Below are 283,473 nucleotides of genomic sequence, written 5' to 3'. Positions count from 1 at the left end.
GAAAAGTAGTTATAATTTTCCTAGGATAGATGGTGAATGGCAGATTTAGAGATCGAATTTGATAAATACAACCTAGAATATTTATTCCCTGAGTTAAGTACTTAAAGTTCCTTTCCTTTGGGACTCTGATAAGGACCAAAGGGATTAATTGCCCCACGCCGGCAGCGCTATGACAGCAGTTACGCCTACCGTAGATAAGAAGGCTAGAATATCAGAGGCAGTTCAGTTGAGCTGAGTCCTTAAAAGAAGATATTAGTGAAAGTGCTAAATTGAAATTTATAATTTCAAACCAAATCTGTTCATTAACTTATTTTTGGTGTAGAGGGGAAATAGAAAAGAGCATCAATTGCATAAAGAAATAGTCAAAAGGCAGAGGACAAAAGGATGAAAAATGACAGTTGGGTGCAAATACAAATTGCAAACAGCCTTCCATCATCTTGCAAAACGCAATCACGTTTTGTAGATAATATGAAGTGTAAGGAAGGCAAACTCTCTCTTTTTATACCTTGCATTATATGGTTTAACATATACAAAAACGTTTTGAGAGATGTAAACATCTCATTTCTGATGGCACATCTCATTTCTGATGGCAATGCCCCTACCCTGAGGGGTAGGGGCATTCGACTACAGTTTGTTTCCGAAGGGTGTTAACCTTTCCCGGGAACATGGGTGTGGAGGTTTCAAATTCTTGTGTTTTTAGTCCTCACCATTCATCTTGGCCCTCGGGTAGTCCTTGGTTGATAAAAGAGTGAAAACAATTATTTATTATTTCTTTCAAAGTTTTTTTTTTTCATCAAGCCATTTCTGTATAACCTTACTAGTAGTAATAGTATTACTATTATTAGCTGGCCCACCGACCACGAAAAATATGTCGATGATAAGCGCCACTATGACGTCATGTACGCGTCTTCTGTGAATGCACAAGCAGGCCAGACAAACACAAAGCTTAATCTAGAGACAGTAACGAAATTAAACAATGGCTCTGTAATGGCATCTGGAGGCGAGCGATTTGAAAAAGTGTCAAAAAGACAAACGCGTGCCGCTGTTTGGCGCCAAACAAAGGGCATCGTATAAGCAAACTTTATTCTGAAGAAGCTGCTGTAAAATTTGGAAAGGTTCCATGTAAAGGAGCAGGGCCACCACCTCTTAATATGCAGTATTGTAGAGCTTCTGCAAAGCTCACTCAGTTTAATCCATTTAGATTCGGTTCGTCGTTTGAATTACGTTCCAACAACGTAGGACCCCCTAGAGTGTGAAATCGTCCAGTCCCTCCCGTCTGTTGATTACCATGATCAAAAAGCCGTAGAGGTCCCTAGCACAAATTTGCTTTTAAACAAAACACTGATAACAGACAGCAAAGCACGATGTTCCGTATCCTGGCTGTTGTACTGTTTCAAAAGTGTCTGCCATTAATCATGTCAATGAGCGATGGCAGCTTAGGTGGTATGGCGATGAAGAGACAAAATCGCTTCTCACTCTTCCAAACACCTCAATCCACCAACTTTCTCTTAGGTACTGTCTTGCAGAAATATTAAAGTAGAGGAATCTGAAGACCTTCAGCATTTTGTTACACCTGTGGTTCAAAGATCTTACACATCCATCACTTTATCTGAATGCCTTAGAGAACAAGCTAAACAGCTTATTTACATTCCTACTACACTACTATATCTTCTCCCAGTTTGTTTAAGATCAAGAAAGTCATTGACGAAAACCAAGTCGCAGATGTTAATGTGAAATGCAGTGCAAATCATGCGGATGCATCTGTTATCATTAATCTGATCGAAGCGTTTTCCTCTGTGAATCACGCTCAAACGTCTCAACATTGACATTAAACAACCTTCGATACTATCGATCAGCTGTGCGCTTGAGAAGCTCCTATAGACAGTTGTGTTTAAGAATGATTTGGAATCATTTTTGGCCGAAGATAATGGATCTTGCAGCGTTCCAGAACTGCTTAGCTTTTGAAACAAGTACGCAATTTTGAAAGAGGAAATATGCTATAAATGGCTGACTGTTTAGATACCAATAGAAACAGACTCGCCTGAGTATAGCAGAGAGGTTTTTTCTATATTTTACCATCTACTTCAGGATGAAGAAGGAACTACTACAATCTCTCTTGCTAACGAACCCCGTACTTTTCATGCACGCTTCACAGGTGGGCCAGAGGGGCCAGACCAAAAGCAGCAAAATCTACAAACTAAGATAACTGGCGCCATCGAATTTCGCATGGAAAGTATTATGAAAGGAAACCGCATATTAAGGCGGAAATCTGCAGTTTTGACAATGAGGCAAAAAGAGGGAATGCGGTTCTAACTAAAAAAAGTTAATCTGTAAGCAGAATTACTTCTGAGAAATTCCTGTCCCTTGAAATGTTAATTTGAAAGCACAATTACTTCTGGCAAATTCCTGTCCATCAACGAGTGCTTCGAGTACTTACAGCGGGAAGGCGTTGACCAAATCAAATTTAGCCGTTTGAAAGAGGTAGCGGAGGAGGCGGAATGCGAGTTTCTGCAATAAATTAATATGTGGTAAGGCTTACGAGAACTAGCTCGACATTGGAACAGGCAGCCATGTTTCGGGGCCAGCGTTTTCGCCGTTCCCATCTTTAGCCACAGCAACCTTCCCCAGCCCCTGAACTGGATGACGATATCCGTACTGGTCGGAAAAAAGGTATTTTAAGTCGAAATCAGCGAAATCATTCCATATAATTGCAAGAAGGGGTGACAGGAATCAGTGAAGAGTTCTAAAAATGTAATTTCAACTTTCCCCCTATTTATTCGCTGTATGAAATTGGTACAGCATACATAGACTTTACAAAAACATGTTACTTACTAGCTGCAACCAAGCTAACACATGATAGTATCATACTCGTTGCAAACGCCCATTCTAAAAGTTTTAAAACTATTCGTTCCTGTTTCTTCTAGGTATCGCCAATGGCTGTACGAGAAACTGTCCTGTATCGACCGACATGTAAAGAGCTTAAGTCCAAAAAAGAACTTTGACTGGGAAGGTGTTAAACTTGAGAGGCAGAAAAAAGCCACAACATTGAGCCACAGAGTCACTTCATGGCTAAATTGAGAAGCAAAAGTGGAATAACAATCTTGCCAACCCAGATGGAACGGAGAAGACTGATGTTAGTAGGATCGCTCAAATGAGCAGCCAAGTTGACAAGATAGCCAAGTCTATCCATCCTAGTCCTAAGAATCTGTCTTTGTAGACAAAGACATCCTCTAGCGTTAACATCGAACTGAGGACGACCGACAAGTCCCTTGGCTTGACATGTAAACGACAAGTCAACGTCAAAGTACAGCATACTTTACACGTCACTGTCCGCGACAAACGGAAAGCACTAAAGAATCTGAGGGATGTACAGCCAAAATAGAGAGAAAGAGTTAGGGGGAGAGAATAGTTGAGGAGCACGCACAGCGTGAGTGGGTGGCAGAGAAAAACCTCCCTACTCTAGGAGAAGCCAAGTCCCTTCTAGAGTCAGAGCACGCACAGAAAATTACGAGAATGTTGACGAGCCCTGAGAAGTATAAGCTAGACCTCTGCGACGCCCAAGCAGCAAGATATTTTCTTATATACCTCATCAATATCGAAAACGCAAGTAGAGCTGGACATTCTGCCTGTGGCAGAAATCAAGCTATCTACATTCAAGAAAGGCTCTTTTAAAGAAGGCAAATGGACCATCCATATAGTCAACCAAAAACAACAAGACTCTTGATGGTATACTCATCCAGTTCTCCTCCTTACTGCATAATATACTCTTAAAATACATCGAGTATTTTAGACCACTTATGGAAGCCAATGCAAAGCCGAATGAAGACGCGCTCTTCCTTAACAAAACCGGAACGCCATATACGAACAGCCATGTGATCCACGCCCTCAAGAAGGGCACTCAAGACGTACGGCGGAACGCTGCTACAATCTGATAAATAAAGTCAAAGCAGCAAACAACGCACATGAAACAATGACAAATCTATGGGAGGGAGCCAGCAGTACAGAAGGTTATAAAGTTGAGGCTCCAGAAGATGAGAATAGTGCCAAGGAAGCCAAGGAAAAAGAAACTGGTGACCACAAGACAGAACAGGATGACAATGAAACAAATACGATCCCTCCATCAAAACCAAGCAAAATTTGTGTCGGTTCGGAGGATGCGGTCGCTTTTTTCTCATGAAAATACCGAGGTCTTGCAGGCAGTATGCAACCAGCTAATAAAGCAAGATAGCTCAGGCACTCACCTTGAATCTGAAGAAAGCCACTTCAAGCGAAGTTGAGACACTGGTGAAGGCCCATGCTGAAGCCATTGGCAGTCCTCCCGAGTTCCTTTTTTTCCCCTTTTTTTCTGTGTGTTCACACTGCTGTTGTAAACGACGAGTGGAAGGAGCCACCCATCATATGGAATGTTGTTCTGGCAGACAAGGGCCAAAAGAAGTCTCCCGCGCTTTACCGACTTCTATAGCCGATTCACGCTATGGAGGAAGAGCTGCGACGCAAGAGAGGACAAGAGAGAGAACCAAATATATATTGAACACTTCTCAATAGAAGAACTCCATTATACCCTCAAGCGCAATGGGGGCAGAGATATCTCTACTGTACGAGCAGTTAGACAAGTACAAGAACAGGTCGTCGGACAGAAAAATACTACTATCCCTCATTAACGGCAGTGCTTGGCGGCGCAACTTTCGCAATTCTCAGAGTGTTGTGACAAAGACGTGGTTCAACGTGGCTGGCTTTGTGCAGCCCGATGTAATCGTGAGCCTTCTCAATGGGAACGACTATGACGGCTTCTGCGACAGGCAGTTCTTTATTTGTCCTTTAGAGATAGACGCAGACTATCACGAGATGAAGACAATGCCGGTAGAAACGCAAGACTTCAAGGAAGTGTTTGATATTCTTGACAAGGAACACTTGTGTGGAGAGCCTGAGTACTCAATGGTAGCATTTTTCGAGTTGCATGACGAGATGAATAGGAGGAAAAGAGAGCTTCATCGACGTGACAGAGACCGAAAGAGCGTTCTTTCAAAAGCAAAGGAACAAGTGGTCCGAGTTGCCACAGTTTTATACGCACTTCACCAGCCGGTAACGAAGGTTAGTTAATGGAGCTACGTAATCCCAAAGCAATACATGGACAAAGCATCGGAACTCATGAACTTCCTTATCAGCCAGAAGTTTGCCCTTGGAAAACCTCCAACGCCTGTAGTTGCCGAAGAAACCGTTGCGCCTACCTACGATGAGCATCGCGTAAAGAGAGTGCTTGAGCTTTCTTCGACAATCACTGTGACAAAGATTTCCCAGAACCATAAACAGATATGTAATCTTTAAGCAAATTAAAAGCAAAACTGGCTGTATCAGTGCCGTCGCTAGAAAGAAAAGGCACCGCAGTGCATTGTTGGAAACTACAAAGCATACCGTCTTGGGTCAGCAGTAGCTTAGCTTAACTGGTAGTGTTGGACTTGAAATAGGGGGGAGGTTTCTGTTTTCAGTCTGTTTTTTCAATTTTGCTCCAAAGTACCAAGGAGTGAAAGGGTTAAATTCATTATACTACTTTTTGACACAATGGTTTGAACAAGTACAGCAAGCTACCACAAGCATTTCATGCACTTTATAATTACTGTTTCTTTTTTTTATAATAACCTTACTTGCGGCAGTAACAAGATAGCTGTACAAAAACTGTATTGTTTGTAAAAGGCTCAATATCCGCTATTTATGCAAGGAGCTTTGTTTTGAGAAAAAATGAGTTTTTGTACCACCTTAAAACATGAGAACAAACAGAGGAAAACAAATGATTAGATTAGTATCCTTACCAAACAGAAACTCATTACTATAAAAACACAGCTTGGTGGCATCACTCGATCACCTATAAGTGTTATAAGGTATCAATCACCTATTCTCCCTGTTTGCTGAAAGTTTTCGTTATAGAAATGGGTTACCTGTGGCGAATCATGGATGCCTCATATTAACACATTTCTGTAATATTTGTAACAAATGTACATTTTAGATAGAACAAGTTCATGGATATAACAGAAACACCTTCATCACATGTTGTAAACTGATACCTGGCCTGGTGACTAGTTCCCAGGGCTACTCACAATCCAAGATGGCGACCTCCATGGCGACCATTGGTTCTCTGTAAGTATTTCTATTTAAAATCGCTTATTTGCTTGATTTGTTCAGTATAAATCATCGTTATCTATGTCGAAATTGTTTCATAGCAGTTAGGAAAAGGCGAAATTAGCATTTAAAAAGGTCTGGGTTATTTTTTTTTTTACTTTTGAGTTAAGTCCTAAGAGAGAGAAATTAAATTGATCACAAAAGCCAACCACTTGGCTGTTACATTGACTAAGCAATGTTTATAGTTTTGTGGACTGCTTCTAACTTTAGCAATTTTGTCATGTTTCTAGATTAACAAGAGTTGAGAGTAATTATGGCAAATAAATGAAATATTTGTCTACAAACAGTATTTTTATGTATTTACTCGAATTTGTATAATTGATTGGAATAACCGAGTGGGGGTGAAGGAACGAGGTCAATCAGCAGTACCCCCTATAGGGGAGCATTAGCTTGTCACGAGTTTATCCAGTCGCGTGCTTCAGGCGCGTGGAGTCTTCAACAAGACAACATCTAAACTTTTTGAAGGTGAGTTTTTTCCTTTAATATGTCTTCTAGCCTGCCTGTAGCACTAATATTGGGTCACTCCTTTGTTAAGCGCCTAATTTCCGATATCAAGAACAAAACCCCATCGTTTTTTCTCCCTTGATCTTAACCTAAAAGATCGGACGAGTGTTCGCATTCATGGTGTTGGGGGCCGTACAGTGCCAAAGTTATGGAAACACGATTTATCATATGTTTCGCGTATTAATCCCGACATAGTTATCTTAGATAATTGGCACTAATGACCTTTTGGTCGAAGATCCCAACGTCGTAGCCACCTCAATAGAGGTTTTAGTTCGCTATTTACACAATCGTTTTGGTCAGCGGTCAGCGAAGATGGCTGCTGAAAAACCGGCTCTGTAATTTTCAACCCATATGTTGCCTTAAATCCAAGAAAATCTTCGCCATCTTATGTTAAAATCATTTGTATTACATAAAGGTGTCTTCTTATACAGCATACCAAGATATTTGACTACATTTTGAGGGAAAAACGCTAAATCATGTCGCTATTTGGGCGCAAGCACGACCGAAGTGAAGATGAAAGCACTACACCCACGAAAACCAGCAAGAAACAAGACCTAGAGGAAAAACCGATGAAACAGAATTATTCTAACACTGATGATGATCAAGCCTCATCTTTCGTAGAAAAGGTTTGGCCTCTTTTGGAGGTCAAGATGAACTCTTGGATCGAAGGGAAGGTACATTCACTGGTAACCACAGAAGATGTTACTAAACTTATTAGCTCTGATGACTTTCAAGGGTCTCTCACAGAGGCAATCGGCCTCAATGAATTCAAAGATGATCTCATGAACGAGATCGAAGACAAATATGGCAAAAGTGAACAATATTCTAGGCGAAAAAATATCAGGATTGGGGGGATCCCCGAAGATGATTCGGAGGAACGTGAGCAAACAGATGGCAAAGTGATTAACCTGATAAAGGAAAACCTAGGAATCACAATAATGCCAACAGATATATGCCGATCTCACCGCACTGGCAAAAAGAAAGATTCTAAGCCACAGCAAATAATTGTAAAATTCACCCGCCACAACACCAAACTGGAAGTTATGAGAAAACGAAAAGAACCTAAACAAAAGAAATCAAGCATCTTTATTAACGAAGACCTAACCCAACAACCCCGTCTAAAAATGGTAAAACTGTTGAAAGATGAAGGGAAGGATTTAATCTCCAAGAGCTGGAGTGCAGATGGAATAATCTTTGTGCGTCTTAACAAAAATGAAGCAAACGGCGACAACATCAAATCTTTTACAAAAGTAAAAGAGGTTCAAGCTTTCCTAGCACGAGAATGAACACCTCCGGAAGTAGAATAAAAGGCATTGGCAAGTATCCATGAACTTATTAATAGGCCACATTAAGTTGGATACACTTCTCTTTTTGTTCCTGTTTTTTTACTATCGTATGATAGTAGGTATATGTGAATCATGCACAAATAATGTTTTAAGTCAACATAAGTTTCTAGTATGCTCAATATACAAACATAATTATCATCTTAAATGCGTCAATTCAAATCAAGTTGTTCCACAGCTTAATACCGGATGGTTTTGTAATCAGTGTCTATCAGCTTCACTCCCGTTCACACACTCTGAAGAAATGGAATTTCAAACAGATATCAACAACTATAACCCTAATGCCAATCTAGCAGAATTAAATAACAAATTTCTTAATCCTTTTACTACAAATTCTTCAAATCAAGGACCAATTTCTAATATTGACCCAGAACAATATATATTCAAAGACAACAATGCACAGCAAAATTGTAATTATTTCTTGAATCATGAGCTTAATGCTTATATATCTAAAAAGTCCATTAAGGCAGAAAACTGTTTTTCTCAACTTAATATTAATATTAGAAGCATAAAAAAGAATTTTTCCAAGCTAAAACAAGCCATTGATTCAATTAACTTTAACTTTAAGGTCATTTGCTTGAGTGAGACTTGGCTAGACCCAAATAGTCCAGTAGACTTATTTAATATAACAGGCAAAACATTTCATTACAACAACCGAACTCACAAAGATGGGGGAGGTGTTGGAATATACATAGAAAAGGATCTAGATATTAAACACCGACCTGACCTAGACAATATGGATGACGATATGGAATGTATATTCAAGGAGATAAACGTCGAAAAAGGTAAAAATATCATAGTAGGCTCCGTTTACAGGCCCCCTAAAGGAAACGTTAACTCTTATAGAAAAATTCAATAAAATCCTAAACATCATAAATCTTGAAAATAAAATCCATTATCCAAAATAATATTCTTTCTGGTTTACTATATATTGACATTTCCGACCATTTACCAACATTTACAATTGCTTCAACGGCCTCTCTAAATAGTAAAGATAAACATACTTCAATTTTCAAATATATTGACTTTCCTTCAAGCTTTCACATTTTCATTTATCCACCCTCCATATTTAATTCTACCATACAAATTAAATATTTTTAAATTAACAGAACAGTATTTAATTTCAACATTAAAATAAAATAAAACTGGAAAACCAAACAACAAAAGAATCCATAAAAAAAAACTCAAAGACTGGAAAACCTCATTAAAACCATAAAAAATCACTGAATCAGCAACAAAAGAAAAACCTACTCCATGTTAACTACCTAGCCTCAGCAATTGAACACAACTCTACATCCATCTATCAAATCGAAGACGACCACAAGAAAATTACAGAAGAAAGAACTTACAAATTATATGGTCAATTCTTCTAATTATCCTAGATTTGTATTTTGTTCCTTTGATTTTGTAACCATAACAGATATATTTATCATATAAAAGATAAATTTAACTTAATTAAAATACGTCTTAGCTCTAACCTAAAATCCAAACATAAAGCCCAACTTAAAAACCTTATCGATAAAGAATATTTTAACTTACAGACCTCAAATAAAATACATAATTTTAATATTTTAAATACCCAAATAATATTTTAGAATTACTTAACAAAGGTACTTATTTCATTCCAACTAATCTCAACATAAACCCTAAAGAAACTAAAAATACCATTAATAAAGAAATTAATGTAACTCTATCTAAAGTTATTTACAATACTCATCACTCAACCAAGCATAATAAATCTAACAAATTTTCTAAATCTAGACCTAAGCCATATCCTACTATTAACCCAATAAGACTACTTAAAAGCCGGCAAACTAAACCTAATTTTAATTTTCATATTATAAATTATGTTCACGATACAGAACTCAACAACATTACAAAAGAACAGACGAAACTGATACATGAATTTACATCCCTAGTACCAACAACTTGGTTTGCTAACGAATACAAACGACAACTCTCTGATACTGTTACATACCAATGCATTGACAATTATCGCAGGCGAGTGTAGCTTGCGTACATCCGTTTGACAACATGGAACTACATTCCTAATAGTTTAGTAACTACAAGATAATTACAACAAAATCTAGAGAATATAAAGTGAAATATAGAATAGAATATACGTCTAGTGACCCTGTCACATTTCAAGATATTTTGTACTTCACTGTTAGCAAAGCGGACGTTATCTTATCAAATCAAAAATAAACATAGAATGATCAAGCCGTCTATAACGTGAAGCAAGGGAAGGTTCCGCTGGACAAAATCTCCCACAGAAGTAACACTGTTCGAATATCAGATTGTCCAGCGGGGCGTAGACCTCACTATTAATCCGCCTGAAATTGCCGTGGATGTCTTGAGGGAAGAAAGAACATATCTTCGGCACCTGGAGGCAAGTGCGCCACTAAACCGATTATTTCATTTTTTGTAGTTTAGATTCGAGTTTGGGAGAACTGTGACCTCCTATTCGCAAGAATTGGCAGGGTCCTATGGAAGGACTTAAAAACCCTGCAAAAAAAACATGCCGGAAGAGCAAGCCGCGGTCATGACTGTTCATATGGCGCCCGGCTGGCAACCTGGCTGGCTAAATGACCAGGTAAGTAGAGACATTATCTTTATAGTTAAGGGGGGTGTTGGGGATTGAACTCCTTCCATAATTGCTGCTCTGCAATTATTTCATATCGTTTTTCTTGTAGGCTATTGATGCCTATTTATCTTTGATGGAGGAGCAAAAAAAGAAAATGGTGGAGTGTGTCAGTCGTCGCCTTCTTGATCACACAGCAATTATTTTAATCAAATTGGAATTTGACGTTCCTTTTTAGTGCAGCGATCTCTTTCATACCATGTGTTTAGGTGCCATGACAAGATATTGAGGCCGGCACTAATGCCGTTCTTGAAAGGATTTCTCGAGGTTTTCATCCTATAATCGCAAATGAAAAAAAGCATTGTTTTGATATACTGTACAACTCGAAATGATAAAATCCATACCCCTGCGACCATGTAATATCCTCTAATGTTCTATCCAACAGAAAAAAAACGGTTATCACAGGAACTTGTCATACGTTCAACTCCATCGAGAAAACAGGAAAATGGAGATCGAATGTAAGAATCAAAAGCAAGAAATATAAATATTTTAAAATCCGCTTCTCGTCATCTGTAGAATAGCACGCGAGGATGCAATGAACAACGTTTTCTGTTTCCGTTAGGTAAATCTATCAAAGTACAGCAAAGTGCTTATCCCAGGGCAATTCGACGCTACAAATCACTGGCAAGTATGTGTAAGTAAGCATTAAGAACGAGCAAGGGTGCTTCTAGGATCTAGGGACTCGATGGATTTTCGTGCATTTTCTTGGCATATTAACTAAATCTTGATGAGCCAAATGGTAGAAACGATTTAGGTATATCGTATTTGTTTGAATCCCTGTAAGTGTGAATAGTAGCTTATTACTATCCACTAAGTACTAATTATGGATATAACTGAGCGCGCTATCACTCGCACTCGTTTTAGGTCGTTGATCTTGATGAAGGCACAATTGCTTTGGTGGACCCTATGTCTTTGGAAACTGACATGGACAGTGTCGTTTTTAATGAGATGAGGTAAGTTACAACAGGCGATGGAGGGGGGGGGGCAATGAAGTAGGTGGTTGTTGTTAGGTCGGAAATAAAACGAGTAGTGATGATAAGAAAATGTGTAAAAAAACAGTGTCAGTGTTTACTTCCGTTTGCTCCATCAGACAATTTCTAGAGAAGAGAGAAGGAAATAAAAGCAAAGTGGAGTGGCGACAAAAATGGATTGCTCATCCACTACAGACAGATTGTGTCAGCCGTGGGGTTTTCATCTTAAAGGTGTATATTCAATTCCTTTTGTTTTCCTGTAGCTATTCGAAAGCAAATATACGATGGATTCTCCTAATATATAAGATCATGTAGTAAATATTCATTTAATTTTAACAGATAGCTGAATGCTTAGCATGGGACATGGCTATCTCTTCTACCAAAGTAAGTCAGCACTGGGATGCAAAATTGTTGTTTGCAATGTTAAAGACCCCTAAGGATCTCATTAAGTTAAATCGACTTATTCTATCTTGAAATATACCCCCTCAGTTCCCTAATTATCAACTATTTTGAATCGATAGGATGACGTAGATGAGTACCGTTACGTTATAGCGGGAAGACTGATAACCGAAAAATGGTGAAAATGTAAATCCAAACCAAAGACGAAGTTCTTTTGGGAAAGTGTGACTGGAGGACTAAAACACTGATATCCCACTTTCGTCGACTCGAGTTTACCAACTGAAGTTTGGAATTTCTTAGAATAGGTAAACAGGTTAATTAGGAGTCCTGTAACAAGTAACAAGAAATGGTTTTGAACAAGGTTTATTTCCCCTGGGAGCTTCTTCAGGGTTAAATAGAAATAGATAGGGGTGCTAGTCGGGAAATTCGAAAAGTTCCCTAAAAAAAATACCCGCACACCCGAAATTGCTACCCTATAAAATACTCCAGAAGCAAAAATGATCCCTAAAAACGCATTTTTTTGTATCCCATTTCATAACTAAGAATGAATGGCAAATTGTCAAAGTATTTTGTTTAGAAATCGAAAGCTTTGCAGTAACAGAGAATGCAAACTTGAAAAGAGAAAGTCTTCTAGCTGGGTTCTAGAGTTCTTTTTTAGACTGTTTGCTGTTTGTGGCTAGATATAAAAAAAATCGCAATCCCGACAACGCTGTCTCCACAATTCACGATAGTTTTATCCCGAATAGAACAATTATCATAAAAACGGTTAAAACGTCTCTGTTGACAAATGTTCCCGGATTCGCCGCGTATCCGGGATAGTTTGACTTTTTGCAGACAATGTCTTGAAATCAACGCGTCTGAAATGTAACTGGCTGAGGCGAGCGCAGAACTGCGCTCTCGTAGATTGTTATCGATTGGACACACACAAATTTACCGTAATGAACGATTATTCAACAAGTAGCAAACAAGTAGTGATCGGTAGTACTACTACCGGTTTCAACCAATAGGAAAGCAACATTTTCACGACGTCATGATGACGTCGCAACAGCGGGAAATTACCAACCGGAAATTGCTGATTCCAGTAGGAAGTTGAGTGAGAGAGAGTTCTCGATCTGGCTATGCCGAAAGCTAAAGAAAAAAAAACGAAGGAGCGGAAATGTGTTACGATACCTGGCCTGTTGTGGAAACGAGGAAAATATGTCTTCGTTTCTTAGTGCAAACGTGGTTGCTGGTTCTAGACTAGCCGCCGAGAACGAGAGCGAAGTACACGTTACGAACTGCGCCTGATAAGCCTCGAGGACTTCGCAAAAAATGAAGGCGACCATGGTGTTCTTTTCGGGCCCGGTAAGAGGCCCTTTCTCGCGGCCACTATAAGCACCTTCATGCGTAAGTTTACTGTTACTCATGTGAAGTGTGTTGTCCCTGTTTAAGATCTTAATTGTCTGCATTCATTGACCCCGAACCTTGCACGTGTTTCCTACAATTTATCAAAAGTGTCCTGCCTTTATTGACCGCCAAAATGTAAGGTTCTTTTAGTTTTTGTTTAATTTAAAAATGGTATACATTCTCTAGACCCGTTTTAGTAAGACTTCGTCTTAGCACTAGCAAATCCACCGAGTGGCGAGAAGTGCTTAACCGGAATTCCATAACACGCTCTCTCGTTATCAGAAAATATATACCTAAAAAAACTGGTCTCATCGTGTGAAAACAAACTTGAGTTGATATGTAACCAGAACCTTTAATTAATCTACAAATTTCGCGTGTTCAACTAAGGAAAGCGGTATTGGTATTGTTCGGGGTTCTCTTTTGAGAATGTGTGATTCAGGAAATAATAAATACCCCTCCCACAGGGGTCCGAGTTTCCAGTAAATTTCAACCCTCAAGCTCTCTGAATCTTACAAAGCAATTATACATTTTGATTTTGCAGAATATCTCTGTGAACCAAAAAGGAGGAAAATTGGCTCACTGAGGTGCAAGGGATTAAAGCTGCCTTCATTTGAAAGGCCATGAGGCAGCATTTAGGTAAAAACCATTAGATTATGCAGCCTTTAAGTTGTGCTGCAGTTGTTTTCTTTTTCTTTAGTTCTTCCAGACATTTGAAATCATACCTACCTGCAAACCACCATTAAGCCTTTCTAGTTAAAACAAATTGTGAATAAGCACAAGAGACCAAACGCAAGCAAAAGTACAAGAAAAACGAAAAATTTTGATATATTGCCCTTGTGCTTCCACTGATTGTTGTGACGACTGGTTTCACAGATAAATTACATGCTTTCGTCTGCACCATAGCTGTTGCAGGCCTGAAATCATTGGGGGTCACAAAAAAGAAACAGTAAGAAAACAATAGGGGGCACAGCCACGCCCCTACTGGTCATTTCATTGTAACTTTTTTTTAAGATATTTGGGTAGGGGCATGTGCCCTAGTGCCCAACCCCCTGCTATCCCTACAGGAAACTACATCCAGCATCTGCATAGCATTCTGTGTAAATATTGCTTTTGGCACTTGAAAGTGAAACCCATATCTTTGTGCTATAATTTTTCTTTTAGATCCTGGTTTCAGAAATTTGGCCATGTTGGACCATACAAGGAAACAGTTGTCAGGGCAGATGATAACACAATAATTGATGTTGTCCCAGAGGGGAATCCTATGGAGGATCCAGGTATTAATATTTCAAATGAAAGCTGTGTGTCATGATGTCGAATAAAATGTGATTCCAGAAAATTTTATATCATTGCCAAATTATTGTCATGTGTTGTAGGTGTCAAGCAGACAATCCGTCAGCTCTCTAAAAGAGCTAAGAGGCCCACAGCTGGAGATGTTGTTCGAGGTATGAAACCATACGAACCCAAAAAGGCGCCACCATTTTCCATTTTGGATATGGTCCGTATGAAGTACTGCTTCAAAACAATTGAGGTAAGTGGTTGCCATAAATATGATGGTCTGGTTGCAAAAAATACTTACCGTACTAATCATTGCTGCTCATTTCATTTAGGGCTTCAGAGGTTTGTGGTTATAGACACTAGTAATTTGTGCTTTGTGTCTTGTGACCACTTGCAATGATAAGCACTCCAACTCGCGTTGCCTCGTGTTATAGCCGGCTTGATCATTCCGAGTTTATTGTTAAGCGACCAAAGATGGATATTTGTATGTTTACAACGACTTTGTCTATGGAAGGGATAGCAAAAGATAATCGAAAGCAAAGTAACAAGTCCGCCGTGGCCGATTAAGGCTTCAAGCTCCCAGTTGAAATTGGAAACTAAAGCAAGGACTCTTCTGGGATACAAGGTATTTAAAGAAATATCATAAACTCCGAAAATAAGGAAGTCATTATATTGGAGTTAATCGATTAACTCTAAGCAGGAGATACACGAAGGATGTTCCAGTATTTGAGAACACTGTTCTTAACACGCCAAAACAATCCCGCCAAATTAGCACCCTTCAAGTAAGCTAAAAATAATACACATATCAAACACAAAAAGTATCAATTTGAGAAACTATAATAACAAAAGAAGACCTGTGGAAATAATGTTGCTTCTTTTTAGCTTATTGTATTTAGTCAAAGGAGGGTATTTTCGTTCAGACTTTCAGAGGTTTTGTTTTACCTTTCGTTTGAGAATTAACAAAGGTTTTTACCTCTGCTGACATGTAATAACCAGATATTTATGTCATACAGAGTAGTCTGATGTCAACACCTCCTTGATGTGACCGAGATCTATAGCGTCTGATTGGCTCAAACGGCGCAGATCTGCGCCGTGCAAAACCCAAATCATAGCTCGATAGCTGATTGGTTTAACCTTGAGCAAAACTGCGTATGGGGTCAGGACCCTAAGATGTTTCCACTTAATAGGTTTTTTTTCCAGTTTAGAGTTGATCTCTGTTATTCATTTTCCTGGGCACTTAAAACCTCGAATTTTGGGATGCCTTGAAACACACAGTACTCTCACCAATTTTCCGCCATTTTGAATTTACACTGTAGTTCAAGGAGAGGGCTTTTAAAAAATAAAAAAAAATAGTTAACTTATCCAAAGAGATATTCAACAGAGAGTCACATGAAGTACATAAAAGTAGAAATCCAGAATCTTGATCCAGCTTTAGGTGTTTAATGAGTTGTTCTTGAAAGAAATTTCAGTCCCGTTTCGTAGACATCGGTGAGGATCGTCGAGTACAATCACTTCGAATTGAACTAAAAGCGCAAGCAAGAGTATTCAGAATACTTTACGAGTCACTATAAAACAGTAACTGGTCCAGACTCCGTATTTGTGCTTGAAGATGAGCTCTGACAAGTATTTGATCGCCCTCATAGCGGGGAAATGAAACCAAAACACACTGAAGATATCGGCGACAGGGATTGCGTTACAGAACCACAGGAATCCAGGAGCACAACGTCCATTGTACAAATCAATAAAAAATCCTTTTTTGTCTACTTTGTCTATTGGTTGCTTTTTGCGATAAAAAACCTGTGATATTAGTATGATTTTTATAATGATTGTAAAATGAATGAATGCATACACCCCCGTCCAATGAGTTCCCCCCCTATTTGGCTTTGTTCCAATCTTGACGGAGATGCGGATAGTGTGAGAGAGAGCTTTCAAGAATGGACGTTCGAGCCGGCTGCACTTGTGTACCTTCTTGGCGTTGGTTGGAGGCGAGTGCGGCCCAAGTGCCCAGTGTTACACTTGATGCTTGCGATAAAGATGTTAGAGGGCATTTGCGCTTTTTTCGCATCTTTGATTTGGCGCGACTCCGGACCGAGCCAGAACTTTTCCTTGCAAGAGCAGGTGTTATACGTGTAAGTTTCGTTCAGTATTTAAAGTTATCAAATTACTCTACTGATGCAGGTAGCATAATGATATGCTTACGCAGTTGTTAAGGACAACAGGACAGTTTCTAATTATAGTTCCTAATAAAAAAAAAACAGTGATCTTCTTAGATTCTGTTATCTATCTTAACGGCATTGTTTTGAAAAATTTTCGTTTACCAGCAGTGCGTGGCCTGCTATCCCAGCTAGCTCATCCGAAAGGCAAGACATCGGCCTGCACCATATTGGTGTGAAGCAGCGCCAGCATCCGAACCTTTGTTGGAATCACAATATTTGTTCTCTTGCCGTTATTTCCCGTGAACCAACGACAGCGAGGAAAACACAGTCTACGAAGGATAAAGACAAAGAAGCATTGGAGTTTGATGTTCGCTTGGTATATCTCATATGCTTGAGACAATGAAATTCTTGATCGAGCAAGTTACTGCAAAACATTACCAAAAATCAGGGACAATATGGCGGCTATTTTTACGGCGCATGTCTGAAATGCCATTTAAAAATGGCCGATTATTTTCAAAGATTGTATGCAATGAAATTTGAAAAGCTCGAAATATAGTATTTATGCAAACTAATACAATTTTGCGGTCTTCTTAACTTATTTACCTGACTTCAATCTACTTACCAGGATTGGTTTTTGAGGCTTTCATGGAAGTTTTGATCGGGCAATATTATAGCTAAATATACCATAAAACTCTCCGTGGATTTTCTTCAAACTTGTAATAGTAGTTCACCAAATACATGAAATGATGTTGCAGCACATCGATGAATCGATTACGCGGTCTTCCCATGTTATCGAAGGCAGCATGATCTCGTGAAACAGCCATTTTTAATGGCAATTGATAATCATTTGGAACGGGCAAAACTCTGTCGAAGTCCCTGAATTTCATTCTTTAAGTATTGCTATCTGAATCTGAGGTACCGCGGTTTGTAGCTTGAGAAAAACCTCTGAAATCTTCGAGTAAATGCTACTAAATTACTTCTTTCTCCGCCATTTTAAGCCTATGTAACCAGGCCTAAAAGGTGCAAAAAAGATTCGTGGGGGTATAAGAGAGGCAAGAGAAAGTATAATAAATTATAATAAATTCGCCATGTAGGACGAAGTTATCAAGGCCAGTGTACTCATTGCATTCATGATCCTTCAAAACAATATCTAATATTTAGATTCTCGAATATTTTTGTACATTATATTGCTTTTTACTTAATCAAATAAATAATGGGATTCCTGTGGTTAATAAAATTCCAACACTGAGCTAGCAGAGCTAACTAAGAGCAACAACATATGTCTGAGATTTTATCCGAATACTCTAAACAAGCAATAGATTGGAAATTAAAATTTGATTCAGAGATTAATCCAAGGAGTTCATTTGCTTATTTAACTGGAGAATCTGCAAAGCTATTTGAAGTTGCTTTCACTGTTTAGGTTCCATTTCCTTTGTTCAAAATATGGAATAATTTTTCAAAAAAAAAGTACCTCAGATGGAAGCTGTTATAGTCTAACAGACCTGCTCAATGCCACAGTACCTGGACACTGTTGGGCTATTGCAAAGGGATAAAGTGGACGGTTGGAAGAAAATCTAAGAAGGGAAACTGGAAAAGTTCTCTCCCTCTATAAGAAGTGCAAAGGTGGAAGGAACAGAAGGGAACTGGATAAAAGATATGCAGAATTCAGTATCCTTTCAAAAGAGCTTGAATCTATCTCAAAGCTCAGAGATGAATATGAAGATGTGAATCTGGAACTTCAAGAATGGAAAAATAAATGCACTGATTTGGAGTTGCAGAAAAAAACACTTTTGGAAGAGCTTAAGCAAGTTCAACAAACAAATTGTGAAGAAATTGAAGTTTTAGAAACACTAAATGAAGAACTCAAAGCTTATGCACTGGCATTAGAGGAAGGGGATGAAAAATTGTGTTGTTCTTCAAAAAAGATTTCTGAGGTTGGTACAAAACAAAAATCAAGAAAACTTAAACAGCTAAAAGAGAGAGCTCAATGTGCTCTCTGGTTCTCAAAGACATTTGGTCTGGACATTGCATCTATTGCTTTTAAAGATCAGAGTGATGATGGCAAAATATATACTTTGAACTATGATGAACAGGAAAAAAATAGTGATGAAACTCAAAGACTTACAGAGGAAGAGAACCATAGGCTTGAACAAGTATTGTTTCTACTAGACAAATTTTGTGTAAGTGATGAATGCTATCATGAACTCAGTTTCCTAACAAATGATATCCCTCGATCTTACCTCATTAAACAAGAGGGACAAGCTCAATTCTCTCTGCCACATTGAGAGGGTGCCTGGCCCTGACCCTGGTGCTCAACGTTCCTTTTCCTTACTGCTAAAGGAGGTCATATCAAAGTATTTGGATTCACACCCATCTTTTGATTTCACTAAAAATCCACTAAAAGTTAAAATAAGTGGTGATGGGGCAAAGATGTCAAGAACAACCAATTTTATGATTCTCTCTTTCACATTGCTGCAGTCTGGTGAATACAATGCATCAAAAGGAAACCATACGATTGGAATTGTGAATGGACCCGAACAATATGAAACACTGAAAGTTTCATACAACAGTCTAATTAAGGATATTAATGAGCATGTGAAAGCTAAAAAAGTCACTTTAGAGTTTTTTCTTGGGGGTGATTTGAAATTTTTGCTGCTTTCAATGGGTCTCAGTGGTGCCACTTCTGATTATGCTTGTTTGTGGTGTATAGTTCACAAGCCTCAGAGGTGGAATATGAAACATGAATCAACTGCTCACTGCGAGTATGTAGTGAAGAAAGCTAACAGGCGCCTTTACGCAATAAGGCAACTCAAGAAGAGTCGTGTCCCACAAGGGGACCCCTTGTTAGCATTTACTGCTGTCTCGTGCGCTCTATCCTGGAGTACGCATGCGTAGTCTTTGCCAACCTTCCAAAATATTTATCGCAAGATCTGGAGCGGATCCAGAGGCGCGCTTTGGCTATCATATTCCCATTTATCCCCTATGCGGACGCGCTAGCCAAGGCTGGTATTCCCACCCTTGAGGAGCGCAGGAAAATAGCATGCAGTAAGTTTATCCGTAAGGTCACTCCTGACAATCCACTCCATCTCCTAATACACAAACGCATAATTAACCAGTCCTCGCACTACAACTTAAGACCTAAAGACCATGTCACTCTAGCAACCAAAACCGACAGGTTCGGAAATTTTGTTAGCGTAAAGTTTGCAACCTCAGGCTTGGAGTGAATTATCAATATATCATGTGTAAATTATAAGTTAATTATATATTTATATGTATGCGTAATTGACCGTCACTGTAATTCAGTCCATGGACTGCGAAAGTGAAAAATAAACTAATTATTATTATTATTATTATAACATACTACAACTCAGACACAATGAAAAGAACAATCAAATCACTTAAGGAGTGGTGTACAAAAAAGAAAGAGAATTATTGTTGTATCAACCCACCTTTATTTGAGATTGAACTAGATCATGTCATTCTGGATGAACTGCATATGATGTTAAGGATAACAGACAGGCTGACAGAAAATTTGATTATTGAAGTAATGGAAAAAGACAGCAAAGAAGATATGCACAAACCAAGAGGAGAATGTAAAGGCATAGGCCTTGATAAGCTAATTAAAGCAATTAATGACATTGGCATAACATTTAATGTGTGGGAAAAACTGAATGCAGATGGAAAATCAAGTAAGCAGAAAGACTGGACAAGTTTAGTTGGCTCTGACAAAAAAAAGCTGATGAAATTTCTTCCTGAAAAGCTGAAATCCATGAATATACTCTTTGATGAAACCAAGTCTGAGGTCATAAAGCTTTGGGAAGACTTCCATTCATTATACCTGCTGATATGCTGTGCAAATGCTGATGAAACTACACCAGATTCTATTCACCAAAAGACCAAAGCATGGATAGAATTATTTTCCAAGCTTGGTGCGAAACGTGTTGGTTATGGTAATGCCAGGGTGACCCCATACATGCATGCAGTTCCATACCACATACCCCAGTTTATCTTAAGTCATGGGCCAATCATACAGTTTTCAGGGCAAGGTGTGGAAAAAAACAACGATGATGCTAAGCGCATATACTACCAAAAGTCCAATAAATGGGATGCAGCTAAGGACATTCTGCTTTTGGAGTCTAGGCAAAAATCTCTAGAGCACCACGAAAGAGAGAAGAGAAAATATGTGAAGCGAAATGAGGAATGGTGGAATAGCAAAATTTTAGACTCAAGGAAAAGAAGAAGGAACACAGAATCAAATTATACTGCAACTACGAGTAACACTCTGGATGAATAAACATTATAAGTAGCAATAACAATGCTATTAATAACAACAGTACAATAAATTGTCATGTAAATAATTTTAAAACTATTCAACATTTCCTTGGTGATGTTATAACAATTTCTTTGTATATACATATATTATTCTATTGAGTCATATATTATTAAATCCTATGAATGATAAAAAAATATATTATAAAAAAAATCAAACAAACAAATTGTGCTGATCACAAGCTTTCCTATTTAAAGTTATAACTATTTTTTCTACAGGAGATGTTGGGCTCTTTTCTAATTTCCCACATGACACTATGTAGTAAGCTTTTGTGTATGAAAGGACAGTTTTGATTTTGATGGGGAAATCCACTGTAATTCCTTGTCCATGTTCATCCAGGCAGTAATACCAATACACTGGAAGGCCAAATCTTTTGAAATCAGATTTCTCATAAAACATAGACTTCTTGTCAGCAGCTAATTTACCACAGCCCTTAAATATGTACCTTACTATGTCATGATCAATACGGATTTCGGTGCTATGTACAGCTTTTACTGCCTTGGATTTCAAGATGCTTGTAATCCCCTCCAAAAACAAAGCTGATGCATTTTCTAGTCTTTCAGGTGTTATTACAGGGAATAGGTAAGATCTGAAAGTTCAAAATACATCAAAAGATCAGAAGCTATGACTTCCGGAATTTTTTATTAATATTTTTTAAAAAAAATCATTGAGGAGTTATTTCAGAATATTCACCTAATCAAAGCTTCTGTTAAATGATTCGCTGGCTCCCAAGTACTAGTCCAAATCGGCCAATTTTTCCACTTCACTAGGTACTCTTTATCCCCCTGTATCGAAACAAAATACAAAAATACAGCAATCAATGGAAATTCGGTGTACAATTCCTTTTGAAATCAAACCAAAAATGTGAGTTTCCAATTTATATTTTAACAAAATTGGGATTCTACTCAAATAAAAAGGTTTGCTCGAGCAAACTATCACTTACGTTTCTGGAGGTAATTCGCTGACTTATTATCCTTTCCACATCATATACCTTTGATCCACTTTTATACTTTCGTTTTCTTTGAATAATGTTTCATCTGCCGATTTTAATTTCGATTTTCAGTGCTTTATAATCAATTCTTCTTGATCTCTGTCTTCCCTCCGCCATTTTGTTTTGGGTGAGCTGATATTCCGACGCATGCGCAGTAACGCCTAAATGAGACCGCTGTCAAAAAATACCGCCTGAACAAAATGTCCATGATTTTTGGTAATGCCTCGAATTCTAACTCCAAAAAAATAATAACGTGTTGAAGGAATTTGCTTTTGAACTTGCGCCTATCATGGCAGACATCTATAACGCTTCTGTTTGAGAAAAAATGAGTTTTTGTGTATCATACCACCTTAAAACATGAGAACAAACAGAGGAAAACAAATGATTAGATTAGTATCCTTACCAAACAGAAACAGACAACAGATCAATATTGGCTTTATATGACAAAGAAAGAGAGACATTGACGTTTTTGTGTGTTTAGCATAAAATTTGGGACAAATACAGCATAGACAGAAGATAAAGAAAAGAGAAAGACTTTGGGTATTCCTTGGTGTTACGGAGAGCTTTGTTTTTGGTGCTCAAGGCCTTTGTACTCTATTTCATTGTCTCGTTTAATCCGGCAGCCAAATGCGATTTTTTTATATAACCTTGCAAGTGCTTCCATACAATGTTTTAATGTCAATTCTTATTAGACATAGACATGATGCTGAACAATAATCTGAATGATGACAGCCAATCACCCTTGGGCATTAGGAGTTATGCAGGGACAAAGAAAATGCGCAGAAACCACAGGGTACCCGCGTCATGATTTCCCAAATATATATATCAAAGTAACTTATCTTGGTACTTTTAACTCTAAAATGGAACATTCTCACCTTTATTGATCAATGTAAAAGTCTATGTTCGAAAGTCTGTACCACAGGGTACCCAAGTCCCAAAATCGAAATTTGAAACATATTTTCAATAGAAAATGCTCATTCTAAAAAAAAAAAAACACTCATTACTATAAAAACACAGCTTGGTGGCATCACTCGATCACCTATAAGTGTTATAAGGTATCAATCACCTATTCTCCCTGTTTGCTGAAAGTTTTCGTTATAGAAATGGGTTACCTGTGGCGAATCATGGATGCCTCATATTAACACATTTCTGTAATATTTGTAACAAATGTACATTTTAGATAGAACAAGTTCATAGATATAACAGAAACACCTTCATCACATGTTGTAAACTGATACCTGGCCTGGTGACTAGTTCCCAGGGCTACTCACAATCCAAGATGGCGACCTCCATGGCGACCATTGGTTCTCTGTAAGTATTTCTATTTAAAATCGCTTATTTGCTTGATTTGTTCAGTATAAATCATCGTTATCTATGTCGAAATTGTTTCATAGCAGTTAGGAAAAGGCGAAATTAGGGGTTATTTTTTTTCCTTTTGAGTTAAGTCCTAAGAGAGAGAAATTAAATTGATCACAAAAGCCAACCACTTGGCTGTTACATTGACTAAGCAATGTTTATAGTTTTGTGGACCGCTTCTAACTTTAGCAATTTTGTCATGTTTCTAGATTAACAAGAGTTGAGAGTAATTATGGCAAATAAATGAAAAATTTGTCTACAGATAGTATTTTTATGTATTTACTCGAATTTAGAATTGATTTGTATAATTGATTGGAATAACCGAGTTGGGGTGAAGGAACGAGGTCAATCAGCAGTACCCCCTATAGGGGAGCATTAGCTTGTCACGAGTTTATCGCGTCGCGTGCTTCAGTCGCGTGGAGTCTTCAACAAGACAACATCTAAACTTTTTGAAGGTGAGTTTTTTCCTTTAATATGTCTTCTAGCCTGCCTGTAGCACTGATATTGGGTCACTCCTTTGTTAAGCGCCTAATTTCCGATATCAAGAACAAAACCCCATTGTTTTTTCTCCCTTGATCTTAACCTAAAAGATCGGACGAGTGTTCGCATTCATGGTGTTGGGGGCCGTACAGTGCCAAAGTTATGGAAACACGATTTATCATATGTTTCGCGTATTAATCCCGACATAGTTATCTTAGATAATTGGCACTAATGACCTTTCGGTCGAAGATCCCAACGTCGTAGCCACCTCAATAGAGGTTTTAGTTCGCTATTTACACGATCATTTTGGTCAGCGGTCAGCGAAGATGGCTGCTGAAAAACCGGCTCTGTAATTTTCAACCCATATGTGGCCTTAAATCCGGGAAAATCTTCGCCATCTTATGTTAAAATTATTTGTATTACATGAAGTTGTCTTCTTATACAGCATACCAAGATATTTGACTACATTTTGAGGAAAAAACGCTAAATCATGTCGCTATTTGGGCGCAAGCACGACCGAAGTGGAGATGAAAGCACTACACCCACGAAAACCAGCAAGAAACAAGACCTAGAGGAAACACCGATGAAACAGAATTATTCTAACACTGATGATGATCAAGCCTCATCTTTTTGGGTTGGCCTCTTTTGGAGGTCAAGATGAACTCTTGGATCGAAGGGAAGTTACATTCACTGGTAGCCACAGTAGCCACAGAAGAGTCTCTCACAGAGGCAATCGGCCTCAATGAATTCAAAGATGATCTCATGAACGAGATCGAAGACAAATTTGGCAAAAGTGAACAATATTCTAGGCGAAACAATATCAGGATTGGGGGGATCCCCGAAGATGATTCGGAGGAACGCGAGCAAACAGATGGCAAAGTGATTAACCTGATAAAGGAAAACCTAGGAATCACAATATTACCAACAGATATATGCCGATCTCACCGCACTGGCAAAAAGAAAGATTCTAAGCCACGGCAAATAATTGTAAAATTCACCCGCCACAACACCAAACTGGAAGTTATGAGAAAACGAAAAGAACTTAAACAAAAGAAATCAAGCATCTTTATTAACGAAGACCTAACCCAACAACCCCGTCTAAAAATGGTAAAACTGTTGAAAGATGAAGGGAAGGATTTAATTTCCAAGAGCTGGAGTGCAGATGGAATAATCTTTGTGCGTCTTAACAAAAATGAAGCAAACGGCAACAACATCAAATTTCTTTTACAAAAGTAAAAGAGATTCAAGCTTTCCTAGCACGAAAATGAACACCTCCGGAAGTAGAATAAATGGCATTGGCAAGTATCCATGAACTTATTAATAGGCCACATTAAGTTGGATACACTTCTTCTCTTTTTGTTCCTGTTTTTTTTACTATCGTATGACAGTAGGTATATGTGAAACATGCACAAAAAATGTCAACATAAGTTTCTAGTATGCTCAATATGCAAACATAATTATCATCTTAAATGCGTCAATTCAAATCAAGTTGTTCCACAGCTTAATACCGGATGGTTTTTTAATCAGTGTCTATCAGCTTCACTCCCGTTTACACACTCTGAAGAAATGGAATTTCAAACAGATATCAACAACTATAACCTTAATGCCAATCTAGCCGAATTAAATAACAAATTTATTAATCCTTTTACTACAAATTCTTCAAATGAAGGACCAATTTCTAATATTGACCCAGACCAATATATATTCAAAGACAACAATGCACAGCAAAATTGTAATTATTTCTTGAATCATTAGCTTAATGCTTATATATCTAAAAAGTCCATTAAGGCAGAAAATTGTTTTTCTCAACTTAATATTAATATTAGAAGCATAAAAAAGAATTTTTCCAAGCTAAAACAAGCCATTGATTCAATTAACTTTAACTTAATGGTCATTTGCTTGAGTGAGACTTGGCTAGATCTAAATAGTCCAGTAGACTTATTTAATATAACAGGCAAAACATTTCATTACAACAACCGAACCCACAAAGATGGAGGTGTTGGAATATACATAGAAAAGGATCTAGATATTAAACACCGACCTGACCTAGACAATATGGATGACGATATGGAATGTATATTCAAGGAGATAAACGTCAAAAAAGGTAAAAATATCATAGTAGGCTCCGTTTACAGGCCCCCTAAAGGAAACGTTAACTCTTTTATAGAAAAATTCAATAAAATCCTAAACATCATAAATCTTGAAAATAAAACCCATTATACTTCTGGAGACTTTAATATAAATCTGCTAAATTATCAAAACAAATGAATTCACCATATAAATCTGCTAAATTATCAAAACAAATGAATTCACCAATACATGTTATACCCATTTCTCAACTCCTCAAATAACGAAACCAACTCGAATAACCAATCACTCTGCTACATTGATTGACAATATCATTAACAACAATTTCCAAAATAATATTCTTTCTGGTTTACTATATATTGACATTTCCGACCATTTACCAACATTTACAATTGCTTCAACGGCCTCTCTAAATAGTAAAGATAAACATACTTTAATTTTCAAATATATTGATTTTCCTTCAACTTTCACATTTTCATTTATCCACCCTCCATATTTAATTCTACCATACAAATTAAATATTTTTAAATTAACAGAACAGTATTTAATTTCAACATTAAAATAAAATAAAACAGGAAAACCAAAGAATCCATAAAAAAAAACTCAAAGACTGGAAAACCTCATTAAAACCTTACAAAAAATCACTGAATCAGCAACAAAAGGAAAACCTACTCCATGTTAACTACCTAGCCTCAGCAATTGAACAACTCTACATCCATCTATCAAATCGAAGACGACCACAAGAAAGATACAGAAGAAAGAACTTACAAAATCAAAGGAACAAAATACAAATCTAGGATAATTAGAAGAATTGACCATATAATTTGTAACCATAACAGATATATTTATCATATAAAAGATAAATTTAACTTAATTAAAATACGTCTTAGCTCTAACCTAAAATCCAAACATAAAGCCCAACTTAAAAACCTTATCGATAAAGAATATTTTAACTTACAGACCTCAAATAAAATACATAATTTTAATATTTTAAATTCCCAAATAGTATTTTAGAATTACTTAACAAAGGTACTTATTTCATTCCAACTAATCTCAACATAAACCCTAAAGAAACTAAAAATACCATTAATAAAGAAATTAATGTAACTCTATCTAAAGTAATTTTCAATACTCATCACTCAACCAAGCATAATAAATCTAACAAATTTTCTAAATCTAGACCTAAGCCATATCCTATTATTAACCCAATAAGACTACTTAAAAGCCGGTTAACTAAACCTAATTTTAATTTACATATTATAAATTATTTTCACGATACAGAACTCAACAACATTACAAAAGAACAGACGAAACTGATACATGAATTTACATCCCTAGTACCAACAACTTGGTTTGCTAACGAATACAAACGACAACTCTCTGATACTGTTACATACCAATGCATTGACAATTATCGCAGGCGAGTGTAGCTTGCGTACATCCGTTTGACAACATGGAACTACATTCCTAATAGTTTAGTAAGTCGCACGTAAAAAAACTACAAGATAATAACAACAAAATCTAGGGAATATAAAGTGAAATATAGAATAGAATATACGTTTAGTGACCCTGTCACATTTCAAGATATTTTGTACTTCACTGTTAGCAAAGCGGACGTTATCTTATCAAATCAAAAATAAACATAGAATGATCAAGCCGGCTATAACGTGAAGCAAGGGAAGGTTCCGCTGGACAAAATCTCCCACAGAAGTAACACTGTTCGAATATCAGATTGTCCAGCGGGGCGTAGACCTCACTATTAATCCCCCTGAAATTGCCGTGGATGTCTTGAGGGAAGAAAGAACATATCTTCGGCACTTGGAGGCAAGTGCGCCACTAAACCGATTATTTCATTTTTTGTAGTTTAGATTATTTATTTTTTGTAGTTTAGATGCTGATATTTGTTTCCGGGTGAGGTAAAAAATTACGTTTTTAGGTCTTCCGAGTTTGGGAGAACTGTGACCTCCTATTCGCAAGAATTGGCAGGGTCCTACGGAAGGACTTAAAACCTCTGCAAAAAAACATGCCGGAAGAGCAAGCCGCGGTCATGACTGTTCATATGGCGCCCGGCTGGCAACCTGGCTGGCTAAACGACCAGGTAAGTAGAGACATTATCTTTATAGTTAGGGGGGGTGTTGGGGATTGAATTCCTTCCATAATTGCTGCTCTGCAATTATTTCATATCGTTTTTCTTGTAGGTTATTGACGCCTATTTATCTTTGATGGAGGAGCAAAAAAAAGGAAATGGTGGGGTGTGTCAGTCGTCGCCTTCTTGATCACACAGCAATTATTTTAATCAAATTGGAATTTGACGTTCCTTTTTAGTGCAGCGATCTCTTTCATACCATGTGTTTAGGTGCCATGACAAGGATTGAAAGGATTTCTCGAGGTTTTCATCCTATAATCGCAAATGAAAAAAAGCGTTGTTTTGATATACTGTACAACTCGAAATGATAAAATCCATACCCCTGCGACCATGTAATATCCTCTAATGTTCTATCCAACAGAAAAAAACAGTTATCACAGGAACTTGTCATACGTTCAACTCCATCGAGAAAACAGGAAAATGGAGATCGAATGTAAGAATCAAAAGCAAGAAATGAGATATAGAGAAATAAAAAATTGGGATATAAATATTTTAAAATCCGCTTCTCGTCATCTGTAGAATAGCACGCGAGGATGCAATGAACAACGTTTTCTGTTTCCGTTAGGTAAATCTATCAAAGTACAGCAAAGTGCTTATCCCAGGGCAATTCGACGCTACAAATCACTGGCAAGTATGTGTAAGTAAGCATTAAAAACGAGCAAGGGTGCTTCTAGGATCTAGGAACTCGATGGATTTTCGTGCATTTTCTTGGCATATTAACTTAATCTTGATGAGCCAAATGGTAGAAACGATTTAGGTATATCGTATTTGTTTGAATCCCTGTAAGTGTGAACAGTAGCTTATTACTATCCACTAAGTAGTAAATATGGATATAACTGAGCGCGCTATCACTCGCACTCGTTTTAGGTCGTTGATCTTGATGAGGGCACAATTGCTTTGGTGGACCCTATGTCTTTGGAAACTGACATGGACAGTGTCGTTTTTAATGAGATGAGGTAAGTTACAACAGGCGATGGAGGGGGGGGGGCAATGAAGTAGGTGGTTGTTGTTAGGTCGGAAATAAAACGAGTAGTGATGATAAGAAAATGTGTAAAAAAAACAGTGTCAGTGTTTACTTCCGTTTGCTCCATCAGACAATTTCTAGAAAAGAGAGAAGGAAATAAAGGCAAAGTGGAGTGGCGACAAAAATGGATTGCTCATCCACTACAGACAGATTGTGTCAGCCGTGGGGTTTTCATCTTAAAGGTGTATATTCAATTCCTTTTGTTTTCCTGTAGCTATTCGAAAGCAAATATACGATGGATTCTCCTAATATATAAGATTTCATAACTAAGAATGAATGACAAATTGTCAAAGTATTTTGTTTAGAAATCGAAAGCTTTGCAGTAACAGATGGCAAACTTGAAAAGTAAAAGTCTTCTAGCTGGGTTCTAGAGTTCTTTTAGACTATGTTTGCTGTTTGTGGCTGGATATAAAAAAAATCGCAATCCCGACAACGCTGTCTCCGCGATTCACGATAGTTTTATCCCGAATAGAACAATTATCATAAAAACGGTTAAAACGTCTCTGTTGACAAATGTTCCCGGATTCGCCGCGTATCCGGGATAGTTTGACTTTTTGTAGACAATATCTTGAAATCAACGCGTCTGAAATGTAACTGGCTGAGGCGAGCGCAGAACTGCGCTCTCGTAGATTGTTATCGATTGAACACACACAAATTTACCGTAATAAACGATTATCCAACAAGTAGTAAACAAGTAGTGATCGGTAGTACTACTACCGGTTTCAACCAATAGGAAAGCAACATTTTCACCACGTCATGATGACGTCGCAACAGCGGAAATTGCTGATTCCAGTAGGAAGTTGAGTGAGAGAGAGTTCTCGATCTGGCTATGCCGAAAGCTAAAGATAAAAATCGAAGGAGCGGAAATGTGTTACGATACCTGGCCTGTTGTGGAAACGAGGAAAATATGTCTTCGTTTCTTAGTGCAAACGTGGCTGCTGGTTCTAGACTAGCCGCCGAGAACGAGAGCGAAGTACACGTGAGGGCAACAGCGCGCAGTTACGAACTGTGCCTCATAAGCCTCGAGGACTTCGCAAAAAATGAAGGCGACCGTGGTGTTCTTTTCGGGCCCGATAAGAGGCCCTTCCTCGCGGCCACTACAAGCACCTTCATGCGTAAGTTTATTGTTACTCATGTGGAGTGCGTTGTCCCTGTTTAATTGTAGGTTAATAGGTAAGGTTAAGATCTTAATTGTCTGCATTCATTGACCCCGAACCTTGCACGTGTTTCCTACAATTTATAAAAAGTGTCCTGCCTTTATTGACCGCCAAAATGTAAGGTTCTTTTAGTTTTTGTTTAATTTAAAAATGGTATACATTCTCTAGACCCGTTTTAGTAAGACTTCGTCTTAGCACTAGCAAATCCACCGAGTGGCGAGAAGCGCTTAACCAGAATTCCATAACACGCTCTCTCGTTATCCAAAAATATATACCTAAAAAACTGGTCTCATCGTGTGAAAACAAACTTGAGTTGATATGTAACCAGAACCTTTAATTAATCTACAAATTTCGCGTGTTCAACTAAGGCAAGCGGTATTGGTATTGTTCGGGGTTCTCTTTTGAGAATGTGTGATTCAGGAAATAATAAATACCCCTCCCACAGGGGTCCGAATTTCCAGTAAATTTCAACCCTCAAGCCCTCTGAATCTTATAAAGCAATTATACATTTTGATTTTGCAGAATATCTCTGTGAACCAAAAAAGAGGAAAATTGGCTCACTGAGGTGCAAGGGATTAAAGCCGCCTTCATTTGAAAGGCCATGAGGCAGCATTTAGGTAAGAACCATTAGATTATGCAGCCTTTAAGTTGTGCTGCAGTTGTTTTCTTTTTCTTTAGTTCTTCCAGACATTTGAAATCATACCTAACTGCAAACCACCATTAAGCCTTTCTAGTGAAAACAAATTGTGAATAACCACAAGAGACCAAACGCAAGCAAAAGTACAAGAAAAACGAAAAATTTTGATATATTGCCCTTGTGCTTCCACTGATTGTTGTGACGACTAGTTTCACAGATAAATTACATGCTTTCGTCTGCACCATAGCTGTTGCAGGCCTGAAATCATTGGGGGTCACAAAGAAGAAACAGTAAGAAAACAATAGGGGGCACAGCCACGCCCCTACTGGTCATTTCCTTGTAACTTTTTTTAAGATATTTGGGTAGGGGCATGTGCCCCTAGTGCCCAACCCCCTGCTATCCCTACAGCAAACTACATCCAGCATCTGCATAGCATTCTGTGTAAATATTGCTTTTGGCACTTGAAAGTGAAACCCATATCTTTGTGCTATAATTTTTCTTTTAGATTCTGGTTCCAGAAATTTGGCCATGTTGGACCATACAAGGAAACAGTTTTCAGGGCAGATGATAACACAATAATTGATGTTGTCCCAGAGGGGAATCCTATGGAGGATCCAGGTATTAATATTTCAAATGAAAGCTGTGTGTCATGATGTCAAATAAAATGATTCCACAAAATGTTAAATCATTGCAAAATTATTGTCATGTGTTGTAGGTGTCAAGCAGACAATCCGTCAGCTCTCTAAAAGAGCTAAGAGGCCCACAGCTGGAGATGTTGTTCGAGGTATGAAACCATACGAACCCAAAAAGGCGCCACCATTTTCCATTTTGGATATGGTCCGTATGAAGAACTACTGCTTCAAAACAATTGAGGTAAGTAGTTGCAATAAATATGATGGTCTGGTTGCAAAAAATACTTACCGTACTAATCATTGCTGCTCATTTCATTTAGGGTTTCAGAGGTTTGTGGTTATAGACAGTAGTAATTTGTGCTTTGTGTCTTGTGACCACTTGCAATGATAAGCACTCCAACTCGCGTTTCCTCGCGTTATAGCCGGCTTGATCATTCCGAGTTTATTGTTAAGCGACCAAAGATGGATATTTGTATGTTTACAACGACTTTGTCCATGGTAGGGATAGCAAAAGATAATCGAAAGCAAAGTAACAATCCGCCGTGGCCGATTAAGGCTTCAAGCTACCAGTTGAAATTGTAAACTAAAGCAAGGACTCTTCTGGGATAAAAGGTATTTAAAGAATATCATAAACTCCGAAAATAAAAAAAGTCATTATATTGGAGTTAATCGATTAACTCTAAGCAGGAGATACACGAAGGATGTTCCAGTATTTGAGAACACTGTTCTTAACGCGCCAAAACAATCCCGCCAAATTAGCACCCTTCAAGTAAGCTAAAAATAATACACATATCAAACACAAAAAGTATCAATTTGAGAAACTATAATAACAAAAGAAGACCTGTGGAAATAATGTTGCTTCTTTTTAGCTTATTGTATTTAGTCAATATTTTCGTTCAGACTTTCAAAGGTTTTGTTTTACCTTTCGTTTGAGAATTAACAAAGGCTTTTACCTTTGCTGAAATGTAATAACCAGATATTTATGTCATACAGAGTAGTCTGATTATTGTATGTCAACACCTCCTTGATGTGACCGAGATCTATAGCGTCTGATTAGCTCCAACGGCGCAGATCTGCGCCGTGCAAACCCCAAATCATAGCTCGATAGCTGATTGGTTTAACCTTGAGCAAAGCTGCGTATGGGGTCAGGACCCTAAGATGTTTTTTTTTCCAGTTTAGAGTCGATCTCTGTTATTCATTTTCCTGGGCACTTAAAACCTCGAATTTTGGGATGCCTTGAAACACACAGTACTCTCACCAATTTTCCGCCATTTTGAATTTACACTGTAGTTCAAGGAGAGGGCTTTTAAAAAATAAAAAAAAATAGTTAACTTATCCTAAGAGATATTCAACAGAGAGTCACATGAAGTACATAAAAATAGAAATCCAGAATCTTGATCCAGCTTTAGGTGTTTAATGAGTTGTTCTTGAAAGAAATTTTAGTCCCGTTTCGTAGACATCGGTGAGGATCGTCGAGTACAATCACTTCGAATTGAACTGAAGCGCAAGCAAGAGTATTCAGAATACTTTACGAGTCACTAGAAAACAGTAACTGGTCCAGACTCCGTATTTGTGCTTGAAGATGAGCTCTGACAAGTATTTGATCGCCCTCATAGCGGGGAAATGAAACCAAAACACACTGAAGATATCGGCGACAGAGATTGCGTTACAGAACCACAGGAATCCCGGATCACGGCGTCCATTGTACAAATCAATAAAAAATCTTTTTTTTGTCTACTTTGTCTATTGGTTGCTTTGTGCGATATGTTCGATTGAAACTTATATAAAGTATGATTTTTATAATGATTGTAATATGAATGAATGCATACACCCCCGTCCAATGAGTTCCCCCCTATTTGGCTTTGTCCCAATCTTGACGGAGATGCGGATAGTGTGAGAGAGAGCTTTCAAGAATGGACTGCACGTGTGCCTTCTTGGCGTTGGTTGGAGGCGAGTGCGGCCCAAGTGTCCAGTGTTACACTTGATGCTTGCGATAAAGATGTTAGAGGGCATTTGCGCTTTTTTCGCATCTTTGATTTGGCGCGACTCCGGACCAAGCCAGAACTTTTCCTTGCAAGAGCAGGTGTTATACGTGTAAGGTTCCTTCAGTATTTAAAAAAGTTATCAAATTACTCTGCTTATGCAGGTAGCATAATGATGTGCTTACGCAGTTGGTAAGGACAACAGGACAGTTTCTAATTATAGTTCCTAATAAAAAAAACAGTGATCTTCTTAGATTCTGTTATCTATCCCAACGGCATTGTTTTGAAAAATTTTCGTTTACCAGCAGTGCGTGGCCTGCTATCCCAGCTAGCTCATCCGAAAGGCAAGACATCCACCTGCACCATATGGATGTGAAGCAGTGCCAGCATCCGAACCTTTGTTAGAATCACAATATTTGTTCTCTTGCCCCAAAGATGGATGACAGAAATCGTATCAGAGGTACAGTTCTCTCGAGAAACATCTTCTATACGGTAAATGCGACATTCATACGGAAAAGTGTACACTTCTAGACAGGGCAAAAAGGAGGTACGGCGAGATGCTTCATGTGAAAGCCAGGCACAGCTCCAACTACCTGCCACCCTAGAGGCGGAGAATTTCTCTGAGTACTTAGTAACTTATAGCAAACAAAATATCAAGTGCGACTTTTTTTAAATTGATGCGACTTTTTGTAATGTGTCATTGAAATTTGAGCTTTTCGTCCCTGAACTGATACACAGGGCAATGATGATCAAGGAAAAATTATCTTAAAAAGACAAAATCTGGTTATGCGCAATTTGGCCTCACATTATTGGTGTTTTGAAAATCAGTCCGTAATACAAGGAACCTATAGCAATTGTAAGAAATTATGTCATCTGTCTCTATCTGGAATTGCGCGTTTTTCAGGTTTTTCCGCCAAGACAGATTTAGTTAGCTCATGTAGCTGTGCCTGCGACGCGTTCTAGAGGATATAGAAAAACATTATCTTATGGTGTGGAAGAATTCCCTGAAGACCTTTTATTTTCCAATAACGTGATAGCAAAATGATAAGCTTGAGGCTTAAGGACTAGAATTGATGTCCCCGCTGATATTAGCGCATTTGGTAGAGACAGTAAAAAATGCGCTGGGCGCGCAAATGGAAAAAAGGGGTGTAACGTATTGGTCGGACAGCATAACGGCATTACTGGATACAAAACCAAGGTGAGTGGAAGCAGTTTGTGAGGCATCGGGTCAACCAGATTCCGAATATCACGGGGCAGGCTGTCTAGAGACACTGCCCTGGAGAGGTAAACCTGGCAGACATAGGGTCCAGGGGGGGCAATTGCATCGAGTTTTAAAGAGTCAGAACTCTGGTGGAATGGGCCGAAATGGCTGTCGCAACTAGAGAGTGAGTGACCACCCTCCCTTGTAGGGGAAGCACAGACCCCTGAGAGTCTAGTAGAAGAGAAGACCGCGACCGCCTTGAGCGTTGAGGTGAGTGAAGAGCCAAGTATGGCGAGGGTGATAGACATCAATCGCTATATTGAGCTAAACAGGTTATTGAATTGTTTATCTTTTGTGATTGGTGAACATTGAGTTACTTTTTTTTACCAGGTGTTATTCATGCCTAAGATGGAAGGTCTTCATTTGGCCCAAACACATGTTGTATGAACACCTTTGTTCAACAAAGGAAAGAAGCATTCGGCAATTGCAATTACAATTGAGGCCGAGGCGGAGCAGCCAGAAGTGCAGTTCAGTTCACAGATGTTCATGACAGTTTCCATCATCCCAAATCACATTTGCCTACATATTTCTAGAATCAAAATTGTGAGCAATCTCAGAGCAAAACGGGGGGAGCGTGTGCTACGGTTGTTAGAGGCACAAGAAATTCACGAGGCAGAGTTGAGCTGGGTAAGGGTAGCCCAGACAGAGCTTAGGCAACAGAGCAACTACAAACAACTCGAGAGGTAACTGAAACTCGAGACATGTTCCTTTCCACTCTCGTTTTTATGAGCTATAATTACATTTATTACGCCTTGGATATTGGATGGCTGCAATTTACTATCATCAATAACGTCGAGGATAAAGCCACTACATCAAAAACGGGTCATCATTCCTTTTAGATTCAAAGCTCTAAGGAGCCAAAAGAGAAAGCAATGGAAGTTAAGAAAACATATTTGTCGGGAAAAACAGTGCCCTGCTTTATCATAAGATTTACACCTTCACCAATGCTTTTTTAGAAAAATTTAAATAAGTTGCCAGTTGAGAAAACAGATATCATTGTAAGGCTGAGGGGTCTGATCGGAATTGAAGCCAGGTGATGTGAATTTTTTTTAATGAAAATCTTGCACTTCTTCATCCTATGTCTTCAAACTGATGATTTGGAGTCCTCTGTGGACTGACTTATCATCCGTGATCAGCCTTGTTAATCAAGAATTGCTAAGCTTTTGCATTCTCTCGCCAATTCCGGAACAGAAAGTAAGCGCAAGGAAAATTATCACTCCTTCGACAAACTTCAACAACAACCAAAGACTGCGAAAGTTCAGAAAAAAGGCAAACGTCCAAACAATAGGTAACTTGGTCTTCCAATAAATACTCTAGATGGGAGCTCAAATAGGAGACCATATTCAACAATCCTTCTCAGCAATTTTCCACATTCTTCAGCCATATTCCTTGAGAATTTTCACAACAACACTGCCAATTCCATTCAGCCAGAAGAATTGACAAACTCAAACTGTCACTGATAGGCCGAAACATGATTCTCACACTTGCTGAGAGTCATGCTCTGGCTTTATGTCGCACACAAAAACATTGTTGATTATGTTTTCACAGAAAGCGCTGGTACATTCTTCAAGCCTTGACATCAGATCAAAGGCTCAACTTGGCTAACTTGGCTTCCTGCTCTTTTCAATGGCAAAGGCATGATTATTGAATATATTGTTTAACAATCATGTTCAAGAAGTCTGTATTATATTGCTCAGTGTTTAGTATTTATACCTATATTATAATTTCTACATCAAGCAATAATACAATCATTCTAATAATTTTCAACTTCTATATACTTAGTGCGTTTTTTAAATTTTCTATCTTTTATACATACTATAATCAATCTTTCAACCACGGATTTTAATTCATTGTAAAGTACAATATAACTTCATTACTTTTATTTTCTACATCCATACAAAGAGTTATGAAGCACTATTAGATTGTTAAGAAATGAGGCTCATTGCATTAATGCTATTAATATTTAACATGTTGGACAATAATAATTATAAACTATAATTATCTTTATTTGCTAACATATTATTTCCTTGGGTTACCACTCATTTAGTATTTTCCAAACCTTGAGCGGGAGTTTGGGGGTGTGAAAAAATGCCCAATCTTATACACATAGCGGAAAGCAACGCAATAACAGAAATGCCAAATGTCTCTTGTTTCACAGCAAAGCTTGAATTGTGTTTATTTGCTAACTTTTTATTTTTTGGGTTATTAAAGAGAAGAAAAATTTACAGCTCATTTAGTATTTCCAAGACCTTGAGCAGGAGGATGGGGCCCACAAGATGCAAGACTTCTCAAGTTCGTAGAGTGACAAAATGCTCGAAATAGACTCGACACAAAACGGAAAGCATCGGAGTAATAAAACCAAATCAAAAACAATCCCTTCTTGTTTATAAACAAGGAAAAAAATTTGCTTATTTGTAAGGTGCTATTTGCTTAAGGTGGTATTATACAAAAAAATATGAAAATTTTGAAGCAAAGTGTCAAAATTCGAAACATCAATAATTGTAATCTTTATTTACTTCTCAATCATAATTCCAACGATTTATTATAGAAAAAGCCGGTTTATCCCCCCAATCTGCTAAATTGTAATACTGGTGTGCATTTTCCTCCATAGCAACGCCATAGCAACGGTTGTTTATGGTTTGAAAAGCTACTATAAAAGGACGCCATTTTACCCTAGCCACTCCTTCCTTGAGAAATATCGTTTGCTACACTATTATTGTTAGCCGCTGACATAAAACATCTCAGATTCAAGGTCATTCGCCATTTTATACAACAAATGTTCCCACTACAATTTAGTCGTTTTATCAATCATTTCAGGAGGAGGAGACATTTCGCACAAGGGTTAGATATATTTTATTCGCTGAATACAATACTCAGCGAATTGGGAATGCATTTTTGGTTATTTTATTGAGAAATCGCTGACAAAGTATCCTAATTCCCGTGGATAAACTACAAAATTACTATGGAATTGCTATTAGGAGTAACATGGGAAATTTAGAGGGAATGAAAACTGCCATTCATGCAAGTCTTATGCACTGTGCATCATCAAAGGAAAGAAACTTGCATATGCATTGTCCCGAGGGTCCTGATAGCTGGTGCCGCCATAATAAGGACATTGCAAACAAAACAAAGCTGTTCAAGCCAGGCCCAGGTTTGCCTCTTTTAATCATTGCTGAGCTTAAACCTATTTACAATAGGCTCAGTGATGATGCATTGCTTGAAAGATGCCTTGATGGCAAAACCCAAATTTGTCCTTGAATGGCATGATTGGAGTGTTTGTTGGTTCAAATGTCCTACATGTTGGAGTAAATGATGCTATTTGCTCATTTTTATATAAGATGACAATGTGATGACAACCATGGGAATAAATCCTGGTGTATTTTGTCTAGAAGAGCTGAATTCTGCTGACAAATTGAGAGTTCAGATGGGAGAATACAAAGCTGATGCAAAAAAAAAAAAAAGGAAAATCTTGAGAGCAAGGCGAAAGCAAAAAGGAGACAAGGCACATGATAAAGAGGGACTAACCCATGAAGCTGGGTCTTTTCGAACTGAAAATACATTTAAAAACACTAAATCTGCAATAATATCAAAGATACTTATCACAATATTAATAAATCTTAGAAATAATAATCTTTTTATAGTGACTTTGTACTTTACAGCTGATTTTCTAAATTTTCCGAAATGACAGCTTTCTAGATATTGTAGACATGATATCTTTCTTGGTTTTTAACCATATGCAATGGAATTAACAACTATATTTCACAGTCTAAGAGTTAAACCAAAAAGAAACCTTTAAAAAATATTTTTTTATTATTGTAGATCCTATTTTTTAATATTTTTTTAATTATAACCAAAAAGTCCTCAATAAACTATTTAGAAGTAGTTTAAAACAAGTTGTGTACATCTGTTACTAGAAGTTAATCTGTTATCTGGCCTACAATAACCACCTCTTTTTTTCTCCTTCAGGTCGAGTTTATTATTAACTATGAAAATATTTGACCCAATATCACAATTTTTTGTCAGTGTTGTTGTCTCTATAACATGCAATAAAGTATTTGTGGTTGTGCTTTTTTATTGAAATATATATTTTTTTGTATAATACCACCTTAAATAATTTTTAAGAGAATAACAAACTATGGGTCATTTTCAAGACCTTGAGCAAGAGCGTGTAAAGCGAAACTTCTTTCTATGGGAATGCTGTACTCAAATATGCATAACACATTTTTAAAGTGCCATCCAAAGTAGCGTTGTCCTATTGTACACAGGCAAGGGGAATTCTTTTTATTTCAAAGACATCAATACATCGATAAATGTTTCCTCTATCTAAATAGAGATAGAAGGTCATTTGTTCGTCTAGGTAGCATTTTCTCGCGTTATTCAAAAATAATAAAAGCTACCGCTCATTTAGCTCACAAAAGACCTTGAGCGGCTACCCCTTATTTAGCCACTGCGTACAAGATAAGCGCATGGCGGATCTTTTGTGCAGCTGATAACAGGACAAAGGGTCTACTGAAGCAAATACTATAACTTAGAGTAGAAGTTTCAACTAAGAGAAGGAGTTTCAGCAATATAAGATAAACCACAGTAGTTTAAGGCTTAACAATAATATTCCATACTACGGTAAAATGTGTGTAAAGCAGCACGTCCACAAAAAGTAAATTATGTATAAATGGTATGCGTTTTATATAAACCAAGGTAAATGGAGTAGAGAGCATGGGACAGGGTAAGAGATCTGAAACAAGAACGATAGGTCGAACATAAACCGATGCTGCCTCGCCTTCACTTCAGCGCTCCCAAATATCAGATTCGAATCCGAGCTGATGCATTTCGTCTAGTTAACGAGAAAAGAATGAGAAATATCAAAACATATATCATCACATACTGAAACTACAAATGCAGTCCCATTCATTCACCGAATTCATTCGTCTGTTTTGAAAGTCCTACGCCTCTGCGCGTTCACACGACAAAATGTCTGGAAAACTGCGCTACGAACCAAAGCCGCACACGGAACCACGACAAAAAAGCAAAACAAAATACATATCAAGGCCCAGAAGTGACTATTTAATGGCTGGAAACCAATGCGTTATTGGTTTTTTGATTTCCAAAATCAGTTAGGTCAAAGTGTGAAAGCCTCGAGCGAGGTCGAAGCGAAACAAAATACTATCGAACTTTTCAATAAATAAAACCATAGAAAGTAAACTTTAAGGGTAAATATGAGAGACAAAGTTGTAAAATACACACTTCAATGCAAACCTCAAATTATGGAGGCTTAGGAAAAGAATATAGCGAGAAATAAGCCAACTTACTTGGTAACTCCTGCTCTCTGGTCTTGCCTCACGACGACAGCGATGTTTGTGACAGACACTAGACCTGGTGCACGTGGGCTGACCAACAGCAGTCCCAGACTCTGCTCGGCCAAGAGGCCACAGGGTTCTGGGAGAACGCCTTATCTCTCTACACAGTAGTCTCCTTCGCAGCTCCCAGCAGTCGGAGTGACACAGCGCTCCGGGGAGCGCTTCCGAACCCCCTCTGGTTTAATCCCCCCTTTTGGGCTGCCAGAAAGCCATATGTTACAAAAAAATTACCCCCTTTCACTGAGCCAAACCCCCCTTTTGCGAAAAGTTAGATCCGCCTCTGCTCTGTTAATTTATTCGATTAATCTCCTTCTCCAGGAACTCATAATACAGATGACTGAAGAAGTTCACTGCCCCTACTTATGAGCCCCCGACTTCTCTTCATCATGCAAGTGATACCATTTCTCCCTTTCCTTTGAGTGTAAATTAGCTGATCAGCAACAAAACAGTAGATGAAGATATTTTTTTAATGATGAGGAGGAGTAGGAGATTAGAGGCCCCGAATTTTTTTACCTCTTTAAGCTGGGGCTCTTAAAATAAATGGGCAAATTTTATTGAGCCCTACTTTTCCTTCTTTAGCCCGAATGTTCACGCTAGTAAATGTTCGCATAGCAACAGTCGTGTTCCATGTATCCGTTGCTAACATAGATCGAGTTGCATTCTGGGATATCAATGGCCGTCACTTCATAGAAGCACAAGATGTGAGGACGAACCTTTCCTTCGATTCTTTATGAATTTAGCGTTTCTAATGTTGTTTAGAGGGGAGCGAGCTCTTAAGACGTATAACAAGTATTGAACTATAACCATGGGTCAGAATATGGATGAAACACCACCAAATAAAAGGTATTTTATGCAGTGCATTCTCATAACCAATTCGTGTTTGTATAATAATTAGTCGTGTTTGTGGCTTGTTTACAAAAAAAGCGAACTTACCAATGTTTGTGTAAGAGAAGATTTAAATTCAATAACAATGCAATAACAATATTTTTAGCTTTAGTTATTGAAAGAGTTTGATCCCTTTGTACAGTCGAAATGTGTCGCATTTTGATAAAATTTCCCCTTCATGTCTGTAGTAGACATGGTCCGACAAGGATGGAGGCAGTGCAAAGAATCGAGAGAAACTGGTGCTCCTACAGGGATAAACAGATGTTCAAGCTCCTCAAATATGCAATTTGTGCCGCTGTGAGTCATGTTTTACGTAGATGCTCTTATGCTTTCTAGAATATACTAATTTTTAACTAGATGGCATGGACATACTATCCAGGGTACCACGAATGTTTTGATATGGTAGTAACAGTACATATTATTCTGTTGACAACTCCTTATTCTTTAACCTATGATGTTTGAATATTATGGAGATAAGATAGGGAGATATGTCATTACTATTAGCATTGATTACGACAGGGGGTATGTTTGGATGATTTCACACTGTTATACTTGTAAGCACAAAATAGTGTACAGTACAAAGCTTTTTTTCCCTTCCCTCAGTAGATTTGGAATTTTACAAAGGACATATGGAAATTGAATGTTGGATTTAAAGTGTTTGGTAGATTGTAAATGTAGTCTTGCTTTTACTTTCTAATATTATTTATGTCTGTCTTTTATCAGGAGCACTCTCTTACCTTTGAAGTCCTCCGTAAGGTGTCTCCACTTGAGGCAGATCTTCTCAGGGACCCTGCAGTCAATGCTAGAGTCAGATTCAGGTGAACATAGCGGATATAAGACTACTGACAAGCCCTCAATAGACTAGTAGGTGTAGGTTGTTCAAAGTTGTTTGTTAACACATTGACCCCTGAACCGGCCTGTACCGGCTTTGGGAAGTACCCACAACCCAAAAAATTCATAAATTCAAAATAAACACAACAAGATGAAGATACTCAGGCATCAGTCTGAGGGATAAATGGTCTTGCAGATATGCATCCAACCAAGGTGTTGGCATCTACTCTTAAGCCAAATAATAGCACAGGTTCTTTGACAAATCTCAAATCGAACAAGGAGAGAAAAGCAGAATCACCCCTCTCAATAAAACGCTCAAAATACCACACAAGGGAGAGAGATCAGCAAACACAGCTCAAGACACAAATAGATACCTTTATTCTGATCCTCCAGGTACATTTCCTTGGCCTCAAAACACAATGCCCATTCCTTGAAGGATTGTACAACCACGAAAATATGTTTACGTATTGCAAAGCATTCTGGGAGATACAGGGGAAAATTCACGAGGGGAGGGCCAGTCAACACTCCTCTCCCCAAAGTCAGATGGTTTTTTATAAGTCTTTTCACCCCGAAGCCAAACGAATCAATTCCAGGCCATACAGACCCAGAATAGCAGTGTAAACAATTTTGGAATCAATTTGGTTTCAGAAAAGACAGCATTTAGGAGAGCTGTGGTGATTCATTAGAAAATTATTTTCTCATCCAGGCAAAGCCAAACAAGAAAAAATCATCATGAATCCACCTTTGCTTGCAAATATCCATAAGCAAAGCACTCAATTATGCCCCAAAAGACTTCATGATGTCCTGAGACACTCCCCTAATATGCTCATAGCTGTATTTTTGATGAAAAATACAAGCAACCATCAACTTGTGCTGGCTTCAGCACATCGACGAGGGATTAAAAGTGGGGACCGCAAAGCACTGTTGGAAAGCTTGGATACCGCTGACTAGGTGCAGCTGTGTTTGACTTTGACGGGCTGTATAAAACTCAGAATAGGGGGGGAGGTATCTGTTTTCAGTCTGTTTTTTGTAAATTCAGCTCCAAAAAAGCCAGGAGTCAATGGGTTAAGGCCTGGATAAACCTTCAAGTATGTTTGTAGAATATTCAAATCAAATTCTTGTGCAAGAATGTTTTACCGAGTGGCTAAGTGCAAAAACATGTGAATACAAAAAAGAACAAGATGCCATGGACATTTCTAGCTCTGACTAAATGGAAAAACATGTATGTTCAGCACAAATATTTCGTAAAAATGTTTTGAGTTCTTTGAAATAATTTTGGATGTGTTGTGAAAGCCAAATGATAGCTGTGTTTTGTTGGTAGCTCAACCTACCAATATTTAGACAAATATATTTAACCAGGCCTTTGAATGCCTCTCTGAAACACAGTTGTTATGTATACATTCCACATATTATCATCTTGTCAGAGCCTAATTTTTCTGAACATTTTTCTGGCTCTGACAAGGGCTAATAATGCTCAACTCGAATTCAATTAAAATTTCAACCCTTTGCTTAATTTCTTAAGTAAATATAGTTTAACACACCAAAGGATGGCCAATAAGTAAACAATCAACAATCATACAGACACTCCATTGTCACACTGTTATTTAGAAGGAAAAACAGAAAGGCTATCTATGGTTTCCTAGTTAATCAAGTAATTGTCATGGTTGTTTTTATGTTTCAGATTTGGAGGCATCGAATTCCCACCAATCATCATGTTCAAGATTTATATTAATAGCAGTGGACAGGGTTTGAAATACATGAGTGGTAAAAAGACAATAAAAGCCTCCTCACAGGCAGCCTCTGATTCACTCAGATTAATGGGGAATAGGAAATTCTATGATCAACTGACTGCTGACCTTTGTCAGCATGAGAAAGACAAGATTACGGATGAAATTGATGTCACAACAATGAAGGATTATATGAAGGTAATATGATTGCGTTTTTTCAAAACTCTGTTTTTCACTCATGCTAAATATAGAAAGAATTACAAAAAGCAGACCAATTGCAAAGAATGTTTCATTTTCATGATGAGAGATATAACCATTTAGTTTGTAGTTGCACTTGCTTTCTTTTCATGTGTTATCAAACCCTTCTTCAATGATCTCTGTTCTTCTAGCTTCTGCCTTTCAAACACTGAATCACATTTTACAATTTTTAATAACCAACTTCAAAATGGCTTGGCCATATTCTATCTTCCGTATATTTCTTCAGTGTACAGGGGGTTCAGTGCCCCCTCTCCCCTCTCCCTGGACCCTCCTCTGTCTCTGCTGTCTTAGTTTTGATTAGGTCATATGTACATAGTATCTAAGCCACCTGGACCCCATGTCTCTGTTGTGATGTATTGGTTTTGACAAGGTCATATCTTTTAGTATCTAAGCCACCTAGACCACATGTCTCTGTTGTGATGTATTGGTTTTGACAAGGTCATATCTTTTAGTATCTAAGCCACCTGGACCCCATGTCTCTGTTGTGCTGTATTGGTTTTGACGAGGTCATATCTTTTAGTATCTAAGCCACCTGGACCCCATGTCTCTGTTGTGATGTATTGGTTTTGACGGGGTCATATCTTTTAGTATCTAATCCACCTGGACCCCCTGTCTCTGTTGTGATGTACTGGTTTTAACAAGGTCATATTTTTTAGTATCTAAGCCACCTGGACTCCCTGTCTCTGTTGTGATGTACTGGTTTTGACAAGGTCATATTTTTTTAGTATCTAAGCCACATGGACCCCCTGTCTCTGTTGTGATGTATTGATTTTAGTAAAGTAATATCTTTTAGTATCTAAGCCACCTGGACCCCCTGTCTCTGTTGTGCTGTATTGATTTTAGTGAGTTCATATCTTTTAGTATCTAAGCCACCTGGATGAAGCCCCACCAGATGCAGGTGGAAAGTCAAATCTCTGGAGAAGGCTAACTCTAGATGGTAAGAGCTGTTACAATATCTATTTTGAATTAGAGCCAACAAGTTGGTGCACGCCTCAGACAAAACTTGAATGATCAGAATCATCAAGAATCTGTTCCCCTTACCAAGTTGAATTGGTCTTATGAGTTCACCAAAAGCACTTGTCAGCCACGCCTTTGTTATTGTTTTCATTTAATATTGGAAGGCACATTAGTGGTAAAATCTTGAAATAACCACATAAAAACAAAGTTTAATCCGTTATTTCCCAAATTCGATCGAAAATATTGCGTTGGCTTCCCCACATCAGACGATGGAAATGGATGCATTTTCAAACTTGATTCTTTGCTGGGAAGACAATAATTAACAGAGGCTGTTTAACAATGTTGAAATTGAAGTTTATTGACCTGGATTTTTAGTTTTAGGATGAGTATGACTATTTTAAACCCTACGACAATATGCATCACACATGTGATCAATGGATTAATTGGCACCCAAAAAATACTGGCTTAAACCCATTTCAGCAATCATCTTCCTACCCACCCATCCCCTCCCCCATTCTCCTTGCACATTCCATAGATGTATGTGAGTATTAAAGTGTTTCTTACACATTTTTTATGCTAGCAATTCCAAGGAAGAACATAGTACATGACATCTTCAGCTATGTTATATCTGGACTAGCATCGCCCCGCCTGATAGAGGAGTGTCAAGACTTGTTATCCGGTAGACCAGCTACACAAGCCATCCAGGTGGCTAGGATAGAGGCAATACCACAGTACCACAAGTAAGTAACTATCACACTTTGTTCCGTGTTTTTCCGTTATTTTTATATCCACTGCACCACAAATAAGTTGTTTTTATCACACAAAAAGGAGACTGATATATTAAAGTATTCAGTACACTATGTTATAGTACTATAGTCCTCTAAATGGGTAAACGAACCCCCTGCTCAAAATGGGCCTAAGTTTATATATGTGCATTAGATCATACACATAATGAATTTTATGCTAAATAACTAAAATACTTATGTTGCATAAGTATGTTATGTTTTAAAGTTAGTTTGTACTTTAATGTATATTCTTTGATCATTTGCTGTGATACTTATATAATTCCCATTTTCTTAGAAATGCAAAACCAAACTCATCTGGGCAAAACACTGGTCGTCGGAGTCGGAAAGCAAAACAACGAGTGGAAAAAATGAGAAGATTATATGGGTTCAGCAGTCCAAAACCGGTATGAACCCAATGAACAACTTTACATGGCTATGAGAGCAAGCCAAAACTAAGCATTGAACAGACGGAGTGACTCTGCACTCAAAGGCTGCACCCCGGGGGAGGGGGGGGCATAATACAGAAATGTGAAGAAAACTGGGGGCGTGCAGTGCTATGCCCATACCGGTCATTTCCCTCAAATCCCACCCCGCCCCTATAAACAGTACAGCCATATGCTGGTGGTTAAGGGAGTTTCTGTTATATAGCTGCGATACGCTTTGATGCAGAACTTAAAAGCTTTGGCTTCCTGCTGGACATCATTTCGTCAAAACAAAATAGAAAACAGTAGTCTGTTTCTGGTTAATAAAAATCACCTTGTAAATGCCATTCCACATTAGAGCGAATACGTAACCGAACAAACAAAAATAGACAGAGTAGGGCAGGTTGTGCCTTAAGGTATTCTATCAACATCTCACCGTCTACTTTGTCTTTTCTAGGGTGAAGATCTATTAGCTCCCAGGAGCACCCCGGATCTACGGGCAGGGGAAGACTTGTTCGATGAAGAGGACTGGGAGCAGGAAGGAGACAAGCTTTATGAATGGGCACAGAACCTCTCCATGGAGGAACTCATGACCCCTTGATGGGTCCGTGCCTACTTAAAATTACATTATGATTTTAATGATAGGATTTCTGTATAAAATTCAAATTGAAGCTTTTTTACAGTAAAAAAAGGAAAAAAAATCCTTCTAAGCAAATTTTAGTCGGCTATTTAAAAAAACAACAGAAAGTACACGTCTGATGTATTATAAAGCCAATGGATGTCAGTGCTTTTACGAGAAGGAATGCACAAAAAGACGATAGTTTTTTATTTTTTTTAAAGATATATAAATTGATAGTTAACAAGTGCAATAGCAATGACCTGGGTAAAGCCTAGGTGTGCGTTGCTAGGCGTGGTTAGTGGGGATGTGGGGGGAGGGTCACTCTTGCAAGTAACATGGCAAACGTCTTGCAGGGAATATACAGCTTTTGTGATACCAGCGGTCGCTGTTATGTAAGCACAATCCCAAGACACATGAAACTATTTGTAAATAAAGATAATTTTGTGGTCAAATCAGTTGATTACTTTCATGGTCTGATTATTGTACAAGTAAAAAAAAGCCTGGAACTCTGCCTTCTTCAAGTAAGGCTTCTGATACGCTTGAAGAGAAAAGAAGAAAGGAAGGTAATAAAAATTGTAGGATATTTTGATAGGATATATCTCTCAAAGCAATCTAACCATTCCCCTCCACCAATATTTTAACCTTGCGCCATAAAAGTATAAAGCGGCCAACCCTGTTACCGATAGAATTCGCCGCTTTATATTGCAATTGATGAAAAAAATTATACCGACTAGAGGTTGGCCTCTCCGCACCAATAAAACTGCTGGAAGTTATTCACTACAACGAAGACTTCACCCCACCCTCTTAAACTCATTAATACACCCTTTTATCAAACAAACATGATATCCCCTTGCCTAGACGCCCGCATGAGATTTGAAGTTGAGTCTGTCTCTCTTACTAGTCTTCGTGCTCTCATTTACTCTCGGCCTCCGTATACCATCCGAGATATCGAGCATGAAAAATTCGTTGGCTATCTTTTCCTTCTTCCCTGCAATCTTCTATCCGCCTTCTTTCATTACATTAATACAAGCAGCACATCGTGCTGATTTCTAAGATGGCCTGCGTCCTAGCTCTTCTTAGGGTCCAGACCAGGTGCCGCCCACGGCTGTATTTCCCCGGACGCATTGATAGCGTAGAATACACCTCCCGTGGCGGAAATGGCGGCACTCAAGAAGAACACGATACTCCACTCGTACATACTCTGTGAAGGGAAATAAATATACGGTATAATGGTAATGCTCTATTGGAAAACCGAATATACGTACAGCATTATAATGGTAATAGGGATAATAAATGTACGGCATTATCTAGTACTCTGTGCAGAATACAAATATACGACAACATGGTAATGCTCTGCGTCTGCGGAATTGCTAAATGCACGGCATTATTGCAATGCTCTGTGGAGTAGGTTAATTGCAATGCTATGTGGCGTAGCCAAATAAATAGCATTACGCTAATGCTCTGTTGGAAGACAAATGAACGACATTTTGGCAATGTTCTGTGGTTAAAATAAATACACGGCACCATGCTAATGATCTCTTGTGAGACAAATGCACGGGATAATTGCAATGCTCTTTGGGGAAAACACACATGCACGGCATTGTGATAATGGATTACAAGGGGTGAATTGAATGTGCTCATCATGTCTACCCTTAGTTCGTTTGATCGTGCACGGTGGATACTTTCGTGGTTTAAACAAGCTGGTTCTAACAAGGCGGCGATTCTAGTGCCGCTTGGTCATTTACCTGGTCTAATCGAACTCGATACTTTTGGTTTCATTCATGAGTTAAATGTTACTTGATTTTAAAGTTAAAGTGGTTTAAGGTCGTTTCGGGTTTGGACTGGACGTCTTAGATAAAAATAGATTAAAACATATAGGTTTAGATAGCCATTGGCTTAAGCGAATGGGTCAATGAATCCTGGGTCAGTCTCTGGATCACAGCAGGGCCCTAGCCTAATTTCAGCCGCCATAAATTAATTATAAAAACAAAAACGAATTTTACACCGAGGCAGAGTACCTTGTTTATAAAGAGTTTTTACTGGGGTTAATTGGCAAAATAGGTTAAGCACATTATTGGAATATAATCGGTAAATTTGTGTTAGTTTTTTTCTTAGTGGTTCTGCATAAGCATGGTCCAGTTGGATAAATCCTGCTTAGGAAGGATTTTAAAATCCTTTGTTAGGGTAGGATCTATGCACGTTTGTATGTGGTATGGTATAATATGATACGATATACCTACCTCTGTTTTCACTATAAATCCTACAATTACTGGCCCTATGATTCCTATACACGTCCCAAAAGTATTCGCTATGCCCATGATAACACCTGAGTAGGGAGGGGCAATGTCCAGGGTGTTGGCCCTCACTCCAGGGTACATGAGGGCATTCGAACCCAGGCCGATAACAAGTGAGACTATCTTGTAGGACGTAGAAGCGACTATTGTGAAGCAAACGCACTGCAGGGAAAGGGCTGAAAGAAGAATAACGTATAAGATACATTTGCTTTAAGATAACTCCGTACCTTAGTTATTTTTATTTATGTTTTATATGTAATTCTTTTGTTATACCGCAGAAAAAGGATTGGTAATTCAAGCTCAAACAAGATTTACAAGATGACAAAACATTTTTTTATTGAAAACTCCTGTACTTAGTCATTTCGAAGGATTAAAGTATGATGTAATTGTTTCATCACGGGCAGACACAGGGTCACAAAGGGTGATTCAAAAGCATTAAAGTTGTACCAAAGTCTTCATGTCCCCTAAGGTTAAGCTTAATTCTCCATACAACCCGCGGAACCACCCTGCCCCCCCCCCTTATACACTCTTTATGAGACTTTCTGTCTATATACTCACCGGTACATGTGAGTACTTTACGTGTGTTAGTCTGAGAGAAGACGCCTTTCACAAACAGAGTGTCTGCAAATGGGCCAGCTACTGACAGTATCACAGCCGTTCCAAAAAACGACAACCCATACAGCAAGCCGGTCTGCAAGGAGAAGTAAGAATTAGTCGATGAGGCGTCATATCATACCCTGCTTACATGATATTAAGAGTTAAGGCAAAAAACAACTTAGGAATAGTCTAGACGCCGTTTTTATTGTTATTGTTCCCAATGCAAAGTTGCATGGAAACGAACAAGGTCAAATGCTCTTCGTCTGATACTTATTTGTATGCATATGCATTTGGGACGGCAATTGACAAGAACGACATCTTAAAGCCGCAATTTCACCAGTTTACATCCGGAGGGCCGACAAAACCTTAATCGACAAGAGAAAGAATCTATTAGAATCCGCGCTATTAAACAGGCCATCCGCTCTAAATGATCACACATCCTCGAAGAAACTTCTAAAAGTCACACTGCTTTTAGAATTTTAAAATGTTTTTCCGTTAAAAGTCATCGGAGACTGTTACGTAATCGACCGGAAGTAAACTGTTGTCAATAACTAGGTCTCAGTCCAGTGCCGTAACAGGCCTCAAAAGGTTGGAGTGGCACACAACAGAAACCTAAAGAAATTATTTGGGGCACAGCCACGCCCCTACTGGTTATTTCCTTATAATTTTCGAAAATATTTTGGGGGGCATGTGCCCCCAGTGACCCGCTGCTCAGGCCCTGCAGTCAAATCACCGTTTTGATTGACATGTAAACTTCCTGGGGGAATCCATCGTGCTCTCAAGCATCTCAAGCTTTCTTTGCCTCGATGGTTACCATTGGAAGTTCATGGCAATACGACATTAAGACAATATGGTTCTGGCATCCTTACTATCCTTACTGGTTTTATTTTGACTATGCAAAGGCTATGTCCTACCGGCTCTTAAAATTCCATTAATTTAGCTTTTCGTATTTTTTGGTGCATATATCACACATACATACAGCAGGGAAAGTGACGGTACAACTGCTAGTGTGAGCAACTAAAAACTTTCGCTTTGGGGTCACGCTCGATGCCATCTAGCCCCGTTACATAATAAATAATAATAATTTAATGATTTTATTCTACCCATACGTACTTGCTCTATGTCGTAGCCGAGACCAAACTTGAGAAAAGGCGAGAGCTCTGTGGTAAATGTGACGTTGGTCCAACTGCAGACGATCCAACCAATGATGATACTCCACACAGGCAACGACGTGAATATTCTACCCCATGGTACAGATATAGGCTAGGTAGAAACAGATACGAGTATTCTACCCCATGGTACAGTTATATGCTAGGTAGAAACAGATGTGAATATTCTACCCCATGGTACAGATATATGCTAGGTAGAAACAGATGTGAGAATTCTACCCCATGGTACAGATATATGCTAGGTAGAAACAGGTGTGAGTATTCTACCCCATGGTAGATATAGGCTAGGTAGAAACAGATACGAGTATTCTACCCCATGGTAGATATAGGCTAGGTAGAAACAGATACGAGTATTCTACCCCATGGTACAGTTATATGCTAGGTAGAAACAGGTGTGAGAATTCTACCCCATGGTAGATATAGGCTAGGTAGAAACAGATACGAGTATTCTACCCCATGGTACAGATATATGCTAGGTAGAAACAGATGTGAGTATTCTACCCCATGGTAGATATAGGCTAGGTAGAAACAGATACGAGTATTCTACCCCATGGTACAGTTATATGCTAGGTAGAAACAGATGTGAGAATTCTACCCCATGGTACAGATATAGGCTAGGTAGAAACAGATACGAGTATTCTACCCCATGGTACAGTTATATGCTAGGTAGAAACAGATGTGAGTATTCTACCCCATGGTACAGATATATGCTAGGTAGAAACAGATGTGAGTATTCTACCCCATGGTACAGACATATGCTATTTAAAAACAGATACAAATATACTACCCCATGGCACAGATATATGCTAGGTAGAAACAGATGTGAGTATTATACCCCATGGTACAGTATTCTACCCCATGATACAGATATATGCTAGGTAGAAACAGATACGAGTATTCTACCCCATGGTAAAGTTATATGCTAGGAAGAAACAGATACGAGTATTCTACCCCATGGTACAGTTATATGCTAGGTAGAAATAGTTATCTTTATGTGTAATCTTACCCAACGTCACTGTGCTATTCATGATTGATTACCTCATCTTTATGGCTTTGATGACATGAACTTAACAACTTTCGCTCCTTATCGCTAAGTTGGGTGTCTTCACAAGGGGAATGCTTAACCACAGCAAGCCAAACAAGCGACCACAAGAGACACGCTGCACCTGAAAAAAAAAGAATGGGATTTCTTTAGACCGACAGACAGACAAACACAAAACCAGGTAGAGGGACAGAGAAGAAATAAAGCATGTATAGCATGTAAGCAACCACTAACCAGAGAAATAAAAAAGCGAAGACCAGTACTTCACCAGCTTCCCTGATAGAGGAGGGCACAGTGCTAAGCCTATGTACATACCTAGAGAAAATCAAAATAAAAAGCAGTGATTCTTAATTCTATTTATCACTTTGTTGGCTGTTTAAAAGTCTTTTACTATTCTTACCGGATTTGGTGAAAGAGAGCAGTTTCGACTTTTCCTCAGGAGGCGCCCATCTTGTCCAGAAATCATAGAGGGCTGGAGTCGTTAACCCCTAAGTCAAAAAGACATCAGACATCCCACCAAGGCTTGGTGAAGTGCATTAAATAACTAAGTAATATAAAATAGCCAATTTCAATAAGATATCTATTTGCTCCTAGTTTCCAATCAAATTGCTGTTCGATCCGTATTTTCAGTTTCAGTTGAATCTTATTCCTGTTTAATTATAAGTCACGTAAGTGCCTCCTATAAAATGAAACTTGTTAAAAGGTTAAAAAAAAACTCTTAAGCGTGAGTTGTATTCTGTTAATTTTGTCCTGAAAATGGTGCGATCTCAATGTAATTAACGTGGAGGAAAGATCTCAAGACACGAACAATGTCTCTATTACACTGAGAATTTATGATCAAGCGTTCAGTTAAAATGCACGTATTTTTCTCATAAGTGAATTGAAACTGGCCTTATAGCCAAATTCGTTGTTGCGCGACCTCCCAGAATCCAAAATTAGCGCGTTAGTCAGCCAAACCAAACAATCAAAACCAGACAAACCGCCCCAAAGCTTTTGTCTGACTACGCGCTATTCCCAAACAAGACAAAGATCTTGGATTCGCCGTGGGTGAATGGGGTGTTCCTTTTTGACCGTCAAAAGTGCAATCGTATTTTCTTATAATTTCCCTACTCAACCAATCTTTGTTACTTTCCCTTACTGTACAGTTGACTCTCGATAACACGAAGTGACATCTGTACCCATATCCCTAAATTAACTTACTGAATTTGCTTCCTTCATTTATTAAGTGACCAACTCACCTTGTCCCAAATTTTTTTTACTAACGTATTGTATTTGGCTATTTCCAGTCAACTTCTATTAATGTTATTTTCAAAATCTATATCAATCTCTAGGGTAGCCGTATGTTGTTATCTCATTACCAGACATAAACCAAACAATGCAATTGCTGCAGTGAGACATGCGAGATGAGACATGCGAGATGAGACATGCGAGATGAGACATGCGAGATGAGACATGCGAGATGAGTCCGCGCGGCCAAAGGACAGAGCAGTATGAACACAGACGAGGCAAGATTCGATGAGCCCATTACTAATCGGCCACCAAACCTCTGAGCCAGCATTCCCCCAGGCAATTGGGTCAGCAAATAGCCCCAGTAAAAGGAGCCGAGTACCACACCTAAAAAAAGATATACAGTAATACACTAGCTAACAGGCGCGTACGTACAATTGCCTGAGATGGGTGCGCAGTCATAGGTTTTAATTGGAAAAAGCATAGTATTTGAAAATTCCTTAATAAATATAACTTGTTGGCCGCCAGGGGGGGTGCGCGCACCCTGCACCACCCCTGTGTACGCGCACCTCAAACCCTGCACACCCCCCTGTGTACGCGCACCTCAAACCCTGCACACCCCCCTGTGTACGCGCACCTCAAACCCTGCCCACCCCCCTGTGTACGCGCACCTCAAACCCTGCACCCCCCCTGTGTACGCGCACCTGAAACCCTGCACACCCCCCTGTGTACGCGCACCTCAAACCCTGCACACCCCCCTGTGTACGCGCACCTCAAACCCTGCAACCCCCCCCCTGTGTACGCGCACCTCAAACCCTGCACACCCCCCTGTGTACGCGCACCTCAAACCCTGCACCCCCCCCCCTGTGTACGCGCACCTCAAACCCTGCACCCCCCCCTGTGTACGCGCACCTCAAACCCTGCACACCCCCCTGTGTACGCGCACCTCAAACCCTGCACACCCCCCCTGTGTACGCGCACCTCAAACCCTGCACACCCCCCCTGTGTACGCGCACCTCAAACCCTGCCCACCCCCCCCCTGTGTACGCGCACCTCAAACCCTGCACACCCCCCCTGTGTACGCGCACCTCAAACCCTGCCCACCCCCCTGTGTACGCGCACCTCAAACCCTGCACACCCCCCCTGTGTACGCGCACCTCAAACCCTGCACCCCCCCTGTGTACGCGCACCTCAAACCCTGCACCCCCCTGTGTACGCGCACCTCAAACCCTGCCCACCCCCCTGTGTACGCGCACCTCAAACCCTGCACACCCCCCTGTGTACGCGCACCTCAAACCCTGCCCACCCCCCTGTGTACGCGCACCTCAAACCCTGCACCCCCCTGTGTACGCGCACCTCAAACCCTGCACCCCCCCTGTGTACGCGCACCTCAAACCCTGCACCCCCCCTGTGTACGCGCACCTCAAACCCTGCACCCCCCCCCTGTGTGCGCGCACCTCAAACCCTGCACACCCCCCCTGTGTGCGCGCACCTCAAACCCTGCACCCCCCCCTGTGTACGCGCACCTCAAACCCTGCACACCCCCCCTGTGTACGCGCACCTCAAACCCTGCACACCCCCCTGTGTACGCGCACTTCAAACCCTGCACACCCCCCTGTGTACGCGCACCTCAAACCCTGCACCCCCCCTGTGTACGCGCACCTCAAACCCTGCACCCCCCCCTGTGTACGCGCACCTCAAACCCTGCATACCCCCCCTGTGTGCGCGCACCTCAAACCCTGCACACCCCCCTGTGTACGCGCACCTCAAACCCTTCCCCCCCCCCCCTGTGTACGCGCCTGGCCAACTCGAACTTTAACAATCTGATAATTCGTTCACCTCTAACTCAAAAGTATGTTTCTCCTGTGTTTCTCCTAGTATTTAGACTTAGTATTTTTACCTGTATGATATCTCCAGCCTTGACTCTTATTTCCGACGAAAATTGATTTACATCGAATATCGGATATTTATGTTAGGGGACTAGCCGGGATCTTTAAGGCGAATATGAAGACGAAGGCAAGACTGGTATTTCCAATGCTTTAATTGTTCACAGTCGCAATTGTTTTAAGCAAAGGTTTCGAAAGATAGGCTATCTATAACCATATGTCCTTAAATGACGTCATAATGACGTCATATTGTGTTGCTATGGGAACACAATATATTATTTTGTTCCTCTTTGTCAGATAATGATTCCAATGGTTCAAAAGTTACGGATGGGGGTCCGGACCCCCGGTCAGAGGAAGCCCCATAAAGCCCGGTCTGAATAAAGTTAAGCCTTAGGCTAAGTTCAAACGTCGTATTATCCATTAGCCGTATTCAATGCAAATGCATGGAAATGAAAGAGAAAACAATTGTCTTGCCTTGAATACGGCTCGTGGATAATACGAGTTGAGCTACAAGAGTTTGGAGGTCTTTGAGGACCTGACCAGGTATTAATTGTCGCGAGGCTTGATTTTCCAAAATCAACTTATGCTCTTCTTCTGCACTGATCAGTTACTTCTGACTACTTAGTTTTTCTAAGGTTAATTTTGTTTATATTATACCTCATGTATCAGATTCCCATTAAAAGTGATATTGCGGCTAGATACCATGGCCACAACTGCTATACTCATACCCGCTCTAGAAGCAAAGTTCACAAGATAGCCGAGCATGGCTATGAACGCTATAACATAACGCTTGGGTAACCTCGAAAAGACGGAGTGGCAGCAACAGTATTTCCTTGATGAGCCAACATTTTCATAGGCGAACAATTCATGATGGGCTTTTAAATCCACCACCGGGTCAAGCTGAGGAAATTGAGCACTTTGCTTGCTTGTAGCTGCCATGTTAGTTGCCGTAAAGGTCCATTTGGCTTTAAAGTGAGCTTTACAAGGATTTACGTAGGTAATGAGGGGTAAAGATGTGCAATGATGCCCGAATGTCATCTCCTTAACAAGAACACCAAGGATACTGGCCATAGCACGGTAAAGAAATAGGTACCCTGATGGGAACACGTCTGCGGTGCATTTTTGGAAGAATACATCTAAGAAATCTAAGGCTTTCGCGCCACGAGGCACGCCGGAGGGGGCTAAAAACCGCTTTACATTTTTAATCTCTTAATGCAAATTAGGTTCTCATTATGATTTTGAAATAGCACATTATGATACAACATTTGTTTCTTTGAAAAAGTATTTGGCTATTGTGAAGGTAATCCTCTACTCATATTTTGTATTAAAAAAAAACAACAACAATGATTCGATATTTGAGCGACTCCTCCGTAAGCATCTCGAACGCCCACATAGTTTGAAAAAAAAAAAAACAGATTTGGCTTCTTTGGCAGGGGGGGGGGGGGGGGGTTCGGAATCCGAAAAAGTGGACCTTATCTTCTTCGGGGGGGGGGGAGTTCTCTGATACAAATCTGAGCACCCAGAAAGAACAAAGAGGGATTTTTTTAATGCCTTTGCTGTATCTTCACGGGACGTTTATTGGCGGATTTGGCTTCATACCATAGTGATATCTAGCTTATGCTTTATAGTTTTGTCTACAAATAGCACGTCCATTGAAAACCGAAAGTGGCCTTCGGCCATGGTGGGGGGTTCATTCGCACCCCCCTGGGTACGGGCCTGATATCTAAGGGTAATAAAAAAGAACACTGCTTTTAAACCACAACATTTTTATTGAGAAGGTTTATAAGAGAGTTTGCCCAAAAACTTACCGAAGAAGACGATTTTAGTCCAGGTGAATTTCGTTTTGTTAAAAACGATTTCGTGAGTGAGACGCTGCATAACGGGGTCGCGTTCACGCAGATTACACACACGAGCCAATACATGGACACCGAAGACAAAATAGAATGACTAATTGAAAATCACAGTGCAGAATCCCATGTTGTCAAGCGAAAATCGAATCAATTGATTGATTCTCATGTTCTTTTTGTCTTGTTATCCTTCACATCACAAAAGACAAAAATGTCTCCTATTATTATTAAAAAATGTTATGCCACATTTTATTTCACGTGTAACCTATTATTATATACATTATGACAAGCCTGTAATTTAGCTTTTAAAGCTTCAAATAGTTTCATTCATTTATGAATTTATCAATTTATCTATTTTATCTATCTTACCACAATGACAACAATTTGTAAGGTGAATACAACAGAGAACGGCTCCAAAAGTGTTACTTATTATAAATTAGTATGTGTTTCTCGGTTTTTGGACAGGGGGAGGGAAAGGGATGGGGGGTGCGCAAGCAACAAGCAGCAAAAAACAACAAATGATGCTAATTTCAAACGTATTATCTATGAAAATGAAACAAGTCGATTGTTTCATATCATTTGCATTGATTACGGCTCATAGATAATACGACGTTTGAACTTATTATAAGAGCCTCGCTCAGGTCAGCTATTAATGCTTTAAGCCAGACAATAGTGTTATTAGTAAGATTTATTATTGTTATTAGTTAGATATTAGTGTTATTAGTCAGATATTAGTGTTATAAGTCATATATTAGTGGTATTAGTTCCGCTGCTCACCTTTTACTCATGGATTTTTTGCGTATTTTTTCTAGGATTTAGTATTCTTTTCTAGGACCTATTATTATATGTTAGAATCTAGTATTCATCGCTCCCTCCGCGCTGCGGTCACGATCAAAGCCACCGGTCACAGCAGCGATCATAGCAATTGCCTAGCAATCCAATTACCAATTACTTATCGTCAGGTATGCGGCTAAACTTATTGTTTACCTTTCTTAATTATATTCCATAAATCATGTAATTGGTAGATGTTGTGGAACGCAGGTGAATAGTATTTTAATCACAGGTATACCCCTTGCTGTTAAGGGTGATAATTTCAATACAAATCGGTAGGCAACATAAATCTTTAAGCAGTTGATACACCCCAGTTTAAAGACTCAAATGTGCTACCGTTACATCGTTCAAAATGGAAGCAACAAATACCACATATTTTTTGGCCATCGCAGCCACCGCGCTTCGGTCACGAAGCAAAAGCACGATAATCGCCGAAAGTGTTTTTCTCTTCGTCATCAACATATCCGCCCTGGTGGGAAACTCTCTGATCTTATGGCTGATTTTACGAAGCAGAACTCTGCGTCGCGCTGTCACCAACACTTACCTCATAGCTCTAGCGTTCTCAGACCTCCTCATGTCCATCTTGGTGATGCCCATGACTTTGAGCATTTTAATCACCGGAAAATGGGTCTTGGGTCCCTATTGCTGCAAACTGCAAGGTTTCTCGATTCTTGTCTTGGCGTGGGCCTCGCTGCATATCATGGCTTTAACCGCGCTTAACAGGTATTTCCGCGTGGTTCGTTCTGTAAGCTATAAGAAGCGCTTCACTCGTCGCTTTGCTGCCTTGAGTATCATAATCGTGCTGATAATCGCCGTGATCTTGGCTCTTCTTCCCACGGTCCTTCGATGGTCAGAGTTCACTTTTCGCCCGGATAAAGTCTCCTGTTTTATAACATTCTACCCAGAGCTCCCAACGATCAAATCCAGCTACACCAGTTTTCTACTGCTGGTCTACACTGTCATCCCCATGGTAACCATCATATTCTGTTACTTTAAGGTGTTCAGAAATGTACGTCGTCATGTGAATAGCGTCCAGCCCTCCCTCGGTACCAGGAGTGCAATGAACGGGGAGGAACTCCGAGTAACCAACACTCTCTTCGCGATTGTACTAGGCTTTCTCACCTGCTGGCTCCCTGTGGTGGTGATAGAGCTACTGAATGCGTTCCTTGGTACAGCTAGTCTTCCTCGATGGGTATACCTCGTATATATATACTTGGTTTATGTCAGCAATGTGGTAAATGCACTTGTCTATGGGATAATGAATAGGACGTTTAGGCGACAGGCCCGCTCACTCATAGGAGATAGGAGTGTGCTAAATGGGGCTGTCGGAAACACAGTTGCAACTGGGGTCAACGTAGTGCTTCCAGTTAAAACGGATATGAATACAGCAACAAGGATGTAACGGTGGATAACAATGGAATTGATGACGCCCATGAAGATACGTTTTGTCTAATAGATTTCAAGGCCCGTACCCGGGGGGTGGGGGTGGGGGTGCAGTGCGTTCGTGCAGTAGGTAAAGAGTTTTCATATGATAAAAAAAAACCGAAATGTTAATCCATATACAAGAGTAAAATCATTAACTAGCATATTGAGTGTGTTTTATATTTATTTTTATCGTAGTAGTTGCATCTCTATAACACTGGAAGTATCATTGTGAGGGTGTTGCCCTTGTAACGGTAATATGAAATATATCAGCCTTTATCTACCTGAAAATGTTTTGGCCTGTACATTACCATTAAGTGTATGTTTCCTTCATTTTTGTGATAATCAATCCCCCCTATAAAACTGGAAGTACTTGTTTTGGGGCGTGGCATCCTATCTAGAATTAATCGTTGTGCAAAAATTTCCTAACCCTACTATTAATTCTGCACCATTTCTCTGCACTATTGTGTTTTATGTTTGAATCATAACCAATACAAGAAACGCATTCTCAAATCCTCTATGTTCCTATTCTGATCTCCCCGCCTATCGCCGAGTACTCTCAGTTACAAAATAATGTGCCTCAGTTATAACGATGATGCTGGCCTGTGATTCGAGGGATATTGGAATAAAATAAAGTAATAACCTAAGTATTTGGGAAATTCTGGATAATTGAAGACAAGATCACCAATCAAAAACAAGATGAGTTTTTGGACGGCTCTTTTTGAATATAAGTTACCTATTGTATTTGCACATTGTGACAGAACTCTGAGGAAATAGTAACAGAAACTCCATTTTAATATCCTAAAAGGCCAGTGAGGTCTGTTTAATTTGAGAGATTATTTACTTGCACGAAAACCTTAATTTAGCTTTGTTTGTGCTTCACTTTTTGAAGCAGACAAGATTATTAATTTTTTGTAACCATCTATCAAATGGATCCCAATTGAAGAATTACTTCGTAAGAAAAATTTTAATTTCTCGCTGTTCAAACAATACATCGTTGCAATAGATGGGATGACAGCACGCGTCAGGTTAAAATCAATGTAAAGTGAAAATTAAAAAAGGTGTCGCGGAAATTTCTCTTTAAAGAAACACCTGCCAGGGGTAAACAAACTAGTAGCCTAGCTCTGTTAAAAAAACGAGGTATTGATTTAAGCGGACAACTATTCTAAGCCGGGCTAGTCAAGACCTGCACACCGAAGACAAGATAGATCTGCAATTCTATAAAGCAAGTCATACTGTTTCAATTTTATCACCAAGTGATTAATTGGTAAGTCATATCTCAAGGCAATCAATCCGTGCGAAGAAAGAAAACATGAACTCGACTGAAGCTGAGTTATGGCCAAACCTTTACATTGAGTTGAGATCTCGGGGTCTTACGACGATAGTCTTTGAAAGTACTCTAATCATCCTCATCAACATCTCAGCTTTAGTTGGGAATTTCTTTACATGTTGGGTGATCTACAAAGACGAGAGGCTCCATACAATAACCTATGGATACATAGGGGCTCTGGCAATGTCAGACTTGCTTTATGCATGCTTGGTGAACCCGCTTATCGACGCGTCACTCGTCACTGGTGAATGGAATTTAGGGAAGACAGCATGTCAAGTCCAAGCCGTGCTTTGCATAGCCTTTGCCTGGAATTCACTGCATCTCATGACGCTTATTTCTGTCAACCGTTATTTTCGAGTCATCAGATCAGAAGTGTACAGACGAAGGTTCTCGTGGAAGTTAACTGCTTTCTTGATTGGTGCGTCGCTGTTTTGCGCTGTATTTTCTTCATCTTTCCCCTATTTTCCCGGCTGGTGCGAGTACGTGTTTCAACCTGGAAAAGCTGTGTGTTTCATGCATATTTATGACAGGTACAGCTCTGAAAATCGGTCTTTTACCCTTATCATGACGGTTGTTTACGTTATTATTCCCATAATAGTAATATCGTTTTGTTACGCGCGCGTGTTTCGCGTCGTAAAGGTGCAACAGAAAAATTTAATCAGAAACCTTAACCGGATACACATCACAAGTACTTTAGACAATACCAGAAATGTCACAACAAATGAGCATGCGTCTTCCATAACAGAGGGGTCAGTGGGCTCTAACACAAACGCATGTGCACTAGCCCAGCTATGTAGAAATCCTGAGGAGATCCGTCTCAACCGTGTGCTCCTGGTACTAGTCCTCGGCTGTGCAATTTGTTGGCTTCCTGTCATTATTATTGAAATTATTGACACTCTGATTGGCTCGTTGCCACGTGCTGCTCACGTGTTGTATACTTATTTGGGTAGCCTTAGTGGTGCGGTAAACCCTCTAGTCTACGGCATCATGAACCGTAAGTTTCGAAAGGAGATGCTCAGATTACTACGCATGTGCAGACCTAATAAGCGCACTATCGTCGGGCCTTACGGAAATTGAGTGGAGCGCGAGGATTGGGTCTAGTGACTTATCTTGCTTATAAAACATTAAATTTAATAAGCATATAAATATTCAAAAAAATATAAGCCATTTTAGCAAACTAGCTTCCACATCTAACTTTTTTTAGACTCCTATTTAAGTATAGCTGCACTGGGATTGAGAATTAATGTATAATGTATTAAATGACAGAATCCTGGTGTCTGAAAGCCTTGCAAATAGGAACATACATAAAGAATGCCACAGCTTTACAAAGCTGGATTTGTATAATATTCACGCTTAATTTTAATTGCTTTTGTATTTAAACCCATTAACTGCGGATAGCGCAGTCAAGAGTCTATGTATATAATGTGGAAAAAACATGATGTAAAAACATATATCTTTGTGCCTAAATCAGCTTTGTTTATGCCGTTCGTGGGGGATTCATTGGAGCACTTTCGCCACTGACAATAGCGGACGGCTGCAAAGGTAACTACAGTCAATACGCCAAAGTCTCGGTTTGATTTTTCCAGGAAGACCTCCCTCTTCGTAAGAAAGTAGTAAAACAGACTTTGACGTCATGTGTGATTTGTTAAGGCAAAAAAGCAAAAGCAAAATGAACCCAAAACAATTGCTTCAGAAAAAGCGCGCGCTTTTTCTGATGTGCGTACCCGAAACCCTGCTCTTGTCACCATAGCGATAAATGTCAATTCTCTGAAGCAACTACTAATCGAAAGTTTTTAAATAATGTTTATCTTTCTGTAGTAAGTAGTAATTTCGTTAGTTCCGTTGTGTGTGTATTCTTCTCAAAATTATGTGTTTCCGAAAGAATGAAAACTAAAAAAAAATTCTGGAAATACAGCGGCGTAGCCAGGATTTTTAACGGTTGGGCCCAAAAGGCCCTTTCAAGGCATTTTCTCCTGGAGTTTAGTTAATTTATCATTCATTTACTGTATTTTTTGGTACTACAAGGGGGGGCACCCCCCGTGGCTACTCCCCTGAAATACAACGCTCACTATAATGCCCAACAGGTTGCGCATAGTTAGCGCTACTTTAGACCTATAGAACACAACTAGAACAAGTAAATAGATACTGAAAGAAACTTCTGTACCGACTACCAGACTACTGGACTACCTTAGCTTGTCTGGACTACCTGTGGAAAAAGTACAGGCATCCGAAGCCCCAAGGATGTCTATTACCAGTGCCCAGTGCCCCCTGTCGTTCACGTCCTGGAATGAGGAAATTTTATTTCATTCTTGCTTTTATACTTCAACTTCATCAGTTCATTCTTCGTCGATGATGCGGTTTGGATGTCATAAGATGTGTTCTGCATTTACAAGGAAAATGTAGACTGAAAAATAAGACGTAGAAGAGAAAAACACGAGTTGTATCCAGATAGAAGTTCACAAGAAGAGTAAGCATTGCCCCAAGTTTAAACTTAGCTCTTGGTTAGAGCCAAAAAAAAAAAAAACACTCAGAGAAAATGCTCCGTTCCATGCAGTATGCTCAATTAGGATTGTTCGATCTTCCAGAACAATTTTTCTATTATCAAGATTTCGAAGATTTTGATTTATATTACGACTATTCAGATGACGGTGACTTGCTTTGTGATGAATACAGAGATACAGATAGCTGCTCGGATGGCGAACTTGACGGTGAACAGTCCACATCACCTCCAGCAGAAACAGACAAAGTGTACAATGTTCCATCGCTTGTAGATTGTTGCTGTAAATTTCTGTCTTCAAACTTCCCGTTTGGTTATCTACAAGACCGGTTTCCACCAATCCCTGATGAGCTCCAGTTGAAAGTGATATCCAGTTCCTTTCCTGTAGATGTGGAAAAGGTCATGAAATTTGCCAGCTTGAATAATAACAACCATGAACCAAGCTATTCCATGAGAAACTTATCAGTTGCCAACATGAGCCAAATAGGTAAGAAAGCCAAGATAACATTCTTCCCCACTGGTCCCTCACTTGTGAGAAAAGGTTATGGAAGTATTGCTATAGGGTGAACTGTCTCAATAGTTAAAAAAACAATCTAACATTCTTAATAATTATAGGAACAGGGGGGTGAGGGGGGCATGGAAATTGTTTAGGGAGTTTTAAGGAGCTTTAGTATTGAGTAAAATAATAATGATCACATCTACTCTCCTTCTTGCTAATGCACTTTAAGCCCTCTGCAAAACAAGACCAGCATAAGCCAACTGCTTTGTGGTATCTCTTATCACTGTGTACAAGTGGTCCATTGGGGCATAGGCATCAACACACAAATATCGTATCATCATACTCATGGGGCACTAAATCTGTTTTGATTGCTATCTCTTGGTCAGGTTTTCGACTAAGTGCTACTGTCTCAAAGAATGTGGAGAAGTACTATGTAACCATTTTCTTCGATCGTGGCAAGATCACTTCAGTGCATTGTTCGTGTAAGTCTCAGACATCCTGGTGCAGCCATGTTACCAAGGTTGCTCTAGAGCGGATATGCCACCCTGAAAAAGCTACCATCAGTGCATTGCCAATATCAGACTCACTCCACCAGTTAGACAGAGAACAGCTTTTGAAGCTCACAAATTCACTGTTGAACCATCACACCAACACTGACGTCGTGGACACTGCACAGAACTTGCTTGAGCAGCTTTTAAACAAGAATGGGCAGCATGGCCAGGCAGACATCAATGTCATGGAGGGAGTACCAGATGCCACCTCAGGGCCAGGTAATAGAGGTCTTATTTGTACTGCACTAATAAATGTAATAAGCACTGTTCTTATGCTTAATCAGTAGCAGATCTAGGGAGAGGGTTTAGGGGTTTAAACCCCCCCTTTGGGCTGCCAGAAAGCCATATGTAACGAAAAAATTGCCCCCTCCCCTCTTTGTCACTGAGCAACCCCCCCCCCCCCTAAGCGAAAAGCTAGATCCGCCCCTGTTAATGTGGTAAATTTACTTGGCATTGATAAAGTATTTTCAGACTCATCTCATTTTTGTGAACCTACATTAAAAGTTGCTAACTTATATTAGCTGCCTGGCTGATACCCAAGGGTGGTAGCTTACTGCAGTGTATCCAAATACTATATTGTCATTATCACCACCACCACCATCATCATCACCGTCATTGTTGTCGTCAGTGGCAGCAGCATTGTCATCGTTGGCGGCATCATCATTATTACCTCTTGGTGCATTTGATGGCCTTGGGGTGCTTATGCGAGCACATTGTCTTGCTGAAGATCAGTTTAAGATGAAAGCCTGAAATGAGGGGGAGGAGAATCTGATAAAAACAGACAGGGATGATAGTCGTCAAAATTGATTTTAACCCTAAGGGATATTACTTTGGGTGTGGTCAACAGAAATTCTTGCCTCTTAGAGTAGTAAATTGGTTGTGGTTGGTGGGGTTTTTAACCCAACACCCCAATGGGAAAAGCACTCGGTCGAATTTTATAAGAGCTAGCAGAATTGGAAAAATCCTTCAACACCCCCAAGGGATAGCAGTTTGTCAAAATTTCATACCCTAAAAGATAGGACAATCACCCCCATCTACCTTTCTGGAGAGTCTTCCCCCCCTCCAGATCATAGTTGTTAGTAAATAGTGTGAAAAAGCATTCATTTCCAGCAGATGATTTAGGAATTGCAATATTTTCTATTGAATTTGGGAATGTAAGTATAAATTTTGTATTTAGATGGTTATTTTGATATTCATTTTCTGATATAGTGTATGAAAACATCAACAAGATATGTTTGACCAGGGCTTTAGAAAAATAGCTGATGGTAAATGTAGGTTTAAACTGAGATTATATAATTTTGCTTTCAGGTCTTGACGAAGATAGCTGCTGGTTTTTGTGTAGAGTAAACTTCCGTGGCCGGTGCTCTGATGCCTTCAGACATAACTTCCCTAAGGAGTTGGGCTTTCCCTCAAAAATACCAAGTATTCCTTTGAATAACAGGATCAGCCAACCAGTCATACTGGGTAGGAATGACCATGAAACTATCAGAAATGGATTTGAATACATTAAATGCTTATTCCCCGTGCAAGAGGAAAGGGACTCATATGGTTTTTATCAAACGGTTGCCACATCTATACAATTAATACAATAAAAGTTTTCTCCCATCGGGGCCAAACCTGTCGCATGTCTTAAATTCTGTCTTAACCCCTTCCTGGACCTGTGTGTTACAAGAGCTAAAAATAAACTGAAATATAAAATGCAAATTACTTCAAACCATGTTAAATTAGAATTGATGCAATAGTTTGTCTTTTATTTTATACAGATTAGGATAAATAAGTTTCACTCTATAAGACATGGTGTTGTGTATAGGACATGGTATTGTGTATAAGACATGGTATTGTGTATCGGACATGGTATTGTGTATAAGGCGTGGTACTGTGTATAAGACGTGGTACTGTGTATTAGACATGGTATTGTGTATAAGACATGGTATTGTGTATAGGACATGGTACTGTGTATAGGACATGGTATTGTGTATAGGACATGGTATTGTGTATAAGACATGGTATTGTGTATAAGACATGGTATTGTGTATAAGACATGGTATTGTGTATAAGACATGGTATTGTGTATAAGACATGGTATTGTGTATAAGACATGATATTGTGTATAGGACATGGTACTGTGTATAAGACATGGTATTCTGTATAGGACATGGTATTGTGTATAAGACATGGTATTGTGTATAAGACATGGTATTGTGTATAAGACATGGTATTCTGTATAGGACATGGTATTGTGTATAAGACATGGTATTGTGTATAAGACATGGTATTGTGTATAAGACATGGTATTGTGTATAAGACATGGTACTGTGTATAGGACATGGTATTGTGTATAGGACATGGTATTGTGTATAGGACATGGTACTGTGTATAAGACATGGTATTGTGTATAAAACATGGTATGGATTTTGAAGTTCATTTGAAAAGAAAAACGTACATTTTACATGGGTACATAAAGAAATATGTTGCTTTTGTCTTTTTAAAGACAATAGGGATCTAGATAGGTATTATTAAGGTGTTTTCTCTTCCTTTATTAAAAAATAATATCTATTTCCAGAAATGATGGGTGCAGAAATGGACAAACCGTTCCATGTATGGATGGAATACCCAAAGGTTGAAATAGTGACAGAGATGTATGAGCTACTCTCAAATGATTCTAACACTGATGCACTGTCAATTCTGACAGAGAGCCTCATTCGTCGTCTAGAAACAGTCGTACAGGGCAAATCATCTAATTCCACACTGGACCAACCAACAGGCAAACTATCCATGGGCTTCACCCCCAGAGTTTTCAGGTAATAGAAAAGGAGTGTGACTATCAGGCCATTTCTAGAAATTTTAAATTTGACTGCTTGTTTTGGAAATAAATGATATTAAGTGAGATAATCATTTATAAGCTAGATTTTAAAATTCCATCCCAGCAATATTTTTATAAACTTGGCCCAAAATACCATTATTTGAGAGGCAATAACCAATTGTTTTCCTTTATTTGATTTATTTGTGTGTTAGTTCATTGTTTGTGTATCTCCATTGAGCAGCCACTGTACAGTACATGTTAAAAATGTTTGCCTTTCACTAAATGCTGTTTTTAGAGACCTCTATTTAGGTACCAACCTCGATTCCATCCGCTTGTTTATCAAAACGGTTGCTGCATAGGTGAAGTGCCAACAATTAAGCTCTAATGCCCAGTTTTTCCATATCCTGCCTAGTTGTGGAACCCTGAGTGATGAGTTGGCCAGGCTTTGGCAACTTGCCGTCCTTAACCCCAAGTTGTTGAAAAGGCAAAAGCATTCCTTGATGAAAAAGCTTGAGAAATTGAATGGGGATGGTAAGGCTTTACAATCATCTTGCCACCAACACAAACTTGTACAGCACAAAGATATCGGTGTTGAGTGTACATGTCTCATTTATGATTAAATTTAACCAGCTTATATATATAGGAAATTCTTGTCCGGTGGTTCTTGACTGCCTTCTTAGCTGGAGAAAACCGGCACAATTTTGTCACAGGGTTTGTCTCTCAATTCTTAGTCTTTGAATGGTCCCTTGAATTATGCGATGCATCCGGAAATAATTAGTCAACATAACTACTTTACAGTCCTCAGGGTCTGCGAGGATAAACAGCTCTTACCTTGGAAAGGAATTGAAGTCGCTCTCAACATGGCACAGAATGTGGACTTGTCTAGAGATGAATTGGCTGGCTTAGCGAAAGGAGAAACCCCCCTAGCCACTGTATCAGCAGTAAAATTGGTCCAGTTCATTCTACAAGGGGACGGGCCCAGCTCATCAACGCCAATAGATATTTCTACTATCCATAAAATACTCCGGCCACACTCAATAAGGATTGGCTCCATTGATTTCGACATTCAGACATGGTGCTCCATTATCCAGGCTTTTCAGTTTCACAATTGCAAGACCGCAGCAATAAACTTGGCGTTTTCAATCTCTGCTGCTTTGGTTTCTTTCTTCCTGGGGCAGATTTATGATAACAATATCTGCGAGATTCCCACAACCGTATGTGTTATCAATGGTCAAGGGGACCCCGAGTCGGCCAAAAGTGGCAAAGAACCCACAGGTAACAAGGGACACAGCCACGGCCCTTTTATTTACCCACAGGACACCTTAGTAGACGTATCAACGTTTGCATTCCTGTATGACGCCCTAAGTGTGGATGAAGGCTTGACTGAGTCAGCGTTTGTCCATCATCAAAAGCTTCTCCTTGAAAGCCCTGGCCATGAAGACGATGCCATCAGACGACTTCAGACGGGCCAACACATCAGGGATCTAGTAGGACTGATGGGACTCTTTGTACCGAGAATTCCCATGGAACCCAAGTACCTCGAGGTAAGTAATTTCCTAGAACTCATGTCTACTAACAGAAACTAAAGCAGACACTGGAACTACTGTGTATTTACTGTATTCTACTGTATTGTAGTGCCAATACAGAGATGTCTTCATTCATCCAATGACTGCTTCTTCGGACGAAAAAGAAAATGATTTATAATCATGCTAAGCTTTGATTCTAGGTGGAACAGTTTGACACGGATAACTGGTTGAGCGTCCAAATGATGTCCAGTCCATTGGACGTGGATTGGGAGATAGTTGCCGAGATTGCAAAGTTCTTCTTGAAACATACCACTTCCTGGCATCTCTCCCCACCCAGCTCTCTCATCCGGGTTATCATGTACCACTGTCCTCCAGAACAAGAATCTGAGAAGCTTGTTTTTGACGCTGCTCTGAGCTGTCTTGGAGTGTCCTCCCCCACATGCGTGGAAACGAAGCACTGGGAGCTAGTTCTGTTTCCGTTGTATGTTCGACTCTGGGCAGGGCTGGCTTTATTGACAATGCTCAGATTTGGCGACTCACCTGATGCACAGAGGATGCTAGACACTATCCTTTACCGTTATGGGTACCTTGGGGATGGCGATACCGAGAATGCTCCACGTGAATCAAGTACTGGAGGACGCCTCAAGGAAAGAACCATTCATGACATTAAGGTTAAAGTGTCCTTCTTGCTGGCAAAAGCTTTTCGTGACCGTATGTGCCAAGGTACCATCATGGTCCAGTGTGACACCAGTAGGGTTTCCTACATTGCAAGATGCGCGAAGGCATCAAGAGATAGAGAGATATTTCTCTGTTATACTTCTCGTGATAATCAAGCTTACGAACAGGCGTTGCACCGAATCGCCATAAAGCTTGGAGTGTATGCGTATAAGTTGACGGCTTACGACTTCAGCACAACTTTTCCGAGGTATGCCTCTGGCGCTTTCCCTTGATGGTTCTCTGTCCGGTCGACCAATTACAGGCTACATATTCCAACCGTCAAATGGAAAGTAATCTTCAGTGTCAATGTCAATGTTAAAATTATCGTTTTTCAGAAGACACCTGACACTCCACACATACATGCTGATTGAGGTTTTAATGGTCAGACTGTATCTAATGATCTGACCATGCCTAGCTGACCAATATTGTACTGGAGTACATGGCTCCTCTTGGGAAACCTACGAGTTTACCTTATGTCCCAGTATGGTAACAGTAGCTCCCCACATATAGGAACCTGCCTTTTACAAGGTAGCCTAAACATTTTATCACAATTTCATATACATTTACTTTAAGATACCAAATTTAAGCCCAGGTTCTTATGTGTGGGGAACTATGACCTATGAACTTGACGATGGTTACCTTGATAACATGATCTTTAAATGTATCATTTCAATGTGTTCTGATAGCTGGCTGACTAAATACGCCCTTAAGCAAGGAGAAGAAGGATTCTCATATCTTCTTTCTTGTCTTGGAGACGATGTTAGCCGGGTCTTGAAGGCTACCGATGCATTTGAGATGTGCAATGACGCCCTGGAACTGACTCTCCATAAGGTAATCTGAAATCTACTTCAAGCTACCCCCAATCAGGATGAAAATGATACGTCGGGTGAAGTTAAGATGTATTTTCGAGGTGCTGCATTTCGTTCTAGGCTCGTTTACCATCCCTCAGGGTCTCGATAAGCCAGCTAAACTCTCCTCACTTGCTCAGGATAAGAACAAAGCAGTGGCTTTGGGCTACATCTGGATTCAAAGCAAATGGATGTAAATGAAGCAAATAAAAAGTTTTATCTTGTTTAACATTTTATTTGCCCCTTGAAAAATACCACGTTATTGCTGACATCTCAATTAGTTTTGGTTGCACCGGAGGCACGGGATGCTTTGTCCACTCCCCCACTATTTATTCTTGTTTTTTGATCTTCAAGGAGCTGAAGATAACCTTGTCCACGAACAATGAACCTTGCGAGACTCTTAAAAACCAAAATGAGGTAAATATCCAGGAGTATGTTTGTTTATAAAAAAAAATCCGGTCAACAGACGACCTGCTTCCAACAGAAATTATTTGCTATTACATTTCCAGCGTAATTGAACAGTCTAGTTTGGAATATTTAATTCCATTTTTAACACATGAACGTCTATCAGCTGCCATTTTTGTCATCCTATCAGCTATGAGGCAGTAGAAACAATTTTATTTCGCTATCTGACCTATGTTTTCGAATGGACTTGAACATTTTTTGTGTCACACTTTATGTAAAAATATTGACAAGAAAAAGGGTAATAGAGTCTGACAGTCCCCATTATGCCAGTAAATTTCATGTGATTTTCTTATATAGAGAAATAGCTTTATCTGTTTCAATGGTTTATGATAATGTTGTTTTCTTATAGGGGATCATTGGTGTGGTGAATGGCGTTTTGAAGGCATTTATTGATAACGCACTCCAGAAGTCAGACTGGAGTGACCTGACGGAGACAATCCGTCCATACAGGTGAGACAGTTTAAACTTAAAAACACTAATTATACAACGACACTCGTAAATCGCGCCCTCTGTTTGGTCAAGAGTTTATGTGTTATTAGACCCCGTCCAAACGTATCTGTTTTCGTTTGAAAACGCAGCCTTTTTGTTACGGATACGGGTATCGTCCACACGGAAACGCGAAAACGATGACCGAAAACGGAACGATTTGAAAACGATCTCCTGAGTGGAACAATTTAAAACGATACCCTTTTGATGCCGTGGGGACGGACGAAAACGGAACCTTTTGAAAACGATGGCGTGATAACTCAGGTCCAGTCCACTTGGCGCGCGAGTACGAATGCGTTGTAGAACTTGCTATCGTTTTCGTACCGTTTCTGCGTTTTCGTGGGGAGGGGTCGTATTAAAATGAAAACGCTTCTTGTGGACGCGGATCTTTTTGAAAACGGAACAAAAAGGTTGCGTTTCAAACGAAAACGGATACGTGGGGACGGGGTCTTAGAGGACACACGCGCGCTTAGCGTGAGCATGCGCGAGTGCTATCCAAAACTAAATTGTAAAGTAAGAAAACATCTCAATTGTTGTTTAAAACAAATGGGTGCAGAAAAAACGTCACAGCGTGTCATGAACAACAGTCACGCAACTCGACTGCGTCTCGTCTCGTACTTTTTTGTCCATGACACGCTGTGACGTCATCTGTGCAATCTATTGGGGACGACAGACGCACGCAAAAATAAGATCTTTTTGTTAATTATCATACATCCTGAGCATCGTTTATATCATTTAACTATAGAATGTAATATTTTTCACTAAACCCAGTATTGTTTCACATTCCTTTTTATTGGTTCTTGTTTAGTTTATGGTCCTCCTTAGCATTTATGTTGTAAAATTTCTTCATTGTCATATATGGCGGTGACCATAATTACTTTATACACCTATTTCAAAAACGGTTGCACTTCGGCTATCGAGGATGTGTGTGTCGTAACCCGAGGGGCACCATGGGAGGAATTAACTGTGTTATCGAAACAGTGCTAAAAATGCCCGCTTCGTTGTCCCAAGATCTTAGGTAGCGGGTTATTTGGATGAGATTTTTTTTCTAGGCTTTTCTATTGATAAAGTGTAGTTTTATTTGGGGGGTCAAATTGGACACTGTGGCGATATTTGCAAAATTTGGTAGCATCGATTCACAATTCTCACGGAGAGACGAATTTGAAGTTTCAGGAACATGAAGAACAAGAAAATCCGACTTTAGCTAAGATAGCTGACTTCCGAAGCACAGGCTCTGAATTAGCTCTATCCTCAATCCATTACTTCTCAAAGTTTACGTGGTATCTGTAATTTTAGTCATTTTGAGCCTACAAAATATTTTAATTAATTTTATCGAATTTTGGATTAGACAGATAGCTCTACAAAGACGAGGAGGACTGAGGGCTGATTTCTGGGCAAACATCCTTATGTGATACGCTGGTGTTCTTGGACGAGTCTGGTTTTGTTTTTAGTTTTTACTTACGACAAACACGCACTTCGAGACTCGCGCATTTATATACTTAAATGGCTTCTCTCCTCAAAACTAAAATAATCGATTTTGTTTTGTTTTTCGTTCTCGCTCAAAAAGGCTAATAAACAGTCAGTTTTATCGGTCTTTCTGGCAGTCTTTCCGGGATCTCAGTAAAAACCAATCTCCAAGTTTTCTTCCGCCAATTTTCCGCTGTGTAGCGGACACTAACATTTGTGAACTTTTTGACATCCATAAATCTATAGCTGTCAATGACAGGACTTTGAGGCAAATGTTGACGGCTGCCATATTTAAAATCTCTCGTCTGTCTGAAATGATACACCGCGAGTTACGGAACACACATCCACGAAAACAAAAGTCCAACATTTTTTTGGAATAGGTTTATGTCGCGGACCCCCCCAATAAGCTATTGTTTTGTAATGTATCTTTGGGATGAGGATGATGATGATGATAATGATTATAGTGTTGGTGGTGATGATGATAATAGTGATGACGACATGAAAACATGGCTCAAGGCCTCATTTTTATTGCTCTTCAGACGGCAAAGACACGTGATTCCTTTGTGGTCTCAGCATCTTCGTGCAGTAGCCGCTGACCAGCCAGTGCCTTCCAACATTCTCCTATCAGCCTCTTCGGCAACTGTTGAGTACTTCAAACAGGTAGGGTAGAAGTTGTACCCGGGCCTGCAAAAGATGAGCTGGAAAACAATATTGCACAACATTTAAGTACCATCCGAATAAGAACTCTCTAGGGTAAAATAAAAAGGATCCATAAAAAAGCTACGTCAGTTGTTATTTTTAAACATAAAATTCAAGTGTCTCCCGATAAAGATTCTTATACGCGGGTTTAGCTATATATTGAAAGGGCATAGACACGACTTATATTATACTACCCGCCAATTGTTTTATTTGATGAATAGATTCCACTATCTATAAATTATCTTAGTTAAAAACAAAATAAGACCTCGCACTATCAGGCCATTCGACAAATGGGAAGATAATCTTGTCTTTTTTGGATAACATTTTCGCATCCCCAACCCAGATTCGTTAAATTGCTTGGTTAACCAAAAAAAAAAAATAAGTTTGAGCAAACTATTGAATTGAACAACAAGAATTTGAAATATTTTAAGCTATACTTGTTTTCATGCTTTTTAACCAGTTACAGTTTTTAAACAGAGTTAAACATTTATAAAGAGGTTTCTGGATTTTTACATGGCTGTAAATCTTGGCTGTGAATATTTCAATAAGGAAAAAGTTGTTTTTCATCACCGAGCACGTTAACTGAGTAATGTTTATTATATTATATTATTATATTATATCTGATATCTGATATCTATTATCAGGTGGAATATTTCCAAACTTCCTATCGCCGTGTCGATTCAGGCGATTGTTTTAAAGTGTAAACAAAAGTTGATCGAAGAACTAAATGAATATTCAGAAATAAAACCACATTTTTATCCCTGTTTGATTGTGTTACAGATCGAGGAACGTGTAAAAATAGGGTTCTTTTAATTGTATTTTTCGCGCCGTTTTTCCGCCTGGCCAGTCAGAGCTACTAGTTGAGGGGAGTGTAAGTGTGGGAAAGCGAAATTCCATTGGAACCCCAGAAACTTTATCGTATAGTATACCACTCTAGAACTGTGGAGCTCCGCGGGGGCTCCGCTGAAATCACTGTTCAACTTCCCCTTTAAAGCTTCTCGTCATCGAAATGAATTCAGTAAGAAACTTGTCTTTTTTCCGCTAGTGGTTATGTTACCGCAAAGAGGCAGAAGAGGGATCACGTGACGCATGTCCACCAATGCTTGACCTTGCTTTCTCACTTGGCATCATGGGATTGGAAGCTTTGGTAAATGAGCGTCGCCTAGATGTCAAAGAGATGAGTAACGTGGCTGAGATTGACTGCATGTGTGACTTGGTTTGCTATATCGCTGACAAGAAGTGGAGCAAGGAGGTTGAGTCGAGTGAAAGACAGGAAGATGGAGCATCTGCTGTAAGACGAGCCACAGGTGTGTAGTTTTTAGCTCTCTGTACTATCTACAATCCCTTCGGCTCGACCACGTTTTATATGCGCTTACATAATTCAGCATTCCAGCTACAATGGCGGTTATTTATTTTTAGATATCTAGCTATAATGTGGTTGTGGAATATTGTGCAGAATGTGTTATTCATGTTGGCCCACCAGCAGCTAGAATTAAAATGACTTCAGTTAAAATCGTACTAATGCCTGGAAACAACACTAATCTCGTAATACTTTTATGCTTGTAGCTTCTGCCATTTGGAAGACGAGTGACAGGGTTGAAAAGACATACCTCTCACCATTTGTCCAAGTGCTTACTCAAGCTGTCCGAAATCCCATGTATCTGAACCATTACTTACATAAGGTACCGTATGACATTTTTTTTTTCATTAAAACACGCCAAAGGTGTGAAAATTGCGTGCTACAGTGTGACTCGCGCTTTTGTGGTAAAATTGAAAATTTTGTAAAAAAAAAAAAAAAAAGAAAATTACAACCAATAAGGATGCGAGGAACGTATCATCTGGATAAAATGAGCTTCATTGCCCAACCAACAAGGAAAATAAATGCTTAAGGGCACATCGAAATTATGGCTAATTTCCTTGAAATGTAGCGTGTGTCGCACTATAACAGTACCATGACATGAAATTATTTTGATGAATCTGCAGATGTGCAGTTGTCTCTATTCAGATGGGAAAACATGTTCTTCAGCTCAGTCGATGGACCAAAGTGTTTACTTCGCCGTCGGTTACCATCCCTCACTCAGCAGGCTCCTTGATGAGTATGTATCTGTCTGTCCAGTCTACCGGTCTGTCCGTCTGTCTGTGGGTTGCTCAGTTATATAGCATTTGTTATCTTGTCTTACGATTCGCTGATAAAGGTTGGTTATTGGGGTAATTCTGGTATGTTTAAAATGTCCGCAAGAGACCATCGCTTCTTATTTAATTACTTTTCCCTTTGCACAGGACAATAGAAGCAATCAATAAACTTCTGCTTGGTCCTAAAACAAGCGAACTTGTGAACGAGGCTAGTGGCCGAAGAGCTCAGTACACCGGGAGAAGGCTGCTTAACAAGCAGTTTGATATGTTCAGAAGACGATGGAAGAACCTGCGACTGGATAAATCTTATCTGAGCGATATCCTGGTCGCTGCGAAAGCCTTGCACACGGTTCGAGACCCAAGTGGTGGAACTTTCTATCATCTGAAAAATAGTTTGATGGTTCACGAGCCAGCCTTTCAAGCTTATCTACAGTCCGGAGTCTGGGAAAAGAAACCTGGGTATTGATCATGGCACAATTTGGCTCTAATAATGATTATACCAGATGTAATGGTTATACCAAATGTAATAGCATGGTGGATAACTCAAGGAGATGTTGCAACAACCTACTCTAGTGATTGAGTATGATTAGTTATCACTGTCTTTACCTATCATTGTCTATTATTTGTGTTACATATCATTGCCAAAGAGACCTCATATATTTGTCTCTAGAACACTCGCATAGAAAGCGAGGATTATTATGTACGTTATGACATACGTGACAGCCGTAGTTAGCAGTCTACTAGGACTTTCAGATTCCACTGAGTTGGCGCTCATATTAGTGTATGCATCTGCTGTGCTAGAACACCAGGGCCGTAGCCTGGATTTTGAGTGATAATTAGTTTACTTGCTTGTTTGATCTTGCTAGTTGCTGTCTATTTCGACTTTTGGGTAATAAAATATATTGAAAAGAAAGGAGTCTTCTCTTTTTGCATCGCCTCTTTATGTTATGGACAATCACACCAGTTTACTTTACTGAAAAGATACTCTAAATTATCAGTTAGGCCAGATACACTTTTTTTTTAGGATATTGAAATATTTTTCGTGTTTTTCATTAAAAATCATTGGAGATTGTTACGTTATAGAGCTCCCATCTTCCCAAACACACTGCATTTTTAAATGGCCCAAAGCATGAAAGCACCCGATAACCTTAACTGTTGAGGTTTAAGGTTAGAACATTGGTACGGTGCCCCATGGTATCACTAACTCCTGCCCCCCCCCCCCCCCCCCCACCCGCCCGCCTCTCACCCCCCCCCCCCCCCCCCAACCCGCAGCAGACGAAGTTACTCTTTGCGATGTAAAAACATACGCGGGTACCCTGTGGAACTTTGCCATATTATTATCGTTGTTGTCACAACAGAAGTTTGAGAGGTCCATAAGATTTTATTGCAGTTCCTAAAAGTTCTATAATAGAGCTTTGCTTTAGTTTGGAAACATTTGTAAAATCATCAGCTCTTCTACGCTAAATAGCCTTTTTTAACAAGTGTCTATCATTACATTTCTTTGCCATTACTACGATAATGATTAGAAGAATTCAAAATATAGATTTTTTTTCAAAACATGTCACGCAAAAATACCCTATATCACGCTCAGATCACGCAACGCCAAACACCCCTCAGGTCACAGAATTCCTACAGAATTCCCGTTACCTTGTCAGGTCACGCAATGCCCGATATTCCGCCCAAGTCACACAATTCACCATCCCCCGCTCAAGTCACACAATTCACCATCCCCCGCTCAGGTCACGCAATGCCCGATATTCCGCCCAAGTCACACAATTCACCATCCCCCGCTCATGTCACGCAATGTCCAATACCCCGCTCAGATCACGCAATGTCCGATACCCCGCTCAGATCACGCAATGTCCGATGCCCCGCTCAGATCACGCAATGTCCGATACCCCGCTCAGATCACGCAATGTCCGATACCCCGCTCAGGTCACGCAATGTCCGATACCCCGCTCAGATCACGCAATGTCCGATACCCCGCTCAGGTCACGCAATGTCCAATACCCCGCTCAGGTCAGGCCCCAGTATCCTCTGCAGGCTTCTCTAAACGTTAAAAAAGGGGCACGGGTTCCCTATGGTGGTCAATTTCGATTGCCACGAAAGCGGGATAGGACAATGCAGCACCGTCCCTGTCCTCATCTCCGCTCCCTCCCCTGTCTTCATACATGCAATGAGCGAGTTAACAATAGAATGAAGTTATGGAAGAATAGCTTGAACTAGGCCTTCAATTGTCGCTAAAGACGATATCCACTATATAAGTATCGCAGAAATAAATTCCATAAGACACCTTGCATGAGACACACGAAGCTTGTTTTGAGATCTCCAGTGAACAAAACCCCAAGGGTGCGCTTTGTTCCGTTTTTTGTTTACGACATAAACCCTTGGATTTTATTTATTAATTTGGCTATAGCTCTAGTCTTCGTTACGATAAAGTCAATACGTTAACGCTTTTATAGGGCAGTGAATAGATGTGTTTCCCAGTGTTCTGATTTCGCTTGCGTGACATACCGGGCCAGTGATTGTATGATTGACAGATTTTCTGTAGTACTAAAGCCTAATATTTTCACATGTTAATCAAATAAGACAAAGGACCTATCCCTTGGTATACACAGCATGCATCACCATCGCATATTCATATTTCGGGTTTATTCCTTCTTGAACGACTAAAATCCGAGGAATTCGAACCAAGCTTGCAACCGTGCGTACAAGAGACCTGCTTATCGAAAGATTTCGGGTTATACAACTTAGCGTCACAACTTTGCGAAATGTGCCGAAATCTTTAGTCTAGTTCTCAATTGTCAGTCGATCTGCATATCTTTTCCACGCTGACCTCCTGATTTTACATAACACAAAATCGCTACTCATTCGGAACAGACTCTGTTTGATCGGAAGCGACCAACACAGAGAAGTCTTTCCCATCTCAAGATCAATGGTCATGCTCGCTCTCGTTCTTATTTCCTGGATTCTAATTGTACCGTTCTCTGCAGCACAGATAACTACCCCAAGTTCTAAAGGTAGGGCAGATACGGGTATAGGATTTTGAATAATTAACGCAGGCTTCAATGAAATTACGGAATGTGCATCGATTTATAATCGAAATGAGTTTGATGAAAGTTTGATCGACTAGCTACTTGCTGGCTTTTTGATTGTCGAGATTGTAAGATTCTTTAGCTTATTTTAAATAACAGTCCTTTAAAATCGTAGCAATAACTTTGAGATAAGCTGTTTATTTAAACGTTTATATTTATGTTATGTCTGGTTAAACTAGCAATAACTCGTGCTGTCCATCTATCAGATATGCAGCAATTACCAGATGGCAAAGTTGATAGCCTTTGTAAACTTGTACTCTGACTAAACCGAGCAATTTTTTGCTTTCAACGGAATGTTTCTCGATGTGACCTGGGGCATATTACGCGAAATTGTAATTACAAAGGCACAAGCAAGTCAACGTTTAGTGTCTTCCACGAGGTCCCATCTTGACAATTCTAAAGTTGTCGCACGAATTGTAGTCATCACTATCTCCAAGACTAAACAAGCTCCATTGAATTTATACAGGACTGTGGCATTTTTCATCGCAATGTTTGCTCTTCTATGGAGCCATACAATAGAGTAAACTTAATTATTATCAGGTTATAGAATGGCATGCGTTTCACGACTGTAATTTAAGGTTTAAATAGAGATAATGGTGATGACAATCCCGCCGTCACCAACTTTTATCATGTATTCAATTTACATTGTAATTTGTGCGAAATTTTGACCTTATCTCTGGCTTATGCAGCATATAATATATGTGTATATTGTATATTATAGTTTATTATACTTTCTAATTTCGACTGTCGCCAAAAAAACTTTAGTCTCGGAACAAAATTTTGCAGATATATCTTTTATTGACATTTTCTTGAATGTGGAACTGCGTCTTCGTAAGAAGCAAAAATGTCTTGTTTTACCTAAAATATTTTAAGACTGCTAATCGCAATAGTGTATTTAGAGCATTATTTCCACTTGAGTCTTATTAACCCCTTGCCATGCATACCATGTTTACTAAAGGAAACACCAGGAGACGATTAAGAATCTCTTTTCATGTGATCAAATGATCCGGCTCCTTTCGCCTGCTACATAGAACACTAATAGATTTTTAATTTTACTATTCTAAATCGCTAGCCAACAATGCATGTGCAAATAGCCCGTCAACCTCGAAAACCTTAAGAATGAATAAAATGTCCACAGTGGCGGCGGCGGGGGTCAGCTAGATTACCACCTCTAGAATACAAATATCATATCAAAATTCCGAGAGGATCGGGATTCCTGGGACTGTTGCCCCTATGCTACCCTGGGTACCAGACCCCAGACTTCTCTCGTCCAGTGACGCTCAGCCAAAATGTAGCGACGAGCGAAGCAATGAGACTGGGCGGGCGGGTAGGGGGGGGGGGGGGGGAGTTAGTGTTTAAATACCATGGGGCACCGTACCAATGTTCTAACCTTAAACCTCAACAGTTAAGGTTATCGGGTGCTTTCATGCTTTGGGCCATTTAAAAATGCAGTGTGTTTGGGAAGATGGGAGCTCTATTACGAGGCATTTTGCCTGAGCGTCACTGAACGAGAGAAATCTGGGCCGGGTTCCTAGAAAGCAGGTTAACGCTAACCCAGGGATAAAAGCCCTTTTTATCAAATCAAAAGTCGAGATAGCTGTATTTATCCCTGGGTTAGTGCTAACCTGCTTTCTAGGAACCGGCCCCTGGAGGCTTTTGTATCCAAGGTACCGCTATGCCATAACTACGGGATCACGGGTGGCCCAGTGTGTTAGCGCGTCAGCGTATGGGGCCTCTCACCTCTGCTGAAACGGATTCGATTCCCGGTCGAGACATGGATAGTATCTTTCTGTTTCTCGGCCCTAAATTTGACTTGTTCAACGTATGTGAGCTTACTAGGAGCTTGTTTCAGTATGGGCTATTCTTAATGCGTATTATGATTTTAAATGACTGTAAGAACGTCGAGTAGATAGGGTGCTGTTACACACATTTTTTAACACAACTTTTTAACTAACTTTACATACTACGCCGAGAGTTGTAGCTGAGAAAACAAGGCACGCAACGGATGGTGTAGCCTACGTGTAGCCGCTGACTCGCGAAATCCTCTCGTAGCGAGAGGATTTCGCGAGTCAGCGGCTACACGTAGGCTACGGATGGTATACATTGCAGGGCATGGTAGACTAAAATTTCTATGTTCTTCTACGAGATTTTCGTGAGATTAAGTTTCTTTCTCTCTTGATATTGATTGTGGCATTTGACGATCTAACAGAGATGATAACTTTTTTTAAATGAAGGCGTTATAGATGTGTGTTGTAATGGGCACTAACTCTGTTATTCTGTCACGAAATAATGTGCTTATTGATGATTAGTTTTGACAAAATATATTTTATCTTTAAGAATCAATGAAAGTTTTGATACGCTATAATGCAGATAATATTAATGCACTTTAAAGATTATTAATTCTGAAACTAATGCTTACCCTTTTTTATTTTTTTTTCTTCTTTCACCGAAGTCAAGAGGTCAGCTTGGCGAATCAAAATTCCAATTCGCACTTTTTCTCGGAATTTCTTGGAATCTGCTCATCTATAATCCATGCTTACTTGCAGAGTCTCCTTGTTTAAACTATAACCTGATCAAATCCAAAACCAGATCGCGAGAATATGATTACAGAATTGGTAAAGGTGGCACCGCCGAATGCGATGATAAAACTCGCGGTTGGTACCGATTTACAGGCGGTGCAGGAACTAAAATGGCCGACACTCTGGTTGAGACATTTCGATGCGGTGCAAATTCACCCGGGTGGTTAGAGGGTGAGCACCCAAATATATCAGAAGGCGTGGTCAAACGAAAAGTCTGTTTTACCTGGTCTGCTAATTATAGCTGTAAATGGCCGAAAGAGATTTCGGTTGTGAACTGTTCGGGGTTTTATGTATATAACCTCCACCCTACCCAATGGTGTAGTCTTCGCTACTGTGGTGATGGCGTCTCAGGTACTGACAGCTTAACTCTTCTTTCTCTCTTATCCATGCGTCTGGTTTTGCTTGTATTTTTGTTCATCCTGTGTTCCATTATTATTTCTCAAGCCACGTGGCCTCTCTCGTGCATTGTTAGCATCGTATCCACTCTTTCGATTCTCTTTTCTTGTTCTCTTTCCTTTCGATATCGCTAGCTTTCTATTTCCATCTTTACCCATGACATTTCATTCAAAAAAAACATTCATGATGCAAATAATTAGATTAATATAAAGTTAATATAGACAAAAACATTAATATAGTATTGTGTAAGTTTTCCCTCCGTTACGTTAATACGATCTAATGTAATTAAGAGTAGCTTAAAATACTATTTTGTGCTTATCCATTTACTAAGTTAAAATACTATTCTGTGTTTATCCATTTACTAAATTACTACGTCTTGAATCATACTGTTCAAAAAAGATCATACTGCATACAGAAAGCCTGTTTATCTAACGTTAGCACACTATACATAACTCGTAACAACTCGTATACATAACTTGTAACATTTCGAATACATAACTCGTAACAACTCGTATACATAACTCGTAACAACTCGAACTGATTCAACAGAGTGCTTGCTTCCAGAGTTTTCCTGTCAATCAAATACGAACAAAAACGCCTTTTTCTCGAGCATGAACTAAAATGGCGGACCCTAATATCATCCGGGATATCTACGGGGTGCGCATTCCGGCTGGTGTTGCCCAGATTTCCCTGGGCACTTTCTCGGCGCGGCTATTGGTTCATTTCTGTAATGAGGTCAGCTTGCGATTTCTAGTATTTCAATGTATGAGGCCCATTTTTTATAAAATCTACTCGACTGATTCAACACCGCTTACTTCCTTAGAGTCGCCTTGTTTGAACTATAGAATGCTCAAAAGCAAAACCAGGTCACGAACACACGTTACAAAACAAAGTAGTGATGGTGATGCCGAATGCGATCGAACACTTAAGCGCGGTTGGTACCGATTTACGGGCGACGCGGGAACCAAAATGGCGGAAACTCCGGTTGAGACATTTAGGTGCGGAGCCCATTCACCCGGATGGTTGCGGGGCGGGCATCCAAATATATCACAAGGCATTGTTAACAGAACTGCTTGTTTCACGTGGTTCTTTAATGATAACTGCTACGGGAAGCGAGATGTTTCCGTTGTAAACTGTTCGGGTTTTTATGTGTATAACCTCCAACCAACATCTCTGTGTGATCTCCGCTACTGTGGTGATGGCGTTCCAGGTACTTGCTCCTTTAGTAACCCTCTCATCTCTGCCTCTAATCAGACCCTCTGCAGCTGAATTTGTAGGTTCGCGATCGCCCAGAATTCAATTCTAATTCTAATAACAGCGCGTAGTAAATTATACCACCTTGGCCAATCAAATTCCTTGCTCTTGTGCAGTCAAATGGTTTATGGTGAAGAAGTAGCTGATGGTTCAGATGGTTGATGATTGACTACGCGCTATTCCCAGAAGAAACAAGGATGTTGAGATCTTGGCGATCACAAAGCTACGACAGCGTAATGCTATCTGCTTAACACTACTCTCTCCTTTTTCTGATCCTATTTTAACCACCTTTCAATCTTCTTTTTTTCCAAATATTTTTCATTGGCATAACTTCCTTGTTCTCGTCTTCTAATATATGTACAACGTTAAATTTATACCAACGTAAAAATAATATGTCGCTCTTCTCGTCTTCTTTTATTTGTCAACATAAAATATTATTATTATTATCATTAATGGTTGTATAGCTAACGATAGTAAATGTAAAGCATTGAGGTGCCTTCATTGCATTTTTCTTTCCCTTTTATTTAATGTCCATTAGGCCAATCATTCCAATGCTCGTTTAAACCCAGTATCTCTAAAGATAATGTAATGTTTCAGCGCCGCCCCTTGCCTGCGTCCCAGGGAACACATCCCACGATATCGATGGCACTATTCCGGGGGAAATAACAAGTCCAAGTTACCCGAACCCATACCCGCATAACCAGGACTGCTCATGGCTGATCAAAGCTCCTCTTGGGAGCCTGGTCCGAGTGACGCTTTTTGGGATTAATCTGAGAGCTGGAGACTTGTTGGTCATGGCGGACGGTGATCGCGACAGGAGCGTTGACATTGGCAGGTAAATGAGGTGCTTATGATGGTATAGATAATGATGATGATCGTGATGAAGATGTTGATGTTGATCATAATGATGGCTATTATGATAATGTTGATAAATCTGAAGGTGATGATGACGATCGCGATGGTGGTAATTATGATAATGTTGATGATGCTGGTGGTAATTATGATAATGTTGATGATGCTGGTGGTAATTATGATAATGTTGATGATGCTGGTGGTAATTATGATAATGTTGATGATGCTGTTGGTAATTATGATAATGTTGATGATGCTGTTGGTAATTATGATAAGGTTGATGATGCTGGTGGTAATTATGATAATGTTGATGATGCTGGTGGTAATTATGATAATGTTGATGATGCTGGTTGTAATTATGATAATGTTGATGATGCTGGTGGTAATTATGATAATGTTGATGATGCTGGTGGTAATTATGATAATGTTGATGATGCTGGTGGTAATTATGATAATGTTGATGATGCTGGTGGTAATTATGATAATGTTGATGATGCTGGTGGTAATTATGATAATGTTGATGAATGTGAAGGTGATGACAACAATAGTGAGAATGGGGGATTTGGGAAGTGCGTGCCCCTATACTCTTCTATATCTACGCGCTTTGTAATGATGGTGTCATCGACACCACAACTGATCCTCCCAACAGGAAACACGTGGAGATGGCGATGGTAGATCTTTGCCGAAGTGAGGCCAATTGAAAACCGACATTGACTTAATTTTGATTCATGTCTTCCTTTATTAAACTTTTTGGATATTTGAAACTTTTTTATTCGATCATGCTTTTTTGTGATCATAGTTATGATGACTTGTTTTTCTATTATCATTAATTTAACTGATTGATGCTCTTATTTATGGTAACGTAGTAATTGTCGTAATGATTCTATTTAACTCTCAAGATATTCTCACTGCGCCAAAGGAAGCATCTCTCTCCTCTCATCCGGGAACTCCATGCTTATCCGTTTTATTTCTAACGACGAAGACAGTGCCTCGGGGTTTAAACTCACCTATAAAACCGTTCGAAGAGGTATGTAATGTAGAGATGCTGGGTGATATTGTATTGCAAAGTCACTTCCTTCTACGCAAAAACTATTTCCGGACCCCTCGGACTCCCCTTGGAATACGCTTCTTCTACGTCTTTTCTGATACGTTTATTAAAACACAGTGATGTCAAAGTATTCAGCGTTATTTTCTCGTTGTCTAAGCTTTTATGCAAACTTTTCATAACGATGATGTAAACCGATGTTATTCAACGCGTTAGCGGGATTTGGACCGCTGTGAACTTATTTTACAGCGTAACCAGTAAAACCGTGAACACCTAAAATATGTGTGGAATGTTGATTGTCTTCTGACAAATCAGACGCGAGAATTCAGATACTGAGAATTGTTGAGACATGTTTCTAGTTGGCTGTTTGAATATCTCGCGAGTGATTGGTCGGAACAAACATTCCATACATATTTTAGGTGCTCACGGTTTTCTTGGTCGCGCTGTAATCCTTGCCAAAAGTCTTAAAAGTCACCTTATTTATGCATATAAATAAATGTATCTTATTCAAATTTAATAAGTTTCTAGATGCAATCATAACGCTGTCTTGATATGTTCTTGTAGATATTCTCGTGGATGCTGGGAATATTGGTGAGTTTTCAATAACGAGGTCATGGAAACTTTATAAGAATAGAGGAGTCTGTAAAACAATAACATTATCATTGGAATGAATATGATAGATCATATTCGTTTAAATTGAATTGATTTTAACCCTTTTCAACAAAATACTGTTTGTTTTTTGTGTCTGAAAGAAATAAGTTCTTGTACGATCAGGGCTCGCTGGAACGATTTACAGTCAACTCGCCGCCACCAATGGTTAACCCGCCAAGCGATGGCTAACTCAACAATTGTGGTGGCGAGTTTGCATGTGACGTCTTGGTCACGGACGTGATGGTAATGAAATCATGTCCAAGTACACCAAAAAATAGGTAGCGCGTGACCTGGTCACCATGACAATACTCAATTAGCGAAAAGGCCACTTGAATTCACGTGACTTCTTAGTGCAAGTCGCCAATTGGTATGTTAAGGTCACAGTTGCTATTGGCACGAGCTTTGTATAGCTAAGGTTATTACCGTCGTTATTTTCACCGAAGCATCCTTTGGCAAGCCTGATTGGCAGGGAGGAGTTTTACAAGCAAATAGTACATTTCTTGCATCATTTTTGGCTGATTTTCTAGTTTGTCAAGGTGTCCACGGTAGCGCGCGTCGCTCTGTAAACCATAGCCCGCCATGAGTAAAACCCTTCCGCCAGTCTGTAGAAATACCGTAAGGCTATGAGTGTACCAAGTGTGTTGCGTGACATAAGCGCGAAAGGTCCTGTTTTTGTAGGTCCATGTACGAGGGACACTATTATGAGAGGTACCTTTGGGTACATCGGTCACATTGGCTTCCCTAACCCTGTCCCTGGCATGAAAAGGTGCCTATGGAGCGTAAAAGTTCCCGAAGGAAAGAAAGTTTTCTTCAAGTTCCACTGGATGGGTTTGCACGAGAGGGAAGCAATGTTCTGCGAAAAGGTAAAGATAAGCGATGATAAGATAAGATATGAGTTTTCTATGAGTCAATAAAATAGTCTTGACTCAGAGAAAACAAGAACGAGTAGTCTAATTGTTTTAGTAGAAATCAACTCACATACTACCTTCAAATAAATGACGATTTTAATAAATCTTAGTTATAAATTATCGCTTTTGTCGCGAAAACGCCGGGTTTTCGCTACTCACTATCTATGGCTCAGTAGATAGTGAGCATGGGAGCCAATCAGATTGCGAGATTCGTGATAGAATGAAGTGGATTTATACTAAAAGCTTATAAGCTATTCATTCTGTATGGCATATTGTTCACTGTAAGGGCCGGTATTGCATTTATTTGCTATAAGCTTATAAACTATTCATTCTTTTCCCCTGTAGGGTTGGGTTCGTCTAAGCTTGACAGGCCGAAGTGGGTCCGTCATGCATTGCGGGTGTGATGTCCTACCTGTTGAGATCTCTGGGGATAATAACGGCTATGTGCAGTTCATGTCACTGAAGGAAGACTTTTACTCTGGATTTCTACTCGAGTATAGAGCCTTGGGTAAGTAAGATTCATTAACGGTGTTTTAATTATAAAAAAATATCACTATACTGAACAATATGTGGTCGTTATGACTCCCTTTATTATTATATGATTATCATTATCATCGTTATCATCGTTATTTTTATCATCAACACCAACTATTAAAACCTATTATCACCAAGCCTCATCACCGACATCATCATCATCATTATCATCATCAATCATTATTATTATTATTATTATTATTATTATTATTATTATTATTATTATTATTATTATTGTTGTTGTTGTTGTTGTTGTTGCTGCTGTTGTTGTTGTTGTTATTATTATATTATTATTATTATTATAATCATCATTGCCATCATAATAATAATCGTTTTCTTCATCATCATCAATCATCATTATCATTATTATTATCATAATTATCATCGCCATTATAATAATCATCGTTTTCTTCATCATCATCATTATCATCATCATCATTGTCGTCATCATCATTATCGTCATCATCACCATCATAATTGATCACTATAGCTTACTTAAGCGAATCATCACTGTGATATTGTACTAACAAAACCTCTGATATTTGCCCAGACGATGCTGATTGTCCCGGAGGTAAAGCTGAGTCATGTAAACTAAAAGACAATATGGATGTCGGCGTCGATAGATTTGGCCGAGTGAAATATGGTAAGCATTGGCTTTATCTCAGTTTTAGATCTATTGATGTTATAAACTTTCTTCTTTTTTTTTTAAGAACCAGATAACGTACCATCAACTTTTGCTCCAACAACAGAGATGCCTACAGGTTCGTAATGATTTGTCTAGAAACTGATCTTACAAAAACTCTATTTTATACCACATACAGTATCAAAATCTGAACAACTGAAGTATTGCAAATAGCCATGTTCATACAGCCGTTTGAAAGAGCAAATAGCCATGTTCATACAGCCGTTTGATAGAGCAAATAGCCATGTTCATACAGCCGTTTGAAAGAGCCCTGCTGTCAATAGAACTAGTACCACTGGAACTACTTTAATTTCCCAACATTAAAACTAATTTATTTTGCCAACATTATCAAACAATAAAAAGCTTTAATTAAAAGTTTCTTCCTGTCTAAAAATCTTTTTGCTCTTAAGAACTTTTATTTGTTTTGTCAAAATGCATAATTGTTGTAATTTTCAGTATTTTGCGATCTCTCGTTCCGATTAGAATTCCATTTCGTAAAAATACTAAAAAAATAACCATGCATTCCTTTACTTTGATACCTCATGTAAACCCACAGACACACAAAATCTGTTCCACGTTAGCTGCGACCAAAACCAAATGGAAGTCATCCTTGACGTGGATCGGTTCCCCGGGCTCGAGTACAGCAAAGCGCATCTGAACGAAGACAAATGCACGGCTTACTCCACCAACGCTGTCCAAATACGCATGCGCACGACATTAGACGGATGTGGAACGAAACACAACTATAGCAGTGACGGAACGTATATAATATACCATAATAACATCATCATGAACAAGGTCGTGCCTAAAGAGAAGGAAGACAAGAACAAAGTGATCACCAGGGACCATCAGGCTTACTTCGCTTTCAGCTGCAAGTATCATCGACGCATGGTGCTGACTGTCGTCCACTTCTCGCCTTCCTTTACTTTCGTGTCCACGAAACAGGGTAAGGGATGGATAAGGGTATGGGGTGGATAAGGGTAAGGAATGGATAAGGGTAAGGAATGAATAAGGGTGAGGGATGGATAAGGGTAAGGGATGGATCAGGGTAAGGGATGGATAAGGGTAAGGGATGGATAAGGGTGAGGGATGGATAAGGGTGAGGGATGGATAAGGGTAAGGGATTGAAAAGGGCAAGGGATGGATAAGGGTAAGGGATGAATAAGGGTAAGGGATGGATAAGAGTAAGGGATGGATAAGGGTGAGGGATGGATGAGGGTAAGGGATGGATCAGGGTAAGGGATGGATAAAGGTAAGGGATGGATAAGGGTAAGGGATGGATAAGGGTAAGGGATTGATAAGGGTGAGGGATGGATAAGGGTAAGGGATTGAAAAAGGTAAGGGATGGATAAGGGTAAGGGATAGATAAGGGTAAGGGATGGATAAGGGTAAGGGATGGATAAGGGTAAGGGATTGAAAAGGGCAAGGGATGGATTAGGGTAAGGGATGGATAAGGGTGAGGGATGGATAAGGGTGAGGGATGGATAAGGGTGAGGGATGGATAAGGGTGAGGGATGGAAAAGGGTGAGGGATGAAAAAGGGTAAGGGATGGATCAGGGTAAGGGATGGATAAGGGTAAGGGATGGATAAGGGTAAGGGATGAATAAGGGTAAGGGATGAATAAGGGTGAGGGATTAAAAGGGTGAGGGATGGATAAGGGTGAGGGATGGATAAGGGTAAGGGATGGATAAAGGTGAGGGATGGATAAGAGTAAGGGGTGGATAAGGGTAAGGGATGTATCAGGGTAAAGGATGGATAAGGGTAAGGGATTTATTAGATCATAAACCAGGAAAGGGATGGGGTGATCTACGAGGTGATGATGTTACTAAATCAACTCATCACTATTCAATACGAAACCTTTTGAAGAGACATGTACCAGACGTTTGGATCCGCTGCTTTAAAGTAATAAATGTAGCAGTCGTCGATTCAACACTAACTGTAATCCTTTCTCCCAAGCTTTTGGGTTTGGTAACTTCAGTTACAGTATGGCGATGTACAAGAGCGAAAGGTACGAGTCGGCTTACAACAAATACCCAGTCTACATCCGGTCAAATTACCCAGTGTACCTCGAGGTCGCAGTCACCTCTAACGACACTGACCTGGTGCTTTTCGCCGACACTTGCTATGCCACGCCCTCCAAAGACCCGGATGATAAGCAAAGATACACGTTTTTAGAAGAAGGGTGAGTTGAAATGGGTAGCGAGGGGATGTTTTTAGGGGGGGGGGGGGGGGCACGTTCTTTTTCCAGCCTGGATAACTTGCAGAAATTATTGTTCTTAGAAGACGTTTGAGTTGAAATGGGTGGCGAGGAGAGGCGGATTGTATGATCTTTCAAAACCTCCGAATCAAATGGAGCAGGCATATCAGTGTCGATTTCATCGTAGTTGTGGGATTCCTGTGGAAAAACTACTTTCAGGGCCCTAATGCACTGACAAACGGGTTTTGTAATTGAAGTTAGATCAAACACTGCGTTCACACTACGATTGAAATATGTTGATCTGATAGGTTGATTGATATTATTTTTCTTGCGAACCAGCTAAAATCCCTCACTTTGAGGCTACAAAGGCTTTCCAATGAACGATAGGGGTCAGTGCACTATTGCGGGTAATTTCATTGTTTTAGGCTGTGAATGTTGTTTAACTCAGCCCTGATCTAGATTCTTCTAGAAACTTCCATAATCGTGGGTATAATCCCAAAAGACGGGGATGCAACACTTGCCCAAAACGACCGCAAAAAACAAATATGATAATAATATTGAGGAGATTATCATTCTGTACAGAAAAACAAAGAAATGGAGTGAGGTGAAATGCTAAACTGTCGATATCTAAAACATCGATTATTGCTCCCACAGATGTGCCCGCGATGAAACCCTGGATCACAAATACAAGCTCTCCCCTGTACAGCGGTTCAACCTAAAAGCGTTCTACTTCGAAACCTTCCGCACGGATGAAGTTTACTTGCACTGCGAAGTGCTTGTGTGTCAGCGGTCTGACAAGAAATCACGCTGTACCAAGGGGTGCCCATATCAACGGCGACGGCGGAGGGAGACTGGGATTGAGTACCAGACCACTCAGCAACTCACGGTCGGGCCGATTAGATGGATAAAAAATGGGGACAATAAAATTGAAAATAGTCGAATCGGTGAGTTTTAGTTTTGAGAGTGGTGTAGGGTGACATGTACCCCAAGGGCTCGTATGGCATGCGCTTGTTCTCCGTGTTCTGGCGGAAACAAACACAGTCGTAGTGTTGATATGTGTTGAATCGTTGGAGTAAAGGTACGAAAGGCTGACTTCAGTCGCTGTTTTGACTAACTGTACAGCATTAAATCCATACTGTACAAAAGAAGAAGGATCTGTTTAATAATGAGGGAGTCATAAAGAAATTTATAGCCTTGGCTTTGCGCTAGTCATCTTAGCATTTGCCAAAAAGAGACAGTTCGTAAGTAAAAGCCGCCATTCTCAAAACAAAAAGGCTGGTTTGAAGGCGGAGGAGAAGGAGGAGATTGTATTTGGGACGGTATATGAGGTATTGTATCAATAGAAAAATAAACGAAAACATAGATTTATTAATCGGTAAACGGAAAAATACAAATAAAATAATGTAGGTTTCTGTTGTAATGTGAGCAGTGAGTTTTACTACCAATAGGATTTTCCCCATACGGGGGGGGGGGGGGGGGGGGGGAGGGGAGGGGTTGGATGAAGCAGGTGTTATAACAATATTTTTATTTTATTTTAAGTAGACCAATTTTTCTGTGGGGGGTGGGGCTGGGGGCTCGGGAACCTCCAGCTGGATTAGCTCGCTCTATTGGCAATCATAATATTTAAAGATTAAAGAGCACCACCTGGCTACGAGTAAAACGGCCAAATGAGAATTCAAACGATTTATTTATTTCAGATCGTGGAGCCAGAGAAGACAGTCGAACGTACATCGTGGAAATCGTTGCAGGTTCACTTGGCTTCGTGGCGTTAGTTCTTGTTGTCAGCATAATCTACGTCGTATTCAAGCCGAAACACGACCAGAGTAGCGCGGATGTTCTGATAGTTAAAGAGGGAACCGATTACTAAAAATCTTAACACACATAAACTCGTTGCGTTAAGCCCTCAGGATGAGGTTTTGAAGTTTTCGTATCTCTTGTTGTTTGTATATTTTTTTTATCATTTTACCCTGGAAATATTTTTGCTTCACATATTTAAAAGGTTCCAATTGTTTCCATTATAATTATCTTATATAATCATATTATTTCAAATTTTTGTTTAGAAACATAGCCGAAAATTTCGCTTGACATATTTAGTTAGGAAATTTTTTCAAATTTTAAGAGATGTTAAAAAATCTATTAAAAAACAAGAAAATGTTGTCATGATGTTTTGTGTTCCTTTCCCCATAAAGCATAAAACATAAAGATCCACTGGAAAAAAATAAGTTTAAGTCTTATCAAAGATGTTCTATGAAAATAGTAGCTCGAACCATTAGTTATTGCAGCAAAAGATTTTTTAACGGATCATATGCAGCCCCACAGGATTGTAGCAGGCCTCAAAATAAGGTATTCCCCTCTGAAGGCTAGAAAACTCAAGAACCCAAATAATTCCAGTATTACGTGGCGTGGAGCCGCGCATGCGCAATTTAAACCTGTAGTTTTGTATTTGTGATCGTCCGCAGATTTCATTATGTGTTACAGTGCAAACTCAGTTCGTAAAAGAGAGCTCATATTTAAAATATTGCATTTATTGATATCTTAGGATGGAAATCGTGTCTTTCTTTTCGAGATCCGTTCTTTTAACGTTATAAGGTGCTACGAAGCAAGGATCGGGTACCGTTAACATAAAATCAATAAAAATGCGTGGTCGACAAGGGCTCTTTTAAAGAATCATCAACAACTGGTTGGGGGGGGCAGAGTTGGTTAGGCTAGATTCTTTGCGCGTCGTAAAAAAGGCATATTTTAGCCAAATAAGAGGGAAATTTGTGGATTATTATCAGAATTTAGCCTAACAAACTCTGTTCCTACCGCCCTTGCAGAGCGCAGGTCAAGCTTTTTGCTGGAGGGGGAGGGGCTGGTGGTGACCTGCAGTAGTAGGATTTTGGCGCAGCTGGCGCAACTTTTTGATCTCCCCAAATTTCATTCCAAAAGTGGCGCAAAAGTCTCCGCACACCTCCGCCAAGCCTCGCGACCTGCGCATGCGCGAGTTTGCCAGAGATCTCTTGCACGACCAAGCCCACCTGTCAATCACTTTGTCACGTGACGACCACGCCCACCTGTCGATCATTTTGTCAAAAACCTGTCAATCATTTTGTCACGTGACGACCACGCCCACCTGTCAATCATTTTGTCAAAAACCTGTCAATCACTTTGTCACGTGATAGCCACGCCCACCTGTCGATCATTTTGTCAAAAACCTGTCGATCATTTTGTCACGTGTCGCACCTAGGGGGAGCTCGGGGAGGCTATTCTGGTCTAAAGACGTATGGGGTCCTAGATAAAATGACATTAAAGACGGAGGTTAAGATTAGAGATGGTGCGGCTACCGCCGGCGGTTGTTCGGTGCCGGAGGTGAATGTGAGTAACACTGCGGATGCGGGGCCTGAACACTGCTGTTGTAACGCTGATTACTATGAAGACTCAGAATACGGAAGCTTCGACCCCGTTGGGTTTGTGGCCGGAGCGGCGACAATTGTCCTTGGTGTTCTAGCAATGTTAGTCTCCATGCCACGGTATGGCGAAAAAAGATGGGTAAGATACTAGTCCACGAATGAGGTGTGGAGACTTTAGACCGCACCGCCCTCACGCGGACCCCTTCGGAAGTCTTAGCGACCACACACAACACGCCTAGAGGCAGCTCGAGAGGCTAGCATCTTGACTTCACATCTAAAAAGCCTTTGAAAAGTGGCTTAAAGACGTGAACAGTTCAATAAAATGGGGGAACAAACGGTTGAACGTACGGCCGAAGACCGGTCACCACCACCATATAATATCCCCGACGGGCCGGTACCCAGGATTAACGTCCCCACCCTCATGCCGGAGTTTGCACTGTTTGACCGAGCCCTCACCAAATACGAGACTAGTAGAGCCTCCTTGGGAGACGAGGATAGTAGTAACACCCTTTGCAATCATGACGACCTGGTCACAGAAGACGGGGTCACTAGTTGCTTAGAGTGCGGGGAACAGATGCAGCGCGTGATCGCGCACGAAAGAGAATGGGGTTTTTACGGACATTCCGACGGCAAACGGTCTTCGAATCCAAGTCGGGTCCAGGTACGTAGGTCTGAGGATAGAAACATTGACAAGGATGTGGAGAACATGGGTTTTAGTGGGGTAATTGTAGCCAAAGCTAACGAGATATACACTCAGGTGACGAAAGGCCAGATTTTTCGCGGCGACCCACGGAAGGCGATCGTCTTTGCGTGTATTTACTACGCCTACAAGATGTCCGGTAAGTGTCAGACACCGAAAACCTTAATGGAGACTTTTGGATTGAGCAGGAAGAGTTGTCTTAAGGGTCTAAAAATCTTTAGTGTTAACATGCCTAAAGATTACTTACTACACGGAACGTCTCCCACCGTCGTGGATCACATTCACGATGTGATGGATAGATTCTCGGCGTCCCCCACACAGAAGGGAGAGGTGGTCCAGCTCTACTACAGATCTAAGAACCGCTCGTCTGAGTTGAATCGCGCTCGCCCACAATCCTTTGCGGTCGCTTTAACCTATTACTGGGTACGGCTAAAGGGGGTCGATATTACGCTTAAAAAATTCTCCGAAAGAACGGGCGTCTCCGAGTTGACCATCAGTAGGAAAGCGAGAGAAGTGGCCACAGTCCTGGGTACGCCTGGTGTGGTATGATGTTTCCTGATTTCCAGAGAAATCAGGATTTCCAGAAAACTGTCAGTTCGGAGTAGATGTGAATTAACACGTCTAAAAAAATTCGAAAAAAGTGGTTTAAAGACGTGGATGTAATAACAAAATGGATATGCAAAGTGCTGGAAGTCTTACAAATCTCACCGTGGAGGATCAAGCCGCCACCTTAGCGAGGTGGGGAGCCGCAGACTTTGACGCCGTTATGGAGCGCGCGGCGTGGGAGGGGTGCGTCGAGACCGTGAGGTTGTGTAAGAGTTGGGGTGCGACGGATTTCGAAAAGCCGATGGTCAGGGCCGCAATGAACGGCCACACCGAGATCGTTAAGATGTGTTGTGAGTCGGGCGCCTGTGACTTCGTGTATCCAGCGTCCATGGCCGCGAAAGGCGGGCACGTAGAGGTTTTGAAGGTGATGGGCGAGTATTGTGCCGACGGAGGAGAGGCCATGACCGAGGCCATGGGTGCTGCGGCGGCGGAAGGTCAGGTGGGGGTTGTTGAGTTGTTGATAGATCTAGGTGCCGATGTCGATGTCGGTTGGGCCACCGCTGAGGCGGCGTACAATGGGCACGTTGAGGTTCTAAAGCTGCTGAGAGAAAACTTCAGCGAGTTTGACCCGGACTATGCTATAACACCGGCCACCGAATCTGGCAACCTCGAGATTGTGAGGTTGTGCTTGGAGTGGGGCGCGACCGATCTCATTGTACATATGAACTACGCGCGGTTTTTGGGTCTACACGAAATTGTCGCGGTGCTACGTGCGGCGTGGAGGTGGGGTCTCGTGCATGAGGAGCTCCCGGAGAAGCTACACAAGGTGAGATTCCGTAGAAAGCTGGAGGACGAACTAATGCCAGTAGCTTGGCACCCAGACAGGTTTTGGGATTGGTGCATGGATGAGCAAGAGAAGGAAATGTTGGAAGAGTGTTTCGCCAGGTAGACGTCGGCCGGCTAGGAGGGTGAGTATCGAGGCGTAAAAAAATGAAAAGTGATTTAAGGACATGACCGGTTTGATAGAAATGGAGAACCAAACGGTGAAAGACTCGAAAGTATCCCCCGTAAAGCGAACAACGGATTATAAGTGTCTTCATGGCAGAGTGAAATATTATTGCAAAGATTGTCACGGATCGCAAATCTGCCCTCACAACCGGAGAAAAACGCGGTGCAGAGAATGTAACGGCGGTAGCATTTGTGAGCACAGACGAGCAAGATATGTCTGTAAAGACTGCAAGGGGAAAGGGATGTGTGGACACGGCAAACAGAGACCCTTTTGTAAGTTATGCGGAGGGTCTCAAATATGCGAACACGATAGACAAAAGCACCATTGCAGAACGTGTAACGGAAATTAGCATTGACCCACTCAGTTTTGTAACGCGTCTCACGTTACAAAACACATACATTCCTAATCGCCCTAACAACTAGCGATTCTGAAAATAGGTTTTGTATTTACATTGGGAGTTCGCGGTCGCCAGGGTGGTCTGGTATGCAGTCTATTGTTTGGCACGTGAACAGGTATTGTCTTCTTGCGGTACGTCACATCCGTCCACATGCACCCCGCATGTTACCGGAATAGATACCAAGCTAAACCAGCCGTAAAGGCTGTGATCGTGGCAAGGTTAGTTTCGTGCTGTGTGTTCGTGGGTTTAATCACGTCCGGCTTTGGGTTAGTTTTCGCCTCCGGTTCCGGTTTGTGAGCCGTGACTGACTCGGTATGAGGTAGCACAATCTTTGAATGACCCATATTATGTTTTGGGATCGTTTTTATCTCGTTATTTATCGGATTCAGCCCCAGTTTCATATCAGTGGTGGCTTTTTGTAACTTGTTATTATAGCCAGCGATCGAAGTGTTGTTATTTATCACAAGATACGATGGACTTAACCAACAGCCGAGGGCGAAAGCCAGGTCTAGTTTTTGTCTCGCCTGTTGTAAAGCAAACTGATACCGTTGTATACTTTTCGATATACTGTTTTCCACCACCGCGCTTTCAAAGAGTTTCGTGAAGACCTGTTTCGTTTCCTGAGCTGAACCGCTATCACCGACGATTGACGACCGGGTCTGAACTTGCGCGCCTAGAATACAGTAAACAAAGGCTTCGATGCTCTGGTTTATCCTAGACAACCCAGCTTTGGTTAACCCCATTGATTTTTCCGGAAAGAACCACTCATACTGAAACCCAGTTCTAAGGTCTTTCAGGTACTCGATCTCAAAGTGATTCATGTGTTCGTGGTCGCTTTTGGCAGCGTCCCATTCGTCGTGTAATTGATCAATGGTGCCATAAGGCTTATACTTGTCGTTAGAAGATGACAAGCCGTGATAATCATAATTATAAACGTTCCCTAACCCATGATTTATCGGTCCAAGGAACCGAAAATCACCGCCAGTTCGGAACTCTGTCCTTAATTTTTGGTAAGCTGCTTCGCTGTAGAAGTTTTTATTCCAACTAAAAAGCTTATCTTTCGGGAGAGGACATTGTAGCTCATTTAATATTCGTCTGATAGTGAAAATGATGTGAAATCTGTAGAATGACCCCACTTGAGAGTCGTCAATCATGTCACGCGTCACACCACATCCAGCAGTCGCGCAAAACATAGCAAAATTTAAGGCTTGACTCCAATAACTGAGGTTCGGGGCGTCGAGCCACCTACTAGCCTCCTTTGCTGTTCTGAATACTAGCAAGCTGTCGGTGAATATGTCCCTAAAAACAAAGTGTGTCTTCAGCTTTGGTGTTATAAAAACATCGAAAGAGACGTAATTATTTCTCGTAGGGTTTTCGTCCCACGGCAATATCTTGTACTCTGCACGCGCGTCTAGTCTGTATTGTTTTGGGAACCCAAACAGTTGCTGGATCGTTTCCTTGTATGCTTGTGTGTCGTCGGCGACTAGAAAATCCTGGATATTCTCGGGTTTCCAGCTATTACCAGGGAAGTGATATAACGTTTTGACTAGATTCCCATTCTTGTCGAATGGATCGTATTCGTCCCCATTGAAAACGAATTGCACATTGCCGTGCCCGTCGGCAGAGAACCTGAAGCGTGAGTAGTAGGGGTACCTTTTCACAAATTCTGTAAACTTCATCTTATATGACATATAAGATGTTTTTAAATCAGTCCTTTACGCATCTCAATTCATAGATCCATCCGACGGGAGTTCTCTCGTACAGAAATTTCACCGAGCGGGTCGACTCGCCAGGTCTTTCAAAATCTCTTCTCTTACTGTTTCCCTCAGCTTGGTAATGTTTACGTTTTTTTCGTCCTCTCTTACCGACTTTTGACGGATCTGGAGCTTTAGAGCCTCAAACTTGTCCACCTCGTTCAAGATTAAAGAGAACTCTTCGTCTGATATTTTGTTGTCTTTTAAAGCTTTAGAGACCAGGTCGCGTATGCTATTTACTTTTGCCTTTGCCATCGCCGCTGTTTGGTCGTGCTTGGAGACTTTTTGCGACAGCCGTTTAGAAACCGCCGCACAGCCTACAGACGTAAGACCGAAAACACCGGCCAAAGCACCCAACGGAACTCCGACGACGATACCAAAACCCGACAGAGAAGTCCCCAAACCACTAGACCCAAGAATGACGGATAAGAGTCCTAAGACCACACTTAACTTTGAAAACACGCTCTGCCCTCGTTTATACTTTTTCCTCACGTTCTCGTAATGTTTAACTTCTTGCTCCAAACTTCCCAAAACATCGTGGGTCTTTTGGAGTCTGAAGTTATCACCCGAGGGGCTGACCCCTCGGGGTACGTTCGGGTAGATTGAGTTGTACTCTTCCATAGCTTTATTATGGGGAGAGTTTATTCTTTAAGTGATTTCTAAAATTAGACGTATCGGGTAGAGACCGCGCTCTATTATGTTTCCGTCACCACCCTTTATACTAAGACGGAGACTACTCACGTAACCGACTGATGTGGTGCTAACCCGTACCGGATCGCTTGGATTGAGGTATATCTTTCCTTCATCAAGCTCTACACTTGCTAGGATTTGTGAGGGCGCCCCTTGTTGGAGGGAGTCAGACGCGTTCACAAGATCGCAGTGGATAAAAATAGCCTCGTGACCTATCATCTTTATCTCGTGGCGAGTGTTTGCTTCCAGCTCCCTGGTCTTGAGTCCTAACAGGCAGGCGAGCGGCTCATTCAACGCGACGTTCCGGTGAACTTCGAGTGACGAGTCTCTAATAGAGACTGACTTTTCACCAAGACGCATACCCCCATCTATTTGACGTTTTAGCGTCTCGATCGTATACTGCCCCGCGGGGATCCTAAGGATAATGTTCTCACCGTCGGAGACCGTTCCCTCGCTTGAGAGACTGTTACAACGATTATGAAACGCACATCCTCGCAGCGCGATAAACCGCGGCTTTTCAATAGGTTGTTCTAAATAGACAGTAAAGTCACCAACGTTTCCTTCAATGTAGAGTAATACCATTTGTTATGATTTCCGTCTCCTTTTAAATCGTTCTACGAAATACAGGACGACGGCGACGATGAGAAGCCATGCGTTTTTAGCTAAAAAGCCTACGACTTCACCCGCCGTTCTAAAGATGAAACTGGCTATCGCACCAACCATTCCTGGGAGTATTTCTCCTAGTTTCTTGCCTATTGTTTTAAGACCGTCTCCAACGCCTTTTGCAACACTTGTCAAACCCGTCTTCAGGTTAGAGACAATAACACCGATAACAACGCCCACAGCGGTAACGACAGCAGCGACTGTAAATCCGTATTTCTTAAAAATCGCTTTGACACGATCTTTCAACGACATTCTCTCTTCAAGATTTTCTCTCTCCAATTGATTCTCTTCCAAAGTCTCATCTATGACAGAATTTCTTTCGCTGAGCTCTTCATTTTTACGATCTATAGCTCTTAGTCTTTCTTGGTTAGTTGTTTCACTTCGTTCCTCATTATTTTTTCTCATTTGCTCGGTGTTTCTCTCTTCTTCTTCTCTGAGTGTATTACCTGTAGCGTCTAGTTCATCGAGTTGAATCTGAATTTGCTTGTACTTTCCGGATCTGATTTTGTCGTCAACACTCTTCCGCACCGTTCTATCCTCATTATACAACCTTTCTGGTCTAGTCCAACCACCTTTTCTCGCAGAATAGAAGGAAATGAATTGTTTTCCTCTCTCATCCGTTGAAATCTGAACTAAATTTTCATCAAGATCTGGATATTTCGATAACAAAAGGTCTACCCTAAGTGTGTCCGTTGAAGGAGAACCTCCCATATTCTGTAACTCCATGTACTCGGGGACAGCCCTCCCGGGGTTTCGTGTTTTCCATAAGTCGGTCAACCTCCTACTCACATAGCTTGCACCTCTACCAAATCTGTTTGAAATCCTTTCATTCCATGATTCTCTTCCCTCACCATCGTTTGGAATAAGAGAGTCATAATCTTCGTCTACAGTAGTATTCAAATCTTCTCTACCTTCTTCTGTTGTGGGATCAAAATCTGTATCCATTTCTTATCTTGTTTGAAGATAAGAAATCTTTAAGTCGTGCCGGCTCATATCCACCTACTCGCTACATAGCCAAGGGCTAACATTCCACCTCCAACATATGCCATCTCTCCCATCTTTTGGTTGCTACTTGGTCTGTAGTAATCTGAGAGCTCAGGCTCTTTCAAATCAAAATCTGGATGTGTTTGAGCGTATAGTTTGAAGGCCTCATCCGTCTCTTTATCGTTCTCATCCGCACGAACTTTATCGTTGTATTGTTCAGTCAACCAATCCTGGTATTCCTGTCTTTTTTTCTGCCAATCACCCATTGCTTGTTGATACTTTTCAAGCGCTTTATCGTGTCTTATTTTTTCTTTATCAACATGAGTAGCGTCAGAAGATAAGTATCTCGCTAGGTAACTCCCTCCGACAAACGCCGTCGCATTAAGAATAGCCCCACCAATCATAAATGCTATACTCGCCATTTATTAATCAGTCTGCGAGATCTTTAGACCGCCTACAGCGCTTTCGGCAAAATCTTTTGTGTTTCCAGATAATCTTTCAGATACATACTGCCGGACAGGACAGCAACCCATTTAGCGTAGTTTGTAACACTCGACGAAGGGTCGCTGATGAATGACTCTTTCATAGCCTTTTTAGCGACATAACCCACACCGGCGGCTAACCCGATGATGACCGCTGAATCGGTAAACGTCTTCACAAGCTTGTTTTCAGTTGACATGATTTTATTTATTACAGATTCAGATAATCTTTAAATCACAACATTCCTATTTTAGGCGTCGCGTTCGGGAGGCTAGCCCCTCGAGCGGCAGGTCTCTCGAAAGTTTCGGTCTTGGGCGTCTTTTTGTAAAAACGCATATACATATCCAATGCGGTAAACCCTATTCCAACTAGAGACAGTACAGTTGTAAACGATAGCTCTGGAATCCAGGCGCCTGAGAGGCTGGCCTCTCGAGCTCCCTCTGGGTGGGGTGTCTCTGCTCGTGTAGCGTCTTCCGAACTCGCCTCCGCCTCGCGTTCCATTTCCCTAGCAAGTGCTTCTCTACACCTCCTATTATATTCGGCAACTCTCTTACCGGACGCAACCTTTTTAGGGTCTTTCTCTCTAGCAGCACTCTTATTCTTGGGGGGAGGGTCCTTTGTAATCTGTTCAACCTCTTGATTTTCGTCAGACATGATTCTTTACTCACTGAATAAAGAATCTTTAAATCACATCATGCTTAAGAGCTTGCTCAGGTGTGCTCAAGAGCTTGCTCAGTTGTGCTTAAGAGCTTGCTCAGGTGTGCTCAAGAGCTTGCTCAGGTGTGCTCAAGAGCTTGCTCAGGTGTGCTTGAAACTTCCTGAAGTTTGTTGGAAGTCTCCTGCGAAGAAGGTGTTAGTTTAACATGCTTAGCGACCCGAAAGAGACCGCTAGCAAGTGCTACCATCCTTCCTCCCTTCAATACCAAGAGACCTGCAAAGTTTGACAATTCGCGTTTAACCAACTCGTCGTTCTGTAAGTCTTTGCTAAGCGCTTCGGTGTCATCTACAGGAACCACGTAGGAAATGACTTGAGACACCACTTGAAGTGCTGATTCTACTAATCCATCAGTAACTTGCTTGCCTAAGACAGTCTGGTAGCGAACAAAGTATTTCTCGACGTCTTTCGCCGAGAGCTTCTTGATATCACCAAGACTCATACCGACACCAAGAAATTCCTTCGTAGTCCCAAGAGATGCGAGAATAGCCAGCGATTCTCGTTTGACTTCAACATCATCTTCGGGAGGCTCGCCCTTCGAGCTAGCCCCTCGGGCTCCCTCAGACTCGGGTTTCTCTTCCATGTAATCCTCGACGCTTGCCATCTTATTTTGTAAGTAGACCAAGATGTTTTTAAACCACTTCGAGGGGCTGGCCCTAGAGCTCACCGCGTGGCAGGAATCTCCAAATAATTTTGGAATGGATGCCGTAGACAGAAACAGAGTCTGGAATACTTTTCAGTTTTCAGCAGTTCTACGAACTTTTTACGAGTCTCGACGTCTAAATCACCTCCATAATCTTCAAACAGTGTTTTGGTGCCAATTTGAGATGGATTATGGAATGTGACCACACAGGCGACGTTATCACGGAAGGGCTTTGCTATGGATGTTAATTGTTGCGTCAATACCCACACTGATAATCCTTCGTGTCTCCCTGAGAACGCTAGATTGATAAACTTGTTCGAGCGTTGCTTTAGATCTTTCGATACAGCACAGTCATCCAAAACGAGTAACGTATTTGTACCAGAAAATAGCACCGCACAATCTGTTAGTAACTCGTTAATCTCATCGGTGTTACTAGCATCCGGCGATAATACCAAGAAACGTTTATCTCCGTGAGCAAATCTACGATAGGACTTGTTTTTCGCATAAGTCGGACAAATCAACACAATGTATTCAAACACATGCCGGAACGGCCCTCGGAGCTGTTCCGTGAGGTACTTTGTCTTCCCACAATTAGTAGGTCCTGTGATAATACAATGAAAAGGAACTTTTTCCCGTAATTCTTCCATTCTTTTTGTATTATCACACAAGTCCTTTTTAATACATGATTGCTCTCAAATTCGAGTTCATAACCTCCATCAACGCGTCGGCTACTACAAACATGTAGCAGGTGATGTTTCCCGTTCCTCCAACTTTCCGTTTCATTTCTAGTTTTACTCCGTCCCGCGTGTTGTTCAAGACCAGACCTCCTCCGTGAATGCTGTTATCTGGATGTGCCCTCAAGTCGACCCACAGAGCAAACTTGTTATTAGCGTAAAAATCCTTTTGCTTAACACCCTCTCTACCGAAACGTTTCTTTACCGACTCCCAGAGGTCCGGCGGTGTCATCCCCTTGGAGTAGAGACGGTTTGGCATGCCATCCACATTAATGTTGATCGATGTGATGCTTGGATTGACAAACTTTTCGGAATCCCTTGCTCCTCCGGTGTAGCTCTCTGTGAACAGGCACAATATCCCTGTCATTGACCTCCTCGGCAGATTAATGTGCTCGTTTATGACACCATCATTAGGTTTGGAGATGGTGAACGTTTTGTGGAGAATGACGTTCTCGTAAAAGAATCCTCTACCAACCTGATAAGCCGACAACGCCTCACGAGCCAAGTATTCACTTGAGATGCAAGCATATTCCAACTCGAGGTTTGTGATTGTGTACGTTGGAGTCTTGACCGTGTCAGCATAAACAACGACGTCGGAAACTGGGGCTAGAGTAATTTCAAAGATTAGCGGATGAGGTAACGCCTTTGGATAAAAGACCCCATGCTCGCCGAGAATAGGATGGTCGAGTGGAATGCAGTACTTGGTGTTGTGAACTGCTGCAAGAGCTACTTCCTTAGCATCTGATGTCGCTTTGTCACCTGCATTTGTCCTGAGCTTCCTCATGTTTTCAGAGGAGATACCTTGTTTTATTCTATCCTCACGATCTTCAGCTTGTAAGTATAAGTCGTGATAGGTTTGGAAGAGATCGTATCTTTGAGTATCCTGTAGTGTTTCTCCACCGAAAAGAATCTTGAGCCTTGACACTAGGTTCCGGCCAACGTTGTTGACGAGAGTATTATTCGCGTGTCCTGTGACGTTTAAGTCAAATAGTAAGGATACACTACCTGGAACAATCACTACATTTTCAGCAAGTTTTGGAATATTTATATAGAGGGTTTCTCCAGGACTTGCCGATGAGGGATTGAATGTAATCCGATTCAGCGACGATTCCGCTTTCAGGCCGAAGGGTTCCCGTGGGATCCTGTTTGGGTTAATTTTTTCTGATATCGCTTGTGCCATCTTTTATTTTAAGAAAAGAGAGATAATCTTTAAATGAGTAACGAAAGCAGGTTATCAAAAATATACTATTCCACCGATGGATACTGGAAAGGGTATTCAGCTATTTATAAGTTAGCTAGTGTCGCTAAAGTCAGTGAAGCCGAGGCTAAGAGGTGGCTTGAAAAACAGGCGTTGTGGCAGATCTATCTCCCAGCTCCAAAGTATGTCCCCAGACCGCATTGGACTGTGAATAAACCTAATCAGATTCACCAAGCCGATCTGTTGTTTATGCCCCACGATAACGTAGGCAGAAAAACCTACCGTTACGCGTTGGTCGTGATTGATATTGCCTCGAGATATAAAGATGCAGAAGCACTGACTACCAAGGATTCGAGTGGAATTGCTAAAGGGTTTGAAAAGATATACTCCAGAAAACTTAAATGGCCTCATACGGTGATTGTCGATCCGGGGACAGAATTTAGGGGAGAGGTAACGAAGATTATGAAAAAGAAGGGGGTTACCATCCAGCGAAGCGAAGCTGGGAACCATCGCGCACAGGCTTTTGTCGAACGCGCCAATAGAACACTGGCGGAGAGGTTGTTTTCTCATCAGTATGCTCAAGAAATGATTAGCGATGATCGGTCCAGAGTTTGGGTGAAACGATTGCCAGATGTTTTGAAGACTCTGAATAGTCAACCCATAAGAATTACTGGCAAAGAGCCTGTAAAATCTATTGGTTTGAAAGAGGTTGATATTGATCCTCCAACGTATAAGCGGCCTGTTGGACTTGACGAAGTTAGACTACCACCAGGGGTTAGAGTTAGATATCTATTAGCTCCTGGAGAAGAGGAAGGAGGTGAACGCAGACGAGCCACAGACCCTATTTGGAGTTTAAAAGTGTTTGATCTATCACGCAGTGTTGTTTCAGTTGGACAGCCTGTGTTGTACTACCTCTCCGAAGGCGCTCCAAGGAGGTCGTTCGTTAGGGAAGAACTTCAAGTCGTCCCTGAAGATACTGAGCCACCACCTAATAGCGTTCTGAAATGACCGTGAGCGAAGGTGTGAATACCATCATCACAGATGATTCGCTTGTCATCCTCATGAGATAGAGCGACCTTGTTCACCGTTTCAGTGTAAACATCATGCTTATGACTTCTGATGACATTCATAAGTCTCATCTGAGGTTTCTTACCAAATAAGCAATCCTTGTAGTCATCGAAACCGATGCTCTTCTTGACGACTGCTCTCTTAACGCCCTTGCATTTCTTTTCTTCTTTACCTTCATCCATCTTGTACGAGTAAAGTTTGGCCCTCAGTCCTACAAATTCTGTAATTTGCTGGCCCCCAGCCTCATCTTTAAACATTCCGATGACTTTCTTGTTCACACCCACCTCAATACCAGATGGGTGACCCTTCGGAAAGTTGCTGGTGTCGAACATGGACCTCACATCCCCGCTGATGTCCTCGTAAAAGTCTTTCGTCTCGATCTCATACATCAGGCTGTCAGTATCAGTGAATAAGAGCTTTGCATCCTCACCGTACTTAGGCTTGACGAAGTTGTAGTGGAAATCGTACATGAGCGTCTTACTCAGGTCCAGAATGGACATGCCCAAGTAGACAGGCTTGTTGAAGATCAGCTTTGTCTTCTTCATGTGGATGGCGGCTAGATTCTCGCAAAAGATGGTGCGGTGTTGATAGTTCGGCTTTGATATGAGCTTCTTGGCCTGCTTCTCGTCCGTCACCAACCGAATGTCCACCCTGTTCCTAATGTTCTCCATAGTCTTACCAAAGACGGAGTTGTTCATTAACTTGAAAAAATCTTTCTCAAAATCGTTTGTCGCCTTGGCTCTCAGATCGGTGTTCAAGTCAATGTAGGGCTCCAGCCAAGCAGACTCCTCAAAAGTGACACCCCTGTGAATCTTGGTGACTTTTAGCCCAAAACTCACATAAAGTCTCAGAGTCTCATGGTGGATAACGTACTTCGTCTTGTCGTTAAGGTTGGGGACCAACTTGTCCACATTGCCTAGCCCGATAGATTCCGGGGCTAGTGGGTAATCGTTGTGTAAGTCATGTAGGTGGTGAGGGTACTCCAAGTCAACCTCCAGAATGCATGGGCGGTCTCTCCAACCTGACAGCTCTTGGTCACCCATCCACCTGAAACCGTGAGTCGGTAAAGGGTTGCTCATCGCCCAGCCATACAAATTGTTAGCATCAAGGTAGGTGATATATTTTGTGGGTAGGTCAGGGTCATACTCCTTCATGTAAGGGTTATTTGCCTCCCCATGTCTGTTGCTTATCATGGAGACACCCCCACGGATGCCCTTCTCAATCATGAGCAACATGTCATAGTCCGTTAGAAGCTCTAGCCTCACCTTGGTGGTCTTCAACGCTGCATCCCAAGCCAACCCTGGCGCTGTGTAGTACCAAGCGGGGTCCAGACCGTAATTCTTGAGACAAACGTCCCTAAAGTTCTCGAAAACGTCAGCTAAAAGCAACACATCCGACTCTAGGTACAGATTGTGGTAATCCCTCATGGTCCCCATCCCAAAGGCCTCCCACACTCTCCGCGCGTGCAGGTGATCCTCCTCCGATATGTCGGTGTCGTTGAGTTTGGAGTGGAACGCCTCTCTCTGTGGGAGCTGTGTTGCGTCGAGCTTGCTAAAGCCGTCGAACCAGTCGTAAGGGAAAACACCCTTCCTCAACAACAGCTGGAGCTCCTCCCCCTCATAGTACTCCGCCAGGTTTTTGAAGCACTCCCTTGACATATTACCCACTAGACTGTCGAGACTGGCCGACATAAACCTGAAACTGTCGATAAATCTGATATCACGTTTAACATCAATCTTGTTGCCCTCCTTGTTCGTGAAACTGTCGACTACAATCTGTTTTGTGAAAGAAATATACTTTTCCTCGTTATTAGGTATACAGTTTATTTTACCTTCCGATGTACCAAGGTTCTTGATAAATAGATGGCTGTCGTACCCAGACAGATTGTGAAAGATAACAGGAAAGAACTTTGGAATTTTGTGATCTAAGTTGCATGCGTTGTGAGCAGCACCTCTGTACTTTCCGGTGAGGTGGCAATGGTCCAAAACCTTGTCTCCCCCTAATTCACCCTCACAGATGTGGCAGTGAGTGGCGTCGTTATAGGCGATTTTGTCCTTCGGAGTCATTTTCACCTTCTTAGGGAACCTGAACTTATCGTAAATTTTCTTAATGTCTGACTCCAAAGACTCTACGAAAAGCTGTGGGATATCTTCGTCTGGAGATTCAGCTGTGTACCGTACAAGCTCGGGTGGGGATATATCTCCGTCGAAACACTTGATGAGATAGCAGAAACCAGACGGTTTGTGTTTCTGGTATTGCTTAGTGAAGCTTTTACTCCCATCTGGGGAGCAAGTGTCTATATTCTCTGTGAAGCTCTCAAAGTCGGCATAGACAACAAAGGGGACGCGCATTTTTCTGTTGTAGTTTTTGAATTTAATGTGGGGTAGATTTCCATCCTTATCTATCTTAGGCATCTCTATTCCAACCGCTTCATGATTGCCGCAGCATTCAGAATGTTTTTCTAATGATTGTTTGCACCGAAACGAGTTCAGACATCTACAGCATAAAAAACGAGTATGATGAAACTCATCAATTTGAGTAGATACTAATCTCATCATATTCTTTATCCAGCAGTAATGATTCGTCTCATCATCCGAGATGAGAAGTAAGTTGATTGCATTATCTGGATCCTTCTCACTGATTCTCAATGGATATATTTTGGTTTCGTATCCAAACACATTAACCGTATACTGGTTCTGTTTCTCGAACTTGTCAATCTGTTTTAGTGAGACGGGGAACTCTATCCCTGACCAGTCGAATTTCTCAGAGTCCTCTATCATTTGTCTACTGAACCTTTGAGGATCTTTCTCCCTAGGATACACAGCAGAGGTTACTGCCCACTTGAAACATTCGTGATCATTCTCGTTCTTAACATTGATGATCGCCTTCTTAGACGCTAGTTTCGGCGGCAGCGGAATATAGGAAGACCCAGAAAGCGGTTCAAAGGGGTCTATGTTGATGTCAAAGTATTCCACTTGGTCAAACTGCCATCCGGAGCCTTGCTTCTGGAACAGCTCAACTAATCCGAGTAAATAATTTGTCATCGTATCGAACAAATCAGAGAGATCAGTCGACTCTGTCACAATCTCGGGCTTTTCTGTATGAAAATATCCCAGTTCTTCTTCGATCTGAGCTGTAGCCGGATCCTCTTTTATAAACCCGCAAGTAAAGATAAACTTCACTTTGATAGGCTTTTTTTGTTGACTGATGAGCTCTAAGACTTTCGGTTTGATTCTGGCGATGAATGTCTTGGGGTCGTAACCTCTCTGCCCGGCTATTCCGTGGGTTTTAAGATACCCCTTCAACGCCGTCTGTTGTTCCTTGGGTGTGAAGCGATCTTCCACCTCCTCGTGTAGACGCTTAATCCTCTCCTTCAGACGTTCGACCCGTTTATCTGCAGCCTCTTTGACGGTCTTTTTGATGGGCTCAGGGACATAAGATAGTATCCAATCCGCAAACTTGTCTAACTCGCTCTTGATCAAGTTGGCCGCCCTGTTTGCAAAATGCTTGAGTGATTGGACGCGGGAACTCCGTGGGGGTTGGGAGGGTTTTAGAATAGGGACATTAATCTCAGGTATCGGGCCGTCGAGAATACTCTCCGACGTGTTGGACGGGGTAATGCGGGATGGTCGTGGCAGCCCTTTGACAAGTTTGGGTAAAGGAACCCGTCGGGGTGGTGGTGGTGGTGACGTGCTGGTCAGCGCCCCGACGAGCTCGTCTCTCCGCATCCAGTAATATCTTGGGATACCCCGCTCCTTGGCGAGGGCTTTCAGATCTTTCACCTTCAGGTTCTCCATTTCTATCAAACCAGCCATGTCTTTAAACCACTTTTCAAAAGCTTTTTTAGATGTGAAGCTGAGAGACTAGTCCCCTCGAGCTCCCCCTAGGTGCGACACGTGACAAAGTGATTGATAGGTTTTTTACAAAATGATTGACAGGTTCTTGACAAAGTGATTGACAGGTTTTTTACAAAATGATTGACAGGTGGGCTTGGCTATCACGTGACAAAGTGATTGACAGGTTTTTTTACAAAATGATTGACAGGTGGGCGTGGCTATCACGTGACAAAGTGATTGACAGGTCCTTGACAAAGTGATTGACAGGTTTTTTACAAAGTGATTGACAGGTGGGCGTGGTCGTCACGTGACAAAGTGATTGACAGGTGGTCGTGGTCGTCACGTGACAAAGTGATTGACAGGTGGGCTTGGTCGTGCAAGAGATCTCTGGCAAACTCGCGCATGCGCAGGTCGCGAGGCTTGGCGGAGGTGTGCGGAGACTTTTGCGCCACTTTTGGAATGAAATTTGGGGAGATCAAAAAGTTGCGCCAGCTGCGCCAAAATCCTACTACTCCTGCTGACATCAATGATGTAGCATCCCGCTCGTAAGGCCTAACCTGATTGGCTAGATTACCTCATTGTTCTATTGTATTCCCGTCTTATTGCTTTCCCCATTGTTGTGTCTGTGGTGCATCAATCCAATGAGGTGAAATCTTCTGAGAGCTATTACACGACCCACTGACAATGGGAGAGCGCGAACTTATTTCATTCCATTTATTTTCTGGCTCCCAAAGAGTTGACAGCGATTGCATCAATAATAAATGCATTTAGAGGTTTTGTTTTGGCATTCATAAATAGGAAGCAAATTCTGTATTTTCCAATGCCTTCCCACGAACTCCAACTCTAAATATTTTTTTTGGGGTGTCGGGTTTCCATCCAAAAGGATTCAGTAAGGCATTATTGTTCGCACTCTATCACTGGGCAGCCCAAGAAGAGAGAGGGGTGGGGATATCCCTCCCCCCTTAAACCCGCTTCAGACTTGTGGTGTCTAGCAAAGGTTATCTGTGTGATGGTTTTGCAAGGGCTTTCCCTGACAACAGCGATGAGAAAAACTGCCTTAAGTATCTCACCAAGATCGCAGGTTATTAACATCTTGCTGATCTCTATGCTCACTAGTTCTTCTAGTTACGAAGAACTTGCATTTAGCGTCGAAATGGCAACGCTCTTACGAAAGGGACGAGGTGTGGAAAAACCCAGTAATTTTTAACCCTTTCTGCGGCTTATCATATCTAGCAATCCTAACACTTGATATATAAATAATAGAAGTGTCTTGGCGTCAGCGAAAAAGTCGTGTAATTGTAAGTTTTTGTATACAGAAAAATATATCATATTATTGAAATTCAAGTAAATTGGATTAAAACACCACAAGTCGCGAAGTTGTCGAGAAGACGAATAACAAAAAGGTTTTACTGGCACGAAAAATATTAACAAGGACGAAATACCAGTGTTTGGCGAATGGCAATAGTGGTAAATCAAAATAAAATAATCCTTAAGCTAATGAAGCTCGTAAGATACGACGAGGGCGCATATGCAACTCGGTCGAGTCCAAGACAAGACTTATGGTTCTACATGATAATTTTCTTGTCCTCCCGTACCCTACAAAATGTTTTTGACCCGACATTGAAGCTCACAGCTCCTGGAACAGATTTCTTAAATAAAATGGTAGACATCGTGAGGCGTGGCGTGTATTCTAATCTAATTCCCCAGTTGTTGTGCTGTAATCAAATGCATCGTGTCTGGTGCGCATATGTCTGACCTGGACGCCAATGGAATGACAATTAATTGACATTTAACCATTAAATTTGAAAACAGATATTCACGTATATTTTTTTATTGCTCATCATAAATGTATCGGATAAAGTTTTGCCGCATTGCATTATGGGGGGTAAATACTTTGATCTTTAATCTAAAATAATAAAAAAGACTAATAAATTCATCAGTATGACAGTGTTTTCGCTTTCAATCTATCCTTTTGATAATAAACCTTTAAAATTGAATGCAGATATTCGTTTATTGTGGCTACATCTTTCTAAAAGAATAAAAAATATAGACAAATAAATTAATCAGTATGACAGTGTGATCGCCTTCATTTATCCTATTGTTCTGTTGTCTAGGATAAGACCTCCCCCTAGGTAACACAGACAGAAATTTTAATCAAAATCCAATACAAAGCACTCATAATTGGGGGCTATAAAAGGTCAACCATATCTGAGGCGGCCATCATTTGTTCTAGTCTTCAGAGCGCACGGCGGACCTAGGACAAATACCAAGGCCTGTGTGTCGCTTAGCTCCTTTCTGTCGCCTGTTTAAGGGAGTCAGTGCCGGAAGATGTCAATGTTGTATAGTGTGGTTGTCCTAGTGGTCTTGGTGGCCGCCTGGGTGAGCCCAGCCGCAGGTATTCCTACGAAATAACCTCACTTAATGAGGTATATCTCTCTTGTCGCGCCCTTCATGCCAGATCCTAGACAGTTATTTTAGAATTTGCTATGTTCTTTGAGATCTGCACCTTTTTTTCGTTGCGTGAGTGAGTGCGCTGAGAACATTACATATAAAGCAAGGAGGTCCTCTTAGATACAAGCCCTTGAGGCCTTGAATATCAATATCTTATATTGATTTAGACCAATTTGTGAGACTGTGGTGAAGCATCTGGAGGGTCAGTGCAAAGGCGATTTGAATGTGTTCGAATGTTTTCTTCTAGCTGAAAGCACGGCGATGTTTTGCGTGATTTTATTCTATTGCTGTAAAGGTATTGATAGATTTATGAGTGCACTTTTCAACATATTCCTCAATCAAAAATAATAAAGCAAAATTGTTTAAGGTATCGATTAAGATTTCTGTTGCAATAAGGTCAAGAATGGGATATTTCTAGTATTTTAATAGGATAAAATCGGAATTAGTAATGAATTCACGCACATAAAGAATTCGCTATGCATTTGATGTGAACCGTGTAATTCAGTTGTTATTTATGTCTACAATTAGTCGCACCGAATCGAAAGGGAGTCCTGATTGAAAATCAGTTATGGATCACGCGTCACGTGTCACATGTCAATCAAACCAAGAGCTTGTCGATTCGGAAACTCATACGTCGGGAATGTTTTAAATCTAGCTAAGCTGACCTCAAATAAACGCATGCCTCTTTAACAAGAGGTAGACTTTACTCTGCTAACACAGCTTGCTAAAATAAACCCTGTATACACCTATTGCAATAATTGTTGTCAGTGCAAATGGCAATTGGCGATTGGCAAATGGCAGTTCTTCGACCGAAAGTAACCATGCGTCTCGAAGAATATGGATAAATCAAAACGATTATCCAGCTACCAATGCTTGACTCTGACATTGCTGGACTTTATTTAACACCTTTAATTTTACGAATAATTAGTACCCATAAGCCATTTACCATTCCCCATTTGCACTGACAACCTTTTGTGAAATAGGTGTATAACTAAGGTCTTAATGCTAACTGCAAAGAGAGTAGTTTTCCTGGGAGTTGTTTAGAGGAGTAGCCGCGCTATCGGTGAGATTAAAAATCCGGTCCCACATAGGAGTTAAGATTAAAAAACCATCAAAAATATTTTTGTGATTACCACGTTCCTCCAATATTTGAATATAGTGTATTATAATGACAACTTTTCAAATCTTAGCTATTTATTAGTAGTAATGATACAGTATGAATAATCATAATATTATTAGTGTTCTGTTTTTTTTAGGGAGATGCTTCTATGTCATTAAAAAAAATTACAAGAGCGCATGCGCGTGATTTTATTAGCTCCCACATGGTTTACGTAACGATCATTCCAAGGTTATAAATATTTTAGCGATCCCATAACGGTATCTCGCTTGTGATGATCAGCCGCTCAGTGTTCTGCCGAACGCTCTTGCTCGCGTCTGCGAGAAATTGGTCATCTGAGGCTTTATCTTTTTGAACGGAAAAATATTCTGTTTTCACAGAACAGCAACGTTCTTATTTATTTATTTATTTATTTATTTATTTATTTATTTATTTATTTATTTATTTATTTATTTATTTATTTATTTATTTATTTATTTATTTATTTATTTATTTATTTATTTATTTATTTATTTATTTATTTATTTATTTATTTATTTATTTATTTATTTATTTATTTATTTATTTATTTATTTATTTATTTATTTATTTATTTATTTATTTATTTATTTATTTATTTATTTATTTATTTATTTATTTATTTATTTATTTATTTATTTATTTATTTATTTATTTATTTATTTATTTATTTATTTATTTATAAGGCTTCTACCACTATTACACATATTGAAATAGCGGTAAGGTTGACACAACAGAGCACGGCTCCAACTCAAGTGTAACCCTAATTAAATTTAATTATTTTGTGCTTGTCTATAACAAGGAACCATTAGAATGAAAATGCTTCACAAAAATTCTGTTGTGATGACCAAGCAGGGATTATCGTTTTATCAAGCTTCCACGTGCAAACAAAATTATTTTCCGGCCCGTATTGATATGAGCTTGGACTCTGATATTGCCAAAGCTTTTAATTGGTAAATCTGAATCTGTATTATAAAAGATCCAAGGTTATTGTAAATTTTTGACGAATTTGGCGCATCTGGAAACTAGTCCATTACTGCAGATTTTATCTTATTTTATTTATTTTATTTATTAGTATTATTTTATTGGTTCGTGGGTCCATTACTTATACCTGGGGCAGATACTCGCGATATTCATTCGTGTGTTTTTACAGGTCAGACCACAGATGCTGCCATGACAACAACTGTAAGGCCTTTCTTGTCCGACAAGCGTAAGTGACAGTGTTATTCACAGCGGCGGATCCAGGGGGCAAAATATCCCAAAGCTCTCATAAATCTGATTTAATAGTGTAGTCCATCACCTAGACCGGTCCGAGTACTCATTTTACGAGACCAAGCGGGCTTAGGCTCAATTAAAAGCTTGTTTATTCAGATTTTCCAAAATATCTTGGCGGCCAGGTGGAATGGTAGCTTTCGTGTAGAAAATCGAGTTCGAAGTGACCTTGGTCGATGTCGCACCCGGCCGCCATGTTGTTCGTAATAGGAAAACCTGCGTTATGAGCGGACTCTTATACAAACATTCCATTAAGCCCGAGAAGTATTCTCTATCTTTCTCTAGCTTTATAATTTTCTTTATAATTTTCTTTTAAGTGTATCAGTAAGAGATTGATTTAAGTTTTTTTCCGTTTCTGGGGATATTTACGTTAAGTTGCGTGATAGTTAAACAAGGTAGGTACTTCATGTATGGCTCATTCTGATGTACGGACCACAAGCGAAGTTTATGTGCGAGCATAGTAAATTCGTCGCGATGCTCTCTTGCCTCTCTATGTATCCCTGTATCCCTACAAGCCTCTCCCTAGAATCCCTACAAGCCTCTCCCTCTTATCCCTACAAGAGCATCTTCCTCGTATCCTTAAAAGCCTCTCCCTCGTATCCCTACAAGCCCCTCCCTCCTATCCTTTAAAGCCTCTCCGTCGTATCCCTACAAGCCTCTCCCTCGTATCCCTACCAGCCTGTCCCTCGTATCCCTACAAGCCTCTCCCTCGTATCCCTACAAGCCTCTCCTTCGTATCCCTACAAGCCTCTCCTTCGTATCCCTACAAGCCTCTCCCTCGTATCCCTACAAGCCCCCTTTCGTATCCCTACAAGCCTCTCCCTCGTATCCCTACAACACTCTTCCTCATATCCCTACAAGCCTCTCCCTCGTATCCCTACAAGCCTCTCCCTCGTATCCCTACAAGCATCTCCTTCGTATCCCTACAAGCCTCTCCCTCGTATCCCTACCAGCTTGTCCCCCGTATCCCTACAAGCCTCTTCCTCATATCCCTACAAGCCTCTCCCCCGTATTCCTACAAGCCCCTCCCTCGTATCCCTACAAGCCTCTCCTTCGTATCCCTTCAACACTCTTCCTAATATCACTACAAGCCTCTCCCTCGTATCCCTACAAGCCTCTCCCTCGTATCTCTACAAGCCTCTCCCTCGTATCCCTACAAGCCTCTCCCTCGTATCCCCACAAGCCTTTCCCTCGTATACCTACAAGCCTCCCCCTCGTATCCCTACAAGCCTCTCCCTCGTATCCCCACAAGCCTATCCCTCGTATCCCTACAAGCATCTCCCTCACAAGCCTCTCCCTCGTATCCCTACAAGCCTCTCCCTCGTATCTCTACAAGCCTCTCCCTCGTATCCCCACAAGCCTTTCCCTCGTATACCTACAAGCCTCCCCCTCGTATCCCTACAAGCCTCTCCCTCGTATCCCCACAAGCCTATCCCTCGTATCCCTACAAGCCTCTCCCTCGTATCCCTACAAGCCTCCCCATCGTATCCCTACAAGCCTCCCCCTCGTATCCCTACAAGCCCCTCCCTCGTATCCCTACAAGCCTCCCCCTCGTATCCCTACAAGCCTCCCCCTACAAGCCTCTCCCTCGTATCCCCACAAGCCTCTCCCTTGTATCTCTACACGCCTCCCCCTCGTATCCCTACAAGCCTCCCCCTACAAGCCTCTCCCTCGTATCCCCACAAGCCCCTCCCTCGTATCCCTACAAGCCTCTCCTTCGTATCCCTTCAACACTCTTCCTAATATCACTACAAGCCTCTCCCTCGTATCCCTACAAGCCTCTCCCTCGTATCTCTACAAGCCTCTCCCTCGTATCCCTACAAGCCTCTCCCTCGTATCCCCACAAGCCTTTCCCTCGTATACCTACAAGCCTCCCCCTCGTATCCCTACAAGCCTCTCCCTCGTATCCCCACAAGCCTATCCCTCGTATCCCTACAAGCATCTCCCTCACAAGCCTCTCCCTCGTATCCCTACAAGCCTCTCCCTCGTATCTCTACAAGCCTCTCCCTCGTATCCCCACAAGCCTTTCCCTCGTATACCTACAAGCCTCCCCCTCGTATCCCTACAAGCCTCTCCCTCGTATCCCCACAAGCCTATCCCTCGTATCCCTACAAGCCTCTCCCTCGTATCCCTACAAGCCTCCCCATCGTATCCCTACAAGCCTCCCCCTCGTATCCCTACAAGCCCCTCCCTCGTATCCCTACAAGCCTCCCCCTCGTATCCCTACAAGCCTCCCCCTACAAGCCTCTCCCTCGTATCCCCACAAGCCTCTCCCTTGTATCTCTACACGCCTCCCCCTCGTATCCCTACAAGCCTCCCCCTACAAGCCTCTCCCTCGTATCCCCACAAGCCTCTCCCTTGTATCTCTACAAGCCCCTCCCTCGTATCCCTACAAGCCTCTCCTTCGTATCCCTACAAGCCTCTCCCTCGTATCCCTTCAACACTCTTCCTAATATCCCTACAAGCCTCTCCCTCGTATCCATACAAGCCTCTCCCTCGTATCTCTACAAGCCTCTCCCTCGTATCCCTACAAGCCTCTCCCTCGTATCCCCACAAGCCTTTCCCTCGTATACCTACAAGCCTCCCCCTCGTATCCCTACAAGCCTCTCCCTCGTATCCCCACAAGCCTATCCCTCGTATCCCTACAAGCATCTCCCTCACAAGCCTCTCCCTCGTATCCCTACAAGCCTCTCCCTCGTATCTCTACAAGCCTCTCCCTCGTATCCCCACAAGCCTTTCCCTCGTATACCTACAAGCCTCCCCCTCGTATCCCTACAAGCCTCTCCCTCGTATCCCCACAAGTCTATCCCTCGTATCCCTACATGCCTCTCCCTCGTATCCCTACAAGCCTCCCCATCGTATCCCTACAAGCCTCCCCCTCGTATCCCTACAAGCCCCTCCCTCGTGTCCCTACAAGCCTCCCCCTCGTATCCCTACAAGCCTCCCCCCTACAAGCCTCTCCCTCGTATCCCCACAAGCCTCTCCCTTGTATCCCTACACGCCTCTCCCTCGTATCCCTTCAAGCCTCTCCCTCGTATCCCTACAAGCCTCCCCCTCGTATCCCTACAAGCCTCTCCCTCTATCCCTACAAGCCTCTCCCTCTATCCCTACAAGCCTCCCCCTCGTATCCCTACAAGCCTCCTTCTCGTATCCCTACAAGCCTCTCCCTCGTACAGGGTGCGCATCTCGGCTGCCAGAAAAGTGGGTAATTTCTTTTTAAGTAATCTTCGCGCAAAACTACCTTTTCCATGATGCCTTAAACTGCGCATCCCCCCTCCCCCTCTGCACATCTTGGATACACACCTGGTATGTTCCAGCAATCTCTATGGTAACAGACACCTGTCCTCGCCTGTAATTTGATCCCATTTACCCTATTCGCGTACGAGAAGATGGGATCTATGTATTGCACTTCTGACCCTACCCTTCTTCCACTTTGGTATTATGGTATGTGTCTTGTTACCACCTCTTTCGACAAGGCGCGCCTTCATGGGCGTTTAGCTAGTGTCTGTTGATTGCACGGGTCGGGTTAATCGTCCTGTATGATGTCTGCTTTCAGTGACGAGATAGAAAGATAGATGCACAAGCTGTCCCATCAACCAAACATAAATAACCACTAGATTTGTTTAACACCCCAAACAGTGGTTTGATCTTGATCACTTGAAGAGATTTTATGATCAGGTGATCAAGTCTTTATTTTTCTCACCACAAGAATGTGACGTTTTGTTCATGTGAAGTTATTGTGAAAATCATGGGGGCATATTGTTAGGATCAGGTGATGTCATTTTATGATCACGTAAATACTTATTTCTGCTTACTAGAATGTATCGTTGTGTTCATGTAAAATATCACGTGAATATATTGTTCTTATCACGTGAATGTATTATTTTGAATCAGAGGTTCACATTCGCTGCACACGCGACTACATGGAGGCCAAGATAATCAAATCTGAGATAAGTAACCTGGATACCAGTTACTTGCACCTTAACGATAAGAGTTGCCGGTCCACCGAGATCACCGACGAGCATGTCATCTTCCGCACCGCTCTCGAGGGGTGTGGCACCACCCATAACGTCAGCGATGACGGGAAGTACATCGTCTACTACAACTCTATTACAGGCGAGTAAAGACAAACCATAAATATTGCTTTCACGCGCACGCAGACACACTTGAGCGCATCTGTACCAGCAATCTTCTATTCTATTCTCTGGTTACTGAAGAAGGGGGGTGGGGGGTGGGGGGTGTCTGAGTGCCCTTTTTTTCCCCAACTCTTCTTAGCGGCCTCTGTCTACTCCTACATCCAGTTCCTGGTTCCATAGTATCCCGTTTCCGGTATGTGACCCAAGACCTGTTATAGGCCTAAGGGGTCTAAGGATTCAGGACAAAAGGAACGTGATGTTTACTCCTTGGCCAGTTTTCATTTGTTTCTCTAATTGCTGACTTCAATTACCCGCGACTTGTGGATTATTTATCATCTCGCCTGCATTTGCAAACTGTTCGTTCTCTGTTTATGTGTCCTGCCGGTCTCTCTCCATTAGGCAGATTGGTAATCGAAACTGGACTTAAACTTTTCCTCGAAACGTTTTGAATCTCGAATCGTTTTCCAGGAAACATGAAGTCTCTTACGACGGAGAGTGTGATCACACGTGAGCACCAGGCCGTGATGCCCTTCAAGTGTTCATACGAGAGAAAGGTCGTGCTGTCAGTCGTCTCCTTCTCGCCGAGAGCCGCTAAACTCTACACCAAGACAGGTAAGCGGTTTAATTCATTGTGCTAAGGCCGATCATTTTACGCTCCCGCACATTACCAAGTCACAAAAAGCACCCATTTCCATTGGATCATTCAAGCAAGGAAACTGAGATATTTTCAATTAAATATCATCAATAAAGTATAACACATCAATCGTCGATATTTTCTGGCGAACAGACCGCTGTATTTTCAGATGTAAATAACAACAAAAGAGTGGTTGATTGACATTCTTTACAAGACCAAGAGACGTCGACCAATCACATGAATACAGCAGACATAAAAAATATAAGCCGATACTTTGAATAAAATTGATGCAAATATCTCAGTATACCTAAATGATGTTTGATTGATTGATTGGGGTTGATAAGTTGATGGGTGGTTTAACTGGCCCCGCACAATGTTTATCCAGAATCCTTGATGCTTATGTTTGCTTGCTTTACTGATTGAATGATTTGGAATGGCTGTTGGCTGGGCAGTTTATTGATTTATTAAAGTTGAATTCTGCTCGCTCCGATTGATCCTTTTTTTCCGCGTTCTCTCCCTAAGCGTCTTTTGGCAACTTCACCTTTTTCATGGACCTGTACAAGAGCAGCGACTACAAGCAAAAGCATAGCTACCCCGCGGAGATCGGCGTGGGCTCCCGCATGTACCTGGAGGTGAGGGTGCAGTCGAATGACTCTAAGCTCGCCGTGGCCCCCCTACACTGCCGCGCCACACCCACCTCCGGCTACGAGGACATGCCGCGATATGTCTTCATCAACGACAGGTAGGTATATGTAGATAATATTTAGATCAAAATAGCTAGGGCTAGAAAATTAGATTAACCTCACATTTGCACCAGAACCTAATTATTCAAACTTAGTATACAAGTCCATCAAAGGTCAATTTGCCTGACCTGCAAATCTCGTTCGGAAAAGTCGACGGCTCAAAAAGCGGACATATTCGGGGAATGAAAACCATAACACCTAAGCCCGGGGGGGGGGGGGGGGGGGGGGGGGAGGGGGGTTTGGGGGTAGTGGGGGTTGTTCCCATGTCGACCTGATAGGGAATTTTTTTAGGGCTCAAAATCGGGCCTCAGGTATACTATTGGGAGTACTTGAGAGAAAATAGGCTTTTCTATAAGAATTTTTTTAGGGCTTCCGGGGTATTTTGAGGGTAGCAACTTTTGGTGTGCAGGTATTTTTGGGGGTATTTTTCAAATCTCCTGACGGGCATCCCTATCAATTCAATCCTGAAACCCCCCCCCCCCCCCCCCCCCTAAAGCCCCTGAATATGGGATGGATAACAATGCTGTGAAAGCTTCTGTGTGGTGATGAGTCATCAGTATTTACTGAAAAAAATATGGTTAAAGAATGCTGCATTTGGTTAATCATTGCCATTGCAAGGCTGATACTCAGGCCCGTACGCAGGGGACAAAACTATAAAGCACAAGCTAGATGACTATGGTATGAAGCCAAATCCGACAATAAACGTCCAGTGGAGATACGGCAAAGGCATTAAAAAAAATCCCTCTTTGAACTCACCCTCTCCCCCCCCCCCCAACCCCCGAAAAAAAATAAGGTCCACTTTTTCGGATTCCGCACCCCCTCCCCCCAAGAAAAATCCTCGGTACGGGCCTGATACTTCAGCTCCCCCAGTAGGCAAGCCGAGTCATTGAGCCGTCACTTACCAGGGTCTGTTACGAGCAATGTATTTCTGATAAAAAGTACTTTTTTGTGCGCAGTTGTGCCACGGATTCGACGGTTCAGCTGAAGCACACTGAGACTGCAGCACAGCGCTTCAGCATGGGCGCGTTCCGCTTCCTCCCCGACTACAACGACGTGTACCTCCACTGTGAGGTGGTGGCCTGTCGCCAGGGGGATAAGGACTCGCGCTGTGCTGCGGGGTGTCCCAGGTCTGGCGGAGGGAGGCGAAGGAGGTCGGCAGTGGTAGTGGACGAGTTTGATTACAAGCTTTCGTTAGGACCGATCCGCCGCGCAAGTCAGACCAAGCAGGCATCGGGTATGTATGCTAAGATAGACAAACGGACGGACGGTAAAAAGATAGAGAGATAGAGGCGGACGGTAAAAAGATTGAGAGGTTGGCGGACGGACGGTAAAAAGATAGAGAGATAGACGGACGGACGGTAAAAAGATAGAGAGATCGACGGACGGACGGTAAAAATATAAAGAGATAGACGGACGGACGGTAAAAAGATAGAGAGATAGACGGACGGACGGTAAAAAGACAGAGAGATAGACGGATGGACGGTAAAAAGATAGAGAGATCGATGGACGGACGGTAAAATGATAGAGAGATAGACGGACGGACGGTAAAAAGATAGAGAGATAGACGGACGGACGGTAAAAAGATAGAGAGATAGACGGACGGACGGTAACAAGATAGAGAAATAGACGGACGGACGGTAAAGGATAGAAACAGACTGACGGACCGTAAAAAGATAGAGAGACAGACGGACGGACAGACAAACAGCAAATGAATGGACAAATAAAGTCACACTGGCGGCAGGCAGAATACAAGATACACAGATGGACAGAAAAAAAAGATGAAAGACAGATTGGAAGACGGATATTTTCGCATATAGCAGCATCATAAAAATCCCAGTGGGCTCAGACCTAGCACAAACAGGTGAATTATTGATGATTTCGCTGGTAAATCGCCTGAACTCACTGCTCCGCGATTGAATTAAAAACAAGACTATTGACTCATAGCAGACGGACAAATGGCCGGGGTAGACCATCTAAACATTGTCTAAAAACTTTGTAAAAATATTTCCATTGTATTCTCAGCGCCCGCAGCAAACCCGCCCAGTGGCAATGTCGGCCTGGTCACGATCATCGCAATCACGGCCGGAGTGCTAGCTCTGATTGCCTTTGTCCTCGTCCTTGTCGTTGTCATGGTGATCAGACGTCGTCCAATGAATGGCAAGCATGACTTGCTGGTAGTCGCCGACGAGTAACCAAAGTTAAACTGACTCCTTTAAATTTCGATATGGTGTTTACTTTTAGAAAATGTTTTAATCATTTTTACTACGTTATACATTTTCTAGTTCTTGTTATCAATTGAATATTTTTTAAAATATAATCTGTAGTATAATTTGTTAAAATGTAACTATATGTTAGAAGTTGAATAAAGGATTTTGTTTTAAATGTGAGTTTCAATCATTGATGTTTTTGATATGGTTTTCAGATGTTAGTAATGGCAAAATATATAATTCGCTTCCTTGAATTATAACTCGCTTTCCTTCCCCGTACTTTGAAGATAAAAAGAACATATCCTGGCCCGAATTTAATCATATTTACAAAATGATAATGACAACAATATAATAACAACGGACTATCAGAGACTAGAGTCTGTTATAGATATGTATTGCTTATTATGGGCTGCTACTGGGCGTGGCCTTTTCCTTATCGTTACCATGACGATTGCGGTGACAAGAGCGATGACAATCACACATAGCAACGCCACGGATAGCCAAACAACAAGGGCCTCATTACGGCGGCTTCTGGCTAGCGGGAGGCCTGTGGAGAAAGCAAAAGAAGAGGATTGGGTTTGAGGAGCTAGACTTTTTCTGTCCATTCAAATGTTCACACAATATATAAGCAAGGAAAACCAAACGAAAGTTAGGGTTTTAGCATCCACAAGAGACTTTCTTTTTCTCTTTCGAGAAACGAAAGAGGTGTACTGACCTTTTTGTCATTTGTTAAAAAAGTCGTTTAATCTGAAATGTAGCTGATTTATATGGTGATCATCTAGGGCTGAAGTCTAAATTTCGCTACGAAAAAGCGCTAAATGCGCGAAAACGATAATTAACCCTCGGAATGAATAAACAGAAATAAAATCAGAGCTATGGTAAGTGATGGAGAAGCGAGAGCTTTGATGTCAAGGGCAAGACGGATAGCCCTAGGTGGTAAAGATAGGTTTTCGTAAACACTATTTTGGTCATTGTGAAAGCGCGTTTTCAATCCAACTCACCTGAATTATCTTCGAATAGATTCAGTGGTCCCAAGGTTAAGACATCCAGGGACTGCACCTGTTCAATAGAAGCTCTCCGCTGTCTCCCGTCATTGCATCCGCGAGCGCAGACGGAATCATTCTGTGACCTCGGGCAAACATGAACAAGGCAGTGGAGATAGATTTTGGACGAGCCGGTCATATTAACGAATCGAAAAGCGCTTATACTAAACTGTTGGACCGCTGACATGGTGTAGCTGTACTGCAGAGTCATGTCACGTGAACAACTGGAAACGGAATGAAACAAGTTTACGAATGGAACTGTGGGCGTGACGGATTAGGGGGTAGGTGAGATATGAGGCAAAGATTTGCCACCTCAGCGATATATTATTGCTGCTGTATGAGAGGGAGTGTGATAAAGATCACACGTGTAAGCTATCAAATAGGATATGCAAAATTTATTTTTTTTATTTAACGGTTAAATAAAATATGAAATTCTTCCACTCACCCCTTCTCTATGAACTGATAACTTCTAGGATCCTCATAGCTGCTAGTGGGCGTGGCACGACACGTGTCTAGAAATACCACTAGGCTCACGTCCGCCTTGACGACCACCTGCACGTACAGCGGTTGCCCTAGCAACACATGGACCGGGTACTCGTTGAAGGGTTTCTGGTATCGAGGGGTGTGGTAAAGGTCCATTATATATGTGAAGTTGCCACGTTCATCTGGATACAGAAAATGAATCAAGTCAGTTATCACGCTCATCTGGATACAGAAAATGAATCAAGTCAGTCGTGAGAAAGGTCCATTAGATATGTGAAGTTACCACGTTTATTTGGATACAGAAAATGAATCAAGTCAGTCGTGAGAAACGGAAGAGAATATGCGGCCAGTATTGGACCATATCAAGTATTTCTAACACGTTATTCAAACAGCCTCTATCAGCCGCCTTTTTGTTATCCTAGCAAAGTAACAAGTGTGAAAAGGCATATTTTTTAATTGAATTTGGTAAATAAGTATTAAACTTTGTTTTTAGATTATTATTTCGAGATTTTAGCTCATTATTTTTGTTCTAATGTAAAAAAGAAAATAATAACAAAGGTCTAACTGACAAGGTCTCTTTAACGGATAGATCTCTTTCCGTGTGTCCTCTAAAAAATACGCAACGAGGCGCAGTAAACTAAATCAGCAAACCGTGCAGTATGCATTTTCTGTCCATCTATTAAAGGACAGACGCACAAAAAATTAGATCTATTTAAAATATATAGATAAATTAAAACGTGCGTGTGTTCTCTGATAACACATAGACCCTTGACCAATCAAAGAGCGTAAGTTTCGTTTTAACTAAAGATATATTTAGTTACGTTGAACCAGCAAACAGCATGTGTTTTCACACTTACTTTCAGAACGCATAATAGTAATGAAGGAATTAATTTACAAGTCTTTTTTCACCTGAACCAGCAATTTGTAAGCTTAGGCTAGATGATGGTGGTGCGTCTGAACGTCGCATACCTTTAGTGGAGTAGACGATCTTTTTTCTCGGTGAAAAACTGATGACCGATAAAACCCTTTTCCTCGCGTACTTGCAGTCAAACGAAAACCTGATAAGTGAAAACAGTGTGAACCAAAGCTAGCCTCTTTTTGTGTGAACTAAGCCTTACCGCTTAGCTAAACGACGCTTAGCCCCTCGAGGCATAAGTTTTATTCTAGTCTGCCTGATAAACATAAAAGTGTAATCCACATTTCTTTTAGAGTCAGTTTGTCCCGACTCCTCTTCTAGTTTGTACACCAATTTGGTGTCAGTGTGAACCCTGCCTTACCTCGCTTTTAAATAAACCAAGCCTTTTAAACCAAGAATAAATTGCCTTTTAGGGTGAGGCAAAGCTAGAGCCCTTTTAAACCGAGCGTAACCGCGTATAATGTGGTCCAAGCCAACTTCCTCTCCTTGTAGTATCACATGCCTGACTTTTATTTAGTGCGAACCAAGTCTAACTCCCTTTCTAATGTGTACCAAGCCTTACTCCACTATTACAGTGAACCAAGCCCAGGTCCCTTTCTAATGTGAACCAAACCTTACTCCCCTTCTAATGTGAACCAAACCTAATTCTCCTTCCAATATGAACCAAGCCTAACTCCCCTTCTAATATGAACCAAGCCTAACTCTTTTCCAATGTGTACCAAGCCTAACTCCCCTTCTAATGTGAACCAAGCCTAACTCCCTTTCTAATGTGAACCAAGCCTAACTCCCCTTCTAATGTGAACCAAACCTAATTCTCCTTCCAATGTGTACCAAGCCTAACTCCCATTCTAATGTGAACCGAGCCTAACTCCTCTTCTAATGTGAACCAAGCCAAACTCCCCTTATAATGTGAACCAAGCCCAACTCCCCTTCCAATGTGTACCAAGCCTAACTCCCCTCCAAATTTGAACCAAGCCTTACCTTGCGTGATACTTCCTGGTGATAAGCTCGTGTCGCTCTTCCCAACTCTCCCCTTCAATGGCGTTGTAATACACGATGCTGTCTTCTGTCACGTTGTGAGCCGTCCCACATCCGTCCAGCGGTACTTTAAAGAAGACTAGCGTCTCATTTGTAACTACGGGCTTACAGGCGCGGTCACTCAGTCTAAGTGAGTCGATGGATAACCGTTCGAAGTACTCCATGTATAGCCTCACTTCCATGTCCTGCTTAGAGCAGATCACTTTGATGCCTGGGAGAATAATATCAAGTTTTTTTTATTATTCGTTTAAAGCCTTGACAGAGGTGTGCATTAGGGACCGTGTATCCGTTTCCCCGTGGCTGAAATGACGACGTTAAATGGGGGTCTCTTCTTGCAAACCGAAGCTTACTGACTGTTATATGGGGAGTTTGAGCAATTATAAACGGCAGATTCAATGTTTAATCTCTGTAGAAGACCAATGGGACATTTACATATTAACACCTATATTCACTTACTATGGCCCTTTCGCATGCAGACGGAATCCCATATCCTTTTTTAGGGGCTGTTTATATGATACCGGAATGAGTTTTATTTTGGAATGGGCTCATCCCATACCATATATTTCTCTGTATCTGTTCACATGATACCGGTCACAAATTTTCGTCGTATCGGAATTAACTCATCCCGGTTTTCGTTTTAGGCCGAGTTTTATATACTGGTATCATGTGATGACGATACGAACTTCGTTCCGTTATGAAAGTGGGGAATTTAACATTGGAGCCATTTATCAACTCAATAAAGTAAACCAATTGTTTGCTGGACATGCAGATATTGCGACTAATAAGCTAAACAATGTTTTGCGCGAAACCTGCGCGATCTTGTTTATTAAAACAACGCCCGCGCGTTAACTAAGTGTTTGACAGTACTGTTGTCGTGTGAACGCAGTGCAAAAGTCGTTCAGGTATGAAACTCATTCCGTTATCATGCGAACAACCCCTCAATTAATTACCTTCATATTTCGATTCGCCCGTACTATCCCCACTGCCGCCCTCTGTCTTCTGTACATCCGAAGTCCCTGTTCCACTTTCTCCTGTTCCAGAAGACCCAGCTCCCTGTGTCGTCATTTCCGGTACAATTGTCGGCTCTTCATCCTTCCCCCCTTTCCCCTCTGCTTTCCCAGCGGACGTATCTGATGACCTTGATGGAGAGGTCTTGTGTTTGGTGTTATCAGTAATAGATGGTTTGCCTGTGGATATGTGGGTTTTACCGGGTCCGGGAATTTTGGTTGTTTTTGTAGTGCTTCCATCTGGTCCCTTGGTCAAAGGTGGGCTTGCTGTGGACGTATCTGCCGCTAGTGTAGTCACGCTGGTCACTTGGCTCGCTCTTGTTGTTTTTCCCAACACGAATTGTTCAGTCGGACGCCTAGGTTCATCTGTGCCAACAGAGGTTTTTCTTGTGGTTGTTAAGATTTCCCCTGCGCCAGGTCTCATTGTGGCCTCGGTAGTATTTTCTGCTGGCTCCTTGGTCCGAGAGATTACTGGATCGCCTGGGTGACCCGTCAAGGTATCTGCTCCTGGTGAACTCGTACTGTACACTTCGCCTGACGTTATTGCTGCTACTGTTGTTGATGATGCTGTAGATGTTGTAGTTGGTGGATCCGTAGTGGTTGCCTGAGTGGTCGTCGGAGGTGGAGTTGTTGTCGGTGGTGGGGGTAATGTCGGCGGTGGAATATCTATATGAACAACGAAAAACATTTCTAAGATGAGAGACGCCGTAATCCTTGCATTGGTTGATCAACAGGCTCAATCGGAGGAGGGGAGTTTCTCCTTATTTAAAGTCGATGAGATGACGTCGAAGACTTCCAGTTGAGTGAGGAGCATAGTTATTCCTCCAGGGTTCACAACTGGACAGCAGATTCACTAACATGGCCACCACAACTAACTTTGAGCCTTCTCTTTTAAGATTAATATCATTACAAACTCGGCGTACTCTAAGATGCCTCTTAAAGAAACGTTATATCCTTCCAATATCCTCATTAACTTGGTCTACTTAATCATGGGGTAAAAATTTATAGAGATGGCATGGTGTTCTTATAACAAGGGTTCCTCAAGCCAGTGTTCTTAGAAGGGGGCTCTTCTTCACACAGTACTTGTTTGCATGCTGTTTAGGGCCACAGCTAGCACGGGACCAGGCTTTTACGAAAACTTTGCCTGCCCACTCTACCCCAGCAAATACAATGAATGACTGAAGCTTGCCTCACAAGCACGTGGTCTTACCTGTGTCGGTGCATATTTGTCCCGTTCTGTCAAAGCCTTCATAAGTGTAGGTATCATCGCAATTTGCTTTCTCAGCCGGACACTCTTGCAAGGCTACGAACAAACAAGAGTTACTAAACTTGGCATACCTTTTCTTCGCAACCGATTACACGAATCTTGATATAAATACAGAGCTGTAGCGGGCCTTGAAATATTTGGGGGGGTGGGGGGAGTGGAGGACACAACACAGGGGCATCAAGAAAATATTTAGGGCACAGTTATGCCCCTACTGGTGATCTCATTATACTTTTTCTAAAATATCGGGGGCACGTTCCCTGAAATAAGTCATAATAAAGAGGCCCGAAAAAAAGGAAATGAGAATCTTTTCTATAAGTTCAATTGCTGCGATTTTTAAATATTTTGTGAACTCTCGTCTTTTATTTCCAACTGCTTAAACGCTTTTGGCTTCCGTCGTTCAAACCAATGGAATATTTTATTTGGTGCTTTTTGATTGGTCAATGCCTTTTGGAGAAATGCTGGCCCCAATGAATACGCTTCAAAGATCCTGAATGACGGTAGCCAAAAGGCGTTCACCTGTTTCATATCGGCGACTAGAATCCGCAAAATATTAAAAAGAGCAGTAAGGGTATCAACTTTAAACAATAACGTCCCTACCTTTCAAGATACCTAGAGCCATTACCCCACAGGGCACCGCTTTGGGGATTTGTTATTGATGTCATTTGGGTTGCCCTGGGTACCAGAGGCTCGAGATTCACTCGTTTACTGTGACACCGGTCTTGGCTACGAGCGAAGGAGCGAAGCGACGAGCCTCTGGCTGCACGGCCTAGGTTTTTGATATTAATGAGTCACGCGCCGTCGTTTGTTGTTTTTTATTTTTCAACAAACCGGCTTTGTAATTACGACGTCTTTCCCTTAAAAATATCCAACCACGACCTCATTCTGTTCTTTCTTCAATTATTCTATATGAAAAAAAATTGAAATTAGAGGGTTTCTGAAATAGAGTTTTCTATAGATTTCCTTTCAGAAATGCTCGTCGCCACCATATTTGTTGTGAAAAACGTCCGGTTTTGCGAGTTACAAGATCACGTGTTATCAGTGACAAATCACAAAGCGCCATCGGAGAATTATAACCAACCAGCCAATCAACTCGCCGTGCGGCTAGAGGCTCATCGCTTCGCTCCTCGTAGCCATCCGCCGTAACAGTAAACGAGTAAAACTCGAGGGTTTCTTTGAGTCCGCACAGTGCAGCGAAATACATAATGATAAAGGTGTCAGCTTTTCGTTTGCTAGCAGCTTTTAGTTTGTCGGCTACAAAAAGCTGTCAGCTAAGAAGTAACAGGTTCTAAGGGGTCTGGTTAAAAGGGCACAAAATGTGGATTATTAGAAACATATATGACTGATAAAAACAAAAATACATCCCTGGAAAGGGCAAGGTTTATCAGACAAAAATATACTAAATACACTCACAAATGCTCCTGTATGTTATCCAAAACCCTGGCTGCCGTGGCGTGAGGGACTGGAACCGAATCCACAGTGACAAGGAGCTTGAAACGATCGATGAGAGTTCGGAGCATCCACAATACTTCGATATCGTTCCGCTATTAGTGTCGCTGACCTCGAGAGGGTCAAGGCAGTCCATGCCGATCCACCGAAAGATGACTTGAACTCGGTACCCAGGCGGCGAGGTGAGAAGCCACCTGCAGCGCCTGTTCGGGGAGGGCTGGGGGAATTCTGGGCTCGTTAGGTGCCCCGATGACTTATTGATGGGCTTGTAATACGAGTTGCAGTAGTCTGGATAAAAATAGAACTAGAATATGTCGAAATCGGTAACACAGGTGTTTTTACTCCCATAATTGATTTTTTTGGTTGAGGATAACTTACCTTTCGACTCCAACACAGGATCACTTGTGCATGTTATAGTGTCTGGGAAAAAAGATAAAGAGCTAAAATACAATTTACATATTTACATATTTTTTTAATGTTTTTCTTTGTGCTCTTATCCGTTTTTCTGTCCGTCTGTCTGTCTGTCTGTCTGTCTGTCCGTCCGTCTGTCTGTCTGCCCGTCCGTCCGTCCGTCCGTCCGTCTGTCCGTCCGTCTGTCTGTCTGTCTGTCTGTCTGTCTGTCTGTCTGTCTGTCTGTCTGTCTGTCTGTCTGTCTGTCTGTCTGTCCGTCCGTCCGTCCGTCCGTCCGTCCGTCCGTCCGTCCGTCCGTCTGTCTGTCTGTCTGTCCGTCTGTCTGTCTGTCACCTACCAGGAGGTAGAGACTTGAACAGTATCTTCAACCGTCCATTAGCTGCGTTGCTATTGGATACCAGTGAGATAAGCACTCCACTACCACTCGAGTATAACACCAAGCGGCCCTTGGCGCACGGTCCGTAATCCACGAGTATGGCACTGGTGTCCGATACACCATCGTAGATAGTCAGGCGGTCTTTTTCGTGGTTGAGGTGAAGCTCATCAATGACGAATTTGATGCGATGACCAGCGGGAGCCGTTATTTGCCATGCGCAGTCGGTAGGGCGATGGCCACTAGGGAACGCGGGCTCTCGTATCTCGTCGAAGGCGAGGTTCGTATATCGAGCAAAAATGGAAATTGCTGTGTGGTTTATCGTACAAAGGTGGTCTGGAATGTACAGAGAATACGTAAAAAATGTGAATATTTGTATATTTTTTTTATTTTACTCGCAGACTACAAGACACCCAACTCACGGGTCACGGGTCCGCTTATGTTTATTTTCCGCCGGTCAACCTTACAGGGGCGCGTAGCTAGAGGAAGGCGCGTCTCCTCCACCACCCTCCCTCCCTTGGTCTTCAAGAATCAGTTCTAGAAGAATGGCCAAATCTCCCCCGCCCGTTTACTGTATGTCACAAGCTTGTCTTTTTACTAATGATAAGTTTTATAGATCTGTCTGAAAACAACAGAGTCAAAATTACAATGCAAAGCATTGGATTCAGTAAACATAAGCCCCCTCTCGTCTACACCCCGTGATAATGCTGTCACCTTTCTATCGATGAGATATGATACATGCTATACACAAAATATATACAATTTCCCAGTTAGCCCTTCAAACATCTGCTAACACCAGAAGGATGATAGACAAGGAAAGATTATTTAGCAGCTTGAACAAACCACTAATTATTTCCCCCATCTTGTAAACCACACGTGCTTACACGGAGTGGGTGACTTGACAAGTGTGTGATGATAACATGTCTTTAATGAGGGCCATAAAAACCGCAAAATCACGCTAACAGACAACACGGTTAACCATAAAAAAACATATCTTGGGAACCGGATGTGGTTAAATTGAGCTCTTCAGCAAGATCAAAGATCAGAGTCGATCAAAACCAGTGGAAACCTCCTAGCCGTTTTCTTATTAAAAATTTAGAACTCTTTGGTTTTCCCAGACTGAGAAGCTCCTTGCGTCGGTTGAGGATTTCTGCTTTCAATTATTCAAGATATTCATTCTTTTCTTACATGAATAACAGATGTAACACTGTTATCTGCTGATGTGTGATAACCTTAGTTTGGTCTTCGTATAGTTATCTCGCCATTGCTTTAGCTTATTGTGACTTCATAAGCCGGAAGCAAAAATAAATTATCCCCAACGATGGAAGATCATGGGAACTGTTTGCGTCCTATCTGCCTTGATAGCTTGATCTCGCTGGCTGCATCTTGTTTATGTGCTATAAAATAAATACAACAGGCTGCTGGAGGAAAGGTATCGATTGGTTGGTAGTTTTCGGCGGCCCTACTATTTTATGATTGACAGATTCATCATCCTGATGATACCTTCTTGAAAATTGAACATATATTGTTTCCTTTCTTGAATTTTGGTAGGAAGGCATAAACTTTTCCCCGAAAAGTTCTTAAAAGTATCCGATGAAAAATTCACAATAAGCTTGCCAATCAAGTCTGGTAACAATATAAAAAGTCTTTTTAGGTTTGTACTATTCTTTGTGTTACACATCGTGTATTGTATTCAATTGTTCTGTCTGTACATAATGGAATCCCGCTCAATAAAGAAATCTGGTTATTATGACAGTTTTCAAAGTCCCAATTAAAGAAGGTTATGTCCCCAGGCCGTGTTTCCCAAAGGTGTCTTTTAAAGCCAATAAACCCCCTGCAAATGAGATGGGCATCTCAGAATGGAATTAAAATCCGCTTGAATCACTGTGAATTTCAATCCCTCTTACAACCAAGGACAGCGCAATTGTTTTTAGGGATCAAGTAATGCAGGGAAAGGTGTCTTTTGATAAATAAGGAGAGTTTTGAATATTCAAAACAAAACAAAACATTGTCACGCAAGTTGTGACAACGGACGGAGTTCAGCCATACAAAATACACCGATTCTCTAAATCACATCCACTAAGAAATAATCCTAGAGCCCCTAACTCTGATGTGTCGTAGCGTAAGTACACAGTACGTATAAGTCTAGAAAATACGCGAAGGCGTCAAATTATGTGCAGCATAACTGTGTTCTAGGTAAAGGAATACTAGTCGTCTAGTCTTTGACGATGCGTAAAACTATTATAAGAAGATGTCTCATTACTCCTATTATTTTCTGCGCCAGCGAGACTCCAATCGACCAACAAAATCATTCAGCGGAACACCGCAAAACCCGCAATATGCAAACAACTGATTGCAATTGGAAGTTTGTAGATGAAGGAAAGATGTTTATCGTAGGAAGGAGAAATTAAAAAAAGATAATATCGCTAATATGAAGCATCTTGCTAAAGTAAGGTCCATCTTGATTATGCGAGTTCGAATTCAATAACGATGTTTTTATGACAGGTCATTAAAAAGGTGGTTTCACAGAATTTTTTATTCAAACAATAACGAAAATTTCCGATATTGCTTTTACTGGCCATCGTCTACAAAACTGATTTTAAAATAAAACTTGTCACTATTGCCGATAACAAAATAAACACAGTATAAAAAAGTGCCCCGTTCGTGCTTGTATGATAGATTTGTAATTTTATTATAGGTCTTAATCAAGAATAAAAATATGTTATCAGTCAGATAAGACATTAAGTTGTAGTGGTTCCCTCCACCCTGCACGCTATGCTTTATATTAAAATGCTATGTTTTTCTCAAAACAGAAAATTGCTTCTTGGTTCGGGCTATAGCTATTATAACTCAGAGAACATATCATTCGTAGGTGTTGTCCGTGGTTTGACAAGGCTGGCTTATTGTTCATTGCATATTTTTTATAGATTTGGTCCGCCTAAGCCAGCTCTATAAACTAGAACGTAAGGCGCATATAAAAGAAATATGGTCTGTTATTTTATCGTTTTGAGCAGCTAATCGGCCCAATCGCAAAACCTCAAGCATGGAGAGATCACCAATTTATGAATGTGATAATATGCTTAATCATGTATATATCTAAACAGTAAAAACATACGGCTATTATAGTACGCTTATCAATTTCAAAGAAAATTATCGTTCTGTGCAGCCGACTATTTACGATATTTGATATTATAGTTGGAGTTTTAGAATCCTCTTAAAATAAATTCTGCTGGAGTAGTATATAGGTGCCAGACACACTGCGTAAATAAAACAACATTGCTAACATTGATCGCGAAGTCTTAACAAAAAATAAAAGACACAATTACTCACCATCACTAGCGTGAATTCTGCGGGAAAAAACAACCGCTAAAAATACCGTCACTATCTGATGCATGACCTCGATCTGTCTACTCCAAGCTGACGAGCAAACCAGCGCCTTCTTCTATACGAATACACCTTCCTGGCGCTTCAAACACGGTCTTATGGTGTTAAACAATCACACCCCCTACATCGTAACATCTTACAATTATTCACTGCTCATTTGGGCGCTAACGCAACTCGTAAACCTCACTCCGTCTGTGCTGGCTTGCGGCTCCGCGGCTCACATCCTAAGAGTCACGCTACAGTCCTTATGTGGAGTTTTTTTGTGACTGTAAGTACTTTGAGACGCCATTCACGTATCAAGTGTTTTTGTGGTCAGAGGTGATGTTATGAAATGGGTTGTTTTCGGCTCAGACAAACCGTGTGAATGGCTCAATGAGTTTTAGAGACGATGTTATAAAAACAATCCGTGACCCTCTGGAACATTCAGTTGATTGGAGAGTTCGAAACCTAAGGAATTGAGTCATCATCCTAAGTGGATTCGAGGGTAAAATAAGGACCCTATCTATTAATCTATTATCATTAATCATATCGTCAGTATTATTGTTATGATTAATGAAGTTATACTTTTGATTCATTTTTACCTTGAGCGTACGTCAGAAACAGAAATAAAATGCATCGCGGGCTTAACTGTCGAGTCCGTTGTATCGCGACGCCGCATTTTTGAAACATCGATTTGTTTTTGTCTTTTGGGATTTTCTGTTCCGCCAGTCAAATTATTCTAACCCAATAAAATGCTTGCCATCTCTCGCCTAGAGCAGTTGCCTGGCTTTCTGTCGCGTTTTCGTCCAGAGGATAGCCAGGGAAGTGCACAAAGCGAGACTCTGATTGGCTCAGAATGGTTTTACTGACGGAACAGAAAACCAAAACAAATCGTGTTTTGAAAACGCGGGTCGCGATACAACGGATTCGACAGTAATTAAGAAAAAAGAATAGGCACCGCCACGCCCCTACTCGTCATTTCCTTATATTTTTAAAAATATTCGGGGGCCACGTGCCCCCCAGTGACCCATCCCCTGGTACGGCCGTTATAGAATAAAGTAATATGACTTCTTACCTTCAGTAACGCCTTCGTTATTGAGTGAAGACAAAATAACAATAAACTATTACAAAATACGCAAAAACAATCGTCATCGTAAGAAACGCGCCGCGCAAAGGAGCTTGGGATATTAGTTGGAACCCCTTTTCTCACTGGTTTATAGAAAACATTAAAATGCCAAGGCCCTGAGCCTGACTTGTATACCTAGTCAGGATGGTAGAGTGGAGAAGAAAAAGACATGATTTACCAAGGGCAAACCAGACGAAATGTTCGTGTATGGAATATTGTTTTTAATCTGTTCAACGAATATATCTGTAATAGCGAAGTCATGGCCAGTCCAAACTACATAGGCTGCTCCCTCAGCAGAACTCTAGAATTAATATTAGGAAGAGGCGGGTCTTTGCCATCAAAGCCAACACGCAACGTTTTGCAAAAAGTTTTTTAATGTTCAATGCCTCCACTAAATTTTTCGACTAGATATTTAATCAACGCAGTATAGATTTGATCAAGCCTGTAATTTTAGATTCATATTTTAGATTTTTAGAATTTTTAAGTATTTGACTATTGTAACAAAACGTAATTCAACCTATCTATCTATTAATCTATTATCATTAATCATATCGTCATTATTATTGTTATGATTAATGAAGTTATACTTTTGATTCATTTTTACCTTGAGCGTACGTCAGAAACAGAAATGAAATGCATCGCGGGCTTAACTGTCGAGTCCGTTGTATCGCGACGCCGCATTTTTAAAACATCGATTTGTTTTTGTCTTTTGGGATTTTCTGTTCCGCCAGTCAAATTATTCTAACCCAATAAAATGCTTGCCACCTCTCGCCTAGAGCAGTTGCCTGGCTTTCTGTCGCGTTTTCGTCCAGAGGATAGCCAGGGAAGTGCACAAAGCGAGACTCTGATTGGCTCAGAATGGTTTTACTGACGGAACAGAAAACCAAAACAAATCGTGTTTTGAAAACGCGGGTCGCGATACAACGGATTCGACAGTAATTAAGAAAAAAGAATAGGAAATGCAAAATCAAATGAAACTACTTTTAATCCAGTGAAATTATCAGAGACATAGCCGGAGCAGGTCTCCAATTATTGAGGGGGGGGGGGGGCACAATAGGCACCGCCACGCCCCTACTCGTCATTTCCTTATATTTTAAAAAATATGGCGGGGCCACGTGCCCCCCAGTGACCCATCCCCTGGTACGGCCGTTATAGAATAAGGTAATATGACTTCTTACCTTCAGTAACGCCTTCGTTATTGAATAAAGGCAAAATAACAATAAACTATTACAAAATACGCGAAGGCAATCGTCATCGTAAGAAACGCGCCGCGCAAAGGAGCTTGGGATATTAGTGGAAACCCCTTTTCTCACTGGTTTATAGAAAACATTAAAACGCCAAGGCCCTGAGCCTGACTTGTATACCTAGTCAGGATGGTAGAGTGGAGAAGAAAAAGACATGATTTACCATGGGCAAACCAGACGAAATGTTCGTGTATGGAATATTATCTTTAATCTGTTCAACGGATATATCTGTAATAATTGGAGCTGTTGTCATAGATTGATCTGGTGACGTTTTAGCCGTCATTCATAACAGTTTAGGCGATTTTCCTCCCTCATCTCGGTTTGTTCCGGGAGTTCCGTTTCTGTGTACCGGAAGTTGTTAAAGTTATTAGTTTATGATCACCAATTATGTAATATGTAATGAGTAATAGGATCGCGTATCATTGTACCAGGCACGGGGTGAGCTCGTGAGAGAGAAAAACAGATTGTAAAAGAGATTGAGAGCTGATTCGAATAAAGGGAGAAGAAAGTCGGAGATCGTGAAAACAGAGTGTCGTTTGGTTCGAAACATTACTAACACGGTTCACCTCCTCACCACTCGTAATAAAATACAACAGGGTAGGAAGCTCCACGCCCTGGCAAACTCACCTTCGACTCTTCGAGGCAACTTTTTCGGCAGAAAGCGGATAGCTTTATCCTACATGCCATAGAAGAATTATTTCTAAACACATCTATTCGAAAAAATAATCCAAAAGGCCAGAATTTCCCTGCAATTTTTCGCTGCAAAGTCGAAATTTAGCGTTCTTCTTGGGTGCTGACAAACGGTCGGCCCCCTGAGCGCGTTCGGGGCGACCTCTCAAAGTGGTGTTTTTTTCCGTTCAATTCTCTATAAGGACACCATAGTTTTGAGTCCGCTTTAGTTTTTTACTTTTAAGTTTCAGAGATTACGTCGAGAATTTTGATGTAAACTTACAGAAATGGCATGTTTAGTACGATTTTGCAGGCCGCCATTTTGAAAATAGGCCCAGGCCCCAAAACGCTTTAAAACATCATAGGTCTCCCGCGCTCTCGCCCCAGGCTCGTTTAGGCCATTTGGAAAAACGACTGCCATTGATAGATATGGACTGAGTACGAGCCTGCTCCAAAGTTAAGGGTGTTGGGACATATCTCGTTACTTAGCGATTCGGTTTTCTGGCGAGAAAAACGTAATAAAACAGCAAATACTATAATATATAAAAGGCGAGCATGATTTTTCACTAAAGGCACCTACTTAGCGACTTTGGCGTTAGTAACCAGGCCTTTATCACAAAATTTTATTGGGCATGTGTAGATGATTCTACTTCCGGTTTGGGTTTCAACTCTAACGTGCGGCTCGCGATTTTTTTTAGGCAGAGAATATTCACCTAGTTGCCGTCTACAAAACTATGTATCGATTTCCCGATATTTTGAAAATTAAAGAAGTTATTCAAATAAAAGTGAAAAAAAAAAATTAAAAGTTGTGCGGAATTTTCGTTTTTGAGAATCCAAAACGCATACCAAACTTTGTAGGCACCCTCATAGATAATGTTATAAAGCTACAATTTTCTTAACAGATACTTCAACAGCTAAGATTATAGATTTTACTATGGTGACGTTATCACATGACGTCATCGCTTGATGACGTCATCAAAATGATGTCATGCCTAAATACATTCCATTTCACAAATGTTTGGCGGATTATAGCGTCTGGAAGTTTTCCTAACAACAGCAATTTTAGATATCGATGAATGAACCGTTTTGGAGGATATCGCTTATTCCTTAAGATGCACTTTAAGCCTTTCTTGTCTAATCTTCGAAATATTTCAGCCTCAAAATTTTGATATCACCACAAATTTTCTGTTGCCATGTCAACCTATCTTTATTTTTAATGATTCAAATTTTCGCCCGGTTTAACCTTACAAAAAACTTGAAATAATAGTCTAAGCTTGAAAAAAGCATTTTGATCTTTCCTATCGATGCTTTCTACTGTAGGCAAAATTAGAACACTAAAAGGAACTCACTCTTATACAGAATTTGAGAAAATGTTAATAGCATGTGCACATTTAGCTGAAAAAAAAATCGGTAATCACAAGAATCAAAAGAAACCGTATCGTGATAAACAAAGCTACCTATTTTAAGCAGGAGAAATATCTTCTGCAACACCCTGTAAAGACGTAGCGCGGAAAGTTCTTATGGATTCGGTCAAAATAAAAGAGGTTCACGCAAACTTTGAACCAATTTTAATACCTCGATCCTGAAAACACTCGTGCATTCAACTGAGCGGATTATTATTTCTATGAAATTCATTGGTGCATCACGACGTCTCACTGTGGCGGTATCCCAGTACTGCTGACTTTAATTCGCATGGGCTATTCCGTGAGCCGTGTGGGGTCGATCAGGCCATTTGTTTATTGCCAGAAATTTCCAACGAACGGCTCACAAACGACCAAGAAAATATCACCAAGATGAGTCGAGACAGAAATGATAACTTCCTGATAGAACCGACGTCTTAATTGATGTACTGGGCAAGCTCTTTTGCTTTAGAAGATGAAGAAGGGTTGTCTAGAAATAGCTATCTCTTGTTTCTTTCTGCCGTTAGGTGAGTTGTAAAGCTAGCTGAAATAGGCATTCTTTTCGCGTGGAAAAGACTTGAGGAATATAATGTCATTCGCCATGTCAATGCTTAATTCTAGGCCATTTCTATGCTATATTTACACCTGTAGGCATTCTATCGAATTCTATGATTAAACTGTTTCGAAATGGTGCATTGGTAGCATTACCTTCTCGGCTAGTGTAAATATTTTTAAATATTTATTATTTATTTGTTATTGATTAAAATCAAAACAATCGGGATGATCTTGTCTAAAAGGCAATAAGCCAATTCCAAAAGCCAAAAAGACACCACAAACAGAAACAGGTTCTTTTATTACGAGTAAGTTAGTATTGCCATATATGGAGATGTTAAACAGCTTTGGTCATATAGCAATAATTTCAGGGGGAAAAGGTGGTGGTCGGTGGGTTTTTGAGCTTTTGATCCGATATGCATGGTTTTAATGTTATTTCTGAAATGTCTTTGTGAAAAAACATTATTTATTCATTTATTTTTTAGCAATAGGGTAGAGCATGGAATGAATTGAAATTAAAATGGATTTTGTTACTTTTACTTGAACTTACACCTCTTGCATTGATTTTATGGGCGGCGATAATTTTTTTCATACATACGTAGATAAATAGCTTTAACCCTCCTCCAATATTACCTTAATTCGACATTTTGAATGTTTTAGATAATTGGCTGAATTCCAAATTCCCTAGTAAACCTTTTTCATTCCCCCAGTGAATGGATATGTGAATTCTTGGGGGGCCTGGGGCAAGTGCTCTCACTCTTGTAATGGCAAGCAATGGCGAACGCGTACATGTCCGCCAATGACGTCATGCACCGTAGAAGATCTGAGCGAAGAGCGCGAATGTAGAACTGACAAGTGCGTGGGTATGTACAGAACACTTACGCCATAAGTAGACAAACTAAGCATGGGATGAGAATTTAGTACCGAAAAGTGCATTGGTATGTACATAACACTTCTGCTATAAACAGAAAAACTAAGCAGGGGAGGGACGGGAATTTAGTACCGAAAAGTACATGCTTATACACAGAACACTTCTGCCACAAACTAGGGTGGGAGGGACGGGAGAATGAGTAAGGGAATGTAATACCGAGAGTGCAAGACATTTCTGCCTCGTACTAGAAAGACATTAAGAACGATTCCATCAATCAGTTTATTTTTAACACGTGTGATTTTTGTCAATCGAAAAAATCAACTAGCTATCATGTGATCTCGGAAAACCCGATTTTCCGCAAACGAGGACAATTCGATCAATTAAGTTAAGTCTAGTTAAGTGTAAATTTCGGTTGATGTGTTTTATATCGTAGCGCCGGATGTTCTTCTCGGCATCGGGATCGTATCCACGCTGTTAGTGATCGCTGTTATAATACTCATCTTCGTGATCGTGAGAAGAAGGAGAGTGCTAAGGCAACAAGCCGAACTCGACGCCCAGCGCCCGTAAGTAGGCTAGAATAAGTCAATCTGATGCACATTATTGGCCATGTCGTGTTCCTGGGCAATGGTTTATATGCTCAAAGATTTAGTTTAGTATAATTTCTATCTAAATCGTAAAAAGTTTTACACACGAGATGGAAACCCTACGAAAAAGATGCAAATATAAGTGATGCCTTGAACCTGCTGAGTGTAGTACTCTACTTAGTAATCTGCGTCACGCTACAAGTGTCTCTATCATAACCTGTTCCCCTGGGCCGTACATAGCTCAGGCGGTCACCTGTACACGGGGCTTGAAACACACCATTAAGTTGGAAAGGGGGACCTCTCAAACTCAAGAAAAGGATTCAAATTGAAAAAAAAGTACACTAATGACTCAGGCGAATACCGCACCCAGGATTGGCCAAGGAAGGGTGCACAGTCATAGGTATCATATGGAAAAAGGATAGTGTTTTTGACACACTTTCAATAAGAAATGACCCACTTTTTGGCGGCCAAGGGGAATAGGGCGTACCCTGCGCACCCTCCCATCTGTGTAAACACCTGTGACTTTGTCTCCAGGTATTTCAAGGACCACATTCACCACGCCCTCATTGAAAGCTACTACAATGGCATTAACCAGAAGTCTAACCCTACCTCACCTGCGAGTAATGAACGAATTTCTCGGCGTCTATCCTCCACTTCACTAACATCGCTCGGCGCGGAGACGCCCCTGACGAAGAAGAGGGAATTCGAGAACGATGCAGATCTCGCTATGGAGCATTTCGACTCACATGCTTCGCTATCAAGCTCGACGGTGGAACCCTCTTTTACGAGGCAAGATAACGACTCTACGAGCGAGGTCGAGTCAGAAGCGGCGAGTAGCGTGGTCGACATACGAAGGGATTCCATGACTCAGACAGATGGGCTGGCTCTTGCAAGTGTTTCACGAATTCGCTCTGAAGAAAACGAGTTAAACACGAAGGTAGATACGTCACCCTTTCGGAAAGGAACCTCGCCAATATTGAAAAATAAGTGGTATACAAACAAACGTTCCTCTGCAAACAACACGGATTCACCAACTCAAGGCCGGTATTCAAGTATAATAAAGAACATTCCAGCCAAACCGAAACCTTATCAGAAGGGACGAGAAGGGACGGAATCGGGCAAAGGAAGGAGGATTGAGCGGAGGACAAGTAGGGCCAGTAGTGTGGCCAGTAGTATGGATAGCATCGAGGAGCTGAGTGAAGAGGAAGATGAATCGGGTAATGCACAAATACGTGTCGCGGCGTCATCAGGCATAGAAAAGAAGCCTCTTGAATTGCACGTAACGAGAGATTATCCCATAGTCTACCATTTGTAGCACAGGAATGTGAGAGCTAAGGTTCATCAATCATAATAAGGTTACACAACACAACGCAAGTTAACAGGAGAACTTTGAAGGAAATCTACAACACCAAGCTCTTTCATAACATACAAAGCCTTCAGGGGCGGATCTAGCCTTTCGCTAAAGGGGGGTTTGGCTCAGTGGCAAAGAGGGGAGGGGTGATTTTTGGTTCTTACATACGGCTTTCTGGCAGCCCAAGGGGGGTTTAAACCCCCTTAACCCTCCCCTAGATCCGCTACCGGCCTTCCACCTGCAAACACCCAGGCCCATACAGCAGCTTCTCACTAAGACAAACGCCACACGGGGGCTAAGGCGGATCAGCACAGTTAAGCCAAAAACTAAAATGGTCAAGAGATCTGTTACTTTTGAGGTCGCAAAGGCGTGGACTACGCTATCATGGCACATGTTATCATCGCCGGCACCATGATACACTAGGCTCTTTCAAAGACAGCTGTCTAAAGACTTGCAAGACAGACAGTAGATTTGTCACTCAACCCAGATAGCAGATTAGTCACGCAACACAGGAAGTAGATTGGTCAAACTAAACAACGCAATGACGTCCGTGAGCCAACGTGCTTTTCCTATTTCTATATGTTATACATGTTCTCAATGTAAGGTCATCACATTAAATACTACTTATAAACCGAGTGTGAGGTCTTGACGTACGGACCGAGCGAACGCGAGACCGAGGTCTGAGATTTCCCGGTAATGACGGAGCGGAAGAGGTGAATAAGTTATTTATTATATGGCATTTTCTTAGACAAAAAACGAATAAAAACTCAAAAAGGAAATGGGAAAAACTTCCTCTTGCGCACGCAACTTTTGGTAAAAGTGCTATGAGTGCTCATTCAAATGAGAAATCCACATGACAACACGAAACTGTTCTCACTTTTTCTTTATTTCTTTTAAGCTTAGGCAATCTCAATTGTTTCAAAAAGACATCTTAAAAAGGGTTTGTTGAAGTGTTTGAAAATAGCAAAATGTCAATAACTTTTTCAAATAATTTCCTGGTGAGAAAGTGATTCTAGTGTTTTCGCGTGAGCGTAAACACGTGTAAAGTCAGAGTAGCTTGTTTTTCAAAGTTGGGTTCTTATGCAAAGTTTACCCTCGTCGTTGAAAGAGGAGTTTGACTCTGACAGGAACCTTTAAATGCTACGCTGAAATCTGGTGAATGTGCCAGGCTCGTATTCGTCCCCGTTTAATTTCTTTAAAAAAATCTTTGCGAGTACGCGGTCAAACTCAACATATCAATATTTGGGTGACCTTAAAACCCGCTCGGTCAATCTCTTGGAGGCCTGGGTCTAAGGAGTTTATAGGATTAGTAAGAAAAAGATTTGACCAAGCGAGCAAGTTTTGCTTAATAATTTTTGCCGCGAGTCTCAAATTGACAGGAATCAGTATTTTTCACCATGTTTTCTGGAGATCGGAGAGCGGGAAAACTTTAGGTCTTCTAAATATGTGCATCTATGCCCATATATATAAGGCAATGCATACGAAGGACACTATCCGTGGGGAATATGTTTGATATGTCTATGTTTCCTTGTTTATGTCTCCAAGGAAACGATAAAAACACTTTATATCGCTTGAGGTTTTTTTCACTGTTTCACTTTTCTGCTCCTGGACAAATTTCTCTAATTCTTCCTCGCTGTTGCTGTAACTTCCGTCGCTGAAAGAGGATTTATAGATAAATATCTATAACTTTTTGACAATATCAAGGTTTTCTCATTCAGTCATTTGTCACACTTAAATCCCTACACAAAGTCCTGTCTTATAACAACGAGGTCAATAGGCCAATGCTCGCAGTATAAGGTCAATGCTCGCAATATTAATACTCGCAGTATTAAGCCAATGCTCGCAATATGAGGCCAATACTCGCAGTATTAGGCCAATACTCGCGGTGTTAGGCCAATGCTCGGAGTATCAGGCAAATACTCGAGTTTAAGGCCAATACTCGCAGTATTAGGTCAATGCTCGCAGTTTAAGTGCAATGCTCGCAGTATTAGGCCAATACTCGCAGTATTAGGCCAATGCTCGCAGTTTAAGTCCAATGCTCGCAGTATTAGGCCAATACTCGCAGTATTAGGTCAATGCTCGCAGTTTTAGGCCAATGCTCGCTGTTTAAGGCCAATACTCGCAGTATTAGGCCAATACTCGCAGTATTAGGTCAATGCTCGCAGTTTAAGTCCAATGCTCGCAGTATTAGGCCAATACTCGCAGTATTAGGCCAATGCTCGCAGTTTAAGTCCAATGCTCGCAGTATTAGGCCAATACTCGCAGTATTAGGTCAATGCTCGCAGTTTAAGGCCAATACTCGCAGTATTAGGTCAATGCTCGCAGTATTAGGCCAATGCTCGCAGTTTAAGTCCAATGCTCGCAGTATTAGGCCAATACTCGCAGTATTAGGTCAATACTCGCAGTATTAGGCCAATACTCGCAGTATTAGGCCAATGCTCGCAGTTTAAGTCCAATGCTCGCAGTATTAGGCCAATACTCGCAGTATTAGGTCAATACTCGCAGTATTAGGCCAATACTCGCAGTATTAGGCCAATGCTCGCAGTTTAAGTCCAATGCTCGCAGTATTAGGCCAATACTCGCAGTATTAGGCCAATGCTCGCAGTATTAGGCCAATACTCGCAGTATTAGGTCAATGCTCGCAGTATTAGGCCAATACTCGCAGTATTAGGCCAATGCTCGCAGTATTAGGCCAATACTCGCAGTATTAGGCCAATACTCGCAGTATTAGGCCAATACTCGCAGTATTAGGTCAATGCTCGCAGTATTAGGCCAATGCTCGCAGTTTAAGGCCAATACTCGCAGTATTAGGCCAATACTCGCAGTATTAGTCCAATGCTAGCAGTATTAGTCCAATGCTCGCAGTATTAGGCCAATACTTGCAGTATTAGGCCAATACTCGCAGTATTAGGCCAATACTCGCAGTATTAGTCCAATGCTAGCAGTATTAGTCCAATGCTCGCAGTATTAGGCCAATACTTGCAGTATTAGGCCAATACTCGCAGTATTAGGCCAATACTCGCAGTATTAGGCCAATACTCGCAGTATTAGGCCAATACTCGCAGTATTAGGCCAATACTCGCAGTTTCAGTCCAATGGTTGCAGTATTAGGCCAATACTCGCAGTATTAGGCCAATGCTCGCAGTTTAAGGCCAATGCTCGCAGTATTAGGTCAATGCTCGCAGTATTAGGCCAATACTCGCAGTATTAGGCCAATGCTCGCAGTTTAAGTCCAATGCTCGCAGTATTAGGCCAATACTCGCAGTATTAGGCCAATACTCGGAGTATTAGGCCAATACTCGCAGTATTAGGCCAATACTCGCAGTTTTAGGTCAATGCTCGCAGTTTAAGTCCAATGCTCGCAGTATTAGGCCAATGCTCGCAGTATTAGGCCAATACTCGCAGTATTAGGTCAATGCTCGCAGTATTAGGCCAATACTCGCAGTATTAGGCCAATGCTCGCAGTATTAGGCCAATACTCGCAGTATTAGGCCAATACTCGCAGTATTAGGCCAATACTCGCAGTATTAGGTCAATGCTCGCAGTATTAGGCCAATGCTCGCAGTTTAAGGCCAATACTCGCAGTATTAGGCCAATACTCGCAGTATTAGTCCAATGCTAGCAGTATTAGTCCAATGCTCGCAGTATTAGGCCAATACTTGCAGTATTAGGCCAATACTCGCAGTATTAGGCCAATACTCGCAGTATTAGGCCAATACTCGCAGTATTAGGCCAATACTCGCAGTATTAGGCCAATACTCGCAGTTTCAGTCCAATGGTTGCAGTATTAGGCCAATACTCGCAGTATTAGGCCAATGCTCGCAGTTTAAGGCCAATGCTCGCAGTATTAGGTCAATGCTCGCAGTATTAGGCCAATACTCGCAGTATTAGGCCAATGCTCGCAGTATTAGGTCAATACTCGCAGTATTAGGTCAATGCTCGCAGTTTAAGGCCAATGCTCGCAGTTTAAGTCCAATGCTCGCAGTATTTGGCCAATACTCGCAGTATTAGGCCAATGCTCGCAGTATTAGGTCAATACTCGCAGTATTAGGTCAATGCTCGTAGTTTAAGTCCAATGCCCCCAGTATTAGGCCAATGCTCGCAGTATTAGGCCAATGCTCGCAGTTTAAGTCCAATGCTCGCAGTATTAGGTCAATGCTCGCAGTATTAATCCAATACTCGCAGTTTAAGGCCAATGCTCGAAAAAAATAAAAATAAAACTTAAAGAGCCGAAGACTTATTTTATTTTAAATAGTGCCCCCTCCCCTCCCCCTGCGGGTACTGCCGCCGTATGCTCCCGCATATCGCAGAATCTTATATTAGCAAACTACATAGCAAAAGAAAAATAATAACAGATCCAGAGAACATATCAATATTTGGGTGACCTTCAAACCCGCTCGGTCAATCACTTGGAGGCCTGGGTCTAAGGACTTTATAGGATTAGTAAGGAAAAGATTTGACCAAGCGAGCAAGTTTTGGTAAATAATTTTTGCCGCGAGTCGCAAATTGACAGGAATGAGTATTTTTCACCGTGTTTTCTGGAGATCAGGGAGCGCGAAAACTTTAGCTCTTCTAAATATGGGCATCTATGCCCATATAAGGCAATACATACGAAGGACACTATCCGTGGGGAATATGTTTGATATGATGATACTCTTCCCTGGATTTTTTTAGTTAAGTTCTTAATTACTCTAACTCACCAAGGAGTCGCCCAACCTCTCGAAGAAAATAGACCAATTATCACCTCTAAACCACAGCAGCACGCAATCAGGCGATATGCTAGCTTAGTGAAACCAGTATAAGTTATAACTTCAATACCAATTCTGATATAGTATTTGTTTTCGAACAGCCGGCTGTGAGCAAGATTTAAATTACATTTTTTAAAAAGCAGTTTAAAAAAGAATAGTAAAAACATCTGTTAATTACTGATTAATAAGTGGGCGATTTAACCTATTGCCAAAGAATAAAGGCTCGTACTTGCGATAATCCTGTGTGCATCTCCGTGTGAGGAAGACGACAAAAAGTGTCTTATGTTGTGCTTTCAGTACAGCCACCATGTCTCGCCATATTTCAAAACCAATCAACTTTGGTTTTAATATCTCGATGCCACAATTGCCGCTTTAACTTCACGTGTTTTGTTAATCTGATGAATGTCAATTCGAGAAACTTGAAGGGACCTTGTTGTCATTGCGTATCTAGTTTGCGAATGGTATTAGTAATAGTTTCTGTGGCCACGCATTGTGCAGAAACTATGTCATCATTTCTATATTTTAAGCGGATGACTTAGGGAATATAAAGATTACTGTGTCCATCTTCAACCTAGCTCTCCTCCCTTAACTATTGGCGGGGCGTTGAGCAAGCCGTGGTCCATGGGCTTGCCAGATAAGGGCTCTTGATGAGAGATTGAGACTTACTAAAAACTGAGATAAACTAAACAATCATGTGACGTTAATTTGCCTTTATTGAAAGGGATGAAGGAGTTTGAGTTGGGGTAACATCCAAAAAGTCGTCGCTAATTGCCGAGCGATTTTAGTTCTTTGGTAAATGAAACACTTGACACAGCGGTGATCGCATGGATTCTAGAGTTGATGTATGCATTGGGCCAAACTCAATGTCACTTTTTTATTTTGTCTAGTATTCAGTTTTCAATTTCCGATATGTTTTTAATTATTATTATGTTTTACTTAAAAGAGAGCAATTTAAGATAAAAACTTTTAAACCAAAGGAACACAATTATCCTTTGCCGCAATATTTTTTTTAGTTTAACGATCTTTAATCAACGTACGTCAGATATTACAACATCAATATGTGATGATCCTCCCAGCTGGGTGAATTATGGTATTTCTGCTCTTGTAGACGCAACTACACAATAAAAATTACAAATCTGAATCAATTGTTGGTCTCCCTTATCATAATATCAAGTTTCAAAAAAAAAAAAAAAATGCCAAAGCGTTCTTAGATGGTTGGTCTTAGAATATACTAAGTTACCTTTTTCCGGTAGTATTGTGCTCTTCTCGCAAAGACCAGTGAATAATTACGTCAACCAGAGAGTTGAGACGACAACAGTCTCCGCTGTCAAAGCATTTCCTTCCCAACTTAAAATTTATTGTGACTTATTATCTCGCTAATATCACTTGGCGCGTAAAGAGGGCCAAAAGTCGTTAATTTACGCTAATATTGCCTCACTGATCAGCCTCTTAGGCGTTTTTTGTCTGAAAAAAAAAAATCGTCAATTTTATTTCATAGGTTAGAGTTAGCCAAGTAAGTATAAATAATCATGCTCTCTTGTTATTTTTTTGGTAGATAAATATCTATAACTTTTTGACAATATCAAGGTTTTCTCATTCAGTCATTTGTCACACTTAAATCCCTACACTAAGTCATGTCTCATAACAATGCAGATTTTTGTTTTAAAGGACTCTTCCTTCCGAACTCATTTTATTCTGGTAATCTAAAGGGAAGCAATAACAGTTATCTCTATTTCGTGTTTGCCTGTCTGCCTTATCGTCTATTTTGGTTGTTAGGCTTAGTTAATAATATCGTAACTTACAACATTTGCAAAAGTGCATCCCGCGAAGAATGGAAATAAGTGAAAAGATAACGAATAAAAATATATCTAAATACCTTAAAAAATTAAATCAATTTGCTAAGTTACTTGCTTAAACACGTCGCCATTTCATGAATAATTGAAAATCAAGTCTTAACATTGATATGTGTTATATCATATAAATAAACTTCACAGTGGAAAGAGAAAGTAGAGCAAAGATTAACATTGATGTGAGTTATAAAGCGATATAAAATAAAACACTCAAAAATAAGGTTTTGAGTATTTCTTTTGGGATCTGTTTTTTCGCGATAATTGAGCAATTACAGCCATAATTTCTTTGCCAATCAATGAATTTCTCATCATAACCTTCATACATATTTTTATGTCAACTAATTTCTGTGGCAAACTTAAAAGTATTTACAATATTTATTTGAAGTAGCTATTTCCGACATAATGTCTATGGCTGAGTGCTGTTTTATTTTGTTTCGTCTACGTTTTAGGGTCATTGGTACGTATATATTTTTAAATTTCTATAACTTGGGGATAAACCAATTTAAATTCTATATCAAATTTAATGATCTTTCTTTCCCCTCAGATAATTCGAAAAGCAGAAAAACAAATTTTTTTACCACCTTAAATAATTTATTTATGTTAAACTATTTCTTTGAACTATAAAGAATTTTCAGAACGTTCAGCCTGGAAATTCCATGCTAAAGTCATACTCTTAAGCCTCGCTAAGTAAACACAAGGAGGTACAGGAAAGGAACATTAATGCATCAAAAAAACCTTTTTCCTCACACACAAGATTGCATTCATGCACACTAAATAATGGTTCGCAACTATCAAATGGCCTTCCCATGTAGCAAATGAAAGGAATAACAGAGCCCTCCGCATAAAAAAAATAAAACTATAGTGACCGATCGTATTGTGTCCGCAATGTGGTTTCCATACGATCGCAGACCATTTAATCGTAGACGATTGCTAAGATCTTGAAAACTAGCCTTAAATAAAAGTTTTAGTCAATATTACAATAAATACGAGACTTAAACCAGCCAAACTTTCTCTGTAAATTTTAACTTGGTAATGTCTAATGAGAAAAATTTCTTATTGACGCTGTCTTTGAACAGAAAAATAAAACCAAATAAATTTGTCGATTCTCTTCCCTAACAAAGATAACATTAATTCTGAAGAACGCAATGGGTATGATATAAAAAAACCAGGGGCCCAGAAAGACAGCGCCTTGTTGTGGGTGTCGGTATTATTATTGCGGAGATTAGCCGCTCTAGATGGCCGAACGCGGAAATGGTGAAACAAAAAACACTAGCCCCCAAATTGAAAGAAATTAAGCCGAAAAGTAGCCATTAAAATTTTGAATCAGATGCTATTGTTCTGTTATCAACCGCATTCCAGCAATTAGGCACATTTTTCGTGCATAAAATAGCAATTTATCTTCTTTTCAATAAGTAGACGTCCTTTAAAAGCGCCGACATAAAGACTTTTGGTAATGATTCACAAAATTTAAAATACCAACTTACATAGTTAGGGTATGTGTTAAAATAGGGCGCCATGTCTGTGTGTATTTTACTTTTATTGGTTTACTAATTTATCTATACTGGGATACGAAAAATAATCTACTCCATCTTTATGATGAATATTTCAATCCAATACAAGCGTGAGACAACATTATCCACTTTCTTTAAGTCGAAGTAATCAAAATCCTCGCATTAAACTGTTCTTTGTTTTGGAAGATGTAAAGCCTAGATTTGAATTATCTGAAAGTCTTTCAAGTTTGGTTCTAAAATGTGCTGCGAACCGAAATAGAGGCAACGCAATAACCAACGCGCCCAGAACCGCGCAGAGACATCCTATGAATTTTCCCGCTGCCGAGATTGGGACTTTATCTCCATAACCTATAGTTGTTATTGTTATGATCGCCCACCAAAAAGCATCGGGGATGCTTGAAAATTGCGTGTTTTTCAATTCTGCCTCGGCATAGAACACAGCGGTTGAGCTTAGTAGCAACATGATGCAGCTAAACATCATTAGCATCCCAAGTTCGCGAACGCCACTTGCGAGTGTTAGTAAGAAAATTTTCATTTTGTTCGAGTAGCGTATCAGTTTGAAGATTCGAATCGTCGTGAGAAAACGCAGAAACCGAAGACACCAAACAGCAGTTGGCACTGTTATTTTGACTATTAAAAAAACATAAAACACAACGACCGTTAGAAAGTCTACGCAGTTGGCGAGATTCGCGAAGTATTCGGCTTTGCTAGGAAAGGATAAAAACCGCACTGCACACTCGAATGTAAACCAGCCAAAACAGCCAATATCAAACAAAAACCACGAATTCTGTACCAAGGGATTTGACTTGAGAAATGACATGCCACCAGTCTCATCGTTTTGAGGAGAAAAGTCATAATATCTGAGTGATTTCACAGTTTCCAAACATGTAGCAGTTACGGAGAGATAAACCATAAACTGTGAAAATAAAGCTAAACCTTGAGCCATTTTAGTGGATTCGGGTATTTCCAAGAACTCCCACAGTCGTCTTTGCCATTGGAAATTAAACCTCGACGGGGTTTGATTGCTCATCATGAACTTTTCGAATTTTTTCGTCTTGCTAGAAAATCTGTCATCCATTGTTGGTAGTTGGAAAAACAAAATCTCGTCGGCGAATACGGTGTCTGGAACATTATCAGGACACATTAGGCGCCCACCACTCTGATAAAAGAATAAAATTGCCTCAAACGCTTGTCTGTGGCGATCAAAGAAGTACTGATTCCTTGCACTGTCGTAGTACTGAACGCGTTTGTAACGACATCCTAGAAGGGTTTGAGGGAATCTCTGTAGAATAGACACACGAACTTCAAACACAGCTCCACTCACGTTTAGTGTAATTCTGTCACTAATTTTTTCCTGTTCCAGTTGATCACGTTCCATCATGTTTTTTAGGGTAACATGATTTTGCCGTGGGGAAGGTTTTAGGTCAGTTCAACGTGTATTTCCAAGGCTTTGAAACTTTCAGATCAGCGTGTCACAGCGGGCGATATGCTTGATTGTTTTTCAATAGGAATGACTAAATAGACGTAGGTCGTTTCTCGCTATGCAGCCTAATGTGTCGTAGGAGAATGGAAAACTCTCATGATCAAATGACCCTCGCGGCTGCGGTCACAGGCTAGCCGGTATTGATGCAAACACTTCAGCAACGCTGGTCCTTTTATACGGTGAAGACCAAGTGTTGTCACAGACTTTAAGTGCCTTGTGACTGAGGTGTTTTCTTATCTAACACACCATTGCTTTGCTGTACCGTGATAAATTCTCTCCCATGCGAACCATTAAATAATGCACCAAAGCAAGACAGATGTCAAATCCTTTGGGCGCGAGTGTGAGAATATTTTTTTGTTCCGTCATTACAGACAGGGTCGGCACTGAGGCGAATTTAGCCCATGTCATAACGCGCGCAATAAAACACTTCAGTCGCTAAAAAGTGAATTATGGAATGGAATAGTTTGGTGGTGGTTCATTTAGTTTATCTGATCAATTTCACAGCGCGCCAATCACACAACCCCAATACCGATGCATTCGTGTACAAACACAGGTTGTTATGATGGCATTTGGAGCCTAGTTCAGCACTTATAATAAGCACAATCGGATATAAACTACACATACGTTGACAGAAACATATGGCTCACTATCCCATCGTCCTTCGCAAGAACAGACATTTAGAGGTGTCATTTTTACACGTTTTATCCAATTGCTGTACAAACCACCGACCTCGTTAAAGACTTGAAATCATTAGTGTAAAAATACTGAACTTTATATGCGATAACGAACGAAATATATCGAACGGGTTTTACAGAAATTCCTTTTCAGAAACCTTGAAACAAAAATGCGAAAAGCTCTTTTCTAATAACCCATAAAAAAGGATGTGGCGTATTCGTAACAAATTTGAAATTTTGCTCAATTCATTATCTCTATTTACCAAATCTGCATGGTGATTTATGCTTTTTTATATTCTTTCCGACAGAAAACTCATATCATAACCCAAACACAGGAAGTTTGAGTGGGGGAAGAATGATTTGATGTCATGAATGCTGTAGTAAAAAAAAAAAAAAAAAAATATTAATTCTACATACCACCAGAAAAAACGTTTATTAAAAATGCTAACACTCAAATTAAGATATGACAACTTTAAAATTTTCAAAAATTACAGCCGTGCAAGAAGAATTCAAATCAGCAATAGGTTTTCTGTTCGACGACAGAATAAACAGATAAAGCATTAGTTTTTTTCTTGTGTTATTTCATAAAAAGAACATTTGCAATAAGTTTCCCAATGGCATTGGTTTAGCCTACATTCATATAGGATAATGGGAATCCAACATGATGCAGTAATGGGATGAAGCAGGTGTTTTAATTCTGGTTATTATGTGGTTTTCAAACGAATTTTATCCATCCAAATCAATTTGTTTTTTAGAAAAATGATTCTATTGCCACCAGATGAATTCGGAGATAAGCGCCTTCGCCGTGATCTGCGGCTATTCGATAGAAAAGAAATAACTCCGAGATGTGTTTAGAATACCTAAAATGCACGACATCATGTTAAAATAATGAGCAGGAAGACATGCCGTTATAATTAATACTTAAATATGGTAATGTCGTCATCTACGTTGCTATGACCAACATCCTAATGTCATCAGAACCTTAGGTCTTCATTCTTATTAACAAAATCTTTCCACCGTTATCATATAGCAGTCGTCATTTTATCACTATAATTCCAAGTCATCGTCGCCATCGTCACCACCATAATCATCAACATCATTACCATCATCATCATCGTCACCGTTGTCGTCATGACCATCATCATCATCATCGACACCGTCGTCGTTATCATCATGACAATCATCATTATCAACGTGATCATCATCATCAACATCATCGTCACCATAATCATCATCATTACCATCATCATCGTTATCGTTGTCGTCATGACCATCATCGCTATCAACATCATCGTTACCACCATCGTCATCATCGTCATTATTTTTATCATCACCCTAGCGCTATTCAACAAGCACAGCATTACAATGTGGACCCCAAAAAGCGGACCATAACAAACAACTTTCGCCATTTAAAAATTATTTGGTCAATAAGAAACGTTGAATGCTGGCCGAGCGAGCGCGGGGAGCTTTGTTACATGATTGGGTGAGTCGCTGTGAGATGCTTTCAAGTGGAATATGATTGGTCATCCATCGGAAAGATGTGAGCATGGCCCTCTGTGTCCCCTCTATAAACTGTATGTACACCGTGATGTATTACGATAACCGTCAACCTTATCCTCATCATTAATCATGCTACTCAGGGGGTAGTACTCAGGGGGCTTTGGTTGCCGGTTACTTTAATGCTGTCCAAGTCGTTCAAAAGAGCATGCTGGCGCTAGTTAACCAATTCCTATCTCAGTTTTTTTCTTTTCTACTTATATCTAAGTTCTACCATTTTTTATTGTGGTGGACGTTCTTGTTTGTCAAAGCCTTTTTCATTTCCCATATCTTTTTTAGTTCCATCTCAGCGTTTTCCCTTCGCAGCGCCGCCGTGTTTGTCTTGGGCCAAGTCGGGGCGTCTAAAATATCCCCACACCCCTCCCCCGAGGGGTCAAGTACACAGTCCATGTAGTGCTGCATATACTCTTTAACATACGTCATAGGTACCTCGCCTTGCGATAGCAAGTGATAGTGGAAGTCCTTCATATTGAACTTATCTCCAAGCCTCGCCTTTGCCTCCTTCCGTATTTCCCAGAATGCAAGTTGGCCCGTCATGTAGGTGGCAGCTTGTCCCGGCCAGGACTGGTAACGAGTGATTTCCTTGTCGACAACGTCGCTGTCGTCCCAGAGATATTTTGAGAACAGAGATTTGGCCTCGTCACGTGACATGCCTTTGTAGTGGAGGCCTGGGTCTATGATAAGCCTAAGGGCGCGCCATAGCTGTGCTTTCACCATCCCGTAATACTCTAACGGATGTCCCGTGAAGACGTCTAAGGAAACACAACAATTTTTTTCTTCAAATGCCAAACAGGCGCGTAACCAGGGATTCTCGAGAGGGTCGAGAGGGTGAGCAGACATCACAAGTGTCATAGCTTCCCCATGTCTTCCCAGAACTCTTTGCGACGCGCGCGTGAAACCGAGGTCTTTGGGCAAACTTCGCCATCCTGTTAACAATTTTGCCCCCGACCTCGGTTTCACGCGCGCATCGCAAAGGTTTCTGGGAAATTACCGTTGGTTGAGGTGGGGCGCCTCCTTGCCCCCAATCCTAGCTACGTATCTGCACAAAACACGCGAGTAGCCTGGGTTTTCCTAATCACATCTTTGTTACTATATTAATTAAATACTGGAAGAAATGGTATGTGTGGAAATCGCAAAATAACCATCTAACAACAAAATGTTATACGTAATTAATTTACCAAACTCATTAAAAAATTACGTAATCTGCCAATTAATAGATGTTTTCTCGCACATGGTATTTTGATAAAGTCACAAGCTGACAGCTGCTCCCACTGCATACCTGTGTCCATGGTTGTGATAGGGTTTTCGGCAAACATCCCCCAGCCCTCGGAAAAGGCGGTGTATTGCTGGCCTTCAAGTTGGTCAAGCGATAAAGCACACAGGTCCCTGAAAAACGTAAAATAAATAGCAAGACACTAGGAAAATACCCTGAGGAAGTGCTTCCTAAAAGCTGACAATAATGCATTTATTTCACTCCGCTCTTCTAACCACGCTTTATCCCTTCATTTTTTCTTACCCTCATTGTCAAGGCTGAGAAGAGCATACGTGAAAAAACGGAGAAGTACAAAGTGAGTAGCCGCAGTGTACGTCATAGGTTATGTTGTAATGTTCTTATTATCTACAGGTGTAAGTATATTATCAATTCAAAGGGTTAGGAGAACGGTTCCTTAATCCTGTTAAGCAGGCGTGAGCGTGTGTTATATGTACTCAGTGATGTAGAGAACAGCGACGACATTTCAAACCATACGAAAACTTTTCGCTGGTTTCCTCAATTTCTCTGGGTTTTTATTTTTCCTCAAAATAAACCGCAATGCTTGTCTCTCTTTTCACCAACTCACCACCATAAAGGTTTTCTCCTTTTCTTTTGTTTAAGACGCAAAGTTGGAGGAACCATGTACCTTTTCCTTCTCCCTACCTGAAGTTCTCTATAAATCCTTGTATCTGTAAATGGTGACCAGGCCTGGCCTCATGAGCGCTGACCGCCCACTCGGCGTATGGCGGGCCCATGCGGTCCACGAAGAAAGGGATATAATAATACGCCGGTCTTGGGCACCAGGATTGGCTCGGCGCATAACTTTGCACCCCTTGCGCGGGGTTGAAGCTGATCGCGAGGGACACGGGGCACGAGGGGGTGGTCTTCATGGGGCCGTCGTGGTGAAATAGGGGTTTTAGTTTGGGATTAATGTAATCGATGCTGTCTTTCGCCACTTTTATCCACTTTAGCATGGTCTCGTAGCGCTTGGGGCAAAATCTTTGGGCGTCTGCGAAATAAAAAAAAAATGTGTGTTATTACAGCGCTCAATGACCTCTGTCACGCAAAGCGCTCTGAACTCTGTAACGCAAAGCGCACTGAACACTGTCACGCAAAGCGATCTAAACTCTGGCACGCAAAGCGCTCTGACCTCTGTAACGCAAAGTGCTCTGACCTCTGTAACGCAAAGCGCTCTGACCTGTGTAACGCAAAGCGCTCTGACCTCTGTAACGCAAAGTATTCGGACCCCTGACAGGCCGTGCGATTTGAAGCCTGTCACGCAAAACGCTCTGAACTATTTTGATTAGTAATTCTTCCCCTGAGATAAAAACTAGTAGGTTTATTGTGAGATTTACCATAAATATTGTTGCATATTTTGTGAGCTCTCTCATCAGACTCGTTGGCCGGAAATGGCTCTTGATTCAGGAACATCTCCGGTTGGTTTATATGCTTGATAAAAGCTTTAACCACCTCATCTTCTCTCTCGAGGCCGGTGATGTTTCGTGCGACTTGGACCGCCTCAGCGTAAAAAGATTTCACCATCCGCCAGCCCATTTGGTAGACTTCCTCTAGTAAGGGGAATATAAGGTTTGATACGTAAGGCATGCATGCGTACTTGTAGTGCCAAACATGTAGTGCAAAAATGACAGATCCGCCCATTTTTTTCTTATTTTACCCCACGTAAGAAAAATAAAGGTCAACAATACAGTACAGTCCAAAGATATTTATTTTTACTATTAGATTAAGTCTCAAAGGTCTACCTCTGGGTGTAATATGTACGGAGTGATTAAGAACCTGCAGTGGTTCATGGGTAACGTATAAATGGCTGAATCCTGGTGTCTGACAGACGTGTGAACGTTTAGGAACATAAATAATGTTAAAACTTTCTTATCCTTGTTTTGTTTTTACTTAACGCTTATTTTCTTATTTATTTTTATTTTCTTATTTTACACATAAACTCTCTGAGTGCAACCCTATTTGAAATAAATGTATATATTAGTTGTGGACTACTAGATATTTTAGGGAGGTCAATCATACTGGATACTCTGCCCCTGGCTCGATACAGTCAACATTTTTAAGAAATGGTAGCTTTGTTTGTTCGAGTTTAATTTTGCACGTTAAAAAGCTCTTTTCAACGAACCTTTATTATTTCATTCAATATTGGAAGGCAAAATTATGCGATGAATTTTTGAAATAGCTACTTGAAAACAAAGTTTAATATTTTATTTTGCAAATGAAATCGATAAAATCGCAAATATATCCTCCAAATCAGCCGATGGAAATGGATGCTTTCTCACACTTGACACTGGCAAAGACTTTCTACCGCTGACTCACCGGCCGTATAAGGCAATGTAGTAAAGTACGCCAGGACATTGTCGTAGGCATCTGCACCCCGAACAATCTCCCCACCAGGCAAAATCTTTCGCGTCTTTCGTCCGGTCCGCCTTCCCTCAAAATACACATAATCCAATGGCAAACTCGACATCCCTGTGATGACGTCATTTGGTGCGCAATACAGCGAATGCGAGTCACGTAGGTAACGCAATAACAGCACTAAAGGTTTTCCAATGTGCTCTACGATGGACTTCTTGAAGGATTCCATGTGTGTTTCGCCGTGTTTTGCTATCCAAGAGAGTGCGTTACTGCTATTGGGCTGAAACGCGCGAAAAAATGCTGTGGTGTTCATGATGTAATTCCCGGGTTCGATCCATCTAACAAACAAATACAGCCAATACAGCATATAAGGCCATTGCTCAATTACTTGATATAAATGCATTTATCATTCCCAACAGGGTAAATTTAATTGTTAAAATGGTAACTGTTTCGTACAGAATCTCTTGTTCCACATGACTGATAACATTGCTTAGAAAATTCTACTTCAAATGCAAATGCCGGTTAGTAGATGTCTTCTTTATCCGAAATCTTTGTTGCACAACCTCACTGAATCCAAAAACCTTGTCTCGCTTAGTCAAAGAATTTGGGGGGCCATATCCATTAATTAGTTTTGATTGACATCATGCTATTTCCAAACGAGACAAGGATTTAAAATTTTGCAAAGTAGTGCAACAATAATTTAGGCTAAAGTACGACATCTAACGGAACTTGTATTTAAAGAACAGTTCTTGCAGCATAATGCCGAGCGTAAAAAAAGCCTGAAGTTTGATCTTCAGTATCTTTCTTTTTACGTGCAAAATCAAACAACCTTGATTTTCATTTTTCTAAAAAAATAATGTGCTTTAAAGGAAAATGTCCTTGATAAGCTGCCAATAGCTAATTATACCATATAATAGCGCCATATGTTATACAAAAACTTAAACGTTACCCTAGTATATCTTCGGCGGAGAATCTTTCCGCGACTTCAGGGTAAGTTGCAGACAAACAATCATATCCTGCACGACATTCAGCCGCTGACCGCACCATGCCGGCGACCACTCCTCTTCGCACATTCTTCTCATACTGTGTTATCCCTCGGCCGTCGGCCTGGATCGAGCGGATGACAGCCTCCAGGTCCGCAGGGGACTGGGGTGTGAAGTAGACGAGAAGTGTAGCCAGTTGGACCTTGGCATAGGAGATGCCTTCTCGTCCGCAATCACTGCCTGGGCCGAGCATCCAGGCACCTGATTCATCCACAATTTAGAACGTCAGTCGATTCTCTCGCAAGTGGGCAAAAATAAAGGTATCTGTGAGAGCTATCCGCTTACTGCGGTTTACTGCATTTTTTATCTGCTTAAGGGCCTAAGGTATTATCTTTTGAGTCCGTTGCTAGGGAAATTTGTTTATTTTATAAAAGCTTCTGTTTTTTGTCAAATCTCTTGAAACTTTCAACATAAGTGTTTTAGACATAAATGACACAAGTTATGACGTCATCTGACCACTCCCATGGTCACGTGACCCAGAACAGAAGAACGTGTCGGAGAAGCTACTGTTCAAATCTAACATAATTTTTTTTTGCAGAAATATTTTAACATTACTATTTTCTAAAAGTTCAAGCATCGGCGCGCGGCAATTTTAGTCTATATAACCGAATGTAGCGCTTTTCCCTTTCGTAGCAACGAGATAGTAACATAGGCTTTAACCGCTTTCTAGCTCCCATCCACAATTTAGAACGTCAGTCAATTCTCTCGCAAGCGGGCAGAAATAAAGGTAAATGTAAGAGCTGTCCGCTAACTGCGGTTTACTGCAATTTTTAACTACTTAATTAACCGCTTTCTAGCTCCCATCATTTAAACAAACGAAATTACATTTGGTGCCTTTTGATTGGTCAGTGTCTTACGGAGAGGTGGCGTGATTGGAAACCATTTCAGTGTTGCCCAATAAAAACGCTTCAAGGATTTCGATTGACGGAAGCCAGGAAGTTGTCGGCGAGAGTTTACAGAATACGTCCTTAAATGAAAAATCAAATTGTGCTCATAGTAACAACCTTATTATTGCTTCATTGATTATTAGTGTAATTCTCTTCCTCATAATTCATTGGGTATTATATTCATAAATACACTGAAATTTAAGAACATCGTTAAGAACACATTCAGCTTTAAAATGTCCCAAAAATATGAACGGCCCAGCCTCAACAGACAACAAGTTATGTCATGTAAGTAATGTCATGTAAGCAGAAAATTACTCTGACAGTGATATAATATTGGTTACACGAAAGAGGAAACAAAGGCGAATTCGAAATACTCAAGCTTCGGAGGTGCCAGCACTCGTGACGACATATTTAACAAGTTTGCTGGATGGTAGACTGGGATTTGAAAAGTCCCATAAATAGAGCCGTCCTCTTATGATGAAAGTGCTACAAAAACTTCGTGTCTAAACAATTCATCACTTACCTGAGTAATAATTGTCCAGGAATGGGCTGCCGTAGTGGAAATCCAAGAAGTATTCTGCCTGTGCAAATATCTTCCGCTCTCGGCGTTTCAGCCTCCTCTTGTTCACTTGTATTTGTCGCAATTCTTGAGCTAGTGCCAGCGAGGAGTCCGTTATTGACTTGAGCTTGTCAGGCGTAGGGTTGAAGGGCCTGTAGGCCTGTCTCCTCTCGTTGTACGTCATCCCAGATATGTAGAGAGTTACAAAGGGATAAGCGGTCAAGTAGGACTTGCGAATCTTGAGGAGAAACTCGGGAAGACCTGGAAAAATCAGTGCAGAGATCACCATAATTAACCTGCATTACTGCATTGTGTAAACGTAGGGGTGCCACTTTTTTATGTCAATGGATGTTTGCGACTGTGTTTTGAGTAAATAAAGAGGTGCGACTGTATTATGTGTCCGCTGACAGGTGCGACTGTATTATGTGTCCGCTGACAGGTGCGACTGTATTATGTGTCCGCTGACAGGTGCGACTGTATTATGTGTCCGCTGACAGGTGCGACTGTATTATGTGTCCGCTGACAGGTGCGACTGTATTATGTGTCCGCTGACAGGTGCGACTGTATTATGTGTCCGCTGACAGGTGCGACTGTATTATGTGTCCGCTGACAGGTGCGACTGTATTATGTGTCCGCTGACAGGTGCGACTGTATTATGTGTCCGCTGACAGGTGCGACTGTATTATGTGTCCGCTGACAGGTGCGACTGTATTATGTGTCCGCTGACAGGTGCGGCTGTATTATGTGTCCGCTGACAGGTGCGACTGTATTATGTGTCCGGTGAAAGGTGCGACTATGTTTTGCGCTACCAACAGGGCGTGGCCGCCTTGAGGTGCCGCTGTTGCGTGACCTCAATTACGTGAGATTTTGTGTCACGCAAAAGCTTCCCTTAAACACGAACGCGCGCTCTAAAAGGGCGTCGTCATTCACAGCTCAACAAATAAGCAAAATTCATCACTTCAAAGCCTTGCGCGTTCGTGTTTAACAGGATGTGACCTGATGTTCGCTTAATGTTCGATTATGCTTTTTGTGCAATGGTGGGGTGACGTAGTGTTCATTAAAAGATGTGTCACGTAGCGATCACCAGGCGCGTCCAGCAAACGGACACAATTCTGTCCACTGAAGGGCGCGTCTATGTGTAAATCTGTATATTTAGTGCTGCAAAAAAGAAATATCGAGTTCTCCATGTTTTCATGTTCTGCCCTCGCGATTTTACGGGACGGGTCCTACGGTTCAAACCTTCTTCTCCTAGACATAACTATTCAAGAGCTAGACATAGCTTTTCAAGAGGCCTATCAAATTTGGTTAAATACGGCCAATATATTTGAACATTTCAGTCAACATCTACCCTCAGCCCTGCCCTTAGCCCTCAAAGCAATGTGTTGACAACCAAGACTATTTATGGATAGGATCTAGGGACCCCACGCAAATAGAACAGGGACTTTAACTCAAACACGTTTTATAGCAGTGCAATCACACTTTCAATCGGTTTCCTTTCATTTCTTAGAATTTCGTAAAAATAGTTTACCGATGCGAATTCTATTTGAATATAACTTTGAAAAACTTGCAAAGACCAGGATAGGCAAAGGATGATTAGCACATAAAATAAAACAGACAGAACGCATTTTCACGTGCAGGCTTCAACAACATATGACATTTTTTGTGTGCCTTTCCCTTCTCCTCCACTATGGTAAGGTCCCAGCATTGCTCTATGAGGGGAGGGGTAGTGAGAAATCTAGCCCTTGTCTCGAGTGTTGTAGCAGCATACTCGGTGGGAATACTTGGGGATTTTACTTTCTGGTGTGAGTCTGGACGCGTTGCGGTGCAATCATCGGCTTACCTGCTCGTTTGGCCTCGTCTGAGTATTCACACGGGTCAACAGCTGGAGACGTAGTCGCGTTTGTAGTTGAATTGGTATTTTCGATTGACCTTCTTGGTCGAAAACTGCGGCGTGTTTCAACCAACGTTTGTCTGGTCGCTACAATTATTGTACACGCTAAACAACACACAGCTAAGACAACTAAAAACGTCGCCGCTAATATTCGTCTACGACGGAGACTTTCTTTCCTCTGCGAATCTTTAGATTCTTCAGTAGAACTTCGGTGTAGAGTTATTTCCTTTTGTAATAAATCCATGTTGTCTTTATGTATATCCTTTGTCACAGAATTATGAAGTTGGCAAGAAACTCCAGTGTCCAGAACTTAAATGGAAGGAACTTTTAGAATTGAACTCTAGATTGTTGACTCTACAAGGCATGGGCTTTCTTCAGGATAATAATGATGCAGCAATAAAAATAGAGTCTAGAGTTTCCCAAGGGTTTAAAAGGTCGACAGACTCTATCAATAGTTTATCAATGTCAATTGGATCGCTAAGATAAACACGCAGAGCACTCAAACTTTTAATCAAGTTAAAGAGGCCCTTATGGAAAAGTAGGAATTCGATCCTTGTAACGATTGCCTGCCACCAATACAGAGACTCTAATCCCTCAAATGAAGAAATAAAGTCTGTTTATTTGCCAATTACCAATCTTTTTATACATAACCATACATAAAGAGGCCTTTTAAGGCCTAATAGGAAGGATCACATGAAACGCTATCCTTTTTTTAGATATTTATAACCGGTTTTATATTAGAAACTGTAAGCCTGATGTCCGATCCCCCATCAACGGCTGGATAACTGGTGGAAAGCCCCGGTATAGTTCTCATGGGGAAGACTCAAGAAAAACGATGACGAGGTACGTACCTGAAAGCGAAAAAGACGGCGGCGCAGATGAGACCAGTTTACAAGCCAAGTGTCACACCACTCGGTCGGTCACGTCATAGATAACCACCAGTATGTGGTGATATATTCGGCACTTATACAGACAATATTTTGTGTTTGAACCTATACATGAGCACTGAACTAATTTTACCTTAAGCTATGAAACAGAAGACGATTGCCAGACAGATAACGGAAGAAGAAAAACTTGCGTGAAGATACTGCCAGTACAACTTCCAGGTCACCGTACCCATGACCCTGTCCTCTGCTTCTTCTTCCACGTATTTAAAACCTATAGCCTCTCTCATCTCCCCTTTCATCTGGACCGCACCCATTCCCGCCTTAGTGCAAGTTGTCCTCGCCTCAGCCACCATCAACTCCTTTAATGGACTACTGTCCTTGATCTCATTAGAGCTAACCTGAGTTTCAACAAGACATTTTTCTTGTATCATCACCCGGTCAGCGTGGGATTGATGAGTGACTTGGATCCAGAGTTTGCTTCCCAGCTCACCGCAGATGCTTTTGTCGAATATTTGCTGTCCCACGTGGGCGTCCACCTCGCTGAGAGGATCGTCCAACAGAAAGATATCCGCTTCCTAGGATGGTTTGTGTGAGGGCATGGGATGCCACAAAATGGTGATTTGTGACATTGATGAATTCATCAAACGCAAAAATATCTCATGACTGAAACATCTTCAACACGAGGTTTCGCTATAAAAGGGAAAGCTCCTCCCAACAAAGGGAAAGCTCCTCAAAACAATCAGTTATCAATCGGCCGTCAATCCGTCATTATGTCAGGACAATTGCTCTGAGCGCTGAATTCAAATTTCATATTCGAAACCAAATTAAATATTGCTAGACTTGTCCACCCAAAATGTTCCGATTTAAAGTAAAATAATGCTATACCAAGCTGTGCGTGCTCTTAAAGGCAAGTATTTCCATCACAGCGCGAGAATAATTTATGCAGATGTGTATGCAAAAAACAGTTATATTCTAACCGACTGAGGCTCAGAGACAGGAAGCTTATAATTTGTGACCGCTAGCGTGGCAGTGTTCTGATTATAATTGCAAATTGGAGCCCGGGGGTGGGAGGAGCTTTCCCTTTAATAGCGGAACCTCGTGTTTCAGACAAGACGTATAATATACCATGGTGTCAAGGGAGTGCAACAGGATGGTCATGTGCTGTGTGACGAAATCGATGAGGTTATCAAAAACAAAATTATTCGTATTTCATTAAGGTGCAATGTGTGTCAAAGGGTGGAACAGAATGGTCACGTTTTGTGACGCGTGAAATCTGATAGACACATCGTCAGCCACCCAGACTAACATGTAGTTCAAGGAGGTAATCATGTGATGTTTGACGTCATCGGTAGCGCCAAAAGCAGTAGTAAAGCTACATATTAAAATTATTGAACGTAAAGAAGCAATTTTTTCCTTTGGAGCTCCGCTTTTAGGTATTACCAAAATATATACTAATTTCTAATAAAACTGGGACAAAATGCTGTTCAATTAAATACTAATACCTAGAAGCCATACCAATTTTAACCTTTAATTCAGTTGTATACTGCAAGTGGTTAAAATAAACACATCTATCTATCTGTCATATATTCTTTATATTCATGCAAGTAGCCTCCAGTTGACTGGCATTCATGCAAGTAGCCTCCAGTTGACTGGCATTCATGCAAGTAGCCTCCAGTTGACTGGCATTCATGCAAGTAGCCTCCAGTTGACTGGCATTCATGCAAGTAGCCTCCAGTTGACCGGCATTCATGCAAGTAGCCTCCAGTTGACTGGTCTTCATGCAAGTAGCCTGAAGTTGACTGGGATTCATGCAAGTAGCCTCCAGTTGACTGGCATTCATGCAAGTAGCCTCCAGTTGACTGGCATTCATGCACGTAGCCTCCAGTTGTCTGGCATTTATGCAAGTAGCCTCCAGTTGACTGGCATTCATGCAAGTAGCCTGAAGTTGACTGGGATTCATGCAAGTAGCCTCCAGTTGACTGGCATTCATGCAAGTAGCCTCCAGTTGACTGGCATTCATGCAAGTAGCCTCCAGTTGACTGGCATTCATGCAAGTAGCCTCCAGTTGACTGGCATTCATGCAAGTAGCCTGAAGTTGACTGGCATTCATGCAAGTAGCCTCCAGTTGACTGGCATTCATGCAAGTAGCCTGAAGTTGACTGGGATTCATGCAAGTAGCCTCCAGTTGACTGGCATTCATGCAAGTAGCCTCCAGTTGACTGGCATTCATGCAAGTAGCCTCCAGTTGACTGGCCTTCATGCAAGTAGCCTCCAGTTGACTGGCATTCATGCAAGTAGCCTGAAGTTGACTGGCATTCATGCAAGTAGCCTCCAGTTGACTGGCATTCATGCAAGTAGCCTCCAGTTGACTGGCATTCATGCAAGTAGCCTCCAGTTGATTAGCATTCATGCAAGTAGCCTCCAGTTGACTGGCATTCATGCAAGTAGCCTCCAGTTGACTGGCATTCATGTTAGTAGCCTCCAGTTGACTGGCATTCATGCAAGTAGCCTCCAGTTGACCGGCATTCATGCAAGTAGCCTCCAGTTGACTGGCATTCATGCAAGTAGCCTGAAGTTGACTGGCATTCATGCAAGTAGCCTGAAGTTGACTGGCATTCATGCAAGTAGCCTCCAGTTGAATGGCATTCATGCAAGTAGCCTCCAGTTGACCGGCATTCATGCAAGTAGCCTATAGTTGACTGGCATTCATGCAAGTAGCCTGAAGTTGACTGGGATTCATGCAAGTAGCCTCCAGTTGACTGGCATTCATGCAAGTAGCCTCCAGTTGACTGGCATTCATGCAAGTAGCCTCCAGTTGACTGGCATTCATGCAAGTAGCCTCCAGTTGACTGGCATTCATGCAAGTAGCCTCCAGTTGACCGGCATTCATGCAAGTAGCCTCCAGTTGACCGGCATTCATGCAAGTAGCCTCCAGTTGACCGGCATTCATGCAAGTAGCCTCCAGTTGACTGGCATTCATGCAAGTAGCCTCCAGTTGACTGGCATTCATGCAAGTAGCCTCCAGTTGACTGGCGTTCATTCAAGTAGCCTCAAGTTGACTGGCATTCATGCAAGTAGCCTTCACTTGACCGGCATTCATGCAAGTAGCCTCCAGTTGACTGGCATTCATGCAAGTAGCCTCCAGTTGACTGGCATTCATTCAAGTAGCCTCCAGTTGACTGGCATTCATGCAAGTAGCCTCCAGTTGACTGGCATTCATGCAAGTAGCCTCCAGTTGACTGGCGTTCATTCAAGTAGCCTCAAGTTGACTGGCATTTATGCAAGTAGCCTCCACTTGACCGGCATTCATGCAAGCAGCCTCCAGTTGACTGGCATTCATGCAAGTAGCCTCCAGTTGACTGGCATTCATGCAAGTAGCCTACAGTTGACCGGCATTCATGCAAGTAGCCTCCAGTTGACTGGCATTCATGCAAGTAGCCTCTAGTTGACTGGCATTCATGCAAGTAGCCTCCAGTTGACCGGTATTCATGCAAGTAGCCTCCAGTTGACTGGCATTCATGCAAGTAGCCTCCAGTTGACTGGCATTCATGCAAGTAGCCTCCAGTTGACTGGCATTCATGCAAGTAGCCTCCAGTTGACTGGCCTTCATGCAAGTAGCCTCCAGTTGACTGGCATTCATGCAAGTAGCCTGAAGTTGACTGGCATTCATGCAAGTAGCCTCCAGTTGACTGGCATTCATGCAAGTAGCCTCCAGTTGAAAGGCATTCATGCAAGTAGCCTCCAGTTGAAAGGCATTCATTCAAGTAGCCTCCAGTTGACCGGCATTCATGCAAGTAGCCTCCAGTGGACCGGCATTCATGCAAGTAGCCTCCAGTGGACCGGCATTCATGCAAGTAGCCTCCAGTTGACTGGCATTGATGCAAGTAGCCTCCAGTTGACTGGCATTGATGCAAGTAGCCTCCAGTTGACCGGCATTCATGCAAGTAGCCTCCAGTTGACTGGCATTCATGCAAGTAGCCTCCAGTTGACCGGCATTCATGCAAGTAGCCTCCAGTTGACTGGCATTCATGCAAGTAGCCTCCAGTTGACCGGCATTCATGCAAGTAGCCTCCAGTTGACTGGTCTTCATGCAAGTAGCCTGAAGTTGACTGGGATTCATGCAAGTAGCCTCCAGTTGACTGGCATTCATGCAAGTAGCCTCCAGTTGACTGGCATTCATGCACGTAGCCTCCAGTTGTCTGGCATTTATGCAAGTAGCCTCCAGTTGACTGGCATTCATGCAAGTAGCCTGAAGTTGACTGGGATTCATGCAAGTAGCCTCCAGTTGACTGGCATTCATGCAAGTAGCCTCCAGTTGACTGGCATTCATGCAAGTAGCCTCCAGTTGACTGGCATTCATGCAAGTAGCCTCCAGTTGACTGGCATTCATGCAAGTAGCCTGAAGTTGACTGGCATTCATGCAAGTAGCCTCCAGTTGACTGGCATTCATGCAAGTAGCCTGAAGTTGACTGGGATTCATGCAAGTAGCCTCCAGTTGACTGGCATTCATGCAAGTAGCCTCCAGTTGACTGGCATTCATGCAAGTAGCCTCCAGTTGACTGGCCTTCATGCAAGTAGCCTCCAGTTGACTGGCATTCATGCAAGTAGCCTGAAGTTGACTGGCATTCATGCAAGTAGCCTCCAGTTGACTGGCATTCATGCAAGTAGCCTCCAGTTGACTGGCATTCATGCAAGTAGCCTCCAGTTGATTAGCATTCATGCAAGTAGCCTCCAGTTGACTGGCATTCATGAAAGTAGCCTCCAGTTGACTGGCATTCATGTTAGTAGCCTCCAGTTGACTGGCATTCATGCAAGTAGCCTCCAGTTGACCGGCATTCATGCAAGTAGCCTCCAGTTGACTGGCATTCATGCAAGTAGCCTGAAGTTGACTGGCATTCATGCAAGTAGCCTGAAGTTGACTGGCATTCATGCAAGTAGCCTCCAGTTGACTGGCATTCATGCAAGTAGCCTCCAGTTGACCGGCATTCATGCAAGTAGCCTATAGTTGACTGGCATTCATGCAAGTAGCCTGAAGTTGACTGGGATTCATGCAAGTAGCCTCCAGTTGACTGGCATTCATGCAAGTAGCCTCCAGTTGACTGGCATTCATGCAAGTAGCCTCCAGTTGACTGGCATTCATGCAAGTAGCCTCCAGTTGACTGGCATTCATGCAAGTAGCCTCCAGTTGACCGGCATTCATGCAAGTAGCCTCCAGTTGACCGGCATTCATGCAAGTAGCCTCCAGTTGACCGGCATTCATGCAAGTAGCCTCCAGTTGACCGGCATTCATGCAAGTAGCCTCCAGTTGACTGGCATTCATGCAAGTAGCCTCCAGTTGACTGGCATTCATGCAAGTAGCCTCCAGTTGACTGGCATTCATGCAAGTAGCCTCCAGTTGACTGGCGTTCATTCAAGTAGCCTCAAGTTGACTGGCATTCATGCAAGTAGCCTTCACTTGACCGGCATTCATGCAAGTAGCCTCCAGTTGACTGGCATTCATGCAAGTAGCCTCCAGTTGACTGGCATTCATGCAAGTAGCCTCCAGTTGACTGGCATTCATGCAAGTAGCCTCCAGTTGACTGGCATTCATGCAAGTAGCCTCCAGTTGACTGGCGTTCATTCAAGTAGCCTCAAGTTGACTGGCATTCATGCAAGTAGCCTCCACTTGACCGGCATTCATGCAAGTAGCCTCCAGTTGACTGGCATTCATGCAAGTAGCCTACAGTTGACTGGCATTCATGCAAGTAGCCTACAGTTGACCGGCATTCATGCAAGTAGCCTCCAGTTGACTGGTATTCATACAAGTAGCCTCCAGTTGACCGGTATTCATACAAGTAGCCTCCAGTTGACTGGCATTCATGCAAGTAGCCTCCAGTTGACTGGCATTCATGCAAGTAGCCTCCAGTTGACTGGCATTCATGCAAGTAGCCTCCAGTTGACTGGCCTTCATGCAAGTAGCCTCCAGTTGACTGGCATTCATGCAAGTAGCCTGAAGTTGACTGGCATTCATGCAAGTAGCCTCCAGTTGACTGGCATTCATGCAAGTAGCCTCCAGTTGAAAGGCATTCATGCAAGTAGCCTCAAGTTGAAAGGCATTCATTCAAGTAGCCTCCAGTTGACCGGCATTCATGCAAGTAGCCTCCAGTGGACCGGCATTCATGCAAGTAGCCTCCAGTGGACCGGCATTCATGCAAGTAGCCTCCAGTTGACTGGAATTGATGCAAGTAGCCTCCAGTTGACTGGCATTGATGCAAGTAGCCTCCAGTTGACCGGCATTCATGCAAGTAGCCTCCAGTTGACTGGCATTCATGCAAGTAGCCTCCAGTTGACCGGCATTCATGCAAGTAGCCTCCAGTTGACTGGCATTCATGCAAGTAGCCTCCAGTTGACCGGCATTCATGCAAGTAGCCTCCAGTTGACTGGCATTCATGCAAGTAGCCTCCAGTTGACCGGCATTCATGCAAGTAGCCTCCAGTTGAAAGGCATTCATGCAAGTAGCCTCCAGTTGACTGGCATTCATGCAAGTAGCCTAAAACAAGTTGTTTCATACATGGCATCATGGTCTATCTGCCTATAGAAAAAAAAAATAATTAGAAAAACATGAAAAACTTAACGAAAACAAAACAGATAAAAAACAAATGAATTAACAAATACATAACTTAATTTATGAATAAATAAATTAACAAATAAATAAGTATATAGAATGAATGAAGGAGGTTTTTTCGAGGATGTGGCTGATAACTAGCGCTGAGTCTAATAGATTCTTTTCTCTTTCGTCGGCCTTCAAATATTTTGATTTGTAAGATTTTTTTGCGATTTTGCGTTAAAATTCATCGGAATTGCGTAATTGGCCGAAGTGAACTGGTGCTCTTACAGCTCCAATGCTGTGCGGAGAAAGAAAACAAGATGGCGCGCAAAGGTTCACGGACAGAGAGAAGCAATACAATGCAAACGCAATGCATGCTGGACCGTCACAAGAGTTCGGCCATCCAGTCCGCCTTCCCGTGGTCCTTTGCGCGCCGCGTATTTTTTAACATAGCCGATACTGGGGACAAGACAGGCATTAATACGCCTTTCAATTTCAAGTACCAGGAAAGTGGAGGGGTAAGGGGTGGGGGAGATTGACAAGCCTACTTGTCCCCACAGGGGGAGGATGTTTGCAAATACCGCGTGGGAGCCCGGAGACAAACTTTACAAAACTGAATCCAAAACTCCTCGGCCAAATTGGCGATTTTGAGGTGGAGGACTGGTAAAGAACCTCATACCTTTCCAAGGTGGTGTAGAGTCATATTATATGTCACATCTGCCGTAGATTTCTACTCGAAAAGATATGTGCCATTTCCAGCTCTGCGCGATGAATCATATGCCGCGTGCATGAATGGGTTCTTCAAATGACCCGTAAACAACCGTGTGCTGATCTGAGTTGCCGGTGAACACCTAGTAAAGAAGAAGGCTTTCTCCAGCATTGTTACAAAATTGACATATTTAGCGCCGGGAATCGGACTGAGAAGAGAAGGGAAAAAGACTAATACAAAAAAACATGGACTCATAAGAAACAGAGGTGATCATTGGAAAAATCAACCTCAATTCTTAGGCTGATCTTCTTACAAATTAGATTAATAAAGCAAAATATTGTTATAGTCGATTTACACCAAGATCGGCATATCGTTATGGATGGATATGATCTTTTGAGAAACCACTTGGCCGCCTTAAACAATAACACTCGGTAAAAATATGGGATTGTGCATTATTAACCGATCCGTTGACTAAAATCCGTTTTGGGTGTTTCGGGCCTCCATTGTAGCTCGAAAGCCCCAAAGGGATAGTAGAGACATTGGACCCCCTTAAATTGTTGGAAACCCTTTAAGGGTAGAAGTCATCTAGAGTCATCTACCCTAAAAGATAGGAAATTGACTCCTTTAACCAATATTGAGTGTCCCCCTCCCCTCCCCTCCATCCCCCTCCTCCCGGCTGCCTTATTAGCTTACCTTATGAGGTGACTGGGCGTTTCCTCCCTCACGGTAGACGTGCCAGGTGGAGAGATCAGTGCTGTAGCCGATGTTATAAGTTTTCATCCACATGGGTGCGTTCCGTCTCCCTTGAGTGGCAACCTTGGTGACTGCTACTACACGTCCAAGGTCAACTTGAAGGTACTCGTCTGCAGCTTTGGGCCCAGCTATCCATCCATTATTAGCAGATGATGGCGCATTAAGGCGAGCATACCGAGGCACATAATTCAGGTCATGATTAATACTTGAGGCAGTTATCGCTGAGTCTCCAATAGCTCCCGATTCCATACCTAGAGCCTTTTCCTGGCAATCTGCAAACAACTCAATTATCATTTTTCCATATAATACTTATGAATATGCAACTCTCTCGTGCAAGCACGGTTTTCATAGCAAAGCCAGCGCGCCCGGAGCTCTATAGGTATAGAAATATGGTATAGCTATGCGACTTGGTTTTGTGGTCATCGCGCGGGTACCCTGTGGTGTCACTCGCCAGCCAGCCGCGCAACTCCCAGGCCCCACTCGGCCACGAAATGGCGAAAAATATAGGCACGAAGCAAGGGATAACACCTTTTGTTTTGACATTCTTCGTTCTATCTATATTCTTGATCGTGTTGAGATATTTCATAAAGGCTAAACAATATCGTGTTGCATTTGTCATATACCGCTAAAGAAAACCGTATTTATATTGTCTTTATATCCTGTGCTCTTAGTCCTAAGAAGATACATATCCTTAGAAGATACAACAATTTTTTCAACTTTCAAGAGAATTTTCCTTACCGAGGATTAAAAAAAAAATTCAACCCCTATTGTCTATATGTATTGTTTTTTATTGTCTGCATCTTGTATCTCATGTGTTTATTTTTCTTCAAATAGTTGTGGAAAATAAGTTAGATAATAAATGGCTTGATGAAAAGATTGTTTTGAAATAAATAAATAATTGTTTTCACTCGATCTTTTATGAACCAGGGACTTCCTGAGGGTCAAAAGACTGGAAGACATTAGACTTGAAAACCATGTCTTGAAGAAAACAGAAGGGAGTTTAGTCATTTGATTCCCCTCAAACCCATAGTCCCAGGAAAGTGTGGGGGATTAGACTTTACCCTTAAACAACTGTGATAAAAGCCTGTTTCCAATTTAAGAGTAAAAAAACAGTCAATATCACCACGCCTCTTGACATATTCTGGTTAAAAAATTGGTCTAGAACCCCACATTAACCCCTGACTTCCCGGGACCATAAGGGAGGGGGCTCAAATGACTAGAGCATTACTATGTGATTCAGCAGTGTACACTCAATGGTTTTTTTTACCAAGATACTTAAATAAAACTAAAAACAAACTTTTGCTTTTTAAATAATAAATCTGCAAAGAAAACAGTTTTCTATCACTCTAAAGGTAATGGGAAAAGGTGATATCTTAGGAAAGTACTGAATATAATTATCACATTATTGTTATATTTTCTTATCAAACATTTACAGAAGTCAAACTTCTTCTTTTTCCTTATCCCTGTTGACTATTTTTATGCAATTGATGCTCTTTGCTAGTTCCCTCTACACCAAAAATAAATTAATTAACAGACTTGATTTTTAAATGAGAAATTTCTATAGAGTACTTTAACTTATATCTTCTTTTAAGGATTTCCTTTCCAAGTCAGTCTGTTTTCCATTACATTTATTTCAGAGGTTTAGATTTATATTTGTAGATATTAATTCCCATGGGGGATGGGAAATCACAAATTTAAGTGGTATATGGAAACTTCAGTATTGCATCTCATCTAAGACTGTTTCTGACACTATATTCTATCCACGAAATCCTGTTTTATCCATTACTTGTTCTTCGCAAGGACAAAGCTTGTCAGAATGTAGCTATACAAATGTCAATTAATGGAACTTTAATGAGGGGAAGGTTTTTTTAGGGCAAATACTTAAACTATATAACACTAGTTTTCAATGATAAATATGTAAACAAAACCCTAAGATAACGGGAAAGGGGAAATGTCAAGAAATGCTTAATCAAATTATATTTATAAGTGTTATATTTTTTACTAAACCTTTCAAGTTGAGTCAATTTCCTTTATTTCTCCTCTCCTCATAGACATTTTTTTAGTCAATTCATATTCTTTGCTGTTTCCTCTCTATCCAAAACATAGATCAATGATGGTTTGAAATTAGAAGTTAGCATTTTAGCATTGTCAGTGATGTCTTAGATGTATTTTTTTAGGATTTGCTTCCAAAATCAATCTTTTTCTCTCCATTGCATTCATTTTGGAGTAGGCCACCAACACCAAGGCCACTATATGGTAAAGGGTGGGTGCACCAATATAATGTAATGCATGAAAGGAGGTATATTTGTAAGGGTTTTCCAGACATTTTTCTGAATAATCAGTCCAATGAAGGAGAGATTCGCCACTAAATCGATGCATAAAGATAACAGCTTGGCATCTAAACAGTCTAAATATATTATTTGGAATCTTTGGAATGCTGTTACATCCATGACATATTCTGCACAAGGACAAAGTTTGTCGGTGTATTGTTTTTATTAAAAAAATAATTATAAATGGAACTTCTATAAAGGGACATAAGAATTCACCATTAGACTCTTGACAACTTTGACAGCCATATTCACACCACAGGAATTGTGTTTGTTAACGTTTATGTACTGCATAATTGAAATTATTGAATAAGGCCTGGATCCATTTGGTAGGGCCAATGAATCAATCTCAGTAAAGAGCAGAATCCTAGACCCCTAGATCCCCCCAAAATACCTCGATCAGTCAACACAAAAGGTGTTTAATGCTGGCTCCGCTTTAAGGCAGTGCCTAAATCTATATATTAAGTACAGAAATCCCGTAAGCAACCCAAGTAACTAGGCAAGCAAAAACTCATTCGCTTTAAAGGTGTCAGCTGGTCACAGCTCGCGATTGGATAACAGTATAACCCGGCTTACTTGAGCTTTGATAACTCGAGTTAACCGCTGACTTGAACTATATACAGTAGAACCTCGCTAACTCGAGCATTGACAACCATAATTTATTAAATCAAACTAAGTTCAATTTTTTTGGAAAATCTTATCCTATCCTTGAAATGTATAATACGTCTCATCCCACTCAAAAATTACCTTCAATGCACTGATATGCCACCTTGTTTCCTACCAGAGTACATCTTTTCTCACTCGAACAATGCTTTTTACTGCAGCGGTTTGGTGTTTTAATCAACGCGTAAAATGCGTTGGCTTCTGGTCTTAACATTTGGGGATGTGACAAGTGTGTCGCTGCGTTCAGCTCGCATCGATACCTGTAAAAGATGAGAATAAGGGAATTAATCAACGACTGTAGTTTTTTAGAAGGTATATAAGGGGCTGGGGCAAACGCGCGGGAAACCTGTGATAACCTGAAATGTTATTGTTCAGACTCCTTTTTTAAGACGTTCTCGCCTATGATTTCCAACAGGAAATTGAAATTGAACAGAAAATAATGTTTTTGTATGTGTTGCTAAATATGTGTGGAATGAATTTTGTTTGAAACAAACAAACAAACAGACAAACAAACAGACAGTCAGACGGACAAACAAACAGACATACAGATAAAACAAACAAACAAACAAACAAACAAACAAACAAACAACCAAACAACCAACCAACCAACCAAACAAACAAACAAACAAACAAACAAACAAAAGAAAGCAAGCGAACGAACGATCGATCGAACAAGCAAGAAAACTACTTAATCCTTGCGAACAGGTAATTTACTTTCCCCTTAATAATTCTAATGGTCATATTTAAAGTCCATATAACCTTTCAGAGTTGATAGACTTTGTCAATTCTTTATATTTTCATCTTCCAAATGGTTTGTGGTTCCTATAAAACAGGCGTTCGCGCAAATCCCTCAAATCTGTAATATTGAGGTATTTTGGTCAACTATCGGGAAAAAGGCCGTGAACTGAAAGGCCCGGGTCCAGTTATTTGTGACGTAGATCGAGATGTCGACCAAATTACACAAGAAAACATATGCGCGCGCTAAACCGGTTTCCGTCTTCATGTCTTCTTAGTTATTTCTGAAGAACGTTGTGTGGTTACAACTTTTACCGTCATCTTTAAACTCAACCTGGTATTCAAATGATTATTTAACTGCAGGAGCGAATCTGCAAAATTTAGCAGATATTTTTTAGTCTTTGAATTGTTTTTGCATTGTGCGCGCGTGCTGCATTCGCAATCAAGAATGGCGACATTTTCACGAGCGCGCGCTGTATTGAAGCCTACAGCAAAACGATATTTTCTTTTTTCTCATACAATTCTCGACTTTTAAATTATTTTTCGCTTCATTGTGGGCAGCATTGCAATAGAAAACAATTCGCCAATATTTTGTGGGATTGCCGTCTCTGAATTTTAACGGATTTAAGGAAAATATGTTGTTTCAGATTTTCCCGGCAAAACTTGGAATTATTCACTCGATTCTATCTCCTTTTGCGCGGCCAGGAAAATTTTCAAAGATCTGTAGAAAATTCAAATGTCAATAAAATTCAATTCCCTTTTCAGAATTTGAAAGTTTACCTATGCTTTGTTTTGGCTAGATTGATATAAGTGAAAGGTTATAAGAACTTTAATCCTAATATTCGATGAAGATTGAATATATTATCACTCACTCTTTTTCCTTGTAGTTGATAGATAAGCAATCCTTGTGGCTATGACAACTCTGTCGACAACCGTATTTGGTAGTCTGGTTAGTTTCGATGACGTTTCCTTGCAGCTGAAAGCTTCGCATCAAGTATAAGTAGTCCTTGCAGTCGTGGCCAATGGCGTGTTGCCATGACAGAAGAATAACTAATAAGAGTTGCAGTACAAACTCCATTGCGACATCAAAATCTTATGAAAAAGAAAGTGAAAGATATCAAATCTAGACGGCAGAATACAGGCGCGTACACCACAGGTAGCCCAAGCTATTAATTTGTCCCTATTGATTTTACGGTGAACATAGGGCGAAAATCAAAATTAGTGAAAAATAAAAAACAACTTGTTAAAAAGACGTGTGTAGTCCAGTGTTGCGTTTATTTTTACTTTTTCATTTTAAACGAACGAAGTGAAAGGTAGGAAAATAATTTTGGACATACCTCACGTTCCGTCCTCAAAAACATACTTCCTCCCACGACATCCTCATAGATAGTTGGAGTCCAACCAGTGCAAATCTCAGCGCCACACGATTCTCCATCGCAGAGGAATCCGGCAGAATATTCGTCTTTTTGTCGTCGAAATATGCGTGACCACAATAAATTTGGCAACTGTCAAAATTGCCTCGTCCCCGCGAGCGCAAAATCATGTACATGCACTTGTGGCTGCGAAGATTTGGCAAGAGCCAAAGAGGTCCTCGCCGTGGGAGGGAGCGTCTAAATTAGGGCGCAAATTCTGCACACGATTCCTCTGCCGGGGGAAATTAGTCCTAGCAAAGTTTTTCTAGACTACACACGTCTTTTCAACAAGTTGTTTTTCATTTTTCACTAATTTTGATTTTCGCCCTATGTTTACCGTAAAATCGATAGGGACAAATAAAGAGCTTGGGCTACCTGTGCACCACACGAGGGCGCGCACCCTCTATAAAACCTCTATAAAACTGTAAGTATACATTTTTGGGGGTGGGTCCATATCTAGAATTGCTCAGTGCGAGATTCTCTATCACTGTGCCAAATTTCAAAAATGTTCCACAAATTTAAACGATGCTGCACCATTTTCTTCCGCTATAATAAACGGTTGAGTTGGAATTTCGTTCCCTCTTACTTCGTCGAAACAGCCGGCAAAGAGTTTCTTTATCCAGCACAGAATCGATTATCGACAATAACACCGCCACATTTCATTCATTCTCTTCCATTAACACCGCGACATCTCGCGTTAACAAAAATAACTATTTCTAATTTTTATTTAGACTTTCTATTCTTTTCCTTAAATACAACAACCCGAATAGCGCCCTTTTTTACACCGTTCTTTAGCACGTACGCTCATCGTCAATAACACGGCCACAATTTATTCAGTAGAGACTTTAAGATTCGTGTCTACGACGCCGGGCGGTATGCGCGAGCGGACTGGGACCGACGTTGCGGTCGTCAGGCGAAATGTAAACATTAAGATTTCTCTGGGACGGCTGTATGTTTTTTTCGCTCGGATTCTCTCAAATTTAACGAACATGGATCCTTTTGCCAGGCTCGAGAGGTGGTCGTCGATGCCTACACGGATGATATTGTTAATGACGATGAATTTATCCTTCTGTACGATGCTAATACATAAAAGAATATATAAGATGATGCTTTCTCTCTAGACGATGTCGATGAAGCAGAGTCCTTGACAGAGTTCCGGACGTAAAAGCACCATATTCCTGTTCTCGCCGAGGCCATGGGCCTACCTGACAGCTATACCTACCACCAAGGAAAAGTGTGCTTTTTTGGTTTCTTTGAGTCGTCTCCTTCACGCTTTCGTTTCGCCATCCCCTCCTCCTCATCTCCTCTGCTCGCTTTTTTCGCAGCTGCTTTTTGCCGTGCCCTCACTCACTTCCTTCTCCTTCTTCGTAACTCAGACAGGTCTGTTTCTATACCAGATGCTATTCGCTTCTCGTTCATCTTCTTTTTAAATTTTTCACTCAGCAGCTGGAACCGCTCTTACCGACCGTTTGTTTAATTTGAACACAGGCACACGCAGCGATTTTAAATTTTCTGATATCTCTTCCCAGATTTGTCCCCTTCAAAATACTTCTTTTCTTTGAACGGTTCGAGAGTGAGTACTTCCTGTATTAGGCATTCCTCGTGTTTTTCTGACCATTCAAAGGGTATAAAAAGTTAAGAAAAAACGTAAACAAAACTGAAATGCTTACGAAACAATTGATTTAGTCATGTAAGTTATCCTCTTATTTTTTTTCTAAATTTAGCGGCAAAGACAATCATTATTTAACCATACATCACAGAAAGTACCACTCATACACAATCGTTCCTACATCGTTGCTACCCCAAAAATAGCCCTTCTCATCACTTAAAACATAGAATTGTCCAATCTATTTACTTTCGCTTTTTCGCCGCCGGCTCGCTGGTTGCATTTTGATTAGCCATGTGGAAATATCCTGTAAACAAAGGAAAATATGATTTGTTTTATTTCCTTAACCTCTTAAATAAAATTGAGGATAGTTTATTAACAATTTGTTACAATTTTCAGGACTTTTTTCGAGAAAATAAATTAAATTTTTAGCTTTGAAAACTTACGTTGTCCGTGCGACGGCAAAACATTGTGAATGACGTTGTAGAGACCGGCTACGTAAAAGGCTTGTCGAGAGCCGCGCGAGGGAATCCAAGTGTTATTCGCCACTTCCTACCGCCGTGGTAGACCCCACCGTCGTCGGATCTTTAGTCTCTCATCAATTCACACCGCCACATCCCAACTGCCACGCCACCGACACATCCGTCTCATTCACCGTCATATCCACCGCACAAACGACCACCAAAAAAACGAGCATATACTACTAGGTTTTATGTCCAATGACAGAATTGGAAACCGGGAATTCTGCGTACATTTGAAAATAGGTGTAAATTTTGGCCAAAACAATCAATATTTCTTGATACTATTCCCCACTACGAAGGTCTGAACGTAAATTGTGCCTTCGGCACAATGAGAGAAAAAGGGCTCTGTGGACGATTTCGACATGGCGCCTTTGCCAGTTCGGTTTCTCGCTACATGAAATGCTTGAATTAGACCTTCTCGTTGCGCTATCATTTCAAAGTAAAAACCAGTAGCCCCTTTTCAGCTGAGGATCGTAAAAGATGTGGTTGTGGAGTTTTCTAGTTTCTCAGTTCTTCCGAGAGATGTGAAGCACACTTATTTCCTTAGCGTATTAAACTTTATATATTATTATCCTGAGACTATAGAGCTACGTAAGTTTCGTTATTAAATTTCTCACAAAAGGCTATCAACAATAATACAAATACCTTCAAGTCTCGAAGAGAAGGATTCCCTTCCAAACGACGTGTTCTGAGTGAGTGCCGAAAATGTGCTGAGACTTCTTATAAGTATTTTTATCTAAAAAATAGAGACAAAGAATTATTATAATTAGTGTTTTATTAATTATTCAGTAAAACGGCGTCATTGTCAAGAGCAAAGCAATATATAAATAAAAGAAATAAAAACAATAAAAACAAATAAGTTTTCTTTTCACAAATTCTTTGTAAAAAGAGGAGAAAAATCAACTATGTTTTACACTTCTGTGAAAAGTTTTTGGGCGAGTATTTGTATGACGATTTTGCTGTGTAAGCTCATTTATTTGTATACACCGAAGAAAATTCTTATTACTGTCAAGTGTGATCCACATTATTTCTGATTTTAACCAGTTTTTTATAATAATGATAATGAACACAAAGAGGGAATTGTCTTTGGGGACGGCGGTCGTTGTACTACGACCTAAAACATTTACATACTTCCGTGGATACGAATACCCATGCGGTGCGTATACATATGTATACACCTATTTCAAAAAACGTTGTCAGTGCAAATGGCAAATGGCAGTTCTACGACCGAAAGGGGCTATGGGTATTACAATATTTCTATGCAAATGATCTACAGTGTTCACCCACGAGGAAAGCGTGATGGACACTGATAAAGTCGATATCCGTTTGAGAGTCTTAGATCCAAAAAACAAGCGAAGCTCGAAACTTTTCGAACTGAAGCGTGCCCCACGCTTTAGTCATGTGTCGGAACTTAAGACATACATTTTTGAGAATTACCAAGAGGAGACACAGGCGGAGGACGAAGACTTCGAGCTTGGGTATTTCGGTGAGGGCAACCGTCGGTTTACGATATGGAGCCAGGTCCAACTCGCGGAAGAAATGTCACTTATGAAAAACGGGAAAGTGACATTCTGGATGGATACAATGCCATCCAAGAAAAGGAAGTCCAATAACAATGAACCGTTCACTAGCAAAAAACCATGCAGTGGTGAGTAACCTATGAATATTGGACACTTGTATGACCAACGCGCAACACCATTAAACAAACTACTTGTTTCATCCGACAGAAGAAGAACAGAGTCTTTTGGATGAGCAAATGCGAAGGCTTCGGGAGAAACACCCAAATGTAGAGGACTTCAAAATTCGCGTTTGAAGTTGTTGGTGAGCTCTTTAATTTTAATTCGAATTTCCCGCTCAACGCTTCAAACTTAATTAGTTACATATAATTTTAATAAACAACTTTGTAGGGTTTTTTGTATTTTTTTCAGTCTTTTATTGTTTTTGATTTAAGAATCCGCCTACAGTATTGACGCATTGATTAAAAAAAGTTAGACATAAATACTTAAAATTAGTTGGTCGTAAGACAAAAACGTAATTTATGGCAGTGCGTGTATGGAGATTTATGCTGCTTTCTACCTTCAACTAATGAAAATTACTTTAAAACCCAGAACCATTTGGATGAATTTTGCCATTTCGACCTATTATCAAATCTTATAAAAGTAAAACTTTGTAGTATATCAGGATCTCCGACCATATTACAACCTAATATGCAATCCGTAATGCTACCTACCTCACAATCATATGTAATCACACATATCATAGTGGCGAACCAGAATGAAACCTAACACCGTCCCCCTTCTAAGACTGCTTGACTCTGTTCAGTCTTACTCTAAGCTTCTTCATCGATCCTTTTGATTAGTTCTTCTTCCAATAGGCAAAGCTTTCTGACATCTCTATGCCGCTTGCGGTCTTGACCGTTACACTGCGTACAACTCCAGCCTTGTCTGTTAAGGTTTTCGTTATAAGAGCTTTCGGCCACTTTCCCTTTGGTATGTTCTTGTCCACTATGAGCACTAGATCTCAAACATTGACGTTGGGTGTCGGGTTCAACCATTTCTGTCGCTGCTGCTATTCCAGAATTCCTCTGCCAGCAGGTGGGCTTGTTTCCAGCGATCCTTGTACAGGTCTGTTGCCTCGAGCGTACAGGTGGACTTACCCGGGTTTCTTCTCAGTAGGAGAATATGAGAGGGAGTTAGAGCTTCCATATCAGTCGGATCCCTGGACACCTTGGTGATTGGACGATCGTTCAGAATCTTCTCTACTTCTACTAGAAGTGTCGTCGGCACTTCTTCCTTTACAAGTCTCTAGCCAATCACGGAGTTCAGAATTCGTCTTGTGGATCTGATAAGCCTCTCCCAAACACCACCATGATGACTCGCTGCGCATTTCCATTCTTCAGATGATAGTGCCTCACTATTACCTCGGTAACGGGCGTCTGCCTGGTAGGATGAAAGGATGTTTCTCATCATGAGAAACACTTGAATGTTGGAGACGGCCACCAACACGCATACATCCTTCTTCCAAGTAGGCACGAAGAGCTGCGAACCGGCTTCTCTTAGCTGATGTCCGAATCTTCTCCAACTCTTCATGTAACTCAATCGTCTGGACTTTCCTGATCAGCAGCCTCTCTCCATCATCAAGCTCTTCCAACTTCAATGGTTCTAATCCCGTGTGCTCTTCATGACTCCGATATTTCTGATGACGAAATGCTACGACACTTCGTCTTAGCCAAGCGATGCAGCATACAAGCTTTGTCCATGTTGAATAGCGCTTAAACATCGATTCTCAGAGTCCACTTCAGACGAGACAGCACACTGCATCGACGTCTTCTTCTTCACACCCTCCTCCTCCTCGAATGGCCACAGCAACCGTTGAAAGTCTGGTCCTTTTCTCCATATGGTTAGCTTGTCTTCATCTGAAACACACAAGCCTCTTGAAGCGTAGTCTGCTGGGTTGTGTTCAGACTTGACGTAGCGCCATTCACTTGGTTCGGACCTCTATCTGATAAGTGCTAGACGGTTGGCGACGAATGTTGTAATCTTCTTTTTGTATTCACAGCATATCGCATGACAATCGTGGAGTCCGTCCAATATAATACTTCTTTAACGTTGACTCTTCCTTCTAGCTCTTTCAGTTTTAGCTCGTTCATCTGGGTCAGGAGGGTTGCTGCTGTTAACTCTAGCTTTGAAACCGTAATTGAACTTCCGATAGGCTTTCCTTTTGATTTTCCAAATACGAACGAGCAATGGATTCGAACTTCTTTATTCTCGAGGCGAAGATACGTCTCTGCTCCATAACCATCATCTTGTGATGCATCTGCAAAGTGGTGTAGTTCAGTGCGTATCACTCTCCCGAAACCCCCTATCGCTGTCCAGATTAAGGTCCTTGAAACCCGGTGCCAGATCTTCTGGTTGAAACGTCTGCACCACTTCTCAGTTGTTCGACAACCACTTAGTAAGCTCAAATCCTCCTATATTTAAGAGTTCACAGAGTTGACTGCTGGTGGCGGTGGCTTCACTTGCACTTTGGAATGACTTCAGTAGATCATCAACGTGGAGATCCTTTAGGCTTCAAGGCTTTCAGAGGGGAAGTTGTCTGCGTTGTCTCTAGCTGTTCGGCGAAGAGCGAAGCTTGCAACACTCGGCGTTGACTTGGCACCGAAAATGTCTACTAACATTTGGTGAGTCTTGGGGTCTTTCGATAGATCACCATCCGGCCACCATAGATAACACAGCGCTCCTCTGTCCTCTGGTGTAACACCAGCACTTGGTGGAACATTCTTCTTATATCTGCTACTACGGCTATATACCCAACACGGAAGCGCAGAATACTCCGATGAGCTTGTTTGTGTTATCAGGACCTTATTGCATTAGCTCTTCATTTAACGACGTTCCTCCGATCTTACCTGCGCAGTCGAAGCCAACTCTCGGGTCCGGTTTTTTCTCTTGCCACTCAGCATGATGTGGTAGCTACCATAGCCTTCCATGCCTTTTCATCTCGTGTACTTCTTGCTCTGGAGCTTGCCTTGAAGAGCCTTCGCTCTCATACTTCTTTAGCACTGCTCCGTATTGATCCTTAAGAAGAGGGTCCTTTTCAAACCTGCGTCTAAGGTACTCCAGTCTCTTTTTAGCAGTAGGATAGCTATCAGGGAACCCTGGAGGGTCGTGACGAAACGGTAACTTGACTTCGTAGTGTCCGTTGACTAGACGCGCTAGGTTTTTTTCATGATCCCGTCCGCCAATCTGTCCTCGACTGAAGGGCCATGCTCAATTAAGTCAGCTGTCGTCTGTAGTTCGAACTCTCGAAAAGTCAAGAAGACTGTACTTGTGTTTTCAGTGGCCTCTGCTTCATTAGAACTACTTGATCCCATCAGGCCATAGACCGTCCATCCAAGCATCGTCCTTAATGCGTAGGGTTCGTCTCTTCCCCATACTCTCATTTCATCGACGATCCGTCTACTGGAGAACTCTTGGCTGTCACGTCACTTGTGTGTAGAAGATCATGATGTTCTTTTCCACAGTCGCCGTCTACAGGTGAAGCCTCTGGAACAATCTTTTGTGAAATGACCGTTATCCAAGCATTGTCTGCATAGCTTGTTCTTGATTACCGCCTTCCATCTATCTTCAACAGACAGTTTCTTGAATGCGAAACATCTCCACGTTGAATGCTTACCGTCGCATTGATGACACTTTGGAGAACTACGCTTGGCCCTCTCATCTTTCGTCTTCTCACTCTCAGCTGCTAGTGTATTACTTGACTTGCTGCAGGTGTGCTACTTGACTTAACCTTGTCGCCTTGATTCAACAGTGTTTTCAGTTCCGTGCCATAGCGATTGTTCATCCTGTCTGCAACAGCGCGCACGAACTTCACAAAATCTTCGAAAGTTACAAAACCTCTTGCCAGAATCAGATCGCCTGCACGCTCCGCCCACCTTCTCTTGAGACAATCATCGAGAAGCTTTTTCAACAACAGAACAATAACTTCCTCGTTGTTGATCCGATTGTAGTACACATCTCCCAGCATCCGCATTACTCTATCAATATCTTCAAGACGGCGTGCAATGTCCAGCAACGACGCACCATCGCAGCGAATTTGTAACTCAGTAAGGATCTTCAAGTACGCATCTGCAATCACGTGCGGTCTTCCGTAATTGCACGTGAGACATTCCAATTCTTTCAAATACTTTTGTCCTTCCGGTAAGTTAATACATTCTGCAATCGTTTCCCTTGCTTTTCCAATGCACTGAGATAGTAGATACGTAAGTCTCTCAGAATCGTCTTGAGCCTGGTTCTCGATTTTTTCTCTAAAGTTGGTTTTGAACGCGGCGAATTCTAGCGGGTCTTCGGAGAATTTTAGAAGTTCCAGTCTTGGAGGAGAAGGGCCTTGGCGAATTGCTCTCGCTACCTCCATCCAAAGGGTCCACAGGTTGCGCACTATCGGAAATTTTGGTTACGGGATTGACATCTTGTAGCCACGCATTTACTTCCGGTTTCCTTTCTTCAAGATCCGACATCCAACGCCGCTATTCGAGTCTCCAACACTTGTTTTGTCTCTAAAGATTCTCTGTAGGATTTCTCCATCTGCTTAGCTTTGACGCCATCCTTTTCTTCAACAATACACCTCTCGTGATCGTCCATGAACTTCTTAAAGGCTTCTTCATAACGATTATAACAATCACTCAGCTCTCGTCTATCATCAGTAGCTGCCAGCAATAGTCTTAGTTCAGCCGATCTTTTTGTCACCTCTCCTACTAGTACAGCTCTCCTCCGCCTGAGTGCCGTAGCCGCTACCTTCGACGTTCGCCTCAGATTCTCGTCGGTAAATACCGCCTCAGATGTCTGAAACGGAATCTTTTCGATAAACGCTGCCTCCGACGCCCGCCTCGGATTCTCTTCGGTAAACGCTTCTTCCAACGTCCGCCCCGGATTCTCGTCGGTAAACGCTTCTTCCATCTCGGTTCCTCGGCTTTCTCCTACATCGTATTGCTTGAATGATGAATTAGACAAGACTTACATGCGTTTATTTTACGATACAATAAAACATAGAAATACATAAAAAACATTAATTACAAAAAAGAAAAACATAAAATATTGAGAAAAACAACTTAAAATACAAAGATTACTGTGACACTTAAAACACTGTGAATCCTTCCATGTCTACTGACTGACTTTTACAAGGATTTGGGGTTGCTTTTATACATAAACGAGAGACAGTTTCACAAGTCTCTTTTCAAATAATTTGAATAGGGTCACGAAAATAGCACAAACATTAATTAAACCGGTCTGCAATGTACAATAAAAGGAAACTAGCTAATTGAATTGGAACACAAAAGCCTATTAAATAGACAACAGTACTGTCTAATGTGCAATCCGTAATGCAACCTCCTCCTATACAAACTCACAATCATATCTAATCACACATATCATTAGTGGCGAACCAGAATGAAACCTAACAGTTTCTGTGGACTATTTTGAAATGGTGCCCTTGCAAGCTCGATTTCTCACTATGTAAAATGCCTGAATTTGAATATCAAATTGCTAGATAGTTCTCTAATAAAACAAACATTGATGACAATTGATCAACAAAATTCGTGTGAGTCTGTCAAGAATATGCTGGATGCCAAATTTTCAGACCGAATCTCGAAATTGTTTATGTGATTCCGCATATTTTATTATAATCAAGAGATGGTCTCTTGTTCCCTGTGATTGGTAGCACATTTGGACTGTTGTTTAGGACTGTGTCACACGTAGCCATGTAGTTGCCATCGTTGTCTATGTAGCCGCCAGCATTGCTTGCCCTGGTAATGCAGTTGTTGACTGGGTCTCGGGTGTCTCTGTTGTTGACAGGGTCTCGGATGTCTGTTGTTGACTGGTTTTCGGGTGTCTCTCTTGTTGACTTGGTCTCGGGTATCTTTATTCCTTCCTATTATTCCTTAGTGTGACCATACGTGTACAGTGGAAATGAGTGAATTTGATGTACTTTCGGAAGATGATGTTGAGATCTTAGCTCACAAGCCTATATCGAAGTCTTGTAATCTTGATCCTTTGCCGGCCTCTCTCTTAAATGGATGCTTTAGTACACTCCTTCCTATAATAACCAGGATTGTTAATGCCTCGCTTTCATCAGGTGTAATGCCTGACCCAATGAAAGTTGCTGAACTTCACCCTTTATTGAAATAGCACAATGCCAATTACCTATTTTACCCTAACTTTCGTCCAGTCTCTAACCTACCAGTGGTTTCTAAGGTGATCGAAAAAGCTGTTGCTGAACAATTGACAAAGCATATAATTAGCAATAATTTGGATGTTTCCCTCCAATCTTCGTATAAGAAATTCCATTCCACGGAAACAGCTCTTATTAAGGTGCAGAATGACATCTTACGTGCCATTGATGGTGGAAACTCGGTATTGATGCTACTGCTTGACCTGCGGCATTTGATACCGTTGATCATTCAATTCTTCTTTCACGTGTCTCATTGAGTTATGGCCTGACTGGCAATGTTCTCGCTTGGTTCCGCTCATACCTTACATCCCGCAAACTGTATGTACGGGTTGAGGACTGCAAGTCATCTTTGCGTAGCCTGGAACGAGGTGTTCCTTAGAGCTCTGTCCTAGGCCCGCTACTCTATCTTGCCTATACTTCGTCCATTGCTCAGATCATAGCACGACATGGCATTCTATACCACCTTTATGCGGATGATTCACAACTTTACGTTTCTTTTCGAGGTAATTCACAAGATGAACTTTTGATGGCTAAAACTAAAGTTGAATGTTGTGTTCATGAGATCAATGCCTGGATGGTGCATAATGGGCTAAAACTAAATCATGATAAATCAGAACTTATTCTTTTTTCCTCCAAGTTCTGTCCTGCCCCAAGTCTTGAACATGTAAAGGTGGTTGATGAAATCATCAAACCTGCCTCCGCTGCATGGAATCTGGGAGTAATTCTTGATAAGTATCTTTCTTTTGAAGATCATCTCAAAACAGTATGTAAATCTGCAATATTCCACCTCAGAAATATTGGCAAAATTAGGAAGTACCTTGACAAGAATTCCACAGAAATACTTATACATGCCTTTATCAGTTCAAAACTAGACTATTGCAATTCCCTCCTTTATGGATTACCTGACTACCAAATTCATAAATTACAACTTATTCAAAACACAGCTGCTCGCATTATCAGCTTAACAAAAAAGACTGAGCATGTAACACCTATCCTGCAAGATCTCCACTGGTTACCAGTAAAGTACCGGATAATTCTTAAAGTTTTACTGACCGTTTTTAAATCTCTCAATGAAATGGCTCCACTATATATTAAAGATCTATGCAAGTATAAGACTCGTTCCCGATCATTACGGTCTGCTTCTCAACAATACCTTCAGGTCAAACGGGGCAATTTGAAGACCTATGGTGACCGCGCCTTTTCGATTGCGGCTCCTAAACTATGGAATGAGTTGCCATTTCACTTAAGGACAATACAAAATCCTAATACTTTCAAGCAATGCCTTAAGACTCACCTTTTTAAAGAAGCATTTAATTTATAATTAGTTTAAAAATCATTTTTTAATATCACTGTTAATTATACATTACATATAAATGTAACATTTCTTATTAGACACAATGTATTGTCAGGGTGATTTTTAATTTTTAATGTGTAATGTTTAATTGTAAAGCGCCTAGGGCAATTATTGATGAGGCGCTATATAAATGCTGATATTATTATATTATTATTATCTCTGTTGTTGACTGTGTCTCGGATGTCTCTGTTGTTCAGTGGGTCTCGGATATCTCTGTTGTTGACTAGGTCTTGGGTGTCTCTGTTGTTGACTGGGTCTCGGGTGTCTCTGTTGTTGACTGGGTCTCGGGTATCTCTGTTGTTGACTGGGTCTCGGGTATCTCTGTTGTTGACTGGGTCTCGGGTGTCTGTTGTTGATTGTATCTCGGGTATCTCTGTTGTTGACTGGGTCTGGGTTGTCTCTGTTGTTGACTGGGTCTCGGGTATCTCTGTTGTTGACTGGGTCTCGGGTGTCGTTGTTGTTGACTGGGTCTCGGGTGTCTCTGTTGTTGACTGGGTCTCGGTTGTCTCTGTTGTTGACTGGGTCTCGGTTGTCTCTGTTGTTGACTGGGTCTCGGGTATCTCTGTTGTTGACTCTGTCTCGGGTATCTCTGTTGTTATTGTTGACTGGGTCTCGTGTGTCTCTGTTGTTGACTCTGTCTCGGGTATCTCTGTTGTTATTGTTGACTGCGTCTCGAGTGCCAGCAGAATAACAACTTTCCACGTGCTTCATAAACTCAGGGTCTTTCTCCGGATCGGCATCTCCAAAACGTTCAAATTTTAACGGATAAGACGGGTTGAAAGTTGTCATTATATCTCCAAAAACTTCGGTGAGCATTCGAGCATCCATGGGGAGTTTGTGGTCGAAGAAATCCTTCTCCTTTGACGTTGACTTCGACAACACCGTGAACAGTGATGAAAACGCGCGTGAGTGTTTTATTTTTATTTTTGGCTAGGGATAAGGCTTGGTTTAGGTGTAAGAGGGGCAAGGAGGGAATGGGTAAGGGATGCGTGAGCTAGGAGTAAGGAGCTTTGGGCTAGGGAGGAGTGGTTTAGGGGTGAGGGCGGTAAGGCATGGGTAGAGGATGCGTGAGCTAGGGGTTAGGAGGGATGGGCTAGGGGGAGGGAAAAGGAGAGATGGGGTAGGGAGGGGTGGTTAAGGGGTAAATGGTGGGGCTAAGGGTATGTCATCACAAACTTCATTCCCTTTTTTTATCAGCTGTTGAAAGTTATAACATTTCGCGTTATACATTTATTTTATTTTTCGGTGAAAGTTATTACATTTTGCGTTGAAAATTATAACATTTCGCGTTAAACATTAATTACATTTTGCGTTGAAAGTTATTACATTTTACGTTGAAAGTTACTACATTTCGTGTTGAGATTACATTTTGTGTTAGTTATTACATTTTGCGGCGTAACAATTCCTATATAGTAAAAGATATCATATCAAAGATATCTCCATGTATTGAAAAATATCATACAAACCCGGTTTTTCTCCATCTTTTGTAGCAGTTTTAATAGGCTCCAGGAGCTCTCGTTTCTCATTTTCATAGAAATTCAAGATTGCTCGCTCCAGTGTATCATAGACCACAAAGTCTATGGGAAATAGTATTAAGAAAAATGCCCATAGGAAAAAGTCTATTGGACAAAGTCTATAGGGAAAAATATTGTGCCCCGCCCCTTTTCGTGTTGGTGCCACTCATGCAGTTGACTGGCATTCATGCAAGTAGCCTCCAGTTGATTGGCATTCATGCAAGTAGCCTCCAGTTGATTGGCATTCATGCAAGTAGCCTCAAGTTGACTGGCATTCATGCAAGTAGCCTAAAGTTGACTGGCATTCATGCAAGTAGCCTCGAATTGACTGGCATTCATACAAGTAGCCTCCAGTTGACCGGCATTCATGCAAGTAGCCTGAAGTTGACTGGCATTCATGCAAGTAGCCTCGAGTTGACTGGCATTCATGCAAGTAGCCTCAAGTTGCCTGGAATTCATGCAAGTAGCCTCCAGTTGACCGGCATTCATGCAAGTAGCCTCCAGTTGACTGGCATTCATGCAAGTAGCCTAAAGTTGACTGGCATTCATGCAAGTAGCTTGAAATTGACTGGCATTCATGCAAGTAGCCTCGAGTTGACCGGCATTCATGCAAGTAGCCTGAAGTTGACTGGCATTCATGCAAGTAGCCTCGAGTTGACTACCATTCATGCAAGTAGCCTCCAGTTGACTGGCATTCATGCAAGTAGCCTCCAGTTGACTGGCATTCATGCAGTTAGTCTCTAGTTGACTGGCATTCATGCAAGTAGCCTCCAGTTGACTGGCATTCATGCAGTTAGCCTCCATTTGACTGGCATTGATGCAAGTAACCTCCAGTTGACCGGCATTCATGCAGTTAGCCTCCAGTTGACTGGCATTTATTCAAGTAGCATCCAGTTGACTGGCATTTATGCAAGTAGCCTCCAGTTGACTGGCATTCATGCAAGTAGCCTCCAGTTGACTGGCATTCATGCAAGTAGCCTCTAGTTGACCGGCATTCATGCAAGTAGCCTCGAGTTTACTGACATTCATGCAAGTAGCCTCCAGTTTACTGGCATTCATGCAAGTAGCCTCCAGTTTACTGACATTCATGCAAGTAGCATCCAGTTGACTGGCATTCATGCAAGTAGCCTAAAGTTGACTGGCATTCATGCAAGTAGCTTGAAATTGACTGGCATTCATGCAAGTAGCCTCGAGTTGACCGGCATTCATGCAAGTAGCCTGAAGTTGACTGGCATTCATGCAAGTAGCCTCGAGTTGACTACCATTCATGCAAGTAGCCTCCAGTTGACTGGCATTCATGCAAGTAGCCTCCAGTTGACTGGCATTCATGCAGTTAGTCTCTAGTTGACTGGCATTCATGCAAGTAGCCTCCAGTTGACTGGCATTCATGCAGTTAGCCTCCATTTGACTGGCATTGATGCAAGTAACCTCCAGTTGACCGGCATTCATGCAGTTAGCCTCCAGTTGACTGGCATTTATTCAAGTAGCATCCAGTTGACTGGCATTTATGCAAGTAGCCTCCAGTTGACTGGCATTCATGCAAGTAGCCTCCAGTTGACTGGCATTCATGCAAGTAGCCTCTAGTTGACCGGCATTCATGCAAGTAGCCTCGAGTTTACTGACATTCATGCAAGTAGCCTCCAGTTTACTGGCATTCATGCAAGTAGCCTCCAGTTTACTGACATTCATGCAAGTAGCATCCAGTTGACTGGCATTCATGCAAGTAGCATCCAGTTGACTGGCATTGATGCAAGTAGCCTCCAGTTGACTGGCATTTATGCAAGTAGTCTCCAGTTGACTGGCATTTATGCAAGTAGCATCCAGTTTACTGACATTCATGCAAGTAGCATCCAGTTGACTGGCATTCATGCAAGTAGCCTCGAGTTTACTGACATTCATGCAAGTAGCCTCCAGTTTACTGACATTCATGCAAGTAGCATCCAGTTGACCGGCATTCATGCAAGTAGCCTGAAGTTGACTGGCATTCATGCAAGTAGCATCCAGTTGACTGGCATTCATGCAAGTAGCATCCAGTTGACTGGCATTGATGCAAGTAGCCTCCAGTTGACTGGCATTTATGCAAGTAGTCTCCAGTTGACTGGCATTTATGCAAGTAGCCTCGAGTTTACTGACATTCATGCAAGTAGCCTCCAGTTTACTGGCATTCATGCAAGTAGCATCCAGTTGACTGGCATTCATGCAAGTAGCATCCAGTTTACTGGCATTCATGCAAGTAGCCTCCAGTTGACTGGCATTCATGCAAGTAGCCTCCAGTTGACTGGCATTTATTCAAGTAGCATCCAGTTTACTGACATTCATGCAAGTAGCATCCAGTTGACTGGCATTCATGCAAGTAGCCTGAAGTTGACTGGCATTCATGCAAGTAGCCTCCAGTTGACTGGCATTCATGCAAGTAGCCTCCAGTTGACTGGCATTCATGCAAGTAGCATCCAGTTGACTGGCATTCATGCAAGTAGCATCCAGTTGACTGGCATTTATGCAAGTAGTCTCCAGTTGACTGGCATTTATGCAGGTAGCCTAAAAAAGGTTTATATTTCTGCTATATCGACTATACATTGCTACAGCCACAGTAAGTTCTACGCTGTCGATGAAATATCTATTCGTAAAGACCGCTTCTTTCCAACTAAAGCACCAATACACGAGGCAAGCAATTACAAAGTTTTGTTTCATACATGGCATCATGGTCTATTGTTTCATACTGCATCTGCCTATGAAAAAAAAAATTAGCAAAACATGAATAACTTATCAAACAAAAACAAAACAGATAAAAAAACAAATGAATGAACAAATACATAAATTAGTTTATGAATAAATTAACAAATAATTAAGTATATAAAATGAATGAAGGAGGTTTTTTCGAGGATGTGGCTGATAATTAGCGCTGAGTCTAATAGATTCTTTTCTCTTTCGTCGGCCTTCAATTATTTAAAATCATCGGAATTATGTAATTGACCGAAGTGAACTGGTATTTTTACAGCTTCAATTCTTTGCGGAGAAAAAAAATGGCGCTCAAAGGTTCACGGACAGAAAGAGGCAAGACAATGCAAACGCAATGCATGCTGGACCGTCACAAATGCTCGGCCCTCCGGTCCGCCTTCCCGTGGTCCTTTGCGCGCCGCAAATGAGCCAATACTAGGGACGAGACAGGCTTTAATACGCATTTAAATTTCAAGTCCCAGGAAAGTGGAGGGTTAAGGGGTGGGGGAGAAGACTACTGAGACAAACTTAAACAAAACTTAATCCAAAAATCCTCGGCCAAATTGGCGATTTTAAGGAGGAGGACTGGGAAAGAGCCTCATACTTTTCCAAGGTGGTGTAGAGTCATATTATATGTCACATCTGCCGTAGATTTCTACTCGAAAAGATATGTGCCATTCCCAGCTCTGCGCGATGAATCGGATGCCGCGTGCATGAATGGGTTCTTCAAATGACCCGTAAACAACCGTGTGCTGATCCGAGTTGCCGGTGAACACCTAGTAAAGAAGAAGGCTTTCTCCAGCATTGTTACAAAATTGACATATTTAGCGCCGGGAATCGGACTGAGGAGAGAAGGGAAAAAGACTAATACAAAAAAACATGGACTCCTAAGAAACAGAGGGGATCATTGGAAAAATCAACCTCAATTCTTAGGCTGATCTTCTTACAAATTAGATTAATAAAGCAAAATATTGTTATAGTCGATTTACACCAAGATCGGCATATCGTTATGGATGGATATGATCTTTTGAGAAACCACTTGGCCGCCTTAAACAATAACACTCGGTAAAAATATGGGATTGTGCATTATTAACCGATCCGTTGACTAAAATCCGTTTTGGGTGTTTCGGGCCTCCATTGTAGCTCGAAAGCCCCAAAGGGATAGTAGAGACATTGGACCCCCTTAAATTGTTGGAAACCCTTTAAGGGTAGAAGTCATCTAGAGTCATCTACCCTAAAAGATAGGAAATTGACTCCTTTAACCAATATTGAGTGTCCCCCTCCCCTCCCCTCCATCCCCCCTCCTCCCGGCTGCCTTATTAGCTTACCTTATGAGGTGACTGGGCGTTTCCTCCCTCACGGTAGACGTGCCAGGTGGAGAGATCAGTGCTGTAGCCGATGTTATAAGTTTTCATCCACATGGGTGAGTTCCGTCTTCCTTGAGTGGCAACCTTGGTGACTGCTACTACACGTCCAAGGTCAACTTGAAGGTACTCTCCTGCAGCTGCGGGCCCAGCTATCCATCCATTATTAGCAGATGATGGCGCATTAAGGCGAGCATACCGAGGCACATAATCCAGGTCAGGAATAATACTTGAGGCAGTTATCGCTGAGTCTCCAATAGCTCCCGATTCCATACCTAGAGCCTTTTCCGGGCAATCTGCAAACAACTCAATTATCATTTTTCCATATAATACTTATGAATATGCAACTCTCTCGTGCAAGCACGGTTTTTATAGCAGAGCCAGCGCGCCCGGAGCTCCATAGGTATAGAAATATGGTAAAGCTATGCGACTTGGTTTTGTGGTCATCGCGCGGGTTCCCTGTGGTGTCACTCGCCAGCCAGCCGCGCAACTCCCAGGCCCCACTCGGCCACGAAATGGCGAAAAATACAGGCACGAAGCAAGGGATAACACCTTTTGTTTTGAAATTCTTCGTGTTGAGATATTTCATAAAGGCTAAACAATATCGTGTTGCATTTGTCATATACCGCTAAAGAAAACCGTATTTATATTGTCTCTATTTCCTGTGCTCTTAGTCCTAAGAAGATACATATCCTTACAAGATACAGCAATTTTTTCAACTTTCAAGAAAATTTTCCTTACCGAGGATTAAAAAAAAAAATTCAACCCCTATTGTCTATATGTATTGTTTTTTATTGTCTGCATCTTGTATCTCATGTGTTTATTTTTCTTCAAATAGTTGTGGAAAATAAGTTAGATAATAAATGGCTTGATGAAAAGATTGTTTTGAAATAAATAAATAATTGTTTTCACTCGATCTTTTATGAACCAGGGACTTTCTGAGGGTCAAAAGACTGGAAGACATTAGACTTGAAAACTATGTCTTGAAGAAAACAGAAGGGAGTTTAGTCATTTGATTCCCCTCAAACCCATGGTCCCAGGAAAGTGTGGGGGATTAGACTTTACCCTTAAACAACTGTGATAAAAGCCTGTTTCCAATTTAAGAGTAAAAAACAGTCAATATCACCACCCCTCTTGACATATTCTGGTTAAAAAATTGGTCTAGAACCCCACATTAACCCCTGACTTCTGCAGGACCATAAGGGAGGGGGCTCAAATGACTAGAGCATTACTATGTGATTCAGCAGTGCACACTCAATGGTTTTTTTAACAAGATACTTAAATAAAACTAAAAACAAACTTTTGCTTTTTAAATAATAAATCTGCAAAGAAAACAGTTTTCTATCAACCTAAAGGTAATTGGAAAGGTGATATTTTAGGAAAGTACTGAATATAATTATCACATTATTGTTATATTTTCTTATCAAACATTTACAGAAGTCAAACTTCTTCTTTTTACTTATCCCTGTTGACTATTTTTATGCAATTGATGCTCTTTGCTAGTTCCCTCTACACCAAAAATAAATTAATGAACAGACTTGATTTTTATTTCTATTGAGTGCTTTAACTTATATCTTCTTTTAAGGATTTCCTTTCCAAGTCAGTCTGTTTTCCATCACATTTATTTCAGAGGTTTAGATTTATATTTGTAGATATTAATTCCCATGGGGGATGGGAAATCACAAATGAAAGTGGTATATGGAAACTTCAGTATTTTGCATCTCATCTAAGACTGTTTCTGACACTATATTCTATCCTCGAAATCCTGTTTTATCCATTACTTGTTCTTCGCAAGGACAAAGCTTGTCAGAATGTAGCTATACAAATGTCTATCAATGGAACTTTAACGAGGGGAAGGTTTTTTTAGGGCAAAATACTTAAACTATATAACACTAGTTTTCAATGATAAATATGTAAACAAAACCCTAAGATAATGGGAAAGGGGAAATGTCAAGAAATGCTTAATCAAATTATTTTATAACTGTTATATTTTTTAGTAAACCTTTCAAGTTGATTCAATTTTCTTTATTTCTCCTCTCCTCATAGACATTTTTTAGTCAATTGATATTCTTTGCTGTTTCCTCTCTACCCAAAACATAGATCAATGATGGTTTGAAATTAGAAGTTAGCATTTTAGCACTGTCAGTGATGTCTTAGATGTATTTTTTAGGATTTGCTTCCAAAATCAATCTTCTTTCTCTCCATTGCATTCATTTTGGAGTAGGCCACCAACACCAAGGCCACTATATGGTAAAGGGTGGGTGCACCAATATAATGTAATGCATGAAAGGAGATATATTTGTAAGGGTTTCAATTTCCAGACATTTTTCTGAATAATCAGTCCAATGAAGGAGAGAATCAACACTAAATCGATGCATAAAGATAACAGATTGGCATTTAAACAGTCTAAATATATTATTTGGAATCTTTGGAATGCTGTTACTTCCATGACATATCCTGCACAAGGACAAAGTTTGTCGGTGTATTGTTTTTATTAAAAAAATATTTTTAAATGGAACTTCTATAAAGGGACATAAGAATTTACCATTAGACTCTTGACAACTTTGACAGCCATATTCACACCACAGGAATTGTGTTTGTTAACATTTATGTACTGCATAACTGAAATTATTGAGTAAGGCCTGGATCCATTTGGTAGGGCCAATGAATCAATATCAGTAAAGAGCAGAATCCTAGACCCGTAGATCCCCCCAAAATACCTCGATCAGTCAACACAAAAGGTGTTTAATGCTGGCTCTGCTTTCAGGTAGTGCCTAAATCTATATATTAAGTACAGAAATCCCGTAAGCAACCCAAGCAACTAGGCAAGCAAAAACCCATTCGCTTTAAAGGTGTCAGCTGTTCACAGCTCGCGATTGGATAACGAGTATAACCCGGCTAACTCGAGCTTTGATAACTCGAGTTAACCGCTGACTTGAACTATATACAGTAGAACCTCGCTAACTCGAGCCTTGACAACCATAATCCATTAACTCAAACTAAGTTCAATTTTTCTTGGAAAATCTTATCCTATCCTTGAAATGTATAATACGTCTTATCCCACTCAAAATTTACCTTTACTGCACTGATATGCCACCTTGTTTCCTACCAGAGCGCATCTTTTCTCACTAGAACAATGCTTGTTACTGCAGCGGTTTGGTGTTTTAATCAACGCGTAAAATGCGTTGTCTTCTGGTCTTAACATTTGGGGATGTGACAAGTGTGTCGCTGCGTTCAGCTCGCATCGATACCTGTAAAAGATGAGAATAAGGGAATTAATCAACGACTGTAGTTTTTTAGAAGGTCTATAAAAGACTGGGGCAAACGCGCGGGAAACCTGTGATAACCTGAAATGTTATTGTTCAGACTCCTTTTTTAAGACGTTCAAGTAAAGTAAACCTTATTTTTAGGATGTTCAAGTAAAGCAAAGCGAATCGGAGCAAAACAATGAATTTACAGCATTTCTCTCGCCTATGATTTCCAACAGGAAATTGAAATTGAACGAAAAAATGATGTTTTTGTATGTGTTGCTAAATATGTGTGGAATGAATATTGTTTGAAACAGACAGACAGACAGACAGACAGACGGACGGACGGACGGGCGGACGGACGGGCGGACGGACGGGCGGGCGGGCGGGCGGGCGGGCGGGCGGGCGGACGGACGGACGGACGGACAGACAGACAGACAGACAGACAGACAGAAAAGACAGACAGACAGACAGACGGACGGACGGACAAAATAAATAAATAAACAAACAAACAAACAAACAAACAAACAAACAAACACAAACAAAAGCAAGCAAGCGAACGAACGAACGAACGATCGATCGATCGATCGATCGAACAAGCAAGGAAACTACTTAATCCTTGCGAAAAGGTAATTTATTTCCCCTTAACAATTCTAATGGTCATATTTAAAGTCCATATAACTTTTCATAGTTGATAGACTTTGTCAATTCTTTATATTTTCATCTTCCAAATGGTTTGTGGTTCCTATAAAACACGCGTTCGCGCAAATCCCTCAAATCTGTAATATTGAGGTATTTTGGTCAACTATCGGGAAAAAGGCCGTGAACTGAAAGGCCCGGGTCCAGTTATTTGTGACGTAGATCGAGATGTCAACCAAATTACACGAGAAAACATATGCGCGCGCTAAACCGGTTTCCGTCTTCATATCTTCTTAGTTATTTCTGAAGAACGTTGTGTGGTTACAACTTTTACCGTCATCTTTAAACTCAACCTGGTAGTCAAATAATTATTTAACTTCAGGAGACAAATCTGCAAAATTTAGCAGATATTTTTTAGTCTTTGAATTGTTTTTGCATTGTGCGCGCGTGCTGCATTCGCAATCAAGAATGGCGGCATTTTCACGAGCGCGCGCTGTTTTTGAAGCCTACAGCAAAACGATATTTTCTTTTTTCGCATACAATTCTCGACTTTTAAATTATTTTTCGCTTCATTGTGGGCAGCATTGCAATAGAAAACAATTCGCCAATATTTTGTGGGATTGCCGTCTCTGAATTTTAACGGATTTAAGAAAATATGTTGTTTCAGATTTTCCCGCCAAAACTTGGAATTATTCACTCGATTCTATCTCCTTTCGCGCGGCCAGGAAAATTTTCAAAGATCTGTAGAAAATTCAAATGTCAATAAAATTCAATTCCCTTTTCAGAATTTGAAAGTTTACCTATGCTTTGTTTTGGCTAGATTGATATAAGTGAAAGGTTATAAGAACTTTAATCCTAATATTCGATGAAGATTGAATATATTATCACTCACTCTTTTTCCTTGTAGTTGATAGATAAGCAATCCTTGTGGCTATGACAACTCTGTCGACAACCGTATTTGGTAGTCTGGTTAGTTTCGATGACGTTTCCTTGCAGCTGAAAGCTTCGCATCAAGTATAAGTAGTCCTTGCAGTCGTGGCCAATGGCGTGTTGCCATGACAGAAGAATAACTAATAAGAGTTGCAGTACAAACTCCATTGCGACATCAAAATCTTATGAAAAAGAAAGTGAAAGATATCAAATCTAGACGGCAGAATACAGGCGCGTACACCACAGGTAGCCCAAGCTATTAATTTGTCCCTATTGATTTTACGGTGAACATAGGGCGAAAATCAAAATTAGTGAAAAATAAAAAACAACTTGTTAAAAAGACGTGTGTAGTCCAGTGTTGCGTTTATTTTTACTTTTTCATTTTAAACGAACGAAGTGAAAGGTAGGAAAATAATTTTAAACATACCTCACGTTCCGTCCTCAAAAACATACTTCCTCCCACGACATCCTCATAGATAGTTGGAGTCCAACCAGTGCAAATCTCAGCGCCACACGATTCTCCATCGCAGAGGAATCCGGCAGAATATTCGTCTTTTTGTCGTCGAAATATGCGTGACCACAATGAATTTGGCAACTGTCAAAATTGCCTCGTCCCCGCGAGCGCAAAATCATGTACATGCACTTGTGGCTGCGAGGATTTGGCAAGAGCCAAAGAGGTCCTCGCCGTGGGAGGGAGCGTCGAAATTAGGGCGCAAATTCTGCACACGATTCCTCTGCCGTGGGAAATTAGTCCTAGCAAAGTTTTTCTAGACTACACACGTCTTTTCAACAAGTTGTTTTTTATTTTTCACTAATTTTGATTTTCGCCCTATGTTCACCGTAAAATCGATAGGGACAAATAAAGAGCTTGGGCTACCTGTGCACCACACGAGGGCGCGCACCCTTCCCCCCTTGGCCGGTGTTCGAGCGAGAGAATTACAGGGTGTCTCAAAAGTTTGTGCTCCTTTTTCAAGAGCTCATAAAAAGATTTTGGGTAACTATGACCAAAGCAAATTAACACAAATTATAGATTTATTAGTCAAGACCTACATCTCCAAACATCAGTATCCCGAGTGTCCGCCTTTGCATTTTATGACGTTTCTTATGCGCTTGTAATGTGGCAACTGGTACATTTCTCCAGGCTTCGCGAAGACGCTTCTTCAGGCCATTCATCGTCGTTGATTGAGGATCCCTGTAAACTGACTGATCTATCAGACCCCAAACATTTTCGACTATATTCAGATCAGGGAAATTTGGTGGCCAGTCTTTCTTCTTTATGAATCCCGGCAGGTTCTTGCTGCACCAGTCTTGGGTCTTGCTGTATGCGCTGGATTGCCATCTTGTACGTAGATCATATTTTCATTTCTATTAAAAAGCTTTCTTTTTTAAGGTTTTTATGTTGTTGATCGTCTCGATAACAAAGGCTTTACATCCTTCTCCAATATCTGAGAAACGTAGTACTTTGAAGTCAAAGTTTGGTTTTGGGGAACGCCGGAGGAACTTGGCTTTCCTGGCTTACCCATACTACATCATTCTTCGGATTTGGAAGGTTAAATAGATACTTGTGACATTTGTCAGAAAAGAGAACGTTATTCCAGTCTTGGGCCGTAAGTTTCTTATACATTTTGTCAAACTTTAACCGATTGGCCCGTTGCTTGACACTTAACAATGGCTTCTTTTGGCGCTTCATAGCTTCCCATCCTTTTCCCTTCATATGTCGTTGAACTGTATCCTTCCAGTCTTTGGAAATCTTCCTCAAAGAGTTGTATTTGGCTTTTTTGATTATTTTCTTTGCGGAATCAGATAAATAGTTGGCCTTCCCGTTCGTCTTTTATCCCTGAAGTCAGTTTCCCTGGATCATTTCTTTACCCATCTCTCCGACTTTTCAAGAATTTTTGCAATTTCTTTTACCGGAAACCTATTTGATCTAGGAATAGCTGCTTGAGCTCTTATATTAGGGCTTTTTTAAGCTTGGAGAGGATTCATTTCTCTTTCTAGCTGTTTTCGTTGAGAAAAAGCCTTTAAAATGGAGGAAAATATTCGATATCTTCGTGCTAAAAAAATGGCGGGAAAGTTTATTTTGATTTGGCGCGCGCGCAACATTTTGCGGGAAAAGGAAAAACTTTTTATATCCCCCTATTTATTGCTGCCAATTATGGTAGAAAATAGGTACCGCTGTAGATTTATTTGGTTTTCTTGAGTACACGTGCAGGCTGGAAATAATGATATTTTTTAAAGGGGCACGAACTTTTGAGACACGCTGTATATATTGCGTTACGCGTGACGTGACGTCGGTATTTGGTTGACATTTTTGGTATGAGTCGCACGTGCGAAGGTTTTTCGAGAGAGATCGATGTGTGAGTTTTCGGAGATGTAGTCGTAATAGTGCAAGAAAATGGTGTATAAAAAGTGGCGGATCGTTCAAATTTTTGGAACATTTATGAAATTTGGCACAGCGATAGAGAATCTCACACTAAGCAATTCTGGATATGGACCCACCCCCAAAAACGTATACTTGCAGTTTTATAAAGGTGGAATTAATTTCCCTTAAAACCTGAATAGAACCAATACTTTTTATGTTACGATCACAAAACATAACCCAGTGATGGATATTAACATAAACTTCAGATTGACGAAAAAATGGACCATTTCAATTGACCAGCATTTAACCCAATACCATTTATTGTACAACTTTCAAACTCCACATAATTGTAATACTCTTTACAAAACTTAATTCGAGATATGGACCCACGCCCAGATGTGATTACTTACAGTTATACTAGCAAATTGCTAATATAGAGCGCCTTTTCAATACAAACTGAGAGCTAAGATTCCATATACTAACTTATGATGGTATATTGCAAGATATCCCAACCGTATAGCCACGCCCATATTGTACTTACAGTTATATTAGAGATTACACGAAGGAGGTATATCGCTTATATAGAGTGCCTTTCAATACGAACTACGAAAACATAGAAAGTATTGATTTTATTGAGGAATAAGGGAAATTGATCCCACCTCTATAAAACTGTAAGTATACATTTTTGGGCCACAATTCATTCAGTAGAGATTTTAAGATTCGGGTCTACTACGGCGGGCGGTATGCGCAAGCGGACTGGGACCGACGTTGCCGTCGTCAGGCGAAATTATGTAAACATTAAGATATCTCTGGGACGGCTGTATGTTTTTTTCTCTCGGATTCTCTCAAATTTAACGAACATGGATCCTTTTGCCAGGCTCGAGAGGTGGTCGTCGATGCCTGACTGACACGGATGATATTGTTAATGACGATGAATTTATCCTCCTGTACGATGCTAATACATAAAAAAACCCGTCATTTCCGTACTAAGATGATGCTTTCTCGCTAGACGATGTCGATGAAGCAGAGTCCTTGACAGAGTTCCGGACGTAAAAGCACCATATTCCTGTTCTCGCCGAGGCCATGGGCCTACCTGACAGCTATACCTACCACCAAGGAAAAGTGTGCTTTTTTGGTTTCTTTGAGTCGTCTCCTTCACGCTTTCGTTTCGCCATCCCCTCCTCCTCATCTCCTCTGCTTGTTTTTTTTCGCAGCTGCTTTTTGCCATGCCCTCACTCACTTCCTTCTCCTTCTTCGTAACTCAGACAGGTCTGTTTCTATACCAGATGCTATTCGCTACTCGTTCATCTTTTTTTAAAATTTTTCACTCAGCAGCTGGAACCGCTCTCTTACCGACCGTTTGTTTACTTTTAACACAGGCACACGCAGCGATTTTAAATTTTCTGATATCTCTTCCCAGATTCGTCCCCTTCCAAATACTTCCCTTCTTTTCTTTGAAGGGTTCGAGAGTGAGTACTTCCTGTATTAGGCATTCCTCGTGTTTTTCTGACCATTTAAAGGGTATAAAAAGTTAAGAAAAAACGTAAACATAAACTGAAATGCTTACGAAACAATTGATTTAGTCATGTAAGTTATCCTCTTATTTTTTTTTAAATTTAGCGGCCAAGACAATCATTTTTTAACCATACATCACAAAAAGTACCACTCATACACAATCGTTCATACATCGTTGCTACCCCCAAAATAGCCCTTCTCATCACTTAAAACATAGAATTGCAAAATCTATTTACTTTCGCTTTTTCGCCGCCGGCTCGCTGGTTGCATTTTGATTTCCTGTAAACAAAGGAAAAATATGATTTGTTTTGTTTCCTTAACCTCTTAAAAAAATTGAGGATAGTGTATTAACAATTTGTTACATGTTTAAATTTTTTTCGAGGAAATAAAGTGATTTTTAGCTTTGAAAACTTACGTTGGCCGTGCGACGGCAAAACATTGTGAATGACGTTGTAGAGACCGGCTACGGCAAAGGATTGTCGAGAACCGCGCGAGGGAATCCAAGTGTTATTCGCCACTTCCTACCGCCGTGGTAGACCCCACCGTCGTCGGATCTTTAGTCTCTCTTCCATTCACACCGCCACATCCAAACTGCCACGCCACCGACGCATCCGTCTCATTCACCATCACATTCACCGTCATATCCACCGCACAAACGACCACCAAAAAACGAGCGTTTATTACTAGGTTTTTTGTTCGAATAATGCATCTTTCGTCGGTTTTATGTCCAATGACAGAATTGGAAACCGGGAATTCCGCGTACATTTGAAAATAGGTGTAAATTTTGGCCAAAACAATCAATATTTCTTGATACTATTCCCCACTACGAAGGTCTGAACGTAAATTGTGCCTTCGGCATAATGAGAGAAAAAAAGACTCTGTGGACGATTTCGACATGGCGCCTTTGCCAGTTCGGTTTCTCGCTACATAAAATGCTTGAATTAGACCTTCTCGTTTCGCTATCATTTCAAAGTAAAAACCAGAACCTCAGTTCTTCCGAGAGATGTGAAGCACGCTTATTTCCTTAGCGTATTAAACTTTATATATTATTATCCTGAGACTATAGAGCGACGTAAGTTCCGTTATTAAATTTCTCACAAAAAGCTATCAACAATAATACAAATACCTTCAAGTCTCGAAGAGAAGGATTCCCTTCCAAACGACGTGTTCTGAGTGAGTGCCGAAAATGTGCTGAGACTTCTTATAAGTATTTTTATCTAAAAAATAGAGACAAAGAATTATTATAATTAGTGTTTTATTAATTATTCAGTAAAACGGCGTCATTGTCAAGAGCAAAGCAATATATAAATAAAATAACTAAAAACAATAAAAACAAATTAGTTTTCTTTACACAAATTCTTTGTAAAAAGAGGAGAAAAATCAACTATGTTTTACACTTCTGTGAAAAGTTTTTGGGCGAGTATTTGTATGACGATTTTGCTGTGTAAGCTCATTTATTTGTATACACCGAAGACATTTCTTATTACTGTCAAGTGTGATCCACATTATTTCTGATTTGAACCAGTTTTTTATATTAATGATAATGAACACAAAGAGGGAATTGTCTTTGGGGACGGCGGTCGTTGTACTACGACCTAAAACATTTACATACTTCCGTGGATACGAATACCCATGCGGTGCGTATACATATGTATACACCTATTTCAAAAAACGTTGTCACTGCAAATGGCAGTTCTACGGCCGAAAGGGGCTATGGGTATTACAATATTTCTATGCAAATGATCTACAGTGTTCACCCACGAGGAAAGCGTGATGGACACTGATAAAGTCGATATCCGTTTGAGAGTCTTAGATCCAAAAAACAAGCGAAGCTCGAAACTTTTCGAACTGAAGCGTGCCCCACGCTTTAGTCATGTGTCGGAAGACATACATTTTTGAGAATTACCAAGAGGAGACACAGGCGGAGGACGAAGACTTCGAGCTTGGGTATTTCGGTGAGAGCAACCGTCGGTTTACGATATGGAGCCAGGTCCAACTCGCGGAAGAAATGTCACTTATGAAAAACGGGAAAGTGACATTCTGGATGGATACAATGCCATCCAAGAAAAGGAAGTCCAATAACAATGAACCGTTCACTAGCAAGAAACCATGCAGTGGTGAGTAACCTATGAATATTGGACACTTGTATGACCAACGCGCAACACCATTAAACAAATTACTTGTTTCATCCGACAGAAGAAGAACAGAGTCTTTTGGATGAGCAAATGCGAAGGCTTCGGGAGAAACACCCAAATGTAGAGGACTTTAAAATTCGCGTTTTAAGTTGTTGGTGAGCTCTTTAATTTTAATTCGAATTTCCCGCTCAACGCTTCAAACTTAATTAGTTACATATAATTTTAATAAACAACTTTGTAGGGTTTTTTGTATTTTTTCAGTCTTTTATTGTTTTTGATTTAAGAATCCGCCTACAGTATTGACGCATTGATTAAAAAATAGTTAGACATAAATACTTAAAATTAGTTGGTCGTAAGACAAAAACGTAATTTATGGCAGTGCGTGTATGGAGATTTATGCTGCTTTCTACCTTCAACTAATGAAAACTACTTTGAAAGCCAGAACCATTTGGATGAATTTTGCCATTTCTACCTATTATCAAATCTAATAAAAGTGGAACTTTGTAGTATATCAGGATCTCCGACCATTATGGAATATGAACATGTGGAAATGTTTGCTTGAACTTCGCATATCAAGCCTTATTTAAAATCATGTTAAAATCATTAAAGCTAGCTTAAAAATTATGATCTTTTTTTGTTTATCGACAGATTAATGGGAACCACAAGAGTGAGGACGAGGTGCCACAATTCCCTTTCTTCACTGGCCGCAAAGCTGGGGCGAGGCGTGTCGGAACTCCGCCGGCTAATTTGGCTAGCAATCCAACATCCACAACAACACAACACTCCCACAACAACGACAAGGTTTGTCATTTTTGTTTTATTATCGCTTTTTTTATCGCGGTTAGAGTGCTTTCAGTGAATCTTTGAAATTCTATTACACAATTTTGCACAATTATACTAATTACTAGTAATTGGCAACATTGTGTATATTGACTACTTGTCTATTACAAGTATTTTTATCGTTCTATAATACGCTGAAATTTTTCGACAAATTATACAAAATAGTAATTCGTATTTCACATATAGACCAAAAGCACTCTATAATTTTCCTTATGATGTGGTTTGATAACGCAAAAATACGTACAAAAGAAGTGTCTTACCCTTTTTTATAGATGCGACAGCGGAAGGCCATCACAAAGCAACTACGAGAAATGAAGGGATTAAAAGACGATGGAATTCTCTTGGACGATGAATATGAGGATATGAGGGTGAAACTAGTGTCCGAACTTGGCAAATTATGAACTCTACTATACTTCAAGGATTGCTTTGTTTGAAATTTTTTTTTTTGTAATAAATCATTCTCAACATTTGCATAAATTTGTACATAGGGTTATCTGGTTATTGTTGCAAGTGAGTTATTTACACCCGAAATAGAAACGGACAAAAAAATTTTCATTGTTTATCTACATGTATCCAGTGTATTTCATGAAATTAACTACGTCTTGTGCTGAGACATTCAAAAAAGCTTGTTGAATCATAAGTTCTGGCTCGTCGCATGCTCGCCATATCACGTCATTGCTTATGTACCAACTCTTTGTCATTGAGAAAATGTTTTTCCATGGATTAAAATCAGGGCTGTATGGCGGCAAAAACACCACGAGAGCACCGGTGGCATTGATGGCAGCTAGAACAGCTCTTGTATGGTGGATGGCTGCATTATCTGAAAGATAAATTTGTCAGGTCAAAAAAACGCTCTTCATTTAACCCATGGAGATGCGTATCATACGTACCCATAATAACTACAGACCGAGGGTTGACACCGTTAAATGGAAGCGGATTAGGGGCCAGGACATTATTTACAAAGTCCGGGAACGTGGCTTCATTTACATGACCACGATAAAGCCCGACATCTAGCAGACCGTTGCTGGATATTACTGGAATAGCAGATATCCGTGGGCCCCAACTTTGGTTAGGTCGTACCACCTCTGCTCTTGTACCAATGAAACTATAGCCGTATTCCCTGCCAATTCGTTTGCCCTATATAGAAAAAAAGGTAATCGATAAATAGACAGAGTCCTTTACTCACAAAGCCGCTTTCATCCAAGAAAACGAGCGTTTCAGGAGGAAAGGATATTATATCGCACCAATATTGTGCGCGCCTATCTTCATTTCTTTGTAGTGTAACTTGACGGACCTTAAAACACGTAAACCTAAATCATAAATCTTAGTAAATAAATTCAATACGAAAGGTTAAAAGTGATACGAATTTGCCAGAAATTGTACCAAAAAGCCCATTCAAAGAAGCGAATACAATTTGTAGACTAATTAGCTTCTCTATAGTATTCATTAAGAGGCACATGCAGCTTGTATCCTTACCTTTTTACGCGTAATTCCGCTCCTCTTCAGATAATAATTTAACGTAGATAACGCGAATGAAGAGTTGGTTTGCCGGTAAATCTCATCAGAAATCTCTGCTAGCGTTTTATCTGGACTTTCAAGAATAGCTTCAAAGAGAATAAGCTCTTCGCGTGGAGCAAAACTGATACTACCGTATGAACGGCCTAACGGCCCCGGTTTGATATCCCCACTTGCAAAAAAAATAGTCACATAGCGATCCACTGTCCTTTCACTTAGGCCTAGATAAAATGCTGTCTCCGGTACAGAAAACGACTGAACATTGACCATATAACCCTCCATCGTAAGTCATCACTGTATGGCGCCGGCATATTGCCTGTTATCGTACGCCAAGTACTCATACCCATGGTGCCCTTCGGTCATAGACCTGCCATTTGCCATTCGCCATTTGCACTGACAACCGTTTTTGAAATAGGTGTATTCCATGCGGTGGAAAAGGCAGCATAAATTTTATTTCGAAAGTCTGAACGTGAATGGTGCTTTAAGCTGGGAGAAAAAAATACTATTTTGGTTTTTGAATCAGCCAAGAAATGTTTTTACATTCGTTTATTTTACGATTCTCTAAACATAGAAATACATAAAGTACATGAATTACAAAAAGAAAAACATAAAATATTGAGAAAAACAACTTAAAATACAAAGATTACTGTGATACTTACAACACTGTGGATCCTTTGTCTACTGGCTGACTGACCTTTACAAGGATTTGGGGTTTCTTTTATACAGAAACAAGAGACGGTTTCACAAGTCTCTTTACAAATATTCTGAATAGGGTCACGAAAATGCACGAACATTAATTAAACCGAACTGCAATGTACAATAAAAGGAAACTAGCAACACAAAAGCCTATTAAATAGACAACAGTACTCTACGTACAACCTAATATGCAATCCGTAATGCTACCTCCTCCTATACAAATTCACAATCATATGTAATCACACATATCATAGGCTGCTTGAATCTGTTCAGTCTTACTCTAAGCTTCCTCATCGATCCTTTTGATTAGTTCTTCTTCCAATAGGCAAAGCTTTCTGACATCTCTATGGAGCTCGCCGCTTGCGGTCTTGACCGTTACACTGCGGACAACTCCAGCCTTGTCTGTGAAGGTTTTCGTTATAAGAGCTTTCGGCCACTTTCCCTTTGGTATGTTCTTGTCCACTATGAGCACTAGATCTCAAACATTGACGTTGGGTGTCGGGTTCAACCATTTCTGTCGCCGCTGGAGTGTTGTAAGGTACTCTTTTACCCATATATTCCAGAATTCCTCTGCCAGCAGCTGGGCTTGTTTCCAGCGATGCTTGAACTGGTCTGTTGCCTCGAGCGTACAGGTGGACTTACTCTGGTTTCTTTTCAGTAGGAGAATGTGAGAGGGAGTTAGAGCTTCTATATCAGTCGGATTGCTGGACACCTTGGTGATTGGACGATCGTTCAGAATCTTCTCTACTTCTACTAGAAGTGTCGTCGGCACTTCGTTCTTTACAAGTCTCTGGCCAATCACGGAGTTCAGAATTCATCTTGTGGACCTGATAAGCCTCTCCCAAGCACCACCCTGATGACTCGCTGCGGGGGGAGGGGGGAGAGGCATGTTCATTTTTCAGATGATAGTGTGTCATTATTAACTCGGTAACGGGGTGTCTGCCTGGTAGGATGATAGGGTGTTTCTCATCATGAGAAAGACTTGAATGTTGGAGACGCCCACCAACACGCATACATCCTTCTTCCAAGTAGGCACGAAGAGCTGCGAACCGGCTTCTCTTAGCTGATGTCCGAATCTTCTCCAACTCTTCATGGAACTCAATCATCTGGACTTTCCTGATCAGCAGCCTCTCTGCATCATCAAGCTCTTCCAACTTCAATGGTTCTAATCTCGTGTGTTCTTCATGACTCCGATATTTCCGATAACAAAATGCTACGACACTTCGTCTTAGCCAAGCGATGCAGCATACAAGCTTCGTCCATGTTGAATAGCGCTTAAACATCGATTCCCAGAAGTCCACTTCTGGGTCCGGTTTTTTCTCTTGCCACACAGCATGATATGGTAGATACCATAGCCTTCCATGCCTTTTCATCTCGTGTACTTCTTGCTCTCGAGCTTGCCTTGAAAAGCCTTCACTCTCATATTTCTTTAGCACTGCTCCGTATTGATCCTTAAGAAGAGGGTCCTTTTCAAACCTGCGTCTCAGGTACTGCAGTCTCTTTTTAGCAGTAGGATAGTTATCAGGGAACCCTGGAGGGTCGTGACGAAACGGTAACTTGACTTCGTAGTGTCCGTTGACTAGACGCGCAAGGTTTTTTCATGATCTCGTCCACCAATCTGTCCTCGACTGAAGGGCCATGCTCAATTAAGTCAGCTGTCGTCTGTAGTTCGAACTCTCGAAAAGTCAAGAAGACTGTACTTGTGTTTTCAGTGGCCTCTGCTTCAGTAGAACTACTTGATCCCATCAGGCCATAGACCGTCCATCCAAGCATCGTCCTTACTGCGTAGGGTTCGTCTCTTCCCCATACTCTCTTTTCCGCTTTAGCTTCAATGATGTCTGGTCGGTCCGCGACTATCTGCCTGGACACCTCCAGATCTTCTCCAAACTCTTGGAGCAAGACACCTTCTAAGTGCTACCAACGGCTTACTTCTTCCGCGGAAGCGATGTGTGACTTGTTGACAGGTATAGCTGATGTAGTCACCAGTCCATCAAGACTGAACTTCGGTCCACCGTCGACTCCTTGGACATCAAGTGAAACTTTCAATACCGACGACTCCACTCACGGTACTGATGTTGAGATTGAATGCTGATCCGTGATCGATCTCCAGTTCGTCTACCAGCGAGCTCAGACATAAACTGACATCTGATCCGTTGTCGAAAAAGGCGTACACGAGCTTTTCTTTTCCGTTCCTTGGGTTAGAAACCTTTACTGGAACGACTTTGAAGCAGATACGTCTGGGTCCCGTCTGTACAGCACTCACTGTTTTCATCGACGATCCATCTACTGGAGAACTCTTGGCTGTAACGTCACTTGTGTGTAGAAGATCATGATGTTCTTTTTCACAGTCGCCGTCTACAGGTGAAGCCTCTGGGACAATGTTTTGTGAAATGACCGTCATCCAAGCATTGTCTGAACAGCTTGTTCTTGATCACCGCCTTCCATCTATCTTCAACTGACAGTTTCTTGGACGATCGTTCAGAATCTTCTCTACTTCTACTAGAAGTGTCGTCGGCACTTCGTCCTTTACAAGTCTCTGGCCAATCACGGAGTTCAGAATTCATCTTGTGGACCTGATAAGCCTCTCCCAAGCACCACCCTGATGACTCGCTGCGGGGGGAGGGAGGAGAGGCATGTTCATTCTTCAGATGATAGTGTGTCATTATTAACTCGGTAACGGGGTGTCTGCCTGGTAGGATGATAGGGTGTTTCTCATCATGAGAAAGACTTGAATGTTGGAGACGCCCACCAACACGCATACATCCTTCTTCCAAGTAGGCACGAAGAGCTGCGAACCGGCTTCTCTTAGCTGATGTCCGAATCTTCTCCAACTCTTCATTGAACTCAATCATCTGGACTTTCCTGATCAGCAGCCTCTCTGCATCATCAAGCTCTTCCAACTTCAATGGTTCTAATCTCGTGTGTTCTTCATGACTCCGATATTTCCGATAACAAAATGCTACGACACTTCGTCTTAGCCAAGCGATGCAGCATACAAGCTTCGTCCATGTTGAATAGCGCTTAAACATCGATTCCCAGAAGTCCACTTCAGACGAGACAGCACACAGCATCGACGTCTTCTCCTTCTTCACATCCTCCTCCTCCTCGAATGGCCACAGCAACCGTTAAAAGTCTGGTCCTTTTCTCCATATGGTTAGCTTGTCTTCATCTGAAACACTCAAGCCTCTTGAAGCGTAGTCTGCTGGGTTGTCTTCAGACTTGACGTAGCGCCATTCACGTCGAACCTCTGTCTGATAAGTGCTACACGGTTGGCGACGAATGTTGTAAATCTTCTTTTTGTATTCACAGCATATCGCTGGACAATCGTGGAGTCCGTCCAATATAATACTTCTTCAACTTTGACTCTTCCTTCTAGCTCTTTTAGTTTTAGCTCGTTCATCTGGGTCAGGAGGGTTGCTGCTGTTAACTCTAGCTTTGAAACTGTCATTGAACTTCCGAGAGGCTTTACTTTTGATTTTCCAAATACGAACGAACAATAGATTCAACCTTCTTTATTCTCGAGGCGAAGATACGTCTCTGCTCCATAACCATCATCTTGTGATGCATCTGCAAAGTAGTGTAGTTCAGTGCGTATCACTCTCCCGAAACCCCCAATCGCTGTCCAGATTAAGGTCCTTGAAACCCGGTGCCAGATCTTCTGGTTGAAACGTCTGCACCACTTCTCAGTTGTTCGACAACCACTTAGTAAGCTCAAATCCTCCTTTATTTAAGAGTTCACAGAGTTGACTGCTGGTGGCGGTGGCTTCACTTGCACTTTGGAATGACTTCAGTGGATCATCAACGTAGGAATCCCTTAGGACGGCTCCAAGGCTTTCAGAGGGAAAGTTGCCTGCGTTGTCTCTAGCTGTTAGGCGAAGTGCGAAGCTTGCAACACTCGGGGTTGACTTGGCACGGAAAATGTGTACTAACATTTGGTGAGTCTTGGGGTCTTTCGATAGATCACCATCCGGCCACCATAGATAACACAGCGCTCCTCTGTCCTCTGGTGTAACACCAGCACTTGGTGGAACATTCTTCTTATATCTGCTGCTACGGCTATATATCCAACACGGAAGCGCAGAATACTCCGATGAGCTTGTTTGTGTTATCAAGACCTTATTGAATTAGCTCTTCATTTAACGACGTTTCTCCGATCTTACTTGCGCAGTCGAAGCCAACTCTCGGGTCCTGTTTTTTCTCTTGCCACACAGCATGATGTGGTAGATACCATAGCCTTCCATGCCTTTTCATCTCGTGTACTTCTTGCTCTGGAGCTTGCCTTGAAGAGCCTTCACTCTCATACTTCTTTAGCACTGCTCCGTATTGATCCGTAAGAAGAGGGTCCTTTTCAAACCTGCGTCTCAGGTACTCCAGTCTCTTTTTAGCAGTAGGATAGCTATCAGGGAACCCTGGAGGGTCGTGACGAAACGGTAACTTGACTTTGTAGTGTCCGTTGACTAGACGCGCAAGGTTTTTTCATGATCTCGTCCGCCAATCTGTCCTCGACTAAAGGGCCATGCTCAATTAAGTCAGCTGTCGTCTGTAGTTCGAACTTTCGAAAAGTCAAGAAGACTGTACTTGTGTTTTCAGTGGCCTCTGCTTCAGTAGAACTACTTGATCCCATCAGGCCATAGACCGTCCATCGTCCTTACTGCGTAGGGTTCGTCTCTTCCCCATACTCTCTTTTCCGCTTTAGCTTCAATGATGTCTGGTCGGTCCGCGACTATCTGCCTGGATACCTCCAGATCTTCTCCAAACTCTTGGAGCAAGACACCTTCTAAGTGCTACCAACGGCTTACTTCTTCCGCGGAAGCGATGTGTGACTTGTTGACAGGTATAGCTGATGTAGTCACCAGTCCATCAAGACTGAAACTTTCAATACCGACGACTCCACTCACGGTACTGATGTTGAGATTGAATGCTGGTCCGTGATCGATCTCCAGTTCGTCTACCAGCGAGCTCAGACATAAACTGACATCTGATCCGTTGTCGAAAAACGCGTACACGAGCTTTTCTTTTCCGTTCCTTGGGTTAGAAACCTTTACTGGAACGACTTTGAAGCAGATACGTCTGGGTCCCGTCTGTACAGCACTCACTGTTTTCATCGACGATCCATCTACTGGAGAACTCTTGGCTGTAACGTCAAATGTGTGTAGAAGATCATGATGTTTTTTCCCACAGTCGCCGTCTACAGGTGTAGCCTCTGGGACAATCTTTTGCGAAATTACCGTTATCCAAGCATTGTCTGCATAGCTTGTTCTTGATTACCGCCTTCCATCTATCTTCAACTGACAGTTTCTTGAATGCGAAACATCTCCACGTTGAATGTTTACCGTCGCATTGATGACACTTTGGAGAACTACGCTTGGCCCTCTCATCTTTCGTTTTCTCACTCTCAGCCGCTAGTGTAGTTACTAGACTTGCTGCAGGTGTGCTACTTGACTTAACCTTGTCGCCTTGATTCAACAGTGTTTTCAGTTCTTTGCCATAGCGATTGTTCATCCTGTCTGCAGCAGCGCGCACGAACTTCACAAAATCTTCGAAAGTCACAAAACCTCTTGCCAGAATCAGATCGCCTGCACGCTCCGCCCACCTTCTCTTGAGACTATCATCGAGAAGCTTTTTCAACAACAGAACAATCATTTCCTCGTTGTTGATCCGATTGTAGTACACATCTCCCAGCATCCGCATTACTTAATCGATATCTTCAAGACGGCGTGCAAAGTCCAGCAACGACGCACTATCGCGGCGAATTTGTAACTCAGTAAGGATCCTCAAGTACGCATCTGCAATCATGTGCGGTCCTCCGTAATTCCACGTGAGACATTCCCATGCTTTCAAATACTTTTGTCCCTCCGGTAAGTTAATACATTCTGCAATCGTTTCCCTTGCTTTTCCGATGCACTGAGATAGTAGATAGGTAAGTCTCTGAGAATCGTCTTGAGCCTGATTCTCGATGTTTTCTCTAAAGTTGGTCTTGAACGTGGCGAATTCTAGCGGGTCTCCGGAGAATTTTATAACGACCAGTCTTGGAATAGAAGGCCCTTGGTGAATTGCTCTCGCTACCTCCATCCAAGGGTCCGAAGGTTGCGCACTATCAGAAATCTTGTAGCTACTTCCGGTTTCCTTTCTTCGTTCCAAGATCAGACATCCGATTTCCTCTGTTCCTTCCAAAATCCGACTTCCGCTTTCCTTTCTTCGTTCCAAGATCCGACTTCCGGTTCCTTCCCTGATGACATACACACAGAGCCTCGCTCGGACTTCAACTTCGCTCCAGTCTGCCTCAACAACTTTTCACCTTGTGCTTACTTTTGAAAACCTTGATAACGCTCTTGATCTTGAACCCTTCGAGCTTTGAGCCTCCAACGCCGCCATTCGAGTCTCCAACACTTGTTTTGTCTCTAAAGATTCTCTGTACGATTTCTCCATCTGCTTAGCTTTGACGTCATCCTTTTCTTCAACAATACACCTCTCGTGACCGTCCACGAACTTCTTAAAGGCTTCTTCATAACGATTATAACAATCACTCAACTCTCGTCTATCATCAGTAGCTGCCAGCAATAGTCTTAGTTCAGCCGATCTTTTTGTCACTTCTCCTACTAGTACAGCTCTCCTCCGCCTGTGTGCCGTAGCCGCTACCTTCGACGTTCGCCTCGGATTCTCGTCGGTAAATTCCGCCTCAGATGTCTGCCACGGAATCTTGTCGATAAACGCTGCCTCCGACGCCCGCCTCGGATTCTCGTCGGTAAACGCTTCTTCCAACGTCCGCCTCGGATTCTCGTCGGTAAATACCGCCTCAGATGTCTGCCACGGAATCTTATCGATAAACGCTTCTTCCAACGTCCGCCTCGGATTCCCGTCGGTAAACGCTCCTTTCATCTCGGTTCCTCGGCTTTCTACGACATCGTATTGTTTGAATGATGAATTAGACAAGACTTACATGCGTTTATTTTACGATACACTAAAACATAGAAATACATAAAAAACATGAATTACAAAAAAGAAAAACATAAAATATTGAGAAAAACAACTTAAAATACAAAGATTACTGTGACACTTAAAACACTGTGAATCCTTCCATGTCTACTGACTGACTTCTACAAGGATTTGGGGTTGCTTTTATACAGAAACGAGAGACGGTTTCACAAGTCTCTACAAATATTCTGAATAGGGTCACGAAAATGCACGAACATTAATTAAACCAGACTCAATGTACAATAAAAGGAAACTAGCTAATTGAATTGGAACACAAAAGCCTATTAAATAGAGTACTCTCTAATATGCAATCCGTAATGCAACCTCCTCCTATACAAACTCACAATCATATGTAATCACACATATCATAGTGGCGAACCAGAATAAAACCTAACAGTTTCTGTGGACAATTTTGAAATGGTGCCCTTGCAAGCTCGATTTCTCACTATGTAAAATGCCTGAATTTGAATATCAATTTGCTAGATAGTTCTCAAATGAAACAAACATTGATAACAATTGATCAACAAAATTCGTGTAAGTCTGTCAAGAATATGCTGGATGCCTAATTTTCAGACCGCATCTCGAAATTGTTTATGTGATTCCGCATATTTTATTATAATCAAGAGATGGTCTCTTGTTCCCTGTATTGGTAGCACATTTGGACTGTTGTTTAGGACTGTGTCACACGTAGCCATGTAGTTGCCATTGTTGTCTATGTAGCCGCCAGCATTGCTTGCATTGGTAATGCTGTTGTTGACTGGGTCTCGGGTGTCTCTGTTGTTGACTGGGTCTCGGGTGTCTCTGTTGTTGACTGGGTCTCGGGTGTCTGTTGTTGACTGGTTCTCGGGTGTCTCTGTTGTTGACTGGGTTTCGGGTGTCTCTGTTGTTGACTGGGTCTCGGGTGTCTCTGTTGTTGACTGGGTCTCGGGTGTCTCTGTTGTTGACTTGGTCTCGGGTGTCTCTGTTGTTGACTGGGTCTCGGGTGTCTCTGTTGTTGACTGGGTCTCGGGTATCTCTTTGTTGACTGGGTCTCGGGTGTCTGTTGTTGACTGGGTCTCGGGTGTCTCTGTTGTTGACTGTGTCTCGAGTGTCTCTGTTGTTGAGTGGGTCTCGGGTGTCTCTGTTGTTGAGTGGGTCTCGGGTGTCTCTGTTGTTGACTGTGTCTCGGGTGTCTCTGTTGTTGACTGGGTCTCGGGTGTCTCTGTTGTTGACTGGGTCTCGGGTGTCTCTGTTGTTGACTGTGTCTCGGATGTCTCTGTTGTTGACTGTGTCTCGGATGTCTCTGTTGTTGACTGGGTCTCGGGTGTCTCTGTTGTTGACTAGGTCTCGGGTGTCTCTGTTGTTGAGTGGGTCTCGGGTGTCTCTGTTGTTGACTGTGTCTCGGGTGTCTCTGTTGGTGACTGGGTCTCGGGTGTCTCTGTTGTTGACTGTGTCTCGGGTATCTCTGTTGTTGACTTGGTCTCGGGTGTCTCTGTTGGTGACTGGGTCTCGGGTGTCTCTGTTGTTGACTGGGTCTCGGGTGTCTCTGTTGTTGACTGTGTCTCGGGTATCTTTGTTGTTATTGTTGACTGGGTCTCGTGTGTCTCTGTTGTTGACTGTGTCTCGGGCATCTCTGTTGTTATTGTTGACTGGGTCTCGGGTGTCTCTGTTGTTGACTGGGTCTCGTGTGTCTCTGTTGTTGACTCTGTCTCGGGTATCTCTGTTGTTATTGTTGACTGGGTCTCGAGTGCCAGCAGCATAAAAACTTTCCACGTGCTTCATAAACTCAGGGTCTTTCTTCGGTTTGGCATCTCCAAAACGTTCAAATTTTAACCGATAAGACGGGTTGAAAGTTGTCATTATATCTCCAAAACGTTCGGTGAGAATTCGAGCATCCATGGCGAGTTTGTGGTCGAAGAAATCCTTCTCCTTTGACGTTGACTTCGACAACACCGCGAACGTGACGGTTACAGCTTCCAGGCTTTCGAAACGCGGGAAATTATCACGTGGGGTCCAAAAAACAATCCTATTCTAGGGAGGGGACAAAATACTAAAATATAGATAATTGAAACTGCCTTTTGCCAATATTAAAACTATTCCCTTTTAAAAAATCTTAAAGTAAGACTATCTGAATTATTTTTTGTTACTACTTTTCGCACTTTAACTGCGAACTAAATGGTATTTCCATCGTCTATCTTCCCCTTCCCTCTCAATCGTCGGACTTGTGCGCAAATATCTGGGACTTTTGCTTTTTTGCGGGAAAAGTGCCGGTGATGAGAACGCGCGTGAGTGTTTTATTTTTATTCTTGGCTAGGGATAAGGCTTGGTTTAGGTGTAAGAGGGGTAAGGGGTGCGTGAGCTAGGGGTAATTAGCGTTGGGCTAGGGATAGGAAGTGGTGGTTTAGGGGTCAGGGAGGTAAGGCATGGGGTAGGGGATGCGTAAGCTAAGGGTTAGGGCTAGGGGGAGGGAAAAGGAGCGATGGGGTAGGTAGGGGCGGTTAAGGGGTAAGTGGTGGGGCCTACGGTATGTCATCACAAACTTCACTGTTTAGGTTCTTTTTTTATCAGTCGTTGAAAGTTATAACATTTCGCGTTAAACATTTATTTCATTTTTCGGTGAAAGTTATTACATTTTGCGTTGAAAATTATAACATTTCGTGTTAAACATTTATTACATTTTGCGTTGAAAGTTATTACATTTCACGTTGAAAGTTACTACATTTCGTGTAAAGATTACATTTTGTGTTAGTTATTACATTTTGCGGCGTAACAATTCCTTTATAGTAAAAAATATCATATCAAAGATATCCCCATGTATTAAAAAATATCATACAAACCCGGTTTTCCTCCATCTTTTGTAGCAGTTTAAATAGGCTCCAGGAGCTCTCGTTTCTCATTTTCATAGAAATTCAAGATTGTTCGCTCCAGTGTATCATAGACCACAAATCTATGGGAAATAGTATTAAGGAAAATGTCTATTGGACAAAGTCTATAGGAAAATATATTGTGCCCCGCCCCTTTTCGTGTTGGTGCCACTCATGCAGTTGACTGGCATACAAACTTGAAGAAAAACCGGTTTTCCTTCATCTTTTGTAGCAGTTTAAATAGGCTCCAGGAGCTCTCGTTTCATAGGAAGTCAAGATTGTTCGCTCCAGTCAATTTTAGACCACAAAAGCTATAGGAAATAGTATATCGGAAAATGCTATAGGAAAACGTTTATAGGAAAAAGTCTATAGGAAAATATATAGTGCCCCGCCCCTTTCCGTGTTGGTGCCACTCATGCAGTTGACTGGCATTCATGCAAGTAGCCTTCAGTTGACTGGCATTCATGCAAGTAGCCTCCAGTTGACTGGCATTCATGCAAGTAGCCTCCAGTTGACTGGCATTCATGCAAGTAGCCTCCAGTTGACTGGCATGCATGCAAGTAGCCTCCAGTTGACTGGCATTCATGCAAGTAGCCTCCAGTTGACTGGCATTCATGCAAGTAGCCTCCAGTTGACTGGCATTCATGCAAGTAGCCTCCAGTTGACTGGCATTCATGCAGGTAGCTTCCAGTTGACTGGCATTCATGCAGGTAGCTTCCAGTTGACTGGCATTCATGCAAGTAGCCTCCAGTTGACTGGCATTCATGCAAGTAGCCTCCAGTTGACTGGCATTCATGCAAGTAGCCTCCAGTTGACTGGCATTCATGCAAGTAGCCTCCAGTTGACTGGCATTCATGCAAGTAGCCTCCAGTTGACTGGCATTCATGCAAGTAGCCTCCAGTTGACTGGCATGCATGCAAGTAGCCTCCAGTTGACTGGCATTCATGCAAGTAGCCTCCAGTTGACTGGCATTCATGCAAGTAGCCTCCAGTTGACTGGCATTCATGCAAGTAGCCTCCAGTTGACTGGCATTCATGCAAGTAGCCTCCAGTTGACTGGCATTCATGCAGGTAGCTTCCAGTTGACTGGCATTCATGCAGGTAGCTTCCAGTTGACTGGCATTCATGCAAGTAGCCTCCAGTTGACTGGCATTCATGCAAGTAGCCTCCAGTTGACTGGCATTCATGCAAGTAGCCTCCAGTTGACTGGCATTCATGCAAGTAGCCTCCAGTTGACTGGCATTCATGCAAGTAGCCTCCAGTTGACTGGCATTCATGCAGGTAGCTTCCAGTTGACTGGCATTCATGCAAGTAGCCTCCAGTTGACTGGCATTCATGCAAGTAGCCTCCAGTTGACTGGCATTCATGCAGGTAGCCTCCAGTTGACTGTCATTCATGCAAGTAGCCTCCAGTTGACTGGCATTCATGCAAGTAGCCTAAAGTTGACTGGCATTCATGCAAGTAGCCTCCAGTTGACTGGCATTCATGCAAGTAGCCTGAAGTTGACTGGCATTCATGCAAGTAGCCTAAAGTTGACTGGCATTCATGCAAGTAGCCTCCAGTTGACTGGCATTGATGCAAGTAGCCTTCAGTTGACTTGCATTCATGCAAGTAGCCTCCAGTTGACTGGCATTCATGCAGGTAGCCTCCAGTTGACTGGCATTCATGCAAGTAGCCTCCAGTTGACTGGCATTCATGCAAGTAGCCTTCAGTTGACTTGCATTCATGCAAGTAGCCTCCAGTTGACTGGCATTCATGCAGGTAGCCTCCAGTTGACTGGCATTCATGCAAGTAGCCTCCAGTTGACTGGCATTCATGCAAGTAGCCTCCAGTTGACCGGCATTCATGCAAGTAGCCTCCAGTTGACCGGCATTCATGCAAGTAGCCTCCAGTTGACTTGCATTCATGCAAGTAGCATCCAGTTGACTGGCGTTCATTCAAGTAGCCTAAAGTTGACTGGCATTCATGCAAGTAGCCTCCAGTTGACTGGCATTCATGCAGGTAGCCTCCAGTTGAATGGCATTCATGCAAGTAGCCTCCAGTTGAATGGCATTCATGCAAGTAGCCTCCAGTTGACTGGCATTCATGCAGGTAGCCTACAGTTGACTGGCATTCATGCAAGTAGCCTCCAGTTGACTGGCATTCATGCAAGTAGCCTACAGTTGACTGGCATTCATGCAAGTAGCCTAAAGTTGACTGGCATTCATGCAAGTAGCCTAAAGTTGACTGGCATTCATGCAAGTAGCCTAAAGTTGACTGGCATTCATGCAAGTAGCCTGAAGTTGACTGGCATTCATGCAAGTAGCCTAAAGTTGACTGGCATTCATGCAAGTAGCCTAAAGTTGACTGGCATTCATGCAGGTAGCCTGAAGTTGACTGGCATTCATGCAATTAGCATGAAGGTGACTGGCATTCATGCAAGTAGCCTAAAAAAAGGTTTATACTTCTGCTATATCGACTATACATTGCTACAGCCACAGTAAGTTCTACGGTGTCGATGAAATATATATTCGTAAAGACCGCTTCTTTCCAACTAAAGCACAATACACGAGGCAAGCAATTACAAAGTTTTGTTTCATACATGGCATCATGGTCTATTGTTTCATACTGCATCTGCCTATGAAAAAAAATAATTAGCAAGACATGAATAACTTATCAAACAAAAATAAAACAGATAAAAAAACAAATGAATGAACAAATACATAAATTAGTTTATGAATAAATTAACAAGTAAATAAGTATATAAAATGATTGAAGGAGGTTTTTTCGAGGATGTGGCTGATAATTAGGGCTGAGTCTAATAGATTCTTTTCTCTTTCGTCGGCCTTCAATTATTTAAAATCATCGGAATTATGTAATTGGCCGAAGTGAACTGGTATTTTTTCAGCTTCAATGCTTTGCGGAGAAAAAAAAATGGCGCTCAAAGGTTCACGGACAGAAAGAGGCAAGACAATGCAAACGCAATGCATGCTGGACCGTCACAAATGCTCGGCCCTCCGGTCCGCCTTCCCGTGGTATTTTGCGCGCCGCAAATGAGCCAATACTAGGGACGAGACAGGCTTTAATACGCCTTTAAATTTCAAGTCCCAGGAAAGTGGAGGGGTAAGGGGTGGGGGAGAAGACTACTGAGACAAACTTAAACAAAACTTAATCCAAAAATCCTCGGCCAAATTGGCGATTTTAAGGAGGAGGACTGGGAAAGAGCCTCATACCTTTCCAAGGTGGTGTAGAGTCATATTATATGTCACATCTGCCGTAGATTTCTACTCGAAAAGATATGTGCCATTCCCAGCTCTGCGCGATGAATCGGATGCCGCGTGCATGAATGGGTTCTTCAAATGACCCGTAAACAACCGTGTGCTGATCCGAGTTGCCGGTGAACACCTAGTAAAGAAGAAGGCTTTCTCCAGCATTGTTACAAAATTGACATATTTAGCGCCGGGAATCGGACTGAGGAGAGAAGGGAAAAAGACTAATACAAAAAAACATGGACTCATAAGAAACAGAGGGGATCATTGGAAAAATCAACCTCAATTCTTAGGCTGATCTTTTTACAAATTAGATTAATAAATCAAAATATTGTTATAGTCGATTTACAACAAGATCGTTGTGGATGGATATGATCTTTTGAAAAACCACTTGGCCGCCTTAAACAATAACACTCGGCAAGTAAAAATATGGCATTGTGCATTATTAACCGATCCGTTGACTGAAATCCGTTTTGGGTGTTTCGGGCCTCCATTGTATCTTGAAAGCCCCAAAGGTATAGTAGAGTCATTGGACACCCTTTAATTGTTGGACACCCTTTAGGGGCAGAAGTTGGTAGAGTCATCTACCCTAAAAGATAGGAAATTGACTCCTTTAACCAATATTGAGTGTCCCCCTCCCCTCCCCTCCATCCCCCCTCCTCCCGGCTGCCTTATTAGCTTACCTTATGAGGTGACTGGGCGTTTCCTCCCTCACGGTAGACGTGCCAGGTGGAGAGATCAGTGCTGTAGCCGATGTTATAAGTTTTCATCCACATGGGTGAGTTCCGTCTTCCTTGAGTGGCAACCTTGGTGACTGCTACTACACGTCCAAGGTCAACTTGAAGATACTCTCCTGCAGCTCTGGGCCCAGCTATCCATCCATTATTAGCAGATGATGGCGCATTAAGGCGAGCATACCGCGGCACATAACCCAGGTCAGGATTAATACTTGAGGCAGTTATCGCTGAGTCTCCAATAGCTCCTGATTCCATACCAAGAGCCTTTTCCGGGCAATCTGCAAACAACTCAGAAATATTAAAATAAAAACGTAACACTGCCAAGATATAATCCGAGCGTTCTGATAGCGTTTTCTGCGGTGGATAAGAGTTGTGAAGGAACCTTTTCCTCGTATTGTCATTAAGCTGGTACCAGACCTAGTGTTTACCGAACGGCAAGCGCGTAAACAAGGGGTGGGGGGACCTCCCGTCTTAAATTATCCTTTTTCCATATGATACTTATGGTGCATGCACGGTTTTTTTAAGGCAAGCAAAATCCCATTCGCTTTAAAGGTGTCAGCCGGTCACAGCTCGCGATTGGATTACAGTATAACCCGGCTTATTCGAGCTTTGATAACTCGAGTTAACCGCTGACTTGAACTATATACAGCAGAACTCGCTCACGCGAGCCTTGACAACCAAACCAAACAAACCTTGACAACAAAACTCAAACTAAGTTTAATTCTTCTTGGTAAATCTTATTCTATCCATGAAATGTATAATACAGTGTGTTGCCCCAATTAGGGACGTTACCCAATTACACATAAAGGCGCGATATAGAATTTTTCTGGCACTTTGATATTTATACGATATTTATCACTCATCTAAAATCGGATATAAATCAGATATTTTTTCACAGGGTTCTAGTATCAGATATTTGGTCGGTATTATAACAAAGCTCACAAATCTTATTTCTAATCAGATCTTATACCCTTAGAACTGCCATGTTGAACCTAGATTATTGCATCTCATGACTTAGTATTAGATAATATCAAAAGATTTACACATAGAATGTCCATCTAATTACTGATATATATCAGATACTATAACTTAAGAACTGCTGTTTTGAACCTTGATTATTGCATCTCACGACTTGATAATATCAGTCAGTCAGATATTGACAGTCAAAGTGTATTTTGTAGTCGAATATCCGATAATATCGAGGGGACCAGCAGAGAGGACGAATGAATCTCTATAGATATCCAGTAGATTCTAATAAGATAATCTCCGATAATATCGCAATATCGAGGGGTCCAGCATAGGTAAGGGGAAATCTAAATAGACATCTAGCAGATTCTAATAAGATAATCTCAGATAAAATCACAATATCGAGGAGTAAAGCAGATGGAAGGAGAGGATCTAAATAGACATCTATTAGATTCAAATAAAAAAACCTCGGTAATATCACAATATCGAGAGGTCCAGCAGAGGGAAGAAGGGTACTAAATAGACATCTAGTAGATAATAATAAGATAATCTCCGATAATATCAAAATATCGAGGGGTTCAGCATAGGTAAGGGGAATATCTAAATAGACATCTAGTAGATTCTAAAAAGATAATCTCAGATAATATCACAATATCGAGGGGTAAAGCAGATGGAAGGAGAGGATCTAAATAGACATTTAGTAGAAGATAATAAGATAATCTCCGATAATATCACAATATCGAGTGGTAAAGCAGATGGAAGGAGAGGATCTAAATAGACATCTAGTAGATTGTAATAAAATAATCTCCGATAATATCACAATATCGAGAAAGCAGATGGAAGGAGAGGATCTAAATAGACATCTAGTAGATTCTAATAAAATAATCTCCGATAATATCACAATATCGAGGGGTCCAGCAGAGGAAAGGAGGGTATCTAAATAGACATCTAGTAGATTGTAATAAAATAATCTCCGATAATATCACAATATCGAGGGGTCAAGCAGATGGAAGGAAAGGATCTAAATAGACATCTAGTAGATTGTAATAAAATAATCTCCGATAATATCACAATATCGAGAAAGCAGATGGAAGGAGAGGATCTAAATAGACATCTAGTAGATTCTAATAAAATAATCTCCGATAATATCACAATATCGAGGGGTCAAGCAGATAGAAGGAGAGGATCTAAATAGACATCTATGAGATTATAATAAAATAATCTTCGATAATATCACAATATCGAGGGTCCAGCAGAGAGAAGGAGGGTATCTAAATAGACATCTGGTAGATTCTAATAAAATAATCTCCGATAATATCACAATATCGAGGGGTCAAGCAGATGGAAGGAGAGGATCTAAATAGACATCTATGAGATTCTAATAAAATAATCTCCGATAATATTACAATATAGAGGGGTCCAGCAGAAGGAAGGAGGGTATCTCTAAATAAACATCTAGTAGAAAATAATAAGATAATCTCCGATAATATCACAGTATCGAGGGTCCAGCAGAGGGAAGAAGGGTATCTAAATAGACATTAGTAGGTGATTAAAAGAAAATCTCCGATAATATCACAATATCGAGAGAAAAGGAGAGGAGAGGAAAGGGGTCTAACCACTATCTAATAGCATGTAATTAGAAAGGAAAACAATGATAATATCCTAGTCTCATGATCAGATATCAGTGATAATGTTCGATATCGCGCCTAGTTGAACCAGTAAAACTTAATAATACAATTGTTATATGCCAAATTTCATGATTATTTTTCGACGAAACGGATGAATTGTGGTTCAGAGAGCGCACAATTATCAAGTAAACAAATGGTAAAATGCTCTCCGTAGATCCACATAGTTGGCTTTGCTAAATAAGATAAATTCTTATTCTTATTTTATGAACCTTGGGAATATATGGGAGAAGTTACGAAAATCGTTCGTGAAGTTTGTTTCCGGGGCCAGTTGACCGGGAATAGGGCAAATCAGTTACACATACTTTTCGAGCACGGCGCCCTAAACTTAAAAAATATGTTTATATATTAAACGTATTTTATTAGTTTAAGATCCCATCTTGTTACTGGCAAAATATTAAAAGTGTTCTTTTTATTGGTAAAAGGTTGTGGTGCGAAATGCAAAAAGCGTCCGTAATAGCGGCAACGCACTGTACATTTCATCCCACTCAAACTAACTTCAATTTTTCTTGGAAAATCTTATCCTATCCTTGAAATGTATAATACGTCTCATCCCACTCAAAAATTACCTTCACTGCACTGATATGCCACCTTGTTTCCTACCAAAGCGCATCTTTTCTCACTCGAACAATGCTTGTTACTGCAGCGGTTTGGTGTTTTAATCAACGCGTAAAATGCGTTGGCTTCTGGTCTTAACATTTGGGGATGTGACAAGTGTGTCGCTGCGTTCAGCTCGCATCGATACCTGTAAAAGATGAGAATAAGGGAATTAATCAACGACTGTAGTTTTTTAGAAGGTATATAAGGAGCTTGGGCAAACGCGCGGGAAACCTGTGATAACCTGAAATGTTATTGTTCAGACTCCTTTTTTTAAGACGTTCAAGTAATGTAAACCTTATTTTCAGGATGTTCAAGTAAAGCAAAGCAAATCGGGAATCGAAAGAAAAGCAGGTCAAAACAATGTTTTTTCTGCAGTTTCTCGCCTATGATTTCCAACAGAAAAGCGAAATTGAACAGAAAAATCATGTTTTTGTATGTGTTGCTAAATATGTGTGGAATAATTATTGTTTCAAACAAACAAACAAACAAACAAACAAACAAACAAACAAACAAACAAACAAACAAACAAACAAACAAACAAACAAACAAACAAACAAACAAACAAACAAACAAACAAACAAACAAACAAACAAACAAACAAACAAACAAACAAACAAACAAACAAACAAACAAACAAACAAACAAACAAACAAACAAACAAACAAACAAACAAACAAACAAACAAACAAACAAACAAACAAACAAACAAACAAACAAACAAACAAACAAACAAACAAACAAACAAACAAACAAACAAACAAACAAACAAACAAACAAACAAACAAACAAACAAACAAACAAACAAACAAACAAACAAACAAACAAACAAACAAACAAACAAACAAACAAACAAACAAACAAACAACAAACAAACAAACAAACAAACAAACAAACAAACAAACAAACGAACGAACGAACAAGGGAGCAAGCAATATATAGACTATACTTAATCTTTGCGAAATGCTAGTTCATTTTCCCTTAATAGTTCTGATGATGTCATATTCAATCCTCATATTCGATGAGGATGGAATATATCATCACTCACTCTTTTTCCTTGTAGTTGATAGAAAAGCAATCCTTGTGGCTATGACAACTCTGTCGACAAGCGTATTTGGTAGTTTGCTTAGTCTCGATGACGTTTCCTTGCAGCTGAAAGTTTCGCATAAAGTATAAGTAGTCCTTGCAGTCGTGGCCAATGGCGTGTTGCCATGACAACAGAATTAGTAGTAAGATTTGCAGTACAAACTCCATTGCGACTTCCAAACCTTGGGGGAAAAAGACAGAGTGACAGATATCAAAGCTAGACTTTTTACCAAGGGAGAACGGCAGAATACAGGCGCGCACACCACCCCCCCCTTTGGCCGGCGAGGGTGAAGCAGCGGAAGCTGTTGTTTACAATACAACACCATATGATCTTGGCGTATCAACGTGCGCTTTCTTTAAGTTGCAAAAAACTCGGGGCTTCATTTAAACAAGGCCGACGATACGGTATTCTATTACTACAATTGGCAGTTTAATATCATGCCTAAAATATTATTCTGACTTGTAATTAAAGAATACCGGCCGTTTTGAAAGCACAAAGTTTTTTTGTGACTAAAAGAGAGCGCACGTTGATACGTACGAGCCCTTATGGTGTTGTATTGTAAACAGTTCAGGCTTGACATTCTTCTTTGCGCCCCCCTGACTGATGTGTGCATTTCCAACACGCTCTCGATTTGCATACCGCTGTGTGGCGTGAAATTGACAAAACCCCCGCCAGCACGAAAACACAACCCGGGGTAGTCCCTCACTTTAAAACATTCCCCTGCCCCAACAAAGCGCTTCTATGCAATGTAGTCGACCATAGAAGTTGTCTAAAGGACCGAATTTTATCATTGAAAAATATCTCTAAAATTCCACGGTTGATTGTTGAAATATTGCGAAAAAAGTGTTTTTATTAGTTTTGTAGAAAGATGTTCTAAAATGGTAGTGTTATTCAAAATGTTACAACTTTCTTTCTATTGAACATAGCCAAACCAAACTTGACATGAGTTATCGTACACAATTGGTGGTTGTAAAGGCTAACATGAATGCTTTCGAACGGGCTGAACTTCGCCGTCAATTTTTAGGGTCGAAATACTTAATATACATCTAGATTTTTTCCCTTCCACAGATTTTTTTCAGAGGCTGTATCACCACATATTGAACTGATTTTGGCAATATCGTCAAAAAACTAACGCTCAATTTTTTGTCAAATAAGTGCAAAAAATGTTGTTTACTTTTTAAAGGCTACTACATTATTGCGTGCTAATACAAATTTATGTGTGCACTCTCCATACATTGAGTCGTCTTTGGTAAAAAAATCTAGAGCAATCGCATGAACATTGACAGTTCTGTGGAACCGACCAAAGATAATAACCAAGTCGCGTGTTTCATATGCATTAATTACCACAATTACCACCAATTACAATTATCACCCGTTGGCGCGTGTCACATGCATAATTAACTCGCGGGCTATTAACTCCTGAAAAATAAATAAAAAACATGACTACACGTTATTTCAAATACTCGCTAACACTAATAAATGCATCAACCCGAATAACACCCTTTTTTACCATGTTCTTTAGCACTTACGCTTATCGATAATAACACCGCCACATTTCATTCATTCTCTTCCACTCACACCGCGACATCTCGCGCTAACAATAATAACTATTTCTAATTTTTATTTCGACTATCTATTCTTTTTTTTTAAATGAAACAACCCGAATAGCGCTCTTCTTTACACCGTTCTTTAGCTTACGCTTATCGTCAATAACACCGCCACAACTCATTCATTCCCTTCCATTCACAACGCAACATCCCCACCGCCACGCCACAGACACATCCATCGCCACAAACGACAACCAAAAGACCGAGCATATACGAATAATGCATCTTTCGGCGGCACTATAACAGAATATGAAGCCGGGAATTCCGCATACATTTGAAAATAGGTGTAAAATTTGGCCAAAACAATCAATATTTCTTGGTGCCATTCTCCACCACTTTTGAGAGAGCATAAATTTTACTACGAAGGACTGAACGTAAGTTGTGCTTTCGGCACACAAAAAAAAAAAGACTCTGTGGACGATTTCGAAATGGAGCCTTTGCCAGTTCGGTTTCTCGCTACATTAAATGCTTGAATTAGACCCTTCTCGTTTCGCTATCATTTCAAAGTAGAAACCAGTAGCTCCTTTTTAGCTGAGGATCGTAAAAGATGTGATTGTGAAGTTTTCAAGTTCCTCAGTTCTTCCGAGAGTTGTGAAGCACACTTATTTCCTTAGCGTATTAAACTTTATATATTATTATCCTGAGACTATTGAGCGACGTTATTAAATTTCTCTCAAAAAGCTATCAACAATAAAACAAATACCTTTAAGTCTCGAAGAGAAGGACTCCCTTCCAAACAACGTGTTCTGAGTGAGTGCCGAAAATGTGCTGAGACTTCTTATAAGTATATTTTTATCTAAAAATAGACACAAAGAATTATTATAATTAGTGTTTTATTAATTATTCAGTAAAACGGCGTCATTGTCAAGAGCAAAGCAATATATAAATAAAATAACTAAAAACAATAAAAACAAATTAGTTTTCTTTACACAAATTCTTTGTAAAAAGAGGAGAAAAATCAACTATGTTTTACAATTCTGTGAAAAGTTTTTCGGCGAGTATTTGTATGACGACTTTGCTGTGTTAGCTCATTTATTTGTATACACCGAAGACAATTCTTATTACTGTCAAGTGTGATCCACATTTTTTTCTAATTTGAACCAGTTTTTATAATAATGATAATGAACACAAAGAGCGAATTGCCCTTGGGGACGCCAGCCGTTGTACTACGACTAAGAAACATTTACATACTTACGTGGATACGAATACCCGTGGTGCGTATACATATGAAGTAATTCCTCGAAATGCTGATAATGGAGTTTTGAAAGAAAAAAAAATAATTATAATTGTTTTCACTTTTATTAAGGTAAAACCAACCAAGGACTACCCGAGGGCCATGATTGATGCTGAAGGCTGGGAGGCATGAGAATAGGCAAATGTCTTAAAGATAATAAAGTAAGGGATTTCTTGCTTTGATACAGCAGTAAATGTGAAATAGCTTTTTTAAAGCAATACTTGCCCTCAATGATAGATCTGAAAACATTATTTCTATCAACCTAAAGATAATGAGGAAAGGGGAAATGTTTGGAGAGTGCTCAACCAAGTTGTTGCATTACTGATGATTTTTTTTATCAAAGCTATAGTCCAATTTCTTCCTTTTCTCTCTTTCTCTCTCTTGACTATTGATATTATTTGCTGTTTCCTCTCTGCACCCTAAATAAATTAAAATAGGTAATAGGTTTGACATTAGACATTTTCAATCAATTTGTTCTCCTCCTTGCATTTAATTTTGAAGTAGCATTAGCATATGTGGATACATGGCTTCTATAAAAAAACAGGGTGGGTGCACCAATGTCTAATGCATGACTGGAGGTATGTTTGTGAATTTTAATTTCCTTGGTGATGGAGTATCACCAGTAATAAGTGATATATTAATCTTCCATATGGCACCTGAAGTGTATCTAATTGTATCATTCTATCTTTGGAATGCTGTTGCATCCATCATTTGTTTCTTTGCAAGGGCAAGGTTGGTCAGAATGTAGCTTTGATACAAGTGTACGTTAATGAAACTTCTATCAAGGGAAGGATTTTTTTATTAGAGCAAGGTCCGGGAGGGGGACTCTCCAGAAAGATAAACGGGGGTGCTTGACCTATCTTTAATGGTATAATGTTCTTACCAACTTCTATCTCTTAGGGTGTGTTTTAGGATTTTTCCGATTCTGCTATCTTTTAGGGGTTTTCACGCCCGGGGAGGAGTATTTTTCCGATTCTGCTATCTTTCAGGGTGTCTCACGTTAAGTGGTGGCCCAATCGCTTGAAATGTATTTTACAATAAACCACAAGTCAACTGATCAGTTAATACTTTCGACTTTATTGTCGGTAACATAACAATATAGGATCCGTCAGCAAATTAAAACCAGCATTGTTTTTTTTAATGCTATCTCTCAGGGTTAAAAATTCCTCTGACCACACCCAATGTGCTATCTCTTAGGGGTAAGAATTGTTGTTGACCATGCCCTTAGTGCTATCCCTTAGGTTTAAAATTGATTATGCTGTCAAGCACCCACGTCTCTCAAACTCCTGTTTCTCAAAGTCCCCCCCACCCTTCTGGGAGCAAGGTACTTAAATTATATAAAGACAACATCAAACTTGTGCTTTTTCGATAATAAATCTGTAAAGAAAACAGTTTTATATCAAACCTATAGGTAAAGAGAAAGAGGAAAAAATGTTAGGAATATGCTCATTTAAGCTATTATTGCATTATTGTTATATATTTTTTAAAGTAGAGTAACATGTTTTCAAATAGAGTCATTCATTTCTTCCTTTTTCTTCTCCCCATTGACTTTTTGTTATATTTATTTCTCTCTAACCCTAACATAGGTCAATGAACATGGTTTGGTTTGAAATTAGAAATTGGAATTAACACATTGACCCCTCAACCGGCCTGTACCGGCTTTGGGAAGTACCCACAACCCAAAAAATTCATAAATTCAAAATAAACACAACAAGATGAAGATACTCAGGCATCAGTCTAAGGGATAAATGGTCTTGCAGATATGCATCCAACCAAGGTGTTGGCATCTACTCTTAAGCCAAATAATAGCACAGGTTCTTTGACAAATCTCAAATCGAACAAGGATAGAAAAGCAGAATCACACCTCTCAATAAAACGCTCAAAATACCACACAAGGGAGAGAGATCAGCAAACACAGCTCAAGACACAAATAGATACCTTTATTCTGATCCTCCAGGTACATTTTCTTGGCCTCAAAACACAATGTCCATTCCTTGAAGGATTGTACAACCACGAAAATATCTTTACGTATTGCAAAGCATTCTGGGGGGAGATCCAGGGGAAAATTCACAAGGGGAGGGCCAGTCAACACTCCTCTCCCCAAAGTCAGATGGTTTTTATAAGTCTTTTCACCCCGAAGCCGAACGGATCAATTCCAGGTCATACAGACCCAGAATAGCAGTGTAAACAATTTTGGAATCAATTTGGTTTCAGAAAAGACAGCATTTAGGAGAGCTGTGGTGATTCATTAGAAAACTATTTTCTCATCCGGGCAAAGCCAAACAAGAAAAAATCATCATGAATCCACCTTTGCTTGCAAATATCCATAAGCAAAGCACTCAATTATGCCCCAAAAGACTTCATGATGTCCTGAGACACTCTCCTAATATGCTCATAGCTGTATTTTTGATGAAAAATACAAGCAACCATCAACTTGTGCTGGCTTCAGCACATCGACGAGGGATTAAAAGTGGGGACCGCAAAGCACTGTTGGAAAGCTTGGATACCGCTGACTAGGTGCAGCTGTGTTTGACTTTGACGGGCTGTATAAAACTCAGAACAGGGGGTTATCTGTTTTCAGTCTGTTTTTTGTAAATTCAGCTCCAAAAAAGCCAGGAGTCAATAGGTTAAGCACTTTCATTAAAATCTAGGATTTGCCTCCATTGCATTCATTTTTGAGTAGCCAGTATGGGTGGATCCAGGGTTTCTAAAACCAACAGACCAAAAGGTAGGTGCACCAATATGTAATGCATGACAGGAGGTTTATTTGTGGAGTTTAGTTTCAACACATTTTTCTGAATAATCAGTTGTGGTACATGAAAACTACAGTAGTGGGTCTATGGGGGGGGGGGGGGAGTTAGCGTGTTTAAACCTCCCCTTGGGCTTTTTTTTTTCGTTTTCAGTGTATCTTTTCACCCCAAAATCCCAAAAGGTTTTGGGCCAAATCCCCCCCTTGGCAAAAAGCTAGATCCGCCCCTGAACTACAGTATGGCATCTAAATCTTTGGAATGCTTTTACATCCTTCATATATTCTTCACAAGGTCAAAGCTTGTTAGAATGGTGTTTTGATAAAAATATACATAGCGGAACTTCTATAAAGGGAAATAAGAATTGACCATTAGACTCTTGAAAAAACATTCTCGTCAATGTGACACCTTGAATTTTGACAGCCTTTTTCACACCAAGTTTTAGTATTTTGTTAACTTTCATACTGCATATTTAATATTATTGAATGAGTGCTTGCTTGATCCATTTGGAGGGGCCAATACAATTCATAATTACATGGCAGTATAATTTGACATATTTTTAATCTCATTAAATAAAACATTCTAAAACATCCCCTATCAGTCAACACAAAAAGGTGTTAAATGCTAGCTCCGCTTTTAGCTGTTTAGGCAGTGCCTAAATCTATATATTATTGGTTTACATTAATTCCGGAATCTCTAAACTCCGAGAATTCGAGATTCCAAAAGGCCCCCACCATACGATTTTTCTCTTGCGACCTGTCTCGCAAAAAATTAATTGCACTCGCACGGGAGTTTTCTTACGACTGACACCTCTTTTGCAACTTGTTTTTCTTTTCTCAAAGTTGCACGGAGAGTAGAACTCATTTCTACTTTCTGCAACAAACTGCTTCAAGTCGCATAGAAAAACTTCACGTGTGACAGGGCGCGTGCGACCTGCAACAATTTTTAGCGAGACAAGTTGCAGACTAAAAGTCTACGTGTGACAGGGCTTTTAGAACTTGGAGAGAAAAACCTTAAAAGGCAGCATAAATTTTATTTCGAAAGTCTGAACGTGAATGGTGCTTTCGGCTGGAAAAATAATACTATTTTGGTTTCTGTGGACAATTTTGAAATGGTGCCCTTGCAAGCTCGATTTCTCACTATGTAAAATGCCTGAATTTGAATATCAATTTGCTAGATAGTTCTCAAATAAAACCAAAATTGATAACAATTGATCATCAAAATTCGTATGAGTCTGTCTCGGGCATTTAATGGGTTAAATACTTGAATATGCTGGATGCCAAATTTTCAGACCGCATTTCGAAATTGTTTATGTGATTCCGCATAATTTATTTTAATCAAGAGATGGTCTCTTGTTTTAATTAATCAGTTAACCAAACTTTGTTGTCTAGATGTCCTTCATTGTGTGTAATCAATAACATTAAAAATATTACCATAGCAGCAATGCTTGACAACAATTTTTTTGACGGTGGCCCTCATTGATGTGCCAGATCTTGAATTTGACAAACATAATGATATCTATCATGTCATCCAAAATGTTTCTCTTTTCAACAGATAAACTAAAAGATTTTCCTTTTCAATATTTACAGTAAGTACACAAAGTTTGTAATCAATAAACGGCGTTAGTTTATCGCAGCTTCCAGCATCTACACAATGGAGTGAAAGGGAGTCCGTTCTTAAAGCAACTGCATCTCCCCTTGCAACCAGTCCTGCACCCGCATTTTGTCGAGCTCTATGATGACTTTTGGAACAGACAGCGAAAGTCCAAGGCTGGTCATACTCGTCCAGCCTCCTCTGTGGTTGGTAGAAAATTTTGGACTGTTGTTTAGGACTGTCACACATAGCCATTGTAGTTGCCATCGTTGTCTATGTAGCCGCCAGCATTGCTTGCCCTGGTAATGCTGTTGTTGACTGTTGACTGGGTCTCAAGTATCTCTGTTGTTGACTGTGTCTCGTGTTTCTCTGTTGTTGACTGGGTCTCGGGTATCTCTGTTGTTGACTGTGTCTCGTGTTTCTCTGTTGTTGACTGGGTCTCGGGTATCTCTGTTGTTGACTGTGTCTCGTGTTTCTCTGTTGTTGACTGTGTCTCGTGTTTCTCTGTTGTTGACTGGGTCTCGTGTTTCTCTGTTGTTAACTGTGTCTCGTGTGTCTCTGTTGTTGACTGGGTCTCGGGTATCTCTGTTGTTGACTGTGTCTCGGGTATCTCTGTTGTTGACTGGGTCTCGTGTTTCTCTGTTGTTGACTGGGTCTCGTGTTTCTCTGTTGTTAACTGTGTCTCGTGTTTCTCTGTTGTTGACTGTGTCTCGTGTTTCTCTGTTGTTGACTGGGTCTCGTGTTTCTCTGTTGTTGACTGGGTCTCGGGTATCTCTGTTGTTGACTGGGTCTCGGGTGTCTCTGTTGTTGACTGGGTCTCGGGTGTTTCTGTTGTTGACTGTGTCTCGGGTGTCTCTGTTGTTATTGTTAACTGTGTCTCGTGTGTCTCTGTTGTTGACTGGGTCTCGAGTGTCTCTGTTGCTGACTGTGTCTCGGGTGTCTCTGTTGTTGGCTGGGTCTCGGGTGTCTGTGTTGTTGACTGTGTCTCGGGTGTCTCTGTTGTTGATTGGGTCTCGGGTGTCTCTGTTGTTGACTGGGTCTCGGGTGTCTCTGTTGTTGATTGGGTCTCGGGTATCTCTGTTGTTGACTGTGTCTCGGGTGTCTCTGTTGTTGACTGTGTCTCGGGTGTCTCTGTTGCTGACTGTGTCTCGGGTGTCTCTGTTGTTGACTGTGTCTCGGGTGTCTCTGTTGTTGATTGGGTCTCGGGTGTCTCTGTTGTTGACTGGGTCTCGGGTGTCTCTGTTGTTGATTGGGTTTTGGGTATCTCTGTTGTTGACTGGGTCTCGGGTATCTCTGTTGTTGACTGTGTCTCGGGTGTCTCTGTTGTTGACTGTGTCTCGGGTGTCTCTGTTGTTGACTGGGTCTCGGGTGTCTGTTGATGACTGGGTCTCGGATGTCTCTGTTGTTGACTGTGTCTCGGGTGTCTCTGTTGTTGACTGTGTCTCGGGTGTCTCTGTTGTTGACTGGGTCTCGGGTGTCTCTGTTGTTGACTGGGTCTCGGGTGTCTCTGTTGTTGACTGGGTCTCGTGTGTCGTTGTTGTTGACTGGGTCTCTGGTGTCTGTGTTGTTGACTGTGTCTCGGGTGTAGCTGTTGTTGACTGGGTCTCGGGTATCTGTGTTGTTGACTGGGTCTCGGGTGTCTCTGTTGTTGATTGGGTCTCGGGTGTCTCTGTTGTTGACTGGGTCTCGGGTGTCTGTTGTTGACTGTGTCTCGGGTGTCTCTGTTGTTATTGTTGACTGGGTCTCGGGCGTATCTGTTGTTGACTGTGTCTCGGGTGTCTCTGTTGTTATTGTTGACTGGGTCTCGGGTGCCAGCAGCATAACAACTTTCCACGTGCTTCATAAACTCAGGGTCTTTCTTCGGATCGGCATCTCCAAAACGTTCAAATTTTAACGGATAAGACGGGTTGAGGTCGAAGAAATCCCTCTCCTTTGACGTTGACTTCGACAACACCGCGAACGTGACGGTTACGGCTTCCAGGCTTTCGAAACGCGGGAAATTATCACGTGGGGTCCAAAAAACAATCCTATCCTAAGGAGTGGACAAAATACTAAAATATAGATAATTGAAACTGCCTTTTGCCAATATTAAAACTATTCCCTCTTAAAAAATCTTAAAGTAAGACTATTTGAATTATTTTTTGTTACTACTTTTCGCACTTTAACTGCGAACTAAATAGTATTTCCATCCTCTATCTTCCCCTCCCCTCTCAATCGTCGGACTTGTGCGCAAATATCTGGGACTTTTGCTTTTTTGCGGGAAAAGTGCGTTGATGAGAACGCGCATGAGTGTTTTATTTTTATTCTTGGCTAGGGATAAGGCTTGGTTTAGGTGTAAGAGGGGTAAGGAGGGAATTGGTAAGGGGTGCGTGAGCTAGGGGTAAGGAGCGTTGGGCTAGGGGTAGGGAGGGGTGGTTTAGGGGTGAGGGCTGTAAGGAATGGGGTAGGGGTTGCGTGAGCTAAGGGTTAGGGCTAGGGGGAGGGAAAAGGAGCGATGGGGTAGGGAGGGGCGGTTAAGGAGTAAGTGGTGGGGCCTACGGTATGTCATCACAAACATTGTTTAGGCTCTTTTTTTCATCAGTCGTTGAAAGTTATTACATTTTGAGTTGAAAGTTACTACATTTCGTGTTAAGATTACATTTTGTGTTAGTTATTACATTTTGCGGCGTATCAATTCCTTTATAGTAAAAGATATCATATCAAAGATATCCCCATGTATTAAAAAATATCATACAAACTTGAAGAACAACCGGTTTTCCTTCATCTTTTGTAGCAGTTTAAATAGGCTCCAGGAGCTCTCGTTTCATAGGAATTCAAGATTGTTCGCTCCAGTCTATTATAGACCACAAAGTCTATAGGAAACAGTATATCGGAAAATGCTATAGGAAAAAGTTTATAGGAAAAAGTCTATAGGAAAATATATTGTGCCCCGCCCCTTTCCGTGTTGATGCCACTCATGCAGCTGACTGGCATTCATGCAAGTAGCCTCCAGTTGACTGGCATTCATGCAGTTAGCCTCCAGTTGACTGGCATTCATGCAAGTAGCCTCCAGTGGACTGGCATTCATTCAAGTAGCCTCCAGTTGACTGGCATTCATTCAAGTAGCCTCCAGTGGACTGGCATTCATTCAAGTAGCCTCCAATTGACTGGCATTCATTCAAGTAGCCTCCAGTTGACTGGCATTCATGCAAGTAGCCTCCAGTGGACTGGCATTCATTCAAGTAGCCTCCAGTTGACTGGCATTCATGCAAGTAGCCTCCAGCTGACTGTCATTCATGCAAGTAGCCTCCAGTTGACTGGCATTCATGTAGGTAGCCTCCAGTTGACTGGCATTCATTCAAGTAGCCTCCAGTTGACTGTCATTCATGCAAGTAGCCTCCAGTTGACTGGCATTCATGCAAGTAGCCTCCAGCTGACTGTCATTCATGCAAGTAGCCTCCAGTTGACTGGCATTCATGTAGGTAGCCTCCAGTTGACTGGCATTCATTCAAGTAGCCTCCAGTTGACTGTCATTCATGCAAGTAGCCTCCAGTTGACTGGCATTCATGCAAGTAGCCTCCAGTGGACTGGCATTCATGCAGGTAGCCTGAAGTTGACTGGCATTCATGCAATTAGCATGAAGGTGACTGGCATTCATGCAAGTAGCCTAAAAAAGGTTTATACTTCTGCTATATCGACGATACATTGCTGCAGCTACAGTAAGTTCTACGGTGTCGATGAAATATATATTCGTAAAGACCGCTTCTTTCCAACTAAAGCACCAATACACGAGGCAAGCAATTACAAAGTTTTGTTTCATACATGGCATCATGGTCTATTGTTTCATACTGCATCTGCCTATGGAAAAATAATTAGCAAAACATGAATAACTTATGAAACAAAAACAAAACAGATAAAAAAAACAAATGAATGAACAAATATATAAATTTGTTTATGAATAAATTAACAAATAAATAAGTATATAAAATGAATGAAGGAGGTTTTTTCGAGGATGTGGCTGATAATTAGCGCTGAGTCTAATAGATTCTTTTCTCTTTCGTCGGTCTTCAAATATTTAAAATCATCGGAATTATGTAATTGACCGAAGTGAACTGGTATTTTTACAGCTTCAATGCTGTGCGGAGAAAGAAAAAAAGATGGCGCGCAAAGGTTCACGGACAGAAAGAGGCAAGACAATGCAAACGCAATGCATGCTGGACCGTCGTCACAAATGCTCGGCCCTCCGGCCGCCTTCTTGTGGTCCTTTGCGCGCCGCAAATGAGCCAATACTAGGGACGAGACAGGCTTTAATACGCCTTTAAATTTCAAGTCCCAGGAAAGTGGAGGGGTAAGGGGTGGGGGAGAAGACTACGGAGACAAACTTAAACAAAACTTAATCCAAAAATCCTCGGCCAAATTGGCGACTTTGAGGAAAGAACCTCATACCTTTCCAAGGTGGTGTAGAGTCGTATTATATGTCACATCTGCCGTAGATTTCTACTCGAAAAGATATGTGCCATTTCCAGCTCTGCGCGATGAATCGGATGCCGCGTGCATGAATGGGTTCTTCAAATGACCCGTAAACAACCGTGTGCTGATCTGAGTTGCCGGTGAACACCTAGTAAAGAAGAAGGCTTTCTCCAGCATTGTTACAAAATTGACATATTTAGCGCCGGGAATCGGACTGAGGAGAGAAGGAAAAAAGACTAATACAAAAAAACATGGACTCCTAAGAAACAGAGGGGATCATTGGAAAAATCAACCTCAATACTTAGGCTGATCTTGTTACAAATTAGATTAATAAATCAAAATATTGTTATAGTCGATTTACAACAAGATCGGCATATCGTTATGGATGGATATGATCTTTTGAAAAACCACTTGGCCGCCTTAAACAATAACACTCGTTAAGTAAAAATATGGCATTGTATTAACCGATCCGTTGACTGAAATCCGTTTTTTGGCTTTCGGGCCACCATTCTAGCTTGAAAGCCCCAAAGGGATAGTAGAGTCATTGGACACCCTTTAATTGTTGGACACCCTTTAGGGGCAGAAGTTGGTAGAGTCATCTACCCTAAAAGATAGGAAATTGACTCCTTTAACCAATATTGAGTGTCCCCCTCCCCTCCCCTCCATCCCCCTCCTCCCGGCTGCCTTATTAGCTTACCTTATGAGGTGACTGGGCGTTTCCTCCCTCACGGTAGACGTGCCAGGTGGAGAGATCAGTGCTGTAGCCGATGTTATAAGTTTTCATCCACATGGGTGCGTTCCGTCTCCCTTGAGTGGCAACCTGGTGACTGCTACTACACGTCCAAGGTCAACTTGAAGGTACTCTCCTGCAGCTATGGGCCCAGCTATCCATCCATTATTAGCAGATGATGGCGCATTAAGGCGAGCATACCGAGGCACATAATCCAGGTCATGATTAATACTTGAGGCAGTTATCGCTGAGTCTCCAATAGCTCCTGATTCCATACCAAGAGCCTTTTCCGGGCAATCTGCAAACAACTCAGAAATATTAAAATAAAAACGTAACACTGCCAAGATAAAATCCGAGCGTTCTGATAGCGTTTTCTGTGGCGAATAAGAGTTGTGAAGAAACCTTTTCCTCGTATTGTCTTCAAGCTTGTACCGGATAAGACCTAGTGCTAACAGAACGGCAGGCGACAAAAATGGGTAATTTCTTATCGTAGGACCGTCATGAATTACTCTTTCCATATGATACTTATGCATAAGCACTTCTCTTGTGCTACCACGTTTTTTTCTAAGTACAGAAATCCCGTAAGAAACTAGGTAAGCAAAAACCCATTACCAAACTATGCCTCGGCTGCGATTATTAGAGGAGTGCGGTACGGAGACAATGATTATCTGAACACTACGCTTCAAAGGTGTCAGTGGCTTTGTATACCCAGCTCAAGGCTAAGTTAGTCATTATAAATCACCTCAATATATAACCATCTATTCTACATTATACATTTCATTCCTATCATAAATTACCTTTATTGCATTGATATGCCACCTTGTTTCCTACCAGAGTACATCTCTTTTCATTCGAACAATGCTTGTTACTGCAGCGGTTTGGTGTTTTAATCAACGCGTAAAATGCGTTGGCTTCTGGTCTTAACATTTGGGGATGTGACAAGTGTGTCGCTGCGTTCAGCTCGCATCGATACCTGTAAAAGATGAGAATAAGGGAATTAATCAACGACTGTAGTTTTTTAGAAGGTATATAAGGGGCTGGGGCAAGCGCGCGGGAAACCTGTGATAATAAAAAACGAAAAGTAAAGTAAACCTCATTTTCAGTATGTTCACAGCGAACCGGAGCAAAGGAAAGCAGAGCAAAGCAATGAGTTTACTGCAGTTTTCTCGCCTATGATTTTCAGCAGGAAAGCGAAATTTAACAAACAAACAAACAAACAAACAAACAAACAAACAAACAAACAAACAAACAAACAAACGAACGAACAAACAATAATAAAACAAACAAAGATTGTGAACACCTAGAAAGATGTGTGGAATAAATATCTTTTTCCGAATCAGAAACGAGAATTAAGTCAACTGAAGGGACATTATCCCTCCTGCTTCCAGCAGCAATAAAGATATGGATGACAAACTCACAGGGATCAAGACGCCAATAAGAAGCAAGAAGGGTGGGAGAGTTGGCGCGACCATCGACTATACTGAATCTTTGCTAGTTCATTATCTCCATTAATAATTCTGATGATGTCATATTAAATCCTCATATTTGGTAAAGATTGAATATATCATCACTCACTCTTTTTCCTTGTAGTTGATAGAAAAGCAATCCTTGTGGCTATGACAACTCTGTCGACAACCGTATTTGGTAGTCTGGTTAGTTTCGATGACGTTTCCTTGCAGCTGAAAGCTTCGCATCAAGTATAAGTAGTCCTTGCAGTCGTGGCCAATGGCGTGTTGCCATGACAGAAGAATAACTAATAAGAGTTGCAGTACAAACTCCATTGCGACTTCCAAACCTTGTGAAAAAGACAGAATGAAAGATCAAAACTAGACTTTTTACCAAGGGAGCAAGGCAGAATATAGGCGCAAACAACTGTAAACATGAGGGCGCGCACACCACCCCCCCCCCCCCCCCTTGGCCGGCGAGGATGAAGCAGCGAAAGCTGTTGTTTACAATACAACACCATATGATCTCGTGCGTATCAGCCTGCGCTTTCTTTAAGTTGCAAAAAACTCTGTGCTTCATTTAACAAGGCCGACGGTACAGTATTCTATGTTCTATTACTACAATTGGCCAGTTTAATATCATGCCTATCATGCCTAAAATATTGTTCCGGCCACTTGTAATAAAAGAATACCGGCTGTATTAAAATGAAAGCACAAAGTTTTTTGTGACTAAAATAGAGCGCACGTTGATACGCACGAGCTCTTATGGTGTTGTTTTGTAAACAGTTCAGGCTTGACATTCTTCTTTGCGTCCCCCTGACTGATGTGTGCATTTCAAACACGCTCTCGATTTGCATACCCCTGTGTGGCGTGAAATTGACAAAACCCCCGTCGAAATTCTAAATATACATCTAGATTATTTTCCCTTATCCACAGATTTTTTTCTAACCTTCACAGAGGCTGAATCACCACATATTGAACTGATTTAGGCAATATCGTCTCAAATAAGTGCTAAAAATATTGTTTACTTTTTAAAGGCTATTACATTATTGCGTGCTAATACAAATTTATGTGTGCACTCTCCATACATTGAGTCGTCTTTGGTAAAACAAAACTAGAGCAATCGCATAAACATTGACAGTTCTGTGCAAACCTACCGAAGATAACAACCGAGTCGCGTGTTCCGTATGCATCAATTACCCGTTAAGGACAATTACCACCCGTTGACGCGTGCCAAATGCATTAATTAACTCGCTGGCTATAAACTCCTAAAAAAACATGACCACACGTTATCACAAATACTCGCTAACACTAATAAATGCATCAACGCGAATAACGCCTTTTTTTACCTTGTTCTTTAGCACTTTCGCTTATCGACAATAACACCGCCACATTTCATTCATTCTCTTCCATTCACACCCCGACATCTCGCGCTAACAATAATAACTATTTCTAATTTTTATTTCGACTATCTATTCTTTTTCTTAAATGCAACAACCCGAATAGCGCTCTTCTTTACACCGTTCTTTAGCTTACGCTCATCGTCAATAACATCGTTACAATTCATTCATGCTCTTCCATTCACAACGCAACATCCCCACCGCCACATCCCAACTGCCACGCCACAGACACATCCACCGTCACATTCACCGTCACATCCACCGACACGAACGACCACCAAACTAGGTTTTTTGTTCGAGTAATGCATCTTTCGTCGGCACTATGCCCAATGACAGAATTGGAAAACGGGAATTACCCATACATTTGAAAATAGGTGTAAAATTTGGCCAAAACAATAAATATTTCTTGGTACCATTCTCCACCACTTTTGAGAGAGCATAAATTTTACTACGAAGGACTGAACGTAAATTGTGCTTTCGGCACACAAAAAAAAATACTCTGTGGACGATTTCGAAATGGCGCCTTTGCCAGTTCGGTTTCTCGCTACATTAAATGCTTGAATTAGACCCTCTCGTTGCGCTATCATTTCAAAGTAGAAACCAGTTGCTCCTTTTCAGCTGAGGATCGTAAAAGATGTGGTTGTGAAGTTCTCTAGTTCCTCAGTTCTTCCGAGAGATGTGAAGCACACTTATTTCCTTAGCGTATTATACTTTATATATTATTATCCTGAGACTATTGAGCGACGTTATTAAATTTCTCTCAAAAAGCTATCAACAATAATACAAATACCTTCAAGTCTCGAAGAGAAGGACTCCCTTCCAAACAACGTGTTCTGAGTGCCGAAAATGTGCTGAGACTTTTTATAAGTATATTTTTATCTAAAAAATAGAGACAAAGAATTATTACAATTAGTCTTTTATTAATTATTCAGCACAAAAGCGTCATTGCAAAGCAAAGCAATAAATAAATAAATAAGTAAATAAAATAAATACAAATTAAAAACAAATTAGTTTTCTTTACACAAATTCTTTGTAAGGAGGAGAAAAAACAACTATGTTTTACAATTCTGTGAAAAGTGTTTGGGCTAGTATTTGTATGACGACTTTGCTGTGTAAGCTCATTTATTTGTATACACCGAAGACAATTCTTATTACTGTCAAGTGTGATCCACATTATTTCTAATTTGAACAAGTTTTTATAATAATGATAATGAACACAAAGAGCGAATTGCCCTTGGGGACGCCAGTCGTTGTACTACGAATAAGAAATATTTACATACTTACGTGGATACGAATACCCGTGGTGCGTATACATATGAAGTATTTCCTCGTACTGCTGATAATGGAGTTTCTGGCAACGAAATAAGCTCATGTGTCCGTGAATTACATAAATAATAATAAACATGCACAAATTTCTCGATTCTGATTGCTGAGAGCAGTGCAATTTTCATGTAACACCAGTGCAGAAAGTTGTAATACCATTCAAAGTCAAAATCCAAAAAATTACTTTAGTTGTTGTTGTGATTATTATTATTATTTTTGTTTTATGTTTTTTTTTTCATTGTACCGATCTTGTAAACCATACACCGATTTTAAACACGAGCAGTGCGGAACATTACCATTTTTGGTTATATTTGATAAACAATCTGATTAACCAATCAGAGATGAGTATTACTATGCCCAGTCTCACGCGGACACGCCTCAACTCAGAGTGGGAAAACAAAATGGCGGTTCCGTCGAATCGGGAAAATCATGTTGAACGCCGCTTTTTAACTCTCTGCTAGCAGTTATTTCTTCTTATCTGTTTAAGCAGGGATTTTACTGACTCAGTGCGTAAGATATATCCTATTTGTGTTGTTTCTCATCGGCAACAGACCTCATTTGCAGGGTTATTTTTACGACTTCACTGTACTGTTTAAATTTTTATATTTGATCCTGGAATAAATAGATTTGCTATGATCAGTAAATCTCAGGGATGGCAGTCATTATTCATTGCTGCATTAGTTTGCTATTACTCGTTGTAAAAAAAGTCCTTACCACAAATGCTCACATTTTGGCTTTTTTTATAAATGGATTCTAGAGGGGGCAATTGTTTAAGGGGCTATGTAATGTTATATGTAATTAATGTATGTATGTAATATTCAATGAGGGGTGTATGTATACCTCGGTGTCAGAACCATCCCCAAAGGACTTCATTGTATTCAGCTCTGTTTTCATCATGATTCATTTTATCAAAAAAAGGAAGTTTTGTGACACAAATCGTGCTTAATACACAGGTTCTAACACCAAGTTAGAGCCATTGAGGGTGTATTTCATTGTGTTTGCAGACAAATGGAAAAAGGTATAAAGTGTAAACTAGGGTGAGGAAAAGGCATGGTAAGGGCAAAGGGGTGGTGACTAAGGGTATGTCTAATTGGGGGTGCTGACAATGGTTGTCAAGATGTAGTAAACTTGTACCATGTTTGATTACTAGGCCTTGGAGATAATAGGAGAATGGGAGTGTAGTCATACCCTGGGTACCAGAGGCTCCAAGCTTCACTAGAGCAGATAACATATGGAAAATATCCATTCATATTTGGTGATACTTCAGGCTTATTTTTTTTCTCGCCAGTTTCTATTATATGCGCAAAGAGTCTTTTTTTTATAAAAAGGGAATTCAATTAATTTGATTTGATAGGCAAGTCTAAGTGTTGAAGCTCCCTTTCAAAACTATAGTGATATTAAGAATTTATATGTTTGGGGTATATAGGTTTGAGTAATTGTTTGGGAGATAAGTTTCTAGACTTGGTATATTTTATGTATAGAACTCAGGTTTGGGTATCCATGCTCAGCCCTATTAAACACGAAGGCGGGCTATGTTCAGCACAATGGTGGTCCTACATGCTGTGTTCACCGGAGGTGAACTGACGCTCTTCTTCGAGCGGCCGATAAGGCGCCCACGCTTCGTGGCGCTCCGGCAGTGCTCGCTGTTTAACAGCTGGTATAATTTCGAGCGGGAGCATCAGATAACGACTATAGCCTCCCTCCCGCCCATCGCTACTCTGCCAGCCGGGCACCACACGGCCGAGTCCATCGTGGAAACGATCAACCGCGCTGAAAGCAAGATTCTGACCGTGAAGCTGGATCCCCTCATAGGGAAGATCGCGCTCGTGTCCAAAGGCGTTGCGTTCCTGAATGCCAAGCTTTGCGCACTATTTGGCCTAGAGGCTAAAGACGATCAGTTGGGTGGGCGGGGCCTCGCGCTGCCCGTGGGGGGGCCCCCACTTAAGGTGGCTTTGCCGAAAATAGAGTCCTTCTACATCTTCTGCGATATCGTAGACCGCTCGCAATGCCTCGCCTTAGACGAGCCTTCAAACGTTCTCGCTTGCCTAGAAACCCGCGGGAGGCCGCACGAGAAAGTCGTCTATGGGCCCGACATCCCCGTTTGTGTCGCAGCATCTTCCTCTGAGTTTGTCTCGAGTATCCGAATATGGATCAGGGATGACTGCGGTAGACGGGTGGACTTTAAGGGCAAGCCTGTTCGCCTCGTATTAGAACTAACCTAGGTCCGACATAACAAGCATGGCAAACAGCGACGTTAGCAGCGGTGCCATATACCCCTCGCTCCCCAGTGTCTGCCCCCCGAAGGGTACGCACATGACGCCCACCGCTCCGGCAAGCATCGGCGGCGACGTGCAAAGCTTCCGACTCCAGAAAATATGTGACACGCGATTCTAGACAACGAGATAACGCATCATCGACAGGTGCGGAAGAAGTATATGCGCGCCTTCGCCGTTACCCATGCTGTGTCTGTGGCATCCGGCATCGCTGCAGGGGCGCTTTCCAGCGCCGGGGTGGGGATCTCTTTGAGTGGGATAGGGGTTCTGATCGGCGGTCCGCTGGCAGGGGTCGCTGGGCTGGTCGGTGTCGTGGGCGCGGGGGTAGTCTCTAGGGGTTTTACGACCAAGGTGGCTAAACACGAAGACACAATGGTTTTAGCGGAGAGTAAGAAAAACTCGATCAGCGAGCTGGTCTCTAAGGCTCTGCAGGACGGGCATATCTCAGACGAAGAGTTTCGGCTAATACTTCAGGAACAAGAGAGATACTACGCGATCAAGGCTGCTATCAGAGCCCGACACGGCCTCGCACCGCGTGAGAAAAAAAGCAGGAAAGGACCCTCCCTGAAGACACGCGAAAAGATGAAAAAGAGGCTGCGAGAAAATCGCGAGGAATTCGGGAGCGAGGTGTTCGAGTAGAACTCAGGTTTAAACGCCACGCCAGCGGCTTTGAATTTACGGCAGAAAAACGGCTATTCCGCTTTCCGTAGGTTGGCGGCCCTCCTCGTTTTTACGGCCCTCCCCGACATAGATTAACCATCTACGCGGAGTGTGTTTTGCGTCTGCTAAGTATCCATCTACGCGAAGTGGTCCCGACGTAGATTAATTATTAATCCACGCGTCACCGAAAGTCCCCAGCCTGGAGTGGGGCTGGGTGGCCCGGAGGGGCGATTCGCGCCTCCCACTCGTTTCACTGAAAGCGGGCTGGGAGGCCCGGAGGGGCGATCCGCACCTCCCACTAGTTTCTCTGAAACCCCCCAGTCCCCCCCGAAGCTCCCTTATAGCAAGATTTTGTATGCTGGGGCTATGGAATGTAGGTTTGGGTATTTGTTTGGGAGGTAAGTTTCTATGCTTGGTATATTTTATGTATAGAACTCAGGTTTGGGTATTTTTGAGGATGACCAGGGGGGGGGGGGGTGGGCTAATTTATCAAAACGGTCTTATCGCAAATGCTTATTTTAACATATTATGCCCTTCTTTTATTAGATTCTAGAGTGGGGCACTGGTTTGAGTGGCTATGTAATGCGCTTACTCAATGAGGGCTATTTTATGGTGTGTGCAGACAAATAGGAAAAGGCATAGAGTTTAAAATTAAAGGTTGAGAAATGCATGGTAAGGGGAGTGAGGTTGTGATGACTGAGGGCATGTCACATGTGGTGTGCTCACACAAGGTGCGAAGACAAGGAAGTAAAATTGTACCGGGTTTTATGACTAGGGCCTTGGAGGTGAGGAGGATAGAGTTTTTTTTATAAAAGGGAATAAAAATAAATTAAATTTGATAAGCAAATTTTCCTTCTAAAACTTTTTTACGGGATTGGCAAGTTTCAAGCTTTTGTATGTTTTACGAATAGAACTCAGATTTGGGTTACTTTTTTGGGGGGAAGGGGGGAGGCTATCTATTCTTGGTGGAGTTTTGGGTATACAGTTCAGATGCAGGTATATTCTTAGGGGTGGCGCGGTTCCATTCTTTTGGGGGCATAAAATGTTCGTATCTGTCGGAACCAACAGTCATGTTTACAGCTAGATTGCCCCCCCCCCCCCCATGTTGTTGTGGTGGTCGCAGGGCGAGACATTTTGCTAAAGAATGATAAGAAGCTAACCCCCGAGAGACAAGGGTAGGGTAAAATGCTTTTCGGCTAAATGTTGACACGAATTTTCATACCTATTCTTCGGCGATTTTTCCCTGTTGAAGTATAGACGTCGGGCCTTGACTCGCACTTTCGTCCTCACAATTCAACCTCCGCTCTCCTCAACTTTCACCATACCCTGTGGGCACTCGTTTCGGCTTGTGGTGAAAATTGTTTTAGTATGCCATGATCCTCATTTATCCTAGTTTAGTCCTGTCAAGGTTCAAAGCCGTAGAATTTGGTCCATCACACTCATATTTCTCTTTTTCTAAACGTAAACATTACGAAAAGAGTTCGATTTTACGGCAGTCTCCAATAAAAGCGCTCAATTGAAAAGGTTTCCCAAACGATATTTTACTTTCGAGCACAGGAACTCATCAATCAAATATCAAACTTGGTATAGGGCAGGATATTTTGCTGTTTTGGTCGCTTTTTGCGATGCGACGTCTCGCTAACAAAACAAATTCAAGTTTCAAACTCCGCGCGGCCATTTTGAATATTTGCATAATAAGTAGGTAAATCGATATAACCAAAAATAGTAATGTACGGCACTGACGAGGTTCCGCTATAAAAGGGAAAGCCCTCCCATCTCCGGGCTCAAGAACAATCAGTTTTCAATCAACCGTCAATGAGTGAACATGTCAGGACAATGGCTCTAAGCGCTAGATTAAAAAATTCATTTCATTCCTAGAGTTGTCTATCTAAAAATGTTCTATCTATCGTAAAATAATACCAAGCTGTGTGCGCTCTAAAATATGAGCATTTTCATCACAGCGCGAATAATTGAAGCAGGTGCGCTAGATTATCTGACATTAAGCCACTTAAGCCTCCGGCTTTGACTCTTCCCATGTATGTTATAACCAAGTTTTACCAATAAAAAATGATTGATTGATTTAATGCCTAAAGCTCATACTATTGTTCAAAAATTGAGCAAGATTCTCGGGCGATTCAAGAATCCATCATTAACCTAAATATATTTGTCGAAAGAATAACGCCAGGAAATGAATTAGATTTGAGCAAGAAATTCCCAGAGTGTTTCCCTTCAGAGGCAAGCTTTCGTGGGTCAAAGGATCCACCCTTTCTTATTCTGCTTGATTTTCGCGCATTCTTATATTCGCGACTTTTCAAAAATTTCTTAAAGACTCACGAAAAATAAAGACCGCGAATTTTAATATCGCTAAATTTAATGGATTTTGAAAATTTTATCACAGAGACAAAACTTTCGATAATAACTCGAGGAACAAGGAATTATGACTCGAGGAACTTTTTAATTACTGTAAGACTGACTTGGTTTTGTTTCAATGTATTTTGTTCATAGCGAAGCCAGCGCGGCCACAGGCCGCTTGGAGCTCCATAGGTATAGAAATATGGTATAGCTATGCGACTTGGTTTTGTGGTCATCGCGCGGGTATCCTGTGGTGTCACAATCCATCCATCCGTCCATCCATCCAGTCAATCGTGCAACTCCCAGGTCCCCTCGGTCTTACGTTTTTACTTATTTTTATTTTTTTACCGCCATCAAAGTTCGTATGTTCACAGCAAAAAAAGGCAGATTGAAAATAGTATTTAATGAGAAAATATGCGGATTCAAATGGGCTGAAATCTTTGAGGAACCGTTTTGTCTTAAGTACGAGCCGATAGTAAAATCCACCCGAGTGCTCATGAATCCCGTCCGTTGCAGCAGCAAAAAGACGACTACTTAGAGGCTCTACACTACCATTCTAACAACATTCCTTCACGTCTATATCTATGGAGATCTATAAGGAGATCCTGAGAAGAAAGGGCCTTGGATTTATGTATGTTTTCAGCTATAAAAATAATTCACTTGTGTCGACGAGTTTCTTGCTAGCAGAAAGTCGACAAGTTCACAGTTTACAACAAAAAGCGAACACAACCACACAAGCGACAAACAGAAAGCGACGAAACTGCCAAGGTGAGTTTTGAACGACGGTTTGTAATGAGAATATCACAGTTATTTTTCTTTTAATGTTGTGCTTTTATAATGCTCGTTTATTCGTGTTTTTTTCCAAAACCAATTGCTCAAGCTAAAACACCGTACCAGTTTGACGTCAAGATGTCATATCAAAGTCATCTATCCCTGTTTTGATTGGCTTTAATACCATCTACTTGAATTCCGATTAGCTTATAATTTTGGAGTGCACTTGAGTGGTTTTCATTCCACTGGCAATCGCCATGAAAATGTTAAATTCGTAAATACTTACACGTTCTATAAATTCAGGCATATATTCCTAACGGTAAGTAAGAATTTAACGACAGAAATACGTAGTAGTCTAGTTACTGTTGCAATGTCGCTTGTTTGATTTATACATTTGTTTATAGAGTTTCCTTCGAGAATTCGTGGTCCAAATCAAACAATTTGAGCATAACAACATCCTTTGATATTCGTCGTTCTCTCTATACTGACTGCGTTGAGGTATTTAATAAAGGCTGACAAATATCATCCTGTCATTTATTGCTAAAGAAGACCTTTCTTGTCTTTATATTCTGTGTATTTAGGCTTCTCGAAGATACAGCAACTTTTTTAACATTATCATAACTACAAATAACTTATATATACTATATATACTTACTATATGTAATCGCTTTAAATGTATTTTACAATAAACCACAAGTCAACTGATCAGTTAATACTTTCGACTTTATTGTCGGTAACATAACAATATAGGATCCGTCAGCAAATTAAAACCAGCATTGTTTTTTTTAATGCTATCTCTCAGGGTTAAAAATTCCTCTGACCACACCCAATGTGCTATCTCTTAGGGGTAAGAATTGTTGTTTACCATGCCCTTAGTGCTATCCCTTAGGTTTAAAATTGATTATGCTGTCAAGCACCCACGTCTCTCAAACTCCTGTTTCTCAAAGTCCCCCCATCCCTTGTGGGAGCAAGGTACTTAAATTATATAAAGACAACATCAAACTTGTGCTTTTTCGATAATAAATCTGTAAAGAAAACAGTTTTATATCAAACCTATAGGTAAAGAGAAAGAGGAAAATGTTAGGAATATGCTCATTTAAGCTATTATTGCATTATTGTTATATATTTTTCAAAGTAGAGTAACATTTTTTCAAATAGAGTCATTCATTTCTTCCTTTTTCTTCTCCCCATTGACTTTTTGTTATATTTATTTCTCTCTAACCCTAACATAGGTCAATGAACATGGTTTGGTTTAAAATTAGAAATTGGAATTAACACATTGACCCCTCAACCGGCCTGTACCGGCTTTGGGAAGTACCCACAACCCAAAAAATTCATAAATTCAAAATAAACACAACAAGATGAAGATACTCAGGCATTAGTCTAAGGGATAAATGGTCTTGCAGATATGCATCCAACCAAGGTGTTGGCATCTACTCTTAAGCCAAATAATAGCACAGGTTCTTTGAAAAATCTCAAATCGAACAAGGAGAGAAAAGCAGAATCACCCCTCTCAATAAAACGCTCAAAATACCACACAAGGGAGAGAGATCAGCAAACACAGCTCAAGACACAAATAGATACCTTTATTCTGATCCTCCAGGTACATTTTCTTGGCCTCAAAACACAATGTCCATCCCTTGAAGGATTGTACAACCACGAAAATATCTTTACGTATTGCAAAGCATTCTGGGGGGAGATCCAGGGGAAAATTCACAAGGGGAGGGCCAGTCAACACTCCTCTCCCCAAAGTCAGATGGTATTTTTATAAGTCTTTTCACCCCGAAGCCAAACGGATCAATTCCAGGTCATACAGACCCAGAATAGCAGTGTAAACAATTTTGGAATCAATTTGGTTTCAGAAAAGACAGCATTTAGGAGAGCTGTGGTGATTCATTAGAAAATTATTTTCTCATCCGGGCAAAGCCAAACAAGAAAAAAATCATCATGAATCCACCTTTGCTTGCAAATATCCATAAGCAAAGCACTCAATTATGCCCCAAAAGACTTCATGATGTCCTGAGACACTCTCCTAATATGCTCATAGCTGTATTTTTGATGAAAAATACAAGCAACCATCAACTTGTACTGGCTTCAGCACATCGACGAGGGATTAAAAGTGGGGACCGCAAAGCACTGTTGGAAAGCTTGGATACCGCTGACTAGGTGCAGCTGTGTTTGACTTTGACGGGCTGTATAAAACTCAGAACAGGGCGGGGAGGTATCTGTTTTCAGTCTGTTTTTTGTAAATTCAGCTCCAAAAAAGCCAGGAGTCAATGGGTTAAGCACTTTCATTAAAATCTAGGATTTGCCTCCATTGCATTCATGTTTGAGTAGCCAGTATGGGTGGATCCAGGGTTTCTAAAACCAACAGACCAAAAGGTGGGTGCACTAATTTGTAATGCATGACAGGAGGTTTATTTGTGGAGTTTAGTTTCAACACATTTTTCTGAATAATCAGTTGTGGTACATGAAAACTACAGTAGTGGGTCTATGGGGGGGGGGGGGGTAGGGTGTTTAAGCCTCCCCTTGGGCTTTCTTTTTTATCGTTTTCAGTGTATCTTTTCACCCCAAAATCCCAAAAAGTTTTGGGCCAAATCCCCCCCCCCTTGGCAAAAAGCTAGATCCGCCCCCTGAACTACAGTATGGCATCTAAATCTTTGGAATGCTTTTACATCCTTCATATATTCTTCACAAGGTCAAAGCTTGTTAGAATGGTGTTTTGATAAAAATATACATAGCGGAACTTCTATAAAGGGAAATAAGAATTGACCATTAGACTCTTGAAAAAACATTCTCGCCAATGTGACACCTTGAATTTTGACAGCCATTTTCACACCAAGTTTTAGTATTTTGTTAACTTTCATACTGCATATTTAATATTATTGAATGAGTGCTTGCTTGATCCATTTGAAGGGGCCAATACAATTCATAATTACATGGCAGTATAATTTGACATATTTTTAATCTCATTAAATAAAACATTCTAAAACATCCCCTATCAGTCAACACAAAAAGGTGTTAAATGCTAGCTCCGCTTTTAGGCAGTGCCTAAATCTATGTTTTATTGGTTTATATTAATTCCGGAGTCTCTAAACTCCGAGAATTCGAGATTCCAAAAGGCCCCCACCATACGATTTTTCTCTTGCGACCTGTCTCGCACGGGAGTTTTCTTAAGACTGACACCTCTTTTAACTTGTTTTTCTTTTCTCAAAGTTGCACGAAGAGTAGAACTCATTTCTACTTTCTGCAACAAACTGCTTCAAGTCGCATAGAAAAACTTCACGTGTGACAGGGCGCGTGCGACCTGCAACAATTTTTAGCGAGACAAGTTGCAGACTAAAAGTCTACGTGTGACAGGGCCTTTGAACTTGGAGAGAAAAACCTTAAAAGGCAGCATAAATTTTATTTCGAAAGTCTGAACGTGAATGGTGCTTTCGGCTGGAAAAAAAATACTATTTTGGTTTCTGTGGACAATTTTGAAATGGTGCCCTTGCAAGCTCGATTTCTCACTATGTAAAATGCCTGAATTTGAATATCAATTTGCTAGATAGTTCTCAAATGAAACCAAAATTGATAACAATTGATCAACAAAATTCGTGTGAGTCTGTCTTGGGCATTTAATGGGTTAAATACTTGAATATGCTGGATGCAAAATTTTCAGACCGCATTTCGAAATTGTTTATGTGATTCCTAATAATTTATTTTAATCAAGAGATGGTCTCTTGTTTTAATTAATCAGTTAACCAAACTTTGTTGTCTAGATGTCCTTCATTGTGTGTAATCAATAACATTAAAAATATTACCATAGCAGCAATGCTTGACAACAATTTTTTTGACGGTGGCCCTCATTGATGTGCCAGATCTTGAATTTGACAAACATAATGATATCTATCATGTCATCCAAAATGTTTCTCTTTTCAACAGATAAACTAAAACATTTTCCTTTTCAATATTTACAGTAAGTACACAAAGTTTGTAATCAATAAGCGGCGTTATTTTATCTCAGCTTCCAGCATCTACACAATGGAGTGAAAGGGAGTCCTTTCTTGAAGCAACTGCATCTCCCCTTGCAACCAGTCCTGCACCCGCATCTTGTCGAGCTCTATGATGACTTTTGGAACAGACAGCGAAAGTCCAAGGCTGGTCATACTCGTCCAGCCTCCTCTGTGATTGGTAGCAAATTTTGGACTGTTGTTTAGGACTGTCACACATAGCCATTGTAGTTGCCATCGTTGTCTATGTAGCCGCCAGCATTGCTTGCCCTGGTAATGCTGTTGTCGACTGTTGACTGGGTCTCGGGTATCTCTGTTGTTGACTGTGTCTCGTGTTTCTCTGTTGTTGGCTGGGTCTCGGGTGTCTCTGTTGTTGACTGGGTCTCGGGTGTCGTTGTTGTTGACTAGGTCTCGGGTGTCGTTGTTGTTGACTGGGTCTCGGGTGTCGTTGTTGGTGACTGGGTCTCGGGTGTCGTTGTTGTTGACTGTGTCTCGGGTGTCTCTGTTGTTGACTGGGTCTCGGGTGTTTGTGTTGTTGGCTGGGTCTCGGGTGTCGTTGTTGTTGAGTGGGTCTCGGGTGTCGTTGTTGTTGACTGGGTCTCGGGTGTATCTGTTGTTGACTGGGTCTCGGGTGTCGTTGTTGTTGACTGGGTCTCGGGTGTCTGTGTTGTTGACTGGGTCTCGGGTGTCGTTGTTGTTGACTGGGTCTCGGGTGTCTGTTGTTGACTGTGTCTCGGGTGTTTGTGTTGTTGACTGTGTCTCGGGTGTCTCTGTTGTTGACTGGGTCTCGGGTGTCTCTGTTGTTATTGTTGACTGGGTCTCGGGTATCTCTATTGTTGACTGGGTCTCGGGTGTCTCTGTTGTTGACTGGGTCTCGGGTGTCGTTCTTGTTGACTGTGTCTCGGGTGTCTCTGTTGTTGACTGTGTATCGGGTATCTCTATTGTTGACTGGGTCTCGGGTGTCTCTGTTGTTGACTGGGTCTCGGGTGTCGTTGTTGTTGACTGGGTCTCGGGTGTCGTTGTTGTTGACTGGGTCTCGGGTGTCTCTGTTGTTGACTGTGTCTCGGGTGTCTCTGTTGTTGACTGGGTCTCGGGTGTCTCTGTTGTTGACTGTGTATCGGGTATCTCTATTGTTGACTGGGTCTCGGGTGTCGTTGTTGTTGACTGGGTCTCGGGTGTCTGTGTTGTTGACTGGGTCTCGGGTGTCTGTGTTGTTGACTGGGTCTCGGGTGTCGTTGTTGTTGACTGGGTCTCGGGTGTCTGTGTTGTTGACTGTGTCTCGGGTGTATCTGTTGTTGACTGGGTCTCGGGTGACTCTGTTGTTGACTGTGTCTCGGGTGTATCTGTTGTTGACTGGGTCTCGGGTGTCGTTGTTGTTGACTGGGTCTCGGGTGTCTCTGTTGTTGACTGTGTCTCGGGTATCTCTATTGTTGACTGGGTCTCGGGTGTGTGTTGTTGACTGTGTCTCGGGTGTCTCTCTTGTTGACTGGGTCTCGGGTGTCTCTGTTGTTGACTGGGTCTCGGGTATCTCTGTTGTTGACTGGGTCTCGGGTGTCTCTCTTGTTGACTGGGTCTCGGGTGTCTTTGTTGTTGACTGGGTCTCGGGTGTCTCTCTTGTTGACTGGGTCTCGGGTGTCTTTGTTGTTGACTGGGTCTCGGGTGTCTCTCTTGTTGACTGGGTCTCGGGTGTCTTTGTTGTTGACTGGGTCTCGGGTGTCTCTCTTGTTGACTGGGTCTCGGGTGTCTTTGTTGTTGACTGGGTCTCGGGTGTCTCTCTTGTTGACTGGGTCTCGGGTGTCTTTGTTGTTGACTGGGTCTCGAATGTCTCTCTTGTTGACTGAGCCTCGGCTGTCTGTGTTGTTGACTGCGTCTCGGGTGTCTCTGTATTTGACTGGGTCTCGGGTATCTCTGTTGTTGTTTGGGTCTCGGGTCTCTGTTGTTGACTGGGTCTCGGGTGTCTCTGTTGTTGACTGGGTCTCGGGTCTCTGTTGTTGACTGGGTCTCGGGTATCTCTGTTGTTGACTGTGTCTCGGGTGTCTCTGTTGTTGACTGTGTCTCGTGTTTCTCTGTTGTTGACTAGGTCTCGGGTGTCTCTGTTGTTGACTGGGTCTCGGGTATCTCTGTTGTTGTTTGGGTCTCGGGTGTCTCTGTTGTTGACTGGGTCTCGGGTGTCTCTGTTGTTGACAGGGTCTCGGGTGTCTCTGTTGTTGACTGGGTCTCGGGTATCTCTGTTGTTGACTGTGTATCGGGTATCTCTCTTGTTGACTGGGTCTCAGGTGTCTCTGTTGGTGACTGGGTCTCAGGTGTCGTTGTTGTTGACTAGGTCTCGGGTGTCTCTGTTGTTGACTGGGTCTCAGGTGTCTCTGTTGTTGACTGTCTCTCGGGTGTATCTGTTGTTGACTGTCTCGTGTGTCTCTGTTCTTGAATGGGTCTCGGGTGTATCTGTTCTTCCCACTTTTAGCGGTGAATACTGACCATTATTCCCAGACAGCGAAATGAAATGCTAGGAACTAAGGCGCATTCTTTGACAAGGATATGTCTATGGGCGTGCATGTGAGCAAGTTTTGCAGCAAGGCATCATGGGGTCTGTACTCTATCCGGCAGATTAGGAGGTACCTCACTGAAGACGTTTGTAAAGTTCTGATACATGCTTTTGTGTCTTCGCATTTGCAACTCGCTACTCTACCAGATTCCCACTCATCAAGATAACGTCTGTAACGAATACTTAATGCTGCTGCACGCGTTGGTTGTTTGATGCCCGAAATTCTCGCACATTACTTGTAAATCTCCATTGTTTTCAGAATCCGTTTCAAGATGCTTCTTCTTGTTTATCGCTATCTCCATGGTAATGCTCTGGCCTAGCTGAAGTCCCTTTTAGAGCCTGGCCGATCTGAGGCGTACAATCTAAGGTCAAACAAAGACCTGGTACTTGCAGTACCACGCACAAGATGCAAAACCTTTGGCGACAAGGCCTTTTGCGACGAGTTCTCAAGTATTGTAGTCTTTGTGAGTGATATTAAATCTTTCAAGCTTTGCTGTGGACAACTTGTTTTGCGGTCCCGATTTCTCGTTGGAGAAAGTTGGAGTCTCAATGGAGTAAGAACCGTAAGATAGAACAGTAGAAGATAGATCACATCTCAGTAAGCGGCTTTGCAGGATAATGGCGACTTGAACAGAAAATATTGGTGCCCAAATATAGTACAGAAAATGGAATTAAATCCTCATACTTCTTTTGAAATAATGTCGCTTAATAAAAACAGTAAAGCCGGTATTACTTTGGTAAAATAAGTAATTGTCCATTCTTAGCGTGCGTATATCCAGTTCTGGAATACCATTCAAAAGTTACTTATCAATTAAAGTTGAGAATGCAGTATATACGGTAGTTTTAAAAGATTAAGATATTTATAATATAATTACCGTCAAAGTATATTAAGCATGCTTACTATACTTTGAAGCGTTATTTATATTATAAAGATCTGATATCTTTGCAATAGGATTTCCAATAATCGAACATAATTTCCGACTAGCCCAAAATTTAACGAGAGCTGGCTAACAAGGCTAGGACGACTAGATTTGATCCAGTTTAGTTTCAAATAGCAACAAAACGATGACGACGAGAAGATTGATGGTGGCGTTTTAATAAAGGGAGTGGGACTAGGTTTTTTTTTTTTGGGGGGGGGACTAAATATGTAAACGCGTTTTTGTTCAACCATAAAAAAATATAAAAAATGACACGATTGATGATTTAAACGTAGGAAGAAACCACCGGACAGCCTGTATCTGCTGGTGTGCGTCGGACCTTGTGATCTGCGTCGACAGTTGATTAATTAGTAAAACCACGCCTCAATCGGCGTGAAGAAACCGTTTAGCTGTTTAGTAATCCATAACGCCCTATTAACCATTTTCCATAAGTTACTCCTTACTCAATTACTTTTTTTATCTTTTGTTAGTTAATCATCAATGAACTTTGTACATATACTAGCTGTAACATGCCACTGTAACTCATTTATAACCTGAAGAAGGCAGGTATTCAGGCCTGCCGAAATATTTTTCTAAAAAAATCTGCGTTGTTGTTGACTTTTTGTTTTAAAGGTTTTACGATTGATGAATCAAATATCCACTTGACATGCAGGCATAAAATTCTAAGATAAACAGAAGCTAAACAGGCTAATACTTGACAGTCGCAAAAAGAGAAATGTTCTCTTTTTTTAGGGCTTAAGCTTAGCTTTCCTATTAGATCTCAAATAATAAATGTGCTGGGTGGGACAACTCTATTATACATAAGAGGACAAATCTGGCAGTGTGTCGATCTGGTTGACGAATTTTATGCATGACACAGAATGGCAGTGATCTAGGGGTTAAATACCAGCAGTCACACGTCACGGTACGGACATCATGGGACATGACCCAATTGAACTAAACCTCGTCCCCAGGAGTCTCGTTGTCACGCATTCTGTGCGATCCCCATAAAAACGTAGGTGATCGTCGGCAAAATCTATTTTAACCCTAAGAGATAACCATTTTCTAGCTCGATAAAAGCATCAATCAAATTTTTAGTTTTTCTGGATTAAAGACACCACCATTGAGCATATCTTTTTTTTCTGGCGGCTACATACATGTCCAATTGTTTTCAGGATGTGATGATCCATTAGCGCGAGAACCCCTAAGGGATAGCAGCACTAGCAGTTAGTAAAAGCTTGACACCGAGAATGACAAGAATTGTGCCAAATCCACGTCCCATGAAAGATATACCCCCTGTTTTCCGGGCTTCTTTACGGAACGCGAAAAAAGAAAATAACTAAAAAATCTAATAAAAAATTCAGAAAATACTAAAATGAGCTAATCTAAATATGTATGATTATATAATTTTTATATTGCAGGTTTGTTTTTTTTTCGGTCAAAAATACTTAAAAATTGCCAATTTTATTCGAAAAATACATTTCCACCTCTTAAGCTAAAATAATCCATCCGAGATAATTCAAACTTTTACAGAATACTGAAGTCGTCAAGGACTATATCCTGGCAAAAGATAAAATTGTTGTCCTGAACTATTGGGTGTAGACGGTCCCCCTTCAATACTAGCGAAGTTTGATGCGCAAAACAATTTTCTACCTTTTTATCGGACTTACCTGCGTACCGTAATATCAGCGGGTGATACAATACACCAAAAACTGGAAATCGACTATGCCAAATTTTCGTCTTTAATAAGACTTCTTCAGGGCAGACTCCCTGAAAAAGTCTTATTAAAGACGAAAATTTGGCAGAGTTGATTTCCAGTTTTTGGTGTATTGTATTCATTGTTCTGATACGAGATCGCGACAGTTTGGGCTTTTTGATTCTAAGCGGGTGATATATACCGTTTAGCTTGCGCGCGCGTTCACCGGCGATGCAGCGAAACTCGCGCTAGAAACAAAAAGGCTCATGGGAATGAATTGATCGATAATTCCAAATAGCCTCTGGTGGTATTTTACAATGTGACTTCACATAAGAGACTACTCGGGTTCTTTTTTTTTGGAGGTGTGTTAATAATATGTTATTTTTAAATGAATTCCTGTAATTGTTTTATTCTGGTGAGAGCTCGAGGATGATTACGTATTGTCTGACGTCATAATCAGCATCTTCCCAAACTGATCAAAACGTTCATGAAGTGATACAGAATAGAGTAATTCATGGAGCGTACCAAGTTTTCAAAATGATAGAGTTTTTTAAGGACCACCCCGTCCTCACCGGACTAGCAGTCTGCGCAGCAGGAGCCGTAGTGTTCTGCTATTGCAGAAGTAAATCGAGTGTCGAGGTACGTAGCGTCGTTTTGTGAGAAAAATTGCGTGCGTTTAACACTTCTATTTCCTTCTGTTAATTATTTGTTTTGTTGTTATTTTCTAGAGTGATGGTCGAGGAGAAGAGACCAAAGAAGAAGTACCCGTCGCGGTACAAGACACCGTCGAGGATGCCTCCGGTGAGTTTTTATAAAATAATATTTTTAAAAGATTGCTTCGTCCGTAAATTTCTACTACAAATTAAAAATATATTTTTTGTATTTTTCTATAACCAGTTTGTTTCTGAATTAAATTTCATCAGATTCTTTTGTGTAAGCGTGTTTTTTGGTTTTACAGCCGATCTTTTACAAGCGGAGAAGTCCTCACAATGTCGAGAGATGGTTATTCACCTAGGTATGTGGTTGACTTTCATAGATAACATGTTAAATTTATTATCGATATACGTTGCTAGAGCATTTTTTATCTTTATTTTTAATTTTTCGGGGGGGGGGGGGGGGAGGGGAGCTTAGTCAATCAGTGAATCTTTGTTATTTGCTAAACAACCGCCATTTACTTCCATCCGTCTTTTGCAAAACTCCGACAGTACGGGGAGACATGTTTATTCAAGAAATGTTTCCTACCAGATGTGCTATTCTTGGCCTTTTTTATTCTTTAATCTTTATAACCACTTATAGTGATAATGCTTACTGATTCGATAATGTTTTCTCGAATCTGTAGCCTGTTCTTGGGAGCTTTTGCTGCCCAGCTACAAGCAAGTGTACTCGGAGCTCCACCCCCGGAACCTGCTTAAGATCTTCATCAAGCCACGACTGCTGATGCCCAGTAAGTGCAATAATGAATATACCTTCAATTATTTTAAAATTTAGCCATCGAACGAAAAGGCATTACTAAAATGATAAAAAGATACGTACTAAAATTATAAATAAATCATTTTGCGTCAGACTAAATAAATTATCCTTTTTCTTTGTCGCTTTAGTTGTAGTCTTTCCCGTGGCTGCTCCAAGGCAAGCAGTCGTTGTCTTTGAGTGTCCCGCTCCCACCGTCGTGCTGGGGGATATCCTGTACCTGGTGTCAGCGGTTACCTTCGCCGCTCTTATATGCTTCGTTATTAACTTCGTCATGAAGATGCATATCCAGTCGAAGGTGAAATCACTCCAGGTGAGCGCTTATTTAGTGGAAAGATTGAAGACATACCACACCTTTACACCAACACGATGACACGAAAACGTTTTGAAACGTGTTAACAGTTGCGTTTACTTTTATCTTTATCAGGGAGGCCGTCTTGCCAGCATCACAGAGGTTCACGAGATCCAAGAGAAGACTATTGCTTGTCCATCTATTGCGTTAACCACCGAGGTGAACGCCCAGCCGTCCCCACCCGTAAAGTCGATGGTGACTGCATCCTCTACCGGACACAAGAAGCTCCGCCCTTTTGACATGCGTGCATCATGGGACACACAAAGCTTCGAGAGCCTAGCAGCTTGTGCATCGCGCCAGGGGCGTCAAGTCACACTCCATCCCTCACTCGTCGAGTCTCTGACTACGCTGATGAGACCCCTCAGTTTAAAGCATAAGCAAATGGAACCTCTGTCATCGTCAGCTAAACTACCTGTGTTGGTTACATGTAGTGGAAGACACGCAACCATCCGACGTCGCGTCAAGGTTTATCTGATTGATTACTGCGCAACAGAGCCAGACCACATGTCTACTCTCCTATCTTCTGTCAGCCAGGTGTCACATGATGAGCATGAGTGGATGGTGGCAGAGATGTCTGAGCACCTTAAAGCTAACACAGTCAGTGTAACCACTCTGCAACTAGGCGTTGAGGGAATTGGCATGGGTTTCATTGATACAACAGCCCGCCCTCTATCAGTGTCTGTATTTGGATGCTTGGAGGGGGAAGCTCAGGTCGAGACTAAACAAGACCAAGCTTGCATCATGGCGATTGGAGAAATGTTCAAGCCGTCCTCGCGGGTGAGACAGACGGTGACGGAATTGCCTTTCTGTCTCAAGAAGCCCCACGTTCCTCACATTTGTGGATCCTGGAAAACTCAAAGTGTTGAGGTGAGCGTTTATTAAAGTGGTAAAAATGGAGCATTTTAATTTGTATATATTCACACGGTTATACTCGAATATTTTGATTTTATCATGTTTCCATTAAAGGCCTTTGAATTTAAGGGCAAGCAATCGAACGCTTTTAGTCTTTGGCTTAGGTGCGCTAAACAAACCATTTCCTAGTTTTACCTCACTCAAATGATGCCACGAAGGTGTTTTAAAACGTATTGACATTTTTGTTTATTTCTCCTGTTTCTATCAGGGAGGCCGTCATCCCAGCATCAAGGAGGTGCACCAGATGCAGGAGGAGACTAGGGCTTGTCCATCTATTGCGTCGACAGACCGCCAAGAGAGTGATGCTCTCGTAACCACCGAGGTGAACATCCAGCCGTCCTCGTCCGTAAAGAACACGGGGATTGCATCCTCTACAGGACTCAAGAAGCTCCGCCTATTTGACCTGCGTTCATCATGGGACACACAAAGCCTCGAGAGCCTAGCAGCTTGTGCATCGCGCCAGGGGCGTCAAGTCACACTCCATCCCTCACTCGCCGAGTTTATGAATACGCTGATGAGACCCATCAGTTTAAAGCTTGAGCAAATGGAATCTTTGTCATCAGCTAAACGGCCTGTGCTTGTTACCATGCATGGTAGACATGCAATCATTCGACGTCGCGTCAAGGTTCATCTGATGGATTACTGCGCAACAGAACCAGATCACATGTCAGCGATCCTATCTTCCGTCAGCCAGGTGTCACATGATGAGCATAAGTGGATACTGACAGAGATATCTGAGCACCTTAAAGCTAACACAGTCGGTGTTTTTACCACTCTGCAACTAGGCCTTGAGGGACTTGGCATGGGTTTCATGGGTACAACAGCCCGCCCTCTATCAGTGTCTGTATTTGGATGCTTGGAGGGGGAAGCTCAGGTCGAGACTAAACAAGACCAAGCTTGCATCATGGCGATTGAAGAAATGTTCAAGTCTTCCTCGCGAGTGAAACAGATGGTGACGGAATTGCTTTCCGGTTTCAAGAAGTCTTACCTCCCTCCCATTTGTGGATCCCGGAAAGCTCAAAGTGTTGTGGTGAGTGTTTATTTTATTGCGAAAATTGAATACCACACCCCTAAACAAACACGGCGGACTAGCATCTCTATTTGTTTAAGATTCAAACGGTTATACTTGAATATTTTCATGTTATTATGTTTCCATTAAAGTCTGTTGTTGGATTTTATGGTAACTAATCGAACATTGTAAGTCTTCGGACTAGGAGCACTAAATAAACCATTACCTATTTTTCAATCAAACAAACGATGCCATGAAAGCGATTGCAAAGGTACTCACAGTTGCGATTATTGCTCTTACTTTTAGGGAGGCCGTTTTGCCAGCATCACAGAGGTACACCAGATACGAAAACGTTTTGAAACGTGTTAACAGTTGCGTTTACTTTTATCTTTATCAGGGAGGCCGTCTTGCCAGCATCACAGAGGTTCACGAGATCCAAGAGAAGACTATTGCTTGTCCATCTATTGCGTTAACCACCGAGGTGAACGCCCAGCCGTCCCCACCCGTAAAGTCGATGGTGACTGCATCCTCTACCGGACACAAGAAGCTCCGCCCTTTTGACATGCGTGCATCATGGGACACACAAAGCTTCGAGAGCCTAGCAGCTTGTGCATCGCGCCAGGGGCGTCAAGTCACACTCCATCCCTCACTCGTCGAGTCTCTGACTACGCTGATGAGACCCCTCAGTTTAAAGCATAAGCAAATGGAACCTCTGTCATCGTCAGCTAAACTACCTGTGTTGGTTACATGTAGTGGAAGACACGCAACCATCCGACGTCGCGTCAAGGTTTATCTGATTGATTACTGCGCAACAGAGCCAGACCACATGTCTACTCTCCTATCTTCTGTCAGCCAGGTGTCACATGATGAGCATGAGTGGATGGTGGCAGAGATGTCTGAGCACCTTAAAGCTAACACAGTCAGTGTAACCACTCTGCAACTAGGCGTTGAGGGAATTGGCATGGGTTTCATTGATACAACAGCCCGCCCTCTATCAGTGTCTGTATTTGGATGCTTGGAGGGGGAAGCTCAGGTCGAGACTAAACAAGACCAAGCTTGCATCATGGCGATTGGAGAAATGTTCAAGCCGTCCTCGCGGGTGAGACAGACGGTGACGGAATTGCCTTTCTGTCTCAAGAAGCCCCACGTTCCTCACATTTGTGGATCCTGGAAAACTCAAAGTGTTGAGGTGAGCGTTTATTAAAGTGGTAAAAATGGAGCATTTTAATTTGTATATATTCACACGGTTATACTCGAATATTTTGATTTTATCATGTTTCCATTAAAGGCCTTTGAATTTAAGGGCAAGCAATCGAACGCTTTTAGTCTTTGGCTTAGGTGCGCTAAACAAACCATTTCCTAGTTTTACCTCACTCAAATGATGCCACGAAGGTGTTTTAAAACGTATTGACATTTTTGTTTATTTCTCCTGTTTCTATCAGGGAGGCCGTCATCCCAGCATCAAGGAGGTGCACCAGATGCAGGAGGAGACTAGGGCTTGTCCATCTATTGCGTCGACAGACCGCCAAGAGAGTGATGCTCTCGTAACCACCGAGGTGAACATCCAGCCGTCCTCGTCCGTAAAGAACACGGGGATTGCATCCTCTACAGGACTCAAGAAGCTCCGCCTATTTGACCTGCGTTCATCATGGGACACACAAAGCCTCGAGAGCCTAGCAGCTTGTGCATCGCGCCAGGGGCGTCAAGTCACACTCCATCCCTCACTCGCCGAGTTTATGAATACGCTGATGAGACCCATCAGTTTAAAGCTTGAGCAAATGGAATCTTTGTCATCAGCTAAACGGCCTGTGCTTGTTACCATGCATGGTAGACATGCAATCATTCGACGTCGCGTCAAGGTTCATCTGATGGATTACTGCGCAACAGAACCAGATCACATGTCAGCGATCCTATCTTCCGTCAGCCAGGTGTCACATGATGAGCATAAGTGGATACTGACAGAGATATCTGAGCACCTTAAAGCTAACACAGTCGGTGTTTTTACCACTCTGCAACTAGGCCTTGAGGGACTTGGCATGGGTTTCATGGGTACAACAGCCCGCCCTCTATCAGTGTCTGTATTTGGATGCTTGGAGGGGGAAGCTCAGGTCGAGACTAAACAAGACCAAGCTTGCATCATGGCGATTGAAGAAATGTTCAAGTCTTCCTCGCGAGTGAAACAGATGGTGACGGAATTGCTTTCCGGTTTCAAGAAGTCTTACCTCCCTCCCATTTGTGGATCCCGGAAAGCTCAAAGTGTTGTGGTGAGTGTTTATTTTATTGCGAAAATTGAATACCACACCCCTAAACAAACACGGCGGACTAGCATCTCTATTTGTTTAAGATTCAAACGGTTATACTTGAATATTTTCATGTTATTATGTTTCCATTAAAGTCTGTTGTTGGATTTTATGGTAACTAATCGAACATTGTAAGTCTTCGGACTAGGAGCACTAAATAAACCATTACCTATTTTTCAATCAAACAAACGATGCCATGAAAGCGATTGCAAAGGTACTCACAGTTGCGATTATTGCTCTTACTTTTAGGGAGGCCGTTTTGCCAGCATCACAGAGGTACACCAGATACAAGAGGAAACTAGGGCTTGTCCATCTATTGCGTCGACAGAACTCCAAAATAGTGTTGCTCTCGTAACCACCGGGGTGAACGTCCAGCCGTCCTCATCTGTAAAGTCGATGGTGATTGCATCCTTTTCGGGCTTCAAGAAGCTCCGCCCTTTCGACCTGCGTGCATCATGGGACACACAAAGCCTCGAGAGCCTAGCAGCTTGTGCATCGCGCCAGGGGCGTCAAGTCACACTCCATCCCTCACTCGCCGAGTTTCTGAATACGCTGATGAGACCCCTCAGCTTTAAGCTTGAGCAAATGGAAACTTTGTCATTGTCAGCTAAACGACCTGTGCTTGTTACCATGCATGGTAGACATGCAATCATTCGACGTCGCGTCAAGGTTCATCTGATGGATTACAGCGCAACAGAACAAGACCACATGTCAGCGCTCCTATCTCCCTTCAGCCAAGTGTCAAATGATAAGCATGAGTGGATGGTGGCAGATATATCTGAGCACCTTAAAGCTAAAAAACTCAGTGTTTCCACTCTGCAATTAGACCTTGAAAGACTTGGCATAGGTCTCATGGATATGGCAGTCCGTTCTCTATTAGAGGCTGGATTTGGTGTCGGGAAGAAAGAAGCTCGGAAGGAAAAAGTCGAGGAGACGAAACAAGATCAAGCTTGCATTATATCAACTGTAGAAATGTTCTCGCCGGTGAGACAGATGGTTATCGATTTACCTTTACCAGATAAACCAGTCCCTGGACCAGTGTATGAGTCTAAGTCATCTTCGCTGGAAGAGGAATGTCAAGGCAAAGATATTAAGCTAAAGCAGTATGAATGTTTTGAAGAAGAGCCTCAGTACCCAATGACAGAGACGTTACCCAAAGGTAACGCAGACGGTGTTACAACGCTGGGAACAGATTTTGCAGGAGGTTTACCAGATACAGCAGTCCCTGCACCAGTGTATGAGTCTAAATCATCTTCGCTGGGAGAGGAAAGTAAAGGCGAAGACACTGCGCTAGAGCAGGATGAATGTTGTGTAGAAGAGCCTAAGTGTTTAATGTCAGAGACGTTACCCGAAAGTATCACTGACGCTGTATCTATCCAGTATAACCAGTATCTCAAAAAGGACGAAAAGTCGTCAAGTGTAGACGAACCACAGCTGGTCATTGGAGGCGAAGAGGATCGGGTATCAAAGAATTACAACGATGCTAACCTAGCAACTGATGCAGGTGTTGTGCATACTCCAAATGAAGGCGTTGATCGGGAGCTTCCCTCGGATCGCACACCTCCGATGTCTACTAATGATCTGGACACTAGCAAAGAAAACCAGCAGCTCCTTCATAAGTGCGCCCAAACACAGAAGAAGAAGCCGAAGCGCAAAAACCAAAGACCAAAAACATCTCAACGCAAATCACGGAAAGACAAACAAGAGTGTCAGAAGAACGAAAACGAAACAAAATATTCGGTAATAGAAAAGGAATCCATCCTTCATAACTTCAAGACAGAAGCTATAGTCGAACAAGACGTAGTATCTGCTAAGCAATACCCCATGACAGAGTCATCAGGCGCGAGACGTGATGAAATCAGCCATCAGTCTCCTCATAAGTCGCCGACAGCTTCTGAACTAGCCGCAGGTATAACGGATGCACAAGAAGGAAAGGTCAAGGGAGGTAATAAGCTCAACGTTCAGACAAAGCAGAACAAGTCGAAAAAGACGGATACAAAAAGGCCAAATTATTGTCTGTGCAAGAAGTAAAGATCAATCTCCGAGAGAGCAAAAACCAGAACAGAAAGGAAAGTAAAAAAAGGAAGCATCGGAACAATCATGTCGATGATTACTCCAGAGAGGGCCACGCCTGTGGAGTAATGGGTAGACCTTCCACGCCTACCACCACCAAGAGGAGTTCATGCGCCACAGCGACCCAAAAGGGAAACAGCACAGGGAGAGAAAACCACAGAGAATCATACCAGGCGAATGGTATGGTACAAGATGGCGCAAGATCAATTAATAGGTAAAGAGGCTAAGCAAGTTGATTATTTTTTGCTGGGGAGATATCCCTCGAAGGTATTGAAATTGAAAAAGATTTATGGTCAAAAACCTAATTTCATAAATATGAGTAGACCTTGTCTTTTAAATAAAATGGTAGCTTGAGTAGCGTGGATAGCAAAAGATAAGGGAAAGGAAGAAATTTGATTTGAGGTTGGAGTGTTGGGTGGAGGTTGTCTTTCTCTCGAGTGCTACTCTATCATCCTGCATTCCTATTTTTGAGCTTTTTGCGCTATGCAGGTTAAACGGCTGGAGTGGAGAGCGGGGCTAGGGGGATATAAAGAAAATGCTAAATTGTTCAAGGATCATAAACTAGATGTTTTGTATTTCTTGCCGGCGTAAAGGTAGCAGTCCTGGGCTGAGACAGGATCCTTTGCGGGCCCTTTCTAACTCTTTGGAATATTAATTTTACATATTTGTATATTATTTTGTATATTTTGTGTATAGCTAATAAAGTACTTTAATATCATTTGTTCTTCCTTTATACTCCGTCTGCGAAATAATTGGGCCGTCTGGGTAACTAAAGGCTCCTTTTTCGCGTCTTATTTCACCCCCGTTTTTAAAACCAGTCATTTGTTCCCTACAAGTATCAGAATTCCACAATGTTTTGCTATGAAGGAGGTAATCGAAATATCCCATTTGAAAAATATAATAATATCATAATTTATTTGCTGAAAGACTGTTCTCGTTACTTTATTTTACACAAACCAGACTTTGTAAAGAATCGACTCAAGATGTATCGATAAAAGCGTTCATATTTATCTAAAAACAGATGATTTTGGCGTGTAATTTCTTGTGCAAAGACAACACTACTGCCAGCCACTCTAAACGCGGGACAGAAACAAGACTTCCTTTAAAAGGTGCCAGAATTTTTACTGAATACCACTTCCTATAACATCTCGACAGGAGAAAAACTAATTTCTTTGGCTGAGCTCACAAATAGAAAAGACTGCCGTTTTTAGCTGTTTACTACGAAAAAGGAGATATTTTTAAGCAAAATAACGTGTCGCTATTTAAAAGTTATCGAAATTGAATCAGAAATTAGCCAACTGTTATCCTAGAGAGCATCAAAAATAGCAAAGACATTTCAAGTTGTTTAACAAGAAGCGTTGAGAACTGCTCAGAACTGTTGCTATCTACCTAAAGGGGCCCTGACTGTAGAGAAAATAGAAAACTCTATAGTTTCCGATCCGTGACGAAGAAATTGCCTTGCCTTTACTCCATTTGTGTAGTTCCAGAACATATCCATACCCCCCCATGGAGGGGATTGGAAATTCCTGGGGGTGGGGGGTCAAACGCGAGGCCGTCAGGCCCGAGGGGGGAGAGTTTTCTGTATAAAATCTGAACACCCCCGAAAGAACAAAGGGATTCTTTCTGCAATTGCAGTATCTCCAAGGAACGTTTGTTATCGATTTGGCTACAAAAAAGTTTGGCTATCAAATTTTGACAACTCCGGTTTCGAGAAGAACCTTTTGTTGGGCTTTTTCGTCTAGAACAAGGTTTATTTCGTTTCGCCGCCGTAACGATATTGGTACCATATCTGAATCATTATCAGATCCGGAATTTTAATGATGCTTAAAAGAGCATCTTTCATTTCAAATCTATTCCATGATAAAAATACATATCTAATTTATGCTTTCATTGTATGTTTGGATAACCCTAACTATTCTTAAATTACGGAATTTTCCTGAGAATAAACTAGCTTATAAACAACTCGGCACGGAACGCTAGTACAATCTTGAAACCGTGCAACCACGTGATTGGTTCGCTAGCACTCCATATTAGGGTTGTGTCTAGGTGTATGTAGTGGTTTAGCCAATAGGAGCTCGTCCTCGTCGTCGCAATACATTGTGTTACTACCTATGGGAAAGGGTCGCAAAGCCATGTCTGCCGCTGGCCAGTGTCTCAGCGAACTTGCGTCTGCATACCAGTCAACTGAAAAATATGGAAGGGAGGTAAATCGCATATGAAAATATTTTTACGAACAACGTATAACAGAGGATGTATAACTAGAAATTCTAAAGGCGAATTGTGTTAAGACTAGGTGGTCCGTGTAGGCGTTTTGGGAACATGGAAATGAATCAACACGGAGTGGAAGTTGTTTGTTAAACGCCTATCTGGAAAACACCCAAAAGCCCTGTTTTTCGTAGAGCTCTTTGCTCGGTCAAACCTTCCGCAGAAAATAATTCTCCTTGATCATACCACTAGGTGTACTAGCACTAAAAACAAACACAATTTTATTACTCCTGGAAGTTGTTGTGGTCCTCTTAAAAGTCACCGCTATCTGATGAATTTTTTCATCTAGTCGTCAAGTCCTGTTGTTATTTGATATGATTCATTGGCGCGAAGCCCCCTAAGGGATAGCAGAATCGGAAGAATCTTTGAACACCCCCTAAGAGATAGCAGTTGCTAAATTCTTTTATCCTAAGAGATAGGACTATAAACCCCGTCTACTTTTATGGAGTCCTCCCCGGGGTCAGTCGAGATTAAACAGAACGCAAGCGAAAGATACCAAAGCGGTTTCGTTGTCTTGCTCTTGCAGTGCGCACAAACAGCTCACCCATATAGGTTTAAATTGGCTCACGAACCCAACAGTGAAATGGCAAAAAGTAAAAAAAAATGGCTGGGCTCGTTAGCCAATAAAAGGGCGCCCACAAAACTAGCCCTAGATATCGAAGACAACAAGGCTTGCAAAGGCTTCAAGTTGCTAGAGCTCAATTTGCAGTATGAATCAAACTTTCCAATGTAAATCAAGATTTATTTGTGTTGTGACTTGGATTGCGTTAGAATCAATGAATAGAAAGTTTCTCTGATTTCCTGGGCAAAATAATGTTATTTTCAAGCAAATAACTTTTAAGCATTTTCATAAATGAAAGCTGTGACGCCATTTTGGTCAGCGGACAGCACGTTTAGTGGTACTCACTTGTCCTTTGAAGACCGTCTTCCCATGATACCTTGGGCTCCCAGCCAAGCGCCTTGACTTTAGATGAGTCCATGGGATAGCGCTTGTCGTTGAAAGGTCTGTAGACATACAACGGTACAGCGCATGAGCAAAGTTAAGTATTTCGCCAAATATAAAAAGGCCTTTTCTTGGTTTGACCGATCAGTCGATTCGACTTCCTTGAAAAGTTTTTCTTTAAAGTTTAAAACTTTGTTACTTTTATTTTAACAAAAACATCATCAACATCATCAAAAACAAACAAACAAACAATCAAACAAAATACTTTGTCGCATGTATTTTCAACTCTCTCCCAAAAGGGTATAAATACATACATACATAAAAACATACATACATTTGTTTTCAAACTTTTTGTACAGAATGTAAAAACGCAGATGGTGTGCCATAATAACAGACGCCATAACTTATGTTCAGCAAGTCTGCTGGAGAGGGTTTTAAACCCTTCTTGGTCATATAATTTGCCAAAAAAAAAATACGAGGAATTCTTTTTCTCTGATGAAAGCAAGCTACAGTACCTGTCTTTGACAAACTCGATGTGATCGGAAAATTGTTCAAGGCCCTGTTCTCCTTTAATCTAGAAATAAAGGAAAATATGCAACAATTAAAAACAATTTGAAAAGTTCAAAACACGTAAAGCTAAGCTATTATTTTAACTGGCTACGTAGCTACGTACACAATAGAAGCAGAAGCAAATAGCTTTCCAAAAAAAAAACGCAAAAAGTGAAGTAACCTAGGATGGGAAAGGAAGAAAAAGAAACCATTTCGTTCCTTCCTTTCCCACTTGCGTGTCGTTTGCACCGATTTTCAAACCGAGGTAAACATCTTTTTCCGGCTTATTAGCTCGTGAAAATAGAAACTATTATACAGTGCAACCTCGATATACAGTATAACGGTCAAGGCCCGGTTCCCGGAAAATTACAGCTTAATGTATGGGGAAAAACTGATATTCGGTATAACGATATTCTCTGTGTTTTTTATAACGTATAATTTACTGTTTGAATATTTCAAGGTTGTTTTTACGCGTGCTCTAGATGAATAATTTAGTATTGCTCTTACAAACAGCTTGCAGTAATGTAGATGAAGAGGGCTAGAAATTTCTGGACAATCCCCAAATCTCCCCTCCCCTCTCGGGGGATTTAATAAACACTCCCTTATTCGGGGTTGGAGAAAGAAACCGATGGTCCCGCATGTATTAGTGCTGTTGTTTACCTTGGAAACAAGTTGTTTGGCCAGCTCCATTATATCAATGGCGAAGTCACTTCCGATATTATAAGTCTCGCCTAAGAAAAGCATTTCACCGGTGTAGAATAATTGCAGCATTTAGTTTATAAAGTTTCTAACACATTTTGTAAAAGATAGAGTAAAAGAAGGCGCATTTATTTTTAGGGGCAGGGGTGTGCAGTAATATGGTCGGGTCTCATATGCAAAGAAAAAAGCATTTGATGATCCTTAGATTAGAATTGATCCCTTTCTGGCGGCCAAGGGGGGTCACACACCCTGCACACTCCCCTGGTAGGTGTCTCATGTTTGAGATTGTTGCCAGAGAATGTAAAGAACCACCCCCCCCCCCCTGGCAATGCCCAAAATGTTATAAACTCTATCATTTCCGTTCTCTTCTCTCCTTCCAACAAGTTCATAGTTAGCAGTAAAGTTGTAATTTAAAAAAATATCTGGAATAAAAATCGTGTCTGCCCCCCCTTCCACCAATCAACATAAAACACAAGGTGTAGTGCAACATGATCTTGCTACAAGTCATCAAGTCATGTATTTATGGTGGACTCACCATCTTGCCCAAAATGGAGAATACGAAGAAACGCCTCAGCAACGTCTGTAACGTACAAGAAGTTCCTAGAAAAACAGGGTAATAATATACTCATAAAGCATAAAACTTACTTTACCTGGCAACAGCATGACCACTCACAAACAAGCTGCGAAAAGGGAACTAGATACTCTTCCTGGATTCCTGTGTTCAATTAATGAAGAAAGTTGGAACATTATGCCAAACACTTGAACACAGTAGCATTGCTCATGTTTTGAGTAGGTTTTTCAAACAGTTTTTCCGATTAGTTAAAAAAAAATGTTTTTTATCCAAATTTGAATATTTTCTGGAGGCTCGATTTTTAGCTTGTTTCAGGGAAACACTGTGTTTCCCACTTGGCGGATAAGGCCTAATGACAGCAAGAAATAGAGCTTACAACTCTGTTCAATTTCCTTTTTCTAGTTTGCTGACACTGGTCTTGATCCACCGGTCTTTGTCTATGGATAAAAAAAAATAATACTGGCAGTCCCTTCAAATGTATAACCATCCCTATCCATTTCACCTAACAAGCTGTACCCTTAGTGTTCTCAAACTTCCAGATACCTTTCTTGTGATCCATCTCCATGGATGAAACTGTCAATGGAAAATAGCAAATTGTTTAGTTAATATATTCACAGTTGAGTCAGGGAGTTCAGGGGCGGATCCAGGATTTCAAAATGGGGGAGGGGGTGGATAATGACCGGATAGAAGGCTTATAACTGATCAAGTGGTTGGCAGGTCATTATATGTAGTGACCTGCCAGATCTTACATACTTCACGCTGAATTGGATTTGTCGCGTCAGCAACGTCAAGCAGGCGAAGGAAAATGGACAGTACCTCCCATCCCTCAGACATTTATTCTCTTCAAACAAAGTGACTTTTCATTTTTTTAACTCAAAAAGGGGGGAAGATATCCACCCAATGCACCCCCTATTTCCGCCCCTGGAGTTGTAAGAGAATGGAGATGAAACTTCGGGCAAAGCCAATCAGAACGCAAGATTCGTTTTCAATGTTGGTGTCGCTCTCATTAAAATACAAACACTGTGACTCATGAGCAACTCAAATATAACAACAAAGACCACAGGTAGCCCAAGCTCTTTATTTGTTCTTTATGATACTTATGGTAAACATAGGGCAAAAAAACAAAGTTAGTTAAAAATAAAAAACAACTTGTTGAAAAGACGTGTGTAGTGTAGTGTTGTGTTTATGTTTATTATGTTTATTAAAGTGCCCTTTTCAAGATTCACGATTTGAACTCTTTGTTCTAGTAAGAGTTTAAATTGGATATGGCCAATATCCTTGTTCAAAGAAGAGTATTGCACTTTAGATAAAAAAAATAAAAATCATAACGTAGTACCAGTAGATTATTTACTCCTCTAGTAAATAAAAAAAATGTAGCATTCTTTTGCTAAAACTGTATTATATCTTTTTACACAGGCACAGGCAAAACAGATACAAGAAAATGAAAACTTACACACCAAGGAACAACCTAAAACTCTTACTGGCTGTAGCTGCAGAAGACCTCCAGAACTCACAACCTCACAACTCCCTGGTTAAGTTGAGTTAAGGCAGTAATCACCACTTTTTGAGGGGACCCATTTTCTGCTCAATTACAAAATATGAATTTGCCTTTTTTTCCAAAAACAAAAAACAGACAAAAACCATTGCTATACAATGCAAGCCATTAGATTTAAATTTGATCATGTGTCACTCTTACCACTTTCTGTTTCTATTGAGGAGCGTGATAAACTTTGGGATGACCTACAGTAAAAAATATAACTTCATGAGCTAATTTTTTACACTGCAGTTGAAAAATCAACATCAATCAATCAATCAACATTTTTTACTTACCTTTTCTGGATACTGGTGGGGTCCATAAACATTATTACTTCTTGTGATGATTACTGGAAACTAAAAAAAAAGCAAGATACATTTAATAAAAAAAAGTGGTACAAAATGTCCCTACTGCTTGCTATTGATAATTGCCTTAAAGTGTCTTAGCATCAAGGCTCAGTTTGTGACCAGATGGTCGCACTTAGACATGAATTTTCAAAATGCAATAAAAAAAAATAATTTGGTGGAAAGCAAGTGACTAGATAAGAATCTATATAACACAATAAACAATAAAAGCATGACAGCACTTATTTATTTTTTTTTGTATTTTTACAAAGTGTAAGGAATGGAAATATTTCAATAACCATAAATTGAATCATTGCCTCATCCCCCCTAGCATTTCTTGGGGCCCAGTTCTTCCTGGTTAGGTGTATAGGGGTAACAATACCTTAAAGCTTTCCAGGTATGACATAACAATGCACTCTGCAGCTGCTTTTGATGCTGCATACGGGTTACTAGGTCTGAGAGGCGATGATTCACTGTGCATGTCACCCAGCTGAGACATGAGAAAAAGACATTAAACATACAAGGTGAAAAACAGCAGCGGAACCTTGATAGAGAAATATGAGAAAGGACAGAAAATTGAATTGCTATAACAAATTGCATTATTGGGAACATAACTTTTTATTTCTATAAGCATATTATATCCAAAAAAACAGCCTTGTTTACCTAAAACGTTTTCTTCTGGTGAATTTGTAAATTATCTTAATTTGTGTATCCCAGGGTTTTGCATTTGAGAGAGCTATTTCAAACAGGGAACAAGCTATGATGTTGAGGTGAATTGAGTGTGTATGTTGCTGTGAAATGGGTAAAATCTATCTTTAAATAGTGAGTGTTTTCAAACAAAATTGGTTTTATTGCTAATGCAGGAAACTGCAGCTACAGGATAAAATTCAAAATGGCATACGTAAAAGTCCTATTGAGATATGCAACAAGAAAAAATTCACCATAAAATTCAAACGATTTTCAGGATAGTCTGATTCAAAGCTACCAATATCTAAGCAACATGCACTGCCAAAAGTAAAGAAATTGGAGCGCAGTCTTTAGGTAAAAAAGCGTCACCAAAAAGTTGTCTGTGATGCAAGTTTAAGACTGTGATCCACATTTAGGTTGCACTGTAGTAGTGAGGTTAAAAACTTACAGAAGAGTTGCCACCATAAACTTCATCTGTGCTGACATGAATGAACTTCTTAATCTTTGCCTCATGTGCCACATTGATCAAAACATGGGTACCATACACATTTGTCTTGGTGAAGTCCAGTGAACTCCAGAAAGAATTATCTAAAGTATAAGATAAACATACACAGCTGTCAACTCAACCACTTTAGGCGGGTGTCACAAGATTTTGGACCTCATCACAAGCCTAACTTTTGTGAGAATGTTCATAAATTCTCTGTATTCACCCACATTGGCTCTCTTGAGTTTTTTCACATATTTACTGTAGTTCACCCAATTTCACAAGATTTCTGTCCAAGTTGGGTTAACAGCTATGAGAATAAAAGTTGAAACAACTAGGAACAAATGCTTCTTTAGTATGCTAAGGATTGCTAAGATTGGTGGACACCGAAAGCCAGGACACTTTTCTGGAGGGGAAGGGACTCTCCATGTGTTATTTAATGGGGTAGAATCTAACCCCTAAAAGAAACCATTTCAAACAATCATGCCTTAATAGCTGGAAATCAACAGATCTGACAATACATGGACATGGATTGCAGGTAGGCTTAGAAGAAACCATATTGAGGAAAACAAAAGCTTCAAATACAGTGAGTGGAAGTTGCAACAGATGCCTTTCACCACCAACACCCTAAAAGATTCTATTTTCAGGGAATTATTACTTTTTAATCTTTTTTTCTTCATTTTAGAGTGCGAGAGGTTTCGCTACTAGCAGGGCTTACCAGCAAGATGTTAAGATAAAGGCGACTGTACTCACCCACATGTGACTGTGCTGCAAAATGCAGTACAGTATCTATTTGTTCTGCTTGGAAAATGTACTTGAGGTGATTAGCTTCACAGATATCACCCTTTTAAGAACATTAAAGAAATTGCCATGATTATTATTAAGAAATTAACATATTACTTGTCCTTAATGCACCCCTCCCCAACCCAAACAAGTGCCAACCCAATACAACCAAATACACACAACACAAATACACGCTTATGACGTGGGGGGGAGGGGTGCGTTTTTTTAAGGACAAGTAATATGTTAATTTCTTATCCAAATGCTCCTGATCAAACATTCAGTAAACGATATAGATAATAAATTACCTCATTAAATTACCTCAATAAATTTATAGTTCGGACGGCCACTAATTCTCTTGAGGTTTTTCAAGCTTGCACAATAATCAAGCTAGAAACAAAATACGAAGTTATTTATGAGATTTAAATTTCCCGCCATAAAAACGATAAATGTAAACAACAAGGTAAATTTACGGGAAGAAGCAGTAAAAACAAACCTACTTACCTTGTCCAGATTTATAACATAATACTCAGGGTATCTCTCCACTAGTAAGATCACCACATGTGAACCACTGAAAGAACAAATCATCACATTACTTTTTTTTAGCTTGAAATTGGTTTTCGACCGCTTAAAAAATGAAAGCTAGCACCAGGATAATAAAACTCACATAAAACCTGCACCACCAGTTACTAGGATCCTCTTTTTGTACGAATGTTTCTCGCAAAGATAACATTCTTTCGCCGTTTCCATAAGATCGGCGATCTCCTGGTTAAGTCAATATCAACAACATTCGTCCGCCATATTGGATTCTATAGCACACGTGGCACCTACGCATGCGCGTTGAATACCAACATGGCCGCCAACAGTAGCCTGTTGCATCGATGTCAAGAATTTCTTATTTCTGCCGATAATTCTTGAACGGCAATAATTCAGGGACCTAAGCATGTTTAGACAAGGTCTATTCTTTCCAGTTCTACTGGTTTTTGTTTACGTCTTGGGTATTTTACTGGTTGAAGTCGATGGCAAGGTTGTTCGTGGTGTGTTCAGCTCCAAACAAGCGCGCATAGATGGCGGTCAGCTGATTACGATGTTTTCCTTTCATGGTGGGTTTTTCACTCATTATTTTGACCAAGCTTATGTGCGTTTTAAAAGAACTGTATGCGACTAGGAATACAGGGCCAATGGGACTTCACACCTCGATTTCTATAGAACAAGCCAGTATAAATGCAACTAAGTTTCTCAATTCTTTCATTAAAAAAAATATCTGCTTACCAGTTCATTATAGCCAGGATTTTTTAAATAAAGGTGCATTTATACATAATGCGGCATTAACAGATAGGGACAGACAGAGTCGGCGGCCCAGGATCATGCCCCAGACATAAATATTTTCTTTCTTATGACATAGAAACATTAACAATCTGCAAGAGACCATGATATAAGAGAACGAATCCCCATGGCCCATGATGTCGTCCTTGAAAGCTATTTTAAGATTGCGCGAGCTTGTCAATCATAGCAAGGCATTACTAAAAAGCGGAACCAGCGGAACCAGTATATTTCGCTTAGTGATAGGGTGGGATATCATACTAGGATCACCATTTATTTCCTTTTTAATCTGAACAACAACAAAAAAAAAACATTCCGTTGTGAAATGCTACGAAAACATCACTAAGCGCAGATGTGCTACGTTATTTCACGCATATTTGACATTCTGTCATATGCAATTTGTATCCATTTGTATCGGATTAGTAACAAAAAAACCCTTGTTTTAGAAGCACGTCTCGTTAGAGGTAACACATGCAAGGGTTTGTAGTTTCAGCTTTTATAGGTTTAGCGTTCCGATTTCCGTTGAAAGTTCCGAATAAAAAAGAAATCATATTTGACATTCATTCATATGCAATTTGTATCCCATTTCCGTTAAACACTACTAACTAGACGCGCTTCTAAACAAGGATTTTTTTGTTTCTTATTCGGGACTTTCAAAGGGAATCGGAACGCTAAACCTACGAAGGCTAACGTGACACGCTTCTAAAACAAGGGTTTTTTTTACTAATCCAATGGATTATCCAATCAAATGGATACAAATTGCATATGACAGAATGTCAAATATGTGTGAAATAATGTAGCACATCTGCGCTTAGTGATGTCGTCTTAGCATTTCCCAAGTTTTTTTTGTTCAGATTAGAAAGAAAATAAATGGTGATCCTAGTATGGACCTGGTTCTGCCGGTTCCGCTTTTTAGTAATGCCGATCATATCATCTATATATTGTTCGTCGCGACATATTTGGTTATGGGCACCTCCCGAACTATAGTACATTTTCACAACAAAACTTTTTTCCCTCTGCACTTTTTACTTCATTCGCTACCGGTTTTTATCCTCTTAGCTGCTCCTCGTAGCTCATGATCACATTGCTACTCGTAGGGTGGTGTTATTTTAATAATTGAACAGAAAGATGTCGAAGAGACAGCGAATTTGGAGTTCATTCAAGATGCAGACTCCTAAAAATTTCTTTATCTCTGCAATTCGGTGAGATAGAATCCTAGGCATTATCAGAATCTATGTTATGTATTTTAATACAAGAAGGCTCTTTGATCTTTAATATTTTTAGATAAATGAACTTCAATTTTTCAGGCATAAATGTTTAAAAATCATGTCACTCAAGAAACCCTTGTCACTGGAATAAAGATTTAAGTACTTCATTATAAAGACTTGAAATCTTTTATTTGTGAAATACATGTCTTAATAACCACAATATCGGTGTGAATATAATGGTATTAAGTTCTGGATGTATCTTTTTAATCAAAGTAGAATGGGAAGAGAATTGTGTATTGTAAACACAGATTTCTGATTGATTGTTGTTTTATATTGCGAATCAGCTTTGAAAATGTTTACTGGGGAAGTTGTTCCCCATGCCTAAAATCACACACTCTATGCATTTTAATGTCTTTAATGTCTGAGAAATGGTTGAATGAATCCAGCGTTCTCTCTGAAAAGTCATTTTCACAGCGTTTGCAAAAAAGGAAGGTATTTTCGGTTAAAAAGATTTCCATAACAGCCTTTTCAGGTTCACATCTCTCAAGATGTGATCGCGCGTAAGACTCATGTTGTTAGGAAACGTGAGCACTGACCAATCAGAGGCCTATCTAAAAATAACTGGTTGTTCTAAAAATAGGTTTCACGGACGTCATCACTCGAACATACCCTAATACGGGGGATTCGTTCTCTTACATCATGGTCTCGCAATCTGCCATTGTTACTCCTGGAGTAAAATGCTGAGTGCATAAACAGCTATTTACACGAATCTGCACTGTTTTATATTCTCCAGTGGCTCTGGTAGAGGTATTTTTCCCTTTAGCTATATGATTGAGGATTGGTTGTTTTATGTTTTAGGTGAAGGACTGATCAAATACAAACTTAACCAGACCTCAAATGGAAAACTGTACTTTTATATTGAGGAGAAATGGCCATCCGTCATGGCTGTTTCTCAGTGCAAAGACAAGATTGCAATGTCTCAGTATTCTCGTAAGTCTGCACACGTTTTCCTGATGAATGGCATTGACGGTAGAATTTAGGTGTGCTGAGGGACATAATAAATGGGGTTCTGAAATGTCAAAATCATTTGAAATACAAAACAGGAAGCAAACTTTTATTTCTGTGTATGGATGTAGATGGGGGGGGGGGGGGGTATTTGTGTGTGGATGTGTCTATGTGGATGTGTCTATGTGGATGTGTCTATGTGGATGTGTGTGGGTGTGTCTATGTGGATGTGTGTGGGTGTGTCTATGTGGATGTGTCTATGTGGATGTGTCTATGTGGATGTGTCTATGTGGATGTGTGTGGATGTGTCTATGTGGATGTGTCTGTGTGGATGTGTCTATGTGGATGTGTGTGGATGTGTCTATGTGGATGTGTCTATGTGGCTGTGTCTATGTGGATGTGTCTGTGGGTGTGTGTGGATGTGTCTATGTGGATGTGTGTGGATGTGTCTATGTGGATGTGTGTGGATGTGTCTATGTGGATGTGTGTGGATGTGTCTATGTGGATGTGTCTATGTGGATGTGTGTGGATGTGTCTATGTGGATGCATGGATGTGTCTATGTGGATGTGTCTATGTGGATGTGTCTATGTGGATGTGTCTATGTGGATGTGTCTATGTGGATGTGTGTGGATGTGTCTATGTGGATGTGTCTATGTGGATGCATGGATGTGTCTATGTGGATGTGTCTATGTGGATGTGTGTGGATGTGTCTATGTGGATGTGTCTATGTGGATGTGTGTGGATGTGTCTATGTGGATGTGTGTGGGTGTGTCTATGTGGATGTGTGTGGATGTGTGTATGTGGATGTGTGTGGATGTGTCTATGTGGATGTGTATGGATGTGTCTATGTGGATGTGTCTATGTGGATGTGTGTGGATGTGTGTGGGTGTGTCTATGTGGATGTGTGTGGGTGTGTGTGGATGTGTGTGGGTGTGTCTATGTGGATGTGTGTGGGTGTGTCTATGTGGATGTGCGTGGGTGTGTCTATGTGGATGTGCGTGGGTGTGTCTATGTGGATGTGTGTGGGTGTGTCTATGTGGATGTGTGTGGGTGTGTCTATGTGGATGTGTGTGGGTGTGTCTATGTGGATGTGTGTGGGTGTGTCTATGTGGATGTGTGTGGGTGTGTCTATGTGGATGTGTGTGGGTGTGTCTATGTGGATGTGTGTGGGTGTGTCTATGTGGATGTGTGTGGGTGTGTCTATGTGGATGTGTGTGGGTGTGTCTATGTGGATGTGTGTGGATGTGTCTATGTGGATGTGTGTGGGTGTGTCTATGTGGATGTGTGTGGATGTGTCTATGTGGATGTGTGTGGATGTGTCTATGTGGATGTGTGTGGGTGTGTCTATGTGGATGTGTGTGGATGTGTGTATGTGGATGTGTGTGGATGTGTCTATGTGGATGTGTATGGATGTGTCTATGTGGATGTGTCTATGTGGATGTGTGTGGATGTGTCTATGTGGATATGTGTGTGGATGTGTGTGGGTGTGTCTATGTGGATGTGTGTGGGTGTGTCTATGTGGATGTGCGTGGGTGTGTCTATGTGGATGTGCGTGGGTGTGTCTATGTGGATGTGTGTGGGTGTGTCTATGTGGATGTGTGTGGGTGTGTCTATGTGGATGTGTGTGGGTGTGTCTATGTGGATGTGTGTGGGTGTGTCTATGTGGATGTGTGTGGGTGTGTCTATGTGGATGTGTGTGGGTGTGTCTATGTGGATGTGTGTGGGTGTGTCTATGTGGATGTGTGTGGGTGTGTCTATGTGGATGTGTGTGGATGTGTCTATGTGGATGTGTGTGGGTGTGTCTATGTGGATGTGTGTGGGTGTGTCTATGTGGATGTGTGTGGGTGTGTTTGCAGGGTTTCTGTCCTCTATCTCTTTCCTGATAATACAGGAGGCGACAAATCTTCGTCTCTATTTTTCCTAGTAATGAGAACAACTAAGCAATCAAATTAAGAATAACAATTGTCTCTGTACGGTGAAAACATATAATGGACTAATTAGTGGTACATACATTCTACGATGGTTAATCATACTACTGAGATGCTTTCAGTTCAGGATCCTTGATAATGTCTTCATTTGAGTTATGACCTGTAGATAACTCAACTGGCCACTTCATTTACAGCATTATTTCATTTTTTTTACCATTTCTTGCCTACATTTCTACAGACTCTTTAACTGGCACGGAGGGCAAGTTGCAGTTTGACTCATGGTCCGACCAGTATCTCTGGTATCTGGTCTATGCCGACAACGTGTCATGCGATCCTAGTGCCCTTGTTTTTGCTGACATTGAGTTTACTCTTGAGCTGTATAACCCTGATTCCAAGGGGCAAGCAAGTAACCACTTCAGCTATGATGAGAGTGGTAGGTTTCTCTTGAAAAGACATAGTTTAGAGGGCAATGCTAGTTATATGGGTTTTCATAAAAGCTGGCAAAATTGTTAGTGCATGCTGAGTGTTGGAAATTAGATTTCAGTGGACTTGTCTTTGGTTGGAATTTATGTATCACGTTTAGAAAATATGCCAGAGCTGGAAAGGAAAACGTGAGCTTGCACAGTGAGTTATAACTGCTTTCAAAATGTACTTGTAGAGTAAACACCTCCTTCAAATAAGGTTGCACTCTAGAATCCATGTATTGTAACTTGCGATGGTTCATGGGTAGCATATAAATGGCTTAATTCATGTATGTGAAAGCCATGTGAATGTTCATAAGAACATGAACAATAATTCTACAGCTTTTGAAACCTGGATTTGTATTTTTTTTTAGCTTTTTTTTTTCGATACACTGATTCTCCAAGTGCGACCTTATTTGATTTAGGTGTATGTAAAAATCATAAAATGGCAAATTGGGCAAGATTCAACTAAAAAATTGATTAAGATTTTATTATACTATGAATGCTAATACATAGGAGTAAAAACAACCCATGTTATTTGTAGCCCTGCATGCTTCTTGCAGATAATGTATATGTATGTATAAGTCTATTGTGTGTTTTCAGGTCTGCTATCGTTTTATGAGATTCTTGGCTTCTTGTATTTTGCCTGTGCTATCATGTATGGACAAAGACTGTGGCAGACAATACAAAAGGGAGGCCCAATGCATCTGGTATGGTCTTTTTCTTATTACATATGAATTATGACCACATTGCATGAATTTTGAAAAAGGACTTAGTGATGCTAGGAATGTTTCTCAGTTACTTGCTTAAATTAGCCTACGGAAATAAATTCTTTGAGTCACTTGGTATTGTGCAGCGACATAAAATGCAGGCGTGATTGGCCTTCTTCAGGGTAATGAAATATGGCAGGGGTGGCTCGCATTATACCACCCAATATACTGTAAAACATATAGAATGATGAGGGATATGTGAGTTTAAATTTGTGGATTTTAGCTCCCATAAATTTTTTCTTGACTCTCAGTCTCTAGGGGGGGAGGGGTGGGGTGGGGTCACATTATCCCACTCTAAAACAAATGGTGGTAGGTAAATTTCTGGATTTACAGTAAGCTCCCATAAATCCCATTCTCTTAATTCTCAATCCGAAGAGGGGGAACCTTAACTACTCCCCTTCCCGAGGATCCACCACTGTACAGGGACCCAGAATTGAATGTCCCATTCAATAAATGTACAGTATATGAAAATCTCCTGAAGTGGAGAGAAGGGGGTGGGGTGGGGGGCATTCTATCATCTTTCCCTACTGTTGCTGCATGGTGCATTTTTGGTGTCACTGTGCTTTCAATATACATGCAGTGGAGAGGAGGGGGGGGGGGGGTTGGGGGGCATCCTATCATCTTTCCCTACTGTAACTGCATGGTGCATTTTTGGTGTCACTGTGCTTTCAATATACATGAAGTGGAGAGGAGGGGGGGGGGGGGGTGGGGGGCATCCTATCATCTTTCCCTACTGTAGCTGCATGGCGCATTTTTGGTGTCACTGTGCTTTCAATATACATGCAGTCTCAGATCATTCCCAAAACAGATTGGGCTGCTGGAATGATAAATTCAATAGTGCAGCTTGTAACTATGTATAATGGTGCCAGGAGTTCTACAGAATTATGTCACTTATGCATTGCCTTTCCATTCTCAGGTCATCAAAGTCTTGACCAAGGCTATGATGTACCATGGAGCTGCTGTTTTCTGTATTTTAATTCACTTTTTCAGGTAAACAAAATGCCTTTTCTTCTTCATTAGATCCTGAGACAAACTGGCTTTATCTGTCACAGTCTTTATTAGATGATGAAAAGTTATGACTTTATTTGTAGTTGAAACCCGCAAAGAGATTTGGGTTAGCACACACACAATGCTTGTAATGTTTCACCTTCTTCAGTCTGAAATTTGAAATACTAAAATTTGATGTGGTTCGAGTACTACAACAGTGTAAGGTATATCACATTCCCTTGGTATATATACGCTATCTTCCATTACAGATACTCAGGAGATGGCATTGGGTACACTTGGATATATGGTTTGTCCACTGGTAAGACAGAAACACTAAAAGATAAGGATAATAAAGATAATGATGCTGTTGAATGGAAGTAGTGTTATTTTGGGGCCCTTAGCCTACCTGTAGGCTTCGATAGTTTTTTTGGCATGAAAACCTTGAAAACAAGAAGTTCGCATACCATTGCCATCATCTTGGGTAATGCGCTGCGCAGGGGGAGGGGGAGGATAAGTGCGGGGCAGGGAGAGGGGGAAGATAGGTTTTCATGCTGGAAAATTTACTTTGTGTCAAAGTGTAAGTTATGCCTCTTCGCAAATTTAAAGAAAAAGCATTGATTATTTTTGGAAATATATTGGAAAGTTCATAAAGTACCGGTCTGTTCATATGTTAAATATCTTTAAATCAGTTAGCAAAAAATAAAACAGTAGTCCATCAAATACAGATGATTATTATCATCCGAAAACATGAATCAAATCGGACGAGATTTGAGACTTCTAGATGTCAATTTTATAACAAATAAAAAAAATGAAAGAATTACTAACCAGCCTTCTTAATGAGGAGGAGGAAGACATCCTTGGGGGGGGGGGGGGGGGGTTCGGAAACTATGGTCGCTAGGGCACTCTTATTTGGAATACTGGGTGATATGCATTCATGTTTTTAGTATTGCAGGGGTTTGCTGAGTATGAAATGCTCTCCATGATGGCGAGGCTATGTATCGGCTACACTTTGAGCTCATCATGTGTCACAGGTGACCCACAAGTTATCCGGCACATGAAAATTGGTGTAGCTGTCGTCAGCTCTATGAAGGTATTTAAAGAGCAAGAAGTCCTGCATAAGGTTAAAACAGAGCTCGAGTCATCCACCAGTGTTTATCCTTAGTCTGGTCCAAGAACTCAACTACTTGGGTGATTTTACCAATATAATTCGAAATATAAGAGAGTGGATTCGTTAACAATATCACGATATTTGCGAAATCTTTGCTATCTTAGTTATTTTGGGAAGACGATGCCAAAATTTGGGAGATAATATTTAATCTTTGGCGTGTGGGGCCCGAGGAATCACCCAGACTTGCCACACCTCATTATGCCACGCATAACTATCCCGATGCTCTGTTATCAGGTGTTGCTGGAGATTCTGGGTGTCACCTTGGCTGTCATCTTGCTGCAGTTGGTCATTGCCGTCTCTTTTAGCTTTTTTATTAGTAGAAAAATCAATGAAGAGCGGAGTTCCCTTAGAAAAGAGTTTTATAGCAAATTTATAAAGGTAAGGTTAACACATATTGTGTGTACAAGAAACTTAGCCCGTACCCTTGGGCGGTGGCCCATGTCTGGTCAAGAATCAACACTCAAGCTTACTCGTTTTTTTTCAGGGTTGTCTAGTCTGGATACTGGCTTTCCCTGTTCTTGTATTTATATCATCACTTTTAGCATTTCATAGGAGATTAAAGGTGGGTGCGTCAAAGATCACTCACTCAGCTCCGCCTCACCCAAGGGCGGCCCCAAAAGTGGGGGGACAAGGGCCCATAACCTGTTGTATATTATATAAAGCATCTGCTTGCACCTTTTTAAATACTGGAATATTCATATGCAAAAACAAAAACAAAAAACGTCAGCCGCTCAAAATGGGGGTTCTAATTACTCCCACCCCCTGACCCTCCCCGTCGGCTATAAAAGTTACAAAAGGAAATCCTTTTTAGCACATCGCCACCAGGTTGCACGAGTACCAGAAATGCTGACTGTTTTTACTATTAATGTAAAAATTGCAATTGCGGTGTTGACTTATAAAACGTGTTTCTCACAGGTTCTGACGTGGGGTCAAGAGACAGCTCGTTGCGCGGTTATACTCTGGTTGTACCGGCTTTTCCTGTCTCGGAGCCTGTACTGGGAAGTGTCCTCTCTCTCTGCTTCTACTCTTCCTCTTCGGCACGACAAAGGTTACGGAAATAAGAACTACAACTCGGAGAAAAGAACTATTGGTATCCATAAATCCGTGTTTATCGATTGACATACGATATTTTAAGGTTGTTAAGCATGACCAGTTAAGCATGTGCAAGGTGGGTGTGGTTTTCTGAATGCAGGCGAAAAGTTAGAACAATCTACCAGATCCATTTTCGCCGTTGACTGTTTTACTGGTTGCGGTGCAAATTTTGTCTTCGTCAATCTGGTTTGAAATGGTGCAATAGAAAGGGATATAATTTAGCGCCACTCTCTTCAGCTTGATAGGTAAATTGTTAGGAACCTTGTTGGAGGAAGTTTCCTGTGTTATGGAGAAAGATATTCTAAGAGGGTAAACATATATTGAAAATTATATTGAGAAATAAAAAAAGATATTTTAACAACTTTCAAGTCTTCATTCCCCTTGATAAATTCATCTCTTTGGTAAGAACCCTGTTGATGGAATAGACCCTGTTTAGAATTGGCGGCTGCGCGCATTCGGTGCTGAATCGAGGAGAAGTGGTGATGGGTAACAATGATTCGGCTGGCTTTCTTTCAGGCATTAGCTACAAGCAAAAAAAACAAGCTCCTCTTTATTAACAATCACCAGCAGGTGCACTATTTTGTGAGAATAGTTTATGAAAATGATAGATAAACTTTATTTAATTGTCGAAAATCGTCTAGTAGCTCGGGAAACAAAGTCCCAGACTATGAGGGCACAACCAAACAGAAATGAGAGAAAAAAGATTCATACATAAATGTTAAAATTAGGAGCTATATAAACTCTTACTTTAAAATGATGGTTGAAGGCTTTCATAGAAAGTGCTCAATACTCGAAAGTAGAGCGGTGTATAGTGTTGGTTTGAGAAAAATACAAACTACATAGGTTTCCCTACAGGTCTGTTTCGTGGTTGCCCACTCATCGGGATTTAATGAGAATATTCCTACCATTGTATATATACTATTAACATTGAAATTTACATAATAATAGACTGATAGTTTAGCTAAGGCGGTAAGAGGAACAATAGCGAGTTACATTAAATTTGCGGGGCGAAAGCTAACAGTGCGGAACGTGTGAAAAATTGATAGCGCGAAAATTTAACGGTGACGGGATTAACAGTTCTAATTGTTTCGTAGCAGGGCTTTGTTTCTGTGGCGGCACGAGGACACGAGTTCATTGCGTTTATTTAGAGTTGATATTTTGGGTTGGCAGATGATCGTCAGCTTTTCCTTGAGGCAGAGGTTGCAACGCTTAGTGGTACTGTTGTAGGCGGAGTGGGAAGAAAGAATGCGCCATGAAATAAAGTACTCAATCATGCTGTCCTTGAGAGCCCAGACGTGTTTGCTGAGTTCGGTGGAGTTTCTGTGTTTGGCGTGTCGGAATGATGCGGTGTGGTTTCTGTACCTGGTCTTGAAGCTGTTTTCAGTGAGCCCGACGTATGTTTCCGAGGTGTTGTTGTCTTTTCGAGTTACGGTAGCTTGGTAGATAACAGATGTCTGTAGGCAGTTTCCGTCTAGGGGGCAGGTGTCTTTCTGTCGGCAGTTGCATGTCTTGTTGTTGGTAGTGGTAGGGGCGGAGCTGGCAATCTCGGTAGCCGACGATGCGGTGATGATGCGCTTGTTGTGGTTGTCGATGATCTGTTTGGTGTTGTTCATGCAGCTGTAACTGATTTTGATGGTGTTTCTGTTGAAGATTTTACGGAGGTGGTTGTCTTTCGGGAAGTGCTTGTCTATCAGGGTGAGGAATCTGTGGCCGATGTTGGTGCTGGTGTTCTTGCTGAAGGGCGGGTTGTACCATAGGATGTTGTTGCGTTTGCGGGTTTTACGGTTGGTTACGGTGTTGGGTTCGTAGCGTAGCGTGTAGTTGTATCCGCTATCGTCGAGTGCTTTCTGGTAAGGTGGCGCGGTCTGGTCAAAGGAGGCTTGGTCTGAAGATAGGGCAGATAGGCGTCTGTTGATACCAGCAGGGATGTTCTTGGTGATGGAGGGCGGGTGGTTGCTCTCACGGTGGACATATTGTAGCGAGGAGTTCGGCCTTGTAAAAGGCTGGTGTGCATTACGTTTTAGGTCGAGGGTGACGTCTAGGAAATTGACAACTTGTTTGTTTGCCTCAATGGTGATTCGGAGTCCGTTGTTGTTGAAGATGCGGCATAGTTCCTTTTTTAGGTTTTCGGTGGCTCTGGGTGTTGCGTTGGTGATGGCTAGTCCGTCGTCGCGGTAGAGTCCTACGTTCATATTGAGGTCCTGAAGTTGGGAGAGAAGGAAGTTGCCTACAAGTTCACAGGTTTCTGCGCCATCGAAGCTCCCCATCGTAACATCAAATATC

The 283,473-nt window shown here is 41.2% G+C and overlaps 21 protein-coding genes, 3 long non-coding RNA genes and 1 other non-coding gene across 36 annotated transcripts; 14 read left to right on the top strand and 11 right to left on the bottom strand.

Moving 5' to 3' along the window:
• Window positions 1–20,209: 20,209 nt before the first annotated feature.
• On the top strand, window positions 20,210–21,460 carry LOC125572183. Its single transcript, XM_048732266.1, has 2 exons — window positions 20,210–21,145; window positions 21,339–21,460. Exon 1 carries the CDS (start codon window positions 20,226–20,228, stop codon window positions 21,141–21,143), a length of 918 nt encoding a protein of 305 aa, XP_048588223.1. The 5' UTR covers window positions 20,210–20,225; the 3' UTR covers window positions 21,144–21,145; window positions 21,339–21,460.
• Window positions 21,193–22,227, bottom strand: LOC125572184. The gene is made up of 3 exons (XR_007313662.1): window positions 22,123–22,227; window positions 21,873–21,964; window positions 21,193–21,768 (listed from the first exon to the last, which is right to left on the bottom strand). It is a non-coding gene; the product is annotated as an uncharacterized LOC125572184 (long non-coding RNA).
• A 1,864-nt stretch (window positions 22,228–24,091) lies between these two features.
• LOC116601130 lies at window positions 24,092–25,242 on the top strand. The gene has a single exon (XM_032376647.2). The coding sequence runs from the start codon at window positions 24,664–24,666 to the stop codon at window positions 25,240–25,242; it is 579 nt and encodes a 192-aa protein (XP_032232538.2). The 5' UTR covers window positions 24,092–24,663.
• Window positions 25,243–38,746: 13,504 nt separating this feature from the next.
• LOC5507929 lies at window positions 38,747–40,616 on the bottom strand. The gene is made up of 2 exons (XR_004294820.2): window positions 40,240–40,616; window positions 38,747–39,764 (listed from the first exon to the last, which is right to left on the bottom strand). It is a non-coding gene; the product is annotated as an uncharacterized LOC5507929 (transcript).
• Window positions 40,617–40,921: 305 nt separating this feature from the next.
• On the top strand, window positions 40,922–47,223 carry LOC5507926 (uncharacterized protein CXorf58 homolog). 2 transcript variants are annotated; one of them, XM_001628500.3, is made up of 8 exons: window positions 40,922–41,130; window positions 41,364–41,469; window positions 41,896–41,990; window positions 43,685–43,928; window positions 44,850–44,925; window positions 45,526–45,685; window positions 46,026–46,134; window positions 46,610–47,223. In XM_001628500.3, exons 1-8 carry the CDS (start codon window positions 41,093–41,095, stop codon window positions 46,751–46,753), a joined length of 972 nt encoding a protein of 323 aa, XP_001628550.3. In that variant the 5' UTR covers window positions 40,922–41,092; the 3' UTR covers window positions 46,754–47,223. The 2 variants fall into 2 exon arrangements, with proteins under 2 accessions (XP_001628550.3, XP_032232537.2); XM_032376646.2 differs by having other exon boundaries at window positions 40,923–41,130; window positions 41,361–41,469.
• Window positions 47,224–47,312: 89 nt separating this feature from the next.
• LOC116615056 (vesicular glutamate transporter 2) lies at window positions 47,313–53,055 on the bottom strand. Its single transcript, XM_048732926.1, has 6 exons — window positions 53,012–53,055; window positions 51,870–52,020; window positions 50,776–50,925; window positions 49,624–49,756; window positions 49,012–49,241; window positions 47,313–47,972 (listed from the first exon to the last, which is right to left on the bottom strand). The coding sequence occupies exons 1-6, from the start codon at window positions 53,053–53,055 to the stop codon at window positions 47,838–47,840; spliced, it is 843 nt and encodes a 280-aa protein (XP_048588883.1). The 3' UTR covers window positions 47,313–47,837.
• Window positions 53,056–57,929: 4,874 nt separating this feature from the next.
• Window positions 57,930–59,252, top strand: LOC5507925 (melatonin receptor type 1B-B). Its single transcript, XM_001628499.3, has one exon. The coding sequence runs from the start codon at window positions 58,017–58,019 to the stop codon at window positions 59,064–59,066; it is 1,050 nt and encodes a 349-aa protein (XP_001628549.2). The 5' UTR covers window positions 57,930–58,016; the 3' UTR covers window positions 59,067–59,252.
• Window positions 59,253–60,216: 964 nt separating this feature from the next.
• LOC5507935 (melatonin receptor type 1B-B) lies at window positions 60,217–61,883 on the top strand. The gene has a single exon (XM_001628498.3). It carries the CDS (start codon window positions 60,399–60,401, stop codon window positions 61,491–61,493), a length of 1,095 nt encoding a protein of 364 aa, XP_001628548.2. The 5' UTR covers window positions 60,217–60,398; the 3' UTR covers window positions 61,494–61,883.
• A 772-nt stretch (window positions 61,884–62,655) lies between these two features.
• Window positions 62,656–75,673, top strand: LOC5507934. 3 transcript variants are annotated; one of them, XM_048732764.1, is made up of 16 exons: window positions 62,656–62,883; window positions 63,090–63,400; window positions 63,799–64,182; window positions 65,272–65,427; window positions 66,527–66,764; window positions 67,179–67,297; window positions 67,565–68,310; window positions 68,493–69,217; window positions 69,696–69,840; window positions 70,212–70,274; window positions 70,672–70,772; window positions 72,815–72,935; window positions 74,020–74,281; window positions 74,541–74,656; window positions 74,958–75,070; window positions 75,255–75,673. In XM_048732764.1, the coding sequence occupies exons 2-16, from the start codon at window positions 63,316–63,318 to the stop codon at window positions 75,571–75,573; spliced, it is 3,693 nt and encodes a 1,230-aa protein (XP_048588721.1). In that variant the 5' UTR covers window positions 62,656–62,883; window positions 63,090–63,315; the 3' UTR covers window positions 75,574–75,673. The 3 variants fall into 3 exon arrangements, with proteins under 3 accessions (XP_048588721.1, XP_032232539.2, XP_001628546.2); XM_032376648.2 differs by having other exon boundaries at window positions 63,059–63,400; XM_001628496.3 differs by having other exon boundaries at window positions 62,656–63,400.
• Window positions 75,674–77,694: 2,021 nt separating this feature from the next.
• Window positions 77,695–91,456, top strand: LOC5507923 (ZP domain-containing protein). 3 transcript variants are annotated; one of them, XM_001628495.3, is made up of 13 exons: window positions 77,695–78,127; window positions 82,001–82,387; window positions 83,029–83,266; window positions 84,183–84,310; window positions 84,893–84,919; window positions 85,658–85,842; window positions 86,233–86,395; window positions 86,972–87,064; window positions 87,132–87,182; window positions 87,660–88,049; window positions 89,060–89,285; window positions 89,955–90,244; window positions 90,998–91,456. In XM_001628495.3, exons 1-13 carry the CDS (start codon window positions 78,043–78,045, stop codon window positions 91,165–91,167), a joined length of 2,433 nt encoding a protein of 810 aa, XP_001628545.3. In that variant the 5' UTR covers window positions 77,695–78,042; the 3' UTR covers window positions 91,168–91,456. The 3 variants fall into 3 exon arrangements, with proteins under 3 accessions (XP_001628545.3, XP_032232541.2, XP_048588719.1); XM_032376650.2 differs by lacking the exon at window positions 82,001–82,387 and adding an exon at window positions 80,749–81,132; XM_048732762.1 differs by lacking the exon at window positions 82,001–82,387 and having other exon boundaries at window positions 77,698–78,127.
• Window positions 91,457–93,011: 1,555 nt separating this feature from the next.
• Window positions 93,012–93,938, top strand: LOC125572423 (transcription initiation factor IIB-like). The gene has a single exon (XM_048732925.1). It carries the CDS (start codon window positions 93,012–93,014, stop codon window positions 93,936–93,938), a length of 927 nt encoding a protein of 308 aa, XP_048588882.1.
• Window positions 93,939–110,273: 16,335 nt separating this feature from the next.
• LOC5507933 (ZP domain-containing protein) lies at window positions 110,274–120,859 on the top strand. The gene is made up of 7 exons (XM_001628494.3): window positions 110,274–110,501; window positions 112,846–112,902; window positions 116,859–117,080; window positions 117,569–117,712; window positions 118,257–118,476; window positions 119,434–119,711; window positions 120,500–120,859. Exons 1-7 carry the CDS (start codon window positions 110,435–110,437, stop codon window positions 120,667–120,669), a joined length of 1,158 nt encoding a protein of 385 aa, XP_001628544.2. The 5' UTR covers window positions 110,274–110,434; the 3' UTR covers window positions 120,670–120,859.
• Window positions 120,712–126,521, bottom strand: LOC5507903 (ZP domain-containing protein). Its single transcript, XM_032376651.2, has 7 exons — window positions 126,382–126,521; window positions 125,115–125,837; window positions 124,108–124,375; window positions 123,180–123,268; window positions 122,173–122,392; window positions 121,686–121,951; window positions 120,712–121,231 (listed from the first exon to the last, which is right to left on the bottom strand). The coding sequence occupies exons 2-7, from the start codon at window positions 125,593–125,595 to the stop codon at window positions 121,050–121,052; spliced, it is 1,506 nt and encodes a 501-aa protein (XP_032232542.2). The 5' UTR covers window positions 125,596–125,837; window positions 126,382–126,521; the 3' UTR covers window positions 120,712–121,049.
• An 827-nt stretch (window positions 126,522–127,348) lies between these two features.
• On the bottom strand, window positions 127,349–132,487 carry LOC125572487 (cubilin-like). Its single transcript, XM_048733014.1, has 4 exons — window positions 131,999–132,487; window positions 128,633–129,004; window positions 128,263–128,304; window positions 127,349–128,172 (listed from the first exon to the last, which is right to left on the bottom strand). The coding sequence occupies exons 1-4, from the start codon at window positions 132,060–132,062 to the stop codon at window positions 127,835–127,837; spliced, it is 816 nt and encodes a 271-aa protein (XP_048588971.1). The 5' UTR covers window positions 132,063–132,487; the 3' UTR covers window positions 127,349–127,834.
• Window positions 132,488–136,754: 4,267 nt separating this feature from the next.
• LOC116615059 lies at window positions 136,755–140,459 on the top strand. Of its 3 annotated transcripts, none has more exons than XM_032376682.2 (4): window positions 136,756–136,997; window positions 137,733–137,885; window positions 138,327–138,456; window positions 139,012–140,459. In XM_032376682.2, the coding sequence occupies exons 1-4, from the start codon at window positions 136,946–136,948 to the stop codon at window positions 139,790–139,792; spliced, it is 1,116 nt and encodes a 371-aa protein (XP_032232573.2). In that variant the 5' UTR covers window positions 136,756–136,945; the 3' UTR covers window positions 139,793–140,459. The 3 variants fall into 3 exon arrangements, with proteins under 3 accessions (XP_048588075.1, XP_032232573.2, XP_032232574.2); XM_032376683.2 differs by having other exon boundaries at window positions 137,683–137,885; XM_048732118.1 differs by lacking the exon at window positions 137,733–137,885 and having other exon boundaries at window positions 136,755–136,997.
• A 5,120-nt stretch (window positions 140,460–145,579) lies between these two features.
• Window positions 145,580–150,026, bottom strand: LOC5507914 (potassium voltage-gated channel subfamily A member 10). The gene is made up of 2 exons (XM_048732114.1): window positions 145,817–150,026; window positions 145,580–145,690 (listed from the first exon to the last, which is right to left on the bottom strand). The coding sequence occupies exon 1, from the start codon at window positions 149,316–149,318 to the stop codon at window positions 148,086–148,088; it is 1,233 nt and encodes a 410-aa protein (XP_048588071.1). The 5' UTR covers window positions 149,319–150,026; the 3' UTR covers window positions 145,580–145,690; window positions 145,817–148,085.
• A 482-nt stretch (window positions 150,027–150,508) lies between these two features.
• LOC116605551 lies at window positions 150,509–224,930 on the bottom strand. Its single transcript, XM_048732113.1, has 17 exons — window positions 224,855–224,930; window positions 223,889–223,963; window positions 222,506–222,725; window positions 221,430–221,605; window positions 218,156–218,487; window positions 200,348–200,438; window positions 195,307–195,526; window positions 193,603–193,778; window positions 190,492–190,823; window positions 176,501–176,591; window positions 157,730–158,026; window positions 156,226–156,520; window positions 155,238–155,614; window positions 154,259–154,471; window positions 153,567–153,912; window positions 152,931–153,037; window positions 150,509–152,403 (listed from the first exon to the last, which is right to left on the bottom strand). The coding sequence occupies exons 3-17, from the start codon at window positions 222,709–222,711 to the stop codon at window positions 151,862–151,864; spliced, it is 3,801 nt and encodes a 1,266-aa protein (XP_048588070.1). The 5' UTR covers window positions 222,712–222,725; window positions 223,889–223,963; window positions 224,855–224,930; the 3' UTR covers window positions 150,509–151,861.
• LOC5501564 (lactadherin) lies at window positions 166,957–174,024 on the bottom strand. The gene is made up of 5 exons (XM_048732115.1): window positions 173,189–174,024; window positions 171,666–171,841; window positions 168,532–168,863; window positions 167,809–167,980; window positions 166,957–167,114 (listed from the first exon to the last, which is right to left on the bottom strand). The coding sequence occupies exons 1-4, from the start codon at window positions 173,392–173,394 to the stop codon at window positions 167,903–167,905; spliced, it is 792 nt and encodes a 263-aa protein (XP_048588072.1). The 5' UTR covers window positions 173,395–174,024; the 3' UTR covers window positions 166,957–167,114; window positions 167,809–167,902.
• LOC125572160 lies at window positions 174,477–176,494 on the bottom strand. Its single transcript, XR_007313624.1, has 2 exons — window positions 175,781–176,494; window positions 174,477–175,641 (listed from the first exon to the last, which is right to left on the bottom strand). It is a non-coding gene; the product is annotated as an uncharacterized LOC125572160 (long non-coding RNA).
• LOC5507907 lies at window positions 200,929–202,756 on the top strand. 2 transcript variants are annotated; one of them, XR_004294824.2, is made up of 4 exons: window positions 200,929–201,338; window positions 201,418–201,511; window positions 202,005–202,157; window positions 202,469–202,756. XR_004294824.2 is itself a non-coding variant. In XM_048732116.1 (3 exons), the coding sequence occupies exons 1-3, from the start codon at window positions 201,306–201,308 to the stop codon at window positions 202,595–202,597; spliced, it is 315 nt and encodes a 104-aa protein (XP_048588073.1). In that variant the 5' UTR covers window positions 200,929–201,305; the 3' UTR covers window positions 202,598–202,756. The 2 variants fall into 2 exon arrangements, 1 of the variants encoding a protein (XP_048588073.1); XM_048732116.1 differs by lacking the exon at window positions 201,418–201,511.
• A 205-nt stretch (window positions 224,931–225,135) lies between the features above and the next one.
• On the top strand, window positions 225,136–230,154 carry LOC125572158. The gene is made up of 3 exons (XR_007313623.1): window positions 225,136–225,365; window positions 225,458–225,546; window positions 229,769–230,154. It is a non-coding gene; the product is annotated as an uncharacterized LOC125572158 (long non-coding RNA).
• A 3,107-nt stretch (window positions 230,155–233,261) lies between these two features.
• On the bottom strand, window positions 233,262–243,252 carry LOC5507901 (lactadherin). 3 transcript variants are annotated; one of them, XR_007313622.1, is made up of 8 exons: window positions 239,034–239,048; window positions 238,540–238,628; window positions 237,507–237,617; window positions 236,480–236,699; window positions 235,702–235,877; window positions 234,872–235,202; window positions 234,151–234,322; window positions 233,262–233,562 (listed from the first exon to the last, which is right to left on the bottom strand). XR_007313622.1 is itself a non-coding variant. In XM_048732112.1 (7 exons), exons 4-6 carry the CDS (start codon window positions 236,683–236,685, stop codon window positions 234,955–234,957), a joined length of 630 nt encoding a protein of 209 aa, XP_048588069.1. In that variant the 5' UTR covers window positions 236,686–236,699; window positions 238,540–238,628; window positions 239,034–239,100; window positions 243,228–243,252; the 3' UTR covers window positions 233,262–233,562; window positions 234,872–234,954. The 3 variants fall into 3 exon arrangements, 2 of the variants coding, with proteins under 2 accessions (XP_048588069.1, XP_048588068.1); XM_048732112.1 differs by lacking the exons at window positions 234,151–234,322; window positions 237,507–237,617 and adding an exon at window positions 243,228–243,252 and having other exon boundaries at window positions 239,034–239,100; XM_048732111.1 differs by lacking the exons at window positions 237,507–237,617; window positions 239,034–239,048.
• An 11,502-nt stretch (window positions 243,253–254,754) lies between these two features.
• On the top strand, window positions 254,755–262,611 carry LOC116615052. Its single transcript, XM_048732924.1, has 10 exons — window positions 254,755–254,917; window positions 255,007–255,079; window positions 255,237–255,293; window positions 255,618–255,722; window positions 255,877–256,058; window positions 256,173–256,964; window positions 257,218–258,039; window positions 258,416–259,207; window positions 259,461–260,282; window positions 260,568–262,611. The coding sequence occupies exons 1-10, from the start codon at window positions 254,816–254,818 to the stop codon at window positions 262,347–262,349; spliced, it is 5,529 nt and encodes a 1,842-aa protein (XP_048588881.1). The 5' UTR covers window positions 254,755–254,815; the 3' UTR covers window positions 262,350–262,611.
• Window positions 262,612–263,287: 676 nt separating this feature from the next.
• Window positions 263,288–272,075, bottom strand: LOC5507913 (dTDP-D-glucose 4,6-dehydratase). Of its 2 annotated transcripts, none has more exons than XM_048732756.1 (15): window positions 271,915–272,075; window positions 271,752–271,818; window positions 271,569–271,637; window positions 271,221–271,311; window positions 270,432–270,571; window positions 269,679–269,786; window positions 269,249–269,308; window positions 269,115–269,158; window positions 267,962–267,991; window positions 267,383–267,447; window positions 266,809–266,879; window positions 266,115–266,173; window positions 265,564–265,661; window positions 264,368–264,575; window positions 263,288–264,303 (listed from the first exon to the last, which is right to left on the bottom strand). In XM_048732756.1, exons 1-14 carry the CDS (start codon window positions 271,995–271,997, stop codon window positions 264,409–264,411), a joined length of 1,152 nt encoding a protein of 383 aa, XP_048588713.1. In that variant the 5' UTR covers window positions 271,998–272,075; the 3' UTR covers window positions 263,288–264,303; window positions 264,368–264,408. The 2 variants fall into 2 exon arrangements, with proteins under 2 accessions (XP_048588713.1, XP_048588712.1); XM_048732755.1 differs by having other exon boundaries at window positions 263,288–264,306; window positions 264,371–264,575; window positions 271,915–272,074.
• Window positions 272,076–272,090: 15 nt separating this feature from the next.
• LOC5507905 (integral membrane protein GPR180) lies at window positions 272,091–281,548 on the top strand. The gene is made up of 10 exons (XM_032376670.2): window positions 272,091–272,350; window positions 274,637–274,768; window positions 276,951–277,145; window positions 277,777–277,883; window positions 278,860–278,933; window positions 279,200–279,249; window positions 279,875–280,020; window positions 280,333–280,476; window positions 280,583–280,660; window positions 281,014–281,548. The coding sequence occupies exons 1-10, from the start codon at window positions 272,191–272,193 to the stop codon at window positions 281,215–281,217; spliced, it is 1,290 nt and encodes a 429-aa protein (XP_032232561.2). The 5' UTR covers window positions 272,091–272,190; the 3' UTR covers window positions 281,218–281,548.
• The last annotated feature ends 1,925 nt before the right edge of the window (window positions 281,549–283,473 follow it).

This window comes from Nematostella vectensis, chromosome 9, assembly GCF_932526225.1.
Source record: "Nematostella vectensis chromosome 9, jaNemVect1.1, whole genome shotgun sequence".
In the NCBI taxonomy this organism is placed as follows: Eukaryota; Metazoa; Cnidaria; class Anthozoa; order Actiniaria; family Edwardsiidae; genus Nematostella; species Nematostella vectensis.
This window is presented reverse-complemented; position numbering and strand designations above follow the sequence as displayed.

What these genes read in the sequence shown, in the direction of transcription:
- LOC5507923 (XM_001628495.3), top strand. Translation starts at nt 78,043, where the DNA reads ATGGTCATGCTCGCTCTCGTTCTTATTTCCTGGATTCTAATTGTACCG. An exon ending in CTGTGGTGATGGCGTTCCAG is followed by an intron (nt 82,388 to 83,028) that starts GTACTTGCTCCT and finishes GTAATGTTTCAG; the next exon opens with CGCCGCCCCTTGCCTGCGTC. An exon ending in AAGCAATGTTCTGCGAAAAG is followed by an intron (nt 85,843 to 86,232) that starts GTAAAGATAAGC and finishes TTTCCCCTGTAG; the next exon opens with GGTTGGGTTCGTCTAAGCTT.
- LOC5507925 (XM_001628499.3), top strand. Translation starts at nt 58,017, where the DNA reads ATGGAAGCAACAAATACCACATATTTTTTGGCCATCGCAGCCACCGCG.
- LOC5507903 (XM_032376651.2), bottom strand. Translation starts at nt 125,595, where the DNA reads ATGAGACCTGGCGCAGGGGAAATCTTAACAACCACAAGAAAAACCTCT. An exon ending in ACCAGGAAGTATCACGCAAG is followed by an intron (nt 123,269 to 124,107) that starts GTAAGGCTTGGT and finishes TTCACTTATCAG; the next exon opens with GTTTTCGTTTGACTGCAAGT. An exon ending in TCTATTCGAAGATAATTCAG is followed by an intron (nt 121,232 to 121,685) that starts GTGAGTTGGATT and finishes CTTTCTCCACAG; the next exon opens with GCCTCCCGCTAGCCAGAAGC.
- LOC5507905 (XM_032376670.2), top strand. Translation starts at nt 272,191, where the DNA reads ATGTTTAGACAAGGTCTATTCTTTCCAGTTCTACTGGTTTTTGTTTAC. An exon ending in TACGATGTTTTCCTTTCATG is followed by an intron (nt 272,351 to 274,636) that starts GTGGGTTTTTCA and finishes TTTATGTTTTAG; the next exon opens with GTGAAGGACTGATCAAATAC. An exon ending in GATATATGGTTTGTCCACTG is followed by an intron (nt 279,250 to 279,874) that starts GTAAGACAGAAA and finishes TCATGTTTTTAG; the next exon opens with TATTGCAGGGGTTTGCTGAG.
- LOC116615052 (XM_048732924.1), top strand. Translation starts at nt 254,816, where the DNA reads ATGATAGAGTTTTTTAAGGACCACCCCGTCCTCACCGGACTAGCAGTC. An exon ending in GAAGTAAATCGAGTGTCGAG is followed by an intron (nt 254,918 to 255,006) that starts GTACGTAGCGTC and finishes GTTATTTTCTAG; the next exon opens with AGTGATGGTCGAGGAGAAGA. An exon ending in GCCACGACTGCTGATGCCCA is followed by an intron (nt 255,723 to 255,876) that starts GTAAGTGCAATA and finishes TTGTCGCTTTAG; the next exon opens with TTGTAGTCTTTCCCGTGGCT.
- LOC116601130 (XM_032376647.2), top strand. Translation starts at nt 24,664, where the DNA reads ATGAACTCTTGGATCGAAGGGAAGTTACATTCACTGGTAGCCACAGTA.
- LOC125572183 (XM_048732266.1), top strand. Translation starts at nt 20,226, where the DNA reads ATGAAAAGAACAATCAAATCACTTAAGGAGTGGTGTACAAAAAAGAAA.
- LOC116605551 (XM_048732113.1), bottom strand. Translation starts at nt 222,711, where the DNA reads ATGGAGTTTGTACTGCAAATCTTACTACTAATTCTGTTGTCATGGCAA. An exon ending in GGCATATCAGTGCAGTGAAG is followed by an intron (nt 218,488 to 221,429) that starts GTAATTTTTGAG and finishes AGTTGTTTGCAG; the next exon opens with ATTGCCCGGAAAAGGCTCTT. An exon ending in CCTGGACAATTATTACTCAG is followed by an intron (nt 156,521 to 157,729) that starts GTAAGTGATGAA and finishes TGGATGAATCAG; the next exon opens with GTGCCTGGATGCTCGGCCCA.
- LOC116615056 (XM_048732926.1), bottom strand. Translation starts at nt 53,055, where the DNA reads ATGGGTACAGATGTCACTTCGTGTTATCGAGAGTCAACTGTACA. An exon ending in TATCGAGAGTCAACTGTACA is followed by an intron (nt 52,021 to 53,011) that starts GTAAGGGAAAGT and finishes GTCGGTCTAAAG; the next exon opens with AAATCCCATTCTTTTTTTTT. An exon ending in TAAAGTACTCACATGTACCG is followed by an intron (nt 49,242 to 49,623) that starts GTGAGTATATAG and finishes TTCTTCTTTCAG; the next exon opens with CCCTTTCCCTGCAGTGCGTT.
- LOC5507926 (XM_032376646.2), top strand. Translation starts at nt 41,093, where the DNA reads ATGGGTCAGAATATGGATGAAACACCACCAAATAAAAG. An exon ending in AATGCTAGAGTCAGATTCAG is followed by an intron (nt 41,991 to 43,684) that starts GTGAACATAGCG and finishes TTTATGTTTCAG; the next exon opens with ATTTGGAGGCATCGAATTCC. An exon ending in GCAATACCACAGTACCACAA is followed by an intron (nt 45,686 to 46,025) that starts GTAAGTAACTAT and finishes CCATTTTCTTAG; the next exon opens with AAATGCAAAACCAAACTCAT.
- LOC5507901 (XM_048732112.1), bottom strand. Translation starts at nt 236,685, where the DNA reads ATGGAGTTTGTACTGCAACTCTTATTAGTTATTCTTCTGTCATGGCAA. An exon ending in ATCAACTACAAGGAAAAAGA is followed by an intron (nt 235,878 to 236,479) that starts GTGAGTGATGAT and finishes CATCTTTTACAG; the next exon opens with GTATCGATGCGAGCTGAACG. An exon ending in GGCATATCAATGCAATAAAG is followed by an intron (nt 235,203 to 235,701) that starts GTAATTTATGAT and finishes AGTTGTTTGCAG; the next exon opens with ATTGCCCGGAAAAGGCTCTT.
- LOC5507935 (XM_001628498.3), top strand. Translation starts at nt 60,399, where the DNA reads ATGAACTCGACTGAAGCTGAGTTATGGCCAAACCTTTACATTGAGTTG.
- LOC125572487 (XM_048733014.1), bottom strand. Translation starts at nt 132,062, where the DNA reads ATGCATCAGATAGTGACGGTATTTTTAGCGGTTGTTTTTTCCCGCAGA. An exon ending in CAGAATTCACGCTAGTGATG is followed by an intron (nt 129,005 to 131,998) that starts GTGAGTAATTGT and finishes TGTACATTCCAG; the next exon opens with ACCACCTTTGTACGATAAAC. An exon ending in TCCTGTGTTGGAGTCGAAAG is followed by an intron (nt 128,173 to 128,262) that starts GTAAGTTATCCT and finishes ATTTTTATCCAG; the next exon opens with ACTACTGCAACTCGTATTAC.
- LOC5507913 (XM_048732756.1), bottom strand. Translation starts at nt 271,997, where the DNA reads ATGGAAACGGCGAAAGAATGTTATCTTTGCGAGAAACATTCGTACAAA. An exon ending in TGCAGCACAGTCACATGTGG is followed by an intron (nt 270,572 to 271,220) that starts GTGAGTACAGTC and finishes CTTATACTTTAG; the next exon opens with ATAATTCTTTCTGGAGTTCA. An exon ending in TCTCCATTTTGGGCAAGATG is followed by an intron (nt 266,880 to 267,382) that starts GTGAGTCCACCA and finishes TGCTTTTCTTAG; the next exon opens with GCGAGACTTATAATATCGGA.
- LOC5507914 (XM_048732114.1), bottom strand. Translation starts at nt 149,318, where the DNA reads ATGATGGAACGTGATCAACTGGAACAGGAAAAAATTAGTGACAGAATT.
- LOC116615059 (XM_032376682.2), top strand. Translation starts at nt 136,946, where the DNA reads ATGAAGAAGGGTTGTCTAGAAATAGCTATCTCTTGTTTCTTTCTGCCG. An exon ending in TTGTTTCTTTCTGCCGTTAG is followed by an intron (nt 136,998 to 137,732) that starts GTGAGTTGTAAA and finishes TCATTCCCCCAG; the next exon opens with TGAATGGATATGTGAATTCT. An exon ending in GAACTCGACGCCCAGCGCCC is followed by an intron (nt 138,457 to 139,011) that starts GTAAGTAGGCTA and finishes CTTTGTCTCCAG; the next exon opens with GTATTTCAAGGACCACATTC.
- LOC5507934 (XM_001628496.3), top strand. Translation starts at nt 62,953, where the DNA reads ATGCTCCGTTCCATGCAGTATGCTCAATTAGGATTGTTCGATCTTCCA. An exon ending in TGAGAAATTGAATGGGGATG is followed by an intron (nt 67,298 to 67,564) that starts GTAAGGCTTTAC and finishes ACTACTTTACAG; the next exon opens with TCCTCAGGGTCTGCGAGGAT. An exon ending in TGGAACCCAAGTACCTCGAG is followed by an intron (nt 68,311 to 68,492) that starts GTAAGTAATTTC and finishes CTTTGATTCTAG; the next exon opens with GTGGAACAGTTTGACACGGA.
- LOC5501564 (XM_048732115.1), bottom strand. Translation starts at nt 173,394, where the DNA reads ATGGAGTTTGTACTGCAACTCTTATTAGTTATTCTTCTGTCATGGCAA. An exon ending in GGCATATCAGTGCATTGAAG is followed by an intron (nt 168,864 to 171,665) that starts GTAATTTTTGAG and finishes AGTTGTTTGCAG; the next exon opens with ATTGCCAGGAAAAGGCTCTA. An exon ending in ACGCCCAGTCACCTCATAAG is followed by an intron (nt 167,981 to 168,531) that starts GTAAGCTAATAA and finishes CTTCTTTACTAG; the next exon opens with GTGTTCACCGGCAACTCAGA.
- LOC5507933 (XM_001628494.3), top strand. Translation starts at nt 110,435, where the DNA reads ATGTCAATGTTGTATAGTGTGGTTGTCCTAGTGGTCTTGGTGGCCGCC. An exon ending in CTGGGTGAGCCCAGCCGCAG is followed by an intron (nt 110,502 to 112,845) that starts GTATTCCTACGA and finishes GTGTTTTTACAG; the next exon opens with GTCAGACCACAGATGCTGCC. An exon ending in TAAACTCTACACCAAGACAG is followed by an intron (nt 117,713 to 118,256) that starts GTAAGCGGTTTA and finishes TCTCTCCCTAAG; the next exon opens with CGTCTTTTGGCAACTTCACC.
- LOC5507907 (XM_048732116.1), top strand. Translation starts at nt 201,306, where the DNA reads ATGAACCGTTCACTAGCAAGAAACCATGCAGTG. An exon ending in TAGCAAGAAACCATGCAGTG is followed by an intron (nt 201,339 to 202,004) that starts GTGAGTAACCTA and finishes GTTTATCGACAG; the next exon opens with ATTAATGGGAACCACAAGAG. An exon ending in ACTCCCACAACAACGACAAG is followed by an intron (nt 202,158 to 202,468) that starts GTTTGTCATTTT and finishes CCTTTTTTATAG; the next exon opens with ATGCGACAGCGGAAGGCCAT.
- LOC125572423 (XM_048732925.1), top strand. Translation starts at nt 93,012, where the DNA reads ATGGGGGAACAAACGGTTGAACGTACGGCCGAAGACCGGTCACCACCA.